Source organism: Leopardus geoffroyi, chromosome A3 (assembly GCF_018350155.1).
Source record: "Leopardus geoffroyi isolate Oge1 chromosome A3, O.geoffroyi_Oge1_pat1.0, whole genome shotgun sequence".
Lineage (NCBI taxonomy): Eukaryota > Metazoa > Chordata > Mammalia > Carnivora > Felidae > Leopardus > Leopardus geoffroyi.
In genome coordinates, this window is record NC_059336.1 from 1,002,333 (window position 1) to 1,277,803 (window position 275,471).

At 59.4% G+C, this 275,471-nt stretch overlaps 9 protein-coding genes and 3 long non-coding RNA genes across 30 annotated transcripts in view; 4 read left to right on the plus strand and 8 right to left on the minus strand.

Annotated features, from left to right (window-relative positions):
* The first annotated feature begins 68,961 nt into the window (after window positions 1–68,961).
* On the plus strand, window positions 68,962–77,040 carry BHLHE23 (basic helix-loop-helix family member e23). Its single transcript, XM_045443812.1, has 6 exons — window positions 68,962–69,043; window positions 69,670–69,839; window positions 70,177–70,281; window positions 70,629–70,685; window positions 73,817–75,878; window positions 76,628–77,040. The coding sequence occupies exons 1-5, from the start codon at window positions 68,962–68,964 to the stop codon at window positions 74,861–74,863; spliced, it is 1,461 nt and encodes a 486-aa protein (XP_045299768.1). The 3' UTR covers window positions 74,864–75,878; window positions 76,628–77,040.
* A 24,636-nt stretch (window positions 77,041–101,676) lies between these two features.
* SLC17A9 (solute carrier family 17 member 9) lies at window positions 101,677–118,929 on the minus strand. Of its 3 annotated transcripts, none has more exons than XM_045444018.1 (13): window positions 115,353–118,929; window positions 110,236–110,433; window positions 109,698–109,837; window positions 107,949–108,048; window positions 106,806–106,916; window positions 106,113–106,209; window positions 105,826–105,922; window positions 105,116–105,203; window positions 104,097–104,131; window positions 103,635–103,750; window positions 103,351–103,406; window positions 103,153–103,182; window positions 101,677–102,653 (listed from the first exon to the last, which is right to left on the minus strand). In XM_045444018.1, the coding sequence occupies exons 1-13, from the start codon at window positions 115,412–115,414 to the stop codon at window positions 102,476–102,478; spliced, it is 1,308 nt and encodes a 435-aa protein (XP_045299974.1). In that variant the 5' UTR covers window positions 115,415–118,929; the 3' UTR covers window positions 101,677–102,475. The 3 variants fall into 3 exon arrangements, with proteins under 3 accessions (XP_045299974.1, XP_045299972.1, XP_045299973.1); XM_045444016.1 differs by having other exon boundaries at window positions 105,826–105,917; window positions 106,786–106,916; XM_045444017.1 differs by having other exon boundaries at window positions 106,786–106,916.
* Window positions 118,930–120,894: 1,965 nt separating this feature from the next.
* Window positions 120,895–127,796, minus strand: GID8 (GID complex subunit 8 homolog). Of its 4 annotated transcripts, none has more exons than XM_045444020.1 (6): window positions 127,160–127,343; window positions 126,649–126,846; window positions 124,046–124,176; window positions 122,821–123,017; window positions 122,317–122,514; window positions 120,895–121,557 (listed from the first exon to the last, which is right to left on the minus strand). In XM_045444020.1, exons 3-6 carry the CDS (start codon window positions 124,161–124,163, stop codon window positions 121,384–121,386), a joined length of 687 nt encoding a protein of 228 aa, XP_045299976.1. In that variant the 5' UTR covers window positions 124,164–124,176; window positions 126,649–126,846; window positions 127,160–127,343; the 3' UTR covers window positions 120,895–121,383. The 4 variants fall into 4 exon arrangements, with proteins under 4 accessions (XP_045299976.1, XP_045299975.1, XP_045299977.1 ...); XM_045444019.1 differs by having other exon boundaries at window positions 126,707–126,846; window positions 127,160–127,274; XM_045444021.1 differs by lacking the exons at window positions 126,649–126,846; window positions 127,160–127,343 and adding an exon at window positions 125,750–125,799.
* Window positions 127,491–178,574, plus strand: DIDO1 (death inducer-obliterator 1). Of its 7 annotated transcripts, none has more exons than XM_045444002.1 (17): window positions 127,491–127,603; window positions 144,856–145,022; window positions 145,494–145,605; window positions 147,210–148,041; window positions 148,460–148,781; window positions 151,168–151,380; window positions 152,205–152,415; window positions 160,987–161,461; window positions 161,583–161,742; window positions 162,982–163,098; window positions 163,222–163,327; window positions 163,502–163,636; window positions 163,893–164,421; window positions 164,839–164,992; window positions 165,700–165,789; window positions 166,609–166,804; window positions 174,031–178,574. In XM_045444002.1, the coding sequence occupies exons 4-17, from the start codon at window positions 147,212–147,214 to the stop codon at window positions 177,084–177,086; spliced, it is 6,594 nt and encodes a 2,197-aa protein (XP_045299958.1). In that variant the 5' UTR covers window positions 127,491–127,603; window positions 144,856–145,022; window positions 145,494–145,605; window positions 147,210–147,211; the 3' UTR covers window positions 177,087–178,574. The 7 variants fall into 7 exon arrangements, with proteins under 7 accessions (XP_045299958.1, XP_045299960.1, XP_045299959.1 ...); XM_045444003.1 differs by having other exon boundaries at window positions 127,517–127,629; XM_045444001.1 differs by lacking the exon at window positions 127,491–127,603 and adding an exon at window positions 133,704–133,812.
* LOC123579883 lies at window positions 130,378–133,602 on the minus strand. The gene is made up of 2 exons (XR_006702992.1): window positions 130,888–133,602; window positions 130,378–130,728 (listed from the first exon to the last, which is right to left on the minus strand). It is a non-coding gene; the product is annotated as an uncharacterized LOC123579883 (long non-coding RNA).
* LOC123579882 lies at window positions 173,176–178,896 on the minus strand. The gene is made up of 4 exons (XR_006702991.1): window positions 178,711–178,896; window positions 178,171–178,406; window positions 177,447–177,578; window positions 173,176–174,073 (listed from the first exon to the last, which is right to left on the minus strand). It is a non-coding gene; the product is annotated as an uncharacterized LOC123579882 (long non-coding RNA).
* An 8,655-nt stretch (window positions 178,897–187,551) lies between these two features.
* TCFL5 (transcription factor like 5) lies at window positions 187,552–203,720 on the plus strand. Of its 7 annotated transcripts, none has more exons than XM_045444009.1 (6): window positions 187,552–188,234; window positions 189,277–189,463; window positions 189,728–189,890; window positions 191,270–191,516; window positions 193,620–193,761; window positions 202,951–203,720. In XM_045444009.1, exons 1-6 carry the CDS (start codon window positions 187,567–187,569, stop codon window positions 203,071–203,073), a joined length of 1,530 nt encoding a protein of 509 aa, XP_045299965.1. In that variant the 5' UTR covers window positions 187,552–187,566; the 3' UTR covers window positions 203,074–203,720. The 7 variants fall into 7 exon arrangements, with proteins under 7 accessions (XP_045299965.1, XP_045299966.1, XP_045299967.1 ...); XM_045444010.1 differs by having other exon boundaries at window positions 191,273–191,516; XM_045444011.1 differs by having other exon boundaries at window positions 189,812–189,890.
* COL9A3 (collagen type IX alpha 3 chain) lies at window positions 203,718–221,315 on the minus strand. The gene is made up of 32 exons (XM_045444007.1): window positions 221,183–221,315; window positions 220,566–220,634; window positions 219,439–219,474; window positions 218,781–218,852; window positions 218,139–218,192; window positions 217,401–217,436; window positions 217,083–217,106; window positions 216,835–216,888; window positions 216,425–216,478; window positions 216,053–216,094; window positions 214,870–214,926; window positions 214,429–214,482; window positions 213,729–213,782; window positions 213,388–213,441; window positions 213,098–213,151; window positions 212,688–212,741; window positions 211,999–212,052; window positions 211,213–211,266; window positions 211,074–211,127; window positions 210,886–210,930; window positions 210,734–210,787; window positions 210,599–210,652; window positions 210,082–210,135; window positions 209,900–209,971; window positions 208,914–208,949; window positions 208,419–208,463; window positions 207,288–207,320; window positions 206,997–207,143; window positions 206,808–206,862; window positions 206,184–206,366; window positions 205,184–205,261; window positions 203,718–204,485 (listed from the first exon to the last, which is right to left on the minus strand). Exons 1-32 carry the CDS (start codon window positions 221,252–221,254, stop codon window positions 204,295–204,297), a joined length of 2,049 nt encoding a protein of 682 aa, XP_045299963.1. The 5' UTR covers window positions 221,255–221,315; the 3' UTR covers window positions 203,718–204,294.
* Window positions 221,316–225,528: 4,213 nt separating this feature from the next.
* OGFR (opioid growth factor receptor) lies at window positions 225,529–233,632 on the minus strand. Of its 2 annotated transcripts, XM_045444023.1 has the most exons (7): window positions 233,349–233,632; window positions 230,827–230,895; window positions 230,118–230,196; window positions 229,221–229,299; window positions 228,131–228,197; window positions 227,429–227,577; window positions 225,529–226,725 (listed from the first exon to the last, which is right to left on the minus strand). In XM_045444023.1, exons 1-7 carry the CDS (start codon window positions 233,520–233,522, stop codon window positions 225,846–225,848), a joined length of 1,497 nt encoding a protein of 498 aa, XP_045299979.1. In that variant the 5' UTR covers window positions 233,523–233,632; the 3' UTR covers window positions 225,529–225,845. The 2 variants fall into 2 exon arrangements, with proteins under 2 accessions (XP_045299979.1, XP_045299980.1); XM_045444024.1 differs by lacking the exons at window positions 230,118–230,196; window positions 233,349–233,632 and adding an exon at window positions 231,148–233,243.
* Window positions 233,633–234,260: 628 nt separating this feature from the next.
* LOC123579887 lies at window positions 234,261–237,259 on the plus strand. Its single transcript, XR_006702993.1, has 3 exons — window positions 234,261–234,374; window positions 235,000–235,100; window positions 235,228–237,259. It is a non-coding gene; the product is annotated as an uncharacterized LOC123579887 (long non-coding RNA).
* A 16-nt stretch (window positions 237,260–237,275) lies between these two features.
* LOC123579886 (MRG domain binding protein) lies at window positions 237,276–242,014 on the minus strand. Its single transcript, XM_045444025.1, has 5 exons — window positions 241,810–242,014; window positions 241,109–241,230; window positions 239,056–239,137; window positions 238,668–238,742; window positions 237,276–238,237 (listed from the first exon to the last, which is right to left on the minus strand). Exons 1-5 carry the CDS (start codon window positions 241,955–241,957, stop codon window positions 238,056–238,058), a joined length of 609 nt encoding a protein of 202 aa, XP_045299981.1. The 5' UTR covers window positions 241,958–242,014; the 3' UTR covers window positions 237,276–238,055.
* Window positions 242,015–262,326: 20,312 nt separating this feature from the next.
* The window catches only part of NTSR1 (neurotensin receptor 1), a 49,299-nt gene continuing 36,154 nt past the window's right edge, over window positions 262,327–275,471 (minus strand). Inside the window, exons 2-4 of the mRNA XM_045444026.1 lie at window positions 269,541–269,742; window positions 265,483–265,573; window positions 262,327–264,608 (exon numbers count right to left, since the gene is read on the minus strand). Of these exons, the coding sequence (XP_045299982.1) occupies window positions 264,359–264,608; window positions 265,483–265,573; window positions 269,541–269,742 (543 nt within the window). The 3' untranslated portion in view covers window positions 262,327–264,358. The remainder of the gene's footprint in view (window positions 264,609–265,482; window positions 265,574–269,540; window positions 269,743–275,471) is intronic.

The following is a 275,471-nucleotide window of genomic DNA, read 5'->3' on the forward strand; positions in this document are numbered from 1 at the left end:
CCACCACAGGAACCCACTTACAGACACACGCGGTCCACTGGGTCCTCAAGGTCACTTTTCTTACAGTGAAATCCCTTTTTTAAAAATTTTTGACAGAGAGACAGAGGCAGAGCGTGAGCAGGGGAGGGGCAGAGAGAAAGGGAGACAGAATCTGAAGCAGGCTCCAGGCTCCGAGCTGGGGCTCGAACTCACAGTCCGCGAGATCATGACCTGAGCTGATGTCGGACGCTCACCCGACTGAGCCACCCAGGCATCCCTACCGTGAAATCCCCTCAATACAGCTCCCTCTAATCCGGAGTGTGTGCTCGTTTGGGCAGCGGGGGTGGGGGTGGGGGGTTGCCTGTGTGCTCTCCCTCTGTGAGGGGTTGCTGTCTAAGCCGCGTAGTAAACAGACACTCTGGAACCGCTTATGTGCAACCGACGCCTTAACTCAATGCCCTCACAGACCCCAAGGGTTTTACCGGCCTGGTCTCACCTGTCACATAGATTTGAAAACGACAAGCATTGTTTTAAAATGTAAACAGTGCTACTGGTTGTTGGCTCCCTGGGCGGTGAGCAACCCCAGGCCCATCTTGAAGATGCTCGTTGAATCCCTGTGAGCACGGAATGTCCTTGCACAAGCCCAGGTGCCCAGAGCATGGGCTACACCTTGCCTTTCAAAGTCCTTCCCTAAGGGAGTCGACCAGTGACTAAATGAGAAATTAGCAGTAAAGATGCTCAGGAATTCAGTAACGCTCTTCTGAATCACATGAGTTTAGGAAGAAATCATAGCAGACAATTAAAGCGTTTGGCATCTTTTTTTTTTTTTAATTTTTTTTTCAACGTTTATTTATTTTTGGGACAGAGAGAGACAGAGCATGAACGGGGGAGGGGCAGAGAGAGAGGGAGACACAGAATCGGAAACAGGCTCCAGGCTCTGAGCCATCAGCCCAGAGCCCGACGTGGGGCTCAAACTCACGGACCGCGAGATCGTGACCTGGCTGAAGTCAGACGCTTAACCAACTGCGCCACCCAGGCGCCCCTAAAGCATTTGGCATCTTAAAACGGACTCTCCCGCAACTCTTGCTTACAGGTGCAGCCAAGCTAGCCACCAGATACACTCTGAACCTTAAGTTAATTTCTCAAAAGACATAAAGGAACAGAAACAAATGAGCTGAGTGTTGAGCTCGAGAAGCCAGGAGTAGAACCAGAGAGCACACCCACAGAAGGTGGAAGGAAGAGAAAAGCAAAAAATCACCAGCAAATCCCAGAACTGGCTCCTCCAAAGAGACTGATGAGACAGAAAAAATAGGAGGAAAGAAAGAGATTTTTAAAATGGGATGGAAAAATTTTGGTGCTGTGTGTTTGGACATGCGGTAGACATTTTTAAAACCAGGAGTGCTCAGGTGGCTCAGGTGGTTGAGCGTCTGACTCTTGGTTTCGGCTCAGGTCATGATCCCAGGGTCATAGGATCGAATCCCACATCAGGCTCCATGCTCAGCATGAGATTTTTTTCTCTCTCCCTCTGCCCCTGCCGTGCCCATGCTTGTATGGGCTCTCTCTCTCTCTCTCTCTCTCTCTTTCTAAAAGTAAAAAAAAAAAGTTAGAAAGAAGAAAGAAAGAAAGAAAGAAAGAGAAAAATTTTAAACCATAAATCACACTGAGAGTTTTTATGCCCACAAATATGGCAATGTTGATGAAATAGTTGACAAAAGAACTACGGCAAAGTTGACTAAAATATACAAAACAAACAAACCAGTTACCATTTAAGACATTAAATCAGTATGGAACCAGAAAGACCCCAAACAGCCAAAGCAATCCTGAAAAAGAAAACCAAAGCTAGAGGCATCACAATCCCAGACTTGAAGATGTGTTACAAAGCTGTACTCATCAAGACAGTACGGTACTTGCACAAAAACAGACACTCAGATCAATGGAACAGAAGAGAGAACCCAGAAATGGACCCACAAGTGTATGGCCAACTGATCTTTGACAAAGCAGGAAAGAATATCCCATGGAATAAAGACAGTCTCTTCAGCAACTGGTGCTGGGAAAACTGGACGGCGACATGCAGAAGAATGAACCTGGACCACTTTCTTACACCAGACACAAAAATAAACCCAAAATGGATGAAAGACCTCAATGTAAGACAGGAAACCATCAAAATCCTCGAGGAGAAAGCAGGCAAACACCTCTTTGACCTTGGCCTCAGTAACTTCTTACTCAACACGTCTCTGGAGGCAAGGGAAACAAAAGCAAAAATGAACTACTGGGACCTCATCAAAATAAAAAGCTTCTGCACAACCAAGGAAACAATCAGCAAAACTAAACGGCAACTGACAGAATGGGAGAAGACATTTGCAAATGACATATCAGATAAAGGGTTAGTATCCAAAATCTATAAAGAACTTGTCAAACTCAACACCCAAAAAACAAATAATCCAGTTAAGAAATGGGCAAAATACATGAATAGACATTTTTCTGAATCAGATATCCAGATGGCCAACCGACACATGAAAAAATGCTCAGCATCACTCATCATCATGGAAATACAAATCAAAACCACAATGAGATACCACCTCACACCTGTCAGAATGGCTAACATTAACAACTCAGGAAACAACATATGTTGGCAAGGATGCGGAGAAAGAGGATCTTTTTTGCATCGTTGGTGGGAATGCAAACTGGTGCAGCCACTCCAGAAAACAGTATGGAGGCTCCTCAAAAAATTAAAAACAAAACTACACAATGAGCCAGCAATTGCACTACTAGGTATTTATCCAAGGGATACAGGTGTGCTGTTTCGAAGGGACATATGCACCCCAATGTTTATAGCAGCACTATCAACAATAGCCAAAGTATGGAAAGAGCCCAAATGTCCATCGACAGATGAATGGATAAAGACGTGATATATATATATATATATATATATATATATATATATATATATATGATGGAGTATTACTCAACAATCAAAAAGAATAAAATCTTGCCATTTGCAACGATATGGATGGAACTAGAGAGTATTCTGTCGAGCGAAATTAGTCAGAGAAAGACAAATATCATACAACTTCACTCATATGAGGACTTTAAGACACAGAACAGATGAACACAAGGGAAGGGAAGCAAAAATAATATAAAAACATGGAGGGGGACAAAACATAAGAGACTCTTAAATAAGAGAACAAACTGAGGGTTTCTGGAGAGGTTGTGGGGGGATGGGCTAAATGGGCAAGGGGCACTGAGGAAGACACTTGTTGGGATGAGCACTGGGTATTATACATAGGGGATGAATCCCTGGAATCTACTCCTGAAATCATTATTGCACTAGATGCTACCTAACTTGGATGTAAATTTTAAAATAAATAAATAGAATATAGACATTTTAAAACTTCCATACTCTCACTCCCAGAGATAATCATTGTTAATTACTGCTAATAGTTCCCATGTATATTTGGCTAGATTTTTGCTCTCTATATAAACAGACTTTGATAAAAATGAAAAAAAAAAAAAGAAATTAAATCAGTAACTGAGCTTTTCCTCCCCCTACGACCTCCTGCTGTCCACACCTCTAGACACAGTTTTGTAGGCAAGTTTTACCAAAGAGTCTAGGAATAAGAAATAACCATCTTTAACAGTATTTCATAGAAAAATAGGGAAACTTCCCAAATAAGTTCATAGGGCTGGTATAATCTTGATATTAAAACGGGAGAAGAACCAAAAGAAAATGCTAGCAAATTAAATCTGTCAGTGTATAAAAATCAATACATTGGGGCGCCTGGGTGGCGCAGTCGGTTAAGCGTCCGACTTCAGCCAGGTCACGATCTCGCGGTCCGTGAGTTCGAGCCCCGCGTCGGGCTCTGGGCTGATGGCTCAGAGCCTGGAGCCTGTTTCCGATTCTGTGTCTCCCTCTCTCTCTGCCCCTCCCCCGTTCATGCTCTGTCTCTCTCTGTCCCAAAAGTAAATAAACGTTGAAAAAAAAATTAAAAAAAAAAAATCAATACATCATGGCTAGGAATGCAAAGCTGGTTTAATCTCAGAAGTCCTTTGTTGTCAACTGCATAGCAACAGAAAGAGGAACCATGTGATCATCTCAGTAGAGGCAAGAAAACGCAGTCCACAACCTAGGAATACAGCAGGGGAAAATGCATGGCAAACATCATACATTAATCACACAAAGACAAAACCACCTGCTATCACATCTCTTCTCAGGTTGCACTGGCAGTCCCAGCCAATGGAACGAGACAGAATAAAATGATAACTAGGGATTGAGAAAGAAATAAATGGATTTTATTTGCATAAAATACAATTGCACAGGAGCTCTGGGAAGTATGCAGATGAGCAACAAGAACTGATCTGAGCAATCAGCAATTGCTACGTATAGGTTTGGGTACCAAGACCAATAAAAACATGGCCAAAGAGAACATGAAACAGTAAAGAAATCCCACTTGCAGCAGTAATAAAAGCCATGAAGAATTAGCCTTCAGGACACCTGCATGATCATTGTGAAGGCCACTAACGAAGACCTGGTTAATGAGAGGCTTGTGTATATAGATTCAACACAACATATGTCGTGCATAAAATTCAACAGCATCAAGGCATCAGTGCTCCACAGATTTGCCTATAAATCCATACCATTCCCAATCAAAACCCCAAGAGCCACTTAAAAATGGGCAAATTGATGACCTCCAGTTCTGTCAGGATGGAGTTGCCCTGCTCTTCCCCTACAACTAAAACGTCCTGGATACAATACAACCAAAAAGTGTGGGAAGACTCTGAAAGATGGGAAGAAGAAGGCACTGCCTAGAGACCTTGGGAGCAAGGAAAGACATGGCAGAAGGATCCCTGGGTTTCCTTATTACCTCCCATCCACTGTAGACAGAACATTGCAGAAGCCCCTAACCCAGAACCACCAACAGGCATGGATCAGAAAGCTCCAAGAAAGGGGGAACCTGGGGGGCTCAGGTGGTTGGGCATCTGACTTCAGCTCAGGTCACGATCTCACAGTTCGTGGGTTCGAGCCTCATGCTGGGCTCTGTGCTGGCAGCTCAGAGCCTGGAGCCCGCTTCGGATTCTGTGTGTCTCTCTCTACCCCTCCACTGCTCATGCCCTGTCTCTGTCCCTGTCTCTGTCTCTCATTCTTTCTCTCTCAAAAATAAATAAACATTAAAAAAAAAAAAAAAACTTCAAGAAAAGCCTGTTCCCCCACCCAGAGGACCAGGAAAAGGATGGTCTAACAACAAAACGCCTTTTTGCAATACTTGCCCCACTGTGGCCAAACACCAATGGAAAGCCACACTCCTAGACCCTGCAATGTAGAATTCAGAGTCCGGAGATAAGCCCATGCATCTACAGCCAACTGATTTTCAGCAAGGGCGCCAAGACCACTCAGTGGGGAAGGAACCGTCTTTTCAACAAATGATGCTGGGACAATTGGATGTCCACACACAAAAGCCTGAAGTTAGACTACTATGTACTTCACGTCGCATGCAAAATCAACTCAAAATGGATCAAAGACCTAAATGTAAGAGTTAAAACCTAGAATAAAACACGGGGGTAAATTTTCCTAACCTTGGATTTCACAATGGATTCTTAGATTAGATATCAAAAGAATGAGCAACGAAAGAAAAAGTTAAGTAGGCATTCATCAAAACTAAAAACTTTTGGGGTGCCTGGGTGGCTCAGTCGGTTAAGCGTCCAACTTTGGCTCAGGTCATGATCTCACGGTCCATAAGTTCAAGTCCCGTGTCGGGCTCTGTGCTGACAGCTCAGAGCTTGGAGCCTGCTTCACATTCTGTGTCTCCCGCTCTCTCTGCCCCTTCCCTGCTCATGCTCTGTCTCTCTCTGTCTCAAAAATAAATAAACATTAAAAAAATTTTTTTTTTTAAAAACAAAACTTTTGTGCAAGAAAGAACATTATTGACAGAGTGAAAAGGTGACCAACAGAATGGAAGAAATTATTTGTAAATCTCATGTCTGATAGCACTCATGTCCAAATATATAAAGAGCTCTCACAGTTCAACAACAAAAAGACAACTCAACTAAAATCCCTACCTCAAGAAAGTAGAAAAAGAGGAGAAAAAGCCCAAAGCAAGGGAAACAAAGGAAATAATAAAGCCGAGAGCAGAAACCAATGCCATTGAAAACAGGAAAACAATGAAGATTAATGATCAGCAAAAGAAGATCAACAAAAAGCTGGTTCCTCAAAAAAAGAAAATCAATAAACTTGACAAATCTCTAAAAAGACCGATGAAGGCAAAAAGAAAGAGGACCCAAAGCACCAATATCAAGAATGAAACGCGGATGTCACCACAGACAATAAGGGGATAGTACAGAACTCTATGCTCATAAATTTGATGACGTAACAGGACTCAATCAGACCAGCATCCTACTCAAACTCAGCCAAGAAGAAAGAGAGAGCGTGAATAGTCCCACAGCCATCAAGGGCCAATCGGTAATTTAAAAGCCACTTAAATAAAAACAACGATGGGGCACCTGGGTGGCTCGTTGGTGGAACATCCAACTCTTGATTTCAGCTCAGGTCATGATCTCACAGTTCATGAGATCAAGCTCTTGTGTCGGGCTCCTCAATGAGCATGGAGCCTACTTAAGATTCTCTCTCCCTCTCCCTATGACCATCCCCTGCTTCTCTCTCTCTCTTTCTCTCTCAAAAAAAATGTACATAGTAAAAAATAAATAAATTCCCCAGAATTTTCACTGGAGAAAATTCTACCCAAAACTTAAAGAGAATGAACGCCAATTTAACACAATCTCTTTCAAAAAATAGAAGAGGAAGGAACATTTCACATTTTATGAGCCAATGTCACTCTGATACTAAAACCAGACAAAGACAATACCTAACAACGCAAAAGAGAATTACAAACCAATAGCCCTCAATAACTTAGATACAAAAATCATCAAGAAAATATTACTAAATTGACTCCAGCCATACATAAAAAGAATTACACACCATGGCCAAGTGTGATTTATTCCAGACGCGCAAAGCTGTCTTCACATTTGAAAATCGATCAATATAATCCACTATATATCTATCCGAAGGGAAAAAAATCATATGATAGTATCAACTGATGAAGAAAAGGTGTTTGAATCCCACACGCGTTCGTGATAAACACTCTCAGCACGGCGGGAATGGAGGGAGGTTTCCCCATCTTGGTAAAGAGCTCGCACACAAAACCCACAGCACGATTCACGGCGAGCACGGCGGCTTCCCTCTCAGACCAGGACCAAGGCCGGGATGCCCAGCCGCACCGCTTCACTCAACGGAGTTCTCCGGAGTTATGGAGACTGCTGTGGCTCTGTTTCCACGTCCCTGTGGGGTACCAGGGGGTGGTGTTTGGGAAATGGGGTGTTCACGGGGCACCTCACCTCCTCCCCCACACCCCCCCCACCCCCCTCCGTCCTCCTGAAAGGACCCTCCTCGCTGGTGAGAAAATGTGGTGGTCCACCACCACCAGGCAGCCCTCCCACATGCCCAGAGCGAGGGAGCGCTGGACGAAGGTCCAGTGGCCACACTCACGTCGGAGCCCTGGCTCCCTGCAGCCGCCCTCTCCCTCAGCGGCCGGAGAGGTCTTCAGAGGCATGAACGAAACCCCGCGGCTCCAGAGAGCGAGGGGCAGCCCTGAGCGCCCTGGGGCCCCTGGCCCTCAACATGCGCGTGTGCGGAACAGTCCCACTTCTGCAGCGCACCGTCCAGGAAGGTGGAGGGAAGCAGGCCCTGAGCAACCCCCGGCCTGAGCAGCAGCAGGAACACGGCTTGCTTGCATGGTCCGCGGGCCGGGGGCTGAAAGGCGGGGGCTGGTGCCCAGGCAGGACTCGGCTCCCCGCCCCCACCTGGCTGCCCCGGCTTCCCTGGCTCCCAGCCTAACCTTCCCCGGGAGCGGCAGCTCTCCCTGGCCCCCGTCCTGGGCTTTGAATGCCATTGACCACGGTGAATTTGTTGGGGCGTTTCACAGGGGGCCTAGGCACCCTATTCCACATCAATTACTTTGCAATTAAGTGACAGTGCCCATGGCGTGGGGACCGAGCTCCGGGCCGTGTCCGCCTCCCAGAGTTGACGGCCAGAAGCCGAAGTGTGGTGCTTGGCTCCGGCAGGAGCCTCCTGACAGCAGGCCTCAAGACCAAGGTCAGGCCTGGCCTCCGCTCTGAGGGCGGCGGCCGGTCCTGCTTCACGTGGGTCCTCGGCAGGGAAAGGTCCAGGCCTGAGGCCCCTTCCTTGGAGCTCCTGCCAAACCTGGGAGCTGGTTAGAATCTGCACTGGAACATGGGCTCCACGGCCTCTCAGGCACGTTGAGCCGGGGAAGGCCTGCCCCCGGGGGTCTGGCTCACGGCAAGAGGCGGCTCTGCCCGAAGCCACCCCGACGCGCACGGCCACGGTGCCGGGGGTGGCCGTGTGCCCCGGTGGTCAACACGGGTCAGGGATCGGCGTGACCTGGGTGACCCCCTGCCTCTGCTCAGCCTGTCTGTGCATCTCCGTTCATGTGCCCAGGGGGGTCCCCTCGGGGGGACGGGCCTGGGGGTTCCCAGCCCCGAGCGCTGACACCGTGAGCGGGGCAGCTGCGGGAGCAGCCAGGGGAGGGGACCCCGAGTCAGACTGTGCCGTGTCGTGCTGCTGGGTAATCCAGCAATTAAAGTCGCCGTGCGGCAGCATCCGGGAAAATGGGATTTGCATAACTTGAAATTTGAGGAAAATCTCTAAATACTTTAATTTTGATAGAAACTGTTTCCACTGCTGACATGTGTCTACACCTATAATTTCAGCTGATAAATTGCTGTAATTTCTCCTCCATTTCATGTTCTTTCGAACATTAATTGTCAGTTGCAGGGAAGACGCTATAGAAAAGGGAGAGAGAGAATAATGCCACAGGCCCGGCACAGGCGCCCCTCTGCAGGGTGATTATGTGGCTCCCAGATGCGCGTGGACGTCTGGGCTCACACAAAGATGCTCTCTGAGGACCCCCTTCTCCCCCACCTGCAGTCCTGGCTGAGAGGCTGAGGCCTGAGCTGTGGTGCTGTCACCCTGGCACGCGTGTGCACGCGCACACCAACTAACACACACTCACACTGGGCGTGTGCCTGCCGCCCAGCCCGAGACAGCTTCCTTGGTCCAGTCTGGGGACAGCAGTGGTGAGGGACGCCATGGAAACAGTGGACAAGGTGTTACGACACAGCCTTCCAGCGACACCCTCTGTGGGAGCCTCATCCCGCTTCCGGCTCATGCGTCGGGTGCGGGGCCCTGTCCCCCCCCCCCCCGAGAGCCTGCCCCACAGACCTACAGGCCCGAGCTCTCCCCACGAGCATCCAGGATGGCCCCCGAGGAGGCCACGGGGCAGAGCTACCCCCGGGTGGGACCAGAGGCCCCTGTCTTCAGGCCGACCTTTCTGGAAAGTTCCTGCGGGGGTACACACACCAGAACCTCCCCGGGGGTCCCACTGTTGCCACTCAGGCCTCAGCGCTGGCTGGGAGGTTGACGGGAATCGGCTACATACGCCGTGTGCACGTGGTCCCTCCACTCGCGGGGTCAGCCCCACACCAGCATGGTGTCTCACAGGGACACAAAACAAGAGCCGGTCTGGAATCCAGGTCTCCCCCGTTCACCCTAAAACGCTCCCCAGGATTTGGTCTCCAGCCCTGCCCACCACCCGGCCTGTTAGGGATCAGTCATCCGTGCAGGCCCCTCCCCGGTTGATTCTGCCCCGTGCTCTGCCTTCTGCCACACCACAAATTCCCTTCCCCACTCTGTTACAACAAAACCCACTCTTACCCGGTATCACATGGCACTACCAAATTATTCTATTAATTTATTATTCATGATGAAAAATTATTCTAATAACATTTCCCATGCTATTAATATTCCAAAGAGGAGCCGTTTAAAGCCCCTTCCTGCGGCCCTGCTCTTGGTGAGGGCCAATCTATTTTTAACAAAGTGTATTGAAATGAAAATCTAATCTTGTGCAGTATATGCTGTGTGGAACAAACACACTTTCAGAGTCTGAGTCTGGGCCCCCCAGGAGCAGGCAGGAGGGTGGGTGCCCTGCCCAGGTGATGGACAGCCTCTAAGGTCTCAGGGCCCCTCTCCCCAGTGGGGGCTGGGCCCGCTGACCACTCCTCCCCTCCTCCCTGTGTCCAGCGAGCCTCAGAGTGTGGCTTTGGGCAGGGGTGTGTGCTGACCTCTAGAGTAGAGGCATCTGAGGGTGGCCCTGGGGTCAGGAAAGAAGGCGAGCTTCTCCCCACTTAGACAATCATCAGGTCCCCTTGCCCCTGCTGACCTTCTGGCTTCCCACCCCCTCCCACTGACTGCCTTCTCTCTGGGGGGGGGGGGGGAGGTGGAGGGAGGTCCTTGGCCTCACCAAACACCCACTGCAGCCCGAGGTGGGCTGGAGTGCAGCAGCCTAGGGAGGGCACTTCGGCAGCTGCCCTGTTCCCTTCCCTCTGCGTGCAGGTCCCTTCAACGATGCCTCTGGCCATTGTAGGTCCCGCGGGCGCACAGCGACATCGTCCACCGTCTGTCCAGCCTCGGCTACTCCTCTGCCCATCTGCGCTGGAGAGAGAAGCATGAGATTCGAGACCACAGTCTCATGGGAGGGAAGCAGCGTCCGCCCCAAACACTGAGGAAGCTGCTTGGAAAGTGTCAGCTTAGTGAGAAGGATGCTGGCCAGGCTACTCCTTAAGGGGTCAGGGTCCCCTTGGGGAGAGGGGAGGGGCCAGGAGTCCCCTGGGAAAGAGGGGAGGGGCCAGGAGTTTCCTGGGGGAGAGGGAGGGCCCAGTGGTCTCCTTGGGGAGAGGGGAGGGGCCAGGAGTCTTCTTGGGGAGAGGGGAGGGGCCAGGAGGGGTCTCTTTGGGGAAAGGGGAGGGGCCATGAGTCCCCTGGGAGAGAGGGGAGGGGCCAGGAGTTTCCTGGGGGAGAGGGAGGGCCCAGTGGTCTCCTTGGGGAGAGGGGAGGGGCCAGGAGTCTTCTTGGGGAGAGGGGAGGGGCCAGGAGGGGTCTCTTTGGGGAAAGGGGAGGGGCCATGAGTCCCCTGGGAAAGAGGGGAGGGGCCAGGAGTTTCCTGGGGGAGAGGGAGGGCCCAGTGGTCTCCTTGGGGAGAGGGGAGGGGCCAGGAGTCTTCTTGGGGAGAGGGGAGGGGCCAGGAGGGGTCTCTTTGGGGAAAGGGGAGGGGCCATGAGTCCCCTGGGAGAGAGGGGAGGGGCCAGGAGTTTCCTGGGGGAGAGGGAAGGCCCAGTGGTCTCCTTGGGGAGGGGGGAGGGGCGGGGGGGTCTCTTTAGGGAAAGGGGAAGGGCCAGGAGTCTACTTGGGAGAGAGGGGAGGGGCCAGCAGTCCTCTTGGGGAGAGGGGAGGGGCCAGGAGTCTCCTTGGGGAGAGGGGAGGGGCCAGGAGGGGTCTCTTTGGGGAAAGGGGAGGGGCCATGAGTCCCCTGGGAGAGAGGGGAGGGGCCAGGAGTCTCCTTGAGGAGAAGGGGGGTCAGGCATCCCCTTGGCCAGAGGGAATGAGTGCTGTCTGAGCCCAACGGGCGGTAAGAGCAGAAGCCCCTCCAGGCCAGCGAGGGGAATGAGCTGTGTCCCACTGATAAGCCTCGAGCCCCTCTTGTGTCCAGCCGGTGCCCTCCCCACCTGGCAGAAGGAACCTTGGCCCTGCCCAGCCCCTGGGTGGTCCCACAGTTGTTGAGTTTCTGTTCGGTTTTTTTTTTTTTTTTTCTAATAGATCATTGACTTCTTTCCCTTTAACGGCTTTATTGAGCCGTAGCTCACATGCCATAGAGCTGGTCCACTTAAAGTGTATGATTCAGTGGTTTCCTTCCATTCACAGAGCTGTGCAACCATCACAAAGGCCAGTTTGACAACGTTTTCCTTCCCCCAAAGGAATTCCTGGGCCCCTAGCTGTCAGCCCCCCACCCCAGCCCCCGGGTCTCTGATGGTGTGGCTTTGCCTACTGTGGACACTCCCATCAGTGGACTCAGACCATGTGTGCATTTGTGTCTGTCCTCTCTGAGCGTCATGTTTCCAGGGTCCGCACACCCACAGGGCACCGTGAGTCAGCGCTTCGTGCCTTTTCGCAGCTGAGCAGTAGTCCCCCGTGAGGATGGGCCGTCTTGTCCGTCCGTCAGCCGCTGCCGGACTGGGGGCTGTTTCCAGGTTTGGCTCTTGTCAACCGTGTCGCTGAGAACCCCAGTCAGCTCCCACCGTCCCACACTGGCCTCGGCTGCCAGGGGCCCCTCCCCACGGCCTCCAGGACACCCGCGGGGCAGCAGCATGGACTCCCAGGCGTGTCCACGCTGGAAGGACCTCCCAGTGACCTCGAATGGGTGCGCCAGGATCCCCTTCCACTCACCCACAGAGCTTTCCGAGCATGCGCCCTTCTCACCACCTCAGAGGCGCCCCGGCCTGTCTAACCCCTTGACCCGCCCTCCCCTCCGTGGCTCCCACGCCAGCCCCCGGCTAACCTTCCTAAGCCATCCTGGGGACCTGGGTGGCCTTGTGGCTTTGGAGTGTGTCGTGTAGGGAGCCCTTCTCACGGAACCACGCGATCCAAAACTGTCTCCCCTGCGCTGGATTCAGTAAGAAATTCTAATTAATTTCCTTTTCAGTGAGTGGCAAAGCTGATTTTAAATCGCACACCTGATTGAATTAACAAACTGTGAGACAACAGACCTCCTTTTTATTTTCCCGTGTCCTTTAAAATGCATATCGAATTTCGTTTTTTCTTTTCTCGTCCTTTCTATGTGTGCCAGTTGTCAGGGCCGCAGGGCAGCAAGGCAGCGGCGGTTATAGGAGGCAGGTCCCCGCCTTCCTCCAGCCCTGCCCTTCAGTCCCTCTCACCAGTCTGCACGTCGGCACATTTTCAAGGGAGATCCTGTTTGCTTTCCCATAAGTACCTCCCCCCAACCCCAAACATCTTGCGCTGCAGGGTGGGGTGTGGGGGGCAGGGTCCCGGGGTGCCGCCAACCTCCAGCTCGCTGGGCAGTGGAGGGCAGGGCGGATGGGAGGTTGGGGAGGCCGGAGCTGGAGGAGCTAAGGAGCGTCTGGCCGTGTGGTCGGTGCTGTGGCTCCGGGCCTGGCCCGATGGGTTCCAGAAACCACCTGTGCAGCCACAAGGCCCGACGAAGGCTCATGACGGGGTGGGCCTGAGCCTCTGACCCCCGTTGGAGCTATGATCACAGAGCCCGGGATGGGGTAGCTCAGGAGGCAACCAGTGCAGAAGGTCACCTTGGCAGCCGCCCGCCAGCCTCTCTGTGAAGACGCCCTTGGAAGCTGGCAGTGCTCTGTGTCTCTGTCTCTGTCTCAGGATCTCTCTGTCTCTGTATCTCTCTGTCTCTCTGTGTATGTCTCCGTCTCCGTTTCACTCGGCCTTCCCTCTGTCTCAGGTCTGTATCTTTCTCTTACCAGGACACCTGTCACAGGACCTAGACCCACCCAGATCCAGAGTGGCCTTAATGACATCTGTAAAGGCCCTTTTACCAAACAAGTTCCCGTTCACAGGTTCCAGGGGCCACGACTTTGGGGAGTCACCATTCAACCCACTACAGGCACACATTTGGAGGCCCCTGCAAACACCACTACGGACCCAGGAAAGATGCTAAATAGGCCTGGAGCACAGAGCAAGAAATAACCGAACAGGGTTCCATGTGAGAGACGGTCCACGGGGCGGCCACGTGGGCCTTCCAGCAGCTGGGCCCTGGGGCCCCACGGAAGCCACCTCAGCTGCTGGGAGGCACCCGGGACTGCTCAGCTCCCCTCCCTGGGAGCCGACTCTCAGCTCTTGGACAGGTATTTCAACATAAATACAGAGAAAGGCAGGAAAGTGGGGACAGCTCAGGAATGGCAGTGAGGCTGGGGAGGAAGTGCCCTGTGAGGGGGCCGGGCCTGGGGAGACAGGGACACGCTCTGCCCGGCAGTCCCCTCATGTTCTGGGCCCTGAGCCCAACTGCAGGGACACTAGAGGCGGCAGGGGGTCTCAAGAGGCTTCTGAGAGGTGATGCTGACCTTCAAAACCTCGGCCACTTTGGGGCGCCTGGGCGTCCAGTTTCGGCTCAGGTCATGATCTCACGGTTTGTGAGTTCAAGCCCTGCATCGGGCTCTGTGCCGTCAGCTCCGGGCCTGGAACCGGCTTCGGATTCTATGTCTCCTTCTCTCTCTCTCAAAAATAAATGTCTTAAAATTTTTAGTATATTTTTAAAAATTATTAAAAAGTAATAAAAATAAAACCTCAGCCGCTTTGAAAAGCGATTTACTGAGTTGAAACTCCCGTAACATAAAATGAACTGTTTTGGCGTGAACAGTTGGGTGGCATTTAGCGCATTCGTGGGACCACATGGCCACCACCTCCAGTTCCAGGCGTTTCTATGTCCCTGGGGTGAAGCCCCAGCCCATCCCGCCAGCGGCCCCCCTCTGCCGCCCCCGCCTGCCGTCGTGTTTCCGTCTGCGCGATCTGATGCTCCGGGGTCTCCCCTGAGGGGAGCCCCACAGCCCGGGGCCTTTTGTGACGGGCTCGCTTCTCCCGGGTCCTCAAGGTCGATCCTCGTGGCAGCAGGTGTTAGAGTCTCCTTCCTCTTGGAGACCGATGGACATTCCAGGGACGGGTGGACCCCGGTTGGCTGAGGGACCGGGATGTTTCCGGGGCTCGGCTCTCGTGAACAAGGCCGCCGTGAGCATGGCTGCAGACCCCTCTCTGAGACCCGAGTGTTCGTTGGCCAGGCTGCCACACAAACACCACAGCCTGCAGCTCGAGCCACGGGCGGCCACGGCTCCCGGTCTGGAGCCTACAAGCCCAGGATCCGAGCTTCCTCTGAGGCCTCCCTCCCGGGCGTGTGGACGCCGCCTCCCCAGGTCCTCGCCTGGCCACCCCCTGTGTGTGTCTGTGCCCCCATCTCTTGCAGGGACACGAGCCGTGCTGTTTAGGGCCGCCCTGATGAGCACATTTTAATCATTTCTGTAAAGGCCCTATCTCCACTCTGAGGTCACACTCTCAGGTCCTGGGGGTCAAGCCGCAGGGATTTTGGGGCGAACACAATTCGGTCCACACACGCCTGCTTTCGGTGCTTTGGGGTGTGAACCCAGGAGCAGAACCTCTCGGTGCTGAGGTATTTCTGGGAGGAAACAGTTGAGGCCCCTACACTTCCCAGCGTGGCCACGCCGTTTACAGCCCTCCAGCCCAGGACGAGGGCGCCGACTTCTCCCCAGCCTCCTCGGCCCGGCAGACCAGCCCTCTAGCCTGACGAGGCAGGGACAGCCCTGGACCACGGTTCAGCCGGTCTTGACCCCCTGGTCAGGCTGCTGCTCCTTCCTCCTGAGCCTGGGGCGCTGGGAAGGGCCAGGACCCCGGGGGACCACCTGGGCCCTGAGGCAGGGTGCGTCCTGGGCTGTGCCCTCAGACATGTCATCTTGGAAAATGATTTTAAAATAGCAGCAGCACACACGAGTCCACACCTGCCACACTCGGACCATGTGGCACCTAGCTGTCCCCACGGGGAGAACACCCGTGCCCAGCTCCCCACTGTCCAAGCTCTGCCCACGCGTCCCTGCCCGGCTCTGGCTCCCACCCGCAGAGGCTCTGCTCACCAGCTCTGGAGACCCCAGGAATCCCCAAGTGCCTCCCCTCCGACCCCAGTACCCCCGCCTGGACCCTGAGAGTCAGAACCTGCAACCTGCAAGTTGATTTGCACAAATCCCTGCCCGTTTTTATCACCCACCCGGTGGAGAAGCCTGACCTTTTTTTCCCTGTTAGATGGTCGGTACCCTGGAGCCACCCACGTGTGCCTGACGGAAAGAAGCGGTGAGTCTAATTTAGAACAATATTGACCTTCTCTTCTTGTCCTTTCCGCTGCGACTACATGACAGGGTCCGGCTCTGAAATGTACGTTTCACTGAGCTGGCCAAGTTCCCAAGAGAGTCTTTGCTCAGAACACTGGGCCGAGCGCCCAGCTCGTCTCTCTACCTCCCTGGGCTCTCCCGTGGGGGCGCGAGGTTGCGGGGTCCCCAGTGTCAGCCCCAACAGGGGGCCCACGTGCCCCTGAGCCCGGGGTCTCGCTTCAGGTACCGGCACTCGTGCTGGGGGACGGGTGTTTCTGGGACCGCCATGCGCTCTCCTGGGGGACCCGCAGAGAAGCCACCCCTTGTGTTGTCCTCACATCAAATTCACAAGCATGCCCGAGGGGTGACACCAGGCCAGCCACATGCGGTCCTCACGTGTCATCAGGTCCCGGGCTGGTGTGTGTCCAGAGAGCACAGGCCCCGAGCAGCCACGGGGTCATACCAGGTCCCGGAGGGACGAGCAGGTTTCCGGAGCCGGCTGGGACCCGTAGGGACAGACGCAGGCAGGAATCCCGCCCCCCAGGTGCTGTCGGAGGGGAGAACAGGGCCTTCGGGGCAGAGGGAACAGAGCCGGTTACCAAAGGGCTAAAAGAGTCGTGGCTGGCGGAGATGGAGAGGCAAGGCCCGCCGAGCTCCGTGCCGGGAGCCCAGTGAAAACCCAGACGGAAGGCAGGCCTCCGACCCCGGGCCTTTGGGCTAACACGCGCTCCCCTGCCGCGGGGGCCTCTGCGGACCACCTGGTACGTGCGGGTCACGGGGCCGGAGAGACGGGTACGAGCGTCTGCCTGGGAGAAGCGGCCCCACCTGCCAAGCCGGGCGCACGGCTGGGGGCTCGCGGCCGGGGGCTCGCAGGGTGGTCCGCGGTGCCCCGTCAGCCCGCAGATGGTTGCTGAGCAGTTCCCCTCTTGGCATGCAATATAGTTAATGAATTGAAAGCAGCCAGGGCATATTAGAAATAACTTAATTAGCTTATCAAGCCCCCGGGTCACTCACGATCCATTTTCCAATCCCCCAAAGTTATCGGCTTCCGCTAGTAACACCCCAGCGTAGAGCGGACGGCCAGACGGTACATCCTTCACACGGTCCCTGCGGCAGCCCCCCCCCTCCCCCCCCACTCCACGGTCGCAGCCTCTGTCGGCACCTCGCGAAGGACGGAACGCCTTGCTATCAGTAAAACTTCATTCGTACAAGCAGGCGGCGGGCCGGCCGGGGGTGGCCCGAGAGTGGAATTCGGTGGTTCTCACCCGAACATCTGTCGGCAACACTTGGCAGTTCAGTGGCTCGGACGAAGCCTACCGCGGGAGGAGCCCCCGCACCTGGCGGGCGGAGGCAGGGCGTCACCAAACATCCTACATGCACAGGACAGCCCAGGAGAACCACACCACGCGCCCCAACGTCACTGGTGCCGGAGCTGAGAGGCCCCGGTCCGGAGTCCTGAGTCCGGAGAGAAGGTAACGGGGCACTCGGGGGCCGGGTGTGTCCCACGCGTCACCACAGCGGCTGCGGGCAGATGTCATCCCCGGCTCGGTCCCCTTGGGCTCCTGTAACAATACCACAGACGTCAGCGGGAAGAGCGGCCCAAACGCAGACCTGACTTCTCCCCGCTGGGAGTCAAGGTCAGGGAGCCGGCCCGGCCACCTGGTTCCCAGGCAGCTGCTTCCGCCGTGTCCTCGTATGGTGGGGGCAGCGAGGGCAGGGGCTCTGGGGCCTGTTCTCACGGGCTCCTAACACCGCCACATTCAGGCTCCAACGTATGAATCTGGGGACACACGCTTTCACTGCCTGCAAAGCCCCTGGTGACGGGCGCACACGGGGATGTGCACGGGGCGCCCAGCTAGGCGTGGGGCCCAAGGCCTGAGGGTGAGAGCCAGTGAGCGAGTGGGCAAGGGATCCACACACGGGCACCTGCTTGCTGTGAGCCTGTCCCTTCTCAGGCTCCTGGGCGCAGCGATAACCTCACGGGCGGGTACCTGCTGGGTCCAAGCCGCCGCCCCAGGGGCAATGAACAGCCTGGGTGCACCCGGGATGGGTGGAGGCGGGCTGGCATCCCGCCTCGGTCGTGGCAGCGGCAGATGCCCTGATGTGCTGTGCCCTCCAGCTGGTGGCCAGCTCTGCCGTAATCCCAGGGTATTAGGGGGAGAAAACCTTTCTTGCAAATTGGCCCGTCAGCTGGGTCCACCATGTGAGGACTCCTGGTGTCCCCCGACCGGGCCAGGCAGGGTTGCTCACAGGGTCTGGCTGTGCAGGGGGAAGCTAAGGAAGTTACAGGACAGGACGCCGTGGGAAGCACACCCGTGTGCAAGGCCACCCGCCTTCCATTAATGCATGATTACATGCTAATAACGACTCCCTATTTGTGCAGTAACGACGCATCCTATGGATTACCTGATTATTTACCCAGAGTTAGCATGTGAATCGGGGTCTAATTACCCTGCATAATTGTTCAACCTCATAGTAACACTTTAATCTGCAAAGCAAAAATAACCATGTGATTACCCTGCAATTACATGACAGTGACTCTCCTCTGTTACTTGGGCAGAGTTTGCTGGTGTTTACAGACGGGCTAATGCCCGCACACGCTGTCCCGAGGCGCTCCTCTCCGGGTGCGCTGGCACTCACCCGCCCCAGCCTGGGGGGCATCCGCCCGCCCCCCCCCCCCACTGGAGCCCGGCCCTGCCGGCCTCCCTCGCCCCCCCACTCACGGAGGGTGCTGGCGTCCTGTCTCCTCCGCCTGCTAGCCTCACACCTGCAGCCAGGATCCTGGCTTGTTCCTGGATCACAGGGACGGCGGTGGCCCCTGCCTGCAGCCTGCTGTGTGCCGGGCTCAGGCCAGAAGCTCCCCTCGTCTTCAGCCGAACTTCAGTGAGGGGCTAGAAGGCTCCAGCCTGTAGGTGAGGAAGCTGAGTTCAGGCAGGGAAGCTTCTGGAGCCTGTCGGCCTCTGTGGTTCGCAGGTGCAGGCGAAGGCAACGCTGTCTGCAGACGCACCGCCGTGGGCTCGGGCGCAGGAGGAAGCCCGACCTCAAAGGTCGTTTCTGCGCTTGCTTCTTCCCGGGCCACGAAATGTCCGGGCTGGGTCAACCCCGGAGGCACGCGGCTGTCACCTCCCCCAGTGCGCCCACAGACATCTTGGCAAACCATTCCTGGTTCCAGAGTTGAGGCCCCCAGGGAACGTGGCACGGGGAACATGCGGTGTTTTCCCACCTGGAGAAGGAGCGCCTCGCGGCTGGGCCTGAGCAGGCCTGGACGCTGCTCGCAGGGCCGTCTGCCCCGGAGCGCGAGGAGGAGGGCTCCCCTGGGCGACAGCACCGCCTGGGACCTCACCGCGCAGGAGTCAGCGGCCCCCCGCCAGTCTTGCTTCCTCTTTCTCCATGTGCAGCTGGGGTGCCCTGAATGTGGCAGGGGTGGGGAGGCAGAGAGGCAGGGCGCTGGCCCAGCCCCTCCACCAGGAGGCGGAGGCACCAATGAAAATGGCACTTTGCCAGCCTGCGTCTCTCTAGAAAGACCCAAGCCCACTGCGTGGCAAGTTTCGGAACAGGCTGGGCGCCTGCACCTGTGGACAGGCCTTGATAACAACTGGACGTCCATCCACTGGAATGTGCCGGCCCTTGGCCCCAATGTGACCGCCCCCCCCGCCCCCCGCCGCCGGAAGGACTGCCTGAGCTCCGGGGCCTCAGGCCGCACCCGGCCACACCCGGTGCCCCCAATATCAGCAACGTCTTTCCTTCCGACCCGTCGCTGAGATGACGTCGTGCTGAGTTCTACCTGAGAGAGCCACTCCACGGCCACCCTCTCCACCCTCCACGCGGCAGGGTCACCCCACTTGCTGTCTCTGTGTGAGCTTCAACGCGCCCCAGCTGCCCGCCCCCCAGCTTCGTGGCTCCACCCCTCTGCTGGCCCTGGAGGACAGCCTGCGGCTTCCTGGGATGCACTGGGCCAGATGGCTGTGGTGTAAGTGGGAAAGCGGGGCTGGAATAAAATCAGGACACTCTGCTTCGTCCACCTTCGGGGCAGGTGAACCCAGGTGGCCAGTGCCCTGGGGGAGACGAGGCCTGGGCTGCCCCCTGCACGAGGGGACCTGTCACGGCTCAGATGGAGGCAGCCCTTCAAGATAACAGATGGAGGGCGTGGCTCCCGCCCCGCTAACCCTGAAGACCTGGTCTCCACATCTGCCTTCTCTCCCGGTCGCCCCGCCCTCGCTCTTGTAAACAGAAGGCAGTGAGGGGTCCTCTTTTGCTCTCGAAGCCTGACGGCTCTGCAGATGTGTTTCGGTCTGGAACCTAAGATGAGAAATAATGATCTCTCTGGAGCAGACTCAGAATAGACCCCGGGATGAAACCCCGTGAGCCACATCGAGAGGCCCTATTGGGTCACTTCCCGCCTTCTTCGCGTCAGCGGAGGTGGAGCTCGGGGGCGGCTTCTAGCCCTGCCTCAGCGAGCCACCGGATGGACACAGGGGCCCCACAAGGCTTTGTGCTGGCTCTGAAGAGGCAGGTGTTCTGTGCAGCTGGGACAAACACACACGCAGGTGCACACACACAGAGGTGCACACACACATAGACAGGTGCACACACAGGGCTAAGAGAGTCTGGAGGACCTGAGATTCCAGGGGAAGCCACATCCTTAATGTTACATATGATAATAAAGGAGACGATGAACACAATTAGCATATGCTTTAAGTAGTTTATTAGTGAAGCTTACCATGAAATCAGAATGGAGAGCGCTCCAGGGTGGGTTGGAATAACAGCTCCCAATCCTTTGAGTCGTAAGATCCCTGGCTCGGAAGGAATGGGCGTCCTCAGATGACAGAGTCGCAGGCCGGGCACAGCCAGCCCGGGCCCCAGAGCTGCACTGCAGAGGTGAAGTCAGCCAGCCTGGGAGCCTGCGGGGCAGGAGAGGGGGTCTTCTCCCCTTCTGGCACCAGGCGTTTGCAGCATCCGTGGGGGTGCACATCCCAGGGCAGGAGGGCCACACACCTACGTGGGAATCAGGACACCGACCTGGTCCCCTTCACTGAGGGCCGCGAGGGTCTTTGCAGGTTCAGCTGAGAGCAGGTTCTGGAAGCAGAGGACGTTTTGCCAGGTGAGGGAGAGACACAGACCCCCGACCTTCCGCCCACCTCGGAGGCGCCAGAAGTCAGCCAGCGGACGCTGACCACGGGAGACCTCTGCCGTCCGTCCCCAAACCTGCCGGCCTCTCCCAACACCGGCCTTGGGCGACCCTCCCTCTGCATCCCAGGGGTCAGCTGCTGTGACCGAGCCTTGTTTAGGCGCTGGGCCCCGAGGCGCCACGTGCAGGGTTGGTCACGAGATCTGCCCCTTGCCCAGACCCAACAAGGTGAAAACATCTCCACGGGGAAAGGGGCTCCAGACCCGCAGGAACCAACCTGGGCTCTTCACAGGCTCGCTCCCGTGGAATTCCACACACTCGGGATCTCTTGGATTTTCAGGGCTGTGGGGGGAGCACCGGCACCACGGCCTCAGGGCTCCCTCGGCGACGGTGGCCCCGGGAAAGCCACTAGCCTCCTGAGTCTTTCGTTCTTTAATATTTTTATTTATTTTTGAGAGAGTGGGGGGGGAGGGGCAGAGAGAGGGACAGGGGATCCCAGACTGGCTCTGCCCTGAGACCGGAGAGCCTCGGCCACCCACAGGGGTACAGATGTGCCGGGCACCCCCACCTCAGACCCGCGCCCCTCATCCTTGCCCTGGCTGCCGCTGGGGAGCTCAGGCTCCCGGGCCACGTGGCAAAGGGCCACCGACTGGGGCCGAAACAACAGAACTTTCCGCTCTGGGCTCTGGAGGCCGAAGCCCGAGGTCCCGGAGCTGGAGTGCTGGTTCCTGCAGGGGGAGCTCAGGAAGGGGCTGCCCCAGGTGTGTCTGTAGCTCCTGACGTGGCAGACGCGCTTGGTGACCCTGGGCTTGTAGAGGCGTCCTCCCAACACTATCTCCATCTTCCAGCGGCTTCTCTCTGCGCCTCCGTCCAAACATCTGTCTCCTCATAAGGACGCCAGTCATAGGACTAAGGACCCACCCTACCCTGGAGCCACCTCACCTTAACTAATTACTCCTGCAAAGACGCTGTTTCCAAGGTTACATCCCAAGATGCCAGGAGGGACACTGTCCGTGCCAGTCGAGGGGCATCTCGGCACTGCCCTGAGGGGCAGGTCTTCGTGACCCCAGGAAGGTCTGGAACCAGGATGATCTTTGGGGTCGTCCTGGTGGAGGGTTGGGTGGAACCTTTGTCCCCCCACGCGGACAAGTCTTCAGATCCAGGCTGGCCCCCCGGCCCTGGGAGCGGACACGGCTGTGAGCTGCCTGCAGACCCCCCGGCCCCTCCCCTCTGCGCCCCCCGGCCCCCTCCCCTCTGCGTCCCCCGACCCCCTCCCCTCTGCACCCACCGGCCTCCTCCTCTCTGTGCCCCCTGCTTCCTGGGATCCTGAGCCCTTCCTCCCCATTTCCCCAAACCACAAATGCTGGAGGGCCCCAGGCTTGGTCCTCAACACCCCTCCTCCCGTGTCAGGCTTCCAGACCCCCCAGGCTGGATGGGGCTCCTGGAGTTGTGTGCAGGGGGCTCCCAGGGAAGCCAAGTGAGTGCCCCAGTGTTCAGGAGTGCCTCTGACACCAGCTCATAGCCCTCTATCACGGTGCCTCCTTGTTGCTCAAGCCTTATCCCCCACCCAGGCCAAGTCAGTGCTGTGCTCAGAGGTGTCCAATGGGTTCCGGCAATTTGGAGCAAATTCTACAAGGTTCCATGGCTCTGGCCCCACTGCGTCTCCTCAGTCCTGGGACATGACAAGCACACTCCTGCCTCAGGACCTTTGCACCTACCGCTCCTTCTTCTCAGAACATTCTTTGGCCCCCGGATCTCTGTGTGATCCATCCTTTCTCTGCCTTTATGTCATCTGGTCCCTGGCCTTCCCGCCTCTCCAACTCAGAAAGCGCCTCTGTGGCCTTGATTCACTGCTTCTCTAACGCCTGGTGCCACTTAGATGTCCTCGTGCCTGTTTGTTTTCCCGTTCCAACATGAGCTCCAGGGAAGGCTGCAGCTGGTGTGCTGTGTGCCCAGGAGGGGAGGATTCTTCACTCTGGGGTCCGCCTGGTACAGAGCGGCCTCCCCCAGCAGCACAGCGGCCCCTCGGTGTGCGGGCCATGGGAGAAGGACCCACCTGTGAACCTGGGCCCCCAGGGCCACTCGGAACAGCTCACACCCGTCAGGGGCCAGTGTGCCTGCTCGTGGGGCCATGCCCGCCTCACTGACCAACCAACCCGGGGGGTCCCCGGGGCTGCAGCCTCTCCCTGTGGCCTGACCCTGTCTCTGCCGAAGGCCCACGCAGGCGACAGGACACGTTTTGATGTCTGACAGCAGGCTGGCTGCAGGGCAGGGCTGACCCTTAGAATCTTCATCGGTCTTGTAAACTGGGAACATTTGGCAGGGACGTTGTGCGGGGCCGTGAATGCGGAAGAGGCATCTCTGCGCTCCGCCCGGCCAGCCCGTGTCACCTGAAGGACTGTCCCCGCCCCTGGCTCTGGGCACACGGTGGTGGGGACCTTCTGAATGAAGCCACTGATCGGGTTGCGTGTTTCTCAGAGCAGTGTCTTCCCCCATCCACAAGATGAAACTCTTGGAAAAAGGACCTTCCCCAGGCGGGTGCAGGGGGGGGGGCAGTGGCCATGGTTAACCCAACGTCCCCGAGGATGGGACGTGACGGTGGAGGTCGGCAGGACAGGGAGGTGCAGAGGCGTGTGGAGTAAGATCGAGCTTCAGGACTCGGCAAACACACATTTTACACCTTTAATCGGAAAGGTTCCTCTTCTGCCCCCTGGTGAAACAGCAGACGTTAGACAAAGGCTCACGGGAAGGGGCAGGGCCCCCTCGCGTTTCTTCACCCGGAGGGACAGGGAAAAGCTGTCACTTCTCTCCTTCACACGGATCCGCTGGCCGGGGAGGCATTTACGGCGCGGCTTAGCGTCTCGAGGAAACGGAACGACTCATCGGGGTGTGTGGGCAGCAGAGGGCTCCGTCCCCACCCCCTGGAGGACCCATAAACGCAGCCAGAGTCCACATCCGAGCAGGCCTCGCAGGCTTCGGGCTTCCCCCATTTCTGTGGCCTGGGGAGGAACAGAATTCACCTGACAACATTCATTTCCCATCGTCCTCAGTGATTCCTCCACCCGGAGATGCACAGGCCTCTCCCTCGCACCCCTCGACGCCGGGCAGCGAGGGGGACCCCCTCTGCACACGGCCCTTCGTGACTGTGCGTTGGGCAGGGGAGGTGGGCACCGTGGCTGAGTCCACGCAGAAGCGTCTCCCTGATGACAAAATTCCCTTGGCTGGTGGGAGAGGCAAGGGCTGGGCCGGGAAGGGCTTAAGCCCCCAGAGGAGACCCCAGGAGCCTCTGCGTCGGGGCGCAAGCTGGCGGCCAGAGCCCCTGGCTTTGTCCCACCGAGTGAGTGACAGTTAACAGGTCCCTCATCTCTCAGGGCTTCGGTTCCCGAAACGAGCATGACACGCGCACCAAAGGACAACACCAGTGCCTGCTCTAGGCATCGCCCCGCGAATCCCCCCGCGAATCCCCCCGCGAATCCCCCCTCTTCCCGAAGGACCTTTGAGAGGAAAACTGAAGCGTGCTTCCGTCATAAAACACCCTTCCTCTGCACAGCCTCCAAGTGCACACGGTGGCTGGCTGGGCTCAGGGGGACCCAGAAGCAGAGGGACCCAGCCGGTCACTCCTCTCCCTGCAACATCCTGGGTTGGGGGGGGGGGCACCGCCTTCGCTGGATCGTCTCCTAAGAGCTGACACGTGCATGTGTTGCCCCACATGATGGCTCTTTAGCAAAAGGAAATTACCGGAAATCTAGATTTTATAGAGGATGGCTCGCGGAATGCGGGTGTCAGAGGAGTCTGGCATGTGACGATGCACGGATGATTTGAGACCTGGTGGGGGTCCCGTCCCCCTTTCTGTGTGTCCTTGGAGAAAGCCGCACAGGCAGGAGGAGCAGTGCGTGCAAAGGCCCTGAGGCAAGTACCTCCGAGACTCCTCTGGGCTCTGACCGGTTGGAAGCCACTCGGCATCCACGGGGTCACAGTGCCAGAGAGGCCTTTTGCATCCCTGCAGGACACAGGATGTGCAGAAAAGTGGCTCTTTCCAAGGATGCGCACGGTGAAGAGCCACGGCCCCTCACCCCGAGGGAATGTCCAGCCCCCAGGGTCCCAGCCCAACAAGGCAGGCCTTCCAGGAGCCAGGAGCTCGGTCACCTGTGCAGATCCACCAGAGGCTGGCTGTGCGCCGGCCGAGGAAGAAGAAGGCGGGGGCGGGGTGTCCCCGGAGGCCTGGCTGGCTCTTCCTCGGGGAGGCACCTGAGCTGGGTGAGCAAGATCAGGGTCACTCCAGCCGGGCTCCCTCCGCCCCAACACCTGGGGCCCCTCAGGGGGACGGCTGTCCCTCCGCTCTGCCCTGTGGGGCGGCACTTAGGAAGGGACAATTTCCACCGCCAGCTGCTGACCCGGCGAGCCGCCAGTACACCCTATACCGTGGAGTCACCTCAGTGACAGGTGTCCCTGCAGAGGAGGGAGCCTGCAGGCCATCCGCCACACTGACTGGGCCGTGCCCGTCTGCGCTGGGACAATGACGGGGGAGCGGGCCTCATCAGTGGGGTGAGAGCTGAAGAAATGCATGTGTCCCCCCAGCAGCGTCTCCCGTCCCATAGGCTGTGTTTTTTAAAATTTTTAATGTTTATTTATTTTTGAGAGAGAGAGAGAGAGAGAGAGAGAGAGCACAAGTGGGGGAGGGGCAGAGAGAGAGGGAGACACAGAATCGGAAGCAGCTCCAGGCTCCGAGCCGTCAGCACAGAGCCCGACGCGGGGCTCGAACTCACCAACCGCGAGATCACGACCTGAGCCGAAGTCGGCTGGTTAACCGACTGAGCCACCCAGGCGCCCCCCTCATACACTGTTTTCCCCATGGGACCCGACCCCTCTCGATGGGGGTGCCTGTGAGCACAGCAGAAGGGGCCACTTGTGACCTGTGGGGCCTGCAGGGGACGGTGACCCACTGGCACTTAGAGCCAAGCCCCCACGCCTAGAAACCCCTGCAGGTGTGGCCCGGGGGGAGGGGGCGCAGCTGTGGCCACGTGGGGCGAGCACGGGCCTCCTCTCCAAGGCCCACGAGACCGCAGACCCGAGACCCGGACAAGTGGCTGTTGCTTTAAGTCGCCAAGTTCCGGGGTGGCTCTCGCGCAGCCACAGCAACCGGAAGTGACACCCGGAGGAGGCAGCGGGGGGGGGGGGGGGGGGAAGGACCCAGCGGGCGGCGTGGCGGGAGGTCAGCAGCGGGTGGGAAGTGGGTGCCCGGTGGGCGCGGAGGTCCGGTCAAGGAGACTTCCGGGCAGCACTGACGGTGCCCCCGTGTGCTGCGGCCTCAGGAGGGGTGACCGGCACCGTTCTGAGCAGACGCTGCAGTCGGTTGGGAGCTGATGCCGAGAGAAGCCGTTCCTCCGTCCGCTCTGCCTGAAGCTCGAACTGACAAGCGGCTCGGGGCTGTTCTCACATCAGGGTGAGACTGGAGGGCTGTCACAGCCTCGCAAAGGCTTGAGGGGAGCCTCACAGAGCCGCCCACCGCGGGCCCGCGGGGCGGGCGCTGAGCAGGGGCCTTCAGGGACATGTGGGCGACGTCGCCTCAGAGGTTCGTGGGGGCCCGAGACAGGGGGGCTGCCTCACAGAGCTTTGCGGGGGCAACTTTGTAGACGGCCTACGTTTTACGAAGAGGGTTCTGGGGGGAGCATTGCTGGTTCGGACTGAAAAGGGCAGAAGGCAGACAGAATGGACAGGAAGGGTGACGACTCCAGGCCAGGACCAAGAACCTGACCAGATGGAGCCCCCAGCAAGGGGCCGTGCACCTGCCCGGACCTCAGGGCCCACGGGAGCCTCCACTTTTGCCCCTTTGGGGCGGCGTTTCCTCAGCAGTTAGCCCGCACCTGTTCCAGCACTGGCTGGGTGGGCACAGACAACGTGTCCCTTGAATCCTGGTCAAGAGAAGCGTGTGGTTGTGCCAGAACCCCATCCGCTTCTGGACTTGATCGATGACAAGACCCAGGCCCCTGAGACCAGGCCTGACGGCTCAGTGGCATGTGCCTTTGGGGTGCCCGGGAGGACCCAGGGAATCGTGCAGGTGGGAGGAGTGCAAATAATTTCCGGCCTGGTGGTTTTAAAACCTGGCCCACCAATTATGGGAAACTCCTCCATCAAGACCTGGGGTGCATTTCTCCTCCTACTGAATCCGGACTCCTGACGGCTCCATTGATAACATCTGGTGGTGGATGCTGTGCCGGTTTCCAGGCCGAGGCCTTAAGAAACTGACAGCTCAAGGGGCGCCTGGGTGGCTCAGTCGGTTAAGCGTCCGACTTCAGCTCAGGTCACGATCTCGCGGTCCGTGAGTTCGAGCCCCACGTCGGGCTCTGTGCCGACAGCTCGGAGCCCGGAGCCTGCTTCCGATTCTGTGTCTCCCTCTCTCTCTGCCCCTCCCCCGTTCATGCTCTGTCTCTCTCTGTCTCAAAAATAAATAAACGTTAAAAAAAATTAAAAAAAAAGAAAGAAACTGACAGCTCGCACTCCCTTGTATCTGGGACACTCGCCCTTGTAACCCAGCCACCGTGCTGTGCGGAAGCTCAGGCTGCCCGAGGAGAGGCGGCATGGAGAGGAACCACAGCCGGGCCTGCCCTCCAGCCCTGTGCCTGCGCCATCTTGGAAACGGGCCTTCCAGGTGGAGCCCACGTGCCCTGGCTAACACCGTGGAGCAGAGACGAGCTGACCCCTCCAAGCCCTGCCCAAATTACAGATTCCTGATCTCAGTGGTCATATTTTAAGTCGTTGTGTCTTGGGATGGTTTGTTCCGCAGCAGCGGATAACACAGGCGTCCACGGGAAGTGCGCAGGGAAGTTCCTGGCACATGGCAGGTGTTCAGCGAGTGCTGGCTGCTATTTTCATTCTTCTGGTGATTATTACCGTCAACAACAGCGACCTCAAAGAAGTTGGTCTGGCAGAAATGGTCAACCTCCAGAGATCCACAGGCCCAAATAATATTCTAAATACTTGGACTCCAAATGGGACGCGTGGACATTAGGAACAAGGGTGCAAACCACTGCTCCTTGGCTTTGTGGATCAGCCTGCGGGGACATCAAGCTTTCACACTGTCTTAAAATGAACGGGGTAAGCATTGGGCTTTGGGCCATCACAGGCTCCGTGTTGCTTTTTCTCCTTGTCCATAATTTCTTTGCCTAAAATGTAAAAGACAGTGAAAACGTGCCCGTGTTAGAGGCTCTCCGTTCCTGACTTGGAACTGCCCGACTCTGCTTTCGCGAGGAGCCACAGACACGGAACACCCTTGTTCCCGTTTTGGTTTGAGCAAGGCGCTCTCCGACACCAGCCGCGACCCCACGAACGGGCCAGTGGAATTGATGGGGCCGATTTCAGAGCTGCCCTGCAGGAATCCAAGTACTGAGCCTTCCCCTCAGATTTCAAACGCAGGGAGGGTCATCTGGGCCTGCGGTTCAGGTGGGGCCTCTCCCCTGGCAGATCCCCCTGGGGCAGGAGAGCCCCTGTGGGGGTGGCCCCAGCCCCCTGCCTAGGCACCTCAGAGCCAGGCCCTCTCAGCACTTTCTAGGCGGCCAGCCTTGCTGCCAGCCCCCGGGGTGGGGTGGGGGTGGGGCTTTCTGAACACCCCTCAAGCCCCAGTGCTCCATGATCCATCCCTGGGGCCCCCAATGGCAGTGGCCCCTAGAAGGGACACCCGGGCAGCCGGAGAGAATGGGCCCGTCTCCCCTAGATCTCATGGGCCTGACCCCAGTCGGCAGCCGCCTCTCCTCCGGCTTTGGGGGGCTAAGGGGCCATACAGTGGCCCCCACTCGGAGCCCCTTGCAAAGGAAAAGATCAGCTGCCAGGGGAGCCCTGTGGCGGGAGAGCCGTGTGGCCGTGAGGTAATCAGCAGGCAACACTATTACCATTATGCTGCTAATTAATTCCCAGCTCATTACATTTCCTGTGGCTGATTTGTACTCGGGCTGATTTGATTAAGCTCATTTCTATGCTAATAAATGTGTTTTCCTTTGGTTTTAGTGGCCGAAGGAAAGGGCTCGATATTTACATATTTTGACGTTTATCAGCGAAATCACAGCGTCTGAATTAATGAATCTCTGCTTTACGGTTTATAGGAAGCATCATCGTGGGGTCAGGCACTTCCCGCAGACGACCCTTCTCTGCGACCCTCGGGCCCGGCCCAGGTGGGGTCTCCTCCCTCCTGGGTCACAGCTGAGCTGGGCAGGACCTCCCCTTTCCTCCCTCTGTGGGGGGCTGTGGTCACACCCTCTCTGCTGACAAGGGGTGTGTTTAGGAGGCCGGTACAGAACCCTGGCTTTTCCGTCCCTCCAGGTCTGAGCTGCAGGGTGTCAGGGAACCTTGATATCTCCCTAAAGCCAACCTCATCCTGACTATGGATGGGGTCCCATCCACCCCCCACCGCAGCTCCCTCCAGCCACTGTGTGAGCCCCCACCCTGCACAGACACCTACTGGAACGGGGAGGGGGGCAGCCCATCCCATGCTGCCCAGTACTGTGGTGTCCCTGGGCCCCTCTGCCTCAAGGCCTCACAGAAAGCAGAGGGTGAGAGGATTTATCTGTCCCCAGTCCCCACCTCAGCAGGTCCTGGGATCTGTCTCCTGCCTGCACCCCAGCAGGTCCTGGGATCGATCTGTCTCCTCTAGGCCAGTCCAGCCCCCACATCCCACCATGGCTTCTGTCCACTGCTGACCACGCCTCCCTGGCCCCTTCCTGCGGGCTGGGGCTGGAAGGGCACAGGGGATCCATAGGGCCAACCCTTCCCTGCCTGGGCAGACCATTCAGTGCCAAGCCGTCCTAGACTGCACTGGTCCAATCTGCGGGGCCCAGGGCCACGGAGGGTGCCGCTGGGATCAGGGCCAGCCCCAGCAGGGCCAGTGGATGTGGTGGCCCCCGCTCCACAGGTCCAGGACCCAGCCTCCAACCTGGGCCTCCCTGGACAAGGGCCCTCAGCCCCTTGCCGCCCTCATGAAATGCTCTAGGGGTGAATGCAGCCCAGGACTGACTGACTGACTGACTGAATGATGGCCCAGGACAGGAGAGCAGACACACCTGGCAGCGGGCACGGAAGGCCTCAGGGGTGGGGGGTAGGGTCTGCACTGACCAGCGGCCATGAGGTTTGCACAGTCCACCCCCTCACCAACTGCGCTGCATCTGCCCAGGAGCCAGTCCTGCAGCAGAGGCCGACTGCAGGGGCGGGGGTTCACTGGCAGGGGCGGGGCCTCACCAGGTGAGTGGGGCCTCCGCCAAGGCCAGCGCTGGGTCCTGGGTCCTGGGTTCAGCGTCCACTCCGGCGTGCACCCCACCCCGCAGCGGGGCCGGCACCTTCTTGGGATCTTTCCGCAGCGGAGACTTAGGGACGAATCGCTGTTTCCTCAGGCTCTGCTCCTTTTCCCTGGTGGTGGCCTCCGAGCCCAGACGGTTGTCTGGTGGTCCAGTGAAGGGCCCAGGGTCAGACCGAGGCAGCACGTGAGGGGAGGGGTGTGGAGCGGAGGGGGCTTGGGAGCAGGACAAGGACACAGGGATGGACGCTGGGGTGTCCCCTGAGGTCCTGCAGCCAAGATGGGAGAGACCTGGAAGCAGAGTGGGGGAGGGGCAGTAGGCGGGGCAGGGGGAGGGGCAGGGGCAGGGTGGGGAGCAGGCTGCCCAGGCCGCTGGGGTGGGGGGGTGGGGGGTGGGTAATCTGGAGCCTCCTAGGAATCCGCCATGGGGCCCAGCCCAGGCCTGCACACGTGGTGCAGCCTCTCAGTGTACAAGTATGAGAACCAAAGATGCCAGAAACACCGTTCCATGAAAACACGAGCTTCAGGCGTTTGCCTGCTCAGCTCAGGACATCCCTTGTCCTTTCAGGACACGTCTTTGCGGCAGGCCAGTGGGTGTCATTTCCAGATTCTGGAGCCCCAGAATCTGCCCTGGGTCCCGTCCTCCAGCGCCCAGAGCTGGCACTCTGATGCAGAGGACACTTGATGGTCTTGTCTTCCCTCATTGTTGCCTATAACAGGTCTGACACGAGAGCCTTGCCCAAATTCTGGGGGCCCATCTGTGGCATTCTGGCCCAAGGACAAGCCAGGGACTCCCAGATGCCGTGTCCCCTTCTGGAAACGCCACCGGGACCTCTTCACACACCTTCCTCTCCCTCGTCCGCAGCCATCACTCATCCCACCTTCCCCTGGAAAGATGACAGAGAAGCTGGTTTCCTGATAGAAGATTGATCCCTCCCCCAGAGAGGAAGCTGTGGCTGCCACACACCCCCCCCCCCCCGCACACACACACACACACTGGAGCTCTGTCAGGGGAAGGGACTGAGGGAGCCTTCCCAGGGAGATGTTGGCCAGGATTCATGGGGGGAATTCATGGACTGAGCTGCAGGGAAGGCAGGACGGTGCCACTGGCTGCTTCCCAGGAAGAGCCAGCACACCGGGCTCAGCGCCCCCACTGGCCCCAAGGATTGCCTGACGCATGCTACCCACTGAGGTGGGCTATGAGCTCCGGCCGAGGGACAGGAATTTACAACAACGGGTCCCTGATAATGTAGCCGTGTGACAGATGGGGAAACTGAGACACGAATAACTGTCCAAAAACAAAGTCTTGTCAGTTCTCCGAGGCCACGCCCTCACTGGCGGAGCTGGAACCTCACGGCAGACAGGCCCACCCCCTGCCAGCCGCACTGGGCTCTTTCCCCTTCACCCAGCACCCCCGTCAGGTGGCAGCTCCCTGCACCCCGCAGCAGGCCTCTCTTTGGGTTGCCTCCATCCCCAGCCCACGCTCAGACCCAGGCGCACACTCCCCACCTCCCCACACTGCATCTGTTCCTGCTCAGTGACGAGGACTGGGGACAAATGTCATGACAGCCGAGTGCTAGGTCCCAGCACACGCTCCTCCAATGTGGCGCTGACGCCAGGTGACAGAACCACTCTAATCCCACACAGCTTTGCTTCCTGGCGAAGATTCCCGGTACACCCAGGCGGGCTTGGTTGGCACCAGAGTGGGTGCAAATGGTTATTCACCTGAAAATTCAGCTTCACCAAATGGGGTGAGGAGCAGGGGACATGGCCCTGCCTCCTGGGACTCCATTTTTTAGCATAAACTCAGTGTCAGGAATTATCAGTAGGCCTCCTCCCTTGGTGTGGAGCTCGGGATTACACTGAGAGGTGTCCAGGGGACATCTGCTCCGCACACCTGCCTGAACCCCAACCCTCAGGATTAGCAGACACTCAGACATTTCCTAATCACTTTCTCAAGGCAGCAGGCAGAGGAGGAGTGTCCTCCTCTGTCCCTTTGGGGAATCGCCATGGGAAGGGAGAGAGGAAGGGCAGGGATGAGGGAGGGTCTGCTGAAGGAATGCAACAGGAAGGCTCAAGGTCTGACTGAGGTCAGTAAAAAGACTTATGTTCCCGAAGACACACAAGCAGAACCATAACTCATGATGCGTTAAAGTGAGTCCTGGTTGACTGGCATTTGTCAGGCTGCCTGAAGGTCTCGGAGGCCGGATGGCTGTGCCTTCAGCACCTTGGAGAGCGCTCCAGGCCCCGAGCTGCGTCCTGACCGGGTCCCAGCACCGTGGACAGCGTGCCGGGCCAGTTTGGCCATCCCCAAGGGACTGGTAGGCACAGGTCCCGGGCTCTCCAGGCAGCAGGTGAGGCAGGGCGGCTGCAGTCAGCTCTGCCAACAGCCAGGCAGGGACGTGCCTTGTGCCTCCTAGAGCTAGCTGTCCTCGGTGCGGCTTCTGACACGTGCCCCAGATGAGTGATGACAGCTCAGCTCCCTGTGGGGAGTGGGAGCCTCTTGGGGCCAGGCGTTTCAACTGCCCTCTAACCAGCAGGTTTTAAAAGCCTAGAGCCCCTGAACAGGAACAGATCAGCTGCTCCCTCCAAGGCTTTTATGACAAGCCTCTCTTTTACCTCCTCAGGACCCCATCAATTCTCCGTGTACATGAGTCCAGGAGGGGTTGGAGGGCAGAGAGGGGGCAACCAGCTGGCTTCTCTGCTTTCCGGCCCTGTGTCAGCCCCACTGAGGGGGCTTGGGCTGGAGAGGTTCAGCTCAAGGGAATGGTCCACAGGAATGTTGGCCCAGGAATGTGGGCCTCTGCCTGGAGTGTCTTCCCTCCTTCATTAACCTTGGAAAGAAATCGGCTCAAACACCACGTCTCTCCGGAAAGAAAAGAATGGTGTGATGCACACACCTGTGTGTACCTGCATCCACTCGGAGCTGCCTGTGGGGCCTCCCCCAGCTCTATCCCACAGCCTGCTGTCAGCATGGCAGACAATCCGTCTGTGAGCGCCTGTCCTTCAGGACCCCACCTCTCTCCACTGCACGGTGTGGTTCTTACTGCCTGACCTCTAGAAAACTCTCTCTTCCCTGGGAAAATCCCTCAGTGGCTTCCCAAGAGGGAAAAAGTGGCCAGATCCCTTGGGGGCTGGAAAGAGCTGAGGATCCTAACCCTCCAGCTGCTCTGTGAGTGCACTCCCACCACACCCACCTCTGCTACTTCTGTGGGAAAGTGTCCTTTCACCTTTCCTCCCATGCTACATGCCCCAGGAGACCTGGGGGTGCTGGGCTTCAGGAAAGTAGATGGTTTCAGTGGGGCAGGAAGTGTGGCCCAGACCCCGGGAGCGGGGTGCTTGACTCCTGTCCTGGCCACTGCAGACCACACGCTGCCCTCACCTTCTGGGCATCAGAGGGGATGTGACCGGGCGGGAAGGGAGAGGGGGCTCGGCTGTCTCCATGCCTCTTCTTTGTGTCTCTTTGTCTAGGGTTTGTCCAGCCCCCGCTGCTGGCTGTTGGTGCTGGAGCCACCCTCCCTGCTGCGTGGGGTGGGGCTGGGATGCAGGGCAGGGGTGGGCAAAGGTACCAGCAGGCAGAGGGAGGGAGGCAGAGCAAAGACAGTGAACTGGCCGGCACATCTGGGTTTGCTCCACGGCCACTGGCTCCACACAAACCCCCCCGGCTCACGTGGCTCCTAGCAAGCAGTGCCCAGTTGGCCGTGGGTGCTGATCAACGCTTCACAAGGGGCTGGTGACGCCCCACCCCCCAAAATATCAGGCCAGTTTCTGCAGGGACTGCGTGAGTGAATGGACATGTGGATATCAGAGGGCGGCATTTCGCACTGGAGAGTGGAGCCCTGGGGTCAGGAGCTGGGTCCCCTCTGTCCCCGCAGCCATGTCCCCACCTCCGTCTCATCTGGGCGCCCTGTTCGTGCACCGGGAGCCCTGCCTGTCTCCTGCCCAGAGCAGCAGCTGTCCACCCGGCACCCCTGAGTGTCTCCTCTTGCCACCACTGTCGGCCACCGGTGCTCATTCTCTGAGTGTCCCTCCCCTCCCCTCCCCCTGCTAAAGCTCCACAGGGAGGGGGCTCAGCCCTCCCATGGCCCCTCGGCCCCTGACACACCCTCATGGGTGCAGGGTGACACCTTCCAGGCTCTGCAGGGTGGGCCTCTCTGTCCCGTGTGTGTGGCGGCTCCACATGGGATCCTGGTTTTGCTGAACCGGGCAGCAGCTGTGCTGACCCTGAGCGGGCCTGCTGGTGCCGGTGGGAGTCCCCACTGGACACATGCTCCCGAGAGAGGGGGACCCGCACAGCACAGCCTTCACGTCCGGGGTCACTTGCTCAGGGCTGTCTGGCGGGGGTGACGGGGCTCAGGGCAAGTGGAGCATGCCTGTCCCCTCCGGGCACCAAGAGAGGCACCTCCCCCTGCCTCTCAGTGGCCCCGCCACCCAACCGCTGCTGCAACCCCAGCTCTGCAGGCCCTTCCGGGGCAGCGGAAGCCAGTGATCTGTTTACATCTTGGACAAACTCTGGAAACCCTAAATCCTATGCTTCTTGGTCCTGCTTTGTCCACAGGCCCCACTCCCTTTGGGTCAAGACCCTCCTCACCTAATGGACATCTAGGGCCCTCGTGCTCCAGAAGCAGGACAAAGGGACCTTCCATCTGCCACAAAATAGGAAGGCGTCAGCCTGGGCCGAATGAACAGGAGAATCAGTTACAGGACCCGCGGGGCACAGAGCACGGCAAGTGTGAGGTTTTGACCTCTTGTTCCACACTTCCACAGTGTCCGGCGTTATCCAACCTCAGTAAAAAGATTTCGTCAAGAATGTCCTTGAGGCTTGAGTAGGGCATCGTTTTAGTTAAGATGGCAGAGCGACACTCTGAGAGTCAGCTGGTGCACCCCCACACCGCAGTTTCCTGTGGCCTGCGTGGCTCATCACGTGTGGTCCCCGGGGGGGCTGTTGCTGCGCACAACTGTGACCGAAAGGCTGGGAGAGGCTTATAGCCTCGGGGATGGGGCTCTGGGGCCCTGACGGGGTCTGGGCTGGCACCCCTTTCCCGGAGAACCACGCCGCCCGCCAGTGGTAGAAAACCAGTCCCGGGTGCAGACTCCTGCGTCCACGCCCGTGAGGTCCGAGACAGGCTGTGTCCAGAGCTGCCCGGCCGCCACCTTGGGGGACAGCAGGAGGCAGCACTGGGAGTGAGGTCCGTCCTTGAGGGTGAAATGGCACTTGGTCTCCTGCCCTCTCCCCTGGGGCTGCACCTCTCCCCGGCCCAGCTCGAGGCCTGTGAGAGCAAAGCCTCTTTCACCTGCTGAGCGACAACTCCCCCAAAACACAAGGGAAAGGCGAGGGAAGAATAAAATCCGTCTCAGGCATCCATCCCAGGATGGAGACAATGCTGCCCGGAGACGGGGCCCGTGCCCATCAGCAGGGAGGCTCCCGACGCCACAGCCGGCAACAGAGCCCGAGGTCGGTGGGGGGCCCCCCCAACCCTGACCCTGGGCACGCACAGCACAGATCCACCTGCAGACGGAACCCTGGCCGGGAGCAGGGAGGCCGCCGCGCATGTCCTACGGTAAGAGGACAGAGGAGAACGGGCATCCTCCCTGAGGAGCAGCTGTGCCACAAGGGAAAGCCCTCGGGGCGTTGCCTTGGGGGCTAGGACAGCGGCCCCGGGCCTGCCTCCTGGGAGCCCGGCAGGTTTGCAAGTGTCACTGCTGTCAGGCCCCAAGAAAGCCCAAAACAAAGTGCGGAGGCTACGCCGACAGGTCACAGAAGCCCTGCCGGGAGAGCACACGGCACGCGGTTCGGTCCGACACCCCACTTCTGTCCGGTCCCCCTGCCGGTCCCCCTGCCGGCCGTGTTATGTTGGCGTCCTCTGATGACTGTTCGGGACTTTTACCAACCACAGAAAACAGAACTCACGGTAAACAATACCTTCTAAAATTGTTTCAGTTCTGACACTTTGGAGAAGAATTAATGCCTTGGCAGAAGCTATAAAGACTTGCCTTCTCCAAGCCAGTGCCAGCCTCGGCTGATCCTGGATGTTGGAGATAATCAGATGGCTCCCTGGAGACATCCGGGGTGTTCGCGGGGCCGGGGGGAGGCCAGGCCAGGCCGTGTCACCTCCCAGAGGCTGAGCCACGTGCATGTGGGGAGTTGGCCCCGGGCCCCGACCAGCACTGCAAATGCAGGCAGTCCTTCCTGCAGAGGTGACCCAGAGGCATTGCAGACTGCGGGCGACATGCTTACAGATGGCGGGAAGAGGCCTCATCCATGAGAAAGACAGACCAAAACGTGCGTCAGGCTTCAAAGCTGCTTGCCTCCTTCCACCGGCCCCAGGGTCCTGCTGGGCCCAGAGCCCAAGGGCATCATCCCCACTCGTGCAAATCTTTGCCCCCCCCCCCCGGGAGCTGGTACGGACTCATATTCCTGCCTGCAGGTTACTTTTCCACTGAATTAGCGATGTTGCCCACCTTTAAGACGTTCTTTCTAAACGCCAGGTTTAATTCTCACAAGTTTCTGGGTCTCCCCCGTGACTGATGAAGATATGGTCCCGCTCGGTCAGGGCAGACACCACAAGTATGTGGAGCGGGTAGGAAGGCTGTGGGGTCAGCTTTCACAGAAGCTGTTTCTGGACTGATCCTGCTGGGGAAGTGCCCCACGTGCCACGGTGGAGGAAACCACATCAAAGTAAGTATTTTAAACCACTTCTCGTAATTGCTGTCAACGAGACCAAAACAGGGGCAGCGGGCAGTGAGGGAGTTTCAGCCAGGAGCATGTGTGGCCCCCGATACCCGACCCGCTCAGCCCCTCGGCACTGGGGAGTCGGCCTCTCCCTCCGCACACTGACCCCCAGGTGGGCTCCAGCCCCACCTCTGTCCAGACCACATGCACTGCTCGGAAGCAAAGGGCTGCGTGTCCCTCGTGGGACCCGGGGCCATGCCGCTCAGGGCCAGCCAAAACCGTGGGCTAACTGAAGCCGGCCAGAGTGGCCGGCACCTGGGGTCTCTGTGCCCCCACCCTTCCCAGGATGCCGCAGGCACCGTGGTGGCAGGCGTGGGAGGTCCAAATGACCAACTGAGTCTGAGCCAAAACTCTGCCCAGGGAGGCCGGCGAGGAGCAAGGCACAGTGGCCGAAGGCAGCTGTGGTGAGGATGTCCACAGCCCTCGGCCTCGGCTGGTCTGGCTGCCACTGCCGCCCCAGGTCAGGGACATTTGGAGGCTCCTCCGGCCCCGCGCACAGCAGTCTGTCAGCCTGTCCAGGTCAGGGTGGGACGCACCAACATCAACACTGCTTAGCGCGAGGACACCGGAGAGGGAAGAGAGAGCAGGTCGGTGAGGCTCCGGGTTCGTGTGTCTGCCCTCGGGTGCCCACGCCCGCCCGCCCGCATGCTGGGAGGAGCCAGCGCCTCCCAACGCCCGGCCGAGGTCAGGTTCATCAGCCACCTTCCCGTCCTTCCCTGGTGGCCAGCCCACCGGTGCCGGCAGCTGGCCTCCCTCCTGCCGACCCTCACCGGCCGCTGTGGCCTCCTCGATGGGAAGGCTTCGTGTTGGAGAGAAGAGGAACGAGGGGCGGGCAGCAGGTGTGGCCTCCACACCTCCAGTCCCATGAGCTCTGTCGCGGGAACGGGTCAAGTCCACAGGCACTGCACTAGGGACAAATGGCGGTTGTTGGTGGCCCTGAGGGGGGTGGCAGGGAGGCATCTGCCATCAGTCAACCAGGGGAGGAGCCACGAGCCTCACTGACCACAGGGCAGCTGCTGTGGGCTCAGGGGAGGGATCCACGCTGAGGACATGGCCATAAACACCGAGGAGGGCCTGCCAGCCCCACACAGTCCGAGCACACCCACGCAGGCACGCACCTGCCTACGCGCACACAAATGCACCCACAGAACACGGGTGCACACACCATGTGCACACACTCCCATGCGTGCAACCTGTCACGCAGAGCACGCACCTGACAACACACACGTGCACTCGCGTGTGCACACTCGCGGGCATGTGCACACGCACGCAGAAATCACAGGCACCTGCACGTGCACAGACCGAGCACAAGACACAGCGTGCATATGTGTGCATCCGTACGTGTGAAAACACACTAGCACACACAGGGCAGGTAGTGGTCAGGCAGTGACCACCTCTTTGGGGTGCAGATGCTTCTCTCCTCCGACAGAGCCCCCTTTTTCTGAAGCAGGGTTTGGGGTGTCTTCTGAGCCCTCTCTCCCCCAGCCTGCAGCTCAGTTAGGTTTATAAATCTGAGTAAAGCTTTATGAGAACTTCCTCTCCACCCTCCTGCAGCCAGAGCTGAGATGTGCACCTGCCTCAGAGCCCAGGTTCGGTGACAATAACTGACATTTCCTCCTCCCTCCTTCCCGCGTCGTCCGCTTTCTTCTGCGAGTTCCTGGAGCCGGGACGAAGGTCTCAGGAATATCTTGTCTTACTCGCACTCAGGGTGTCAGATGAATCACCCCCAACCCTCTGTGGGCTGAGTCCAGCTGAGACCCACAGGCCAGACACAAGACTCCGTATTTTCTTTCCCCTGTGAGCACGTGATGAATGAAGCCAGGAGGAGTGGGGACGAACAGGTGAGCTAGTGAGCACGTGAGTGAGCTGGGGTCCCGGTGGGGCCATGCCTGACTGGGTCCCAGCAGCAGCTGAGGGATGAGGCATCACCCCTGCCCATGGCTGGGACGCCCAGAGACTCTGGCCCTGCAGCTCAGCCAAAGACAAACGCCCCAGAGGGGCAGAGGGCCACATGGGTCTTAAAGGTGCACAGAACATGTAGCTGTCACCCCCATGCCACTCTCTGCAGGGTGCCGGCCTCTGGCCCTTGAGGAGATATGGAGACCCCAAGACCCAGAAGTGAAGGGCCTGCTTACAGGGAGGTCTCCCTACCCCCGCCCCACCCAGCGACCAGCCTGCCACTGCCCTCTGCTGGCCAGGCCGGACCACCACACTCCTGGCCCTGGCGGGCAGAGGGAGGGGACATGGGAGAACCCCCCCTGTGTCAGCTCCAGTCAGCATCAGCGAGCCAGTTGCCATGGCGACCGGACGGTGGGGGTGGGGGGCTGCTATGAAGTCCTTCTGGAAAGCAGGGAATGTGTGTCCTCCTTCCACGGAGCCAAATTCCTCACCCTCTGCCTCTCCCGGCCAAACCCATGTGACCACCCAGGCCCGGGGAGGGGGCTAGGCCCCGCTGTCCTGGGCGGCCCCACCCCGGGGCTCCCGCACCCTGGGCACCATGAACCCGGCTCTGCTTGGGGTATAGTCAGCAGGAAAGACGGTCCTTCCTCCTTGCAGCCAGTGCCCCTGACACTTCCACAGGCCACATACCCTCCAGAAAAGCCAGAGGAAGCCTGGGGCGGCCACCTGGGGGAGGTCACTGGGGCCTCCCCCGCCTGGCTTATGGAGGCATCCGTGATCTCAGCCAAAAGCAGAGGTGAGGGGGGCACACGAGCAGGGACCCCAAGGCCTCAGGCCCCGCTGGGCACACAGGCCTTTTCCCGGGGCTGCTGTGCACACACCTGTCTGGAGGGTAGAGGCTGATCCAGCTTGGACGGGAGCCGGCTGCAGCGCCGTCTGAAGCCAAGACCCCGGCCCTGGCGGCCCTATCGGCCGCAGCTCACAGCCCCGGGGAGGGAGGCCACCCGGCATGCCCTGGGCCAGCCGCAGCCTTCGATGGCAGCATGGGCTGTCAGAGCCCCCCTATTGCCCAGTGAGCAGTGGACAGCTGAGCCTGGAGCCCAGGGGGACTGAGGAAGCCCTGACCTCAGGGTGCCACCAAGTGAGAGGCTCGTGGGGACCCCTCGTGTGCAAGAGCGGCCCAGATGTTTCCTCAATGGGAGACGGCTCCCAGCTCTCCAGTTACTACTTTATGTAAACAAACAAGAGAGTCGCTGGTTCTAAATAAAGGCATTTGTCTATGTAAATTAATATATCATACGCTGTCCTGAAATAGAATTATTTGTCTCTGGAGGAATCATGTTAAAGACTGACATAGGGTATAACTGTATTCATTTGCATATGCAGATATGTCTAATTATTCAACTCGCAATTAAAGGCTTGTGTGTCAGCAAATGAGACTAATTAGATACATTTATCTATGATAATCAGCTTTTTACAAACAAAATAGATCCCCTCCACGTCGCAGGGATGCGGTACGTGGGGAAGGCTGCCAGACCAGAGCAGGGTCCGCTTGGGGGCGGCGCCCGGAGGGAGGGGCCGCTGCGGTGACCCACCTGGTGAGCTGCCCAAGGCCACGGCCCAGCGGAGCCAAGCTGGCAGAGGGGGCGCCCCGGAGCCCGTGCCCGCCCACAGGAGCACCTGCGAGCAGAATCAGAGAGTGGAGTCTCCAGGCCCTTCTGCAGAAGCTGCGGGGCAGAGGGAGGGTGCCTGGGCCCGAGGAGGTCCTGGGTAAAAGCCCAGAGAGATTCAGAGTCCTGGCAGGGGGTTCTGTCCCCTGGAAAGGAAGGACAGGCGTGTTTCCCACGAGGAAACCTGATTGCAGGGTCACTGGGCACATCCCGGGGGCTGGGATCCGGAGCCTCATGCTGGCTGCCGTTGCAGACCCTGGCTCTCACCTCTGAGAGCAGTCTGGACCTCGGGGCGTGGCCCCTTTCAGGAGACCAACCAAATGGGCCCTGCAACACGGGTCAGAGCCCCCCAGACCCCTACTTCAACTCCACATCTCGGGTGAGGGTCATATACAGCTTCATCACGGGCTGTGAGAGTGAGCGCGGCCAGCCCACCCACAACCCCAGCCACCGCACATGCCCACCTGCCCGGCCCACAGCCCCCGACTCCCAATCACCCCACCAGTCAGCTCGCTGGGCACCTCCCACGCCACTTGCCCGTGGCAGGAACCCGTTAACAACACCGACGCTAATCACCAGCCTCCCCGTGTCCCTGCTCTGGGGGCTGTGTACTGCCCACAAAGTATGCCCACCTGAGCACCAGAATGGGACCTTATTCGGAACATGAGTCTTTGCAGGTGCGATTAACGTAAGGCTCTCAAGAGATCATCCGGATTCGGGCGGGCTCTAGGCCCACGGCTGCCTGTCCTTCAAGACAAAGGAAAACAGACACAGGCACAGAAAATGGGCCAGGCGGGGACAGAGACGGAGGTTGGGGTTTGTGTCTACAAGCCTAGGCTGCACACTCGCCTGGAACGGACCCTCCCTTGGGGCCCCAGGAGGAACCGATGCCGTGACACCTGGATTTCTGTCTCCAGGGCTGACAGGATAAACCTCTGTTGTTTCAGGCCTCCCAGCGTGAAGTTCTGGGCCAGAGGGGCCCTCACGCCTCCCCCACCCCTGCTGCAGGGTCTACTTCTGGGGGAACCCAGCCCAAGACAGGGAGTTTTTTAGCTAAATGAATGAACTGATTTAAACACTTCTTTTAGCCTTTGAGCAGATCTGTGATATCATGGGTTTGATAAGCTGGTTGAATCTCTCTAAATACACACTCGAAATAGACTCTCGTAATATGGAAATTGTCGCCTGAGGCTCTGGCCACCTGAACTCTGCATGACACCAGTGGCAGCCACACCCCCCAGGAAGACTGGCTCCTTTGCTCTTTTCAGAAGGCCAGGAGAGGCCCCAGTTTCAGAGGGACCCACTGCAGAATTCCTCTCAGTGGCTGGTTTCTCTAAAGAATCCCAAACACAACCAATTCCTAAAAGAGCGTGTTTCATACAGCTTTGCAGGACTTGACATCACGCCCGGGGGTATGGTGGCCACTGAGTGTGGAGGCCACAGAGCAGGCAGACGAGGGCAGGACCGCAGCCACACAGGGAAAACAAGGACAGTCAAGTCGAAGGGGGTGCCAGTCCCGGAAGTGACCCTCTGAGTGAATGGGGCAGGTGCAGGGGACAGGCGGCGCCACGCCCAGATGCCCCTGACCTGGCCCAGAGGCAGGAGGGGTGGGAGGTGTGGCTTCACTCCGTGGCTGGAGAAGCAGGGGGTTGCATTTGGGGGGGCCCAGCAAAGCACCCTTAAAGTCTGCCATTTCTGGGTGATGAGTCTATGTTTGCCGGGGGTGGGGAAAGCCCTGGAGGGGGGAGCGTGGACCGCCATGTCGGGGTGCTGCCTGCTGCCGGCATCACTCTGGCTGATAGGGCACCGGCCTGGACGCTCATGGAGAGCCTCCCCATGCTTCGGGTAGCAATGGCCGTCTGAGATGGCGGTGCAAAGCCCAGCCCCCCTGAGGCAGGAAGGACCACCCTGGTGCAGCCCCCAACCCCCCTTGCCGAGGCCCCTGTCCCGGGTCTGTCTTCCTACCGTGGGCCTGCTGTGCGCCAGGCCCCGTTTGGGGACACTGACGCCTGTGAGCACAGCAGAGCTGTCCTGTGAGCCTGCGTGCAAGGGTGAGGGCAGCCAGAAGGGCCGGGGCTGCGCGGGCTCCAGTCAGGGCACCACGTCCGGTGCGAATGGGGCCATCACCACCTGCAGGGATCCGCCTTCCCCTGCCAGACTCCTCTGCACAGTCACCCATTTGGGGCAATTAAAGCCTTTATTTGGAAGACATAACACCCAATTTCCTCAGCTGAGCAGCTTTTCAAGTAGCATATTATTATCTCGAGTTGTGAGAGCAAGTATCCCTCGGAGTCACCCTGCCCGCATCCTGAAGGCTCGTCTGCCTCCCTTCTGCCCTTGGGTGGATGCAGGAGAAGGGGCCCAGGCAAGCTGGGGCAGGGAGGGGAAAGCTCGCAGGTGGACAGACAGATGGGCGGGGCCTCGGCACCCCGGAGCGCATCCGCAGGGACAGCCGCTCGCAGTCCTGTCTCTTTGCAAAGTGCCGGGGCTCAGAGCTCGGCTGAGGCTGCATCAGCTTGGCTGCCGCCTCAGCAGGTCCCTCGGAGTTGATGGGAATCTAATCAGGCAGGCAGTCTGGCACCAAATGTCCTAATTTCCCCAATGCTCGAGGGACACGAGTATCTCTTGGCTGCTGTGGCTCCCGGTCACACCTGGCCTTCCCATCATGCTTGTTTCTCAGGCCAACCTGCAGCTGCGTGGAAGATGAGGCCCATCGGAAACACTGGCTGTTTTCAGAACCTCTAAATTAATTAGGCCCCGGTCGCAAAAGGCACTTACAATATCGGTGGCATGTGAAGGGAGCACGGGCGCGAGAGCAGATGGGGCCAGAGCCCGCCCCGCGCAGCCGCGAGTGGAAGGCCTAGTGGGGACAGGGGCCACCACCTCTCCTGCAGGGAGACGCCCTCACGGACCTCCCTGCTCCCCGGCTCTCAGGGTCCAGGCCCAGGGAGAGAGCCCGTGCGGGCGGATGCCCTGCCAGCACTGGTGAGCCCCAAAGAAGAGAAAGGGAACCCGGGCCCGAATAAGAGCTGCCGCAGTACTTGGGGTGCTGGAACAGGTATCTGTGGGAGCCCCCAGCACTGTCCGCAGGAGGCGGTAGGGGGCTCCAGGTCACTGAGGACTTGCATTACCGGCAAGGGCATTTCTGGTAGGGGAGAAGCATGGGTACAGGTGCAGAGAGTCTCTGCTCTGCCCTGCCCTGGATGGACGCCCTGGAGAGGATGAGGCTCACAACAGGCCCCCAATGCACCCTGACCCCTGACCCGTTCCTTCCAGCCCTGGTGCCTGGCGTGTCCCTAAGGACCCCTACCCTCCAGCTGGCATTTCTGTGCCTGGCACAGAGCAGACCCCCCACGGAGACCTGGTGCTCGGGCAAGAACGTGGGGTGAGGTTTCCACCCCCGGTGCCCACGTGGGCCCCATGCTCTGATCTCCTGGGCTTTCGAAAGGCCACCAGGCCAGAAGGGCTGTGCAGAGAACAACACAGGCTGTCAGCCCACTTCCCAGCCAGGGCAGGTGGGGAGCCCCCCCACAAAGGTCAGGCCCACCATGTGCAAAGGCATCCCAAAGCCCAGAGGACTCCAGTCCCACCAGTGACCATTCAGGAAAAGCTGCGGTTTCACAACTGCCACGGAAGAGCCAGACCCTGGGTTCCCCTGTGCATGCGAGCACTGCTGTGATTTCTACACACTAACCTATTAGGGACAGGAGTCAGGGGAGCCAGTGCCCACGTCTGTCCCTGAGTGTAGCTGCCAGAGGAGGCCTGGCCCGCAGGCTTCCTATCCCTCCACACTGGCTTCCCCACCCCAAATGCCAGCCACCCATGTCCCCTTCCTCCATCTTCTGGACGCTGCCCTTTCTGGCGGGGACTGCCTCTCAGCCAAAGCCGAGGAGCCCATGGAGAAGCACCCCGGGGGCAGACGATTCCAGAGGCTGCTCTGTGTTTCTTGTCCCAGCAGAACCAGGCCCCCTGCCCCAGCAAGACCTCGCTGACCATAATTTCCACTTTTTCTTGCCTCTTTCTTCTTGGCCTCTTCCCAGATGAGCCACCACACATAAGCCCTTGCTCAGAGCCCAGCTCAGGTGCCCAGTCCCAACAAGCTTCTCTGGGGACAAACGCCCCTGGGTCAGCAGGGAAGAGCCGCTGCTCCAGAGGCCAGGGTGAGCTTCCTGCAGCCATGGGGTCAGGACACTTGCTGAGGAGGCCTCCAGTCCTGCCAGCTCTGGATGGTATCCAGGTGACACCCAGAGCCAAGGCTGGCCCTGTGCCAGCTCCCAGGAGGTGACCTCTGTGGAATGTCCTGATGAAGGCGTGTTTGTTACCTGTGGCCTTGGGCTGTGCTGGATAGTCTACACTCCCGGCACCACCAGCCCCGACAGAACCCTGGACACCCAGGCTCGGGAGCCTCCCTGATGACAGTGCTCCACGGGTGTTCCCACGTGGCTGCTGCCCACACAGCTCCCTGGCAGGAGGGCCCCTGGAGGCACACGGGGAAGGAGGGAGAAGGGAAGAGAGACAGCTACTCACTCAGCAGAGGGTGGAGACGAGATGGGGTTTGAGAACTAACTTTTACAAATGAAATTGGAATCTGACAAGAACTCACAGTTTAGAGAAACGTTGCCCTAAACTCGGCTCCTGGAGAGGAAGGTGCCGGCATGGCACGGCCCGCCATCAGGCTCCTGGAACCCCTCACGTGCCTGCACAGCTCAAGCACGGTTTCTCTCCAGGACCCCCTTGCAATCAACTGAGTTAATATGTTACCCCTAAATAAGTTAATTATATTATTACTTTCTGACACTGCAATCACAGATTTTTATGTTTTGATGCTAAATTGGGTAAAACTTTAAATTAGGGTAATTAAATAATTAGCTTTAAGATGACAAAGTAGCTAACAGCTTCCCTCTCCCTGACATGCCCAGTCAGCATTGCCTGCATGGAAAATGCCAAAGAGAAGGCCTGTGCCACACCAAAGAGCCTGCTGGGGTGTCCCCAGCATTCCTGGCTCTCACCTGCTGCCCTCCCCTCTGGGTTTAGTATCCCTGGAATAACCCATTGGCCTGGGCTCTTGTGTGAGGATGGGGCCTGGCAGTCTCTACATGTTTTGCAGGAAAGCGCAGAGCTGGACTCTCCTGTTGGAGAGCAGCGGGGTTACTGGCATTTTCCACACAGCAAAGAAAGTGCATTGGTCCCCACAATGGCTCAGAGCTCAACAGAATCAAAGAGCAGCTTACATGTGAGAAACCTTCCCCTCAGATCTGAATCTCACCCCTCTCCTCATCTTCTTGTCCCTCCAAAATGCAACAGCTCTGAGCACCAAGTCACCGATGTGCATGACAATGGTTATGGGGTTTGTGGCTATTTGAGGAGGTGCTCAGTTTCTAGGTTAATGTGGCACATAGAAACATTTAGGACCTCAGTGTTCAAGAAAAGCAGTATTTATAGAGCGTGTGCACCATCTGTGGCCTCATTTCTCTCCAGGTGAATTCCCTGTCCAGGTTGGAAGTCAGCAAGAAAAGGCAGAGCAGCTTTGAGCATGATACTTTTCATTTCGAGACGTGTGTGTGAACATATAGACTCAGTGCCTGCAAGATGTCGGCGCTGACCTGCTAGGCTTGGGGGAGAGACTCTACAGCTAAGATTCGCCTTCACTCGGGGGCTCCTTGCTTGGATGTGTGCATCTTTACCGGAGACGTGTCCCACCCGCATGGGGGCGACCAGAGCCAGTACCTCCTCTGTAAGGTGGCGGCAGGTGCGCCCTACCGAGCAACCGTCAGCACCACGGACAGCATACGGCCAGCACCATGGACAGCACTGAGAGCCGGTCAAGGGTGCATTCCTCGCGCAACCTCTATTCCTTCTGGGCACTAGTGACCTGTAACGCCCGCCCCCACACCCCGGGGGGATGGCAGCTGACCCTGAATTTGGAGAAATCGTCCTTATTTCTGGTGCAGAGGGTCCCTGGACTTGACCCACGGCAAGTGGGAGGCCCCCACAACCACGGAGTCAGCACTGGGTTGGCCATCAAGCACATCAGGCTGGCTGGTCCAGGTCCCCAGCTCATGAGTGGGGACCTGCCTCAGGTCCCGGCCATGGCCCACCCTCTGCCCACCTTCTGCCTTCAGAGGGGGGAGGCAGCACCATTATTCACTAAACACAAAGAAGTGTCTCCCCCACCCCACCCCAGTACCATCAGAGCACACACAGTGCAACGAGGAAGTTACCCTAGACCCTAGGCTGAGTGAGCCCCTTGCTGGCACCCCCACTGGGCCAGCTCCAGAAGCCACCAAGAGCTTGAGGACAACAGAGGTCACCTGATTAGCCATGTGGAGCTTGGTAGGAGCCACTACCGTGGCCTCTTCCCATTTCTCAGTAATCCCCCAACTTTTAACAGCCTGCCCTCCTCCCTCCCTTCCTCTTCCTGCACAATATATGTGGTCCTTTCTCTCTCCTGTTCATGAGCTTTTAGAAATGAAAACCCACCAGGAAAATCCACAAAGGAAGAGAGGAAGGGGAACTGAGAAACCCAGGAAAGGAGGAGACCCTCTTCAGGAATATTCACATGACCAAGAGGTACCCAGGCCTCTTAATCCATCCCAAAAGGAAGCCACAAGTTCCCTTAAACAGGAGGCGGGCAAGTGAGGGCAGGGGCCACATGGGTGGAGATATCTGTGCCCATCAGGGTCCAGTATTAGGAGAGCAGAGCCCGTGACTCAGGGTTTACTGGCCATAGTGTCAGATTCAGAAGGGCTGCAAAGCCAAACAGGGGATGGGGAGGGGGCAGAGGCCACAGGAAGCCAATCCCACCCTGAGGACTGGGGGCCAATGGACACTGTCTGCAATGATGAGCATACCTCCTTCCAGGAGACCATGGGGCCCAGCAGGAGCCCCTGCTCAGGGACAGGCCTGGGCTCATCTGTCGGCTCAGGAGAGGCTGCTGTGGGCTGGGGCGCAGAGGGTGAGAAAGGGGTGCCCCACAGCTTCCATCTTGACCCGCCCCTCTGAGTCCTCGTCCTCCTCTGGGTGTCTGGCCCTCCCACTCTCCTTTGACCACAGAAGGCTGTGAAGGTGGGTTCTGGGGGAGGAGCTATCATTTGGAATCCCTTACAGTCATGAACAGGGGGCAGTGTGGTGGACGGTGGGAGGAAGCCACGTGGCCCCTCCCAGGTCCAGATGAGGAGGAGGGGCCGGAGGGGTAGGCAGTCCCTGCCCTGGGGTCTGGATCACACCTTCCATTTGTCCACAGGGAGCCACGGCCTGGGGCAGGGAAACCTCCTCAGCTCCACAGGCGTGAATCCCGGCTGCTTTTGTAGAGGAGGCTCCCGTCCCCCCGCCCAGGACGGGCTGACGCCTCAGTGGGTCTGGGTCCAGGGAGCAGCCGTGTGCGTGTGGTGTGTCCTGCTCATGGTGACCAGGGACCCCACACGTGTCCCACTGGGGAACACAGGTGTCTATGTGCCCCAGAAGGCACTTACTCTGGGGCTGGAGGCCGGCGGTCTTTTTCCAGCTTCTCTGTGCTTCGTTTCTTTGCTCTCATCTCATTCCTAAGTGTGGAAATTACTCTCAAAATAATGCCGGACAGAATCACACAAAATCTAGCTCTTTACCCCAAACCTCACCCACACATTCCTTGTTTGGATTTCTCTTCTGAGGTTGATTTACGTCCATCTGGTTTACCTGACTTTGCCGCATTCACACACGGACACGTCATCTGTCCTGATGGCATACTGCTGCCTTCCAGGTCTGAACGGAAAACCGTCTACAACCTGGGCCCACGTGTGGGACCAGGCATGTCCCGAGCGACCCAGCTGCAGGACCTCCGTCTCCCGGCCAGACTCCCTGCTCCCACTGGGGGACACACGGGTGGGGCTGGAAGCATTTTGCCTTTCCTCCTGCCAATGACCAAATTCAAATGTACAACTTACAAACTACATTTGCACTTTCCAGCCCACTGCCTGCAATGATTGTGCGGTGATTATTAAACACGTCATAAATAATAATGTGACATTTTCTGATTGTGCATCTGATTAAGTAACCATTCTTTGCAGCCTGAGACTGGGCAGCTGAGATCGCTGAAGACAGGACCATTTCACGGGGTCCTCAGCCCCCTGCCAGCCTCCAGGGACCAGCAGTCAAGGCCCCCAGTTAAGTCCACACAGATACAGCCTCCCCAGTGCCGGGTCCCAAGTGTCAGGGTGGGGGTCAGGGGTAACCCCAGCTGTGTCTTTCCCATGAGCCTGAAGCCTCCCCTCAACGTGCCTAAGTCTGAGAGCCTGGCTCAGCCTGTCTATTGCCTGAGGTCTGAGACCACTGCCCACTTTCCCAGCCCAAGGTCGCTGCTCAGACACAACCTGACCCCAGTCTCCTGCCTCTGATGTTGCTAGCCAGACCATGGCCTCCCCGCCCCCCAGCCCAGCATAGCCAGCAGCCAATTGGGAGGTAGTTCCTTGGAGAGGAGGGGAGGAGGATACACCTGAACAGAATTCCTCATTCTCAGCAAGATGGCCCAGCTTTCAAGACACCAAAGAACATTCCAGAGTCTGGGGCGCCTGAGTGGCTCAGCCAGTTAAGCGTCCAACTCTTGATTTTGGCTCAGGTCATGATCTCACAGTTGGAGGGACCCAGCACTCCGTTGGGCTCTGTGCTGACAGCACAGAGCCTGCTTGGGACTCTCTGTCTGTCCCTCCCCACTCTCTCTCATTCTCAAAATAAATAAACTTAAAAAAGGAAGAGCTTTCCAGAGTCCATGATGTCTGACTGTGCTGCCCCTCTCCATCCCACTGGTTTGGCAGGGAGGTGATGAGGCTGCGTGATGTGGGTGGGGGGTCAGTGCTGTCCCCAGGGTGAGCCCTACCAACCCCCTGACATTGTCAGCACCGACAGCAGGTCACCTGGACACCAGGACGGTCTCAGGGGCGGGTGGGAAGCAGCCTCAGGAGGGGCTGGAAACGAAGCCCCGGGGACCAGGAGGCAAGCTGCAATGTGGTGTTACGTGCACGGTGCAAAACGAAAACGTGGGCCAGCGCACGAGGCAGGGGTGCCGCCCTGAGAGGCCCTCAGAGCAAAGCTGCTCCTCCCTCTCAACTTGTCTCTCGTCTGCTATTTAATGTCGTTCTAAGTAAAGAAAAGTTAAATTCCAAATTATTAGCATGAATTTTACTGTTTGTCCCCATCTTACACAATAGCAGCTATAGAAGCAAACGTAAGAGCTTAACTTCTACACAGAAACATCAAAACCACACAAGCGCACCTCCCAGCACCACCTGCACGTGGCTCTGTTCTTGGGAGAAAATGCCACACACACCCTGCTTTTGTCGCACTTCCTGATGCGTGGACGGTCCCCCCGAGGCCCCTTCTCCCACTGGCGGTGCAGGAGGAGGCAGGAGAGGAGCCCGGGTTTCCTGCCCCCTCACCCCGTTCCGCGATCACCCTCAGGCGCGTGGGGGCTGACGCAGGAAGTGGTGGGAACAAGCAGCAAGGGTCGCACCATGGCCTCCCTTCTGCGTCTGTCGCAAGTTCTCGCTGAAAGGGACATGGGCGTCTGCTGGTCTCCCTGTCGGGACGCACTCACTCTGATCTCGCTGGACCCGCGCATGCGTCCCTGGAATTCTGTGTTCAGGGGCTTCCTGAGCCTCCGTGTGGTTGGAGGAAACAATGCAGAAATGACAGACACGTGAGGTTTCTCCTCTGCTCACACACTTGCTGTGTCAGCCCCTCAAACGTTACTTACAAAGTACAAGTTCAAAGACAAAATTATTAAGAATTTCAAGATTGCTACAGTGTGGCATTAAACGAAGCACAGGCCCCCCCTGAGGGTGGCCCCTATGCCTGCCCGGGTTATAGCTCGTGAGACTGGCCTTGCTCCCCCCCAAAAATGGATGTCGCTCCCTGACTGGGGAAGGAGACAGGATCTGGAGCCTGGGCACACCGAAACCCAGAGGCCAGCAGTGCAGAAAGGTGAGGCCCCCAGGACAAGAGGACACACACACACACACACACATGCGTGTGCACACACACCACATAGGTGCACACGTGTACAGACGCAGGTGCACACACTCACAAGTACACACAGGTGCACACACACGGACACAGCATCGGAGTCCCAGCATCAGTGCTCCTTTCTGTGAGGTAGCTGCTGCCTCACTGGGTCGCCTTACAAATTCAAATGTCCCCAGAAAGACACTGAGGTCTCTGCTCCCCAAACCCCTGCCAGGCCCGCGGAGCCCTCTCCCTGCCCGTCTCCTCCCAAGTCCATATCCCACAGGGTGACTCCAGGCTCTTCCATGGAGGGTGAGGAAAAAAAGCTCATCAGCAAAGCCCCGCCCTGTGGACACTGAACGTTCCAGAGAGGCACCAACAGACAGCTTCAAGGGAAATGGGACGTTGTGTCTTCACCCCCCACAGCGGCACTGTGCTGGGTGACAAGGACAGTGCTGCTCAGGCACGGGAGCCACCCCAGGTCACAGCGTGAGCCCCAAAGCCCCCACCACGACCGCACCAGGACCCTCCTCCGCACCAGCGTGCCCCCTGCCTGCTCCTTACAGGTGGCCCCAGCAGCCAGCAGAGGGTCTGGGAGGGGCCGTCACGTCCTGCTTTCTGCCCTCAGCCTCCTTGGCTGTCACAGGACCAGCCCTTCCTTCCCCAGGGGATGGTGGGTCGGCCCCCTCCTTAGAAGAGACAGAGGACCCCGCACACCCCACCGGGGCAGGCCCTGGAGAACGCACATCTAGGGTTTCCTCCTTGTGGTCAAGTGCATGAGGGTGGTTCTGGCTGCCCTGGGCTTCTCCTCCTGGGCCAGCTGCCCCAGAAGCAAACCTGGGCCCTCAGTGATCCTTGCCCTCACCGCCACCTGGGCCTGTCACCTGCCCAGCTGAGCACAGAGCTGGAGGGGTCCAGGCTCAGCTCCCAGCACCGGAGTAGATGAGCCCTCCTTCTCTCAAGGCCTGTCACCTCTCGCTGACCCCTCATGTCCAGATCGAGGGTCACCTGCTGTGGGACCCCCAGCCTCCCTGAGCGGTCAGGCCCCACCTGCCCCAGCCCCTGGGTGCCCAGCTTCTGCCCGGCACAGGGCACATTGCCAGCACACCACTGCTCAAAGGAAAGCCTCCTGATCTTTGGGGAACAGGGAGGACAGAGTGGTGGATGCCGGCTGGTCTTAGTAACTTCACAGAGAGTGGTGGCCGTGCCTGAACCTTCCAGAAGGGCTCAAACAGGATCACGTGACTCGGTCAGCAAGCAGTTACACCGCGCGAGCTCCGCCAGGCTGAGGAGAGCCTGCATTGGCACTCGGGAGGCCGGCGCTCGCCTGCCGGGGGCGCTGGCTCTGGGTCCAGCCCCTGAACCTGACGGTTAGATGTTACCAGGTGCCTCACGGCTCTGGGGTGGCCAGGCCTGCAGTGAATGCTGCCCGTGGACCATGCATGTCCCTGGGTCCTCCTGGCCCCGGGGCTTGCTGGCAGATGAGGGACGACGGCTCCAGTCCGGCACCTGCCACGCAGCCCCCAGCGCCCCCCCCAACCCAGGCCCATGGCAGGTGCCCAGCTTCCCGTGTGGTTCTGTGTCCACCCAGCCTGCTCCCAGCCTGCTGGATACGTGGCAGCTTGCTATTTCGCTTAAAAAGATGAAGAAGACAAGACATCGGAAGGCAGGACACACACTCTTAGGTGGGAAGCCCGCACTTAATTGAGGATGTAGCTATTTATTTTCTCCCCTCACTGGTCCAGGCCATGAAATATTTATTTTTCCTCACTGAGCCTCTGTGCTCAAACAGCCTCGGACCAGCTCCCTGTGGGACCAAAGAGAAAATTGTTAGTCGATAACCTCAAACAAGGGAGCCGAGACGATGCAAGCTGGCAGCTTTGGCAGGACCCCAGACAACAGGGAGCTGCTGTGGGAGGCCCGTGGGCCCCCAGCAGAGCCCCACCTCCCAGCCCCGGGTAGCCCTGCGCACGACACGCTCACGGGGGGCGGCGTCCGGGGGGCCCATCCACAGCCCGCTGTCCAGCCAGGTGCAGCCGCCGGGATGCGCGGCCGGGCCGGGTGGCGGTGCGAACAGGTGCATCTGTGGGCTCGGACCAGCACAGGCAGAGGCGGAGGCCAGGGCGCGAAGGTGGGAGCCCACACCCGAAACCAATGGAACCATCGCAAGAGACGACCAGCGTGTCTGCGTGAGTAGGGGCAGCTTCTTCTGCCGAACCCACCTCCCCACTCATTCTGAGAATCAAGCTTCTTTAAAATCCAGGAGCCACTCCCTGACCCGCCCCCTCCCCTGGGGCCGGGCCCAGCAGGTGGAGAAGCACCAGTTCGGGGAGAGCCTGACGGGTATCATCTCTCCCCCACCATCACAAGTCACACCTGTCAGGGCCCGGCCCAGCCACAGGGACCCCACCCACACTCCCGCAGCCCAGGACACCCGCGCCTGCTGGGTGGCCGAGGCCCTTGGAGAAGGGGGCGCCCCAGGGCAGGGAGTGTGGGGGTGCCCCATCCCGACACCCCCATGCTCCGGGCCAGGCAGGTGGATGAAGCTGTGGGCTTTCCAGAGCCCTGGGACGAAGGAAGGAGGGGCAGGGGGAGGAGGCTAGACTCTGCCCAAAGCACTCCCCACACAGGACTTCATCACAAGGAGACAGGAAGGAGAAGGAAATGGAGATTTCCGCTGCCGAGTGAGATCCCACTTTAATTTCATGCCACATTAGGGCAATCTGGCAGGCAGAGCCCCCCAGAGAGGGTGTGCGTGCCGCGTCTCCCAGGCCACCAGTGCCCTCGCTAATTGTGACCCGATTCAACAGTGTTGGATTAACTCCACCTATCTCCACGGCCAGACCAGGACTGAACCCGGCCCCTCTCCCGGCTCTTTGTCCGTGTCTCGTGAGCGGGAGGGGGTGAGCACCCACACACACACAGCGGCACGCCCCGAAACCGGGAACACCACCTTCCCCCAAAGAAATGACCGTCTGCCTCAAGGGGGCACCCGATGCGTGACGTGTCCCCAGCTTCTCCGGGACTGGCGGTTCAATTACCACACTAACAGGCTGCTCGGAGAGCCGTCCTGGGCCTGACCTCAGGTGTGTGGCCTTAGGTGAAAGTGTTGTGTCTGCTCAGAAGGTCCCATGTTTGCACCACTCCTCTTACCTGAAATGCCCAAAGCAGGCAGGTCCAGAGACGGGAAGTGGGTAGGTGGGTGCCAGGGGCCGGGGATGGGCTGCTAATGAGGACAGGCCTCCTTTTGGGGTGATGGCAGGTCTGGAACATAGTGGTGGCCGCACAATGTACTAAATGTACTAAACGCCAGCAAATCACACACTTTAAAATGGTTGAATTGCACAGTGCCTGGAGTATAGTTCAATAACACCGTTTAACAAACCAACGAGATGCGCAGGGCAGGCGGGGGCGAGGGTGAGGAGCTCCCCGATGGGCATGGCGCCTCCAGGTGGGCTCAGGTGGGCTCACGGTTCCCCGTGCTCCACTCGGGATGCAGCCATTGCGTGGTCACGCTGCGTGGGTGCTGAAGAGGGGGGTCTGACAAAGACCCCTCCTTGACCAAGCTCCAGTCAGGCTCCCCCGAGTGCCCTTTTGGACCAGGTCTCAAAGCCCAGGCCTCTGGGTCCTTCCCTGTACCATCCAGTTCCAGCAAGAGCCCCCCGCCCCCCATGGGCCTCCCGGGCAGGAGGCCCGGGCCATCGATCCACACTCAGTCACCGGGTGCTCCAAGTTTGGATGGTTTAATGCTCTGCAGTCACGGTCAGGAAATTCTTCATAATCTTTGAACAAAGGGCCCTGCATTTTCATTTTCTACTGGGCCCAGCAAGTTCTGAGCTGCTCCTGCCTCTGTGGGGAGGAGATAAAGGCTGGCCTCTCTCCCCACCTTCTGGTGGGCCTGGAAGTGAAGCCCGGTGGCTTCCGGACCCCGCCAGCCTCCAGCAAGGCACAAGTGCCCAGAGAGGCAGCTCTGGGGACCGGGCAGGTCAGGGTCAGCTACTCTGCAGGGGCAGGACCCCAGGTGTCCTGGGCCCTGCCCACCAGGCCCTGCCACCCACTGTTCTCAGCTAGGAGAGTCCCCACAACCAGCAAGGGGCCAGCGCAGGACGGACAAGGGGGATGGTGTGTGCAGGATGAATGAATGAACGGGGCTGTGCATGAGGCATGAATGAATGAATGAATGAAGACCGGCAGGTGACGTGCATGGATGAATGAATGGACCACACATGCAGCCGGAATGAATGAATGAAGGAATGGGAGTGGGCATGGCGGGTGAATGAATAAACAAATGAATGGAGCCCAGCACCCGACATGAATGAATGGATAGATGAATGAATAAATGGACGGTCTCCCCAGTGAGTGCAGCCTAGAAGCGTGTGGAGCCCGGGCAGGGGCAGCAGGAGGAACCAGAGCCGCAGGGGGCCCCGTGTCCACCCCATCAGAGTTGGGTTCCCCCTTATGAGCAGAACTGTGTCCCCAAAATTCACCTGTTGAGATCCGAACCCCCACGACCTCAGAACGTGAGCTCATTTGGAAGTAGGACAGCTGCAGAGGGAATCAGGTAAATGAGGTCTCACTGGACTCTGTCCTGTAGGAAGGGGACCCTGGGACACACAGCGCGCACGGAGAAGGCCACGTGCTGCCATACGGAGGCCGAGACCCGTCCGCGGCCACCGGCAGACACAGAGCTGGCCCTGCGCACACCTTCCTCGAGGACTTCCGGCCTCCGGGACCGGGAGAGGACCCATCCCCCCTGTTCAAGCCCTGGGCCACTCACACGTTGGCCCCGCTGGGAGGGCTGGCGACACGCACGCGAGCACGGTAAACGCGCTGACAGCTCACGTTGGGCCCCACCTGGCGCCTGGATCCAGACGCTTCTTCACGCTGCAGCCCCACAGGCCCCAGCGGCCCCTAATCCGCCGGGCTTCAGCGGCTGGTGCCCTGGCTGGGCTGCCAGAGGACGCGGTGCAAGCCGGCCAGAGGTCTCCCTCGAAGCCGCACACGCACACATACCCTCGGCCCGCGGGTCTCCCTTCCTGGCCCCACGGGGGGGAGGGGGGGGGCGATGCCATGGCCCGGTTCTTCCTGCTCCCCGGCCCCTCAGTCCTGCCCAGCACTCTCGAGGCCCCTGGGGCTCCGGAACATTCTTTCCAGAGCCCTCGAGCTCTGTTGTGAGCGCCCTGTGACAAGGGCAGAGAACTGGCAGCCGCAGGGGGAGGCCCGAGTCCCCGTAAGGAGTGCTCAGGAGGAAGAGCCTTTATGCACAGGTGGCCTCCTGTCTGTGTACCTTCACGTCATAAGCAGGTGCCCTGTCCTGTTCTGAGGGGTGAAATTGTGTGGTGTCCGCAGCGTGGCATGGCCTTCAGCCGGCGAGCGTGGGCAGGACCGCCGGCACAGGTGAGGCCGCTTCTCCGGGTCCCAGGAGCTGAGGGGTCTGCTGAGCATCTCGGTGCCTGGGGGGGTGAGGTGTGCCGAACACAAGGGGCTGGGACACCTAGGGACTCCACCTGTTCCCCACTGACTGCTTTCGTGGCCAGAATATTTCAAATGGTTACTCCAGTTTTAATTCATCTTAAAAAATAAAAATTTCGAGGGGCGCCTAGGACGCTCAGTCAGTTGGGTGGCCGACTTCAGCTCAGATCATGATCTCACGGTTGGTGGGTTCGAGCCCTGTGTCGGGCCCTGTGCTGACAGCTCAGAGCCTGGAGCCTGCTTCGGATTCTGTGTCTCCCTCTCTCTCTCTCTGCCCCTCCCCTGCTCACACTCTGTCTCTCTGTCTCTCAACAATAAATAAATGTCAAACACTTTTTTAAAGAAATAAATAATAAAAATAAAAATTTCTCCAAGGCCACTCTGTATTGTGCTCAGTCCTCAGTGTCCCACATGAGAATGTGAGCCAAACGACCCCCAGCCCCTCCCCTCCCCTCCACAACCCTGCACGAGAACCGCGGTGGCTCCTCTCTGGCCGCACAGAAACCGCTGGAACGTGAGGGGCCTCTGGAAGGAAAACGGAGGCGAGGATCATATGCTCACAACCTCCACTCACCGCAGGTGACTCACACCCCCTCCGGGGAGACCCCTCACCCGGAGGCCCAGGGGCCCCTGCCCCGTGTGACAGGGTGATGTGGCCACTGTCCAAGCCACAGTTCCAGGCTGTAGCGAGCGGCGACAGGCAGGAGTCAGCCGTCCGGCCCCTGGCCGCCCCACCCCATGAAGTGTGCACAGCGTGCTCATCGAGTGAACCAAACGGCGGCAGGAGGGCGGGCCCAGGCCACGAACACGCCACGAGGGCCGTGGGCCCAGAGGATCTCGGCTCACGGGGCGCCCCGGAGAGGAGCAAGGGGCAGGGGGCCGCGAAGGAGGACATCGCAGCCACCAGAGCTTTGTGGTCACAGCGTCCAGCCGAACGAACCCATCAGCGCGGAGGCCAGGCCAGAGCGCGGAGCCAGCAGCCCTGACCAGCCGTGTGGCACCTCCACGTCAGGGCGCATCTGCACCAAGTGTCTGACGGGGGTTGCTTCCCACGGGACACCCGGAGGGGATCTGCCGGCTGATGACACCACGGCGACGCCACGGCCAGCGCTGGCCGTGCCCCAGCAGCAGGGGCACCCGAGAGCCATGGCCGGCCCGGGGGGCCTTTCCTGGGGGTCAGCAACCCCACAGCGACGGACCCTGAGCTGCTTCTGCCGCGACGGAGAGGTCGCACGAGTGCTTGTGCGCGAGGGCTTGGAGGCGTTTCCAGCTACGCCGTGCCGTCTCATTTCCGAGTCGCTCTGGAGCCTCACCTTATGCGGAAAGTGGGAAATAACGCTCGTCTCCCACCCGCTTTGGAAAGCCACCCACTCTGCCTAACTTGGAGCCTCGGGCTGAGGCGGCTGTGACCACCCATCCCCACCGGGTGGCGCCACCACGGGGAGCGGCTGTGGCCTCCTTGGGGCCTGGAAGCCGGGTGGGTGGTCAGGGGGCTGGACCATCAGGGTCCGGGGTCAGCAGCCTGATCTCCTCCTGGGTGGCTCCCAGGACAGGGCGCCCAGCTGTTCTGAGCTGGAAGGTTCGGGCACACACAGCCCAAATTTTCTCTGTCGTGGCTGCCCCTTCCCTCTGGACGAAGCCGACCTGGGTTGTCGGTAAGAACGTTTGTCTGGATGACACTGTCCCTGAGGGTAGGATGGACCCAGGGAAGGGGAAGGAGGAGAAGCACGGGGAAGGGAGGCTGGTGGCTCCACTCCCAGCAAGCCCACAGCCCTCTGCTCGAATAGGACGAGACCCAGTGCAACCTCCTCCAGGAAGTCCTCCCGGGACCAGCACAGCTGGGTGACTCTCCACAGCCCTCCCCAGGCCACTTGGCAGACGGGGTGGGCAGGCCTGCAGGGCACCCACAGGCGGGTGATCCTTCTAGATGGGGGTCACTCTAGGCCCGTCTCTTGGGCGGGGGTGGGGTCAGCCAACCAAACCACAAGGACCAAGAGTAGGGACGCAGTTTCCCGGCCGAGAGAGAGCAGCTGCCGGAAGGGAAACGAAGTGGTTTCCCCCGGGGCGGCCAAGCTGGGCAGAGGTTCGGCTGCAGCTGCCGGCAGCCTGTGCTACTCAGGGGCTGCCCGCCTGAGAGCAGGGCAGAGCTGAGAGCTGAGGGAGAGCCCTCAAGCCAGCCTCGGACAGCTGGATCCAGTGGTGCCTGAAGCCGTCCTTGGTTCACACAACTGAAAACCCAGAGGTCCCTTTTCTTCTTAAACCAGTTTGCATTAGTCCAGATTCCTTCCCTTGCAAGTGGTCGGGTCCCAGCTCTGAGGAAGGTCAAAGCTGAAAGAGACACCAGACGGGTGTGGAGCGACACCAGGAGGCCACCCCCGGGTCTGCCCTGAACACGGGTCTCTGGGACCCAGACCCCAGCCTGCTCTCCCTCTGCAGCTCGGAGCCCCTCCCCACCCCACAGAAATGGAGGAGGGGCTGTGGGCAAGGCCAGAGGCTGTTCCTCGTGCCGGTGGGTCTGGGAGGAGTGGAGACCCCCCCCCCCCGCCCCGCCGCCATCAATCAATTTCACCGCCATAACCAGCGAACGCGCTCACCGAGCCAGCAGGCTGGGCCTTGCAGGGTCCCGCACGCCCCCCAGGACCGCCCCTCCCGATCCCCTGGCACATCATTCGCTTGCTTTCCGATTGTGCCGTAAGCGGTTGCTTGCCGGAACACCTCTTTTTAATTTCCACGTGTTGATGTTTAATCTCAACCAAGTACAAAATCATTTGTGCAATAACGTGGGAGCCACGGGAATAAGAATCAGTAACAGACACGTTCAGTCTGCTCTCATCGTGTCTCAAGGGCCCCCGCCCGCTGGAGGCGTTCACGCCTTCTTGGACACGCGGGCCACCCAGGACTCCGCGGCCGGGGCAGTCTCGGGGGCTCGGGGCAGGTCCAGGCCAGTCTTCTGGGCCACCTGCGGCATACAGACGGGGCAGCTGAGGGGTGACCGGCCCCTCTCCTCCACGGGCCTTCAGAGGGCCCCCAAGTCCTCATGTCTCCTCAGGCCTCGTGTGCAGTGGGGCCCCCTCCTCCTGCCCACAGCTGCCGGAGGCTCTGACAGAGAGCTAGAGAGCTGCAGCCACGCCCACCCGGAGAGGGACTCTGCACAGGGGTGCAGGGTGAGGGGAGAGTCAGGTGCCCTCGGGGCCCCCAGGTGAGAGAGTGCAGCTTCCCCCCGCCCAGGACTCTGGACCCCAGGTCCCAGGTCCCAGGTCCCAAGCCTGGGGCTGGACTTTATCCCGTCTGCATCCAGACAGATGCAGCGCGTCCCCGACTCTGTCCCAGGGCCACGTGACCCTGGGCAAGCCGACCCTCTGGGGGCGGGGAATGAGGTCACCGAGTTCCTGGCAAAGCCGTCGGAGCTGGCGTCTCCCTTGTTCAGCAACAACGACAGACTCAGAGGCCGAGCTCCCTGGTGGCGGGCCAGCGGGAGCATACGTGGCAGAAGGACCTGTGAGGACCTCCGACCCTGCAGGACTGTGCCCTTTGAGGGACAGAAGTCTGTCCCAGAGCCCTTGGCTACCAGCTCGCCGGCGGGGGACGGTGCCCAGGCTGCGGCTCAGGAAGGCCCACGGGCCCAGAGGCCTCTCTGAGCAGAGGAGATAGAGGCCAGAATCAGGGAGGCCAAGGCAGCGGGCAGCCCAGGGCCGAGGCCCCGAGTGCCATCCGGAGGGAGCCCCAGAGATCTGCAGAGGGCGCCGAGCTTGGCGCAGATGAGGGTCTGCACACTCAGGGCGCGACGCCCCAAGATGAGGGCAGTGGCAGGACTCACGCGGGGCCGGGGCAACGTGCGTCCCGGCAAGGGGCACCGGGCGGGGCCCCAGAGGGACTCTCTGAGGGCACGTGAGCCACACACAGTGTTCCAGGGCGCCCGTCAACAGAAAAGCCCACCCGGAAAGGGTCGGCCTGGCCCCTGCTGACCTAGCTGCACAACACAGAGACCTCCCCGAAGCACTAGGACAAAATCCGCACCCAACGGCACAGGGTCCCCAAGGCCAGCGTCCCAGCAAGGTTGCCAGGGACAGGAAGAAGAGGGAAGTGTCACCCGCAGCGGGAGGAAAATGGGCCGGCAGGAGCAGGCCCAGAACGACAGAGGGACGGCTCGGCAGTGGGGACTCGGGCCTCGTGTCCTCGGAGCATCGGGTGGTGGGAACGTGACCCCCACGTCTTCTCATCCCACACGTGAAAAACGCAGCCTCTCAAGTGACAAACACAAGGGACAAGATGAACAGCAAATCTCACGTCACAAAAGGAAAAGCGTGAACGTGAGGACACGGCAATAAAAACTACCCGCAAGGAAGCCCAGAGGGGACAAAATAGACTGAAACAAGAGTATCAGTGGCACGCAGGCCACCAGTAAGGGGGTGGAGGGACAGGAAATACGCCCTAAAAAATAACGGTCAAGTTTTCCAAACCTGCTGAAAATCCAGAGACTGAAAGAGACCAACAACTTCCAGCGGAATAAACCCCCACGAAAAGCCTGGTGCGGCGATCCCAATACAACTGCCGAAAACCAGCAATAAAGGAAAACCTCCAGCAGTCCAGGAAAACAGACGAATCACACACAGCGGGACGGGGATCGGAGCTACGGCGGACCGCTGGGTGACACTGTACGGGCCAAACACGGCGAGGGGACAGCTTTAAAGTATCCACAGAGAAAGAAAATCTGTCCAGCTAAAACCCAACGTGGCGCAAAAATAACTTCACAGATAAAACGTTTTTAAACAAACAAAGAAAGTCAGAGGATTTGTCACCCGCAGGCTCTCAGGAAAAAGTCATCAAAGATCTTCAGGCACAGCGAATGACACCAGGCCGGTCTACGCAGACGAACAAGGTGGGCCAGGCACGGAGGGCACGTGGGTAAAGGTAACATACTGTTTTATTTTTGATTTTCGGAAGGTAATCGAGCGTTGAAAGCCGACTTATTAATGATGTGCCTTGGGCTCCGCCCACACAGCGTGGGCCGTGCGACAGCGGCACGAGGCAGGGGCGCGAGCCCACGGCTGCCGGGCGTGCAGGGCGGGCGCTGGGTTAGCAGGACCCACACTGACCCCAGAAGCCACCGCTAACATGTGAAACTCGGAGCCAACAGGAGAGAGAACGATGGAAGCACTGTTCAAACCCAGTCCACGGCGATACACGAAAAGAGGAAAGGAGACGTTTCGTGAAGACGCGTGTCCGGAAAACGCGTGTCTCCTTGAAGACAAGGAGAGAGCCGTCAGCGGAGGCGAGGACACCCCGTCCGGACAGAAAGGCTAACGGACCAGGGAGGACATCCACTCGTCGGCGATGACAAAGGGACACCAGCCGAACTCCACAGGCCAGAGGCAATGAGGCTCATGGGACACAGCCAGGCAGATGTCACTCTCACCCTGGCCGACCAGCCACGGTCCAGATGGGGCCACGGGCCTCCGGTGGGCGTCCACACAGGTGGCTTCACGCAAACACAGCGGCAGGTGTTGGCGAACACTGGGCCGGGACAAGGCCCATCGCCCAGATCGGTCGGTGACCCGGGGTTGGGTCTTATTGGCCGTGAGGGCACCAGTGGGGGACGGGCTCCCGCCTGCTGCCCTGGGGGTGGGCGCTCCCGTGGCTGCCGTGTGCAGCCAGGGTGTGAAATGGCCACAACCATCTGACCCAGTGCCATAGTGATGGGGCTCAGAATGAGGTCCAAGGTGCCGTGGGCTGAGGGAGCAGGGAGAGGGGACACCTAAGTGGGAGGCCAACAAGCCATCGTGCCTGCTGGCAACCGTCAGCCTTGCTACCCCATTTTACAGATGGGGAAGAGTGAGGGAGGCCTTCCTGGACGGCTGGGCAGGGCACCGGCGTCCACACTGCCATCGTCCCAATAAGGTGACCCACTGAAGTGTGTGAATCGCATGGTGCACACGGGTCCTGTCCCCACACACGCAGACCCCGTCTGCACACATGGGCCCTGTCTGCACACGTGGACGCCGTCTGCACACATGGGCCCTGTCTGCACACGCAGACCCCGTCTGCACACATGGGCCCTGTCTGCACACGTGGACGCCGTCCACACACTTGCCTAAAGTGCACAGAACCTGGGAGGCAGGTGCCATGGCCGGGCCTTGCCCAGGTGAGGAGAGAGTTGCGGGTCCCGCATCAGCTGCCAGGAGCCTGGCCTCAGGTCCCCAGCTGCCGCCTGCCGAGGCCTGCTCCTCCCCCCTCTGGGGTCATGCTCAGTCTCCTGGGCCCAGATCCTCCCTGCAGCCAGAACCCACCATCCTCGGGCACCAGGCTGGAACCCCTCAGCCATCACACAGACGCCCCTGCGCCTCCCTGCAGCCCTTCCCTGTCTGCGGGGCCCCCTCCCGGGCCCAGAACGGCTGCTGGTGCCTGCAGCTCCCCCCATCCCCGCTGGACTCCACCTGATGCAGGGCTGCGGGGGGCAGGGTGAGGGGACCGGGGCTGTGTCCTGATTACCCCAGAGGGCCCAGGGCCAGAGGTCGGGCCCAAGAGCAACCAAGGACACGCTTGCACTCCATGACTCTGCAGCCCCCAGACCTGCCTTGGAAGCGGCTGGACCCAGGGGCTTGCTGCCCCCTGGAGGCCAGAAGGAGAACTGACCCTAATGGGCCACCCCCTCACCCCGTCAGGAGGTGCTGCGGGGCTCTGAGCCACACCCACGCGGAGCCCCACTGATGCCCGCACCGCAGAGTGCGGGGCAGGAGCCCGGGGCACGGTGACCTCAGGTGACCTGAGCAAGTGCTGGGCAGTCACTGCCTGATCTCCAAGTGCCCGCAGAGAACACAGGCGAGGGGGCAGCAGGTGAGCCAGGACCCAATGGGGTTAATGGGGGAGGAGTGGGCAGGGGACACAGAGGACAGAAGTTGGAGAAGGACTCAGGCAGGCCCCCCGAGAAGGGTGCAGGGGACAGAGGGGAGTGGCATGGGCCTTGCAGGGAAAGTTCTGCCTGCAGATGTCGGGGGCTGAGGGACCACCTGGGCCAAGGTGGGAGTGGGCCGGGTGCAATGAGGCCGCTGTTCTCCCGAGCTCTGAGCAGCAGCCAGGGGCCCCTGCAAAGGGCCAGGTGGGCCGCAGTCTTACTGTCAATGAGGGGACCTCGGCAGGGACACACCTGACGTGCTTCACCGGGATCTCCCTTGTCACCTGGGGAGGAAGAAACGTGGGGAGCCCGTGCGGCAGCGGGATGCAGGGAGGCTGTCTCAGGTACTACTCCTGCGTGACGGCCACCTTTTATCACTCGTGATCCCGCGTGTTGGGATTGGAGCAGGCTCAGCAGGACAGCCGTCTGCTCCACGTGCCGTGGGCTGGGCAGGGTCAGGAGGTCCAAGAAGGGCCACCGATACCCCGGGGCCTCCTTGCGGGCAGGTGCTAGGCACATCCTCTCTGGAAACTCTCTCCTGAGGACAATGTGTCCAGGGGCCAGAGGCAGTGAGGGAGAAGAGGCAGAAGCACCCCACCACCACCAAAAGAACAGACGCAGCCCCGTCTGCTGCACGGCTGGAGACCCACGTCCGGGGGGGGGGGGGTGCGGGTAGCTGTGGATGCCTCAACTCGGTGAATGCTGAGGCCAACGGCCTGGACTGGGTAGGGAGTGGCAGCAGTGGGCAAAGAAAGGGGTGTCTCCAAGCACCCACTTAAGCAGCAGAAGGAAGGAACGAGGTCTGTCTGCACAACCACGTGCTTCCAAGAGCAGTGTCTGCCCCAGGACCAGAGGAACTGGCCTGGACCCCCCCCTCCACCCTCACAGGTGGTCCAGAGCACACCCCTCCCTGAGGAAAAGGCAAGAAATTGGGGGAAATCTCAGCACACCTCCTCCTAGTGCCCCCTGGTGAAGACAGGAAGGTGCCCGGGGGCCCTAGGTGGCATTTCCACACTGTCCCACATCGGCATTACAGAGCCACCTCTGCCAAGGGAAGCCTGGGATCCACCAGCCTCTGATCTTGTTTCCAGCCTCTCCAGCTCTGCCTCCAGTTCTGCCTCCAGGACTCCCATGCCAGCCCTGTCACTGGGTGCTCACAGCCCTCCCCTGCTGCCTTCCCTGCCAACTCCAGTCAGCATGAGTGTGACTGATCAAAGCCAGGGATGGGACACTGGACCCCTCACCATCCTCAGGCCCCAGAGCGAATGGTCTGCCAGCAGTGGGGGGGGGGGGGGGAGCACAGTCCAACTTCCATTTCCTTCAGAGTCTGAGGTCAAGGCTCTGCCCACTTTTTAAATCAGTTTGCGTTCTTTGCTACTGAGTTGTATGAGTTCTTTACATAGTTTGGATATGACCCCCCTTATCACATATATGATTTGCAAATATTTTCTCCCATTCTGTAGGATATCTTTTCATTTTGTTGATAGTTTCCTTTGCTGAGCAGAAGCTTTTTGGTTTGATGTAGTCCCAGTAGTTTGTTTTTGCCTTTGTTTTTGTGTCAAATCAAAAAAAAAAATCATCACCAAGACCAATGTCAGAGAGGTTACTATCTGTGTTTTCTTTTATGAGTTTTAAGGCTTCAGGTATTATGTTCAAGTGTTTAATCCATTTTGAGTTGATTTTTGTGGATGGTTTAAGATAGGGGACCAGTTTCATTCTTTTGCATGAGGTTGCCTAGATTTTTCAACACCATCTGTTGAGGAGAATGTCCTTTCCTCATTGAATATTCTTGGCTCTTTTGTCATAAATTAATTGGCCATATATGTGTAAGTTTATTTCTGGGATCTCTGTTCTGTTCCACTGGTCCGTGTGTCTGTTTTTATGCAAAAGCCACACTGTTTTGATTACTACAGCTTTATACCATGGTTTTAAAGAAGGAAGCATGATGCCTTCAGCTTTGGTCCTCTTTCTCAATACTGCCTTGGCTACTCAGGGTATTTTGTGGTTCCATACAGATTTTAGGATTTTATCTTTCTATTTCATAAAAAAAAAAAATGCCATTGGAATCTTGATAAGGATTGCATTGAATCTATAGATGGCCTTAGACAGTATAGACATTTTAACAATATTAAGTCAACCCATGGGCACAGAATGTCTCTCCATTTATTTGGGTCGTCTTCAACATCTGTCAACAATGTCACAGTTTTCAGAGAACAGGTCTGTCACCTCCATGGTTAAATTTATTCCTGGGTATTTTATTCTTTTTGATGCAATTGTAAATGGGATTATTTTCTTAATTCCTCTTTCTGATGGTTTGTGGTTAGCATATAGAAACTCAACTGATTTTTGTGTATTAATTGTGTATCCTGCAACTTTCCTGAATTCTTTTATTAGTTATGACAGTTGTTTAGTGGAGTCTTGAGGGGTTTCTATACAGACAGTCCCCTACTTGTGATTATTTGACTTTACAAAGGTGGGAAAGCAATACACATGCAGTAGAAATCGTACTTTGACATTTGCTCTCTCCCCCAGCTAAAATCGTGTGGTCGGATCCTGCCTTGTGAGGCTGGGTGGGGATGGCTCCCAGCAGCCACGCGCTCAGGAAGGTCAACAGCAGATCCACTCACAACAATTCTGCATCCAGTCGACATCCTATTTCCCCTTTCCATACGGCATTTAATAAATCAGATATTCAACACTTTATCATAAAACGGGCTTTGTGTCAGAGGACACTGCCCAACCGTAGGCTCATGTCAGTGTTCTGAGCATGTTTAAGGTCAGCGAAGCTAAGGTGTGATGTCTGGTAGGTGAAGCGTATGAAATGCATTTCCTACTTGTGACAGTTTCAACTTACAATGTGTTTGTCAGGATGTGACCCGTCCTAAGTCCAGGAAGATCTCTATATAAAACCATGTCATTTTCACACAGAGGCAAGTTCATTTCTTCCTTTCCGATCTGAATGCCTCTTGCTTCTTTTTCTATCAGCGATATTGGCCTATGATTTTCTTTTCCTGTAGTGTCTTACTTGGTTTTGGAATCAGGGTAATGCTGGACTCAAAACATGGTTTTGGAACTGTTCCCTCGTGTTCAATTTTTTGGAAGATTTTGAGAGGGATCGGGGTTAATTCTTCTTTAAATGTCTGATAGAATCTACCTGTGAAGCCATCTGGCCCCGGGCTTCTCTTCATTGGGAGGTTCTTAATTATGGACTCAATCTCCTTACTAGTGATTAGTCTGCTCAGACGTTCTGTCCCTTCATGACTCAGGCGTGCTGGGTTGTATGTTTCCAGGAATTTGCCCATTTCTTCAGGCTGTCCAACTTGTTGGCATACAATTGTTCACAGCGGTCTCAGGACTCTTTGTATTTCTGTGGTACCTTATAAGCACATGGATGTTTATAGCAACTTCATTCATAATTGCCAACAACTAACAGAAGAAATAGAGATGTCTGTAACCATGTAGACATTTTTAACGATACAGCGAATTTGGCCAAATTAACTTACATAAAACATTACACCCAACAACATGCTTTCAAAAAAAAATGACAAAAATTAACCATATGAGATGTCATGGCAATTTAGGGAGAAGGAGGGAGGGACAAACGGGAGGCGCAAGGGCAGGGATTTCTAAGGCATTGTAACTGTTCTGTGTGACGCATACCCGTCACTACACATCTGCCCAAAGCATCGGCACCCACAGCACACGGAGGCTCATGTAAGCTACGGACTCTGGTGTGTCATATGTATCAGCATTGGTCCATCAGCCATGACACCTGCAGCTCGTCCTGCAAAGTCAATAACAGAGGAGTGGGGGAGGGGAAGGGGTAAGTGGACACTATACCTTCTCATCAGTTTTCATATGAACTTTAAAACTGGTCTTTAAAGAAAGTGTACTAACTTTTTTTTTAATTGACCATATGCTGAGCCTAAAGCAAGCTTCAAAAAGGACACTAAGGGATCTTGTTAACATCTTTAGGGAACAAATTTTTCAGAGCAGTCTTGATGTGCCCAGCAGAAAGGCTTTATGGATGGTTGTCCGCTCCCCGTGGTACAGTCCAGTTACACAGTGAGAAACTGTCACATCTCAGCAGCTGTCAATAGATGAAAGGTAAGAATGTGGAGGGTTTGAACAGCACGATACATACACTCGACTGAATTTAGGTAAATATAGACTATATATATATATATATACATACATATGATTTCAACTGTGTCCAATAAAACTCCCATCATATGCATAAGCTATGTTCAACGACTATAATGGAATAAAATTAGAAATCGACAAGAAAGGAAAACCAAAAAGGTATTCATATATCTAAGTAGTAGTTACAAACTTTAAAGCTGCTTTCCTATGAAGAAATCTGGTATTGCTTCAAAGAAATTTAACTATTTTGTTAACACTTATTTATTTTTGAAAGACAGAGCATGAGCAGGGGAGGGGCAGAGAGAGAGGGAGACACAGAATCTGAAACAGGCTCCAGGCTCCGAGCTGTCAGCACAGAGCCCGACGCGGGGCTCGAACCCACGGACCGTGAGATCATGATCTGAGCTGAAGTCGGACGCTTAACTGACTGAGCCACCTGGGCGCCCCACTTCAAAGAAATGTAAAAGCTCCATGTCTAAATGTCAGGGGTGCAGACTGTGTTCTCAGAGGGAAATGCCAAGCCTTGATTGTCCAGAGTCTCTTGGCGAAGCTCACCGCTCCTAATGAAGCACGAAAAATGGACACCTTGTCCAGCTGGGGGCTGGGGGGAGGGTGTCAGGAAGCCTTCCTGGAGGAGGAGGTACATTCAGCCCGATGGGATGGGCAGGGGCATTCCAAGTGGGCAGACGTCTAAAGCCAAGGCGCTGAAACCAGGAACACCCCACATCACCCATCACTGGCACCAGTGCTGGGGGCACTGTGGGGTGGGGCTCAGCACGGGGTTGCGCAGGTGTGAACGGCCTAGAGCACCCCCAAGTGGCAGGGACTCTGCCGCAGGTGAGTGACAGCTGCTGGGCGTTGTGGGTGGAAAGAGATCGGACCAGCCAGGAACCTGGTGATGGAGAAGAGGGAGCAGAGCGGCGAGGGTGAGCCTGCACGGAAACCCTGCCCGAGCCGGTACACCGACTTGTTCTCTGTGTACTGCTCTAGGTCAGCGGCTGGGCCACGAACCAAGGAGACAGTTTGAGGAGATACATTCATGCCGATGCGTGCTGCACCTGTCTCCACGGCATCCTTCCCGAATACCCAGCAGGTGTCCCCTCTGCGGGGGATCCGAAGGTCCAGCTGGTGGGACAGCATTTGGGAGTCGTGAGCAACATTCGAGAGGCGGCCAGGAGCTGTCATACGTGCCTCATCACGAGGCCACATCGCATTAAAACCTCCTCTCGTACGGCGTGGCGGAGCCTGAGAGTAGCATGCTCAGTGAGCGAAGCCCACGAGGCATGATTGCAGTCACACGAAATGTCCAGAAGAGGCACAGACACAGACAGAAAGGAGACGGGTGGTTGCCAGGGGCTGGGGGAGGGGAGGAATGGAGAGCGGGTGGGTGAATACGGGGTGTCTGTTTTGTGTGATAAAAGTGTCTTAAAATAGATTGTGAGGTGGTGAGGGATGCATAACACCGGGGACATCCTGAGAACCTCTGAAATGTGCACTTTCAATGGGCGATCCGTGTCGTATGTGAATTACATCTCAGGGAAGCCTCTCTCATCAGCCTGGACGGGCCTGGCTCAGTGCCTGCTCGTAGGGGAGAGGGCGGAATCCTTTGAAAATCGCCCAGTGCCGTAAAAATGTGAAAGGTTGTAGTTCTGCGAAGCTTCTAACAACACCTAGACCAAAAACAGCTTCTTGGGGGCGCCTGGGCGGCTCAGTCGGTTGAGGGTCCCACTCTCGATTTCGGCCCAGGTCATGACCTCACGGTTCATGGGACCAAGCCCGATGGGATCCCCATGGGATCGAGCACTGGCAGTGCAGGGCCCGCTTGGAATTCTCTCTCTCTCCCTCCCTCTCTGCCCCTTCCCCTCTCGTGCTTGCTCTCTAAATAAACAAACATTTTTTAAAAAACAGCTTCTTGTAAGCAGACCAGGACCAGTCCATCCACCTGCCCCAAGAAGAGTGTGGTGACACAGGGCAGAGGTGGGTCAGATGCCGACCACCACCCTGGGCACTGTGGCACAGACTCTGGGGGCTTTGAGGGCGTGCACTAAGCGCTGCCTAGAGGCACCTGGTAAGGGGTACACAGAGACATGTGTCACCCTAAAATGAGCTAAGCGGCACTCTCCTCCATCACCAGAGACCCGGAAAGACAACGGGGGCGGGGGGCAGAGTCCCGCCTGAAATCCCAGAGGAACCACCCGGCCTCCTCCCTGCTGGGCGAGCCGGAGGTGGTCCTGGCTGCCCCTAGGGACCTTGTCCCCGGGGAACCATCCACGCAAAACCGCAAAGAGTTGCAACCTCGTTGCAACTAGAGCGATATCACAGAAACGAAGCCCAACCGGAAAGCGGGTGCAGAGATGTGCAAGAAAATCAATAAAAGCATTCAGAGGTTTGAAATAAATGCTTGTTAGGCACCTTTCAGAGAACCTCTGTGAGTGAACGCCCCACGTCCCCACACCGGCCACCGTGGCCTCCTGTTTGTTAGTGGTGTTTGACACGAAACGGTTGAAACGTCACGGGTGGTGTAGGAATGAGAAGGATGCTCTGCGCTAGGAGACGGGAACCCTACCGCGCAGGGCTCATTCCCAGCACTGACTGGTGGATTCTTCCGCCCCTGAGGCTGGGAATCCCCCAGAAGTTCCACGCGGTGTGTCCACGGCCTCTCCTTGTCCTGTCTCGACGCCCCTCCATTTGCAGATGAGGAAGTGTGGCTTGCCCGAGGCCACGCAGCAGCGAGCTCTGGGGACCCCAGCGCTGTGTTCCCTGCTGCTCCCCTGCCCCAGCCTGCCTGCCTGGCCCCCCAGGTGACTGTGTTCCACGTGGGCCCCCACCTGCCCCACCGGCCCCCCTTCCCCAAGACCCAACAAGTACAGATGCAGGGGCAGCCGGCGCCATCCACCGGGGGCTGTGGCATCCGACTGTCCCCGCCTGGCTGCGGCAGAAAGGCCGGCCGCATGCAGGGACCGTGCCTGCGTGACCCAGAGTGGCTACCCGGAGGGCGGAGGAACCACTGTTCAGAACAGCCTTCAGTTGCAAACACAGTCCCACTTTACTGATGCGGAGACAGGCCCAGGGAGGCTGCGGAGCTACCCGTAAGCGGTGGAGTCCGTGCAGCCCTACCTCACCCCATGCTGCCCCTGCCTGCAAGGGTGAAGGGCCCAGAGCTGGGGAGACCTGGGCCACGGGACAGATCTGCTTCATCAGGCTGTGTACACCAGGGCCAGCCTCGAGCCACCAAACCCCGGGACCATGAACCCAGTGACCAGCATGACAGACAACAGGAACCTGGGAAGCAGCCTCCTGCGGCCGGTGAGCAGGTGCCCAGAGGGCGGGAGAGCAGGCATCCCCCTGGCCCTGAACTCCGAGGAGGCCCGGAGCCCAGCGGGTGGGGCGCAATCTCCTGGGAGGCCAGCAGGTGGCAGCGTCTGACCAAAAAACGGTGCCTCTCCGCGCTCTTCGCCGGGATTCGAAGCTGCTTTTCTGTCTGTGGGGGATGGGCCCCCCACGAAGGCTGTTTTAGGGTCCTGGGCTCCAGATGTGGGCCCATCCCTGCCTCCGGTCCTTCTCCGAGCCGTTGAAGGTGCTTGGTTACGGGGCCATTTAGAAAATGGCCGTGGCCTGAGGTTTAGACATCCCAACTTCCATGCCCACCACAGACCAGGGTGCCCGTCCCCGGCTGCGACGTGGACGCCGGCTTTAACCTAACCTCCCGGGTGACGCTGACCTGCAGCCGTGGCTGGGACTCTGCTCCAGGCCTTTTTTTTTTTAAGGTTAAATCTTTTATTTCCATTTTTTAAAGTTTTTATTTTTATTTTTTATATATTTTTTTTTATTTATTTTTGGGACAGAGAGAGACAGAGCACGAACGGGGGAGGAGCAGAGAGAGAGGGAGACACAGAATCGGAAACAGGCTCCAGGCTCTGAGCCATCAGCCCAGAGCCCGACGCGGGGCTCGAACTCACGGACCCCGAGATCGTGACCTGGCTGAAGTCGGACGCTTAACCGACTGCGCCACCCAGGCGCCCCTTAAAGTTTTTATTTTAATCACGCGGTGCTCATCACGATCCCAAGTGCTCCCCTTAAGCCCCGCCCCCCGCCCCCCCCTCTGGTGGCCGTGGGTGTTCTCGGCACTGAGGAGTCTGTTTCTGGGCTTGTCTCTCGCTCTTTCCTTTCCCTTCTCTTGTTTGTTTCTTAGATTCCGCATGTGAGTAAAATCATAGGGTCTTTGTTTTTGACTTATTTTGCTCAAGCGTATTTCCAGATCCATCCACGTCGTGGCAAATGGCAAGATTCCATTCTTCTTGGTGGCTGAATAATATTCCGTTGCCTGTCTGTCTCCACCTCTATCTCTATGCGTCTGTATGGAGAGAGAGAGAGAGAGAGAGAGAGAGAGAGAGAGATCCAGGCCATGACTGGAAAGCCAACCTCACCATACCTGCACAGTTACTATGTCGGTCACCATGGTATTCTGCTGACACACCCCTCAGTGATTCAAATGCCCCCACTGGGTCCGTAGCATACCGTCCCCTCAACCCCATCACCTCCAGTCGGTCCTGAGCCCCAGAGGCAGGACATCGTCTGATGCACTTTTCCTCAGGGCCCCTGTGGACTTGGCCCACCTCTCTGTGTCCCCTGTCACCCCCTCTCCCCTGCAGCTCTGCCAGGCCTGGAGGGACCTCCAGGAGGAAGTGTCCCCAGCCCCCAGAGCACAGTGGCCTGTAGAGAACGCTTCCCTGAGCACAATGGCTGCTGCTGTCCTCCAACATGCCACACTCCTTCTGACAGCCCGGATGCCCCCGCCCCCAGCCCCCTGGTCTAATTAACAGCCACTCACCCTTCAGACCACGGCCTGAACACCACGGCTTCCTGTCCACACAAGGCTGTCCCCAGAGCTGGCCTGTGACTGACCTCAGCCCAGGCCCCTCTCAGAAAGGCCTCACCCTGACCCTTCTCGTCCTTGCCAAAGACAGGGCCCACCTTCGCTCTGGGCCCAGAGACGCTGTGGGGGACACCTGCCCTCCTGAACGCACAGCGAGGGCAACCACGAGGCCCCAGCACAGGCAGGTGCCTCAGCCTGTGTGTAGCTCCTCTCCACTCATTTCCATGCGGGGCCCGGAGCAAGGACGCCCTGAGGTTTTCCACGATGGCCTACCCCTAGGTTCCTGCCCTCAAACACCAGCACAGAGCATAGAAGCCCTTGAGAGCCAGGATCCCAGTCACTGCTGGATTTCCAGAACCTTCCAGACAGCAAATGGCTCTTAGCCATTCACTCCACAGCACCTACTCACCTCCCTGAGGACTCAACACCACACGCACCATTTCTGTTACTCTCTCCTTGAAGGAACCTGGAGAGCAGAGACACTAAGCCACTTTGCCAAGGTCTCGTGCTGGAGGCCAGGGTGACACTTGTCTCTGGGCTGAGCCAGAAGCAAGCCTTCCCACCAGCTCCCGGGCCTCCAGGCAGCTTCCCACCCGGAGAAAGTCTGGGGTCCTGGCCTCCACCCCTCACTGGAAGAACCAAAAAGCTGGGTGCTGAGGCTGGCAGGACCTCCACCCACCGGGGCCGGATCCGAGAGGCAGCAGCAGCCCGGAGACTCCAGGGGAAGCCCCAGAAGCCAGTGTGCACTCAACACCTGGGTGGTTTTCCGTCCAAGAACGCGAAGGAAAGTTAGCTGGTGGTGCGCTGGCCATGCGTGGATATCATTCCCTCAGCATACTCTGCAAACAGGGACCCAGGGTTTGAGGAAGGAACCATGGCGCCCTCAGCTCCTTCCCCTGCCCCGTCTGAGCCGTTCTGGGCTTTTCCAACCTGTGTTAGAAACTCCATGGTTACTCCCATCGTCTCAGACCTTCCGAGAGCTCTGGCACTAGTCCCCAAGGCCTCCCCTCCGCCTCCAGAACTTTTCCTGGTGGGGGCTCCCAGCTCGGCCCGCCCCTCACACGGAGGAAGCTGAGCCCAGTGACCAGCACAGCCCCCACCCCCCTGCAGGCTCTGGGAGAATTGCAGAATAGGACCTCATACATCGCAGCACCCCCCCACCCTGGGCCCCCAGGCAAAGATCGGGTCTGGCGCCCACCTGGGGATGCCACCTTAGTGTCCCCGGGGCGGGGAGTGTTGGCCAGAATTACGACTCCTCCCACCTCCACCCCCAGTGTCTCACTGGCCACCCTCCCCAACTCCACCACGGAGGTCACACCCTGGCAAGGACAAATGGGAAAACCTCTCTGCCCCTGGACAAGTGTGAGACACCCTCACACCTGAATTACCAGAAAATTGAAACAAGACGTTTATCCTAAGTAAGTTTTGTCCTCAAAGTCCAATCCCTGCTTTAAGCCACTATGACTTGGGGGAGTGTGGAAAGGGAGGCACTCATCCGGGGAAAGTGCGCGGGGACCACAGGCCCAGGGACTTCCCGATGGCGCCACAGGGCGGGCAGCGGAGTGAGCGGTGCGCAAACTCGGTTACGCGGCTGTACGTGGGCTCCGTGGGGCACTTACCCGGGCTGCACGCCCAAGACCCCGGAGGAGGCCCCAGGCCAGGGCTCCGCACCTGCTCCGGCGGGGGGGGGGGGGGGGCAGGTGTCCGGGGAGGGGGAGGGGCCAGGTGGCCGGGGGGGGGGGGGGGGGGAGGGGCCAGGTGTCCGGGGCTGTGCTGCGCGCTCCCCGCTCCCACCCCTGCGCGACGCCGGAGCCGGCTCCTGCCAGAAGAACCGGGGACAAGACGGGCTGAGGCAGGTGCCCGCGTCAGACGCGGGCGTCGTGCGGCCGCAGCCCCCGGGGAGGCAGGAATCGGCCGGAGACGCGGAGATGCAGGTAAAGCCGCCGCCAGCCCATCTCCACGCAGACCTCCAGCTGCCTGCATCCAGCGGTCCCCGCCCCGGCCGTCGGTAGGCGCCGCCGGTGGAGCCAGGCGGTCACCAAGTCCCCTCTGATTGGATGGCCGCGAAGTCCCAGCAGCCGCCTCCGCACCTTAAAACGGGAGCCGAGAGCGCGTGGGAGCTCCAGCCCGCCCCGCCCGGCCCTGCACGCGGCGGCGAGGGGTGGGGGGAGGAGGAGGGCGGGAGGGAGCGAGGAGGAAGGACGAGGAGGACGGAGAGACGAGGCGCCCAGGAGGCGGGGCCCGGGCGGCCGGAGAGGCTCCGGGACCGACCCACCGACCGCCGCCGACGACAGCCGGACCGACGCGCGAGCCCGGAGCTGCACCGGCCGCGCGGCCATGGCCGAGCTCAAGTCGCTGTCGGGGGACGCGTACCTGGCGCTGAGCCACGGCTACGCGGCGGCCACGGCCGGCCTGGCCTACGGGGCGGCGCGGGGGCCCGAGGCGGCCCGCGGCTACGGCGCGCCGGGCCCTGGCGGCGACCTCCCCGCGGCGCCCGCGCCCCACGCCCCGGCGGCGGCCGAGAGCAGCGGCGAGCAGAGCGACGACGACGACGCCTTCGAGCAGCGGCGGCGGCGGCGGCGGCGGGGGCCCGGGGGCGCGGGGGACGGGCGGCGGCGGCCTCGGGAGCAGCGCTCGCTGCGGCTGAGCATCAACGCGCGCGAGCGGCGGCGGATGCACGACCTGAACGACGCGCTGGACGGGCTGCGCGCCGTCATCCCCTACGCGCACAGCCCGTCCGTGCGCAAGCTCTCCAAGATCGCCACGCTGCTGCTCGCCAAGAACTACATCCTCATGCAGGCGCAGGCCCTGGACGAGATGCGGCGCCTCGTGGCCTACCTCAACCAGGGCCAGGGCCTGGCGGGCCCCGTGGCCGCTGCGCCCCTGACGCCCTTCGGCCAGGCGGCTGTGTTCCCCTTCTCTGCGGGCGCCCCGCTGCCCTGCCCGGACAAGTGCACCGCCTTCTCCGGGACGCCCTCGGCGCTTTGCAAACACTGTAACGAGAAGCCGTGAGGGCCCCGAGCCGCCCCCACTCCCGCACGCGTCTCACATTTTACCTTGCCACCCCACCCCCCCCACCCCGCGACCGTGTCACCCTGCCCCGACCGGCCCCCACCCACCGGAAGAAGGCGCCCGAAGTCGCTTCCAGCCTGTGCGCGCGGAACCGTGTAGGGCCGCGAGCTCAGAGCACGTCTGGGCGCGGTGGAGAGCGGAACACGGGAATCCGCGCCCCCCGAGCCCTCGGTGCGTGCCCCGGGCAATCTCCTGACTTCCGGCTCCAAGCCCGGGACGGGACGGCGGACCTGCCCTGCTTGGCCGGGCATCGCCACGCACCCTGAAAAGAAAACCAGGACTGCGGCTGGAGCGGGGACCGGCGGCGTGACCCCGGGGGAGCGGGCCTGCTGGGCGCCAGCCCGGTTCTCACCGAGCGCGGGGACAGAGCTTAGCCCCGCCGGGCGCGTCCTCCGCCCAAGTCGTCTGCTCCCGCCGGACTGCAGACCGCGGGGCCCGCTCCTGGTGGGCGTGTTCCCGAGGCCGCGTGGCGCCTGCGCCGGGTACCTCGGGTCTCGGAGGCTCCGCGACCCCGTCGCGACCCGACCCAGCCCCAACTGGCGTTTGGAAGGAGCTGCCCTAAGAAGACCCCTGGCTGGCAGCTTCGGGGCCCCCTCGAGTCCCAGTGTGTTACGTTTAGTTCCCCGCCTGCCTAGAGGCGCGCACCTCTAGAGGTGAGCCGACACCGGCTGTCTCCAAGTCTGCGGGATTTGTGCCCCCAAACAGCCCCCTGGGCTCCCCGGCCACCGCCGCTGACGCCAGCTCGTCCCCGCCGGGGTGCAGCCCTCGTGGAGTTGGATGGAGACCACGGGGCGCCCTCTCCGCTTGCAGGCAGCCGCGTGGAGGACAGTCCTCAGTGCCCACGACCACGCTTGGCCTGGGGTGTCAGGGAAGGGCCTGGTCTAGCTCCGGTGACCGGCAAAGCCCCCTCCGCACCAACCCCCACGCGTTTCCAGGGGAGGAGGCCGGGGCATGGGTGAGTAAGCTGGTGCCAGGGGCTACCTGACCTGTGGAAAGGTGTGGGGGGGGTCTGTCTCTGGGATGTCAGGGGCACGGGGCAGAATTCTGCCACTACAGGGGTCCCCGCACCCGCAGCCCGCCAGCCACCCTGCAGTCCGGCTGTCGGCTCCCTGTTCACCCCAGCCGCTCTGCTGCCACATCCAGCTTTATTAACCCAATTTCCTTGGCTGTCCTTAATGCTATGCTAATGAGGTGAGGACGGGGCCCTACAAAGCCGCCTGTCTAAAGCATTTAACTTTAATTAATACATTTCAAAAGGCCCTTTTGTATTTGCAAAATGAAGTGTGCGATTAAGCCTTATTCATAAAGACATACGCTTAATACTGGTTTTTGCTAATTTCCATATTTATTTCTTCACTGTCTTTTCTTCTCCCTAACCCACAACTTTGTCAGTTTTGCACATTCAAAAAGGGGAGTCTTAGAAACTATGTTTCAAATCCCTTTTAGGTTAGGGAAGGAGGGCGGGACAGCACCAGTGAGAGCCACTTACCCGCAGGGTCATTTCAAGCCGATGGTAAATGGACTCTATAAATCCCTTACCCTAATCTGAAACAGAGTTGCTGATTCTGGTTAAAACCAGACATGTTTAGGACGTTTCTATTCAGAATAAAGTATTTGATTTCAAGATTTTGTTTTAAATATGATTACATTTTAATATCAAATTAATTATGTTCATTTGTGACGGAACTCAAATTCAACTTTCAGATAATTGTATCAACCTGGGCCACATGCTTCTAAATCACAGAGTCTAAAAAGTCCCTGAGATGCAGACAGCCATCTGTAAGCTGTCACTCAGCGAATATATGAAATACTGAGGAGAAGGTGAGGGAAAAAAAAACCTCTCTGCCCCATCTTGGATGAAAAACAATTTTTTAAAAGGACCATTTCAGTAATGAGTTCTTCCAATTACTTGGTTTCCAAAAAAATTAAATTAAATGGGTTCTTTTAGATGCAAAAGCTGTGTATCTACTCTTCTGGAAAACGTCAGCCTGCCTCTCACTGGGGTGGAGTGGAGTCATTTTTCAGAGCGAAATTAGGTTGGATTCTCAGCAACGCTGATGAAGCAACCTGGTGTATCAGATGCATGTCATTTCATACCCCCTTTCTTTTTTTTTAATGTTTATTTATTTTTGAGAGAGAGAGAGAGAGCAGGGGAGGGTCAGAGAGAGCGGGAGACACAGAATCGGAAGCAGGCTCCAGGCTCCGAGCTGTCAGCACAGAGCCCGACGTGGGGCTCGAACCCATGAACCGTGAGATCACGACCTGAGCCGAAGTCCGACACTCAGGTGACTGAGCTCCCCAGACCTCCCCGCTCTGAGACAGCCTGGACGCTGGAAGAACTCCCAGCACGGCCCGGGTGCCCCACATACGGGGCCCCAGGGTCTCTGCCCGTTGGCCAGCCCACCACCCTCTGGAAACGTGGGCGGGGGCTCTGGCCGTCTTCTCCCAAGGGCTGCGTCCCCACGCGGAGTCACTGTGGGTGACCTCCCAGAGGTTTCGTGACCTGACCACCAGCGCGGTCACTTCCTCAGCCCTGGGGAGGACTGAAATAGGAAGCAGCCTTTTTCCCAGAGGCTCACGCTTAGATCCGCCTCAGGGTGAGGGGAGACGTACATGCTGTGATGTGGGGCGAGGGACTGTCCCTTTAAACCCCAGCAGCCCCGCTCAGAACCGGCCATGCGGGAAACTGTAGCTTTTCTAGTGGCTACCTAAAAAGAGCCAATAGATGAAATTAACTCTAATGACTTTTACGTGCCCCAGGGTATGCAAAACAGTATCATTTCAATGTGAAATCAGTGTTTTAAATTATTAGGGGGGTATTTCACGCTCCTTCTTTTTTGTACTAAGTCTCCAGAATCCAGTGTGTCTGAATTCAGACCAGCCTCATTTCGAGTACTCAGTGGCCACACGTGGCTCAATTGTACGGATGCAAAGCATATGAGGCGTCTTTGTTTCCTTCACCTTCGTAACAAACAGGAAGTGCCCGCTGGTTCGAGGAGTAAATTCCGGAGCTCAACAAAGAGGAGACGCCTTGTGACTCCTCAGTCTGGCTCACCACGTCTAGGGGCAGCACGTCTACGGCGTCACCGGTTCCCAGCATCGCGCACCCACCTCCAAGCCTGGGGAGCCAGCATGCTGACACTCCAGGGGAGGGGGGCATCCTGAAGCCAACACTGCCTTCTTCCTCTGCTAACCACACAGCTGGAGGGCTCTGCCACGCTGTGCCACTCGAAGACCCAGGTTCATTCTAACTCAGTTGTGAGCCCGCGGAGCCCGCTCGTGGCGCCCTGGGGCAGGCTTCCCCGAGCCCAGGGGCTCCGCAGGGGTCCCTTGCCGGGGTCGGGAGAGGCGAGTTGCCTGGCTGAGGTCCCGCACCCTGTCTGCATTCACCGACCGGCACATCCGTGGCCGATGCGGGTGCTGACACGCCTGCTTGCCCCGTGGCACCCCCAGCTTGCCAAGTGGAAAAAGAGGACGTGTGGGTCGGAAAACAAAAGCGGGGGGCCCTGATGGTTAAGCTAGTGATTGAGCATCCCAGGACAGACACAGTCTCCTCTTCCTTCCTTTCCTTAAAACAACCGACGGCCGATACATCTCTCCCTCTCGTGTGGGTATTCTGATGAGAATGCTTCTACCTACTTGGTGAGCCTCCGTGGTCCCAGTACGTTCTGTTCCCGGAGGGCCCGGGATATTTGACACCCAGGGATCTTTGTTTCCCTCCGGTTAGGAAATTCGCTTACCCGAAACCGCATCCCTGGTTTTCAGTAAGAGGTAATAGCATCGGAACTGCGGGAGCAGAACGCCACCCTACCCTAGCTCTGCCCCCGGGGGCCCGGGGCCCGGGGCGCACGGGCCATCCCGCCCGCACGAGGTCATCCGCAGCCCTCCTGCATGAGGCGCGGCGGCTTCCGACCGTTTCATCTTGTTGACTTCGTCCCAAAGATGGGACTTTCTCTTCACCCATGCAGATGTCGCTAGATTCGTCGGGGAACTTTGTTCTACCCTACAAGCAAGCAAATGTGCGTCCGTGCAGACACGCGCTTCGCCAAATATGCGTGTCTCTTTCCCTGCAGGTTGGCAGCACCATTCAACGACGGGCGCCTCCTCCTACGGGACAAGTGCTGTTCTCCTAAAAGAACGTGTGAGACGCACGGACTGTTATCCAGCCTCACCCGCGGGCGTCTGCGAAGTCTGACTGCAGCTCCCCAGCATAGGCTGTGGAGCCCCGGCCAACCCAGCAGAGAGCGATTACAGCAATTTATCATGTGGATGTGCCTGTGATACGGCCCGAGTCTTTAATCGCTCTTGGCATCCCGTCGTAAGGGATGGAAATAGAGGGATTTACAATGTATTAAATCATTTCTCCAACAATTAATTACCTCTTTGGATCATAACCCTGCACGTTATGTTCCGTACCCCAACAAAAGTCTTTCCATAGAACTGGAAAATTAATACCCATTTGCAGATTTAACCCCAAAGGGGCAAAACCCACATTGCCATAAATCCAGAAAGGCTCCCAGAGTTAGCAACATTACCTGGGATGTCAGTGTTACCCCCGTTTTACACAATGATTTATGCAGGTTCTCCCCAGTCTGAAGTGCCCGAGGCGTATGCAGGGATGTGAAGGAACGAACGCTGTGTGTAAGCGAGGCTCTCTGAGTAGGAAGCCGGATTATTTTCAAAGTCGGGGCGGAGGGGCAGCGCTCGTGAGAGGCACACGCGGAGGGGGGTCTCTGAGTAAACCGACGTTTCCACGCTCCTGTTCTGCGGTTGGCTGTGGGATCCCCCGGCTGTGGCCTGGTCAGGACACAGAGGGAGGAGGCCGTCTGGCTCCAGTGACCGCTGCAGCCTGCGTTTCCATCAGAATGCGAACCAGAGCTGTGCACGGGCCTGGCCGGTGGTCCCTGAGCCCCGGACACTCGGGCCCCTCCCGGGGTGCCCGCCCCACAGGGTGCCAGCCTGACGCGGGGAGGGGGGGCAGGCGGGTTGGTCGGTGGTGCCACCTGGGACAGGAGCAGGACCCTAGCTGGAAGGTTTCTTAGGAGCGGCTCGCCTGTGCGTTAGACACGGAGGGCCTTCCCAGCCAGCCTGGTTTCGCCTCCAAGCCCCATTTTGTCTAAAGTGATGAGCCCACCGCCAGTCACGCTCCTGGGGGCCCTGATTCGGCCTGACAGGAGCCAACCTACCGGCTCCGTGGGGACAGCGCTCGTTGTGCTAATGAGGCCACAGCCAGTCTGGGAATTGGCCACAAACCCAAGGCACAAACGGGACCCGCAACACTCGCTCGTGGCCGCCAGGCATCTGACAGGACGCATTCCACTCTGCGGCCGGCTGGCTCTGAGCCTGGAGCGGTGTGTCCTCGGCCCTCCCTGCACCTCCCTGCTTCGACCACAGAGGCACGGAAGTCACAAAATCCCAGGGAACCATCTCTGAGTCTCATGCCTTCTTTTACTGCCTCAGCGAACACCCGGGGCAGAGGCCCGCCCCTGCCCAGAGGGTTCCAGAGCCGGCCAGGTCGTCACGGTGCAGATAGAAGCCAGGCGTCCTCTGCCAAGGCCCTCGGAGGGTTTCGGGTAAAGCAGCCCGGATGCCGTCTGCTGAAAGCAAACCGGCAAGGGAGCAGCTCGTCACCGAGGAGGGCTACGCCCGCGATCGTTGGTCACTGGGACCCAGAAACCCCGCATCTGAGTCAGCTGATGCCAACAGGCCCGTGGCAACCAGACCGCTGATGGAGACAACGCCCGAACAAGATGATTTCGGTGTACAGATCTGTTCATCTTCTGAGCATATCACTGACCCGCCCCGTTAGGCTGGACGAGCCTGGCTGCCAGCGGCCTTCCTCACTCCCAGAGGATCCGGAGATCTGTGCAGGCCGCACCTGCATTTCAAACAGCACACACAAGTGGGAAGGGGTGACTTTTGTATTCAGGAATCTGGGTTTCCAGAAGGATCCAAAGCCTCTTAACTACAGAGAACTGCCATCCACCTACGCCGGGTTCCCTCCTACGGGCTGTGGGTTTGGCAGCGGCATTCAGAATGACCAGGCCCCTCCAGAGCCTCCCGTCCACTCCTTCTCCACCTCCGTGACATTGGGGTACCAGACGGGGTGAGCGCTTCGCCCCAGAATGTCCAAGGGCCGTTTCCAGAAACGCCTGTGTCCAGGGAGTGGGACGTGCCCCCGGAGCCCCTTCCCAGTGTGCCCACCCTAGCTCATTCCGTCCGTCCGTCTCTTGCTCACTCTCTCCCGTAGCTTCTTCAGGAAAAAAGAAGCACTTTGACCTCTCTCCTTCCCTCTGGCCCTGCTCCCCTGAGCAGCACACACACTCCTTAAAATACTCCGCATGCAAAATACCCCTGGCCGTACCTCGCGATGCGGCATCTGGCTTAGGGGGAGCCCAGCAGGTCCGGGAAGTAAAGGCTGATCCAGAAGGCAGCTGACGGGCCGCCAGCAGCCTGGAGCCTGGAGCCCAGTGGGACGATGGGTGGGAACAGGCCGGGGCCGCCATTATCGTCTGTGCTCACGAGTGTCCTGAACTCGTGTGTGTGTCGGTCGCGCTACATACAGTTTCGCTCCCCACGCGGATCCCTGGGTCCTCGGCTGCGGTCAGAATAGAAAGTGCCTGTCCCACCGGGAGCCCCCTCACGGCTCGCTCTCCTGACGCCCCACCTCGCCCGAAACGGCCCTCGAAACCCCCTCCCACTCTCTAGACAGCCTGGCCTCCAGTGTGCTTGACCGGGGCTAGCGGGGTGACCCCCTTGCCTGCTCATCCGGACGGGGGTTTTCCCAAGACACAGGCCTTCCATTTTCAAACGGCAAAGTCCTGGGCAAATGGCTGTGCTGGTCACCCAGGGGTTAGGTCCTCAAACAGAAGAGCGCAGAAACAGCGTGAATAAAACCGGGCAGAGGGCCCTCCTCTCCGCTCGCACGCCTCCTGCGGGACGCCCTGAGCCCCCCGCCATATGCCATGGAGACCGTGGCCTGGAGCACACAGTGTCTGCTGAGGGTGGGGGCCCCACTGCTGCCCCCGTGGCTGCTCCGAAGGGGGGGGGGCGAGGCCACTCTATGCAGACAACAGGCAGGACCCAGGGGACAGTGGTTTCTGTTTGGTCTGAGGGACAATCTCACAGCAAGAGCTTCAGGGAGCAGAAGCGGCTGAAAGCACTCACACGAGTGACTCTGCACGGGGGGGGGGGGGGGGGGGGACCGAGACGGGGGAGGGCCGTTCCCCGAGCTGCGGCCACTTTCTGTAGGCCTGCTTCTCCCAAGATGCCTGCACCCAGCTGGCCGGCCCAGCACCAGAGCGTCTCCACTCAACACATAGCCCATCCGGATTTTAGGGGAGGTGATGGGGGGGGGGGGCCCTGAGGGAGAGACGTCTCCAGAAGGCGCAGGAGCTGGCCAGAGAGGGAGGGCAGCCAGCGGCGGCTCAGCGAGGCTGTAGGAACAGGGAGCAGACAGGAATCGGCATCTAATGAGCACATCGCCGGGATGATTTTGCTCTAATTTTTTGCTTAATAGGGTTGGTTTAAAAAGTAATTTTGAGGAGCCGTGCCTCCCCTAAACCTGTTCGTTATCACGACGGGCCTCCCCCTCCGGCACTGCAGGGGACGTGGTGGTTAATTAATACCGTGTCGGGAAGTGGCTGTGCTGACAGATGAGGGACATGGACGGACTTTCAAGGATACTGACTTCATTAAGCAGCCTCATTACAGCCGCAGAGCCGCTAAGTATGCTGTCTAAGGGGCGCTCAGCTCTCGGCTACTCCCCTTCTCCTCCCCGCCCACCACCTAAGTGAACCAAGGATGTTTCCAAAATAGCGACAAACGGGCAAACGAGGTCAGAGGCCCCTGCAGGCACCGACAGGTGTGCGCCCCGCGCCCTGAGCCGCTCCGGACACAGCGGCGGGACAGGCGGGCGAGGGAGGGCGAAGACAGAGCCCGAAGCCGTCCCGAGCGCCAGGTGCGGATCTGCTCTGGGGGCTTCGCGCTCTCTGGGCCCTCGCGGGGCCTCCCCACGGCCGTTCCTCTGGCCAGACGGGTCAGCAGGGCGCTGCCCTGTGCCAGCGCCGTCTAGAGGTCACTGGTCCCCCGCAGGCGGAGGGGGGCAGGGGTGGCCTGTGAGGGGGCTGTTGATTCTTTCACAGCGTGACTGTGTCCTCTTTCTTTGTATTGTGCCTTTTTGTTACGTAAACCGACGTTTTAACCATTTGGACTGCATAGTTCAGCAGCCTCAGATACATTCCCAGTGCTGTGCAACCACTATACCGTCTATTTCCAGAACTCTGCTATCATCTATAATTTGATTTTTCTCAAGTCGGGCTTCTTAAGATATGATTTACATCCAGTAAAATGTGCCGGCTTAAACACACGGTTCCACGAATATGGGAGACATGTGCCATGTAGACACCATCCCCAGGATGGAGACAGAGAATCCCGCCATCACCCTCTCGCGCTGGCCTAGCCCCACGACCGCCAGCACACCAGGTAGTCTAGCCTTTTCCAAAACATCTCTCACTCGGCATGGTGCATCTGAGGTTCACCGAGGTCCCCCTCCGGGCCTCAGTCTTACTGTCTGTAAAGCGGGATGGTAATCATCAGCCCAAGAGGCTTCTGGCGAGCCGTGAGTAGACGTTTCCATAAATCTCAGCGCCTCGCCTGCCCCACCTTGGTTTTTGTGGAAGTAGCCCCCACGTGAGCCTCTGGGACGCGAGACAGACTTTCGGGGGGCGAAATGAGCAGTCTTCGCGGGAAGACCCGATTGGCGCGTGCTGAGACCTCCCAAGACCGTTCCTGCCTGGGATTCCGGGCCAGCTCCGTGGCGAGGCGGCGTCCAGGGCCGTCAACGCCAAGCACTCTCGCAGTCAGCCCGCCCGTCCCCCACGTTGCTTCGCCTTTCCAGACACATGTCTTCTGGGTTAAAACTCATGCGGCCCACCTGGCTGCTGCTGGTGGCCCCCGTGACAGGTGAGAGGGGTTGAGAGTTTGGGCAAGGAGCCGCTGGGTGGTCCGCGCTCAGGACACGCGGAACCTAGAGCCGTTGTGCCGAACCCGTGAGAACCTCGTCTGAAACAAGAAAGGCTTGTGGCGAATGAGCCGTGAGTCGTGCTGGGGACATAAACTGCAAAATGGGCCGTGAGAGGCTTGATGCTCCTCAGACTTGTCCCAAACTCCTCCCGCTGCAGTTCTTAGATACGGCAACACGGAGACGTCTTTAACAGGCGAGTGAGATGAAAGTCGTCAGGGTTAAGTCCCTGACGTCATGCACGGACGGGCGTGCGCGTGTGACACGAGTGGCCGCGGCCGGCGCCCAGCGGAGCCGCGTGCTCCGCCACTGGCTGGACCTCCGCGTGCCCCGGCCACAGACGTCAGCGGGGAGCTATCTTCATAAACAGGAGGTATTCATAATCCCCCGTGTGGCAGCTCAATTATCTGTCCAGCGGCAAGGGACTGTTACGGATGAGGCTATGATTAAATTTCCTCATGTAACGACCCTAAGTAAATCTTTGCAATTTTCATTTTGTGGAGATTTAATATAGATCGGCGCCCTGTTGTTGGCTCCCATTTTAATCCAAAGTCACTCATTAAATGGAGACCGGCAGACGTCGGTGGGCAAGGCCTGTGGGCTGAGCTGCGGACTGGACGAGCCAGCGCCCGTTCCAGATGGACGGCTGCTGGCCTCGTTCTGTGATGGGCGCTAATCTGAAACCTTGACCTGCTTCTCTGCACATTACGCACATTAAATGCAACCTGGACACCCAGGGACGGGACGTTGTGTGGCCACAGACAGGAACTGGAGACCGTCACGTTCACGGTACCAACGGTTCCCGAGATTTACCAAGTAACAGAGCGGCAGGAAGGGCTGTTTACAACAGGCGATGATTCCCGTGTTAAAGGAAGAAAAATGTATGCAGGGATCAGATCTTCGTGGAGGGAGACGAGACGCTGCCCGCGGTGGGGCTTCTGGGGAAGAGGCTGAGGGCCCGGTGGGGAGGGGAGAGGGGACGTGGCCCCCGTGGCAGTTCTATACCCAGCCGTCTTCACACACTACGGATATTGTCTATGAAACCCGGAGACTAACCGTCGTGGGTTGAGTGTGGCTCCAAGTTACGTCCACGTCCTGACGCCTGGACCTTGTGAATATCACCTTGCAGAGCAAACTGTGTGAGTCAGTTAAGGATCTTGAGAAGAGGCACCTGTCCTCTCCTAGATCACCCGGCTGCACCCCAAAGGCACTCACCTGCATCCAAATCAGCAAAGGCAGAGGGAGTGGGGGGAGCTGCAGGGGGAGGCAGCAGAGAGGGGGCGGGAAGCCCGACGGACACCTACCCCAGGGTGGGAGGAGGCAAGGGGATTGTCCCCTGGAGCCTCAGGAGGCAGTACAGCCCCTGCTGACCCAGCCGTGGCCCAGAACTGTGGGAGAGCTCGGTTCCGACCCAGCAGCGGCCGCCACAGGGAAAGTACTGTAGACAGAAGGGAAGTGGTCTAACCTTGGTGGATACAAAACGACCCAGTCCACCCACCTGGGTCTCCCGGCTGATTTCCACTTTCCCTCTGGGGCCTCAAGTCTTCTGTGTGACTTCATTCTTCCAGAGGAACAAAAGAAGGGTGTGGCAGTGGTTGCCCCAGGCGTGAACCACACACTAGGATGGGTCCCTCCCAGGGACTGGAAGAAAACCACTCAAAGACACCCCTTCCTCCAAACAAAACTGTCCTCCCAGCAAGCCCGGGGCCGTCTTGTCTGAGTTAAGCTCTGTGGTGCCTGTGGATGTCCGAAGGGGCCACCGGCGAGGAAGCCCCTTTATCAGTCTGTTTCTTTTCTTTTTTTAGAGAAGCTTTTCTTTTTTTATTTTTTTAATGTTCTGTTAATTTATTTTGAGAGAGAGAGAGAGAGAGAGAGAGCACCTGTGCTGGTGCAAGCAGGGGGAGGGGCAGAGGGAGAGGGAGAGAGAGAATCCCAAGCAGGCTCCGCACCGCCAGCACGGAGCCCGATGCGGGGCTCGAACTCAACAACCGTGAGATCATGACCTGAGCTGAAACCAAGAGTGGGACGCTTAACCGACTGACCACTGAGGCGCCCCATCAATCTTTTTGAGAGCACGGTGCTGTCCTCTGTCCGGGGTCTTTGCTGATGTCCTTGCAGACGGGGACCTGTGTCCTCTGGGCCACACCTGTCCCTTGGGCCCATCCACACTGCCCGGATCACACCTGGTCAAGCAGACACGGACACACTTCCCAGACTTCAGCAGGACGCCTCACCCTGGGCCACATGGGGCCCCCCAGCCGTCTCTGCGAGCCCCTCTGTCCTCCAACGCCCTGCCCCAGCGACTGCGGGCCGGAGGGGGGGGGGACATCCAGACACACTGGCTCTATCAGTCCCCTTATATTTTATTGGTAGTAATAAATGCCCGTGCTAATTAACAGAATAGGTTTAACCGCAGTAATGACTGTATCACAGGAGTGGCCGTTCTGGGTCTTACATAAAACCCTCAGTGATAAAATTTCCTCTGTGCCATTTTCATTAAGTTTCCATTGTTCTGAAATGAGGCACAGGTTGTGCTAGAACATTCTGAGGGGGCTGCTGGAGCCTCACACCCGTGCTCCACTTGGGAAATGGGGTGGGGGTGCAGCGCTCGGATCCCGGGATCTGGAACATGCCGTCAGAACCATCTCTCCCCACGCCGTGGCCAGGCTGGAAGCGGGGGAGGACCGCACAGGCAACCCGGACAGGGCAGAGCCAGAGGCCCGGACAACCCTCTGATCGCCCAGCCTCAGTGTCGCAGTCTGGGGGGGGATGGGAGTCTCTCTCTAGGCTGGGGGTGGGGGGAGGTGCGTGCCTGCCTCCCTTGGGCTCAGCAGACAGACTTCTTACAAATGAGCCGTTTGGGGACCCTGGGCAGCACACGAGGAACTGTGTCCCCAGAAACCAACTTGTGCAATGCTTCCGGAGAGATCAGCCTGCTCTCAAGAGCCTGGTACATTTTCTCTCCCACGGGGATCAGCTCCCAGGATTCATTTGGACCTTCACCTGGTCCCCGGTGCCCGGGGCTAACTGTGCCCGCTGACCCCTTGCCATTGCCAGGGAGGAACTGTGGGCAGCCGCGTCACTCAGACATGGGCGCAGGAGCACCCAAAGACAGCACGAGGAAGCCAGAACAAGGACCCCCCCCCCCCAGGCCAGGCCCTAGACCAGAGCCCATCCCGCTGGCAGCGTGGGCCCCGTCTCTGTAAGGGGGAGGCACTCCTGACTCCCGAGCCGCAGGTCTGCAGGGACTGGGAGCCGACTGGGGGGTACGGATGCGGACGCAGTGGACGCGAGTTCCCGCCATCGCTGTGATCGCAGACAGACGGGTACCTGTGTCAGCAAAGCCAACTGTCCCAAGGTCACCACCTCCGTCCTTCCAGACCTACACATGGAAACCCCAGGAGAGTCATGTCGGAAATCAAGAACCTGCATTTTTACAACACGAGTTCAGGCTTTCCGCTAATTCTGACACTTGGTCTGTTTGCTCTCAACTGGTTTATCCTCCCTGGGCCTCCCATCCCCCATCCCAGCCTCCCTCCCCCCCCCCCCCCCCAGCCTCCAGTCCCACTCCTGAGCCTCCCATTCCCACTCCGTCCACTCCCATCCCTGCCCGGGGCCTCCCCTCTCTCTTCCTCTCAGCCTGGGGAGTCTGCCCTCACGTGAGGCCACTGCCCAGGAGAGGACTATGACCTCTGAGGGCCCCTGTCTGTCCCTTGGATGCTTCCACAGACCCAGGCGGGCGGCAGAGTTTGCCGGGAAGCAGTCACTCTTTGTCAACTGAAGCCAAGAGCCGAGGCCGCAGGGCAGCGCCTGCCCCCAGCTGCTGCTGTCCTCTCTGTAAACCACCGGCCGCTGGGCCCAGCTCAGGCCCTCTCAGGGCCGCCAGCAGGCCCGTCCATGAATATTGATGGCACTGCCTTTGTGACAAGCGTCCCACATGGGCCCGGGCCCGCTGCAGAGCGGCCGCTGCTCCGAGACCTATCCGGCTTTGTTGAGGGCCAGGACGCGCGGCGGCGACAGATGGACACTGGCCTCCAAACCTCTGTGCGCCCGAGCCCTGCACAAAGGAGCCCGGGATGTTTTTAATATCACACACTTGCCTCGGGGCTTGTTTTCAGTCCCGTTTACCAAGGGCTTGGGCTTTTTATCAGTCAAATGCCTTAAGCACTTTGTCAACTTGGACATCTGGCCGCGCGCTTACAATTTTGTTATTTGCTAAAATATTTAGCAGTGTGGCAGGGCGTGGGGGGGGGGGGGGTCCACCGGAGACTTGGGCCGCCGTGGCACATGCGGGCACCGGCCACCCCAGCAAAGCACCACAGGGGACCCCGTGGGAGTGGCTCTTCCCTGGTGGAGCAGTGGGAGTTCACCCCATCCGGGGCCTGGTGGACGCCTCGCCGTGGTCCCGCCTCTAAACCGGAGGGATCTGTGAAGTCGGCAGACAGTGGTGATTGACAACGGGGCTGTGATCGGTCCTGTACGTGCACGTCCACGGCAGCCGTCTGTTGGGTACCAGAGCGCAGCCGAGGCTGGAGTCGGCCCAAGTGCCCACCAGCCCGTGAGCGGATGGACCAGACGTGGCCCATCTAGACAACGTGCGCCACTCGGCCACACGAGGAACGTGGTTCTGACTCGCACGGCGCGCGCGGGCCTGGAGAACGTGACGCGGGGCGAAAGCGGCCACTCACAAAAGGCCACACGGTGTGAGATTCCACGGGCACGAATTGCCCACAGCAGGCAAACAAGGGGGACAGGAAACGGATGGGTGGTTGGCAGGGGCGGGCGGTGCCCAGGGCAGGGGCGGGGGGGGGGGTGCGGCGTCCTTCTGGGGTGATGAAAAGTCTGGAACCGCACAGTGGTGAGATGATTGTACAAAATTAAAAGTGGTTAACATGGTAACTTCGTAAAAGGGAATTTACCAAGATGAAGTGAGGCTGGTACTGACTGTAATGGCCTTAACCCTGATCATCAGAGGTCATCAGTGATTAAGGGTCCCCTTGTGCTCAGCACGGCTGTCTGCTGAGGCCACATTAATGAGCAAGAACAGGCATGGACAGCAACCGGATAACTTAGTCTGAGATGAAGGAAGGCTTCCTGGAGGAGGTGGCGTTGGGCTGAGCTCAGGAGAATGGGGAGGGGGTCCAGGCAGGGAAACAGCAGGGAGGCCGTTGAGGCAGCAGTGTGGCTCCCAGGGATGAGAGAAGGATGACCTAGGTAGGGAACAAAGAGGTTGCGAGGGCAGTGCCAGGCACCCTGCTCCTGCCCCAGGAACAGCGGGTCACCCGTGTAGAAAGGAGGTACATCACAGGGCAGTTTGCCTGCCCCGTGGGCCCTTCCCTGAGCCCCTCCCACGTGCCCGGCCTGGTGAAGCTGTTCTCTCACGCCTGCCCTGGGCCCCACACTTCCCAGGTAAGGACGCTGAGGCTCAGAGAAGGTGGGTTACCGTGAACCCCATGCCCCCTCCGGGCAAGGCCTCAAGCCTGAGTCTGGAGCTCCTCTCCAGCAGAGGGCGGCAGCAGCCTGCCAGCTCCAGTGAGCGCCCCGAGGGATAAAGACTCCTGAGAAGTCCCAAGAAACTGGCCCAAAGCCTGTGGTCCTACAGCCTGGGCCCCGGGAAGCCGAGGTCCCCAGTGTTGGGCCAGGTCCTCGGTCCTGGTGAGGACCACTCTCCATGCCTCACCCTCTCCTGGGCCACCGTAAGAGGCCACCAGCAGCACACGAGTGCACGGTTGCAGGAGCCACCAGACTGACTGGGGTACTCCTGCCTCAGACCAGCCTCCATCACTCGCCAGCAGAGGGGGCCTAGCCCCCGGGGCTGCACGCAGTCTGAGGACCCCACCTCCGAACGCCTGTGCACAGGGGATGACCGTGGTGCCATCCGCGTCTGCCTATAGCACTGAAGGTCCACAGCCGGGGCCGGGCCAACAGGAGACAGCATGGAGGACACAGTGTGGAGGGACAGATCCTGGATGGCTAGGGGAAACTGAGCCCTCCCCAGCCTGGAGGGTCTGCCTGGCTGTCAGAGGACATTCCTGGGAAGAGGTACAGAGAGGCTGGGGTAGGGGGTGTTGCAGGGCATGTTCTGGGGAGATGGTCAGGGCCGCTGTGGGTCACGATCCTGTCCCCAGACAGGCTGGTGGTCATCGAGCAGGGTCTCTACGTCCAGGGGCCCCCAGTGGCCCCAGATGTGCCCACCCCACCCTCACCAGTCCCACGCCCCCTCTCTCGGCCCGCCCTCCTGCTGTGCCAGGCCCCCTCGGCTTGCTGCCCCCCGCCCACTCCCCTGCCTCCTGCCTGCCCCCACTGTCTGAGGACAGAGACGGACCCACTCCACCCCACAGCGGGTTGGCCAAGGCACCTCTACACTCCTGGATCCATCCACAGTCCTAGTGAGCACTGTCTGGGGAGCAGAGGAGTGAGAAAGATTCCAGAGGCTTCCACACAGTCAGCATGCCCAAGCTTGGACCAGTTCCCCAAAATGGCCCAGCAGGTTGTTGACCTACAGCCCTCCACACCCGCCTGGCCTTTGGACACTGTTCTCAGAGCCCTGAGTGTTCCCTCGCTCCCCATCTCTTCCCCGTCACACCCACCAGACCCTGCAGGATGCCACCCCGGGGAAGCCACTCGGACTTCCCAGCCCAAGTCAGCCCATGTTCCCACCCCATGAGCCATCCAGGCCTTTATCCCGAGTTGGGCAGGACCCCATCATTGACGCCTGGAGTCAGCACCTCGGACAGGGCCAGGTCCTGGAGGAGCCCAGCAGGGACCCTGGAAGGGGTTCACGAGGTTACCACGCCAACTCCTGGAGGGGACAGCAGCAAGACAGGACTCACCTGTGGAGAAGGGTGGCAGCAGGGACTGGGCCCGACCGGCTGGACCCAGGATGCAGCGGAGGGGGCCCTGCGGCCAGCTTGGGATGCAGTGGAGGGGGGCATGACGGCCCACTCGAGACGCTGCGTCCTCGTCAGCTTCTTCAAAGAGGACATCTGTTCGTCTCTCAAGGAGACCGGCTTCTCTCCCCGCCCTCCTCTGGATGAGCTTCCGTGTCCCCACAAAGGTGCCGACAGACATGAAATGTGCCCACCAAGCCCACCCTCATGTGGCTGAGCGTCTCGGGCTGACCCTGGGTCACCTGCACCCCCCCCCACCCCGTCTGTCCCTCCCAGCTCCGTGGCTCCGTCCCCACGGGTCTGGGCTGCGCAGCCCCCTCCGCCAGCACCGCCAGGACCCCAGCCGGCTCGCGCAGGTTCTGGTGCACCTCTTGCCTTTAGATGTTCAGCAGCATGAATATTCTTATTTTTTATTTAAAACTAATTTGGAGTTCTCGCTCTCTAAGGGGCTTCTAATCACCAAAAATCGCCTACGGCAAGAGCTGATTGACAGGCCAACGTGGCCACTTCTGAAGAACAAATTGGCCATTGGCGGAGCCACATACAAAGGGAAATGCCAAGGGCTTGTATTTATGAGCTATTAGGGAGAATGCTATTAGCATCTGCTTCCCACATGGGCAAAAACACCTGTCAGACATCAGGAGACCATAAAACAGCACACGTTTAATAGTTACTTTGTTTAAAAAGTCATTAAAATTGAATGTCAGCTAAAACTTAGGAAAACAGTTATTCTTCAAACCCCTTTGATTCTTGCTAGCAAGCACACAGGACTCTTTCTTCCCAGGACAAAGACACAAGTTTGTAAAGGGGAGGGGGGGACTGCCCCAGAGCAGCTTCAGTGACAGAGCGAGGCTTGAGGGAGAAGTGTCTGTTGGGACCCCCGATGAGGTCCTGGGTGTGGTGGGGTGGAGGTGCCTGCCCACCCTGTGGGATGGCTGGCTGGACAGGGCTGCACCCTCACCAGAGTCTGCAGATTGGGTCATCCGAAAGGCCTCCACCCTGACTGTCCCCACTTGCCCTCAGTCCTCCCCCAGCAGGGTCCTCCCCAGGCAGTGTCCTCTCCAAGCAGGGTCCTCCCCAAGCAGGGTCCTCCCCAGGCAGGGTCCTCCCGAGGCAGGGACCACAAATGAGGTGGGCTCTCTCCAGCCACGAGGAGGCAAGTGCAGGACCCTCACATCTCCTCAGTGTCCCCAAGAGCTGCCAAGTAGCCAACAATTAGGACCAATTCTGGAGACGACTCCTGATGGGAACTCATGGGCCCAAGCCCAGGATCGGGTCAGAGTGGCAGGTGGGGCTGGGGGGCTGCTAGTCAGGCAGCCAGAGCAGGGCCAGGCCAGTCCGAGGGGCTGTCCACCCTGGAAGGTGGAGACAACTGCCCGCTGCTCGCAAACAACAGATGGTCCCGGGGACAGAAATTGGCCCACAGCCCTTGTCACATTCGCTACACAATGTGGGTCAAATACTGAAGGCAGGGAGAGGTTTGCTTTGGGAGATGGCAGGGGCAGGGAGCCCTGGTACAAGCGAAGCCCACCATCGTCTCCACCCCACTGGACAGAGGGGAAGGGAGACGGGGCGGCCCAGGTCACATCCCTGACCCTCACCACACGGAGGGAAGGACTGAGATGGCCGGAGTCACGTCCCTGATTGTCACTGGATGGAGGGGAAGAACGAGGCCAGGGTTAGGCACAGGCACAGGCAGCTGATGAGAGTGACCAGCCGGCCCTGGGGACTTTGGCCCCAAGAACGTTGTTCTTGGCCCATCTTTGCCCGGGGCCTGCATGGTGCTGGGGGGCTCAGCCCAGGGCTGCACGTCAGCTAAAGGTTGATGGAAGGAAGGAAAAGTTCCGCCTGGCCATGTCAGGGCTTCGGAGCTCCCAGGGTAGCTGGACAGCTGGACATAGAGACCCCAAGAGAGAGCAGACACTGTAATTGGCCAGTTTTGACAACGTGACCCATGCTACAATGGACCGGGTAGCCCAGCCTGGTGCATCTTTCACGTAGATGAGTTAACCCTGGTGAAATCGTTTCAGCAGCAGAGCTGTGGAAATGTCGGACATGGTGTGTGTGGCCACGCGGAATGATGAGCAAGGACTTCAGCGGGCTCAGCGAGGAAGCTCCGGAGAACGTTCTCCAGGGAACACATCACATGATAGAAGCTGTGTGGGGTCTGTGGCTCTGGTGTCCTCATGGGTGGTGCCTGCGGATCCGTGTATGCTCGGTCATCCATTTGGGGCAAAGTCTTGGGGACGGGGCAGAGAAATCTGAATGTTGGCACAGCCCTCCTTCCCCAAAAAGCCATCATCCTGGGGAGAAAACGGCATGAGATGATGATGCTGAGGGTCCGTGGGGGACACTGCAGCTCGTCCCCAACCTCCTCACCCCAGCTCAGCCCCAGGGACTCAGGGACTCCTGAGGAATGGCAGTTTGGGAAGACAAGGGGTGGTGAGCAGTGTGGAGGGCTGGGTCTTACTGTCCCTGTCCTTATACTGGGGGAGCCTGGGGTGGGGACTCCCTAGCCCCAAATTCCAAATGACCTTCAGGAAGCTTTCGGACCGTGTACCGTCGAACAACGCTCTAATCCCAGCCTGTGAGACAGGGCCACTGTCCTGCAGGGACAGAGGAAGGAGGACCCGGGGTTGGACCGCGGGCCGGACAGGCTGGAGCCGCTCCTCGGTGGGCATCAGGGGCCACGGACGGAGGTGAGCGACCCCGGAAAACACCGTCAGCGCCCCGGACGGGGGGGCCACACGTCCCCGTTGGGGACCAAGTCTCCTCACGGAGGGCACAGAGGGGCCAGCGCCCGACCGAGGCACGCACACACGGACAGCGGCCTGAAGCCCGGTCACCAAGTATCAGCGGTCCTCTCTCGGGGGCATTTATTCCCACTCATTCGTCCTCTGCGTTCTTAGCAAAGAGTGTGTCTCTGCCAAGTCCATCAGGGCAGCGTCTCCAAACTGGAAAGGAGAGCAAGTGTGGGCCCAGGGGGGCCGATGGCGCGTGCGCCCCCCGGCACTGCCCACGAGCTGGGAGGCTCCAGGCGGGTTCGCCGCCCCTCTGCCTCCCTGGGGACGGGGTGCCAACCTGACGGCCTCTTCCCCTACTGTTCGAGGACGCCAGACAGGCTCCGTGACCCGCCATGGCCTCCGTCCCTCCGGACGCAAGGAGGCGGCCGGTACCGGGCACTTGACCCAGTCTCCAAACAGCCCTGTGCGCCCGACATTTGCAGCTGAGGCGAAATTTGCAGGACGTTAAACCAGACGCTTTTTCTTAATGTTATTTTGAGAGAGAGGGAGTGAGCGTACGTAAGCACCCGTACGCGGAGCAGGGGCAGAGAGGGAGGGAGAGAGAGAATCCCAAGCAGGCTCTGAGCTGTCAGCACAGAGCCCAACATGGGGCTCGAACTCAAGAACTGTGAGATCCTGACCTGGGGTGAAACCAAGTGTCAGACGCTCAACCGCCTGAGCCCCCAGGAGCCCCGTTAAACCAGACACGGTCAGCGGCAGTTAGCACATTCCGTGCTGTGTGGCCCCACCGCCTCTCGTTCCAGAACATTCCTTCACCCCAAACGGAGGCCCGCCACTGGCGGCAGTCACGCTCTGCCCACCCCGATCCCTGGCAACACCGATCTGCTTCTGCCCCTGCAGACTTTCCTACGACTCGTGTCCTCCTGGGTCCGGCCTCTCACCCCACGCCGTGGTTTCAAGGCTCGTCCACACGGCTGCGTCCACGCTTCGCTCCTTGCTGAGCCCAAGTGACACCCCGCCGGGGGCTGGACCGCGTTTGGCGGACCCGTCCTTGTCTCCAGCTCTGGCTGCCGCCAGCGTCCGCGTGTGGGTTCTGCACGGACACCCCGCCATCCCTCTTGGGCGCACGCAGAGCGCTGGAGCTGCTGGGTTGCCATGGAAACCTCACAGTTCGGCGTCTGAGGATCTGCCAGGTGGCTCTGCCCGGGGGCTGCACCCCGTACCCCCCCGGCCGGCGTGAGTGGGGCTCCGCTTCCCCACCGCGTTCACGCCAACGCTTCCTGCGGCCTGTGTGCTGATTCCAGCCGCCTCCTGGCTGGGCGCCGGGCTCGCCGAGGTGGATCCGCACGTCAGCAAATGATAATGCCGTGCGTCTTTCCACGGGCTGTGCTGTGCGCCAGGGCTTACGGGCCCGCGGCTTGTTTGTGGCGAGCAGGACTGAGCCGTTCGTTCCCCTGGACGCCGGTCGCTGGGGCAGTGTTCTGTCTGCACCGTGGTCTCCCGGGCCTGCACTGGCGTTTCTGTTTCAGCAAAGGGAGAGTCTCCCCCCAGCCAGGAGAGGCTGCCCTGGGGGCCGGGTGGAGATTTGCCGCAGGAGGTCACAGGGGGGGTCTCGGCACCACCCTGTGGGGAGGGACGGAGCAGGGGGCAAGCCGCAGCCACAGCTGAGGTCTCCATGGCCCCGCGGGAGGTTCTGGAGCTACGATGGCCCTCACTGGGGTCCAGCTGAGGCTGGGGGGTGGGGGTGGGGTGGGGCGTCGGGCCAACCCTGGGGGAGGCGCAGCCTGGGAAAGGGGCTCGGCTGGCAGCTGCCAGCAGCCCCCACCCCCATCCTCAGTGGGGTCTGGTCGCCCACAGCATTTTCTACGGCCTCCAGGGCAGCCTCACCTGCCCTCTACGGCCCTGGGTTCAGGGCTGAATTGTGTCCCCCAAACCCGATGTTGAAGCTCTAACCCCCGGGATGTCGGGGTGACTGTATTTGGAAGGGGGGGTTTTCACAGAGGTGATCAGGTCAAATGAGGTCAGTGGGGTGTGCCCCACTCCGGTCCGCGTCCTTGTAAGGAGAGATCTGGAGGACAGCATCTGCGCGGGTGCCCAGGAGAGAGGCCTGAGGTGGGGGGCGGCCTCTGTGGTTGGAGCCCCTAGCACGCAGCACTTTGTTCTGGCAGCCTCGGGACACTAAAACGCCACCGTCACACCTACCCCGAGGGCGCTGGGCTGGTCCCTGTGGAGGCGCCTAATTCTGGGAATACAAACGTGCATCCAGGCAGGCACAGAGATAGAAGACAGGAGGGGGGTCGACAGAATACGAAACGTCCCTGCTGGGGGCGGCAGGTGTCGGGGAAACCGCACAGGGAGCCCGTCCCCCAGGCGTCCTCTTCACCGAGGAACAGGAGGAAATAGGAAAATACATTCCCAGCCTGGGCACCGGCTGAAGGCTCTCTGAGCCAGAGGAAGAGGGAAAACTTGAACCACTTACGGGTTTGCCGGATGGCAATTAATGCTAACGCGTTAAATAATTTAATTGGACAGGGTGTACTTCGTGTCACATGTCCCTGGAATCTTTAGTGGCATCTCCGTTAGTCTGTCCTTGGCACAGACGCTTTCCCGGCTCCTTCCTAAAGCAGCTCCTGGGTCCTCTGCCCACCTGAGCAAAGGCAGGCATTGCTTTTGTGAGCAGGAGGAAGTGGGCATCGGTCAAATTCTCCCTGAACAACAATCGTGAGCCAAGACTGGACAGCCAAAGGGCGGTTGGGGACCAGAGCTGGACGCCCTGAAACTCAGGGCCCCCCTGCGGTCTTCCCAAGAGAACGAGCCCCGTTCCTCCCGCAAGCCGGACCCAGCTCAGACGCCCCCAGACCCTCCAGCACCCACGTTGGACGGGCACACCCCTCCACTCTCTCCTCAGGGAGCCCTAACCCGTCACCCGAAAGCCAGGCTACTTTACGTCAATCATCGTATTCTCTTTAGCAGCCGCTCGCTGTAGGTCGGGCATTAGAGGGGGCTCCTCTGGGCCATTCTGTCGGGGGCTCCTCGTGCAGTTAGCCAGAGAGCCTCTGTCTCTTCGTGCACACCAGGGCCTCCCCGTGTCTGCCTCACAGCATGGTGGGGGCCCCAGACCCAGTGTCCCAGGAGAGCTCTCCCTGACCTAATCCAGAAATCACCTTCTGGTCTTAGAGCCCACCTAGACCCAAGGTGCTCAAGGGAAGGAATTTGGGGGCTACTTTTAAAATAGCAGCTCGGCTTCTCGGGGAGGAAGGGCCTCCCTCCCCTGTGCCCGCTTCCCCCCGAGGCGGGCACAAAGCTGCCTGATCAATGCCAAGGCAGCAGACCCCAGGATTCCCACCACACGTGTCCCAGGGCCTGTTGATGCTGGGTATCTCTGCCAGGCAGAGCAGAGGGCACAGTGCCCTCCACCAAGGACCACCGAGGCCAGGCCCCAGGCTGGGGGGGCGCGAAGGAGCACTGTTCATGAGCCCCGCCCTCAGAGCCCCTGTCTAGTGGGGGGCCCCTGCCACACCAGCACCGTGTGTGTGCCTGCACGTACACGTGTGTGCACGCATGTGTACGTGTGTGTTGGGTGATGGGGTGGGGGTGATCTAGGCAGTGACAGAGGCCAGGCCAAGGTCTGGAGGTGGAAAATATAGGCAGGGCAGAGAACAGGTGCGTCTGACCGACCACAGGCACCAGGTGTGAGGGCTGGAGGGACACGGGGCCTGGAGTCTCAGAGACTGAAGCAGGAGCCCCGGGGTCAGTCCCCGCCACTAAGCTGCCTCACTGACCTTGGCAAGAGTCATTTTAGTAGGTGGTCAGGCTGAGAGGGGCACAGAACCCTCTGGGGGGACAGAGACAGAGAGATGGAGACAGAGACAGAGGGAGCAGGAACGGGGTGTGGGTCTCGAGCTGGCTGTCTACATCTTTGTTGGTAGGAGGAGGGTGGCAGGAGGGGCCCCGAGGTCTCTGCAACAGCACGGGGGCTGGCGGGCTCAGGCCCTGCCCGCTGGACGCCGGCTCACAGGGTGTGAGGAGCAGGCTGAGCTCCTTCCCCCCACTGCCAGGCGCAGCTCTGGTGAGCCCCTGGCCTCCCCGCTGCCCACTGAGGACAGGCAGGGATGAGTGCCTGGTGTGGGTGGGGCCCAGGGCGGGTGGAAGGTGCGGGGACAGCACCCACCCCGAGGCACCTTCTCCCAGCTTCCAGCCCCTGCTCGCAGGACTCGGGGACACGGGGCTGCTTGGGCATGGCAGTGCTGGCCGGCCCCCCCCCCCCGCCGCTGGCCTGTAACCCCACATGGCCACCGCCTCGGGCTCAGGAAGGGCGTCAGCTAGACTCCAAGGAGGACCAGCCAGGGTCCGCTGCCCCACAAGGGGCTGGTCGGCGACGGAGAACACAGCTCCCCCGCCACCGGCACCAGCCTCCCCGCCAGCTTCTTTCAAAGTTGGGAGTGCCTTTTGTATTCCAAAGGCCAAAGGGCCAAGCTTGCCTTTAATTAAAATGCACGTCCTTTAATTAAAGGCCCCATAACACATGAAGGGCATCCACTGAAATAGGACGTGTGACACAGTCATTTCCCTGCTGTTAATTACTAATTAATGAAGCTATTTCAATTAATAGCTTCCCCACCTCACTCCCCCTCTGACAGGCCCCGTGCTGGGGCGCGTCCTAGAATCAGACACCAGCTCCCGTGCCAGCAGCCACCGTGCTGAATATTCATGCCACGACCTCAAAGCTTTTCAATTAAACATAATAAAATAAATCCCAGTCAAAGCGCAGGCCAATTGTAGCTCATCTCCTTCCTCGGGCGCCCGAAGAGGGGGACCGGACGGCCCCTGCACGTCCCCCTGGTTGTGAGGTCCGACTCACCCAGGGGGATGGGTGTCCAGAAGTCCCCGTGGGGGCAAGTGGGGACTCCCAGGGCACCGCAGTCCTGCAGCTGAAAAGACGCAGCCAGAAATGGAGGGCCAAGGAGGGTGGCCCAGAGAGATGGGGGCCGTTAACATGTTCATTAGGAATTTTAAGTGGCCATTAAAGATCCTGCTTTAAAGAAACGAGGAGAGGAGCACCTGGGTGGCTCAGTTGGTTGAGCACCGACTTCGGCTCAGGTGATGAAACTCACGGGTTTGAGTCCCGCATCGGGCTCTGTGCTGACAGCTCAGGGCCTGGAGCCTGCTTCAGATTCTGTCTCCCTCTCTGTCTGCCCCTCCCCCGCTCGTGCTCTGTCTCTCTTAAAAATAAAAAATAGGGGCGCCTGGGTGGCGCAGTCGGTTAAGCGTCCGACTTCAGCCAGGTCACGATCTTGCGGTCCGTGAGTTCGAGCCCCGCGTCGGGCTCTGGGCTGATGGCTCAGAGCCTGGAGCCTGTTTCCGATTCTGTGTCTCCCTCTCTCTCTGCCCCTCCCCCGTTCATGCTCTGTCTCTCTCTCTCTGTCCCAAAAATAAATAAACGTTGAAAATAAATAAATAAATAAATAAATAAATAAAAAATAATAAACATAAAAAAAAGTGACCTTATAAAAAGAAACGAGGGGGAAAGTCATTTGTGGTGACCACGTGTGGGTGGGAGCTGAAGGCAGGGCACCAGGAAGCCTGTGTGGGGTCTGGGTCCGAGGACAGGACTCAGGGAAGCCTGTGCCCCCACCCGAGGGACATCCGGAGTCTGAACCCCCAGCGCCCCTGCTGCCTCCTTGCTCAGGTAGGTGGAGGACAGCCCCGCCTGGAGGACCCAGCCCCCCCCCCCCCCCGCCCCGCCCCGCCCCCAGTGTCGAATCACCGGGCTGGCGCCCCAAGCCCGGCCCCAGCCCCTCCCCCTCCCCCTCCGCGTCGGGCTCCTGCCGCGCTGTCCAGCCTCCCGCCTGCCCTGGCCCGCCCTCGCCGCAGGGTCCCCTGCACCTGGAACATCCTTCCAGCCCTTTCCCTCCAACGGAGCGGAGCGGCGGGGCACCCACGGACAGGGCACTGAGCAGCCCGCCGGAGGCCCCTCCCACGGCACCTAGAGGCGGCTGGACGGCCGGACGCAGCCCTGTCAGACGGCGCCCTCTGTCGGCCAGCTGCAGGTGACAGCAGCCCGGGCCTCTGGAGGTGCCTCCAGGCAGGGCCGCAGGGGCACACACGGACTCCCGCACCCCCGGGGGCAGCGAGCTGCCAGCACGGTTGGGTGTGCGGTGCAGGAGGCCGGCCCGAGCCCTACGCCTCCCGGCTCTGCTGCTTTCGCCCCCGTCGCTGCCTGACCTTGGTCCCCGTCAGCCACCGGGACCTGCCAGGGCTGTTGACAGGGGACGCGTCTGAGCCTGCGAGCGGCAGATAACACAGGGCTGGGCCCCCACCGGGCTGCAACACCCTCTGCCAGCAGCACCCTCCCTGCCAACAACCGTTTCCCCCAGACTCTGCAGCCCTGACCGAGCTCCAACACTGGCCTTGGAGCATCCAGCCCAGAGACGGCACCCCAGATCAGGAACGGCCGTTGCCGGAGGGGGCCGGGCCCCTCTGCTGGGCACCCGGCCTGGGTCCCCAAATCCCACGTGCCTGCCTCCCTCCTCTGACTCTGCGGAGGGGACCGAGTGGGACCCGATATGGCGTCCTGGGGGCCTGGGGCCTCAGTTCACACGCGTGGATCTTGGTTCTCCTTCTGAGCAGACCCACCATCGCCTCCTGTGTCCCGTGTTCCTTCAGGGGCTCAGGGTCCGAGACCCTCAAGGACTGAGCAACCACGGGAAGGGCCACCTCCTTGCTTACACTCTCAGAGATCTCACGGTTTGCTGTGGGTTACGAAGGTGTTAAAGGCCTTACCCCGACAGCCAAAGGTTGAAACAAGCCAGGAGTCCACCGCAGACGAGTGGGCGAACAGGTGTGGCCCATGCACACACGGGACTGTTACCCGACCGTAAAAGGCAAGGACGAGCCGACACCTGCTACAACATGGGTGGGGCTCGAGGACACCACGCCGAGTGGAACAAGCCAGTCCCTGAAGGACAAATACTGCATGACTCCCCTTATGTGAGGGGCCTGGGGCCCTCACACCCGTAGGGACAGGAGGCGGATGGTGGGCCCCTGGGGGCGGGGGTACGTGTTGTTTAGTGAAGACAGGCTTCCCGTTCTGGAAACGGTGGGTGGGGACGGCCACGCGGCAGTGTGAACGCGCCAACATCCTGCGCCGCCCGCTGGCAGCGGTCATGAGGGCCGACCTCAGCTCCCGCGTCCCAGGAACGACACCGTGTTCTGCGCTGCAGGACGTCGGCCGCGGGGGGCCCTCCGGGGCTGGGCTCCTCCTCCGCCGGGGGTCACTTGGGGAAAACGGCCAGCGGAGCACACGTGAAGGCCTCTGTGGTAAATTCACATCCCTAGAACATTTCCACGCCGCCCCCCAGCGCCTCTCCGCGTCTCCGCGTGTCCACGACGCCCCCCAGCGCGTCTCCACCTCCACAAACAGGCCTGACCTATGGAGGCCAGACTCATTTTGTAATCAGAGGTCCGTCTTCGGGTTCTTTCTGATCACAAGTGGGGGCGGCAGGGAGCAACGTGTACTCACGCGGAGCTACCCTCCTCCTCCTCGAGCGCACCTGGGCTGTCTGGGCCCGGTTCCGCGGGAGCAAGGCCAGAGGCAGGCCACAGCAAGGCCAGAGGCTCCGTGCCACCGCGGGCGGGTTCCCCGGGTGGCGGGGCACCTCCTCCCTCGCTGCCCCTGCACGTTCACCTCCACCTTCCTTCCTGCATGTGTCTGCTCAGGGGGCCACCCCTGACCATCACCTGCAACACTCCCCTGGCTTCCTCCGCGGTGAGCTCAACAAGTCTTTAATACGTGTTTATTCTTTTTAAAAAAGGAAGATTGGGGGCCTGGGGGGGCTCAGTCGGTTGGGCGTCCAACTCTTGACTTCGGCTCAGGTCATGTTCTCACGGTTCGTGGGATCAAGCCCCACATCAGGCTCTGTGTTGACAACACAGAACCTGCTTGTGATTCTCCCCTCCCCTCCCGCCCTTCCCCCGTTCACTCAAGCACTCTTTCTCTCTCTGCCCCTCCCACGTGCTCGCCAACTCACTCTCTCTCAAGATGAATAAATAAAAACTTCAGAAAAAATAAATAAATAAAGGAAGGTTAATAAAATCGCAGCCTTCCCTTTCCAGTTTAATAGCTATCATTTAAATTAAGTCTGGTGTGATCTCTCCACATTCTTAGTTCTTCTACATAGACATCTTGCAAAATCTATTACAAACTCACGAGATGACCAGTTTCTCGTTATGAGAGAGAGAAGGACAAGGTGGGAGGGCTCCCTGGTCCCCAGAAGCATCCCTGGCAGAGAGGGACCCACAGGGGGTGCCAGGGGGGGCCCCAAAGAGGGGCGAGGGCGTCTAGCCCACAACCCCCAACAGCTTCCATCAGAGCCGCGGTTCTGGCCCAAGGCACAGTCTCCTGAGGACATGTGGTGAGGCCAGAAGCCAGTGCTGGTTGTCATCACTGGCGGGGGGGGGGGGTCACCTAGTAGACGGGGGCCAACTGCTAAACAGCCCGCAGTGCACAGGACAGCACCCCCCAGGAAGAATGATCTGGCCCCAGGGCCAACAAGCAAAGCAGAACAGGTCTGAGGGAAGAGTCCGGCTGGGTGGTGCCCCTGCCCCTGTGATGACAGACAGGCAGCCCTCCCACCCAGTGACCACGTGGGCACGCAGACTGTGACAGTGCAGCTGCTACTCAAAATACCAATCCCACTCACGCCTGCCAGCCCACGAACCCCGGGGGAGGGCGCGATCACCTCACTGGCGGGTGGAGAGACTGAGGCCCACCAGGGCTGCCCGGGCTCCGCTGGGGCCCGTCCCCCTCTGCTCACACACCCCGGATCAGGAGCGGGAGGCTCTTCGACACAGCCCGACGCCCCGAGGCAGGCAGCACTGGGTCCTCAGGGAACTGTCAGGCCGAGGCAGCTAGAGGTCCTCGTGGGTAGGGCTCAGGTCCACGCGCTGGGCCTCTCCAAACAGCAGAAAGATGCACAGCCCCAGGCTGCTGATGGCAGCCACCAGGCTGAACATGGACGTCCAGGAGCCCGTGGTCTCGATGAGGTAGCCTCCCAAGCACACGCCCACGACACCTGCACCAGAGGCGGGCGGGGCAGTCCTGAGGGGAGGGCCGGGGCGGGGACTGGGGCTAGGGTACCAGGAGGGGAGGCCGGGGGCGGCCTGAGGGACAGAAGCTGAACTCAGGTGTCCAAGCTACCAGGCCAAGGGAGGGCCGGCCTCAGAGGGTCCCAGAGGGCCAGAGACCTCACGGGCTGTCCGGCATACTGCCTCTCACAGGTCCTCCGTGGGGAGTGAGCCCTAGTGTTCTCATCCAGCCACTCGACCCCTGGAACCCCGGGCCTTGAGGATTTGACTCACATCTGTTGGTCGAGTGAGGGCTGGGGTGCTCGCCGTCAGAAAAGTGAACGTTCGCCCCGGACCAGCTCCGGGATCTCACTGTCCCCCTCCCCGCTGGTCTGACACCGGGGGACCCTGGAGGGCGCCGTGCCCCACCCTGCAGGGCTAAGGGGCTGGCGGGGCGGGAAGACTCAGGGGTGGGGACAGCCGGGAGACACCCGGCCCGCCTCTTACCTGCCAAGGCCCCAGCTGTGTTGGCCACACCTGTGAGCGAGACAGAGAGACAAGGAGGATGGGTCACAGGAGGCCCTGGCCCGGGGGCAGCCCCTGGGGGCCCGGAGAGAGGACGGGGGGGGGGGGGGGGGGCTCGGGTGAGCAATGCCTGGGTGGGGAACAGCCCCTCCTATTCAAACGGGGGCGAGTGGCTCTCACCGAACAGAAAGCCGGCACAGGATGGGGCCAGGTCCTGGATGTTGACGGAAATGCCACTGTGGGAAAGAGAAAGGGAGGTGGGCGAGCAAGTGACCACAGGGCGGCTGCCACCCCCATGGAGTCCGGGGCTGGTCCTCTGAGCACCCGGGGTCTAGAAACTGCCACACGGGCACTCGGAACCCAGCCCAGCCAAGGCCCGCCCCCCACAGCGGGGCGCTCAGCCATGCCAGGGCACACCCACCGCGCCAGGGTGTCGGCTGGTGAGTGGGGTGCCCGGCCCTCACCTGTGGTTGAAGGTCTGCAGGCCGATGGAAGCTGATGCAAACACCACAGATTTGCAGAAGCTCGAGGTGTGCCCCAAACACAGGGCAAAAATGCTGGACAGGCCAAGGCCCATCACCTGCGGGAGAGAGGATTGGTGCCTGCCGACAGGGCTCCTCCCGGGGCCACCCGGGGCGCACTGAGCAAGGTCACTGGGAAAGCCCCTCCCAGGCCTGCCCAGCGGGTATGAGACCCCCACTTGTCCGACCAGAGGGGAACGAGGGCGACCCAGGCCCAGAGACGTATGCAGGGGCCTGGGGGGGGGGGGGGCACAGCTGGGAGAGGGGCCTCAGGTCGGCCAAACCAGCCCCCAGCACTGACCCAGGGCACCTCCGAATGCTTTCTGGGTCAGGAGACGGGGGGTCACAACCCGCAGTTCCCGGGAACAAACCAGGGGTGTCCAGAGGAGCATTCCACCTCCCTACCTGCATGAACTTCCGAACAGTGATGGTTCTGTAACCTGAGCAGAGGAGAGAGGTTCCCACTGGCACCCACGTGGGGTCCCAGCCGGCACGGCTGCAGGGAGGGAGCATGGAGGGGAGGGCCGGGCCCTGGGCTCAAGGAGGGGGTGTCCCGGGTCGTGCGTGAGACATGTGCACATGTGTGTGGGCACACGTGCCTGCACTGGGCATCCTGTGTGCTGGGTGTGTGTGAGCAGCTGTGTGAGTGTGTGGGCATGTGTGCCCTGTGCTGGGCATCCTGGGTGCGTGTGCACACCCGTGTGACTTCCTGTGGACGCGTGTGCCCTGCCTGGGCATCCTGCATCCTGGGTATGTGTGCACATGTGCGAGTGCGTGTGAGTGTGTGTGCCCTGCCCTGGGTGTCCTGTGTCCTGGGTACACGTGTGCAAGTGCATGTGAGTGTGTGTGCCCTGCCCTGGGTGTCCTGTGTCCTGGGTACACGTGTGCAAGTGCGTGTGAGCACGTGTGCCCTGCCCTGGGTGTGCATCTAGAGGACTCTCCAGGACAAGGTCAAGCAGACAGGCAGAAGGAAGGCCCCGGGACGGTTTACACACGTGCTGTCTCCCTGTTTCTGCAAAGTCTCCACTGTTTCCACAGCGAGGGTGCAGCACTCACTAGGAAAGGACTAACGTCTAAGAATGCGTGTGCATGCGCATGCGGTGTGCGTGTCTGTGAGATCCTCGTCCTCGGGCGTGTTCGCTGGGGTCCCGGGCTCGCACACACAGCCCCCCCGACCTATGACCTCTGACCCCTCTGAAGACCAAGGAGGAGCTCCACGGTGCCCGCAGGAATCGGGTCCTCTCCCTGTGCCCCACCCCCTCCGGGAAACGGAGGCTGAGGTGGTCGGGGCCCCACTCTCGAAGCGAGGTCCTGGGGGTGGCAAGACCCCTCCCATCCCCGTAGCACCCCCAGGAGGGGGCCCCCACCCCCCACAGTGTGGCAAAGCTGGGTTGGCTCCCGGCGGCCCCTCCCCCAGGGCTCACCCTGATTGATGAGATGGTCGGAGAGGAACCCGCTGAACAGACCGGCGGGGATGGCCACCAGCCAGGGCACCACGTTGAAGACCCAGCCCTGCAGGGAAGAGGGAGGCCTCAGAGGGCATGCGCCTGGCCACCCGCGAGAGGTTGCACAGGCCGGTGGTCGCCCGTGTGCCCTGATGCCCGGTAAGTCTCTCCCTGCCCACAGGCTGGGCTCCCGGGCTGGAGGGCCCCCCTGACCTGGACCTCCCCCACCCTGGCCGAGCTCCACGTCCACTAGGGCCGCCCCCCTTCAGGCCGAGTCTCCCTCACTGGCCCCCCCACACCGTGACAGGGCCGAGCAGGGGGGACACAGGCCCACCGTGTGGAGGTGCAGGAGGTTCTGGTCACCAGACGGGGAGGGTGGCCGGGGTGGAGTGGGCCAAGCTGACCCTGCCCGTGTCGCGATCCCCACTTGGCCCGTCCTCGGTCGTGACCACGCACAGACCGTCGGCTGAGCCTAGGGCAGGGCTCTGCCGGGCGGCCGCACAGGGTGCATCCCGGGAGCGGGCGCTGCGCGGCGGTGGGAAGGGGCCCTGTCCTGGGTGGCTGCACCAGACCAGAGGGGCCGCGGGCCCTGAGCACGGGCGAGGTCAGCTCGGGGCCGCGAGCCCGAGGGGGGCCGCAAACAACACCGTGTCTCCGTCACCCCGCGGGCACCAGGGTGGTCCACCCACCTTGGAGCTGGGGAACGTCTCCTTGAAGAAGGTCGGCAGCCAGGAGAGGAGGATGAAGAGAGCGCACGCGGACGACAGCTGAGCGGAGATGGCTGCCCTGGGGGGCGCAGGCCGGGCTCAGGGTCCACGCGCCCCAGCCCCGCACGGAGGCGCGCCCCCGCCAGCCCCCGCGGAGCTCAGAAGCCGGGGTGACCCCGGCCCGTGTAGGCTTCGGGAACACCCGAGATCGGCTGGCCTCGGCCCCGTGCCGCCCCACCCCAAGCCGCGGCCCCGAGGCGCCGGCTCACCAGACAGAGGGCTTCCGGAAAAGCTGTCTCCAGGGAACTTTGGTGCGCCTGGACACCCGCAGGCCTCGCACCAGAACGCCCAAGGCCAGGATGAGATCTGAGGGGCAAGCGGTTTCCGTGTGGAAGCTCCTCAGAATTGGGGGACGGCGTCTGCTCGTAACAGACGGCTCCCGGGGGGGGGAGGGCAGCTCCAGGGGCCAGCACCCCCACAGCCCTGCGGCCCGCCTGGCTGCCCCGGGGATGGCCACACCGTCCTCCCTGCCAGCACCTTGGGCTGTCGGCATTTGAGGGAGTCTGAACAGACTTCCTCGGTCCTTCCCCCGTCCTCAGATCCCCCAAGCCCCGCTTCCTGCCATCTTTAGACCGATGGCCCCTGCCAGCTGCCTGTGCCCGGTGGGCACCTATCTCTGTGTGCCCGCTTCTTCCTGGGGCACGGCTCTCAGGCCTGAACCCGGGCAGAGCCGGCCCGAGAACTGGCATTTTCCTCAGGCTCTAGTCTAGAGGATGCTTTTCCGGACGGGGCCAAACTGCAGCCCAGGGACCCGCTGAGCGGGCGCTACTCCGCAGGTGAGTTGGGTGGATGTTTAGCGGCCGCTAGAGGGGCCGGGCGCCAGGCCCTCGCCCTCCCTGGGCAGCTGCGTTTGCCGGCCATCGCCCGCCCGGCCGCAGTTACCTTTTTCACTCAGCAGGTACCTGTGCACATAACACACCCACAGCAGGGTGAGCCCGCCGGAGAGGTAGAAGACGCTAGGCCAGCCGTACCGGTCCAGGAGCAGGGAGCCCACGGCCCCCGTCACCAGCGTCCTGAAAGACAGGTGGCCGTGACCCTGGGCTTTGCTGGGGCAAGGCGATGCCTCGGAGCACCCCCACCCGGCATAAGCTGGTCGCCGGAAAGCAGCCGCCCCAGTCTGAGCGTATTTTGTGAAGCATTCGGAGCGTTCAGGGAGACTTCCGGCTGCCTCGGCGCCCAGGGGACGTGGGCACAGCCGTGCGGCCGTGACACGGCACGGGGGCCCTCTGTTGCTTTAATTTCTTGCTTCCGGGCCTCCAAGTTGGCCTCCAAGATGTCTAAACGCAAAAGCGGGAGAAGCAAGCACAAAGCCCAGAAGCCCTGTGGATCCTCGCCTCCTGCAGGCCGGGGGGGTGGGGGGTGGGCAGGGGGGCGCCTTCCCCCCCGGAGCCTCCCATTCCTCATCTGTGCGGTGGGCAGACTGTGTTCCGTGCCTCTCAGCCTAAGACACGGGCCCAGGACGCCTGGGTGAAGCGGGATTTCAGAAACAACGCACACCCTTCCTTGTGGGAGTACGTCCCACACGGCGTAGCCAGAACCCCCGTTCCACTGGGCGCTCTGGGCTTTTATCCGGGCTCCTGGCCCGTCCTCAGGCACCCCTCCACGCTCTGATTTCTTGCCTGCTTCTTGGCAGCGGGGAAATGAGGGACCTGAGCCCCAGGTAGTGAAGCCCCATCAGGACAGCAACATGTCCCTTCTCCCCGAGCGAGGCCTCCATTCAGGAGTACAGGGACAGGGTCTTCACGTCTGGACCGTGTCACATGCCCCCCAGGGGAGCACAGGTCGCCTCCCACATCGGGACGGCACCCCCTCTGGCTCCCTCAGCACAGATGAAAGGGAACGCCGTGTCCCATTGCCAGAGCCTCAACCACACCACTTGCCCTGGGGACAGAACATGCACAAGGGTGGGGGGGAGGGGTCCCCCGCAGCACAGAAGCAGCCGACCCGCATCTCCCTGAGTCGCAAAGGCGCCCACGTGGCCTGTCCCCGCCCAGGCCCCCCTGGGCACACCCTCTGCCCCCTGGGCTCTCAGGGCCAGGACTTACCCAAATTGGGAGCCGGCCCCCACGGCACTGTAGGTGAAGGCGCGTTCGCTCTCTCGTACCTTCTGTGACAGCAGGCTGGTCAGCGCCGGGAAGTAGACCCCTGAAACGAGCAGAGAGCTGCGTCCCCACGCTGTCACCTGGGGCCAGGGCGGGGCCAGCCAGGACCGAGAGCTGCTCTGGGAGGCTCCCCCGGGGACCAGCAGGACTGGGCTCTGAGGACCTGTCAGCTGGACTCTCAGCCGGGGGACAGGTGTGCTCAGGGTCCTGGCACAGAACGGGCTGTGGAAACGACGGAGTCTGAGCTGGCACTCCTGCCACACCAGCTCGAGTCCTGGTGCACGTTCACACTCACACACGCACTCACACACGCACGCCACATGCTGATTCGTGCATGCTCACGCGCGCGCACTCACACACACACGCGCATGCTTGCTCGCACAGGCCCGCTCACACTCGCACACACGCTCACACACTGACACGCCCTGCTCGCACGTGCACATTCGCACTCACGCCCGTGCTCGCACGCACATGCTCACAATGCTCACGCACACTCGCACACGCATGCTCACACATGACACGCTCGTGCACGCACGCACACCCACACGCTCTCTCGCTCGCACATGCACGCTCGCACGCGTTCACACACGCAGTGCACCTACAGCCCGTGAGGCCCGAGCGAGCGGCCCCACGGAGCCACGGTGCCCGGATGTGTCGTCGTCCCGCAGCCACACGAGATGCTGCCGCAGGGAGGCCCGAGGGACCCCGGGGCCTCTTCGCAACTTCCTGTGAATCTATGATCATTGCAAAACCTAATTTTTAAAACAGGGACGGCGGCTCCCACCTGTTGCGCTGCGCTTTTCTCCCAGGAAGAGCTAAGAGGCCAGGGGCTGAGGCGGGGCCCGGCCTTCCCGTCGGGGCCCCACCCCCACCCACACCAACTGCCAGTCACCCAGGCTGATCGCTGCCCCTTGAGCTCTCCCCCCACCTCCCAGGAAGATGGGGGAACAGCCTGAGCTGAGGGCCCCCTGGCTGGATGCCCAGAAACCCCAGCCACGGGACCGGCCGCACGTGGGGCACCGGGGTGAACCCACGGGGGCTCAGGAGCCGGACTGCCCGAGAGGCGGACCGGTGGGGCCGGCCAGGAAACAGGGAGAGGCCGAGTGCAGACGCGGGTCCCGGAGGCTCCGGCCAGGGGCAGCCTCTGCCCGGCAACACGCAGAAACTCAGCAAGTCCCCGCCGCGCCAGCGGCCAGGGGCACTAACGGCCACCGTGTGGCAAGCTGCCTGCCACCCACGCCCCCGGGGTGGGCCTTTTGGCGGAGGGGGGCATCTGACATCGGATTGCGCCAGACCGTGAAAGGTTTCTGGGAAACAGACAGAGCTTCGGCTCCAAGGCCTCGCGCGGCACGACAGACCCGCCCGCCACGGGGAAGCGCAGCCGAGTGCCGGCCGCCTGCTGGGGGCGGTCGGTCCTCGTGCCTCCCTGCCCACGAGGACAGCTGCCTGCCCGCCGTGCTGGGGGCTCCCGGGGCCTTATCAGCAGGCGCAGGAGACTTCCTCTGACCTAAGCACACGCGCGGGAGCACGCCTGAGTACACGTCTGTACCCACACGTACACCCACCTGCACGGACACGTCCACACACCCACGTGTCCACGCGCGTGTACCTACACGCGTACACAACGCGTGCACGCTCGCCTGGCACCGGCACGGCTGGGACCGCAGAGGGGAGCTGCCAAGACAGCCCTACCTTGGAGCAAGCCCGTGAGGATGCGCGAGAAGGTCATGAGGACCAGGTGAGCACTGCTGAGGCGGGCGAGCAGCGGGGTGGCGGCAGTGATGAAGCCCCAGGCGGAGGCGGACAGCAGGATGACCTTCTCACCCCCGATCCTGGAGGAGGACGAGAGTACAGTGGCGGGTGGCGGGCAGGGTGGGCGGGTCCTGCCCGGAGGAGCCCAAGCCGGTGCCTGCTCCAACCCGGCTCTGAGCTGCCGCCACCTGGCCGGGCACCGCTTCCTCGTCCTCCTCCGCAGAAGGGGCGGAGGGTGAGGGCACAGGCCCAGCCTGTCCCTCCGTCCCGACAAGCACCCCCCTCCCGCCCCCCAGGACAAGCGCCCCAAGGGGAGCCGCGCACCTGCCCCCGGACCGCCTCCTCCACGGACCTCGGTCCTCCCGGCCGATGCCTCTCTCCAGGCCAGGCCTGGCCCCACACTCATCCTGCGGGAGCCGCCTCCCCCCCCCCCCCCCGGGGAAGCCCCGGCCCCGTGTGGGGAGCAGGGTGTGGTTACCGGTCCCCCAGGTGGCCGCCCACCACCTGAGTCAGGCAGTAGCCCCAGAAGAAGCTGCTGAGCACGACGCCGGCTTCCTTCTTGTTCCAGCCGAAGTCCTGGCTCATGGAGACGGCGCACACGGGCACGCTGACCCGGGCGCAGTACAGCAGGCCCGTGCCCAGCAGCAGCGTCCCCGTCCATGCCTGGCACTCGGGCCTGCGGGACAGGAGGGACGGTGTCACCCAGGAGGGCAGCGTGGCCGCCCCTCCGACACCGGAACCCCCCTGCGTGTCGGCTCCTGAAGCACAGGCAGACGCTAGGAACGAGTCACGACAGCAGAGGCCGGGAGCAGCCAGATGGCCAGCAGAGGGGCACGTGGGACAGAGCACAGCTGGAGGGGTGTGCTAGCCGGGACCGGCAGCCAGGTCCACGCCCCCACTCCCCGCTCCCCACAGGCCAGGGTCCCCAGGGAAGCAGCTGGGCAAGAGCAGACAGCTCAGTAACCTGCCCAGGAGACCCCGGCTGAGGCCGAAAGGGAGGGTCTCGTGGCAGGGGTGGGCCACTACGGGATGGGAGCAGGGCAGTGGGTCCCCGAAGGCTCCGCAGGAAAGCTGTGTGTGCCCAGCAGAGGAGGTCGGGGCAGGCGGTGCTGGGCGGCCAGCAAGGGGACAGTGCCATGAGGGTGGTTGGCCCTTGGAGGGACCCGGGTGGAGGAGAGGCAGGCCCGGCTGCCTAGGAAGTCGCCAGACAGGTGTCCACAGGGGGACGGTCCTTGAAACTTCTGGCCAGTGCTCCCCGACTGCCCCTGAGACCAAGGGAACTGAGAAACGGCCAGAGCCAGGAGATGACGCCCCCCGTGCATGTGGGGTCCCGGATGGGGTCCTGGGGTGTGAAAAACAACGGCAGAAATCTGAGCAAACTCCCGGCTTTTGTCCGTGGTTCCCTGCCGAGAGGGACTCGCAGCGGGACAAAGGCAGGGCCCTGAAAGAAGATGTGGAGGGAGGGGCGGGCGGGAGAGTCACTCCCTTCACGTGACTCTGTAAATCAAGAACTGGCCTCAGAGACAAAGTTTACTTTTAAACAATGAGAGAGAGGGAGCTGTGGGCACCAGCCGCGGGGGTGGGAGATGGGTGGAGAGGGGGTACCGCTGGTGACTTGTGATGTCCCGTGCGGAGGGCGGGGTGTGCAAGCTGGGGGCGGGTGGGCAGAGAGCGCGGGGGCTCAGGGGCCCCGCCTGCCCGGGGACCCATCCCGAGCGGGGCGCACACACCAGGAGCCCCATCAGTGGGTGTGATACGACGCACCCATTACCACAAACGCCCCGACCTGGAGCGGGGCCCACCTGCCGGGAGAAGTCAGGGCGGCGGGACTCCCCGCAGGATGGACCACTGACCACAGGAGTCTCCCCGGGGGCTGGCCTCCAGGCGCCCAGGTGCGGGTGGGTCTGTGGACACGGAACGAGAGGCCTGGCCTCTTCGAGCCTCCATCTCCTTAGTGAAGACAGGCTGGTGCCCATGACAGCTGCCTCTTCACGGGTGAGTAGACAGCAGAGTGACCAGCAAGTTCCCAATGTCCCAACAAGAAGCCACTGTGACCAGGAGGAAGGGAGGCCAGGCGACTGTGTCCACCTCCTCCGGCTGATGTCTCCACGTGGGTCCACTCCCTGTCCACAAACCACAGTGTGCTCTTCCACGGTCAGGGAGGAGGCGGCCCTCCCCACGGCCCCGGCCTGCCGAGTGGCCCCACCGTGGGCGCCCTGGGGCCGCTCCTGGATGCTGCCCCCCCACAGCCAAGGAGCCACTGCTCGAGGCCGTGGGGTCCTGCAGTCCTACCAGCAGAGACGGCTGATTCGAGGCTCGACACCATCACTCGGGAGTTTGGGGGTGAATGAGTCTGAGTTCCAGCAGCCGGCCTTCTGGCCCCAACAGACCCCTATCTGTAGGCCAGGGCCCCATCTGGGGCTTGGGGATTCCAGTTCCAAAGTGCCTTCCAGCTCCTGATGGGGCGTGTGGTGTGGGCATCAAAGAAGTCCCCGTCCGGGCCCTGGCACAACGCAGGGAACCCCATCCCTTCCCTGGACTGGTTTCCCAGGCGTGCTCTGGACCAGGCACTTCAGGCTGGGCCCCTGGACCTCAGAGGGGTGTGGCACGCAGGGCTCCAGGGCGCCCTTCTGTGGCCCTCTGCTTTTATATACCAGAACCAGTGGGAAATCGGGTCCTGTGCTAAAAATATCCCCAGCTGGGCAATTCCAGAAGCCAGACACTAGACCCTGCTTTGGCTGAGGTCGGCTGGGGGACGGTGCTCCACTTGGAAACTGCCCAGTGACCCCCGTCACACGCCCCCCATCCCCACCTCCAGGTTCTTAAAATGTTACTGGAACGATTCAGAAGCCTGGACAACAGGGACAGCAGCATGGACCCGAGGTCCCAAGGCCTCCCCTGCTTGAGAGGGATGGGGCCATAGGGGAAGCTCAGTGGCTGTCCCTCTGGGCCCGGGGGCCCCAGACGCTAGTTTTCTTTCCAGAACTGAAGACCGTGGGGCGGAGGCAGGGCCAGGCATCTGCGAGGCTGATAAGCCCGCAGGTGGCACCAGCTCACTGCCCACCCGACACAGGACACGGGGCCCCTGGCAGGGCGGACCACCGTGGGCTCAGGCACCTGCCCCTCTGGGGTTCCAGACCTGAAGATGATGCCCCCAACGTCTCCCCGACGCTCATCCCTGGGACTTGACCACAGTCGCCCCGCGAGCACCTCACACGGTCCTCCCTCCCACCCAGCTTTCCAGCCCAGGGGCAGCGGGCCTGTTGGGCACGTCGCTCTCCTGAGCAAACACTCCCACTGGCCTTACTGGGGAGGCCCAGAGCAACACGGCCCAAACCTCCCACCGGAGTCCGTCCAGCCGGCCTGAGCCCAGCCGGCTGCAGCATCGCCACGGCCTCCGGGTGCCCCGTTCCGGGGGAGCCCACGGAGCTCCCACGCCCCCGCGCCCCCTGCAAGCCTGTGTATGCACTGCCCAGGGGCACCAGGAGAAGGCGGGCGTGGAGCAGAGCTTCCAACGCCCCCACAGACAGCCACAGTCCAAAGGTGCCTTCGAGAAGGAGCTTCATTCCTTTCTATGGTCAGAGCAGTGGAGGGCCACCCGCGTCCAGACTGGACCGTGCCCCCAGCGAGCGCACCTGGCCCATCTCACTGGTGACCCTGAGAGCCTGGCTGTGTTTGCTCTCCGGGTGGGAAGGCCAGCTGAGGCTGACCCACTCTGGGAGGCTGGCAGGCTCCTAGAATATGGTGCTGCCCCTGGGCCTCCTTGTGACCACGGGAAGCCAAGAAAGGCCCGTCAGCATCCAGGCCAGCAGTCTGCCCTGAGCTTGTGTGGAGCAAGGTGCTGTCTGCTTCCTCCCTGGGAGGCCCCCACGGCCCAGTCCCCAAGCTGGGGGCAATGCCAGCTGGGCAGGCAGAGGTACTTCCTCTCCAGTGGCTGGGGACACAGAACAAGGAAGTCTGGCTGGACTCGGCGGCCCAGACACGGACTCCTTGATCCTGAGGATGGCCTGTTTGGGAACACAGAAGGCAAGAGTGGATAGGAGAGCTTCATCCTGCCCACCGTGACCTGCCCTGAGCCTCGGGCCTGTGCCCCCAGCTCATCAGAATGCTTCCTATGAACCTTCTAGAAACTTCTGCTTCCTGCCAGTGGCCCTTGTGCATAAGCATCCACGGCTGAGCAAACATGTGGTCACGTGGCCCCTCGATTCAGAAAAGGGAAATGTGCCGGCATTGCAGGCCACGGGTCCAAGGCCACTGGCTGCCCCCACCCCTGCTCCCAGCGCCCACAAGGGCAGACACGTGGCTGTCGAGGCAGAGGGCACACAGGGTGGGCAGCCAGAAACAGCCACGCTCACTGCGATGGGTCCACTCAGGGGTGGGGACAGCCTCGTCCCGGCTGAATCCAGTTCCACTCAGGACCCCCAGACCCCTCCAGAACTTCAGGCTGCCTCCCCTGCCAACGGCCTGGGGAAGTGGGGCAAGTGCCCCTTCCAGAGCAAGCACACAGGGAGGCAGTTGAGGCCGAGCCAGCTAGAGCCGCTGAAACGTGACCCCATGCCACCCGCATCAGTACCTGGATCAGCCCCTCGGTATCCAGGGCAGCAGGGGGGGTGGGGGGGTGGGGGGGAGGACGAGAGCGCTCCTGGACCCTGGCAGGCACCAGCACGCAGCCCCCCAGCTCTAGCAGATGCCTGGAGCAGGGCCCGGGCCAAGGCTGCGGTCTGGGCTCTGGGGCTCCCACGCTCACTGCGGCCCTTCCCACGCCGCTCCGCACACCCTGTCCTGCGAAACGACCAGCTTCTCTCCCGTCTCCCCCGCTGGCTTTGCCTTCATCTTGCCCCAGCCTCGGGGACACTACCTCTTAGGGCCTTCCTGTGACCCTGTGCTGGGCGGCAGCAGCAGGTCCCGAGACCAGGCTCCCTGGGCACTCGGAGACGGACGTGAACTGGCCTGGGAGTCCCAGGGCCTGATGTGGGCCCGGGGTCCACACAACCAGAGGGAGGGCTGCGGCACAGGGGGCCTGGTTGTTCAGCGTGTCAGTGCCACAGTCGTGAGGACAGCCCCTGTCCTGGGGCCTTCTGTCCTCGGCAGTGGATGTGGAAACAGAATGTTTCCCAGAATGTGGGCCCTGCCCCCCCAGGAGCCTCCCCCCGCAACCATGGAGACCTGTCCGCAGCACACAGCTGGCAGGTGTGGGCAGGACTCAGCCACCTGCCGTGTCAGCCGAACCTGCTCTCAGGTGTGTGGTCACCGGTAGGGACTCGGGCCTGTAAATGGGCGTGGTCCTACCCGGCAGGGTCACTTCCAGGACCCACAGCTGTGCCCGTGAGCTCCCCCTTCACCAGCCAGGACGATGCCCCCTTCCCCCAGGCAGGACTCCTGGGAAACCTCCTGCCTGCGCACCCCCCGGGACCCTGGAGGGCCTGGAGAGGGCTCAGGGGGGCTCTCGCTGGCCCTGGGACTCGAAAAGGGATGGGGTCTCGGGCTGGGTACTGGTATGCGGACCGTCAGGGAAGTGCACAGCCCATAGGTGGAGAGAAGGTGGCCTCGCCCCGGCCCCAAGCCACCGCCCCGCCCCCCACAGCTCGGCCCCACCTGGACCACTGGGCGTCCTCAGCCCCGTCCCCGCGGGCCTCCTCCGGTGGCAGCGGCTGCATCAGGGGCAGCCGTCCGCGGGCGCGGCGCGTCCAGGTCGGGCGCCCGCCTCTCCAACCCACACGGGGCAGCGCCGCCCAAGGCCACGTGTCAGTCCCGGCCGTGCTTCCGTCTGGCGCTCTGCTCTTAGGACGTGTCGCCCCCGGACGGCCACCGCAGAGGGAGGGCCGGTGGGGCGGGGCACACACTCGGTCCCCGCCCTGCGCTCCACCAGCAGCTGTCAGGGTCCACCTCCCTGCGGCTCCGGCTCCCGTGAAGTCCGGCGGCGGTGGGAGTGGGGAGGGTGCGGGGCTCCCCGTGGCGGGTGGCCCGCTGGGCGGACCAGGCTGTGGAGGGCGGGGCCCAGGGGATCCTGGCGTCAGGGCTCTGGTGTTGGACAGGAGCCTGTGAATCGGGGGATGGTGGTGGTCCCCATGTCACAGGGCTGTGGACTCGTCCAGTGACAACTGGGGACAGTCTTCGCAGAATGCGAGAGCAGGAAGACTCAAGCGCCCCCAGTTTGTAAGGTGGGTCTTCGGAGGTGGGCTCCCGCCCTGCCACCCGAGCCAGCCAACGCCGGGCAGCTGAGCGGGCAGTGTCCATGTGGCAGGCCGTGTGGAACAGGCCAGAGCCCCAAGGGCGTGCAAAGCACGGAGGGTCTGCCAGCCCCCAAGCTGAGTCCCCGGGGCCCTCTAGGTGTGCTGGGGGGGTGGGCTTTACGTGTCCTCGTCGAGGACACGGCCAGCACGGAGCCGCGGACGCCGGGACCCGACGGCCACAACCGGGCTTCCGGCCACACTGGCTTCTCCTAGCTGCCGCCTCCTCCGTCCTGCACAGGGCAGCCCAGCGAGCTGGGTCCCGTCCTGCCACCGCACAGCCTCCCAAGGCTTCTCACTGCACTTAGAACAAAGCCTAAAACATCCCCGCAGGGCAGGGCCCCGCCGGGCCCCATCCTCCAGCCTCGGGGCTTTTTTGGAAGCCAATTCCCTCCCCCCTCGGCCTCCGGGAGTCTTCAGCACCGCGCAGCCCGAGGGGGCGCAGGCCCAGCGCCACACCGGGTGCAGCTTCAGCTTCTGTAACTGACAGACCTCAAGGACCTGGGCCCGGGGGTGGGGGGGGGGGGGTCTCCCTGGTGCGGTCCCCCCCCATCACCTCTTTCCCCTCCCCCCAGCTTCACACCAGCTATTGAAGGGAGGAGTCTGTCTCTTGCACCCAATTACCAACCTAAATGGTGGAAGGACCCAAGGACAAACAAGTGTGCACAACGTGACCAGAAAGCACAAAAATGAATTTTGGATACTAAACGAATTTAATGCAGTGTAGGTTCTACAGCGGGATTCTTCCAAGTTCCGGAGCGGCTCATTCTTCACGTGCTGGTGGGCTCACCATCCGTGTCTCCAACACACGCGCTGCTGTTCCGCATGTGATTCACACTAAAAACACAGCTAGACGCTCGAGACCGAGGACTCGCCGGGCCCGTGGGTCTGGAGCTGCACAGGGCCCGCCTCGCCCTGGGTCTCTGTGCCTCCACTGGCCGCCCACCGGGCCCTGCAGCCCCCGGCCCAGGAGGCCACGGTGACCACCAGGCTCGCTTCCCTGTCGAGTGTGTGGCGCCGTGTGCACACGGCACAGCCAGGCAGGGCTCCGCACGCGAGTCCGGCGGTCCCCAGGCTCCCAACGTGAGGCGGAGACTCGTACCGCACTGCACCGCACGGCACCATTCCTGCCGGTGCCACACCCACAGCCGGGCACGAGGTCTCGGTGTGACTTCCTCGAAAACACAGTCAGACGGAAGGTGCTGGGAAGGCGCGTGCAGAGAAGTCCACTCCTCCCGATTCTCACTCCTCCAGCCGCCAGTTTCGGTTGGAGCCGAGTAGGAGTCCCACAGACCTTCTGCGTCACGGTCAGAATGGACCCAGCGGCCCCGCCTTCCAGAGAGGGGTGGGGGGACTTCCCAACTCTGCAGATGAGTCCTGGTCCCACCACAGGCTCCCTGCAACGAGAAGCACCTCTGCCCTGCAGATGCAGGGACGGGATGACCGGTCGGCCCAGACTGCCCCTCCTGCCCCCCACCGAGGGCCCGAAGCCGCCACAGCTGTGGCCCTGCGGCCTGTGAAGGCGGAGCAGCTGGGGACACCCCACCACTGCCGATAGTCTGCACAGGCACAGAGGCCGAAGGCCCCTGCAAACCCGTGTTCTACGTCTACGTAAGCAAATCACGAGGACAGGAAAAGCGCCTCGAAGGCATCTCAGAATTAAGGCACGCCATCCCACACGGGCAGGCCCCCCAGGCCAGGGACTGTGGCCCTTGCCAAACACCCCGGGTGGTCTTGAGTGCAAACCCAAGCGCTCACTGCTCTGCACGGCCACGCCACCACAAACCACCTCACCACCTCCTGCAAGGTGGCAGGCGTTGGCAGGAAGAAGGGTTTAGGCGCCATCGTCACACGGGGAATGGCGACAGCGGAGGGTTCCTTTCCCCTCTCCGATGTAACAAACCTGTGAGGCTACACTCAGTAACGCCACCGCTCCGGCATCAAGGCACCCTCCTTCTGCACGCACTAGAAGGCACTGGAAAGCTGTCACTCCAAGTCTGTCAATGTTCTGCAAGTGCCTTCCACGCGAGGCGCTCACAGTCCTGACAGCACAGGATGTGTGCCTCTGCAGGACGTGGCATGTGCCACGGGGAGAAGGGCCTCAGGCTCACCACAGCGGTCCCTGGACTTGGACCATCAGGAAGCATGCGTGAGTAAAAAAAAAAAAAAAAAAGAAAAAAAAGAAACTTTTCAGCTTAAAACCATGCAGACGGCAGCCCCAATCTATTTTCTCACAAACGTGAAACTCGAGTGCTGCATCTCTAGACAAGAGACGAGTTCCGCGTCCACGCACAGCACACACGGACGCACACCTGTGAAAGCAGACAGTGCTGGTGGGAATGGACAGAAGGGGGCAGAAGGACGCAGACCTGGTCCCTCCACCAGGGCTAGCAGATGGACTTCCCACCAGACGTGTCGGCATCGTCTCTAAGTCCTTCTTCTTCGTAGATCTTCACGGGCAAAAACTAAAAAGACTTTCCAGGAAATCGCTCTTGAGAAAAACAAGGCAAATTTTACTGTGAAATTAACAACAGGCAGCAAAAGCAACCTATTCTGCATTTTTCAAAGGACGCTGTGGGGGCCCACAGGCCGGCAGGGACACGGCGGACTCGGGACCAGGGTAACTCCCAGAGCAGGTCCCACTCTGTCCTCCGGAGGACACCGCTGTCCTTAACGTAAAACGTGTACGGTTCTTTCTGAAAGCCCTGGTCCTCCCACTCCCCAAAACCAGCATCGTACACAGAGAAATACAGACACCGCGCCACCTTAACAGAAACCGTCCTCAACAGATTCCCCACACGGCTTCCGGATGCATCTTGACTGTGTGGGGGGGGAACTACCTCCTTGTCCCCTGAGGCCTCACACATGGGGTCTTCGGTCACGTGTGAGGGAGACTTTCGCGTCAAATACCAGGCCCGATGAACGTTTGCCCATTCTAGAACCTGGAAACCTCCATTCAGATGGCAAAATATATTAGTTGTCATTGGATTTGCGCTAATCCCTACGCTTCGTAAAGATTCCAAACTAGGGTTATTTTTCACACGACTTCCTATCAGGAATGCAGAGTAACCAGAATATTCTCAAATTTTATTTATTTCAAGGCACTTTCCACAAAACATAAAGAGAATAAACTACATAAAACGTTACATTTTCATAAACACAACAGCGAGATCCAAACGAGACGAAGAAAAATCACGTTATACTTAATGTCTGTGGTCTCGAAATGGCTTGATTTAGAGTGCTTGCCGAAGACACAGACCGCCACACGGCGGCCCGCGGGAGGCGTCTGCAAAGCCAGTGCCGCCGGAGCCTCCAGGTCCGACAGATGGGACGAGCGTAGCCGGGCCTCAGAGGGAAGAGAACACCAGCGAGTCTGAGAGCGAGTCTCGCCAAAGCCCGGCTCGCACGTCACCCGCTGCCTCGATAGGCGAACAGGGGCCGCCCCCGCGCGTTCGGGCCGATGGCTCGCGGCTCACACCCTGGACTCTGAAGAACGTGTCGGGTTGATTACGTATCAGTCATGCACGCAAACGACCTCACGTGCGCTAACGAGGAAAGCCAACTGGAAGCGTGCTGGACTCTGGTACCTGCCAAGCGCGTACGCCGCCTGCTCGTCTCTCCGGCTCCCGCAGCAGGTAATGGTGAACTACCTGAAGATGAAAACCTTTGGCCCTAACTTATCGGCCTCAAGCCTCGGAGGAAACAGCCCTAAAGAAAGGTCACATCTGGAGACGACTGCTGAGACGGTCTCGGGCGTCGAGGAGAGACCCCCCCCCCCTTCATCCTCACGACACCAAGAGGGCAGCAGGAGGGCGAGGTGGACAGAGGCCGGAAGAATCCACAACGCACAGTCTTGCCTCTGCATCAGTGACCACCCAAGGTGGTCAAAAACCCACCACCGACCCCAGGCTCCGAGTGGAAGCAGGGAGCAGAGATGAAGCGGGGGACCGGCTGACCGCACGGCACGTGAGGATCGCGCTCAGGTCTGCAGGCGTGTGGGGGACGTGGCCCCAGCGGTCAGAGGCAGACCACCTGACCCACGGGAGCACCCACGAGCCCGCCCAGCCTCGCTGGTCAAGGAAGCCGGCTCCCCGCAATTCAGCTGCTGTTGGCATCTGCCTCTATGAAGCACCGGGCACCGAACCCCGCCCCGGATCCGCACAGGGAGGACGGAGTCCCCGCACCAGGGGGACGTGCAGAGCCACCCGTGGCTAGGAAGCCCTGCGCCCCCGGGCACGGTCCCCACCACCTCCTCGAGCCTGCGCCCGCGGGGTCGGCCGGCAGCTCCGTTAACGACCGCCCTACAGGACCAGGGCCGAGCTGCACCTGCGGTGAGTCCACACACACGAGTCTGTGTCCCCGGTCACCAGAGCACCCGCATCCCAGCAACTGCACCGGCGGCAGGACACGTGGGGCTGCAGGGCAAGCCCCCCCGCCCAGGCAAGTGTGCACTCCTGGGGGGGGGGGGGTACTCGCTGTCAAGACCCCACTCCTCGGGGTCCACTCCCAGGGGCACATGGGCCCTCAGGCCGCAAGCACTAGATGAGGCCACTGCCATCAGTCACTGTCCCGGCACCGAGACATGAGCTCCGAAAGCAAAAGATTTGAGAGGATTAACACTTTTTGGAGGCCGTTGTGGTCATTCTCGAAATCAAAGAGAAACCTTTATTTTCAACAAAACTGCCTACAAGAGAAGGTCCATCGATCCGCTAAGAAAGAGTCTCTCACCACAACCAGCACCAAAATATAGATTTAAAAAATTAAAAAACACACAGCCCCAGCCCACACACACACACACACACACACACACACACACACACACAAACGCATCTCCCCAGGAGCCATACCACCCAGACCAGAGAGAAACAAACCAAACTCAATACCCTCACACAAAAGAAGTCTTTGAATTAGGATTTACAAATTTATATAGTCTTTCCTATGAAAAAACAAAAAACCAAGGGGTAAGAGAAACCTTCTCCACAAAGGCCTGACGAGTCTTAGCAGATCTGAGAAAACGTATTTTCTGCCTACGAGCTAACAGAAAGCAAAATAATGATCAGTGCTTGTCAGAGGTTTGCGAGGGAGGCCTCCGTTCAACAACGTTCCCGAACTAGAGTGCTCCGTGGCCGATGCGGCCCGTCCCCGCTGTCAGCGCGCCCACCGCGGTCTGCGCCACACTTCCAAAGACACCGCATCTCTCGCTGCAAGTTTTCCAGCACTCAGAAGGGCCGTTTTTCCCTTTAAAAAAGATGCCAGGTCGAAAAAAAAAAAAATCCAGGAAAAGGGGGAAGAAAGAGTTCTCTACTGCGGTAACCTGTCAGTCACAGACAGCTGCTCTGAGTCCGGTCCGGGGGTGGGGGGGATGGGGGGGGGGGCGCAGGGGCCACCGGCACAGACTACTTGGGCTCCTCGATCACACCTTTGCTGAGGTCTGTCATTTTGGGGTATTTTACTTTCTTCTGGTCCAGCTCATTCTGAGCCCAAAGGAGTAGTTTCAGTAATTTTGCCAGCTTGGGTGTGGACTCACGATTTTCATAATCTAGGACAGCTTGGTTAACTTCACTCCACACCTAGAAAATAAATACGTCGGATAAAAACAACCACACGTGCAGAGTGCCCGCCAGTAGGACCAGTTACAATGTGCATTTACACTTCTTAAGACCTTCTTACAGGAAAAGATGGTTACTTATTCAAATGAATACGAAGCCCATGACCGTGAGGCCCTCCAGAGGATGTTAAACACACACTCCTTGCCGGCCCGGTCGGTGGGGCTCATACCCGGCCTGGATAGCAGTGAAATGCCGTGAGCCAGGCTTGAGGGGACCGGGGCGGAGGAAAGAGCCGGGTGGGGTGACACAAGGTGCACGGGACAAGCCACAGGAGGACCCGCGTGGCGGCGGCCTGGAGAGCGGCCCTCCCTCCCGGCAGGAAAGGGCCATGGGAGTAAAGGGCCGCGTCTGGGGCAGTAATGCACCGTCGTGGGGGCTGGAACACAGAAGCAGCAGCAAGGACACAAACAGCTTCACAAGCAAATAGGGGATTTTAAGTAAAACATGTTTCAGACACCTACTTCTAAGAGTCTCCAAACAAACAAGAAGGAGGTTAAGACGAACGAGAAAAGCTGAGACAGAGAGTCTGAATGCCGTGTATGACGTCACGGTGCTCAGTTCCCGGTTCACACAGGGAAAGGGGACACTTGACGGGAGAATCGGTGCTGTCGTGACTGAGTGTCACGTGCCCAGACAAGGCTTCCGTTCGTTCTACAGCTGTGCCTTTTAGAGTCCCGCCCTGAACACCCACCGAGGGGAAGGAGGACCCGTCGGTCTTACCTTCTGCCTCTGCATCATGTGAAGCAGGTCTCCGAATGGAGACTCCTCAGGGTTATCAAAGGCCAGCAGGGCCAGAGTGCGTTCCATCTCCGTCAGGCACTCCCTGCTCTCCTCGCCCTGCTCTGCCAGCTGGGTCTGCGCGAACTCCAGCGCCGCCTCCGTCTCGCGCTGGCGGATCAGCTCTATGAGGTGCTGTTGCTGGGCCGGCAAAGGCAGACAGGCTTACACACCCGTGCCCAGACAGGCACACCCGGTGACGCGCTCTAGTCTCTAGCCAAAGGACGTCTTACGTGACAACTTCTAGCAGCCCTAAATTATGACATTAACGCTCCTAAAGCAAGAAACAGCTTCTGGAACACACGAGACAACGGCTAACCCAAGCCCCTTCCCCACGTAAACTAAAACAACGTTCTGTTAATGCAAATTAGCTGCGTTACTTCTGAAACGAGCACGCGTAACCTCATCGAGTGTCCACAAACCAGACGCCTCTCAACTGAAACTCACTTGCAGGTGGAAGTAGAGATACCGGTTGGTGTCCAGGAGCTCCGGATGGAGGCTGTTGATCAACGCGATAGCCTCCTGGATCTGGCCTTTCAGGATCATCTCACGGATTTTGATCCGCTCGTCAAGTGTTTCCAGATCCACACTAGGTTCAATCCCAGATTCCATTCGAAACTTCTCTGCTGCTTCCTTAAAGCCCTCTGAAAATGAAAACCATCTTCAGTGCTCAGGAAGCTAGCAAGACACTAACGCAAAGCATTTTCATCCCTAGAAAGCCCATCCACCTCAAACCAATAACCTTCAACGTGACCCGCACCGTCTTAGGGACTTGGCATTTACATCTCTGATTTACTAGCCGTGCCCCACACAGAAAACGAAAACCACGTACGCCACTCCTTCCCATCCCACCCGAGACGCCGTTCACCCCCCGGCCAGGGGCAAGAGTGCATGCCGGGAAGCCCGGTGCACTACGGGCTCCCCCGGGAAGGCTGCGACCCCAGGCAGAGGCTGCAGGCGTGGTTCAGGCACGTCTGCGCACGCCGGTGCACCTCCACAGCCTGCAGAGGCCTGACCCTCCTGCCTCCTTGTGAGGGCACAGTTCTCACCAGCGTCTAAGCAGCATGTGTGGCCCCCCACCCCCACTACAGGCAGACGCTTCCTCAACACCTTCCCAGAGAAGTCTCGGTCAAGACTGATTTGGGGGACGAGGCACTGTGAACAATGGAAGGAGACTCAGACCTTTTTGAAACATCGGTGTTTTCCAACCATGTACAAAAGTACCCTCTTCTTTCCCAGTATCAAGGAGGACTATAGTTACAGACCCCTTTTGCTACTTTCCATCTGCTTCTGCCCTTCCCCCCTTTCTTCTCTGAGTTAGGCACACCTTCCAGAAACAGCCCAGTATCATTTCTCAGACTTGCCAAAAGAGATCAATTACTTGGGGTTTAAAAGTACTCCAGAACGTTCTTTAGTCACTTGATAAGCTGCAAAAATATTAAAGGTCAAGAAACAGGTTTTTGCTTTAGAGCTCAGATACCTGGCATAACAACCTCACCTCTGGAACAGGTCACCTTTGATACGGCAATTTACAAATTTAGGAAAATTAGCAGTGTGTTTTTATTACACCCAAACACAATTCTACCAAGGAAGTCCAATGTAAAATTCTACCTATACATACGAAAAGGGAGATTTACGTTCAAGAGGTAGCACCCTTATGGCCAGCCGTTACCTGTGACCAGGTAGTTCATGATGAGGCGGTTCATGTCTGCTCGCTGGACGTGCAAGTTATTGAGTTTTTCCATCCACTCGTCTTTCGTGATTTCATCGGGTTTTTCTGCATAACTCATTCTGACTTATTTTCTACAGGAAAACAGTATTTTAAAAATTAGCGAAGATCACGGGAACGAATTACAGAGAACGCGCTCAGTGGTCCCTCATAGGGCTGTGTAGTAACAGATGACAGCCAGACTTATGAGCACAGAGAAACCTACAGGGTCATCAGATACCCATGTTGCACCCAGAAACGCTGGGTCTCTACCGTACTTCAATTAAAAAAAAAGGATGTTAAGAATTCCGTTAAGAATCGTAATCGTTTCAGAGTGAAGCAGGGCGACGCAGCGCGAAGGAATAAGGAGATGGTGGAAAGATACTTTACCTGGAAAACGGCAAATTCAAAGCGCCTGGCACCAAAGGCAGATATAGGGATCAGAAAGAAGGCTAGCATATTTAGAAGACAGGATTGGTGCGAGGAAGAGCCCCGAGTCTCGGAATGGACAGGTCAAGTCGTGGGGTGGGTCGTACCAAGTAAGGCCTCGCCGGATAAAGGAGGAGTTTAGATCAACCCTCTTCTAAGCATGAAGGGCAACCGCGAGGGACATAAGCTAAATATTCAATGCGATGACGCACGTGCCCGAGAGAGAAGCCCACGATGAGACACTCACCAGACCTACCAAAATTAAGAAGTCTGACCATACCAAGTGTCCACAAAGACATGGAGCTCCCTCCAGCTCTTTGATGCTGCTGTGAGAGCAGAATGGAAACGCAACCAGACCCGGCATTCCCTGCGGGGCGGACCACACGCGCTCCTCACGGCCCGGGGATTCTATCACTAGACTGAGGTCCTCCACACTCACCACCGCACACCCGACACGGACAAGCCTGCTCACAGAAACGCTTTTCAAGATGGCAAAAATCAGGAAGCCACCCACCTGGATGTTCATTCAAAAGCAGCAGGGAACCACAATCCCAGGCCCAAAACCCTTGGGCAGATCCATTCCGAAAGTTAAAATCTTGCCGACTGTACCCAGAACTACACGGCACGACTTAGCAAATGTCACATGACACGCACACTGCAGTCTGGGGTGACACCCCACAATTAAATACGACTTCTTCGGGGAAACGTCTGGGCAGCCACACTGGGTGGAATGGAGATGGAAAAGCTTTCACTGGAGCAGATCTTGCCATCAAATAGGTTAAAAACAAAAAATTTCTGATTTTCGGAGCTATCTGGATTTTAGGATTGCTGAGAAAGGCTTATGATCGCGTAACAGAATTTACTAGAACAATTAAAACATGAACACAGCCACAGGGAGGACTCTCAGAAACCAGTTGGACGAATAAGGCAAGACCCAAGCGTGGCAGACAGTTTTACAAAGAACAAAAACAACACAAATCGCGGGATACGTGCTTTAGCAACAAACACAAATTCGGCAAAGCGTTTTCTTGTTTTGAGTAAAGACGTGAAACTCAGGAGGCGGTGACCACGGGAAGGAGGGCAGAGAGGTGCCAGCCCTGGGGGCACCAGTTGGGCTCTTAAGATGGCGAGCCCACCACTGTCCTCGTAAGTAATCTATACATCACGGGTACCGCTTTACGCCAGACAAGGACATGCTAAATCGCTTCATTGAATTAAAAGATCAAAAAACAAAGGCATCTGGGTGGCTCAGTCGGGTGAGCGTCCAACTCCTGATTTTGGCTCAGGTCATGATCCCAGGATCATGGGATCGAGCCCCAGACTCTGTCTCTTCCTCTGCCCCTCTCCCCTGCTCATACACTCCCAATCTCTAAAATAAAAAGGTATAATAAAAAAATGTTTTTAAATGAAAGAACGGAGAAAGTGGGGCAGCAAAAGCCGAGCAGGAAAGCCAGTGAGAAGCCATCAAACGAGAGCAGCGGCAGGAGAGTCAGAGACACAGCAGGTGAAGATTCTGTGGGCGCAAGTCAACGGCCGTGCTGCCGGCCTGAATGCAGGGGGATAAAGGACCAGAGCGCTCGAGGCCGGACCGAAGCTTTCAAGCTTGAGACCTTGGAGGACCGGGCCACAAACGAAAAGAAACAGGACGGGTTTGAGGAGTAGAGCAAGTTTGGGCTGACTATCAGACACGCAGATGGAGAAGTCAAGCAGGCACCTGGATTATAGGTCCCCAGCCCAGCGCTGGAAACATTAATTAGGGAAACAGCCACCCAACAAGGGTACCTATCGAAAGCCACGAGTTGGGCAAAGATCGCCCAGGGAGAGAGCACGGGCACAAGACCAAGTCCTTGGGTGCTAGGAGGGTGCCCACACTCAGCACCAGAGGAGGAAGCCGGCACGGGAGACAAACCAAGAGATGTCATTCCTCCTACAAATGCCCAAGTCCTGTAGCTCCGGGCAGGTGCGTAATTCCCTCAGGCCACTCTGCCGTTCCCAGACGACAACTCCAGGTAACCTCGGACAAACGAGGCCCCTCTCTCTCCATCCCCGTAGTACCCAAAATCACACCAGTACCGCTCCCAGCACGGACAGCGATCTGGGAACAGCAACAACTCCAGAGAAATACTCAACACACAAACCTCCCAACTCTGAAACCGAGGAACACTTGCTTCCCAAGCAAGCAGTTCGCGTCCTCACCAGCTCAGCTTCTGCTCTGAAATGGTGGTCATAAAAATCGTTCTCTTCACAGGGACACGAGTGCGGTGCTTCAGGTAATTGCCACTGCTGTAGTTGGCGACCACTTCTGAACCTTGTAGCCTTCGCTCGAAAGGCGCTCCCTTTAAGAATAAACACCGAATTACAGCACCCGAGCGCTGTGGGGTCAGGACTCTGCTCTGGCCAGGAGAAAAGGGGCAGTTGACAGTGCAAACCCACAAGGCCCCGGTTCTGCCACCTGCTCAGACCTTCGACCCCGTAGGGCCCCCAGCCCGCTCCCGACCCCCGCCCCGGCCCCCTCTGGCCTCTCCCGCCGAGCCCTACTCCGGCCCCCTCTTTGGCCTCCACCCCGCCCCCGCCCAGCCCCACCCCGGCCCGCCGCGCTCCCGCGGGGAAGCTCGGCCCGGCCGCCTGGGTCCGCCGCGGCCATCTTACCGTGCGGATCCCGCCTCCCGCGCAGCGCGGTCTCCACGGCCGCTCGGGGGGGCGGGGGGCGGCCGAGCCGGGAGGGCGGCGAGGCGCCGGGGATGGGTGGCGGAGGCGGGAGCCGCGGCGGAGGCGGGGGCGGGGAACGGGAGGGCAGACGCACGGACGGCCGCCCCTTCAGGCACCTCCCGCGAGATCGCGAGAGCGCAGGCTCGCCAGCCTGTAACCAATCAAGCGCTCCCGCGAGGGGGCGGAGCGCGGCGGCTGCCCGGAAGCGCGAGACTCCAGCTTCCGTCCTTGCGCAGAACTCTTCTCGCGGCGCGCTCGCTCTACGGGTTGGCGCGAGAGTCAAAAGGCGTCGGCCGACTCTGGGCAAGATGGCCGCCGTCGAGGTGTCGTTGCGGGGGAACTTCGCGCAGGGATGGCGACATCTAGACTGAGTCGGAGGCGAAGGTCCCAGCTCCCTTTCCGTCATTTGTGTGAGCTCGGAGGGCAGGGGGCGGGGGGCAGGCGCCAGTGCTCCGCGCCGCCCCGAGGCGGGGTCCCTCCGCACCCGGCGCCTGCCTTCGCACGGGCCCGGGAGGAGCCGCCCGAGCGCGACCCGGCGGGAGCGCTTCGTTCCGTCGGTTGAGGAGGGCCCCGGGGGTTACCGAGCGCGCTTTCGCTCGCCGCCTGCGGGGGCAAAGGAACCGGGCCCGCCCTCGGGGCGCCTGCCGCGCAGGCCCGGCGGTCCACTGGCCGCGCCAGGTGGGGCCAGGGCTGCGGGCGCGCGTGCAGCGACAGCGGCGGCGGCGGTGGGGACACGCGGAGGCGCGCGTGTGCTCGTTCTGTGCCTGCTCGCGGGCCGCGTCCGAGCAGGGTCTCCTTTTCCCGCTGTGGGAAAGCAAGGTTTCTCTGCGGCTTCGGGAAGGAAATGGAGGGGGCAGCCCCTTGCTCCGTCCCATGAAATCCGACGTCTTCCTGAATTAGAGCTCAGGGTCGGATGGTTTCGTGCGGTTGCTCAAAAGTGAGCTGAAGAGCGCGGGGGTGCTGTCGGACTTCTCGCCAAGAGGAAGTCCCATAGGTTTCACAGGGATGACTGGTTACGGGTAGTTTCCAATCCAGTGTGCTGAGTCTGCAGGTACAAAGTTTTGCCATGAATCCGTTCAAATCGCACAGAGAGTACACGTTCGTGAGGACGTCTTTTGCAGCTACTTAAGTCTGCGTACGATTCTAGGTGTCAACTTCACGGTGTGCGAAGGGGTGCGGAATTTTAGAATTCTTTCCAGAGGCACACAAGCAAACACTTGAATGCCAGTGCCCTAGGGAGATAGGATATTCCAGGCCACAGAGGCTTCAGCTGCGCCTTCCGTGGGCCACAGGTTAATGGCCCGTGCCCCCAGCGGCTGACCCGTTACCGAGTCCTGCAAATTCCACCTCCTTATTTCTGTCTAGACGCTGGCTGCTTTTTATTGTCCCCAGCCTCTCTGCTGCTGGGATTGTCCCTCCCAGGGGTCCCACCAGTTTTTAATGAAGCGCACGCAGCAGGCAGGGTGGTCTCTCCTTGTGCCCGTTCTCTTAACACCTTTCAGAGACCCCCAGGTGCCTGTGCAAAGTGAGCAGGGCCAAAAGCCTCATGGCCCCCGCCCCTCCTGTCTCTACTGCAGCCGTCCTCCTGTTGGAGGTTCTCCACCGGCCGCTTCTCTTAGCGCTGGGTTCGCAAGCTGGGCCACGTGGAAAACACTTCTCCAGGCTGACTCCTCAGAAGGGGACGGCCTTCCCGGAACAAAGCCGAATGTGGCCTGTCTCCTTTAGGCTCACGTCTCACATCCTAAACCATGCGTTTGTCGCATTTAGCACACCATTTTCTGTCGCTGATGCTTGATGATGTGTCCCAGTTCAGCACACGTGTGAACTTTTCAAGAGCTGAAACATGCAGGAGTGGGGGCTCCGTAGCTATTTGTTGAGAATGTTGAAGGAGTGAATGACAAATGACCACTTTAAGTACAAGCAGCCTCAGCAGAAGTGGACGGAGGGAGTGTCATGGGGCAGGGAATGTCCGCAGCCCTCCGTGATTGAGTTCATGGATCGACAGGAGAGGAAGACAGAGAAAGGCACTTCTGTAGCCTGGTTGATGAGGTTAACGGTGGGGGCACCAGGTGAGGAAGAGCCATCCTGACAACTCGTGGGCTGGAAGGGGGGTGGGGGGGGGCGGGGAGATGGCGAGCTCAGTGTCGGCCTTGTCGGGTGTGAGGTGCCTGGGGGACGTGGCTAAGCTCAAGGGAGTGACGATGAGGCTGAAAGCAGAGGTTTTGTGGTGACCCCGTGTGAGAGGAGACAGACCTATTTAGAGGAAGACTGTAGGGAAGGGGAGCAAAGAAGTCCAGGATCCTAAAGGACAGCAACGTATGGTTATTATCCATTGAAGTTGTCCGTTAGGTCAGCAGAGAGGCTTAACAGGGACCAGGGGGTCAGTAGGCTCTCCGGAAGCCGGGGGGTGGGGAGCTTTAGAAGATGGATGGGCAGTATTGAGTGCAGCAGGGCTGTCCAGCGTGACATTCACCAAAAACTGTTCACTTGACAGTTGTGGGTGACAGGGCAGCGAGCTCAGTGACATGGCGGGAATGGACAGTGGTAGGTGGGGGTGAGGTGGGAGGTGAGCAGGGTGAAGGGAAGACAGTTGTGGTTTAACACCTCAGAAGCGGCAGATGTGGAGAGCAAGGAGCATGTTAAACACTAAAGCCACAGGACTTGGTAGCTGAAGGGGGGGGGGCGTGTCAGGGAGAATCCAGGCTTCTGGCTTGTGCTTTTGGGTTTATAGGGTGGGACCATCACTGAATCACTGAGTCGGGACACCAGGGAAGGGCCTGGATGGAGGAGAGACTCCCAAGTCATGAGCTCGTTTTGCATGCCTTAGGCTTTGATGTGCATTTAAGGCATCAAGTGGAGATCACAGAACTAGTGGGTGGATGGACCCGGCTACAGGCAGAGGTAAAGGTCAGCACAGCCAGGTGTGCATGAGATCCCCTGTAGAGCGTACGGTTAGGGGCCAGCCGGGGCCACCCCGAAGACACATGCCGCAGGGAGTCTGGGGGAGCGCAGGAGGGAGGTGCACCGCTTTGGCCACCGCCTGGGGCAGTGACCAGGTTGACAGGAAGGAGGTGGGTCTGTGGAAGGGGGAGCCGCCAGAGCTTCCATGGTTCCCCCAAGCGTGGGTGGAGAGTTTCATTTTATTAGATTAGCAGCTCTTTACAGAGACGCGTGAAAAGTTTATTAGTCTTAAAGAGCATGAAAGAGTTTTCAGAAAGGAAAAGTATTTGGGGGAATAAAATACACAGTGCTTCCTCTACTCAAACCCTAGACTGTTCAATAACCAGGACATCAGCCGTGTTTTACAGATGTTTTTATCTTATTCTCAAAACCCAAAAGCATAAAATCAAGGCCCTGCTTTGAAGGAGATTTGGCAAAGACAAACCCAGCTCATCAGGATAGCGCGCGGTTGTCGCTGCTGAGTCCCCACAACAACCACGCAGGCAGCCCCGAGAGGTCAGCTCCCGAGCTCCAGCTTTTCCCGGTGCTTTAAGTTTCTTCCCGAAGATCTGGAAGAGTAAGGAAGGATTTTATCATCGTTTAGTGGTGCCTCGCGCATCTCAGCTGAAAGTTCTAAGACCGGTGGAAGCGTGCCTCTCGCGCGTTTGGTACAGCCCCGCCCTCCCTCCTGGCCCAGGTCTATCTCCCTTCCCAGACAGACTCTGTACCATTAAGTCAGAAAGCATTGCTTCTGAGTTTCTTCGGGTGGGTGAAAGCAAGAGTAGTTATTTCCTGATCCTTTAGCCCCTGCTGAGATCCTAGAGAGCGCGTGCAGCACAGGTGGGGTGGGGGTGGGGGGCCCACGCCCTGCAGCTGCAGACCAGCAGACACAGGCAGCACGCCTGAGTGACAGTCACTTAACCCACCAGGATTTCCTAGGGAATTCATACAGCATTTCATACGAACTTGTACGCTAAGACTTGGCTGGTGAAGAATTTGATAGACCTGTGTTGGCTTGGGATTCCACCTTTTTTTTAATTAAAAGTAGATAATGCACTCACACAGACACACATAAACGCATATAGCCTGTGTATGTGCGTAGTTATATCTGTATATGCTCTGAGGATTTTTTTTTTCTTTTTGTCTAAGCCCAGAGATTTTTTCCAATGGATATCCACGCTTTTCCTTTTTTAGAACGCACTTGGAAATTTTTGGTTTTTGCTTTCTTGACTTTAAAATTCTCTTACATTTATTCTTTAAGGCTTTGCTTTCTGTTGGAACGAGAGGGACTTCTGTCTGACAGACTCCCGAGATGTTTCATTTCTCTGCACAACTATGAAAGGCAACACCCTTGGCCTCCCACCTTCTGTAGACAGATTTGGGAGATGTTATTTCTCCTTGGATTTCTAAATTTTAGAAGCAGTTGGTTCCAATTGCAACTCAAAAATAGTTCTGATATCGAGCAGGTAATTTATGTGTATTGATTTTGTTGAAGTTCGGAATAAAGTTCTGGGAATCCTTTTGAAATCACGGATGGCTTGGCCTCTGTTACTCTCGTTGGTATTTCCTTCCAGCGCTCTTTCTCGCCTTCACTGTTTGAGTTTTGTGAGCCGCAAGAGGATGAGTTAATTCCAACAATGTTTCTGCTCTGGACAAATCCAGAAAGCCCCTGTCAGACCTGAGTTCAAACAGTCGCTTTCGCTTTCCAAGTACTTGTTCATTTTGGAAACAAATCTCATAAATTTCAGCCTGGACATTGTAGCTGCAACTCTCCTGAGGCCCCACAGGCCAGGGGTGATGGCAGGAGACTGGCACCCTGCCCTAGGACTTGCTTGTCGGGGTGACCTTCCTCCTCACACTCACCAGCGGGCTCAGACTCAGTAAAGGTCTTGGGCTTGTTCCTCCCCACTTTCTCTGCTACATACTTTGTGTTACGATTAGCCTATGAAGCCCACGGAGTCACAACTGCTTTTCTGTCAAAAATCTGTGACAGGCACTACTTTGTCTGGCTTTTTTTATTGCGTGGATTCATTTAGAAACTTAAGAGATGAAAGCAACCAGAAAGGAAATACAGCTCTCATGCCTCACAGATTAAAATACTGATTTCTTCTGAAGTCAACTTTATTTTCCACTGAATCCGCAGGGCAACATCTCAGAGTAACAGGAACCATTGTGAAAGCTAGGAGTAATGAGCATCGTTCTGCACGAATATAAAACGTTGTATTCCCTCTCATTGGGATCACAAAGCCAGGGCTTTACTATATCAGAGGAGATAGAATATGTCTACTCGTTCTCTGGCTGAAGATCTCTGGACAAGGGTAGAAGAACTGAGGAGAACACATCTAGACCAGTGCCCTGTCTTGTACCCAGTTCTCTGCCGTGATTGACATGCTGTCCTAAACCCTCATCCTGTGCCTTCCGTCCCTGCAAGCACCCACCCGCGTGGCACCTGGGCGTTATTACGATCTCCCTTTGCAGAGAGACATTGCTGCTGGGTTTGTTTCATTTAAGGCTCCTCCACTAAAGAGGCTGAGCGGGGTTCCCCCATTCCAACTCCTGGCTGGGGAGGCCTCCTGTGGTCTTCCCCATTTACAGACACCCTGCCCAAGATCACACTGCTTGTGCCAGCTGGTTTCGCCTCCCAACCGTCTGCTCTCTAAACTCCCCACTCCACCTATCTGGGGGCAAACTTGAAGACGGTCCCGATGGAAGAGTGGAGAGCCCATCCCTGCAGGATTCCATGAAGGTGGTCCTAATGGAATCCCACCAGCAGAAAACACTGCGTTGTATTCCTTGGGAGAAAATCCAGAGTCCGGCTCCGAAACTAGCAGGTCTTGTCATCTTTAGAAATAGATGTTAATTGAAAAGCGCATCTGACCCCAACCCGTGGTTCTCACGCATGGAAGCGTCAGGGATGCGCCCGTGGGGTTCGCTGTGTGCGGCTCTACTGCACACAGGGCACCTTTCCGCCTTTTGACCCGGGCTGAAACCAAAGCCAAGGGGTTCCTGCTTCTAAAGAACGTGGGAGCAGGGGGGCTGTAGAGGCACGTACATACTGGGGGCAGAGGCCCTCAGCCACGGAGTTCTAGCCCCCGGGGCCAGTGTTCGGTGTCCATAGCGCCCCGCGGGTGCCGGCGCTTCCCCTCTGCGGTATGTTTGTGGAGCATCTGGGGACTGGCCGGTGCTGGGGTGTCCCTGCTCGGCTCGGAGTGAAGAAGATCCGGATGGAGGGCTGCGCACCTGCCAGACCCCTTTGCCTTTCTGGACCCGGACGCCTCACCGCTCCTTGCAGCCCCTGCGGGCAGATGTGCCCGAGCTGAGCGTGCCGGTGGCGGCGGGGGCCGACTTGCTGTACAAACTTGAGGGCGCGGCTGCTCCTTTATCCTCGTCCCCGCCTCCTCGCCGCAAAGCCGGCCCGGGGGCCCCGCCGGCTGCGGCCGGCGCCTGCGGCCCTCGGACTCGGGGAGCCGCGGCGCCAGGCGCAGGCGCGCACGCGGGGTGGGGGCCTCCTCCCTCCGCGCGGGGGCGCTGCTCCGGACGCGGCCGGCCCCTCTAGCCCCGCGCCTCGGTTCCCGGCGCCGACCCCGCCCTCCCGCCCACTCCGCCGAGCTCCGAGGAAATGGCTGCGGGACCCCAGAGGCCTGCGACCCGCGGTGAGTGGCATCCCGGCCGCCGGGCAGACGGGCCGGCCGCCGCGGGGCCGCACTCGGGGGCGGCGGCGGGGCGGGAGCCCGGCCCTCCGACAGCCGCGGCGGCCGCGCCGGCCCTCGCTGCGCTCCCGCCGAGGAGAGAAGATGGCGGCCGCCGCGGGGATGGCGGGAGGGAGGGGAGGAGGGGGTGGCTGAGGGGGGAGAGGGGAGGCGAGGTGCGGGAGAGGGAGCGGAGATGGGGGACAGTGGAGGGGGAGGGCGGCTGGGGGAGAGCGACGGAGCCAAGGGGCCCACGGAGAGGGGGTCGCGGGGGGGGGAGGGGGCCCACGGACCGGGGTCACCTCCCGAGGCCACTCCGAGGCCCCCGCCGCGCGTGGGCGCCTGCCTGGGGCTGGGTCCGCCGGAGGAGGGTGTTTGCTCGGGGGCCTGGTCCCGATTTGAACGGACCGGAGGGGACGGCAGCGCAGTACTGTCCGTTGGCCCAAGTCAGCAGGGCGGGAGGCCCGCTAGTCCGAGGGCAGGGGGCGCCGCTCTTCCCTGGAAGTTCCAAGTCCAGCGGGCGTCCGCGTACGAGTCATTTGTTTGCCCAAAGTGCCGCTGGCTGCAGTGAGTTCTGCTCTCTACCCCGGTTCGCTCGTCCGGACGTCCTTCACGGACGTGAAGTTTCGTTCCGGGATCCTTTCTTGGAGTGTGGGTACGGTTCCCGGTGTTCACTTCCGTTTAACCGGAGGAGTTTGGTGTCTCCACCTGCTCTCAGGAGGGGTAACGGGACAGGTGTGTGGTCTTTGGTGCTCCAGGAAGCAGAGGAGGCTTTCGGAAAGTCGGTTTCGCTGAAAAAGAGTATTTGTCCCATCATAAAATACTGATTTTTAGTTTTCCGTGTAGTTATTTTGTCATCTTGGTGTATACTGGCCACGTTTGTGTCCCATGTTACTCTCCTGGCCAGCTTTCACCTTCCAGGGGAGGCGTGCCCCTGCAGTCGTCCTCTTTCTGTCTCCCCCACCTTTCGCACTCCGGGCCCCATTTGTTTTCTCCTGCTTCCCGCCCTGCTGCACCGCCCCGGGCAGACAGCCCACTTAGAAGCCCGCTCTGAGGCTGGACGAGTCCCTTCCCCGTGCTTCTGTCCCCTGGAGGCGGGAACGGGCACACAAGCAGTTGTTAAAATGAGTTGTGGCAGGTAAACAGCCCCGAGCGGGGTCCACTGTGAGCCGGCACTCTGCTTCCCCGACCCTGAGGTGCGTTCGCGGAGGATCTTAAAGGCCGCTTTTGCCTCCTGTGCGGTGCTTGTGACACAGTGGAGCTCAGGGCCCGTTTTCCGCTTTGAATCCAGCGCCTCCATCAGTGAGCCTGGAATCGGCGCCGTACGTCCCAGCAGCGTGAGCTGAGCTTCATTCGTCCCTTGGCCGTAGAGAATGGTACCTGTGTCATTTGCAGTGAATGAGATCTGAGCATTCCGTGCCCGTTCTAACCTGCAGGGCACTGAGGTGCGAGGGAGGAACGACCTCCAAGCCCAGACCTCGGAGCCTGTTTCTAAGGGGCCCACCCCAGGCACGTGTTCCGTGGTTCCCCCGGAGCCACACAGGCCCTGGCTGGCGGGTGCTCCCAAGAAGGGTGCTTTAGCCAGGCATTTTAAGGAAGTGGCGTCAGCGACCCGTAGAGCGATTCCTCCGTTTGCTCAGCAAGTATCTGCTGCCTCCTGGGTGCCGCGCAGCCTGGCTGTAGCAGCTCGCAGAAAGGCCTCCCCGGCCTCGGAGACCAGTGCAGTGGGGCTTGTGAGGACACGCCAGCCCCTTCGCTGGCCAGCCCTTAGTGGCACCTGTGTTGGTGCGTGTACACACGCACACGTCTCTGGGACCGGTCCCCTGGGTTCCCGTTAGAAACACAGCCCAGGCATCTCAGAAGTGTCACCTGGGGAGACCCAGCCCGAGGCCTGCTGTGAAACTTCCGCCAAATGCACGTTCGAGGCCTCTCGTTCTCCTCCTTGCCGGTGTTCTTGGGGGCTTGAGCCATGACTTCAGGAATAGTGTGTGTCTTTATTTCTGATTTTCCAGCAGGAACTGTCCCTTGTTACTATGGGATTAAATTCAGGTTATTTCGAGCACAGTTGTGTACTGATCAGAGGGAAGGGCACAAATAAAAAGTTGTGTGATAACAGGTGGCTCCCCTTTCCCGGCTGCTGCTGCCCATGGTTACCACTGTCTGTCCTGTCCAACAGTGATGCTCACAGCTTGTGTGCCTGTGTGAGCATCACAGTGGCTCATTGAGGAGAGGTGTCGCTGGGGGGGGCCTGGAGGTGGGCCACTCACTCAGTGCTGCTGCTGGGCTTTGTGTGGGGGGCTTGGAGTGGGGACTTCCATTCCCACTTTCTGCTTGCTTTTGGCGGCGGAGTTTTCAGGTCCTGCTGTTGACACTGTAAGTCTTTGTACTGCCATAGGGTGTCTGACTCTCAAGGAGTCCGTCCTCAGGCAGCTCAGGGACTGGTTTCTTTTTTGTTTTGCTACGTGTTTGTGAGGTGTTCAGGGTTCTGATTGTTTTATATTTCTGTTAGCACAATACGCTTCATCTTCATACACCTGTCTGATGACACCAGGGGATTTCCATTCGGCTCTTGCAGAGCAAAGATCGAATGTATTTATGGGTTAAGCTAGCTCACTGTTGTCCTTGGGTCCCTGCATTGTGGCGCTGTGTCTCATAGAGGCCTGATTCTCACATGCCTGGTGGACTCAGGAAGTCCATTAAGAAGGTTTCTCCTAAATGAGTTTCTCTTTTGTGTATTTTCTTATTTATGTGGTGTGGTCCCTTAGAATGGGTGCCTCATATTATCATCTGTGTAGTTAGTATCAAATGATTTGTGTTGATTCCATTACAAAGGCTCCGTGGTTAACAGTTGATGAAAACACACTAATTGGGAAAGAAGGGTCAAATTGAGCTCACTTGGTGTGAGTGCTCACGGTTCTGGAGAATAGTTTCTCTTGTTTAGACCTCAGTTTATTTTTTGAGTACTAATTTTGAGGGTAAGTTGTTACTTGAGATTGAGTAGGTGATTGTATGTATTTAATAAGGATTCTTGTAGCTGTGACTAAAATATGCTTAATCAGTAGGTGGTGATTACCTAGTGTAATATTTCTTTCTTCAGGTGGCAGAGTCAGGTGCTATGGTTTTGTTTCACATACGCTGATACAGACATTTAAATGGCGTTTACCACACCTTTATGAGAAAGCAAATGAGATTCCCGCTCCCAAATACAAAGACAGGGGGCGCCTGGGTGGCGCAGTCGGTTAAGCGTCCGACTTCAGCCAGGTCACAATCTCGCGGTCCGTGAGTTCGAGCCCCGCGTCGGGCTCTGGGCTGATGGCTCAGAGCCTGGAGCCTGTTTCCGATTCTGTGTCTCCCTCTCTCTCTGCCCCTCCCCGGTTCATGCTCTGTCTCTCTCTGTCCCCAAAATAAATAAACGTTGAAAAAAAAAAAAAAAACAAATACAAAGACAGATTTGCTGTGTGTTGTTACAAATGCCTAGAAAATTAAGATAATAATTAAAAAAAAAAAAGGCAAGAACACCAGAAGCCCTTCAAAACCTGCATTACAGCTGTTGCCCAGTTTCTGGACATGGGTGGGTGTGGCAGGATGTGTTTATGGGACGTGGCCACCGTGCTCTTCACTCGTGTGGGACCCACTCTCCATGGCAGTGGCCATGTGGCTTGTTGTCCTTTAATTGCAGTCTTAAAGAATTCCATTATGTGGACATTTCTTGATTTTTTTCCCCCTCCCAAAATCAGTGTCCTGATGGTGGAGATGGATTTGTGTCCCTTTGTTTAAAAAAAAAAAAAAAAAAAAAGTGTGGCTGGGAGGGCCCTTATACACGCACCTGCCCTTTCCCAGCTGTCTCAGCTGGGTCGAAGTGAGGCATGTCCCCCTGGACCATGGGAGCAGGAATGTTGCCTGCTCTGTCCCGGTGCGGAGTACAGGAGGGCATCTTGGTGAATATTTGTCAAGTAGATTGTCCTAGGGGCCTGCTTTCGCAAACGCTCACCAATACGGACATCATCGTTTTAATAGATGGCCCCTACCGCTTGCTGCTTGCTTCCTGTGTGCGGGCGCTGTCACTTACACGGTGTAGTTTCACGGATCCTTTTAGGAAATTGGGAGGTCACGGTCGTCCACAGTTCCCAGACGGGCAAGCACAGCCCAAAGGGAAGTGCACATTCTCAGCACGTTGTCGGTACCTGTTAGGTTTGCCCCTGGGGCTGAAGCCCGCGTTCTTGTAATGTAATGCGCTGCCGAGCCCAGCCTGCTTGGGAGAAGAACTACCCCACTTCTACGTGGAGGAGGGGAGTGCCGACTGCCTCGGTCAGGACTGGGAATGCTGAGCCTGCATAAGGAGGGCCCCCCCCCCCACACACACACACACAAGATGCCCTAGCGCCCCATGGAGACAGCGGGGCTGGGTGGACACTAGGTGTGGATGTTAGACTGTGATTACACAGTCTGCCTCTTCACAGCATGTTTTTTAGTTGTAAGACATCCCGTTCCCGCACTACTCACACATACAGCAGCAACAGTCTGAAGTTGCGTGCGTTGTGTACCGGCTTAACTGTCAGGCTTGGCGCTACGTGAAGCTTTAAAAATTGACAGGGAAGATCCTGTGGTCCTGTAATTTCTTTGTTTAAGCCGGGATCTCTCCCACTTGCCCCCAGTACAAAACTGGACGTTGGCTTTGGCTCATCTCAGAGAGAGAAAAGAAGACTCCAGCTGAAACGTGGTGGCTTCTTGACCTTAGGTCTCCACCGTTAGCCGTCGCCTCTTGGCCAGTTTGTGGCCTGCGATCCCGACAGCACCACTCACCAGGCAGGTGCTCGGGAGGGGAGTCCTTCGTGTCTTCTCCAAAGTCTACTCTCTTTGAGGTCGGGTGGCAGCCTCTGCGTGAGTCAACCATCTCATACCTGGAAAGAAGCGCCTTCCTAGCGACCACTGGCGAGTGGGACGGAAGGTGTAGAAGAGGCAGATACTGAGCGCCGCTGCTGCCCGCCTAGCCTTGCGGACCGGGCACCGCAAGGACAGGGCACCGACTGCTTCTGGCCCTCAGGAGCAGTCCCGTCAAGTGACCTTGAAGCCTGCTCTCTACACCTCAGCTCAGGACACATTCATACGCCTAAATTTACTGGGGGCATCACAGAGCCTTGATTTACGTGTGTCTGTTGGTATGTACTGTACTTGGCGTTTAAAAGACATCTAAGTTCATTCATTTTTGAACATAAAGCCTCACGCGTGTCAACGTGAATAACGTCATATGAAAACTATTTTCTAAGAAGCAATGACAGAGGTCGTTTACTTTTTTAACTTCTGGCTTAACTGACAACAGCCGGATCCTTACGTCTGCTTCTGCATGCAGACTCCAGTACATCGCTGTCCTTTCGCTTCCAGAAAGCTTTACCACCCGCTCCCGAGTGGCCAGCGGGAGAGGCATGTGATAGCCTTTGTGGTTGCGGAGATGAGTTGACCTCGGGGACCCCCTGAAGGGCCTGAGGACCACATTTCTTGAGAACTTCTGCTTTAAATAATGATTAGAGATGCTTTGTTGTTAGGAAATAAGAATTTTACAAAATAGTTGTCTTTAAATGCTCACATCTGGGAAAATGGGTTACTTTTAGGAAGTTAGACGACGTCTTTGAATTTTTATTGGCTCAGCCGTGTCTTTGCTTTTCGGGAAGAACTTGGGATAAAGCTGGTTTGTCCTCCCAGCGCACATCTCTCTCCCAAGTAGACCACCTGAAATGAAGTGAGCGGCCCAGAGCGTGGCCTGGGTGCCTGCTGGGTGGGAGGGGCTCTGAGACTTCTTTGGGCCTTAGGTCACGTGGCCTGACTGCCGCGTCTGCGTGGAAGTGGCACTTCACATTGACCGTAGGACGGCCTTTCGATACACACTGCCTTTCACTAGATCCTTAATTCCTGCTGCAGCGAAAATGGGGGTGAGGGTGGCCTATGTTGGCTGTGGAATGACGCAGGTCTCCTGCGGCATGCATGACCCCAGGAAACGACAATGCCGTGGGGTCCTGCAGCGGTGCCCCCACTCACTGGTGCTGGAAGGGAGTGCCAGCCAGCCACAGGTGCAGATGGGGCCTAGACAGACCACTGTGGATATAAAATCAATAGGGTGACCAGTAGGGTCGGGGTCCTCCCTGGAGGGTCAGGGTTCTTAACTAATAGCTACAAGACCTAGGGACTCTTCAGGGGACACAGCTCCCAAAGCGCCTAGCAGGGGTGGCTGGCACTTGAACATCATACCGCCCAGGGAAGTGACTTACGGTGCCTGTCCTCTCTGTGCACACACACGCACATCTCTCCCTCTCTGTTGGGGAAGGAAGGAGAGGGGACTCTCCTGTCTGGGAACCCGTCCCAGTGTCGTTGTTGGGGATTTAGCAGCAGCCAAGCTTGTCCCGTATGACACTTTTTACTTTTATTTTTTTAATGTTTGTTTTTGAGAGAGAGAGCGCGAGCAGGTGAGGGACAGAGAGAGGTGGGGACAAAGGATCTGAGGCAGGCTCTGTGCCGACAGCAGCAAGCCCGACACAGGGCTGGAACTCATGAACCGTGAGATCGTGACCTGAGCTGAAGTTGGACGCTTAACTGGCTGAGCCACCCAGGCGCCCCCATGACAGATTTTCTAATGAGTGCAAGAACCTGTATTGTTCAGAGGGTCACTAAGAGCCAGGCGGTGGCCTTGTGTTAAGAGCACCAGTCCCCCAGGATGTACGATTCCAACGGTCCCTTGCAGTGTTTGAAAGCATGTTTTTGTTCAGAGAGACCAGAGGGGGGGCTGGCTCAGTCTGCTTGGGCTGCTTTAACAAAAGACCGTAGACCAGGGGGCTTATACAAAACACCTTTGCTTCTCACAGATCTGGAGGTCCAAGATCAGGGTGTTAGCTGGCATGGTCAGGTGCTGGTAAGGGGTCTTCAGGGCTGCAGGGGGCAAGAGAGCAGGGGGGGGGGGAGGGGGCTCTTTTTAAGGGCACTGATCCTATTCATGAGGGTTCTGACCTTATGACCTAAGCACCTCCCATCTGCTAGGAGTGCCATCACCTTAGTTAGCACTGGGTTTCAAAATGAATTTTCAGGGGTGTGTACAACGCAGACCACGGCCGAAGCCCATTGAAGGTAGTGGCCCGTGGCATTAGGCAGAGAAGAGTGAAAGCCTCGTCTCCTTCTCCTTAACCTTGGCAGATGTAACGTGGCTGCTCTGGCTGCTGACACCCATGTGGAGTTGTCCACCAAGGTCACAAGCCTGTGTTCCACAACAGAAACTGGGTAGAGGGAAACCTGTGCCCGTGGCATGCCCACAATGACCTGGAAGCCCGGCTGGATGGCAGAGCCTGGCCGGGCCTCAGTCCCCAAGGTGCTTTCAAGCAGCGGCTTTTGCTTTTTGTCTCCACACATGTGTAAAAGCAGCACTAAGAAATTTTAAGCAGGGTCATTTCTAGATGTCTCTTTATATACACATCCGGGCTGTGTTGCTGACACCTTCGTTTCATCAGGATAATTTTTTTTTTTTTTTTAATATTTTTTAATGTTTGTCTTTGAGAAAGAGAGCATGAGCAGGGGAGATGTGTGTGGGGGGGAGGGGGGGGGTGGAGACAGAGGATCCAAAACGGGCTCCACACTGACAGCAGAGAGCCAGATGCCGGGCTCGAACTTATGAACCACGAGACCATGACCTGAGCTGCTCCACCAACTGAGCCACCCAGGCACCCCCCCCCCCCCCCATCAAGATAGTTTTAATAACGACCACGGGTTTTGGTAGCAGCAGAACTTCGAATAGGCTGTAAAAGACTTAAAAGCAGTTAACGCCGTCGAGTCAGGTTCTGTGTAGATGTTCAGATAAACAAAAATTGGATTGCTTAGTTTCCTTTGTGGGCCGGGGTCAGAAGGCAGGAGTGGCGTTTGCTGCCGCAGACCCCAGGGTTGGCGAGCGGAGGGAGCGCTGGCAGAGCCCGCTGCTGGCGGCCAGGACGGTGCTCAGACCTGTGTGCTCGCCGGGGGCCGTTGTGTCAGGAAAGAGTCTTTAGTTGGGATCTCTTTCCTTTTTAGTAGTTGGAGGAACCTAGCACCTTCTCAGCCCTTTATCGTGAGCCACAAAGGGGTGGTTGTGAGGAGGGAAGCCCCTTCATACAAAGCATGAACGTGAGCTTGAGCCCGGCCTGGCAGAATTTTAAATTTTCGGTTAATGAGTCAAAACAGTGAGGCTGTGTTGCAACATTGGCTGTAATTTCTGGCTGGCAGGTTTTTTTCAAAATTGACATCACTTGTTTTGAATATTGTTTCAAGGGTTGGAGGTTTGCCACCAGGTGGGTGGCGGCGTGGCAGGCACACGCTTCGTGTGATCTTTTTGAGACGCAGCGCTGGCTGTTTCCTCACAGTCGTCATGCTGTGAAGACAGGAACTGCACTGTGGTTCTCGGCATAGCGTCTTCGGGAAGGCAGTCTCGTAGGTTGGTAGATCCGGAGACCCGTCTGTCCACAGGCGCATCCTGGTCCCTTCCGTGAGCGCGCGTCCTAGACGCGGAGCCCTCGCGTTTACCAGGTTGAATGTCCTGCAGCACTGACACCCACGGCTGTTTGGGGTGGATGTTTGTTGTGTTGTGTTTTTTAAAAAAGGGCCACCTGGGTGGCCCAGTCTGTTAACGTCCAACTGCAGCTCAGACCGTGATCTCACAGTTCAGTTCTCGCAGAGCACGCTTCGGATCCTCGGTCTCCCTTTCTCTCTGCCCCTCCTCCTCCCCCATTCCCCTGCTCTCGCGTGTGCACCTTGTCTCAAAAAAAAGCATTTTAAAAAATAATTTAAGAAAATTTTTAGGGGCGCCTGGGTGGCTCAGTCAGTTAAGCATCCAGCTGCGGCTCAGATCATGATCTCACAGTTCTTGAGTTCGAGCCGGGCGTCAGGGTCTGTGCTGACAGCTCAGAGCCTACTTGGGATTCTCTTTCTCTGCCCCTCGCCTGCTCATGCGCTCGCTCGCCCTCTTTCTCTCTCTCTGTCTCTCAAAAAGAAATACTAAAAAAAAAAGTCACAACTGTCAGCCTAACATTTTGAAAAGTTGTTGGAGATTCTGAAGGGAGAATTTAACGGGTTTAGAGCAGTTTTGTGGGAGGAAATGCCTGGGCCCTTCTGACACCCAAGTGCAAGACTGTTGCTTTGCACACATGCAGGGCGTGCAGGGCTCCTCCCGGCGTGGTGCCCGCGTCCCCGGGGCCGGCGGCGAGGCCTGGGGACCTGATGGGACCTCACCACTGCGGTGTCCCAGCCTTCGAACGTCCCCTGCGGTGAAATGGCGAGTCCCCCAGAGGGCCCCCGGCAGCCTCCAGAAGGGCCCTGGCCCCTGAGAGAACCGACCGGCTCCGCATTCAGGGGGCATTTTCTCAGGTGAAAGATGGGAGTCTCGGGGAAAGCAACTGCCACTATTCGCCACTGGTGATAAAATTTGAGGTTTCAAGTGCAAATGACAGTCTTGAAAAGCCTCTGTCTGCTGGCACGAGCCCGGTGTTCCCCGGTAAGTAAAGCCGTTTGAGGAGCCGGGGACTGGCCTCAACGCCACCCTGGCTTCTGTGTTGTAGGGAAGCAGGTCCGTGCAGACAGGTGCACTTCCCCCACCCCAGCAGGTGCCTGCGCTCTGCCCTCTTGCGGGGTCCGCCCCCGGGCTGTGCAGGGCGGGAGCTGCCAGTGGCAGTAACCGGAAACTTTCTCCATTTGCCTGTTGGAAACAGAATCTCTTTGGGGCCCTCAGCTTTGAAGAGCATGAAGGGGCTCTGAGAGCCGCCGGGAAGCCTTGAGCGGGGAGGACTTACGCCAGGCAGCCAAGGAGGGCACCACGCTGAGATGGAGAACGGTGACTTCCCACCATCTCGGCCTCCGGGTGGCAGGGGCGCCCGCCTTCCCCCCCCACCACCCCCCTTGGTGGGGACAGCCATGGCAGCCGGCGGGGCTGCGGGTTCCTGGGCAGTGGACTCTCTCCGTTACACCCCACGTCCAAGTTCAACACGGTTTCTCCGCTTTTCACCGGGTGCGATTTTATAGTAGAATTTCTGGGCTGAGAAAATTATCACAAAAGTAATATTGCAAAGATAAATATAAAGTCAAGATAATAGTTTCTTCTGAGAAGCAAAGCGTCTGAAGTGTTGAAGCCTCAATTTGAGATGCACTTACCACATTTGAGAGATTAGGTGGCCAGGAGGTTGGATTCCGCTCCTCCTCGGAGTGGAGAGGTCACTGTCTCTTTAAAAGGAGGAGCGTCAGAATGTTGGTCTTTGTTCTGGGGTCACTAAGGAAACCGCAGTTTACCGGAGGGCTGCTGGAGGTGAGGGTTCAGCTGGCAGGGGGCGCCCTCAGGGTGGAGTGTGAAGTGTGTGAAAAGATCAGCTAGGATTGGCCCGGGAACAGGGGCCTGTTCAGTGTGCGTCTAACTGGGTGCGGGAGAATACGGGGGAGGGCTGGGTGCGCTGTGCCACGCGCACGTGGACCACGGGAAGTAACTGTAAATAACGGTCTTCAGAGTTTTTCTTGGGCCTTTAAAAGGATGGCATGGCTACAGCATGAAGATTTTTTAAGTACTTGTGTTCGTATGCGGTTTGGTGCAGCCTTTTCACGTTCCCTGGTTCTCTCTCTGTGTGGTTTTATGGAGCTGGGTCCGTCTCAGAAGTGAGGTCGTGATTGGAAAGCAGCCGATTTTGCAACCTCTCTGCACTCTCCCTGCAGCTCCCTCCCAGCCTCCCCGCTGCTCCAGCCAGGACCGGCTCCTGCTCCAGGGCTGGCCTGGTCACCATCCAGAGCGTGGTCACCGTGTCTTCCCTTCGTTAAAAGTCCTTGAGGAACAGGATTGTGTTTTTTCTTTTCTTCTTTTTCTTTTTTTGACTCCCTGGATGGCTTTGTGGGTCACGTGGTAACATACAGGCAAATCAGATTACTTGGAAAGTTGATGTGTTTTTTTTTTTTTTTTTTTTTAACGTGGTTTTAGTTCCAGTTACCTACACCTATGAATTATTTTTTTTTATTTTCTTTTAGGAGCTTACTCCATGCGAATAGTCTCGAGATAATCTTCATTGTTACTTGTGAACCTTGACTGACAACAGCAGTGTTTGAGGCCTAGTGGCTTACTTGGACCAGGCGATTCCATCTGCCAGGTGTTTGGACCTCCAGAAAAAGCGTCCAAGCTTTCAGTGTTCCGGCAGGTAAAGTATAAATAGCGTTAAATGTCAGCAGCTCCTTTTCACTTAATAGGTTTCAAGTCGGATGGCATCTTATGTGAAGGAACTGGTAGCATGTAACGTTCCTATTTGCTTGTTCGAAATAGTAAACTTTAGCCCTAAGGTGTTCAGAGAAACATTCAGCCACGTGCTGAGAACCGGATGCCGGCCCTCCTTTATGTTTACACTAGCGTTTTATCGGAGCATAGACTTGACGTTGTGTGAGAGTTGCGTTTTGTTGAGGAGAGCTTTTCCTGCACAAAATCTCGGGTGACCAGAAAAGTACTGTGGTCCTTGAGGGGACGCGTGCTGATGTCACAGTCACTCCCACAAGCTTCCGACTGGCTAGAGTGTGCTGGCCAAGTTCTGGACAGAAAAGCGGGAAGGGACAGCACCTTGGGAGTGAAGAATCAGGTCACGTGTGGTTTTGAATTTTGTGTATTTTGTATCTTGAAGGTTTTCATTCCATAGCAGTCCTTCCCCTACACTGGAACATGGCATAGGATCTGAGTCTCCAGTAGCATTTAAATGTGATTGAAGTCTGGGAAGCTTGGAAAAAAATCTCAAGGTATATACTGGTTTTTTCCCCCAGATTTTATCATTTGAAGCAAGAGTAGAACTTTCACGAGCATGACCTTTTAGTAATCTGCTAGGAAGTTAAGAGCAGAGAATAAATACGCGTAAAGCTGTTGCCTTGGGCTTTATTTTCTCAAGTGTCCAAATTATCTGTTACTTCTTACCTGTGTGACCCTCACCTCCATGAGGTATCCGCAGGGCAGGGTGGCGCTCAGCTCACCTCAGGGTTGGGGTGCGGGCACGAGCACCACACCTGCTCCATGCCCTTCCCTCTAGCGGGGCAGCCGGACATCTTACATAGCAGCTCAGGGCTCTGAAACCCAGGGTGGAAGCAGCTGGTCCTCGAGCCGACACGTCGTTCTGTAGCTGTGCTGGGGTGGGTGGTGGGGGGTCCCCCGAAAGCCGGCCCTCCTCTGTTCATGCCCCGTGTGCTGCCCCCACCGCCTGTCCTGCGGAGCCCTGTGCTGGGCAGCTGAGGGGCAAGGGGACCAGCTGGATTTGCTGGCTGCGTTTCTCCACTAAACATTGAACGTGTGGCTGTTAAATCTTCTCTAATGAGTCCCCTCAAATCTCCTGTTACTGCCTGTTAGGAATCTTTGGTCAAGATGACTCATTTTGTAGCGCCTGGTGGCACAGTCTGTTAAGTGACCGACTCTTGATCTCAGCGCGGGTCATGATTTCATCGTTCATGGGATTGAGCCCCACGTTGGGCTCTGTGCTGACAGTGGAGCCTGCTTAGGATTCATTTTCTCCCTCTTCCTCTCCCTCTCTCCTCTCCCTCCCTCCCTCCCTCCTTCCCTCTTTCCCTCCCTCCCTCCCTCTCCTCCTCCCTCCCTCTCTCTCTCCTTCTCTCCCCCTCCCTCCCTCTCTCCCCCTCCCCCCTTCCCTCCCAGCCTCTGCCCTTCCCCTGCTCACATGCACTCATGCACGCTCTCTCAGTCAAATAAATTTAGGGGCACCTGGGTGGCTCAGTCAATTGAACGTCTGACTCCTGATTTCAGCTCAGGTCACAATTTCAGTTTGTGGGTTCACGCCCGGCATCGGGCTCTGTGCTGACAGGGAAGACAAAGCCTGCTTGGGTTCTCTTTCTCCTCTCTCTGTGCCCATCCCCTGCGTGCACTCTCTCTCTCCCTCTTTCTCAAAAATAAACTTTAAAAAATAACTAAACTTGGGGCGCCTGGGTGGCGCAGTCGGTTGAGCGTCCGACTTCAGCCAGGTCACAATCTCACGGTCCGTGAGTTCGAGCCCCGCGTCAGGCTCTGGGCTGATGGCTTGGAGCCTGGAGCCTGTTTCCGATTCTGTGTCTCCCTCTCTCTCTGCGCCTCCCCCGTTCATGCTCTGTCTCTCTCTGTCCCAAAAATAAATAAAAACGTTGAAAAAAAAAATAAAATAAATAAAATAAAAATTTTTTCTAAAAAGGTAACTGGTTTTAACGGACACCTTCACTCCGTGTAGGTAGAAAGCTGTTGTTGCCCCCACGCCCCCTCCGTTGTGTGGATTAAAGGCCACGTGCACTTTCAGCTCCGGGATCGTTGGTCATTGGCCCAGAAATGTCGCCTCGTTAACGTCGCTTGTGGTTTGGTCGTTTCCCGTTAGGTATGGATGAAAAAGGTGGCCCGAGCAATGAGGAAGCACCCAAGGCCATCAAACCCACCAGCAAAGAATTCAGGAAAACGTGGGGCTTTCGAAGAACCACCATCGCCAAGCGAGAGGGTGCCGGGGACGCCGAGGCGGACGCTCTGGAGCAGCAGCCCCAGCAGGGCCTTTCCTTGCGGCGCAGCGGGAGGCAGCCAAAGCGGACCGAGCGCGTGGAAGAGTTTCTCACGACGGTCCGACGGCGAGGAAGGAAGAATGCGCCCGTCTCCCTGGAGGACTCCTGCGAGCCAGTGTCTTGTCCCGTCACGGACGTGGAGACGGCATCAGAAGGGAGCGTGGAGAGCACGTCGGAGGGGAAGGGCGGGCCCACGGCAGGCTCCGCGGGGGACAAGGAGCAGCCGGCCGCCCCCACAAAGGCCAAAGGGGGTGAGGGCGAGGACGACACCTCTGACAGCGACAGCGACGGGCTGACTTTGAAGGAACTGCAGAACCGCCTGCGGAGACAGCGGGAGCAGGCGGCGGCCGACAGATCCCCCAGGAGCCTCCAGAGCCGCCTGCGGAGGAAGCGCCGAGAGCAGGGTCCCACGCAGACCGCCGGCACGGAGGCGGCCGGTGCCACAGAGAGCTCGCTGCCCGGCGAGCAGGAGCCCGAGGCCGAGCAGGGCGCCGTGTCGGAGGCCGAGAAAGACGGCGGAGAGCAGGAGCCGGAAGGGAAGGCGGCTCAGGGGATGGAAGGCAGAGACCCCAGGGACACGGGCCGGCAGCGGCCCGAGTGTGAGGCCTACGAGCCCAACGCTCTGTACTGCATATGTCGTCAGCCGCACAACAACAGGTAGGCCCGGGGCCGCCCCCTGTTCTGCTCGTGAGGCAGCACAGACTGGGATGCCCCATCCTCCTAGAGGCCCCTTGCACAGCGCTGCTCTACACCATTCTGGAAGGGGGCACAGGGGCAGGCTATGGCTGGGTGGGGGGCGGGAGACGAGCGTGGTCTGTAGGCTGGAATGCCAGGAGCCGGGCAGCTCACTCCCAGAATGCTGCCCCCCCCCCCCCCCCCCCGAAACAAAAAGACCCGAATTTGAATGATGGTAAATTCAAGAGAAGGGTATTGAATAGTCATTATTTTCTTCCCTCTTTCCTGTATTTTGCTTTTTTTCATAATAGGGTTTTAAAGCCAATTCATTTTTTAACGTACCAAAAATCGAGCGTTTGTCGTGTTTTCCAGTCCTGATACCATTATTGTATAATTTTAGGTTTATGATCTGCTGTGACCGATGTGAAGAGTGGTTTCACGGCGACTGTGTGGGCATTTCCGAGGCTCGGGGAAGGCTCCTGGAGCGCAACGGCGAGGATTACATCTGCCCGCACTGCACCATCCTGCAGGTGCGGGACGACGCAGAGCCCGAGGGCACAGAGCAGCAGGAGGCCGGGTGCGGGCCCACAGACTCAGACGGTGCCGACTGCACCAGCATGGGGACGGTGGAGCAGAAGTCCAGTGAGGACCAAGGAATAAAGGGCAGAATTGAGAAAGCTGCAAACCCCAGCAGCAAGAAAAAGCTCAAGATATTCCAGCCCGTAAGTACTGGTGTGTGAGGCCAGCGGAAGGGGCGGGCCCCGTAGATCACAGGTTCCCGTCCACAGAGGGAACAGTGTCGGGACTCGAGATTCTTTCTCTCGGAGCAGGGCGCTGTGTCTGCCGTGGGCTGGGCTCTGCTGGAAGGCAGTCCTCTGCACTTTGCTTCATGGGCCTCCCGCACTCGTGCCCCTGCAGGACGCCACAGGGGACCTTTTATTTAAGTCCTGTCTATCTCCTATACGGTTATTGTCAAGTTAACGTTTTCCTTAAACACTTATTTATAGAGTTTGATTTTTGGGGGGTGCCTGGGTGGCTCAGTCTGTTGAGCGTCCAACTCTTGATTTTGGCTCAGGTCATGATTCTAGAGTCGTGGGGTGGAGACTGCTTGAGATTCTTTCTGTCTCTTCCTCTGTCCCTCTCCCCCACTCGCTCTCTCTCTTTAAATAAAAATAACTTAGAGTCCGTTCTTCTTAAATATTCTTTCTGGAGTCTCGATCTTCACATACACATGTTAACGAAATTATTTTGAGCTCCTGAAGTAAACGTACACCTGTATCACCTGACCCCACCATCCTGAGAGGGCTGGTGGTCTTGCGAGCACCAAGGGCAGTGCTGGTGATCCAAGGTTCCTGGGCGGGAAGGCGGGAGATCCCCCTGGCCTGACTGCCTGCAACAGTCTCAGGTGCTCCCGGTGCTCCCGCCAGCTCAGTCTCTCTCTTCCTAGCTCTGCTACGTGCTTCTCCTTCTAGCTGGCTCTTAGGTCTCTAGGACCATGGCGCTCTGTCCTCTCGCTCACGTATGTTCAGCTTGTGCTGTCGAGCAGTGTCACAGACCCTCATGAGCACGTTCCCACAGCCCTTCCTGAGTCCTGGATGGCCTTGAATTGGAGGCCTGTCCTTCAGTGGGCATTGGGCATGCAGAAGCCGTGAGGGCTGTGGGAGCCTCGAGGTAAAAGTGCCGTGAGGTCTGGACCAATTAAGGGTGGCCAGCAAGGAGTGCCAGGACGTACTGAGTGGGGGTGTGATGCTCACTGTTCATATCATGTTTGGTCATTAAGGAAAATTCACGGAGGGGCGCCTGGGTGGCTCAGTCGGTTGAGCGTCCGACTTCGACTCAGGTCATGATCTCACAGTTCGTGGGTTCAAGCCCTGCATCAGGCTCTGTGCTCACAGCCTGGAGACTGCTCCGGATCCTGTGTCTCCCTCCCTCTCTCTCTCTGTCTCTCCCCCAACTCATGCTCTGTCTCTCAAAAATGAATAAACGTCAAAAAAAGTTAAAAAAAAATTCGTGGAATTGGAAATTAACGGCAAAAGTCACCTTAATTTCACGTCTTTATTGTTGATCTGTTTGAGGTTATACAGGCTTAATTTTATTCTTGGTTAAACTTGGATCTTGTGGAAGAAAAACAATCTCAGAATACGTTAATTGGAGAAGTAAGATTTTGCTCAAGTACACTTGAGGGATAGGTTCATGTGTATTTTAGTCTTGACCACCAAAAAAAAACCCCACACGTTGGCAAATGTTAACAGAAGTGCACGGGGTAAGATCTCGTGGTAGGTGAGGTCCCTCTTGCTTGCCTAGCGCGTGACCACCGTCCTAGTGGCCTTGCACAGCATGATTTACCAGCTCAGTTTCTGTGGGTCAGCGGCCTCTGCACAGGGTCGTAAGAGACTGCACCCCAGGTGCCGCTGCAGGCTGGGGTCTCATTGGAGGCTCGGCTGGGGAGAGACCCGCCTCTGAAAGACTCCCAACGGTTTTGTGTCTAAATGTGCCCTGTGCGGTGTCTATGGCACAGTGGTACTAAAAGTCATTCGTTGTTTCTCGGGGATTCAAATCGAGTTGGGTGTTGTGCATTTCATCTGGCAGCCTCCCCCTCAGAACCTGGCCGTGGGGGCTCCCGCACAGGACCACTTGCTTTTTGAAAACCTGCAGTGGGGTCTTCTCTCTGCTGCAAGGCCCGGTCCCTCTTTTATGGTTTTCACTTGACTAAGCCAGGCCCTTTCATTTATTCAGAAGAGTCTCATTTGGGATCTCAAGTACATCAGCAAAATCTCTTCCTGTCTGCCTTGTGATGGAACCTAATTATGGGTGTGAAATCCCATTGTGTTCAGAGGTCCACAGAGGCCGTGCACCAGGGCAGAGTCCCGGGGTCCCCTTCGAGTCCTGCCTGCCACGGGTGGCATGAGGGGTAGTTACTGTAAGCGCCTAGCCAAGGGACAGATGGTCCGGGTGCTTTGGATAAACGGAGGTGTGTTTTCATTCTTCCCAGAAACATAGTTAGTGCCTCCGTTAAAAATCGTGATGTCGCTACTAGTAAGTGGTTCCCAGAGCGCTGTAACCGCAAAAATGGGTGAGCACGCTGAAGCCCTGCGTTTCATCCTGCAGGTGGTGGAGGCTCCTGGTGCCTCAAACTGTATCGGCCCCGGGTGCTCGAACGTGGCGCAGCCTGACTCGGTTTACTGCAGCAGTGACTGTATTCTGAAACACGCCGCAGCTACTATGAAATCTCTAAGTGCGGGTAAAGAACAAAAACCAAAACCTAAAGACAAGACCAAGATGAAGCCAGAAAAGCTCATTCTCCCGAAATGTAGCGTCCAGGTAAGTTGACCGAGACCAGCCCTGTGAGCCGTTGACATGAGAAGCGGGTGGCAGGCGGGCACCTTCGGTGGCCTTTGTGGCCTGGCTGGGCCCGCGCCCCTCCACAGCGCTCCTGTCAGAGTCACAAATGCGCACGTCTTCTGTCCGCCCTCTCGGTGAGGGCGTCACACTCGCGCGGGAGAAGAGCTGGGCCCCGGCAGAGCGTGTGCACCTTGCACTCACACACAGTGAGGGTGGCGTGGGTCCCCTGCGGCCAGACTGGGCTGCACTTGAAGACCTGCCACGTGGAATTGTTCTGTGCTGCATGTGATCTGGGAAGAACCCGGGATGCTTTAAGGTCACGGGCACTTGGGTTACCAGGAAGCCCTTGACCAGAGTTTGAGCTCAGCTTGGCTTGGCTGTTTCAGTCCCGTTACGTTTGTGACAAGCAGGGTGTCGGTGGTGCTATTTGGGGGAGTTGTTCTTAAATGCTGCTCAGCCTTTAGATGGCTTAAATTTTAAAGCTGGTGATTTTGAATCCCAGGCTCCCCAGAGCAGCACTTGCTGCTGTGCACAGGGCCGCGGCAACAACGCCGAGCGCCCAGCCCAGGAGGCGGGACGCCACTTTCCTCCACGTCCTGGCGTCCACAGGGCTTACCCAACACGTTGTCACCCAGGTCCTCCTTCGAGTCCATCGCTCCCCAGGGGCCTGCACCTCGCTCAGGGTGGCGAGGGGCTTCAAACGACCCCAACCATAGAGCGTATCGTGCCTTTCGTCGTGAAGCGCGGCGAGCGAAGCCTCTTCTCTGACCTCCGTAACAATTGGGGTTTTGCTGGTTATCCAGGCAGGCGTGCGAACCTCTTCTGTGCATAAGAGACCAGCTCCAGACAAGAAAGAAAACATAGCGAAGAAGGCGACAGTGGCCCCTTCGAGGAGCGAGGTGTTCGTGAAGGAAGCGACCTGTGAGGGCACGCCGTCCTGGGCAAGCGACCACAATTACAATGCAGTAAAGCCAGAACAGACTGCTGCCCCCTGGCCACCACTGTTGTATAAATGTATGTATCACCTAGGGGTAGCGTCTGGACCCTTCCCGGTCTTTCTGGACAGCCAGCACTTGGGCCTGTCCAGAACTAGGAGCTTTAGCCACGTTTAATGGTGCGCCTTCAAAGATCGGAGCAGATTTCCGAGTCCAGGATGCCTCCAGCCCCGTGCACCTCCTCAGTGTGTTGGCGCTTCCTGTCAGTACAAACCTCAAAAAGCTGTACAAACCTCATTGCTAAATTTAGTTTCACCTGGCCATCTAGGTCTTTAATCTCTTTCATTTTTATTGTCGGGCTCTGGTAAGTATCCGTGGTCTCCAGCGAGGTCTCACTGAGGGGCTACGCTTCCGGCACTCAGACCCCACCAGTCCGGGGGCCTCCGCCTTCTCTCCTTTCGGCGCGGGGAGGCCTCTGCGGGCAGTGCTGCACCGGATGCTCAACTAAAGTAGGATTTTCAGGAGTTCAGTCAGTTTGGATCCAGCAGGAATTTTTTTCATGTCTGATTCAAATACTACACACACACACACACACACACACACACACACACACACACACACACACACACTCCAGCTTTGAAGGCTGTTTACCGCTGCTCCATATGCTCTAAGGTAAGTGAGCGTGCGGCCTGACCCTTGGAGCAGCGCCCCCGGTGGAGGGGGAGTGCCGCGCTCCCTGGTGCCCGACTCCTCTCCGGGGGCGTGCGCTGTCGGGTGGGGCCCTCAGCCTCAGACAGGCGCCCTGGGCCAGAGCGTGCAGTGGGGTCCTTTCTGTTCGCTCATTTCTCAGTCAGGCGCCCCAAAATTCTGGAAACTTAAATTGATCCATAGGGCGCAGTGTACTCCATTATTAAGATTCTTTTCCGTTTTAATTTATGTTCTTTTATATTGTTTTGTGCTTCTTACAAAAATTCCGAAATACTGAGTAGTCTTAAATTCCAAGAGTGTAGACTGCGTGCTGCATTCTCCTGAGCGCAGGAGCTGGGTGCTCCTGTAGGTCATTGCTAGAGCCCGTGTGGTCGGGAATGTGTAACTACTCACTCGGAGAATGTAAGTGACCTGAGACCTACGGAATTACAAGGCAGTACTAGGTGGGTGGGGAGGGGGAGTTAGGAGTGAGCTATTAAATTACAGGATTAACCGATTGCTGTGTTAAAATGAGTCTCTGATACACCTTAGGTTGTCGAGCTGAGAACTTCGTTGCTCGCGACCTGTCTCAGATTTTCAGCAGAATAGCACTTTTACAGACCTCACGCACGTCCCCGCAAACGAGCATCACTGAGCATCACGGATGAATACTGGGGGTGGGGGGGGGGGCGGTGCAGGAGCAGTTCACTTTGGAACACTGTGCCACAGTGCTCAGAGTTGGTCACAGGCACGTGACAGGACAAAGGAAACCGGGAGTCACCCCGAAGCCCTGGCCGGCTGCAGTACAGTTCCATCTCTGTCGACCAGACCTGGAAAAGCTGCCGTGAGGCTCCCCGTGCGCGTGGGGGTGGGGGTGGAGGAGTGCTGGGCGAGGACGGTGGGCACACGGGGTAGGGAGTCCAGGAGGAGGCCCCCTGCTCTGCCCCTCTCACCTCCACCTGCTGCTCTGCCTCTCTCCCCTCTACTTCTCTGCCCCTCTCACCTCTGCCTGCTTCCTCTGCACATCAGCTCCCCCCCGCTGAGGCCCGAGCTGCTTCAGCTGACAGGGGACAGATGAGTGACTGCTGGCCTTTCTCAGCACACTCACATCTCAAAATTAAAGCTGATGGATAGCCACCATTTATGGAATGCGTAAGGGACACGTTTTTGAGCTAGTTGCTTCTCATCCCTTTTTGTTGCACCAGAAATGTCATCTTCCGGTCATTAGTAAAATACCCGACTTCGGTCTCGGTGAGTAGCGGTTGTGTCTCTGCCTCTCTCCCCCCAAACTGTCACCTCACAGTTGGGGTCGCAGGCAGCGTGCACACACAGCAGAACCCTGCGTCCCCACGGGGACCACCCCCTTCCTTTCTGGCTGGCCGCAGAGTGCTCTCCGGGGTTAGGGTCCAGCTGGCGTTGGGACAGTGGTTAGGAGGAGGCATTCCCACGTTGACCGGGGTACGTGTCAAGTCTGTGGGCAAATTGCCACCCAGCCTGTCTTGCCTACTGTTGAGGGAACGACACTCTGACCCCGGAGGTGCCCTGGGCTTCCCTCTCCTTCCCAGGCCGCTGGTGCTGACCTTGGGTTGTGGGTGTGGGGCAGCCGTGAACATGGGTGCAGGGAGACCTCCCATCAAACAGGGAAGGACTCAGAAGCTCTTCCTGCTTCTCACAGAAACATCAGCAGGGGTGATGCAATTCACATACCATTGTTCCTCTGACTCGTTTTTTTTGTTTTTGAGGATTTCTGTACAGTTTCTTTAACTTCTAGAAGCAATTGCCACTTTATTTCTTCACTCAAATCATGGTACTCCTTTGTTTTGATAACCTTATTTTTTTTTGTTCTTTTTCACTGTTGGGTCAACCTCCTGTTAAGGCATGAAGAGGGCTGAAAACTTTTTTCTAAGATGCCCCTGATTTATCAGAGTTCAGAAGTGAAGTGGAATTCTGATATCTTTGTGCCCCATTCCTGGTCCTTTGGGTCCCCTATGTGGGCTCATTAGGGGACTTCAAACACTGGGGTTCTGAGCAGATTTTGACTGGAAAATGGGATTTCTGCGGTTTCATCTAGTTGAGAAGTAGAAGGGACACCCTAGCAGCCTCTCCACCCAAGCTCAGATGTCTTAAAACCGCTCACACAGACAGAAGCAGCTCCTCACTAAGTGCCGGGCACACCTCACTGTCCACCTGCTTACGAAATGGATCAAGGAGGATGTGGGTTTTCACGAGGATAACTAGGGGTGTGGGCTCCGGAGGCGTGCTTAGGAGCCCTAAATTTCCTATAACAAATATGGGGGGGGGGGCACTAGGACCCAGGAATACTTTGTAGAAATGGAAATCCTTGGGTTCTGCCAGTTGCGGGAGCCATTTTTATCAGTCCGTTCCAGAATGGTCCTTGGCAATAAAATGTGGTTGGAGACCAATCAGACCTGGTACATCTGAACCAATTAGAGGAAAAACCAAAACTTGTACTGATAAAAGATTTAGCTTGACGAGTCTTTAACGTTATCCATGTAGCTGGAGTTTTCTGAGTTCTCAGATGATAGTCTTCTGGCAATTTAAACAGTTTCACTTTTTACAAGCTTAAAACTAACAAGACAGGTCAGGGAAAGGTTTCACATGCCCGTCAACTTAACACTCAAGAGGAAACCTTCTGTAGCTCCCAGTGCCGCCCCCTTAGTAGTTGTGCTACAGTCCCTGGCAGGTGGGGGGTGCCGGAAGTTTCCAGCAGGGTAGGCCTCACTCAGGCCAGTGACTTTGGGGAGCTGCGAACCTGCTCTGTTATGTAAAGACAGGCTGCAGGAGAGTCCGTCTGCGGGCATCAGTGTCCCGGAGTCCACAGGTCCCTTCGACGGCGCTGCTGTGGTCCCACCAGCGCAGCACAGGGACTTCAGGGCTGTCTGCATAAAGCTAGGACGTTCTTGATTACATGTGTGCGATGCGTCCCTGTGCACAGAGCTGTATTCTTGGCTTCAGTAAACCGAAGAAGCTTTGCTGAGAGGAGGCTGGGCCCTCTACTAGTGGCGAGAGCCTGGAGAAGCTCAGCCAGGAGCACACACAGGTAACCGCGGCAGGGCCCTGACTCTGGTCTGCACGGGGCCAGCAGCCTGGTGGTTTCTGCTCAACGGGGCCCTTTGGGACGAGGGATGGACAGAGAAAGGTCAGCGGGCTCTCCTAATGTGGCTCAGGCCCCTAGTGTGTTGGGTGAACTAGTAAACCATTTGGGTACAGATGATCCTGCTCACGATCACCCCTGGTGGGAGCTTCGGGCCCTGTGTCCAGTCCTGCATTGGCCGTGGGCCACTCCCCCCATGGCAGCTATGTCGTCAGGAAGGGCGAGGCGCCCATCTCCCCACGAGACCTTGGTCCCGTCTCTTCCAAGTGGTTCATGTTGGAGGACAGTCACTGGTTCTTTTCTGGATTACCCATCCAATATGAACAAGCTTCGGGGTTGATTTTCAAAGTACTGGACATGAAACTTAAAATGAGGGAGAGTGACTTCCTTCCAGGCGTATTCCGCAAGTTTCTCGCGGAGTTCTGCGCGCCTCTCTGTTAAGGCAGAAGTCACTCGAATATGGGACATCAGTAAGAAAAGCCTGTGAAGCCCTGACCGTGACAGTCTGGGGGTCTTCATAATGACCTCCTGAAGATGGTGTCTAGTCCGAGCAGCATCGGGGTGCAGCTTACGCTTGCTTGAGTGTTCATCGGGAGGTGATAACGTGCTTTCTGATAGAAAAGCAAGTTGGTACTTTATTGTGCTTCTCGAAGAAAAACGCACTTTCAAGCGTTTAAGCAAAGGCACAAGAGCAAACTGGTTTTGTCTTGCTCTGGTTCACTTCACTTTTCACACCAGGATAAGTCCTGGCCGTCAGAGGTGGGAAACACGGGGCCGCCCGGCCTGCCCGGCCCTGTGCCTTCCCTTCCTGTGGTGGAGCCCACGGGGCAGGGTGGCCTGGCTCTCAGCTGAGGGGCACGATTGGGGCCGGCGGGGTGGGAGCAGGGGCTGGGATCCTGAGCCAGTGGGCGGGTCTGCGAGGGGCACGTGGTCTCTCACTTGGGGCCTTGGGGGACCTACCTGCCCCATGGAGCCTGCCGGCGCCTAACGCCCTGAAGCACTGTTTTCTTTCTTTGGCTTTTATAGCCGGTCACCCGAGGCGGGTGTGCCTGAGTTTCATCTTGGGGAGTTTTTAGGGTAAACTGGTACTAGTTCAGGCAGGACCAAAAGCACAAAAGCTTTAGAGCGATTTGCAGCCGCACTGAGGGTTTGTCACCGGTTCCCGTGAAGGGCAGTCCCTAGACGTGTCTGGGGCCGCCGGGCTGTGCGGGGCGGGAGCTTCACCTGAGCGGCTGCCACTTCCTCTGCTGCAGCCCGGGGCTCCCGACTCCGCTGAGGCCCGCCAGTGCCACCCAGTGGCCAGCGATGCCGCGGCACCACTACCGCCTGGCACCGTGACAGGCTCCGATCCTGGCGTGCACACTGGCCTGGCCTGCCGTGCCCTCTTGCTAGGCTTTGCCCGAAAGCGCTCATCTCTGTCACCAACAAGCGGCCCGATCTGGCAGAAACTGCTCCATCTGGGCCGATGGCCTGACCCCTTGGGAGCGGCCCTTCCTCTGGCTGCTAGAGTCCCGGCGAGCCCCTTAAGTCCTGCCTGGCCCGGCGTTCCCCGCGAGCGGGCCCCAGGGTGTGGGCATTGAGGGAGCCTTCGCTGCCAGAGTGGCACAGGCTCGGCATGCTCCCTCCGGGCGGTCTCCCTCCAGTAGGCCGGGCAGCCTCCGGCGGGGAGTGCAGGCACCTCGCCTTGGCGGACCGGAGCGTCCTTCAGTGCTTGGGGCCAATCGACGGTCCCCTGAAGCTGCCCTTGGGTGGCTGTCTAGAGTAACGTTTTTTTGGTTGGCTGTATACAGTTATTCCTTGCTCTTCTGGAAACTTATACACAGCATCCTACATTTAGTGAATCTGGATAGAGTCTGCAAACTTGATTTTAGCTCTGCTCAAAAATAGAGATTCTCTCACTGCGACAGCATTCCGGTGCCGTGCAGGGCCAGTCACTCCGGCAGCAGCCAACGCGGGCCCAGCTGGCAGGGGGACCAAATGCAGCGGGGTCTGACGCGCTTGCCGGATAGAAGCATGGTGGACGTTTTCAGCCTGTCAGAGTGGAAGATGGGCGTGTCCGATGCACTGGTGGCGTCCCCATCAGTTTCAGAACGTCGTACTAATAATCTGCTTTTTTATCTAATTGTCATATCTCTTTATATGCTCCCTCAAGCCCAGATGAGGGATGACAGGAGCTGATCTTAAAGAGGTAGCAACCGGTTCTGTAAAATAGCAGCATGGTGAACAAGGAAAGCCACCCTCTGCTTTTTAAATAGATTGTGTTCATTTACCACCGAAGCGTTCTTGGGTAATAGGTCACTTAAATCCTACGTATTGGGAATGTCCTAAAAATGATGTTGACTTGGCTTTTTGCTGAATGAGAAAACAGGTCAGACAAGTGGAAGTATTGATTTTAGGTTCTGACCGGGACACTTTGGAGTAAGCGTTTTATTTTTTTATTAAAAAAAAATTTTTTTATGTTTATTTTTGAGAGAGAGTGAGAACGGGGGAGGAGCAGAGAGAGAGGGAGACACAGAATCCGAAGCAGGCTCCGGGCTCTCAGCCTGGAGCACATAGCCCAACGTGGGGCCTGAACTCACGAACCGTGAGATCATGACCTGAGCCGAAGTCGGACGCTTAACCACCGAGCCACCCAGGCGCCCCTGAAGTACGCGTTTTGAGAGTTCCGGTTTTTCACCTTAAGTGAAATGCAGCCACTCAAATGTCAAGTGACGAGATTTGCTTCTGGTGCCATCACACAGGCGTCCTGTGCGCGACCAGCCTTCCCAGGGTGTCTGGAAGTGCCCTAGGCCAGCTTTCTAAGTGTGCTCCTAAAGTGGTCTTGGCAGAGTTTGTCTTCATGAAAGGCAGTGACAGAACCAGTTCTGGGCCTCAGTTGTCATGACGGCTGCTGGCGGCCAGCTGCCTGCCTCTGCTCAAGGTCCGTGTGCTGGGGGCCTTGCTTCTGTCCCTGTCCTTGCTGGGCCGCCCTTCTCTTGCCCCCTGCTTCCTGCAAGAAAAGGGGCCGTCCAGCTGATTTCACCCCAAACTAGCAGCCCCCCCCCCCCACCACCACCACCACCAGCAAGGTGGACCTTGTGGCCAAATCTGAGTTGCTGAAAATCTGTCTGAGTGTTGGGGTCCGGGACCCCTGAGGTCTGTGAACATGATGTGATGGGACTGGAGAAATGTTATCTCGTCCCCATTACGTGCCCGCTTCTTCCTTTGCAAGAAGTCACCGTTTCCTCGTGCTTTCTTGAAAAGTCCAGATCCCGAGGGCATGAGACATTTACGGGGGTGGCCGTTGGTGATGGTGGGCACAGGTGATGACAGGTGGGGTGGGGGTGGCGCACAGGCCACCTTGGGCGGGGTGGGCAGGAGGCTCTGTGAGGTGAAAATACTGGCTGCGGAGTCCGAGTTGACAAACCTGGTGGCCAAGTACTCGTGAGGCTGGCTGGCCTGAGATTTGGATCCGTGCCGCACTGTGGATACAGACTCGGTAGGATCCGGAAGTTTTGTTTATAAAGCGGAGAAGTTGAGGTCCCAGGCCCTCCAGTTCCCACTGCTGCACCGGCCCTGTCAGCTGCTGCAGGGAGGAGGCCCGTGAGAGCAGCGCACTGGCCCTCTGCCCACATGGCCAGGACCTGCGGCTGCCCGAGGGCCTCGTCTGCAGGTGGGGTCCCCTCTTCCCTCACCGGAGACTTTCTCCCTCGTGCCTTAGAACAGTTAAGAGAAGCAGCGGTGGCGGACGGGTGGCCGAAGATCTCTGGAGCATATGTCGAAGCCACCCCCACCCCCCCATTTTAGTGTCTGAGAGGCACTTTCTCCGGTGGTCCCTTGAGTGACTTAACCGCCACCCTCGACAGCATCCCCACGCGGTATCCTGGCCATTTGGCTCCTTCAGACCCCTGTCTGTCACTCTACACTGCACCCACCAGGGGCCGTCCATGACCTTCCTGCTTGCGCTGCTCCCTGAGCAGCTGTGTCCCTGGAAGGGCTGCGGCACTGGCCCAGAACCGCCTCCCTTGCGTCCCTCACACCTTCACCCTGACGGTCTGATCACAATCGAGACCATCGGTCCTTTCCGTCCTTTCTCTCCCCCACCAACATGTGCCAGCATCACGTAAAGATTTTTGTGCAAGTGAAGAAGTTTCCACGTTATTTTAGCTTTTGACTACAGCCCTTGTTTGGATCAAAAGCGCTAATTTAGCGTCCTGCCCCATAATGGGGTACAAGCAGAAGACCGTGGGGACATCTGTCACACCGCCTCTCTTTGCACGTGGAGCGGCTGACCTTCCCTGTGCCGTGGGTCCCCTCAGCTTTCCCTCTTGCACTGATGCCCTCCTTTGCCCTTGACTGCTGTCCAGATGGGGGGGGGGGGGGGGACACCCGTGTGCGGTGCAGCCCCCAGCAGTGCAGCTCGCCCTACCGTAGCCCGAGGGCTGGCGAACATGCGTTTACAGAGAACGCGTCTGTCTGATTTCTACACTCAGGTTCACAAAAACATTACACTTGTCTGTGAAAGTGTTCTTCTGAATCTTTTTCTGATCCTGCAAAATTTGCCATTCAATTTTCAAGTTTAGTTAGTGATTTAAATTAAGACTCTGGAAACTCAGGTTTGTTGCTTGAAGTGAAAGGTTTAACATAGTAAGATAGCAAAACATTATTTTCTGAAATACGGCGTGGCCACTTACAAATATTGCTGGCAACCCCTAACTAACACTCGTGAACTTCCTGATTTTAAGTTGCCGTCCCGGAGTAACGCGCGGTAAACTTTGCTGGTTCCGGGGTGAGCGTGCTTTTTGAGTCGGGTGACCTCACAGCCACCTTCTCCCTGCCTCACTGAGCGTGTTCATGTCTCACTTGCAGCCATGAAGGAGGACAGGCGTGTGGAGGAGAAGACCGCAGTGGTGGCTGTTGGGCCGAAGAAGATGGCCCCTCCGGGCTCCTCAGCAGGCGGCAAACAACCTTCACCCCGAAACCTCCTGCCGAAGAAGTCCCCTCCCTTCGCAAACGCAGCAGCAGCCAAAGTGGCCAGCAAGAAGTCGCCGTCGGGCTTCAAGGGCACCATACCCAAGAGGCCGTGGCTCTCAGCTGCCCCGCCGGGTGGCGCCCCCACCGCCAAGCAGGCCAGGCTGGCGCCTGGGGCTGCCACGTCCGCTTCCAAAAAGTCACCGGGCTCTGCCGCGTTGGCGGGGGCCCTCAGGAAGCCGGTGGCCACCTCCGGCCCCTTGGCTCCTCCGGCCCCAGGACGCCTGGGGACCTCGAGCCCTGCCCTGTCACAGCCAAATTCACAGATACGGCAGAACATAAGACGCTCCTTGAAGGAGATTTTGTGGAAAAGGTGGGCTGTCCTGCTTGATTTCTTGCTGTCGAAGTGGGTTCGGCCTGGTCGTTTTCACATTTCCACCCTTCGAGACCAGGCACAGGTGGGATTTACGCAGCTCTTCTCTTCCTGTTCCCAGAGTCAACGACAGTGATGACCTAATCATGACGGAAAACGAAGTAGGAAAAATTGCTCTCCATATTGAGAAAGAGCTGTTTAACTTGTTCCAAGTTACAGACAATCGCTACAAGAGTAAATACCGCAGCATCATGTTCAACCTCAAGGATCCCAAAAATCAGGTGTGTGCAGATGACCCAAGTGGGAACGTTCTGGCTTTCCAGGTTCTTTTAGCCACACTTCATAGTGAAAAGCTAGACACGGCACGCTGAAGAGCTGTCCTTTCCGTCGAAGTCGGAAGGACACGCCTTGTCGGCAAAGAGAATTCCCGTTTGTCCTTCCCTCCCCTGCCTAATCTGGGGTCGGAGTCAGGGGTTCTTGCTGGTTCTCTGAAGTCCGTCCTCGTTTCGCCAGATTGTTCTCTACACGTGGCTGTATGGTTTCTGTTGTTCCATTGGCTCCGGAGTAATATTGAGATTCTTTATCTTAGAGATACAGGTGTCTCCATCTTTGAGCTTCAGACAACTTTCTCTGCCTTGTTACTGTTCCATCAGTTGAGTCAGCCTGCTGATCTGGGTGTCCTTGAGCAGTAGTGGGTCCTAAGCACGCCCTGCAGCACTCCCCCTTGGACAGGTGCTGTTCTCAGGGAGTGGGACAGAGTCCTGATGGCAGCCGTGAGGGGCAGTGTCTCGCAGTGAGGTTGAAACGGGAGTCACTCAGAAAGCATTGGCCACTCGCCTGGTGTGGTTTCCCCCACCTCCTGCCCTCTGAGGCTCACCGTCTTCTGGCCTTCTCTCCAGATGTTCAGGAACAGACTCCCATACTCTCACCTCCCATCACACTGTAGTAACACTGTAGGGGGGGTGGTGATTCCCACCTTTACTCCTAATCTGGTACCTTTTTTTTTTTTTTTTTTTAGCTTTCTTTTTAAAGTTTATGTATTTACTTTGAGAGAGAGCACGAGTGGACAGGGGACAGAGGGGCGGGGAGAGAGAGAATCCCCAGTAGGGCTTGGTGCTGTGAGCGCGGAGCCCATTGCGGGGCTCGATCTCATGAACCATGAGATCACGACCTGAACCGACATCAAGAGTCGGACAGACACTCGACCGACCGAGCCACCCCGTACCTTTTTGAGTTGGTTTTGTTTTCCGTGAGGTCTTTTTAGCAGAGTCAGTGCAGCCTGGCCCCAGGGGCCACTACCTGGCACTGCCCGTCGGGGACAGCGTGGCATTTACCCTCGTGGGCCGCTGGGGAGCCGGGTGAGGTCGGGTCCCCTGCTGCGCTCAGTCCTTCGTCCTGTTGCCGCCGGGCCTCTGGCGAAAGTTCTCGCGCTGCTGGGTTTTTCTCGTAGTCTCCCTAGTGTCTCAGAAGCGGACGCCGAAGTGTTTCTAAACGAGTGAACGAAGGGTGTTTGTTTCCAGGGCCTCTTCCATCGTGTTCTGCGTGAGGAGATCTCTTTGGCCAAACTTGTGAGGATGAAGCCAGAAGAACTTGTGTCCAAAGAGCTGTCCACGTGGAGGGAGCGGCCGACAAAGCCTGTGAGTGCCAGCCGGTGAGGGGGCTCAGCGCCGGTGGCCTGGGTCTCCGGGGGCGGCTGCTGGGCGAGGCACGAGCGAGCCCTCCAGAGCAGGGCTTCAGGCTCTGTGTCCCTTTCGTGTCAGGCGATGGAGTCCAGAAATAAGCAGCACGGTGACAGTAAACAGACCACCGTTAAACGGGACGCCGTGCCCAACATGGAGGACTCGCCACCCGTGTCCGATTCAGACGTAAGCGTTTGGGGCTCCCGGGGTTTGCGAGGGTCGGGTAAAAGTCCTCCGTTCCCAGGGGCTTCGGCGTCCGAATCGCCCGGCACGGTGCCGGCGGCCCTTCGTCACACGCGCCGTCCCGTGCCGGTGCCGTGGGATGGGCAGGAAGGGCTCAGGCGTCCACTCGTCGCCCCGCAGGAGCAGGAGTCGGTGCGAGCCGTCCCCGAGCAGAGCGCCGCGCCCCTCCTTGACATCTTCAGCAGTATGTTGAAAGACACCACGAGTCAGCACCGGGCGCACCTGTTCGACCTGAACTGTAAAATTTGTACAGGTGAGCGTGGCTTTTGGGGCGTGAAGCCTCGGAGCTGAGACTTCACTGGCTGTGGTTTGAAGTCGCTGTCCTCCTAACGGCAGTCGTACCCGACCCACGTGAAACGAGTTAGAAGACTGGGGCGGTTTTCTGAAGTCGTAGTGTCTGCCTCTACCTTCACGGCTTTTTCTTTTTCGTAAGAAATCATCTACTCGTGGGCAAGCTGTGCCCTCCAGTGTGTGGGATTCCTCACGAAGGCCTTCCCCATGTTCTTCAGGTCAGGTTCCGTCATCGGAAGACGAACCGGCTCCCAAAAAGCAAAAGCTGTCCACTTCTAAGAAGGAAGAGTCGAGATCCAAGTATGACACCGCTCCTTCTGAGCCAGTTCTTAGCTCGGCTGATGACGCGGTTCCAGAAGCTCTGCCCGAAAGTGCCTCCGAGCCAGACCCGGACAGTGCTGCCTCGCACGCACACTTGGAGAGAAAGTATTTCCCTGTGCCGCCGGGAGACGGCCACCCGGAGCCTTCTGCCCTGGAAGGCCCCTCCTGCCCGGCCACCTGCGGGGGCCCAGTGCTCACCACGGTCACGGTGTCTGGCCGAGACCCCAGGACCGCGCCAGGCGGGTCGTGCACAGTCATGGCCCCTGCAGCAGCCCGCCCTGACGGCGCCCACCCAGCGGAATCCCGACAGGAGGTCCTGAAGCCTGCCGTGACCTCGGTGACAGTGCCCAAGTCCATACTGGCGAAGCCGTCCTCGTCCCCCGAGCCCAGATACCTCCTGCCGGTGCCACCGTCACCGCGCGTCAGGTGCGCTCTACACGTGGAGTCTGGACAAGCCATGAGTTGCATTCCCTGCGGGTTAACAGAAGGAGCAGAGGGGAGGGATCCCAGCGCTCAGCTCAGTCCGCTGTGCCTGGAATACGGCCATGCTTGGGTGTTTTGCACGGGCAGTAGGAGGCCTGCTTATGGGCTGCCTGCTCGCTATTCTAAACCTGCGGCTCTTAAAACCCGAAACGTGATCTTGTGGTCATTCGGGTTTGTCGCCTCTTCATTTTATTTTTTCTTGACCGGAATGCGTCACAGTTAGAAGTACTTGATTTGCAAAAAACTACCAAAACCTGCAGGAGTTTGCTCTTGCTGTTAATAATTGCCGGAGATGTCCATACTCGGAAAAGTTTTGTGCAGAAAGAAAGATTTACCCTCTTCTCTGATTTTGTTTTACAGCCTCTCCGAGTCAAGGTCCCCTCCGGAAGGAGATACGACCCTCTTTTTGTCTCGACTCAGCACCATTTGGAAAGGATTCATTAACATGCAGAGTGTAGCAAAATTTGTCACTAAGGCGTATCCCGTCTCAGGGTGCTGTGACTATCTCAGCGAGGTTAGAACCGGGAAAGGGAGAGCGAGAGGGCGAGCGTGTGCGCACAGGCGTACGTGCACGCGTCTTCTGTAGACGCCCTGACCCCACGTAGACTCCAGGGTGGCGGCCTTCCAGCAGCGTGTCCGGACGCATAAGCCCGGGAGGCACGGGAGAGCCCGCTGTCACGAGTCAGCAGGTTAAGCGGTTTGAACGGTGGCAGGCACTGAGATGAGCAGTCGGGCATCCCGACATCGACGACGAAGCCGCCATCGTCTTCCCCCCTTTGTGCAGTGAGGGCGTTTACCCAGGGCGTGCGCTCCCAGCCGAAGGCGAGGTCGGGCACGTGTGAGTGTTGGTGCAGTAACACGCACAACAGCTCTGCTTTTACAGACTTAGTGCGAACGGCGCTAGGGTGTGCGACCTCCACAAGTAGCCTCGTAAGTCGTCCTGGATCGTATCTCGTTGCCGTACGCATACGTTCCCGAAAGATGACCTAAGAGTTTTGCAAAACGTAATCCTGTTTGGCTGGAGGCCATCATAGCACGTTTATGTTTGGTGACTCCTCATCCTGGATGGTAACCAAGCACCATCTAATACTGTTATGACCGTTTCCTTTGGAATGGTTGTTCCCCTGAGTCTCAGGTAGTTGGATGCCTCGAAATTACTGCATCAGTGTCTCCGGGTGCCGTGGGTTTACCGGTCATTTACTCCAAGTATGTTTTGTCTAGGACCTGCCAGACACGATTCACATTGGCGGAAGGATCGCGCCCAGGACGGTCTGGGATTATGTCGGCAAGCTCAAATCTTCTGTGTCTAAGGTACCTGCTTTAGTCTAAGCTCTGCACCTGTGGAGGAAGGTGTGTGTTCAAATGCAACTTTCTCTTTCGCTTTTTATCTTGATGGGTCAGTACTTGAAATGTCAGCCTATGAGTTATTAAGCGTTGCCAGGTAAATGTTTAAAATTATGTCTGTAGCTGGATAACAGAGTGTGTTTGGGTGCTACAGTGATGGCAGTTTTATGACAAGTAATTTTAATAATGCGTGCTGGTCGGTGTTAGGAATACAGGCGCCGTGTCTCCTCGTTGTTTCTGTGACCGAGGAAGCCAGCGGGTGCTTTATGGTGACCCTGCTGGGGCTCGAGGCCTGGGCTCTGGGGGGGGCCTGGGTGCCGTGAGCCCCTGAGACGCGGCTGCTGCTGGGCTGCGTGCAGGGGAAAGGGCTGCCTTCCTCCTCAGGCTCCACACGGGGCTCAGACCTTCTGGGCTCCTTGAGCCTTCCTGGCTCTCATGTAGATCACACGGCCGGGCGATCGGGACCACTGTCCTCACAGCAGATGACGTGTCGGTGCGAGAACACCACGAGAGGGGCTGTTTCGAGGACGTGGGGCTACGAATAGGCGTGATCTTGAGATTCCTGCCGAGACCAGGGTTGGAGTCCAGCAGCCTGATACTGGACACCGTGTCGTCCCTAGCACTTGTCCCAACGTGCGGGCCGGCAGGGCCGTGGGAACCAAGTCCGGGGAGCTCTTGTCCCTCTAGAGCCTGTGAGACTGCTGGTGAGGTTCAGGTGCAGGCTGAGCGCGGACGCCTTCTCCGGTAACCGCAGGCCAACGTGCTCTCGTCCTGTTTGTGCCGCAGGAGCTGTGTCTCATCCGCTTCCACCCCGCGACCGAGGAGGAGGAGGTGGCCTATATCTCTCTCTACTCCTATTTTAGCAGCCGCGGCCGCTTCGGTGTCGTAGCTAATAACAGCAGGCACGTCAAGGACCTCTACCTGATCCCGCTGAGCGCCAAGGACCCTATTCCATCCAAACTCTTGCCCTTTGAGGGACCAGGTAAGCGCCAGTTTTCTGAGTGGTGACACCTGATCCCACACGTCCCTTTCCCGCCAACGCCACGTCCTCCCGAGCTGCTCACAGGCTTTGTAGCAGCAGGAGCGCTGAATGCAGGTGAAGCCGGGCTGAGCTATAGGACTCGGCCTCTGGGGTCCTGGGGATGGCGGGGTGCACCAGAAATACCCTCACCGTTGGCATGAACTGTCTTAGCAAGTGGCTCGCAGAGGGGAAAACCCCTGTCATGGCCTCGGGTCCATGGAAGCGCAGAAGAGCTGCAGAGGAAGGTAACCGTTGACGTGGGCTCGCGGGTGCTTGCGCTTTACCGACAGCTCAGAGCCGCGCACGCGCCAGGCAGGTTCCTCTCCTGCCTCCCAGGAGACGCAGGCGAGCAGGTCTGTCTGTCCGTTCCTTACAAAGTTCTGCTTTTGGAGGATTACTTGCAAATTAGTCTTAAGCAAGACACCCAACGATTCAGACTCGTCAAGGGGTTGAGGGCGATTCCAAGGGGCACCCGGTCTGAGGGGGGGGCACGTGACTAGCCGCACACTTGGCAGAAGGCGCCCACATTGAAGTGTCTCCTTGGCCATGAAGTCCCCAAAGGATTGAGAACGCCCGCAGGGCGCCGTATCTGACGCACGGTGGGCTCTTTTTGAGGTGCTTTGTTCCGGAGGCAGCGGCCGAGCGCCGGGCCATTGCTGGCGCCGCCCGGACCTGGCACCTCCGTATCCTTGGCCCCGTCACCGGTCCTGGCAGGCGCTCCCGCCACAGCCACGCGCCGGACCCGCCCCTCCTAAACCGTAGCGGGGCCCTGCGGGGCTGCTTCGGCCAAAGTGTGCCTCCCACGCCACACGCACAGCCCAGGTCCCTACGTGTCAGAAGCAGGCCCCAGACGGTAGCGGTGGGTGTCTGTGACCGCGGGGCCACGGCCACTTGTCTGCTGGCACGCTGCATTGAGTCACCTCACTGCCAAATACGTGAAAACCAAGTACTTTAGGGTGTCCCCTCCCACACTCCGTGGGGGGAAGAGACGCCACCCGACGACGGGTGGCAGCAAGAACCTTGGCGGAGGTTCTCGGCGAGCGGCTGTGTGAAGTGCGCCGGCCTGCTCCCTGGATCGCCGTCCTGTGCTCCTGGAGGCGAAGACGAAGAAACTCGTCTCTCAGGCCCCGTGGAGAACCTCCGGTCAGTCGCCAGCGTAGGAGTTCGTGTGGCGAATGTGGCGGAAGCGTAGGGATCCTGGCTGACACAGACACAGGTGTCCGCAGAGCTGGGCGGGGGGGGGGGGGGGGGGGGGGGGGGAGCGATGCCCAGCCTCCCTCTGAACAAGAGTTAGCTGTCCCCGCTGCAGGGTCCGTAGAGCATGAGCCTCCCTGAGACTCGGCTGTGGGATGAGCAGGACGGGGCCTGTGTGGGGAGCTGGGCTCCGTGGCTAGGCGGGCACAGGTTCCTTGCAGCAGACGGGAGAGGGGACCCTCCATTGGAGTCGCAGTGGGTGCAACCCAGCTGGTGGGGAGGCCGGGGCCCCGCGGGACGTCCCAGGGCGGCACGGGCAGGGTGGGGCCTCTCGCCCAACCCACTGAGCACCCTGACACACTTGGGGATCGGCCACCCGCCCTCCCAAAACTACAGCACCACCCGAAGAGCCCCCGGAAAGAGCTGTGTTTTAAGGGCTTCTCAACCTAACCTAATTCAGCACGTGTTTTTCATTCTCCTGACGCCATTGCCTACCATTGCCTACCATTGATATCTGTGGTATCACAGAAGTATGTGATCCGCTTCCCCAGCGAAACAGCCTTGGCCCCAGGCCGGGTCATCTACCTGACCTGCCTCGTGTGTTCGTAACATGACTTGGCGCTCTCTGGGTGCGGATGCTCGTGTGTCCCGGCCTCGTGGTGGGTGTGTGCGTGTGTGTGCACGTGTGCTTGGAAGCCTGGGTGTGGGTCCTGGTGTGTGTGTCCCGTGTGCACGCATCTGCAGGGCTGGGCGCGGGAACGTTTCTCCTGGGTCACAGAAGTGGCCTCCGCGGCACAGGCTGGTCGGAGGGCGGCAGTGATGTCCCTCAGCGGAACAGCCTGCCGTCCGGCCGGCACTGCCCCCAGCCTGGCGGGGGCGCCCTTGACTCCCGCCGCTGCCCTGCCCACGGCTGTCCCTGGCCTGAGGTCACACACCCAGTAAATGCTCCCGCCAGGGAGCAGGGCACAAAGCGCAGGCCTCGGCGGGACGCAGGGCCGCGGCTCGGGGGAGCCACCAGTCTGGGTGAGGGGCCTGCTGTGTGAGCAGGGGGAGGGTGTGAAGAGGAGCTTAGGGTGGAGGTAGGGAGGGTGCCACAGGAGCGACCAGCGAGCTCCCTTTGTGGAAAGCCGTTTTATTCCCGTAGAAAATCACAGGTGCCCTCGTCTCCCGCACTCGGGAGCCCAGTAGGTTTCGGTGACGTGGGATTCTCCCCAGACTCTGGCTGTTCGTGCCAGAGGGTGCTTAAACCACGTCCTGACCCAGGGACTCCATGTGAGCCTGTCCCTTGGCCAGTGCTGCGTGTTTTCGCAGCTCCACGCTCCTGACCGGACCCACGGAGAGCGTGTCCACACGCGGTCCGTCCTCAGCCCGCACACCGAGTGTCCACGCGGCATTTCAGAGCACAGCCAGAGCGCGCTCGGCTCCTGAGGACATTTCCGTCCGTGCGTATTTGTGTGACTCGTCCCCCAGAAATGCCAGGTTGTCATGTTCTGTCACACGGTGTCATTCTAACCACCTGACAGTGTGATCTCAGAAGACACCTGGGAAGCCTGAGTCTCCCTCAGCCAGCAGACTGTCTCCCACTTGGGACGTTAACGTAAGTGGCCTCGAGCTGAGCTGACAGGGCTCTTCTCCCCTGGGGACGTGGGTCTCAGATGCTCTCCACGTCTCCAGGCCTTGTACACGGAAGGAAGACCGGGCACGCTGGACATTCGTCTTGTGTGTGCCCTGGGACCCCGACAGGACTGGACGCAGGCCAGGGCGCCCCGTCACTCCCGAGTGAAACCAGGGCACGGGTTCGCGCCTGGGACGCCTGTCGGGTGACCTTGGGCTTCTAAGAGGCGCGCACCGTAGACAGCAGGGACACCGCCTGCCCGGGTGCTGAGTGGCGAGGGCTGCCTGCCTGGAGTAAAGCCGTGGTGCCGGCTTCTGTATTCATTTTTCACTGCTTTCCAAATTAGCTGGGAACTCTGGGTTGAAGGATTGCCAGGTAAGCATTCCTCGGTTTTCCTGTGTGTGTGGTGTGAATCGGTGGCTGTGCTCACACTGTCCTCGAAGTCAAGCATGATCTTGAGTCCGTGTATCGCTCTTTCTCCTTCGAAATCAATAAAAGCATTTTCTAGAAACCGGCCACTGTTTGTTTGAATTGGAACCGTCTGTAGCTCTTGTCGCAGGTCCGCCGTGACGGAGGACGCGCCGACGCCACCCAGCCGTGGGAGCACAGCCCGGCTGAGGGTGTGCAGGGCCGTGCTGCTCTGAGCGCCTGGACGAAGACGGACAGCACTCTCCTTTCACCCGAAACGTGTGCTAAGCCCCGTGGCTTCGTACGGGTCTCAGGGAGTCAGACTTAGACGGAGGCGTGCGTGTGCGTGTGTGTGCGCGCGCGCGCGCACGCGCGTGTGTGTGGTGGTGGTGGCAGTGGGCTGGGGGTGGTACATACTCTTGCCCTGTATTTGCCAAGTCTCTTTCTGGACCAGTCCTACTTAAGAACCATGGCCTGTTAACTCCCACGTAGTTTCTGCTTAGCAGGAGTGAAAATTCTGTCTTGATGGATTCAGACCATAAGAGAGTCTTCATTTAAAAAAAAATGAATAGTGTAGGGAACCAGATTTAGGAGTAAAAGCACTACTTTCGTAGTTCCGGGGTTAAGGAGTCAGCTTTCAGATGGCTTATTAAAACTAAGTTTTGTCCCATGATGTGTCCGGGTAGGGGGGGGGGGGGGGGACAGGGGTGTGCTTCCCACACCTTCACCTTCCCTGGCATCCCTGCTGCTGACACACCTGGATACAAGCCCTGGTTTTGGTCTCATGTCAGAAACCTGCTGGCACACGACCTTGCAGATGCCCCTGTCCCTGGGTTGGTCCACTGTTTCTGTACGGGTGGTCTGAGTCTAGCCACAGAGGCTGAGGCTGGAGACCCACCAAGAGCACTCAGGGATGCCCGCATAAAGCCAACCAGGCTTGTTTTCCGTGCAACACACCCCAGAGACCCATTGCCCTGGCACTTTAGAGGGCGTGGGTGCCGACGCCCCTACTGAGCCCGATCGACACCCCTCTGGAGGTGGGACAGCACACCCCACCCGCCCACCCACCTAGTTGCCTGTTTCCATCTGCTTTGCGAATTACAAACCTAACAACAACCCTCCAAAGGGCGGTGGGGTAAGTAGACATCTCTGCTTCTAATGACGGACGAAGGGAGGAATTTGGCAAAACCGGAGAAGCAGCCCTGTGCCCTGGGCTGCAGCCAGTGTGGTCACCACCACCGCACCCTCTCCTCTCCCGAGGAGCACTCGGCAGCGGGCAGGCCTGCAGAGGGCCCTGGCTGGGCGACGGGCGTTCTGGAGGAGAGCCGGCCCCCTACTGCCTCCCAGATGGGGGCACCCGTTTGATCTTGCCCCCTGTCGCCTCGCCTGCCACCCCCCTTGTGAACCTGGGGCGCACCCTCACGTCAGTAAAGATCTAAAGGTCGATTCCGAGGCCACTAGATTAGCAAATTTTACTGTTTGTTCCACAAACGTCAAGTTACTGCCGTTTACACTTCAGATACTAATGCAGCCGTGACATGAACACACGCGTCGGGTGATGAGATCCGACTGCTTCAGAACAGACGTAGGCATAAAGTCTCGGTGAAGTTCAAAACACCGGTCCTCGTTAGACTGTTTACAGATAGGTGCAGATGCAGTCCGGTCGAGAGTTGAAAGCTACTTAATTAGATGCCAGTGCCTGGCGAGCTTGCTGTTCTCAAAACAAATGTAAATGCTGAGTGATTTAACCGTCTTCCCCCGTGATGAATAGGACAGCAGAGGCTGGAATCTGCAGAGGGCTGCCGAGGTTAGGGGTGTAGTGATCGCCCTCTAGTCTGCATATTCACCCGTTGTAAGTTTCCCTTGTGAAGGCACGCTTCACCAGGACTGAGACCCAAGCCTCCCCGGATTTAACACCGTGACTTCCCTGCCGTGCACAGCTTACTGACCTCTGGGGCCTGACCCCGAGCCCCAAGCCCCAGTTGGGCTTTCCCTGCGTGGAGTACAGGTCCCGGGGACTTCCCCCTCACCAAGGCTCCCCGGCCCTGGCTCGCACCCACCCACCCACGTGGCTGAGCACATTCCTTCACCGTGGCTCTCGTGTCAGGTTCTCCAGGGAGAGCCAGGCTCGCAGAGCAGGTCTGCAGGCTCTGGGGCCGCTGGCAGCCGACCCGCGGTCCAGAAGGGCCAGATAGCCATGTTAGCAATTGACCAAACCCCAGGCCGGGTCTGAGTAAGCAGTCAGATGTCCAGTAAACTGCTACGGTGAGAGGAGTGCCCTTGTAAGTTATCCTTCACTCGTGTTAATTAGGAAATGAACTTGATAGATTAACCCTCAGGTCTGCTGAGCAGAAACGTTTGCCATGTGGCACAGTGTGGGCTGCCTGATTTTCCAGTCTGTTCCCCCCTTTGCCTGGCTCTTCCTTTCCTGGATACACAGCTTTTGTTGGGGGGCTGGGGGGCGGGGGGGACAGGGAGAGGACGTTCTAGAAGCCATGTCTTTTGAGGTGATGGCGAGGTGCTGGTGTGTTACGAGCGGATGTCTTCAATGGACATCTGTGCTCTCGCACATCAGCTATGAGGCAGGAGGCCCAACCTGGGAGGGAAGGAGGGTCTCCGTATGCTGTCTGCGCAGATGCTGGGGTTCCCCAGCTCTCTGGCGCCCCTGATACTCCTCCTCAGGGGCTGGACGGGCCATCCACCAACCCTCGAGTGCTCAACCTATCAACCCATCTCTCTGAATTTAGGGAGGTTAACAGACGTTTGAGAATTGTATAATGGCACCCACAGAGAACTATTTCAAGTGACTTGTGATCATCTTTAAAACCAAAAGGAATAGGGAAACTACTGATTTTTAGTAAGATGAGAATGTATACGTACCACGTGCATAAACATCCACATTCTACGGTGATGTTATCAGTTGAGTTTATATGATTTGATTTTAAATATGCTAGTGACATAAGTTTTTGTTCTTTGTATGTCATTTGTCCCTAAAATTACTGTTTTGTGACTTGGGGTGGCGGGGTTTTGTTGTTGTCGTCCCTCTTTTGGTATTCTGGATTTATTGTGAGTATGGTTACCGAACTATTAACACCCTTGATAAAACGCACAGTTGAGGATGGAGTAAGCCTTTTTTATTTAAGAAATGGGTATTTTTAAGAACCATCCTGTGCCCAGGAACTTTTCCATGCGGCCTGCTCTTCACGGAACACCCCGCCCTTGTCTTTAAGCACCCTGTCCCGTGTTCACAGAGACTGAGCAGGACTTGGCCCTTGCGGATGTTAACAGAATTCCCTTCTAACCCTACAAGGGTGTTTATCATAGCCCTTTCAGTCAGCTTGGTCTTTCCCATTGACTGACGCCAGCAGCTGGGTGACCTTCCCTAATGGCACGTGCTGAGGGGATCGTTGCAAACAAGCCGTGGAACTGCTCCCTGATGGAACCGTCGGTATTCGTACGTGTAGCTTGGATTACGTAGCGCGGTGCGTGAGTTCCAGGAAGGGCTGTTACCTTTCTGATGGGTAGTGAGAGGCAAGTAAAAGAACAAAGCTAAGATTTTGTTTAAAAAAAAAAAAAAAAATTCTGGTGCGTACATGCTTCGTCTCTTATAGGTCAGCAGATGCTGACGTCTGCACGCTGGCCTCGCCGGCCTCCTCCGTCATGCCATTGCTTTAATTACGTCTGATCTTTAAATCTGTAACGTAGGCTCTGCTCATTGGGATGACTTGACTCATGAACTGGGCCCCGGGTTCTGTGGCTGTGACGTGGGGGCTGGACGGCGGAGGCGACGGTGTGCCCCAGGGTCTTTTGTTTGCAATAAGCTGTTCCAACACTCGATTGTGTTTTGCCAGCGAGTTTCTTCCTCCTTCCTATTGAAACGTGCCCCATCACTGCCCTTGACGGGGTTTATGTCTGGAGAACAAAGGCCGACGTTAAATTCTGAGCTCTGCACGAATGTTTTGTTTTTCAGGTCTTGAGTCACCGCGCCCCAACATCATCCTCGGGTTGGTGATCTGTCAGAGAATAAAACGCCCTTCGAGTGCTGGAGAATTAGATAAGGTAGAGGAGAAGCGGACCCGACTTCAGGCCCAAGAAGAAGCGGAGGCTTCTGTCTATCCCAAAGTGCCTGCAGCCCCGCAGTCTGAGAGGAAACCCCCCAAGCTCCAGGTCTGCTCCGGGGACGTGGCTGGCAGCACCACACCCCCAGGGACTCCTCCCCCGCCGCCCCCTCTGCCCGAGCCACCCAGCGCCCCGGCGGCGTCGTCCGTGTTGAAAATCCTGTCGTCGCTCAAACCGGGAGCCACGAGCACTACCACGGCGTCCTCACCCGCCACTGCGGCCGTCACCGTGGCCTCTCCCTCTGCCAACCCCTCCACCTCGAAGACAGCCTCACCCCTGGAACACATCCTGCAGACGCTCTTTGGGAAGAAGAAGTCCTTTGACCCCCCTGCCAGAGAGCCCGTGGGGTCCACACCGGCCTCCCACCAAGACCCCAAAGCCACGGCCGACGGCGGGCTGCCCGCGGCGCCTTTACTGGACCCGATCGTCCAGCAGTTCGGTCAGTTCTCCAGAGACAGAGCTCTGGAGGATGAGGAAGATGACAGACCGTATGACCCCGAAGAGGAGTACGGGCCCGACAGAGCCTGTGACGCTCAGCTCGAGCGCGGGAGGCGCCCCGATGGGGACAAGGCCCCAGAGACGGCCGAGCGGGAGGAGGTGGCCTATGACCCGGAGGATGAGACCATCCTGGAAGAGGCCAAGGTGGCCATCGACGACCTGCCCAACAGGATGTGTGCGGACGGGAAGGGCGGCTCCGCCGAGAGGCCCGGCGAGCCCACGGCCGCCGGAGCGGCCCCCTCCCTGGTCGAGCAGCAGCAGATGATAGAAGAACTCAACAAGCAGATTGAGGAGCAGAGGAGGCAGGTGGAGGAGCAGGAAGCCGCGCTCCGGCAGCAGAGGGCCGCCGTGGGGGCCTCCATGGCGCACTTCTCCGTGGCCGACGCGCTGCTGTCGCCGCCCCCGAAGTCCCTGCCCCAGGCCGAGCTGTTCCCACCGGAGCAGCAGGTCGCGTGCCGCCCGCCCGCACTCCCCAGCGCCCCTGCGGGGGCGGGCCCCGGCCCCGGCTGCGACCCGCGGCAGAACCGGGACCCCCGGCAGGCCCGGCGGCTGGCCGCAGAGCACGGCGAGGGTGAGGCCGGCTCCAGGCCGCCCGCGGCCCGGGAGGAGGGTGCAGAGGCGGCCCCGCAGGCCAAGCCAGACGGCCCCAAGCGCGAACACCCCCCCGCGAGCCCGGTCCCGCCGCCCGTGGACGGCGGCGCCCCCTCGGCGGGCTCCAGACCTGCCCGCAAGGTGCTGCTGCCCACGCCCCCCGGCGCAGCCGCCTTTCAGCCCGGTTTCCCTTTGCACGGCGACGCCCAGAGCTTCCCCTCTGCCGGCGGGAGGGACCCTTTCTCTGGTGCCTCTCAGGACAAAGCGCTCGGCTCGTCCCAGTACGAGGATCCGAGGAACGCTCAGTTTGCCGAGAAAAGTGACCACCCGACCGTCGAGCCTGAAGGAGACAGGGAGCCGCAGTGCAGACCCGGCGAGGGGGCCGCCACTCTCCCGGCACCTGGACAGAGGGTGGGGGGCCCTCCGCCCGCACCCCAGGGCCAGCGGGAGCCAGCACCACGTGCTTTCGGAACGTCTGGGCTTCATGGCCCCAGTTTCCCAGGACCGAGGGGGTCCGTTCCGCCTTTCTCAGAGGAGAGTATGGTTTCCAATAGCGATGGGCCACGGGGGCCTCCGCCAGCCAGGTTCGGGGCTCAGAAGGGGCCCATTCCTTCCTTGTTGTCAGGGCCACACGGGCCCCCTCCCTACGGGGACAGCAGGGGCCCCTCCCCCTCCCACCTTGGGGGGCCCAGGGGAGCAGCACCCCAATTCGAAGACCGGAAGGACCCCCACGGGGAGAAGAGGGAGTTCCAGGACGGCCCGTACGACGAGATGGCCGGCCCCCCCTCTCAGTTCGAGGGACCAGAACAAGCCCCCTTCATGGCGGGCAGAGGCACGGCGCCTTTCCAGTTCGGAGGCCAGAGGAGGCCTCTGCTGTCACAGTTTAAGGGCCCCAGAGGAGGTCCCCCTCCCTCTCAGTTTGGAGGTCAGAGAGGGCCCCCACCCGGCCACTTCGTGGGCCCGAGGGGGCCGCATCCCGGTCAGTTCGAAGGACCCAGAGCCCAGGCACCAAACTTCATGCCGGGGCCCAGGGGGATCCAGCCTCAGCAGTTCGAGGAGCAGAGGGTGAGCTCGCCCCCGAGATTCGCCGGCCCCCGGGCGCCAGCGCCCCTGCCGTTCGGCGGGCCGAGAGGGTCGGCACCCTTCCCCGAGAAGAGCGAGCCCGCACCGCCCCGCTTCCACTTCCAGGGCCCGCCGGCCCCGGGGCTGAAGCCGGCCCCCAGGCCACTGCTGGAGCTGCCCAGCCACCCGCCGCCGCACCGGCCGGAGCGCTGGGACGAGGCGCCCGCGCAGGGCCCCGAGGCCGACTTCCGCGAGGCCAAGGGCCACGAGTACAGAAGCCAGGCCTTTGAAGGGCGGCAGAGGGAGCGGTTCGAAGCCGGGCCCAAAGAGAAGCCGCTGGAGGAGCCCGAGGCCGCGCCGCCGGAGAGCCGGCCGGGCAGGGCCCTGGAGGAGCGTCGGCGGGAGCGGGGGCGGCGCTGGAGCCGGGAGCGGGACTGGGACCGGGGCCACGAGCGGGGCCGTCACCGCGACAAGGACCCGGGCCGCGAGTGGGACCGGAGTCGGGAGCGCGGCGCCGACAGGGACCGAGGGCGGGAGCCGGAGCGGGCGGCCGAATGGGGCCGGAGCCGGGAGCGCAGCCGGAACCGGGACCGGGAGCGCCGGCGGGAGCGGGAGAGGTCTCGCAGCAGGGAGCGCGGCCGGGACCGCACCCGCGAGCACGGCCGGGAGCGCAAGGACCGCAGCAAAAGCAAGGAGGGCGCCCGGGACCCCAAAGCCGAGGCGCCTCGGGCCGCCACCCCTGCCACCCAGACCTAGCGCCGGCCGCGCAACGCTCCCGCGGGGCCGGCGCCCGGGTCGTGGTGAGCGCCTGGGTGTGCAGAGAGCTACGAACTGCGATGCAGAATAGAACGTTCTGGACTTCAACGATTGCTGTAATTTTGTGTATAGTGGTTTCTTACAAAATTTCACATCTTTACAATTCTGTTGGTTTTTAAAAAAAAAAAAAAAAAAACTAAGAACTGAATATTTCCATTTAAAATCACTGAAATGGGAAAGCGTCTACAGAAGCATATTGCTTTTTCAAATTATAAAGTTATCTTTTCCAATAACTTGAGTCTAGTAACTTTTAAGGGAATTTCAGTGGACCCTGGAGCCATACCTTCGCTGACCTCTCACCTGTATTTCTGTTTCCAGAAGCTGTTGTCACAGGTGTCACAGGTGTAGTGCTCGGAGGCGGGTGGCCTGCTTTCTGCTCGCTCCCTGGGGTGTCAGATGCACAAAAGCCCACAAATGCGTTTTCCTTTTGTCCTAAAGAAATTTGAATTGCAAATTTCAACCAGGAAACAAAACATTTCTTAGTTTTGCTCAGTTTTTATATATCACCTTATACATTTTTTTTCAAAAACGTGATTGAAAGCAACATCTGTCCAAGTAGAAATTGTTGCATTTTAAATAGCAATCTATTGAAAAAGGTGTAACCTTTACCAGCCTAAAGAAAGTGAGAAGATAAGCCAATTAAGTGTACTTTAAAAAGGGGGTGGGGGGAGGGGGGGTTACTTGGACTTGAATGATCAGGAACATTTTGTTTGTGAAACCCGACCCTCTGAGCAGTCCTTCCTGTGTCCCAGGGAAAGGGCACCAAGTCCGGACTGTTACACTGTCCGGCGATGCATTTTAGAGTTTGTCATTGAAAGCGGAACAGTACTTGTGTGAAGTCTGGGACGGAAACCAGTGATCGTAGTTAGAGAGCTACAACTCAGGAAGCTGTTGGCTGAAACGGCGGCCTGCCTGCTGTGGCGTATTTGCAGGTACTTCCGGAGCGTGAGAGGGAGGAAACCTTGCTAATTTATTTGACTGTACAAATACACTTTGATAATTTTTTATATTTTCATAAACTTACTTTTGCAAGTGTAAAACGAGAGAATTTCCTTCATTCTCTGGAGTCTGTTCCATTGTACATCACTACAGATTTTTCACTTTCTAGCACAAACGTACAAACGGTAGGAACACGGAAGACTTAGTGATTTGGAGGGACTGGGATTCCAGAGCAAACGCCAGGTGACACCGCAGCCGAGTGCTGAAAGTTCCAACGTCTCCTACGATGCGAAGGGTTTTTTACATGTAAAACAAATTTTTCTAATTTAAATACACAAATGTAAAAATCAAGTGTGTTTCTTTAGGTTTACTTGATAGATATTTCTGTAAATTGTATTTTATATTACAAAGTATTATATCACTGTACATTAAAACACGGAACTGCATAGGTTTTGTTACTTGAAGTAGAATAAACATCTACAGAAGGTTTTCTGCCGCGCCTGTGTCACTTCCCCTGTCGGGAGTCTGGGGCTGGGGGGGCCCCTCCGCGAGCTCGCACACGCCCACCCCTGCCCTGTGCCGACGACCCCCTCCCCCAGACTTTGAGTCCAGTGACCCACCCTACCGCTCTGCCTGCTCCAGTGGTGCCTGGTGCCGTGGCCGCCGTGGCCTGGAGGTGTGGTAGAGTAGAGCCCGTGGCCCAGGCTCCGGTGCCGCGGGTGGAGTGGGTGGCCGTGGCCGAGCCGGCAGGCTGACACGGTGCCTTCAGGGCGAGGGGAACGGCTCCCAAACCTACACGCGGCCACTGCCGGGGCAAAGGACATGGCGTGGGCGTTGCCCTGGAACTTCAGCGCCCAGCTGCCCCCCCAATTGACCTCAGTCCGATGACCCCGTGTCCCAGAAGCTCACTCTCTCAGCAGGCGCGTCCCCAGCCCTGCTGTGAGCAGAGGCAGAGAGAACATCCTTCCTGAGGACGCTCCCGTCCTGTTGGGTGTCCTGTCACCAGTGGCTGGCAAGTGTCCCAGCCCAGCACAGGGCAAACCAGGGAGGGCCCCTGGACACAGAGCAACCAAGGAGGGTTCCGCAGGGGGCAGCACCCGGCCCCCCAGGCCGCTGTTGCCTCAGAAGGGTGTGCTGAGCCGAGACGGCCCACAAAGGCGCACGGAGGCGGGCGGCCTGTTTGCGGGGAACCGCGAGGGGCCAGGCCTGGCCGGGTGCAGGGCCGCCGTACCCAGAGCTGACCGGGGACACCGAAGAGGCTGGGCACGGCGCCCAGGCCTGCACAGTGCTGTCATCGAGGGGTGTCCCCGGAACGTCGGGAAACTGGGCCCCGTTTTCAAGTTCTCAGTCCTTCGTACGCTCACTGCTCAGATGTTTGCCTTCAGTTGTGTTCACCCCAGGGCCTGTGTCTCCCACGCTCCACGGCACCGGGATGCTCTGTCCTCACCCTGCCGCCTGCCACCCCCGTCACCCCTCCGGCCTGTGACCCCATTTAGCCAACGGGACCCCTGAGCTGCACGTGGGTCTCCAGAAACCCGAATAGCGAGGAGTCTGGCTTGAGGATGCGGCCCTCCTTCCCTGAATCTTTTTCCCCTCTGTTTTCTTTTGTTTACAAAATTGGGATTCTATACATTCTTGTATCTTTTTTTTTTTAATTTGCTTTGTCCTGGGAAATGCCCAAAGGCATCAAATATTCATCAAAAGACATTTTGGAGGCATCTGGGTGGCTCAGTCGGTTCGGTTGAGCGTCCGACTTCGGCTCGGGTCACGATCTCACGGCTCGTGGGTTCTAGCCCCGCGTCGGGCTCTGTGCCGACAGCTCAGAGCCCGGAGCCTGCTTCCGATTCTGTGTCTCCCTCTCTCCCTGCCCCTCCCCTGCTCATGCTCTGTCTCTCAAAAATGAATAAACATTAAAAGAAATTTTTTAAGTCGTTTTGTATTTTTCCCATTGTTGACAAGGTTTGTATCTTCTCCTTTCAAGAGAACGAATGCTCCCTGTAGATCCGTGAGGTCCTAAGCATCAACAACGGAGCATGTAGGAAATGAAAGGAGCATATGAAGAAAATGAAGATCTGCCGTCCCCTCCCCGTGAATGTGGTCATCCAGAAACATCCAGACACAAGCCTTCCTAGCGGTATTTCCAGCCCCTTTCTTATGTGTACGTGTTGCTGACGTTCGGGTGCATCACCAAGGACAAGCATTTAGGAAAAGCCCAATGAACAGAGACCACCTAGCGTATGTCTGCGTGCTTCACACGCACCTAGAGGCAGGCAGTCCCAGTGGGTAGAGCAGCCTCCGTGTCCCTGACAGCCCCGCCCTCAGCTTGTGACTTTGTCCTCATGGTTGCAAGAAGGCTGCCCCTGCAGGCGTGACATCGTCATCTCACTGTTCTGGGAGGAAGCCAGCACGAGAGACAGAGCCGTAGCAGGGCAGCCCTGCCCCATCTGCCCTCCTGGTTGAAACTTTTGCTTATATCTTGTCGCCACGCTGTGTCACACGGCCACCCCTTGCTGCACAGGAACGAGTCCGGGCCTGCCAGAAAACCAGAGGAGGGGTCAGAACCGCGGCGAGGAAGGGCAGCCGGAGCCACAGCCAGGCAGGCAGTGCCCGGTTCCTATCAGTGACTTCTCCGTCACCTTCCACACCACCCAGCAGGCGCCCTGCTGGACACATGCCCCCAAAGCATGTGCTATCCGCAGGGCAGTGTCACCCCCGTGGGGGCCAAGGCTGGTTCTGGGGGTACAGGTCTTAGCTACTGCAACGGTCTGTGGCCCTCCGAAGGGCCCAGCGCAGAGAAAAGTCTGGAGGGGCTTCTTGGGGAGCCGCCGTTTTTCAAAGGGTGGGAAACTGCCCTACACGGAGGAAGACTTCTGCACACACGAAAATCTGTAAGCAAACATCTACAGTGATTTACTCACAACTGCCCAAACCAGGAAACCACCCGAAGTCCCCTCTGTCCACGCGTGTCCCAGCCGGGGCTCAGCCGCAGCCCAGCCATGAAAGGGAGCACGAGCGGGCACGGGCCGCGGTGCGGGCGCCTCTGCTGGGTCGAGCGAGGGGGAGAAGCCAGACCGAAGGCCACCAGCCCATCACATGACAGCGATAAGACAAAACTCGGGGGATAGATGGGGCTGGGGTGAGGGGAGCACGCCGCTGGGGAGCGGCACCAGGGAGTCACGGGGGTGGGGTGTTGGCTGTGTGGCTGTTTGCAAGTGCCAAAACTCACAGAAGATGCCCAAGCGAGTGACGGTTACTGGAAGTGACGCCGTGTCGCCCAGACGAAGAGTGGAGGCCGGGCGTCGCGTTGGCAGCAACCAGAGGTGAGTCCTACCCCCCGCAGCTGCACTTGTACACACACACACACACACACGTGTGCACATGCACACTCACGCACACTCACACCCATGCATGTGTGCACACATCAGGGACAAAAAGAAAGGAGCTCAACTCTGGAGGTGATTCTGCAGCAGTCCGGCTTTGTTCGCCCGGAATACGGCAAAGCCCTAGTTCCTGCAGTGACTCGCCTTTGATTTCAGGAAAGACCCCCCACGTATCTGTAATTATACAGCAATAAGCGAACATCTCTTCTTCTTTAAAAAAACAGAACGGGGGGGGGGGCGCCCTCTGACCTGGGTCTGGGGTCTTTCCTCTGCCACTTCCTTCGTTCTGTCTCTGCCACGCGGCTGGATGACCCCTTGTCTGTCCTGCCCTGCGGATCCTGCCTCCTTGTCCTGCCCCTTTTCCTGGAACTCCTCCCCCGAATTTCTCCGGAAGGGACTTGGTCTACCCCTGGCTGCTTTCGCCGTGTTGGGATTTTGCAGGCTGTCACTGGAGACCGTCTGTCCCCGCTACCTCTCCTGATGCCTGTCACCTTGCCCCCGACCAGGGCAGCATGAAGCTCTGGCTTCTGCCAGCCCGTGCTCACTCTCATTTCTCGCGTTCGAAGCGGTTGCCTACAACTTTCCCCTGGTTTGTCTTTCCTTCTGCGTGTGCGCGCGCGCGTGTGTCTGACTAATCGATACTTTGATAGCTGAGAAATCTTTTGGCAAGCAGAGGGAAACTCACATTTTGTTCCCCGTCCCATTTCTTTGTCTTACAAATCTAGGGAACGATGTTTCTTAAATAAATATTTAAACTCGAAATTAAATGTTTAACGTCCTTATAATCAGTATTTAATAATAATTAAATTTCCAGGGGCGCCTGGATGGCTCCGTCAGCAGAACGCCCCACTTGGTTGAGCGTCCGACTCTTGATTTCAGCCCGGGTCACCATCTCGAGGTTCGTGAGATCCAGCCTTGCATGGGGCTCTAGGCTGACGGCGTGGAGCCTGCTTGGGATTCTCTCTCTGCCCCGCCCCTGTCCACGTACTCCCTCTGTATGTGTACGTCAAAACAAAGAAACTTAAAAAAGTAAATTTCCAAATACTTAGATGTCAGTTACAAAGATACTCGATAAAAGCCTCCTAAGTGGCTAATGAAACTCACACCTGTAACAAAGGTGTATCAGATTCCCTCAGTCCTCGTCCACCTTGAGGAGCGAACAAAGCTCACAAACCACAGCGACAACGCGACGCTCGGCAAACAGCTTCCTGACTGCGAGTGCCGTGGGCGCAACTCGCTTCTTCATGATCTCTTCTTGCGTGGGTCATCCCAGGCACAGAGGACCCTGAAGACAGGGGTACAGGATGGACAGACAGACAGGCATCAGGGAGGCTCTTCGTGGCACCTACCCTGCCCGCCGTGGCCGCAGGGTGATGCTGTGGGCAGCCCGTGGTCCGTGCCCCGCAGGCCAGAGCTCCAAGTCTGCGAGACAGGCAGAGGCAGGGGGAAGCAAGGTCAGGCCGGGGCAAGGGGTCGTCTGTCGTTCCGGCTTCTCCAGCAGGATGCCCTCGCCTCCAAGGTGGGAGGAGTGAGAGAGACACGTGTGCTGGTGCGTTCTCGTGGCTCACGTAGCCCAGCCACAGCCCACGCCAGCCACGTGAGCCGCCACGCACAAGACCCCTTGGTGCTGCAAAGCCGCCGGCGGGGGCTTCTCTTCCGGTGTCTGGATCTCACGTACAAGTGCCTCTGGTGACCCCTGAACTGGGAATATGCAGGAGAGGGCCTCCTGCTCCGCCAGCCCGGCCCCCAGCACAGCCCCCAGACTGGCCCCCAAGCCTGCTCAAAGCCGCCTTTTAAACCTTAAGTTCCAAGGGTGCCTGGGTGGCTCAGTCGGTTACGCATCCAACTTTGGCTCAGGTCATGATCTCGCGGTTCGTGAGTTCGAGCCCCGCGTCGGGTGCTGTGCTGACAGCTCGGAGCCTGGAACCTGCTTCGGATTCTGGGTCTCCCTCTCTCTCTGCCCCTCCCCCAGTCATACCCCGTCTCTCCCTCTCTCTCTCAAAAGTAAATAATCATTAAAAAAAAATTTTTTTAATAAAAACAAATAAACCATACACTCTAAACAAACACAATGGCAGAGTGGCGCTCCCACCTAACTGGGTGCAGCTATCCCCGAAATACGCCCACTCCCAGGAGGAGACAGTCCCTCCTTGCCCTGGCGAAGTTCAAGTTCCGTGTTCTCCACCGGCCCACACTCCCACCTGGAGCTCGGGATGAGGTCAGCCACTCTCAACACACCCGATGTCAGACAAGAGGGTCAAGAGGGCAGAAGAAAACAAGAGTATGCGGTTAATAAGCACACACATGTATGTTATCTCCGAAGCAGGAAGGGACAGACACTCCTGGGGTGGCCACCTCTGCAGTGGGCCATGTGGCCGTAACCAGGGTCTCTTGGCTTCCTCGCCATCCAGTCCACGCTCCCTTGGTCCTGGAGCTCCTCAGCCGGTCTAGACTCCCTGCCTGGTGGGTGCCCCAGAGCGTCCTTCCTTCGGGCCCGAACTATCGGCGATCCCGCCTGAATTGCCTCGTGGTGGCTTCACTGATTCAACCACAGGACTTGGGGGTTACCGAGAGGTGGCCCCAGGAACGCTCCAGCATCTCGGGCGTGTTCTCCTGACCCTCACTGACAAGTAGCAGCCTCACTGCCCTTGCTAGGAGGCCGGGTCACCCCGGCCAGGGCAGTCTCCCTCCTTTGCCCGTTCGTTCACCGGCGTGGAGGGGCCGAAGTGGCCAGGTGGCCGTCCCCGCCGACAGCCCCGCGAGACCATCACTGCGTCCTCTAGAGGAAGCTCTCTTCCCTTTGAACTGACTCTTCTAGAACCAGAAGTGGCAGGAACGGGCAGCAAAGATCCAGCTAGTGGGTCAGCAGAGGTAACAGCGAGAGGTGCCACCCCATTTCCAGCCCTTGATTCCCAGACCCACGAACCCCGGCGGTGGAGAAAGAGCGTCACAAATTGGTGGTGACCCCGAGCGTGCGTCCTGAGAGGCAGCGCCCCAGCCCTGCAAGCTTCTCCCGCCCCCCGGCTGGCGCCGTGACGGAGTCTTCCAAAGGCCGCCAAGTACCTCTCTCAGAAGGGCCCAAACCCAGAACTCTGACCCCAGACGCTGGCGAGGGCGTGGGCGGCAGGAGCGCTCACCCTGGCCGGCGGGGATGCGGCATGGCGAGGCCGCTCATGAAGGCAGCGTGGTGGTTTCTTACAAAAGTAAACATACTCTTACGCACGATGCACAACCATGTCCTTGGCAGTTACCCAAAGAAGTAGAAAACTTCCGTCCACACAAGAACCCACACACGGATGTTTATGGCAGCTTTGTTCACAATCGCCCAGACTCGAAGCAGCCAAGATGCCCTCGGTGGGTGTGGACCACCCAGACAGCAGAATATTATTCAGGGCTAAAAAGAAATGAGCTCCCAAGGCCCTGGGGACACGTGCAGGAAGCTTAATCGCATATTACCAACAGAAAGAAGCCAGTCAGAAAAGGCTGCACACTATGTGATTCCAACCGTATGACATTCTGGGAAAAGCAAAATCATGGAAACGGAGAAGTCAGTGGCTTCCTGAGGGGCGGGGAGGGGAGGGACAGGCGGAGCACCGAGGATTTTCAGGGAAGATGTTCAGTATGATACCCGACATACGTGTCAGATGCACGTTTTGTTAAGTTCAGACCTCGGCGTATTTTGAGTGGTGGTAAACGTATCGTATTTTAACGGCAGCATATACACGTCCCCTGCCGGTGTATGGGAAGACAGCGGTATGTGTGTGCTGTTCTTTTCTGTGACCTTGCCGAAGCCACTTGTTAGCTTTTTTCCAGGTTCCGTAGGATTTTCTACATAGATCATACTGTCTGCACTTTTGTCTCCTTATGAATGTCTTTTCTCCTGCTCGTCGTATTGCATAGAGACTCCGGTGTGATGTCAGACAGATGTGGTGATGGTGGAGATCTTTGCCCTTTTCCTAACCTGGGGAAAACATTCAGTCTTGTGCTGTTAAGTATGATGCTCACTGTGGTTACTTCCCAGATGCCCTTTATCGGGTTGAGGAAGTTCCCTTCCATTCGTGCTTTGCAGTTTTTCTCAGAAATGGATGTTAGATTTGTCAAACATGTTCTTTTTTCTTGTTGCAATTTTGAGCGAAGGGGGGCTCGAATCCATGAACCGTGAGATCACGACCCGAGCCGAAACCAAGAGTCAGATGCTTCACCGACCGAGCCACCCAGGCGCCCCTTTTTTGGCCGTTAACACAGTACATTATGTTGGTTGATTTTCAAATGTGAACGAAACTTGTGTCACTGGAGTAATCCCCACTTGGTTGTGATGTATCACTCTTCTTTAAAGATCTTGTTGCATTCAATTTGCTAAGATTCTATTAAGGATTTTTGCACGTTTGTTCATCAGACATTGCTCTGTGGTTTTATATTCCTGTACCATCTTTATCCGGTTTTGATATCAAGTCACACCGGCTTCACAGAATGTATGTTTCTATGATGGTTTCACATGCGGCACTTACCCTCATGAAGCGAGGCTCACACCGAGGGTGTGCTTTCGGTTTTCAATGGTGGGTCCACAGCCGCTAAGCTGACTCCGTGACCCACCGTGGGTCTTCCCCCAGATAACGACCGCGTGTGTGGTGCTGATTCGGCCTAGTCCCTTCTCCCGGCCCCTCTCAAATTTGATTTTCTTGCCTGTTTGGGGCAGAGGCTGCTATTTGCTCACAGGAGCCACGGCTGGAGCCCTCACTCCCCGCATGCACGCCGGGCTGCGCTGGGATTCTCGGTGGGGTTCACAGCTCTGGGGGGCTGCCTCCCGAGGGGTGGGCGGCACCCCTGGGAGCTGCACTTAGACTTTAGAAAAGCACGTTTGGTATTCTCTTCACGTTTTACTTACAATGCCAGTTCCAGTGAAGCCACATCATTCTCGCATTCCACCTCTAAACAAAAGAGGCCTCGAAAACTGTCTGCAGGAACCCCACCCAAATGAGAAACAAACACACGTCGCAGGTGCCAATGGTCTTTAATTCCAGTAAGTGAAAAACCAAATCGGATGTAATCTTGATTTTACTTTCTCAGTGACACAGCACTCTGTGATTTTGCTGTTCCGCGAGGTCCTTTCAGCAGCAGCACGCGCATCGGATGGGGCTCCTGAGAAAGTGGCTTCCGGGTCCCACCCAGGCCTGAATTAGAATCTGCTTTTGAACAAGGTCCTGGTGACTCTGTGCGCATTGTGGTCTGTGTTGGTGCCGCGCTTGGAATCTTCTCAAAGGTTTTACCCACGTCCCTCCGTGTATTTAGCCGCTTTGTAATTTCGCTTTTTAAACTTCCATATTTCAATCACCTCTAGCTAATCTCTGTGTCTGGTGTGAAAATAAGTGCTCTAGCTTGGTTTGCTTTTTTTTTTTCCAAAGGATTAATCCGCTGTCCTGATATCGTTTGTTGAGGAGCCCACCACTTCCCTCCCGAGAACGTTTTAAGCGGGAGAAAAGTCTTAAAACCACGTGCACGGTACGATCTCGCATGTGTTCACAGAAACGACGCGGCAGAGGGGCGCTGCGCACTCGGGGAGCACGACTGCGGTGTGCTCCGGGATGCGGCGGTATGACCGACACGTCACCAGGCTGCAGACCGCCTCCGCCCCGCATAGGTACCTCGCACAGGTACCCGGGGTAGGTGTAGTACCTGTGAACGGCTAGAGCGCACGCGCCCGCCCGGCCCCGGCCCCGGCCCCGCCCTCGGCCCCGCCCTCGCCCTGCGCGCGCATCCCCCGCATCGCCCCGCCCCCGACCTGCGCACGCAGCCCACCACCGCGGCTCCCCACCCACCACACACCTGCGCGCGCAACTCCCGTGGCACCGCCACCGCCCTCTCCGCCGTCGGGGGCGGGGCACGGCGCGGCGCGGCGGGCAGTCGGCCAGGCGGTTGGCGAGGGTGGGGCTCAGGGGGCGGGGCCTCGGCACAGGGGGTGGGGTTTCCGTTGCGGGGCGGTGCGGCGCGGCGCAGGCGCGCTGTAGGCCCAGCGGTTTCCCGCCCCCCCCAACGTCGCCCGGCGACGCCGCGCCGGCCCGGTGCCCGCCGGCCCCGCCGCGCGCCCCGCCGTTGGCGCCGGCATGTCGGGCCCCGGGCCGCGGGAGCCGCCGCAGGCGGGCGGGCCGGCGGGCCCCGAGGGCGCGGACGCGGCGCCGGGCGAGGCGGGGCTGAGCTTCACGACCACCGACCTGAGCCTGGTGGAGATGACGGAGGTGGAGTACACGCAGCTGCAGCACATCCTCTACTCGCACATGGAGGCGGCGGCGGCCGACGGCGAGCTCGACGCGCGCCTCAGCTCGGCCTTTCTGGCGGCCACGGCGCCGGGCGCGGCGACGGCGGCGGGCGGCTTCGCGGCGGCGGGGGGCGCGGCGGCGGCGGCCGGGGGCGCGGCGTCCGTGTACCCGGTGTTGTGCCCGCCCGCGCTGGCCGACGGCGGCTTCGCGGGCGCCGCGCCCTGCCTGGGCCACGTCGACTTCCAGGAGCTGCGCATGATGCTGCTCAGCGAGGCGGGCGCCCCCGCCGCCGCTGAGAAGACGCCGGGCGCCGACGGCCCCGGCCCGGGCGCGCCGCGGCCCAAGGCGCCCGACGGCGGCGGCGGCAAGGAGAACGCGGAGGGCGCGCCCGAGGCGCGGGCCAAGTCGGCCGTGCGCGTCCGCCTGGAGGACCGCTTCAACAGCATCCCGATCGCTGAGCCGCCTTCCGCCCCGCGCGGCGCCGAGCCCCCCGAGCCCGGCGTGGCGCTCAACAAGTGGGTGTCCACCCCGGGGCGGCCGGGCGCGGGGAGGGCGCGGGGGGCGGGCCGCGCCGGGTCTGCGCGCACAGGAGGCCGCCAGCCTCCGTCAGGGTGCGGACCGGAAGGTCCCGTGCAGAGGCCGAAGTCTCAGTCTGGGTGCACATGCGGACCCCTGGTGAGGAGGCCGCCAGCCTGGCTGTGACTGGTATCTGCGTGGCCGGGTCTGGGTAGAGACCAGGTGATCTGGTGCAAAGCCAGCGCCACCGCAGCTTGCGTTTTAATAGGGATTGGGCCCAGCTGGGTCAGGGCGCAGGTAAAGTCAGCCGCTAGAAAGCCCCCAGCCTCCTCCCGGCTGGCATCGTAACAAGGGGCCGACTTGCAAGGTTCTGTGCCCTGTGCAGGTGCCGGTGAGCAAGCACTTGGGAGGACTGAGTACACACCCCAGAGCGTGGGCTTCTGTGGTCAGCACTGTCTGCACGCGGAAGGGCTAAGTTCCAGTTGAGATCGGTGTGCCAGTGCTTCTGAGCACCGAATTACCCGCCTGCGTGTCAGGAGAGGTGTGTCTCCCCCATGTTGACTCAGGTTAGCGGTGTCTTCACTGCGCGCACGGACGCAGCCTTGTGGAAGGAAAGCGTCTTGTCCTGAGGCTTTGACCACAGAGCGTAGCTTCTCCTGCAGCCCGGCCGCCAGCCCGTCAGTCCTGCCCCAGGGGCGACTCCTGGAGAGGAGCGGCCCGTGTGCTGCGGCGGCTCCTCGGCTTTCTGTCCGTCCCTAGCCAGTGGCGGTCCCCACTTCGCCCTCAGTCATCAGAGTTTGGAGAATGGCCAAAAAAACAGAGCAAGAGAGATTGTCAGTGACACACAGCCTCCCGATCCTCCGTGAGGAAGAAGCTTGAGCTTGTGCGCCGCAGCACCAGTCGGTGATTGTTCGCCAGAGGTTTCCGTGATGAGGGGCATTCGTTCACCCTAACAGACTTGCGTGTTCTAGAAAAGGCGATTGTACCGCTTCGGGACATTTCCCGCAACACACTCTTCACACGTTTTTTTTGTCTCGGCAGTTTGGTCACTCTTATCCGACATCCTTCCGAATTAATGAACGTCCCTCTTCATCAGCAACAAAACAAATGCACGACGTTAGTGAAAAATAAAACTGCCACCGCGGCCACGGCCCTGCAGTTCACGTACCCCGTGTTCACGGCCAACGCCTGCTCGGCCAACGCCGGCTCGAACCCGTCGCAGGTGCAGGTAAGGGGACAGTTGGTCCCGCTTTGCTCTTTTGTAGCAAGTGGATTTGAGTTGAGTTCATTCGATCTGAAGGATTTCTCTTTCGCCGAGCTTAATAATCCTTAACGTCGAGAGTGTTCATGTGGTCGGGGAATGTCTTAAAATCCTCCGTGTAGCCATGATGTCTTTGACGTGATTTCTGTGGAAGTGCATGTGCTTTGTGTGGAATCGAGGGGACCGACTGGGTCTCATGCTGATAAAGTTCCTGTGGCTTCGTTTTTCCAGAGCTCTAGTAACCCATGTTCTATACTCGAAGCTGCCAAGCATCAGGATATTGGATTGCCTAGAGCATTTTCTTTCTGTTACCAGCAGGAAGTTGAATCCACTAAACAGACTTTGGGCGGTAGAAACAAAGCTTTGCCTGAGCAGGTTTGGATTAAAGTAGGAGGTAAGCCACAAAGGGGAGCGGGCGCTGCCCTGATGTCATTCTGGGGGGGGGGGGGGGGAGGTTTGTAAACATGAGACGGTCTTGGAAGTGTACTTCCACGTGGGGGACTTTTCTTCACTTTGAACTTTCTTTCGAATTCCAAACATATTTATACTTAGTGTGGAAACATTGAGTTTGGAGGCTCCTCTTTCTTGCTAGTGATCTCTGTGAACGGAAGAATGACGGGCTTCCGTAAACTTACCGTTTCCTGCAAGTTGCTGAAAGCACTTAATAGCGTTGTTTTTGTTTTTTTCTTATTTTATATTTCACGAGTGAGCCAGGAGTCTGAAACCTGCTAAAAGCTTTAGGAGATAATCTGCAGATGGGCAGAGGATTGAGTTGGGAACAAGAGGCCATAAGGTGATTCAGAAGGGTTTAGAAATAAACTGCTGAAGGCAAACCTTGCTCATCTTGAGAGTGAGTTCGCAATCCCTTTCTCCCTGGGAGCCAACTATTTTTTGACTCACTGGGTGAGATAACCCCAAGGTTTTCCAGAGCCGGCGAGGGCAGGGGCGACGGAGCCGCCGAGGCAGCGGGCAGGTCTCGTGGTTTGGCGTCTCCGTGCAGAAGCGCATGTTACCGTTTGCAGAGTTAAAGGTTGCTAGTCAGACCATGTGCTAAGTTCTCAGCTTCAGGAACAAAGCGTTCCCAGCACTGAGCTCCCCACCGGGTCCCCCGCTCTGAAAGATGTGGTGGTGACTCCTGTGCCACAGATTTATTTGGCTTTTGTTTGGCATCCTGGGAACGCACACCCCGCACGTGTTAGCTGGGGGCCTCCCGCTGTGCGTGTGATGAAATTTGCCGCGTTCCTCCAGCAGAAGTCAAAGCTAGGAGGCGGTCCCTCCTCGTGTGGACAGAATCACTTGTGAGGTGAGGGCACGTTTAACCGTAGGCCACCTACGTTTTGTCTTCTGGGCACTGCGGTTAGAGTATCCGCTGTCACGTTAGAATAATCGCGTAAAAGAAAATCTTCTGGAGAAAAAAAATCTTTTTTCATTCTGAACGTCAGAGAAGTTCAGTAACTTCTTGGTTTCTCCGTTGATAGGTGGTAGTTAACATCTGCTGATTAACAGGGGACTTTTGACAAGGTTGTATCGATTACATAATACTCGGAGTGTTCTCATTTGGTTACAGATTTATGTTCAGGTTTGTGGTTTGAACCTTGGAGCTTTGTGTACAAGTTCCTGGAGTAGGTGCAGCTTTTCCTGTTGAGTCCTGTGTGTCCCTTGCTCGTGAATGTGTGTCTGGAGTTGAAAATAGCACCAAAGGTATTCAGCACTAATGGGAAGAAGTTAAGTAAAATAAAATATTAAAATACACTTTTTTCTTCTTTTGCAAAGAAGAAGCTCTATGTAAGCAAGCAATAAATAAGAGGAATCGGAGTAGAATTCGTCAGCTGGACACAAATGTAGAACGAAGAGCCCTTGGAGAGATTCAGAACGTGGGTGAAGCTTCCACCGCCGCACAGGGCGCTTGGCCACCCGCGGAGTCCTCGCAGGCAGACCTCGGGGAGCAGAGCCAGAGCGGGCCGCAGGGAGGAAGGTCGCAGCGCAGGGAGAGGCATAACCGCATGGAAAGAGATAGAAGGTAACTCGTGTGGTTGTTCATCAACACGCAAGTTTATTCCAGTTATTAGCAGTAATAGGCAAGTTATTGATGAGACAGCAGTTCAGTTGATTCACAATGTGTTCAAAGTGGAGAGAGGTTGGCCAGAGTGAATATTGACTTTGTTTTGCTAGGGGGATCAGGGTCCCCAGGACCACCCCCCAGGTTTGATGATTCTTTAGGACTTAGGGTTTTGATTTATTACAGAGAAAGGAACCTGCAAAATTACCAAAGGTGCTGGGTGGGGGATGGGCGTCCAGTGAGCTAGGTGCAGGCTCCCAGGTGTCCCCTCCCAGGGGACTCCCAGATGCACTCAGCAACCCCAGCACCAGCTGTGGCCAGCTGGGAAAGCTCCTGAGGGACTCAGGGCCCCGAGATTTTCTTGGCGGGCATGTCATGGAGGCATTCCTACCTGGCAAGCAGCCAATCCCAGGACCCCAGGAGATGAGCCGGTGCACAGCATAAACCATGGTTACGCACATGTTGTGGGTGCAGGGAGCCCCTCCTAACTAATGGTGCTGGGAACCCCTGGAATCTGAGTGTCCAGATGCCATCAGGGGCCCGCCTTGTGAGTAGGCTGCTGGGAGATGGCCAGGGTGCACAATGGGGCACTTAGCTTTGCCTGGTTCTTTTAAGAATGTTGGGAAAGAAAGGGGTTAGAACTGTCGTTTTATCTGCAGGTTTTATTTAGAATCTGCAATATTTTTTTGAATATTTATTTTTGAGAGAGAGAGAGAGAGAGATTGACAGAGCATGAGCAGGGGAGGGGCAGAAAGAGGGAGACACAGAATCCGAAGCAGATTCCAGGCTCTAAGCTGTCAGCACAGAGCCCGATGCGGGGCTCAAACCCACGAACCATGAGATCATGACCTGAGCTGAAGTCAGATGCTTAAGTGACTGAGCCACCCAGGCGCCCTGAATCTGCAATTTTATGTAGAATCAAAAGGTGGCTAGTTTTTCTCTATTACAGTTGGATTTTTACCTGATGTTTCCCTAACATAATTAACATAGTCATTCATTGAGAACTTTGTACCAGTTTCCTTTTTATAGCATGCGGCAAGGCAGACGTTCGACTACGAAGGGCGAATGTTGACCCAAGGCGACTTCTTTCCTTTTAAAAGGATATATTAGAGCTAGCTGGCCAGCTAGATCTCCTTCTTACACAGGTGCACTCACACCCACTGGCACACACACACTCACACACTCTACTTGAAGCGCTGTGTCAGCAAGGACTTGTGAACCAGAAAGGACATTTTTCCTACTCTGATATTTATCACATAAACATTTATTTAACACCTACTATGTGAAAACCCTTCTACCGTATGCTGACAGCGAGAGCTTAGATTTTTACTCTGCCTTTTCGTAGTTTAACAGCCTGCAGAGGGATCACCTCTCATCTGAGTTTCTTATCTACAAAGCAGAGCTGGCTACCACACGGATTGGAGACAGGATGAAACACGTGTGTACGTCACACGTGTCTGCCTCTGTGTAGAAGTTAGCATCTCGTAAATGCCAGCTGTCACGTCGACCTCATGAGATCGCTACGACAGATTCTGAGTGTATGCTTGGGAAGATGGGCAACGAGGGTTGTATGAGCTGGTAATCGGGAAGAGCTAAAAATGGCGTAAATCATGAGACCACTTGGGATGTGAACGATCTCTAAAAAATGAATGATCTCTCAAATGGCTGGGATTCGGGGCATTAACAGACTGGTCGTGTGTGATCCTTTTGACCCGGGGTCCCTTGCCGATCATAGCTGCAACCCTGAGCTGTGGGTGAGCTCCTTGGCCCAAGGAGAGCTGTCCACCCAGAAAACCCCCCACAAAATTTTGCTTCGCGTTTCCGGGACTTGGGTCCATGCTTGGTCTGGAGACTGGAAACTGGCCCTTGCTCCTGACCCATGAGAAGTCCGTGGAAACCCCTGCAGCAGGTCGGCCTTGTGGAGGAGGGCCACATGGTCGTGGCGGAGCGTGGTCCTGAGCACGCACTTGGTGGCCGGGCCACAAGCGACACATTCAGACATTTGCTTTACTGCTTGGTGTTGCTTCTGCTTCTCTGGGTGATCACTTTGGATTTTGACCGTAGGCGCAGAATCCGCATTTGTTGTGATGAGTTGAATCTTCTAGTCCCGTTCTGCAATGCCGAGACAGATAAGGCAACCACGCTCCAGTGGACCACGGCGTTCCTGAAGTACATTCAGGAGCGACACGGAGATTCTCTTAAGAAGGTCAGTATTCGGAGCAGGGAGATTTTTAGAATTTTATAAACTTACCAGAGAGCTTACTTCTCCTTTTTTCCCTGAGATATCCCAGACTGTTGTTCTTGCTGGAATCCAGGGTCAGGTACTGAGATCACCGAGAACAGAACTCCGCTCGTTAATGATGTAGCTCTTCGTGTATCGAAATAAGAATCACGGCCGGGGTCCGTTCACTGACATGCACGGTGTAAGTGACTGAGGATCGGTTGTCAGATCATAGATCGAGCGCCTGCTGTGTGCAGTGGATTGTATGGGGCTTGAAGGGGTGTCAGAGACCTGGGAGATGTGGTCTTTTTTTACGCTCTGAAAACTTTGTGATGGGATGAAGCAAGAATAGTTAAGGGAGAGACAGAGACAGATACGTGTTAAATAGTCTGGAATTCACATGCGCTCAGAAGGCGGAGAAGCGAGACTCTTCGGTGGGCTGCGTGACTGGGGACGACTTGGGGGCTTTGGAGCCCAAGCATCTGGCTCCTTGTTGCAGCCAGCGCTGCCTTGACCCTGTCTGTTCAGTCCCAGGGGCAATTGTAGCGAGCGAGCGTGGCTCCAGGTAGGACCGAACGCATGGTGTGAATGGGAGTCCAGCCGCCCCTTCCCTGGTGGTTCAGATGTAAGAATGGAGGCGTTCGCGGCTTTGGCTTCAGTGCTCTGCCTCGGGGGGACCTCGGCTGCAGGTACTGGCCTCAGAATGCTGGTGGTCAGGGGGAGTGGTGGCGAGGCCTCAGCGAAGCAAGCCCAGCGCCCCGGCCCTGCTCCCTGTCGAAGCCGTCGTGTGGTTGCTGCTGTGGGCTCAGCATCCGTTAGGCGCTGAGCTGAGGTTGGCGCAGAAACGTGGAAGCCTTTTAGAAAGAGCCTCTCGTGTCTAGATCCTGGAAGGGCCGGGAACCGCAGGCGGTTTTCCGTTTCCCTTGTGTCTCCGCACGGCAGGGCTCCGTCCTTCCGTTGTACGTTGGCTGCGTCGTAGAGCAGCGTTTATGTCCCGTTTCTTCTAACTGGGTCCCTTACGGTTGTTTATGACGCACTTACTCTTTGACATTATGTGTTGGAGACAGACTGTTAACTTTGATAAAATAAAGCTTTTATGTATTTTTTTTTATTATTTAATTCCAGTTAGCGAACACACAGCGTGATATCAGTTTCAGGTGTACGACGTAGGGATTCGGCACTCCCACACGTCCCCCGGTGCTCATCACGACAGGTGCGCTCCTACATCCCCGTCACTTATTTCCCCCGTCCTCCGACCCCCTCCCCTCTGGCGACCGTCGGTGTGATGTGATCTCTGTAGTTGAGAGTCTGGTTCTTGGTTTGTCTCTTTATTCCTTTGGCCATTTGTTTTGTTTCTTAAACTCCACAGATGAGTGATATCATACAGTATTTGTTTTTCTCTGAATGACATGTTTCACTCAGTATCATACTTTAGTTCTATCCACGTTGTTGCCAATGGCAAGATCTTACTCTCTTTGATGGCTGAGTACTACTCCATTGTGTGTGTATGTGTGTGTGTGTGTATATATCCACCACATCTTTATCTATTCGTCAGTCAATGGACGTTTGGGCTCTTTCCATAGTTTGGCTATTGTCGATGGTGTTGCTATAAACATTGGGGTGAGTTTGCCTCTTCGAATCAGCAGTCTTGTAGCCTTTGGGCAAACACAGGGTAGTGTGATGGCTGGGTCGTAGGGTACTTCTATTTTTAACTTCTTGAGGAGCCTCCACACTGTTTTCCAGAGCGGCTACACCGGTTTGCATTCCACCGGTTTGCAGTGCAAAAGGGTTCCTCTTTCTCCGCATCCTCACCAGCACCTGTTGTTTCCTGAGTGGTGAATCTTAGCCGCTCGGACAGGTGAGAGGTGGTGGTACCTCAGTGTCGTTTTGATCTGTATTTTCCCTGATGAGGAGTGATGTCGGGCCTCACATGTCTGTTGGCCACTTGTGTGTCGTTTTTGGAAAAAGCTTACGTACGTTCATATATACATATGTGTATATATGTGTGTTTAAAAATTGATATTTGTTTATTTAGAGAGCGCATGCACATTTACAAGCTAGGGAGGGAGGGAGGGAGACAGGGAGAGAGAGAGACAGAGAGAGAGAGAGAGAGAGAGAGAGAGAGGACGGGAGAATCCCAAGCAGGCTCCACACTCAGTGCAGAGCCTGATGTGGGGCTCGATCTCATGAAGCACAAGGTCATGGCCTGAGCCAAAATCAAGAGTCAGACATTTAGCCTGCTGCGCCACCCATGCGCCCCAAGCTTTTACATTTTTGAAAATGATTTTAATGTTTGCCTCTGGGTACCTGTTAGTAATGAAGTATTCATGTAATTTATTCAAACGTATTGAAGGTGCTTACGACAACGGTAAAAATTCGTTAACTGTCTTCGTATATACCCAAAGATTTAAATAGGTTAAAACTTACAGGTGTTATATTTCACATTTCATATACATTCTGCTTCCTGGTGTTTCTGAACTTAGTTACGCTGAATGTGTGGCTTGCTTCTGGGTCAGACTCCAGAGCCGGTCAGGAAAGGGGCTGCAGGGACGTCGGGGAGCACTTTGTTGGGTTAGCACACAGCTGGCCAAGCAGGGTCTATGGCTGTTTCCTCAGTAACCGGTCTCTCTTATTCACCTATTTCTGTTCTGACGAGAGTCTTAAGTGATTTTCCCGAGTTGTTTTAGTACACGTTTCGTTCCGCAGGTCCCTGAACCCAGGCTTGTTCAGGATGCCGGGGGGTCACCCTTCGAATGAGACCAAGAGCCTGCTGGCCGAGCGGACGATGCAGGGGCGTTTCGGTCCTGTCACGAGGAGAGCTGCTCTGTGGGCCCTGCCTGCAGCAGGGGCGGCGGGGGGTCTGGAGGGTCGTAGGCAGCAGTGGCCTGTCAGCCTTAAAAACAAAACAGCCGGTGGTGTTACTGGCAAAGTGAGTCTCTGGGGAACGAGGAACTGCCATGCAGGACACACAAGCTGCGGGGAACACAGGGGAGGCCCGCTCTCTTAGGTTTTAGGGGGAGATCGGGGCGGGTCGTTTGGGGCGGCAGTGTGCTGGAGAGGAGGGGGAGTCAGGGTTTGGGGCGGTTTCTGGCTCCGGCAGGCAGTGGCCGGGGCAGGGGGGCGGGGGCACCGAGGCCTCCCTCGCCGAGGCTGGTCTCGCCGGGCGGCTGTGGCGCCCGAGCCCCCGCCAAGGCGCCTGGCTCTGTCTTGGGGGGGTCTTCTGTGCCCGTCCCCACGGGCGCCATCTGATCGACGTTTCGTGCGGGGCCCGCCGTGGGCCGGTGGGGGGGGGGGGGGGGGGCTCTGGTTTGTGTGGCCAGATGAGGGTGCTCTTGCTGGGGCGGCTGGGGCAGCCTCCGGCATCTGGTGCAGACGTGCGAGGCTTTCAGCGCCCAGGAGGCACCAAGCCCCGTCCAGAGGGCGACGGGGAGATGAGTCTGGGGCTCCGTCAGCAGACACCTGGTTCCCTCGGCCCCTTTCTTGTTTCTTCGTTAATTTATTTCACTTCCGGCGTAGTTACCATACAGTGTTGTGTTGGTTCCAGGCCAGTTTGTGTTGTTTTTCTAACGAACATACACGCGGTACAGCGAACACCTCTGCACCCGTCACCCAGGGTCAGCGTTTACCGTGTTTACGTCACACACTCGCGTGTCGGCCGCGCAGTTTCAGAGACGCTTCCAGGCGTCGTGTCTCTTCACCTCTAGATATTTCTGGACGCGTCTCCTGGAAAATTCTCCCGTGCGACCCCCGTGCCGTTACTGTGCCTCACGAGGTTGATCGCCATGCTGTCATCTAATGGTCCATATTGGCGTTTCCCCGGAATGTTTCAAATGACTTTCGTAGCGGTTTTTCTTTTTTCCTCCAAACCTGCCCCTACCCATGGATTATGTATTGCGTTTAATTACGCTTTTGAGTCTCCTTAAGCTGCACCCACTCTGCCCCACCTCACGTTTGCTTACGATGACGTTGAGGGTTGGGGGAGATGAGGTCGGGTGTCTGTAGAACTCTGAATTTAGATGATTCACTTTATATGGGGAATTTTGATAGAATTTCAAACTTCGAGAAAACTTCCAAGATTTGTACCGAACTCGGCGGGTGCCCACCAGCCTCACTCAGAGTCACCAGTTGCTAACGTCATAGCCCATTCGCTCTGTCATGCTTGAGCTCTCATTATATACTTTCCTGAACCGTTTAATAACGACTCGTAGATACCTCAGGACTTGTGTATTTCTGAAGAACAAAAGCCTCGTCTTACGGAACCGGGATACGGTGCTCAGACTCAGGAAATGGAACTTCCGTACAAAACTGTTGTCCGGCTCAGGGGTAACCTCTGGATTTGCCTGCATTTGCCCGTTCTCCCCATAATGTCTTCTGCAGCTTCCCCACTGGTTATGAGGAGCTGTCGAGAGAGAGGACCGGGAATCTCAGCCCAGCCGCGGGCGGCCCCTCCCTCTGCACCTCCCGCCCCCCTCCCCCGCCCCCCACCACTGCCCACTCTCCCGGCAGCACCAGCACTTGGTGCTGCGGGAATTCCTGCCCCCACGTCCGCCAGCCTCTGACTGGTTGGTTCCTGTTTCACCAGTGACGGGCACCCTGAGTTAGTCCGTGGCCCTGGGGTGACGGCTGACAGGCTGACGGTCTCCCCAGTTGGTGCGCAGCATCCCCCGGTCCCCTGTTGACTGGTGTCCCCCCCCGCCCCCTGCACACAGACCCCTCCTTCAACCTTCCAGACAGGAACATACCCCCTCTTTGGCTCTGAAGGCAAGGACAGTCACCGGGCCTGGTGGGTGGGCCCTGGTGGCCCCGTTGCAGCTCCGTCCCCCCTCTGCTCCTTTGTCACTCTGAACCTGGGTGCCTGTGCCCGAGTCTCCGTGAGCCTTGGGTGTCCCGGATTCTGCTCTTGCTGCTCTGTCAGCATTTGGGGGACCGGCAGAGTCAGTGGTAGTATTTTCTCGTTTTTTCTTTTTTGAGAAAGGGGGCACAAGTGAGCAAGAGAGAAGCGGGGCTCCCCCAGTTCGGGACCCTAACTCACGAACCGCAAGATCATGACCTGAGCCCAAGTCAGACACAACCGACTGAGCCACCCAGGCACCTGATCGTGTTTGCTTCTATCATAATTTGCTTTTATGTCCGTTATTTCAAAGCGTTACCTATTGTGTCGTTTTTTTAAGGTTTTATTTTTTTCTGTCACACTGAGGTGAAAGCATTTGGCTTTTTACTTTTTCTGTTTTTAAAGCAGAGGTCTCTGGCTACTTTGTATTTTATTTTATTTTTTTAAATTTTTTATAAGTTTTTTTATTTTGAGAGAGGCAGAGTGGGGGGGGGGGTGCAGAGAGAGAAGGAGACAGAGAATCCCAAGCAGACTCCATGCTACCAGCGCAGAGCCTGACTCAGGGCTTGAACCCACAAAACGTGAGATCGTGACCTCAGCCGAAACCAAGAGTCAAATGCTCAACCAACTGAGCCACCCAGGCGCCCCTGTTTTTCACGTTTTCGTATTACGTTGTCATCAATGAAGATGGTCTGTACAAAGAAACCATTTTTGAAAGTTTGTTGAGACTTCCATCGTGACCTCTTCGTCGGTTTTTAAAAGTTTTGGATTTATTTGGAAAGAATGTGTATGCTCCATTCGGTGAATTCTGTGTTTGTTAGGTTGAGACTATTCGTGGCGATTCAGACTTTCCCCTCCTGCTCTGCTGTGTGGCACGCCTGTCCCTGCCCCAGACAGGCGGCCGGTACTTTCCCTTCCCGACTTCCTGGTGCAGCTTCCTGATGGGTGCTCGGAACCATCGCCCTCCTTCCTCTTAAGAAATACGCTTTGTTTTTGTAAGGTTATTTTTGTTTCTATAATCTCTACACCCAACATGGGGCTCGAACTCACAGCCCCAAGGTCAGGAGTCACTGGCTGTTCCTTACTGAACCAGCCGGGCGCCCTGAGAAATGCACTTCTTGTGTTTGCACACTCTGGCCAGACGTCATCAAGGTGTCTTGATGAGCTGTAAGACTCCCTTGAAACTCTGCCGTTTCACTTAGGTTTTGTTGAAGTAGACGCCGACTGAGAGGGGAGAGTGGCAGTCGCCCACTAACTTCTGGCCTACAAGGAGACCTGGCGATCGCAGCCACCCCAGTGCCTCGTGATTGAGAGCTGGGACCCCGTGGGCATCCAGGCCACACCAGCTTACCCGCTGCCCGCACAGATGCCCGGCACGAAGGCGGAGGCCCAGCACTAGTCTCGCAGCGTGGACACTGGTCAGGAAATCTCTGGAGTGCTTTCTTACATCGGAAATGATTGTTTCCTTCTTTGTGGCTTTAATTATTCCCAAAGGGAAATTCTGCCTTCTCAGTACAGGCAGATATTTTCTATTTGGGCTTTGGGTGTCAGGATATAGGAAACTGTCAAAATATGGTTCATCTTAAATTGTATTGAGACCCTAAAACCTTTTAAAGTTCGGAAGAAAATTAGAGATATGTGCAGATGTAGCGGCTGAGTGGGGTAGTCGTTAGAAATGACAGGTGGCCTTGGTCAGATGCCACTTTGAAGGTGGACAGGTGGCGTGCCCCAGCCATTCCAGATGGTTCCGAAGTTAAACTCGTTCAGCAGAGTACTTCTTCCCTTTCAGGACGTGAACTAAATATAAACCCACTACAGCCCGGCAACAAAAGCAACACAATACAAAAACAAAGGATTCGAGCACCTTTTTCCAAAGAAGGTGAACAAATGGCCAGCAGGTACACGAGAAGATGCTCGCCATATCTGACCATCAGGGAAATGCAGATCAAAACCACGTGCAAGTACCACTCCTCACCGTGACGTGTGGCTGTTACGGACAAACTAGGTGCTCACAAGAGGCGCAGAATTGGAACTCGGGGCTGCTGGTGGGGATGTCAGATGGTGCGGCTGCTGTAGAAAGTTGTCTGACGGTGTCTCAAGAAGTTAGCCCTAGAGTTACCGCGCGATCCGGCAACCCCTCTTGGGGGTTATGCACCCGAGAGACGTAAAAGCAGGGACCCGGATGGACGCCTGTATGTCAGTGTTCACAGCAGCTCTGGTCTCAGAGGCCAGAACGTTGGAGGCGGGCCCGTGCCTGGCAGCGCGCGTCCGGAGGGTGCTTTCTCAGCCGTAGGCAGAGAGGGCGCGACACCTTGCTGCAGCACGGGCGCGCCTCGTCGCTGCTCTGAGTGACGTGAACCAGTCACAGGAGGACAGACGCCCCGTGGGTCCACTTCCGTGTGGCCGCCGGAGCTGTTCCATTCGTAGGGACAGAAAGTGGGATGGTGGGCAGGGGCTGCGGGAGGGCGAGAGTCATGTTTGACGGGGGACAGAGTGTCCGTGTGGAAAGATGAAAAGTGGTGGTGATCACGCGACACTGAAGGCAGTTCGTGCGCCGGATAAAACCACATACAGCGGTTAAAACAAAACGTCACGTTACATATTTTTTACTGTAACAAAACCTTTAAGCCTAGACTCAGCGGTATAAGAATGCTATGCTTAAAAAACTCGTGGAAATGTGTCCGTGCACAAACGTGGAGAGAACAGAATACCGAGCTCCTGTGTTCCTGTAACTCTGCTTCAGGGCCAAGATCGCCTGTCTGTACTCCTGTCCTGCCTCCCTTGTGGGACTATTTTATTTTAAAGCAGTTGCAGACCTAACATTTTAATTTTTTTTTTTTTTCAACGTTTATTTATTTTTGGGACAGAGAGAGACAGAGCATGAACGGGGGAGGGGCAGAGAGAGAGGGAGACACAGAATCGGAAACCGGCTCCAGGCTCTGAGCCATCAGCCCAGAGCCCGACGCGGGGCTCGAACTCACGGACCGCGAGATCGTGACCTGGCTGAAGTCGGACGCTCAACCGACTGCGCCACCCAGGCGCCCCTTTAGTTTAATTTTTTAATTTACATTCAAGTTAGTTAGCGTGTAGTGCAACAAGGATTTCAGGAGTAGGTTCCTTAGTGCCCCTTCCCCATTTAGCCCATCCCCCCTCCCACACCCCCTCCAGTAACCCTCAGTTCTCTGTATTTGTGAGTCTCTTAACATTTTGTCCCCCTCCCTGTTTTTATATTATTTTTGTTTCCCTTCCCTTATGTTTGTCTGTTTTGTCTCTTAAAGGCCTCGTGTGAGTGAAGTCATATGATTTTTGTCTTTCTCTAATTTCGCTTAGCATAATACCCTCCAGTTCCATCCACGTAGTTGCAAATGGCAAGATTTCCTTCTTTGTGATTGCCGTGTAATCCTCCACTGTATGTATACCACATCTTTAGCCATTCATCCCTCGATGGACATTTGCTCCTTGCTCTTTATTTCCTGAAGAGACGGAACACTTTGTCCATAGGACGTCTGCCTTCTGCGTTGTGCAGACCCACGATCCCGTTTCCCAGAGGCTGACAAAGATCTGGCTGTCTGCACTTGCCTTCTTTTGTGAGCTTGGGGCTGACCCTGTGCTCAGGACAGCCAGCCTGCCCCAGCCACGAAAGCTGAGGCCTTGAAAAGTTCCTGGAGGCAGGACAGCGTGAGCAAGGGCCGTGCCGACGGTACCACGGGAGCCAGATTTTAGTCTTACGGGTGCGGAGGTAACCCCTGACCCCAGGCCTGCCCCGGAACACTTGCTGGTGTGTGTGGGGTAGGTCATGGGTACGGTGTCTGTGTGGGGTGATGGAAAGTTCTGGAGATGGATGGTAGTGATGGCTCTGAAACACTGATGTCCTTAATGCGGCTGATTGAACACTGACACGTAAAGGGGTAAAGTGTTATATTATGCTACGATAGAAAATCTGTAAGTGTGGCTGCTGCTTTTAAATAAAGAAGGCTTTATAATATATTCAGGCATTATGAGACTCTATTGGAAAGTTAAAAATACATGTAAATGTAACGGAGAAAAATGTACACCCCCTTACGAGATGCGACATGAATTTGTAGATGATGCCTACATATCTTGAAGTAATTTAGCTCATAATTTCAACCTTCTTTGTTTAATTTTTTAAAGGTTTTTTTTCATTGTAAGTACTCTCTCCGCCCCACCACGGGGCTCGAACTCACGACCCTGAGATCAAGAGCCGTGCACATTGCACCGACTGAGCCGGCCAAATGCTCCCCCCAACACACAACCTTTTGTGTGGTGGAGATCGTTTCCGTGTCTGTAAATTCAGTGCATTAACGGTCATTTCTCAACTTCAGGAATTTGAGAGTGTGTTTTGCGGTAAAACTGGCAGAAGGCTCAAGTTGACCAGACCGGACTCCTTGGTGACGCGTCCCGCACAGGAGAGCCTACAGAGCAGCCCAGCCATGGACGTCAAGTGACCGGCACCGACCGCGAGTTCCCGGCAGTGGCGGCTGCCGCCCGGGGCCCCCAAGCGTCTGTGCAACCCAGGAGCCCCGGTGGTTTGACTCTAGGGGGACGCAGGTCAAGTTGGTGGGCCTCCAGTGGGGACGTTAAAGCACGTTGTGTAAAGATGTTTGTCTAGAACAAAATACTTACTAGTCATTCGTGTCCTCTTAGACCATTTGGGGATGAAGACGTTGCCAATTGACAAGAAACTTCTCAATTACCTGCCTGATTCCATCATGTTTCTTAACATGATAACTTTGCAAATTACCATCTTTTGTAATTTCCTTAGTCTTAAAAGGTATATTGCTTTTTACTTATTTTGTCTGCATTTTAAATGTGCCCGCTTAGCAACTGGAACAAGTTAAATTTTTCTTAATTAGAAGTAGTTTGGAAATTTCACTCTTTTGTTTCTCCCTCCCCTTGTACCGACTCCATTCACACAGGACCATGTTGTGAGATGTGGTCCATTTCCAGCCTTCCTGCTGGACATTTTCCAGACTCCCTTTGAAGCCATTTTTGTCCGTAAATGAAATATCGTCACAGTGGGTTACTTCACATCCTGATTTCCATATTGAGAGTCCCTACTTTCTGTGTAATAAACTCTAGTGTTTGGAACTGAGTTTTTCAAATGAGTGGCTTTATTTATCACAACAGGTAATAGCAGTAGACTTTCGTGCAGTACAAAGTCACCTTCAATAAATACTGTTAATTGGAGACGGTAAAAGTTTGTACACAAGAAAAGCGGGAAAATCAGACTAGACCATGTGTAGTGGGGATGCCGTACGTGAACTTCTTTATTTGTTACACCGAGGTCGTTAGATTTCATAGATCGTCTCACTGGGACCATGTCTTCGTCCTTCCACAAATGCTGTGTAAACAAGCCGAATGTTTTCTATCTGTGGAATCGTACAGAACCGCGTGTGCGGCCTGTACCCCCAGATGCCACGTCACGTAGGGCCTGGGCTGAGGTACGACGTTTCAGCTGTAAATACATGGGAGACAGAACACGAGGACAGGGCATTGGAGGACGCTCTCAGGGACCCAGTGTCCAGTCGCTGCTGTCGAGGACACGAGGGCCAGGCCGGGAGGGCCTCGGGGGACGTCACAGCGCGGCCCGAGGTCTCTTCTGGGACCTTCCGGAGCTCCCTGCTTGCAGCAGCCTCATCTTCTCCCTCACTTCCTTCAGTTGCGTTTTAGGAGCTTCTGGAACCGGATTTTTCCCCGCCCCCTGCCATCACGGCTCCTTGGCAGGCAGAGGTGTCACAGATGCCGGGGGTCCCCTGAGCACCAACAGCACCAGGGAGGCCGGGATCTCCCGGAGGCCCGGGCTCGCCTTGGGCCCCGTCTCGGCCGTCCTTGCTCACGCCGGGCACGCCCTGCGGTCCTGGAGTCGGAGCAGGAAGGTGAGTGTGGACGGTGGGAATGGACAGCCATTCCACCTGCCCCCCCACTTTGGTCTTAGAGCTTATTCCCCACTCTGGAAGGGCCCAGGGGAGGGGAGGGGGTGCGGGGAGGAGGTGAGGTGCAGTGAGAGGTGCGTGGAGGTCTGGGATCTGTCCCAGGGGTGGCGGCTCGGACTGGAGCTGAGCTCGGTCTGTGGTGAGCCGGGGGGGTGTGCGGAGCTGTCTGCTGAGCAGGGACGGAGGTGACCGGGCCCCCGAGCAGGTGGAGGCAGAGTGGCCGCTGCCTCACGGGCAGCCCCAGGGGTGGGGGCCGGCAGGCCTCGGGCCCCCGGCCCCTAGGGCGTGGGTGCAGGTGAGACCAGGCCCGGAAAGCCTCCTGGGAGGCCCCTGTCTCTCCACAAAGCACGTACGTTGATGTTAGTTCAAACGTCCAGGATACGTACGGGCCAGTGAAGGGATTCTGTTAGAATTTAGCCGAAATAGATGGTGGGTGGCCTGCGCTAAATAGATTCTCCTGAGTGGGTTCTCGAGTAAACTGTTCTACAAAGTGATTCAGACAGTTCCTGACCTTCTAAGAGCGTTTGCCAAGAGAGAACTCGTTCCTTTAGAAGGCCGTTCGTCGCCCAAGCACGCCCCGCTCAGAGTTGGAAGCAAAGCCGACAGCGGCCGGCACACGTACCTTGGAGCCCCTGGTCTCCGTCAGGCCCGTCCAGACCCGCGCCTGCCGATCCTTTGTCTCCTCGGTCTCCCTGGGTCCCTGTGGGAAAGCAGCGGATGTGAGCCCCAGGTGCGTGACCCACCTTCTGACGCCCGCTTTGCAGGCTTTTCCCCAAAGTGACACGCTCAGGAAAACAGCCCAAGCATCACAACCAGTCAAGGTGGTTGACGCTTGAACGCATCTCGGTTTGGGGACCACGGGCACTGGCACGGGGCGGGGCAGGACTCCGGGGGTTCCATCGGTGCGGATGGACGGCACGGCGTCTGGGAGGGGGGAGGAGGTGTGCGCGTCCGTCTCCGGGGCTCGGGTGGTTCGGCGTGAGGATGTGGGAAATGGCACCGCTAATTTTGGAATACTTTACGCTTCACAGACGAAGAAAGGGATTTACAGACTTAAGTTTCCCTTGGAAGTATTTTTCTTAGGCTACTTTTCAGAAACAAAATTATTGGATCAGTAAGTTGGAATGGACTGGAGTCATGAGCGTGCTCTCCCTCGTTTGGGCCGTGAGGCTTGCTGGCGGGGCCAGCCGGCCGTGGTGGCGCAGCTTAGAGTTTGGAGATGGGGTGAGTGTTCGAGGCCGTTTTGGAAAAGGTTAGTGCCCGCCCACTCACACACACGTGAGGCTCCAATCATGGGCACCGAGCACCCCGCCGCCAGCACAGGCCGGCCCCGGGGCCCATGGGGGGGCGCGTCTGTAACTTGAGCTGGTTCCTAAATTACATCTAGTGCATCGTCGACCTTTAAAAGGGAGTTCCGTACAGTTTTTGCCTTTTGCCACAGAAACGTTCACGTGTCGGTTTTTACGGAGGCACATCCTATGGTGTATAAAGGGGCTTCTGTGTGCTTCTCATGTTTGTCTATCCTTCCCCCCTAGATGTTCTGACGGTATTTGAGAAAAACATCACATTAAAAAAACGTTGCAGTGCTCATGAGAGAGAGAGGGAATGCGGGGGCCACTCACCTCTGGGCCCAGGGTCTCCCAGCTCTCCGGCGGGACCACGATATCCAGGGGGCCCTCGCGCACCAGGGTGGCCGATGGAGCCGGGGGGCCCCGGGGGACCTGGGGGTCCGGCTGGACCAGGCCGGCCCGCGGATCCCGGCGCTAAAGGCTTCCTCAGGTGAGCTGCTAACTGTGCAATTTGTTCTTTTGAAAAACAAAGGGGCACGCGTTTATTCAAAGCGGATTAGCGGAAGTGTTCTATGCTGCGGCTAAAACGTCAGGGCTGCCCGCCTTCCAGAAGGAAGTTTCACAGATTGAAAGTGGCCCGAACTTGGTGTCAGGGCACAAAACTCTAGTGCTGCCAGAGTACCGAGCAGTGAGTCAAGGCCCAGAAGGAGGTGCTCCCTTTGCGCGAGCTCCTTAAAAGCCCTGTGAATCAAAGTGGCCAAAAGATGCCACTTAGTTCGGAAGGGCTGAAAGGGCACAGTCCCCGTCCCTCATGACTGATTCTTTGAGCAGACATTTAGAGCGCCTGGCCCGGTATTAAATCCCGGGGGAGGGAGCCCCCACCTGGTGCAGATGGACAGAGCGGACCCCCAAGGACCCCAGGCAGCTGGGCAGGGAAGGGGGTGGGAGGGCACTCACCGCTGAGCATCGCCCCACACAGCTCCCGGATGTGCTGCTCGCTGGCCTCTCGCCCCTGAAACGCACCCCGTCAGCTGGTCAGCGGACAGGGGGGCAGGCCGACGCCTCCAGAGGCTCCCAGCCATCACTCTCGGGAAGGTGACCCCCGCCCCCGGACGCCGACCTCAACACAGGGAAGGAAGCACGTACCGGGACTCCGGGCTTCCCCGTGATGCCAGGCACGCCTTGGACGCCCTGGAGACCCACGGGGCCGGGCGGGCCCGGGACGCCATCCACGCCGCTGGTGCCGTTGGGACCCGGGATGCCCTTCGGGCCCAGCTCCCCTCGACTGCCGGACTAGGGGAGAACGGGACCAGTGCCCAGCAGCCCCGCCACGCACGCTCCTCCCTCTTGCCCCGCTTCCGGGCAGAGCCAGCTTCGCGACCTGCAGGCCTGTGTCTCCTTCGGGCTTTACCGTCGGGACGGCTGCCAGCCACTTACCTCTCCTTTGGGACCGACGGGACCACCGGGACCCTGCGAGAGAGGAGCCGTTGCGTGTGCTGCTAGGCAGGCGGGCATTTGCTTCCAGAGAACCAGGCCAGCACGTTACCGGTCAGGGATGGCCTCGAACAGCCGGGAAACTACAACTTGACCGCTTCAGGATCTCTCGCAAGTACGTTTTTATCTCGCTGGGGTTGTGTTATGACCACTGATGTTTTTGTGACTTAGTTTTCCTAAAGGGTGTTTTCAGTAGCTGCTTCGGACTTTTTCTCACACGTGTTGACTTTGCTCCTGGCCGTCATTATCATTATAATAAATGACGCTAAGCTGACAGTCTGTCCCTAAGGTTCCCTTTCCCCAGCTGTGTCCTCCTCAGGAAGCTTCCTGGCTGCCTGTGAACAGGCACGTGGTCCCAACCAGACAGCAGATGGCCCAGGACCCATTCTGCCATGCCGCCATCGGCGAGAGCAGACGCCTCTGGGCTCCGCAGCCGGCAGGAACTGCCACCCCCCATCAGATTATCAGGGACGGGTTCCCAGGGTCCTGCTGGGTCAAGGTCATCCGGGAATTCCCCAAAATAAACCTCGAGCGTGCGCGCGTACGCACACACACACACACACACACACGCAGCCCTGACCACGTCCTGGCTATAGTCACAGGGCTGTGGGCTGTGCCAGAGACGAGGGTCCCCGGGGCCGGGTGGTCACCATCTCCCCCTGACACCTCGACAGCCTTAGTCACTGAACTGAAACCCTGGCCACGTGGCAAAGACCCTTCCCCCGAAACCCCACGACCGTCGTGCCCCAGCCTCCAGGAAAAGGTCCATCTGTCCATGAGCTCAGTCAAGGATTTTACTCTAAACATAACTTGATTTTTAGCTCTGTGGAGGCAGAGTTTTCTTGAGTTTTATCTGAACCGTGCCCCAGTTCCCGCCGAAAGTCACCAGTGACGTGACTGCAGGCAGTATCACGTGGACAGGAGCCCACAGGACCCACAGGGACACATGGGCCCAGCCCCTGGCCTCCACACGGCTTCCCCCACTCCCAGGACCAGCAGAGACTGGCCTCCCCCCGACGTGGCTAGTTCACACTCAGCTGTTAACACAAGTGAGGCAGACTCGGTCACACTCACCAGCTCTCCTTTGTCCCCAGGAAGGCCGTCAGAACCTGCAATGCCCTGGGAACGACACGCCCCAACGTTAAACCATGTTCTCAAGCCTCGGGAGCTGGTTCGCGAGACCCCGGACGAGGGGGATGCAGGCTGACGTCCCTCATTCACCTGACACGAGGCTTTCTTGCCAAGCAGAATCCTCAACCAATATAAAGAGGACCTGGGGACACCTGGAGGTCACAGGCCCAGCACCCTAGCCTTTCCAGAGAGGACAAATTTTTGACCTACGAACAGGCCTGGAGCCCTGATGCCGCCCTTGACGAGCTCACATTCCCAGAACGTCTGCAGGAACACCCCCTCCCCCGGGCGCCCCAGGAGCCGAGCCGGGGAGTTGGGCTGGGTGTCCAGAGCAGTCACCTCCACTCAGAGGGAGCAAGGAGAAGCCAGTCATGAAGACAGCGGGAGGGAGAGAGGAGCTCCAGCCTGCATGGACGGGACCAGCGGGCACCCACTCACCTGGTCTCCCTTCGGGCCTGCGGCTCCTCCAGGGCCCTGGCAGAGAGAAGGCTCGGCCTTAGAGGAAGCCCAGGGCCCCGGGGGGGGTGGAGCACAGGGGCCCCGGGCGCGTCCCCCAAGTGTCTTAGGGACGCCAGAGCATCGCAGCACGCGGGGTGCCGTGGGTGTTTAATGGGCCTCTTTGGGTTGGGTGTTGCTTGTACCACCAGTGACCGTGCGGGCAGCTGGCACCTGTAACCCTCGGGTGGCGTCCCGAGTGGGACCGGACGTGTCTGGGGAGGTGCAGGCTGGGGTCGCCCCGAGAACAGACAACATTAAAGTAACAATTGTCCGTCTGCTCAAACAGCAGCAGGAGCCAGAGCTGCCCTGGGAGGGGATGGAGGAGGCCGGGTGGGCAAGGTGGGGGGAAGGCGAGGACCCTCTGTGAGCACAGCCCCCGGGCCCCCTCCCCCCCTCGCAGAGGCCCTGGCCCCTGGGGTTTCCCGCCCGCCTGGAGGCTAACGGAGGGCCGCTTTCTCGGCCAGTGGTTTCCGTGGCCCCCACCCTGCCCTGCCCGCCTCCCCGGAATGAAGCGAGGTCTGGACGGCAGCTCCTGGGCCTTCCCGTCTACAGGGGTGATGGCAGAGGCAAGCGCGGCCTTGGCAGGGCCTGGGGCGCGTGTCCAAGTGGGGCCTGGTCCTGCCCCGCCGGGCGCCTGGGCGCTCTGGCCCGACCGTCCCGGGACCACAGGGACCCACACTGAACCCACCATCGCAAGACCACTAGGAAAGTTAGAAGCAGTCACGGTTAACGGCAGTTGTGGTTTTCACACTTGTCTTAAAGCAACGTAACCCTTTGACCCTCCGCTGAAACCTGACGGGCCCCCACGGAGCCAGGAGCACCGGCCTGCCGGCCACCGGCAGCATGTGGTCCTCCCCTGTGGGTCCCGGGGACTGTGAGCAAGGGCGGGGCGGGGTAGGGCACCCCCTGCCGGGACAGCCACTTACCCGGTCACCCGTGACACCTCGGAGGCCCTGGGGGCCCGGCAGGCCGGGGTCTCCTGTGTCGCCCTTCCGGCCCTGCAGACAAGGACCCAGCTCGTCAGCACCCACCAAGGAGCCCAGCAGGGACCCCTCCCCCTGCTCAGCTGGCCCCCCTGGGCGTAAACCCCGCCCCAGATCTCACCCACCTGGAAGCCTCGGACGCCAGGGGCTCCAGGAGGGCCTTGCGGGCCTAGAGCCCCCTGAAAGACAAAAGGAAGGTGTGGGTCCCGCTCGCCCGCCCCTAGGGACGCCGGGCAGACACGGGAGCTGGCCTGCTCGCCGGGGACAGAGATGGGGGGGCGGCCGGGGGTTGTGGGGGTGAGGCGTGCCCTCAGACCCCACGCGCCCGTCAGCCTTGGGAGCCAGGCACCCACACCCAGGGCTGCCCGGGGCCCTGTGGCCAGTGTCCCCACGATCCCATCTATCCACCTACTCGGACGTGAGGGGTGGGAGGCCCCCACTACACCTCACGGAGCCCGCGGCGGGCGCTGTGACTTCCTCCCTCGGCAAGGATGGGACGGCTAGGCCTGGCCCTCGGTGTCTTTTGGCTCTCGTGGGCTCGGCTCACTGACGTGTCCCAGATGCCTCCCCGGCCCGCACGGCGACATGGCGGTGCCTCCCTGCCCTTCCCCCACCTTGCCAGGCTACACCTGCCTCACTCACCGCCGAGCCCCTGTGGCCAGCCTCACCACGCTCCCCAGGCACGCCAACGTCTCCCTGCACGAGGTGGGGGGGAGGGGGACAGGGGTCAGCAGGGTCCGTGGACTTAGGGCAGGGAGGGGCAGGGGGGACACTTACCGGGATGCCAGGCTCTCCCGAGGGTCCGGCCTCACCCAGCTCCCCGGCTCGGCCCTGCACGAGAGAGAGCCCCGAGTGAGCGCTCGTCCCTCCCTCCAGGGCCCGGGCACCACCCCCACCCCCACCCCCAGCAAGACGGAGAAGCCACCTACCAGTTCTCCCTTCTCGCCCTTGGACCCTGCTCGTCCGGGGAGGCCCTGCGCACGTCAGAGGTCCGGGCTGTGAGCCCGTGGCAGAGCACCCCCAAAGCGGGGCTCCCCCTGCACAAACTCCCGCTCGGGGACGCGCAGAAGGCCCCCGTCCCCGAGCCCCCACCACCGAGGGAAGCCCACACGCTCACCGGCAGCCCGTTGGGACCCTTCTCTCCGGGGGCACCGTTGCGACCGGCCTCTCCCTGCGGGAAGTCGGGGGACAGGGTGCTGAGGCCCGGGAGGCCCAACCCCCGCAGACCCCTTCTCCCCTGTAGGCCAGATACCAACCTTCTCGCCATCGAGTCCGGGCACGCCGTCCCGCCCGTCCTTGCCCGGCATACCCTGGGGATGGGGGGTGGTGTGAGGCCTGGGGCGCAGCGCGTCTCCCGTCACCCCACCCTCCCTCCCCAGGCCGGTGTGTCCGTCCCCGCAGGGGGCGTGTGGAGAACGCCGCCCTCCGCGTCTGCCCGGGGTTTTCACCACACCCACAGCCAAGTTCTGTTGCGGCCCGTTTTGCAGATGAGAAGACAGAGGCTTGGGGGCTGGGATGTGGGCCTTCCCGATCCCACACTCTGGACCGATGTGGGAACAGAGAGCACAGCCCAGTGTTGGGAAACCAGCAGGAGGGCAAGCTTTCAGAGGAGGCCCCCAGGGGCCCGTCCTCGTCCCCGTGGGTTGGGGCTGGGAGGGGCTGAGCAGGGGACCGGGCAGTGCGGGTGCCCCAGGACCCTCAGAATGCCCCACACCTGTGCCCACCGGTCTACCCAGCCCACCCTTCTGTCCCCTGCGGCAGACGCTCTGCCTCCTCCGCCCGGTCGGGGCCGTCCGGAACACGTGGCCCCGTGCCCTGCTCAGCCACTGCTAGGAGGCTCCGGACGGCGACAGCAGCGTTCGGCCAAGTGAGGGCCACACGCCGGCCGCGGACAGCCCCGGGCGGCTGAAGGAGAAGGGTTCTCCCGGGGGGAGACACTTGCAGAAGATGGGAGGCCAGCAGGGCCAGCCGGGGCCTGCTCTGTGCAGGGACACCAGGGACACCGGCCGTTGTCCGACACCGCGGCAGCCGCGGGCACTCACCGGCTCTCCGCCCGGCCCGGCCACTCCAGGGGCTCCTTTGGGACCAGGTCTGCCCTAGAAGACACATAAGCCACTGCATTTGGGACCTTGAGGAAGAGGAATGCTCCCCCCCCCCCCCCCCCCAGACTGTGTCCCTGGTCCCCAGGCAGGCTCAGGCCAGGAGCCCTGCACGCGCCCCGTGCCCATGACTCCCGGGGACCAGGGGCTGCGCTTAGGGCTGGGGGATGCCCAACCACGGGGGGAAGGGCTTGTGGACTCGGGACCTGTCTCAGCATCACGCGGCCGCCTCCTGGGCCTCTGGCCACGGGACTCAGCCTGGGGGACGACGAGGTTGAAGGCGTCCGCAGGCAGACGCCAGCTCGGGGCTGTCCCCTCATTGCTCGATCATCTCTCAGCTTTACTCACGGCCACTCGCTCAACCTGAGAGTCATTTTCTCTGTTATTCCATTTCACAGTTGGGCAACGTTGGCGCAGGGCCCAGGGCCTCTGGCGGGATGAGTGTAGCGGCCGGAACGCGCCCCCAGGAGTCTGGTCCTACAGCCTCCGCCCCGCTGCTCCCGGCACGAGCTCGTCAGAGCCACCAGAACTGCCGGTGACCCAGCTGCTGGCCAGGGGCCACCCCACCCTCCCTCCCCAGAGGTCGGCATGTCTGGAGGAAGGACCCAGAGAATCAAGGTCACTTTACTTACAAGGTCACCCTTGGGGCCACGGAATCCGTCTGGGCCCCTCTCGCCTCTGTCACCCTAAAATGACGGGAGGGGGGGAGGTATGGAAACAAAAAGTTAACTGCAGAAGGTAGGAGGGCTGGATGGTCACAGGGGCCAGAGGGACGTTGACCACACCTCACACACGTCCAGAGGGAAGAATACCAAAGTCCCAGCGAGAACAGGCCCTCGCGGTAAACTCAACCCCCCCAGGTGTACCCCCTCCTGCCCCCAGGTGTGCCCAGGGGTGCGTGCCCACAAGAGGACTCCGCTCCCGGAAGGGCCAGCCCGGCGCAGCCCAGGGGACTGAGGGAGGCGTCTGAGTGAGGAAGAGGAAGCGTACAGAGAGCCCAGGCCTGCGGGGGGCCACCCTCCACCCCCAGACACACACATACCACTTTCCCAGGGGCTCCTGGGATCCCCAGCGGCCCTCGGAATCCGATGGGACCCTGTAAAGGAGGCGGGGGGCCATCTGGGGTCTCTCATCTGGAGCCTGGCCAGCATCCCTTGGAGGACGTGGCTCCAGCCAGAGAGACCCTGCCTCCAGCACCCCCAACAGACACCCCCAGCGGGCCCCTCCCCGGTCAGCCGCCCAGGGGTCCCAAACCGCCCCCCACCCCCCTTTGCCAAGGCCTCCACTCCGCTTGCCTAGGGCCCCTCTCCACCTGATGCGGGGCTGACTTACCCGATCCCCGGGGGGCCCGGCCGGCCCCGGCAGACCTCGAAGTCCCCGAGGCCCCTGTAAGAGGAAGGCTGGAAAGGCAGGGCCTGGGCCAGCAGCACCCCCAGGACCGCACGCCCCCCGGGAGCCACGGAGGGCCCTAGGGTCTTCCCTAGAAGCACCTGACCTCGGGCCAGGCCCTGGAGGGGGCAGGGCCACAATTCCTAGGATCTGCAGCCTGGCAGAGACAGGACCCTGGCCCGGTCCCTCTTACGGGTGTCGGTGGACCGTCCCCTGCAGCCCTAAGCGGTCGAGGGGCTCTGGCCCCACATCCCCACCCACGTCTGGCCCCTTCCCCTGCTCACCTGCAGCCCTACAGTGCCTGGGATGCCAGCAGGCCCGGGGGGGCCAGGATCACCCTGCAATGGAGATGAGGTGCCGTGAGCTGGGTCAGGCCTGAGCCCTCCCAGCACCTGTCCAAGCCCACTGGTCCCCCCAGATGAGCCCGTGCAGCAGGGGCCGTGGCCCCGTTCACAGCTGAGCCTCTGAGGTTAGGGGGGGTTCTGGCCTTCCTCTGGAGGGCAAGATCCCTGTGGCTTCTGCTCCTGCAAGGCCCCCAGCCTTTCCCAGACGCCTCTGCCTGGCTGGCGTGGGCACGTCTACTGCCCGAGCGGCGACCTCACCGTGCCGGACATGTACCCAGCCTCACCTGGTGCCTGTGGGTAAGGGCGAACCAAAATCTTCCGCGGCCAGGGGCCAAGGTGGGGGGGGGGGTGGCAGGGGCCTCCAGGAGACCTCTCCAGCCACCAGCGGGGCCCGCCTGAGCTCAGGGAACTTCCACGTGAGACCAGGCAGGTGGGGGGTTCGTCCAGGGACCCTACCCCAGATCACTTGGCTCCGACTGGCCAGGCCCCACAGAGGAGGCATGCATAGCACGCCCCAGAGGCGGCCGGCACCTCCTCCCTGACCCACCGCCAGCGGGGCCCTGGCCCCCACCCCACCAGGCGCCCCTCCCTCCCTCCCACCCTCGCCCAGGCCGACGGCCCTGCCGCGGCCCACATTCACCTTCTCGCCATCCTTGCCGACCTCTCCTTGCTCCCCTTTGTAGCCGGTGGGCCCCTGAAAGCCAGTGGGGGCGAGGAGTCACAGCCCACCCCCAGCAGCCCTGAACAGAGGCCTGCGTGGCCACCAGATCAGGTGGGGAAACTGAGGTCCGGTCAAGAGGGGGCAAGGCCGGGCCAGGGAAGGGAGCTGGTGGCCTGACGCCAGCTTCCCTGGCTGCAGCTGTCGCCATGCCGCCCGGTCCCGGTGGCCACACCGGTGCCCAGCCCCTTAACAGTGCTGAACAGGGGGGTGGGGACAGAGCAAGGCCCCCAGGCTGGGTCGGAGGCCAGCTCTCCCTTCTTCCTGGAACAACCAGGGTGGGCTTTGTGGAAGCCCGCCTCCCCCCGAGTCCCCTCTGGATCTTGAGGCTCAGGTCTGAGTCACCCTGTGGCCGCCGCTCACCTTGAACCCTGGCATTCCTGGGGGCCCGGGAGGGCCTGGGGGGCAGATGGCCGGGCACTGTTGGAAAGCAGAGTGGTCAGAGCGGGACCTGCCTCTCAGGTCAACACCCAGGGGCCCTGAGACGGGCCATTCCGGACGAGTGAAGGGACCTCAGGCCACACCAGGGCCTCCCGGGGAGCCCGGACGGGCCCTCGCTCAGTGTGGCCGCCCGGGGTGGGGTGGGGGGTGCAGAAAGGCACTGCCCGGAGCAGGATGGCAGCTGCCTGGCCCCTCGCGGACTCGTGCTGGGAGCCAAGCTCCCTTTCTCCGTACTCAGCGCGACGGCTGCTGGCTTCACAAAGGGGCCCTCGTCCCGTGTTCCCGCAGCAAACCTCAGGCCGGGGCTCCTGTCAGTGCACAAATGTGCTCCAGGAACAGACAGGTGTCCTGCAGACACGGACGGGGCACTCCGCACCCAGGGCACCGTAACGCCAAGGGATGGCGCTGGGTTCCCTAGATCATCCCGCAGCTCATCTCTGCCACTGCCTGGCCCATCGCCAGGGGCCCAGCCATTCTCCCGATTCTGGAAGCTTGTGGAAGGTTCTGGAAGGTCCCTAAACCCTCCCTCTGGCACGTGCCCTGGTCAAACACTCCGGACACAGGGGTGGAGCCAAGGGCGCCGGCAGCGGGCAGGTCACATCCTTCAGGAGCACCGGCCGCCGACCCCTCCGCACACACAGCGGAGAAGGACCTGGGGCCGCCCCAGACGCGGTCTTCGTTTTCACGGGAGCGAGCGACAAAGCTCACAGATAAGAGTGAGTCCCAGACGCTAGTCCAGAGCCTTCTCTGCTGGGGAAACCCTCTGTGCCACCCGTTGTAGCCGACACCCGCCGAGTGTGGCTGAACGGTCAGCGCCCGGCTGTGCCAGGCTACAACTGGATTCTGTTTCACTTCGATTCACATTCACGCTCCTGTGAGCAGGGGGTGGGGGTGGGGGTGAGGGGACCTGGGGGCAGGAGCGCGGGAGGGAGCGGCTCATAGCCAGCGGGCAGAGTTGGCGGGGCGAGGCCGCGCCCAGAGCTGGTGCCACCCACGCGGACCCGGGGGGTAGGGAACGAGCCACGGGGTCCCCGAGGCGGTGGGCTGGGCTCGTGCCCCCTCCCCCCAAGACGGGCAACCTTCACAGATGGCTGCAAGTGCCTACCTGCAGGTCAGTGGCGCCTTCAGGGAGGACCCCTGGGTGACCCTGGGACACAAAGACAGCTGACTTGGACGCTGCCGTCCCCCGCCCTCCCTGTCACCCACCACTCTGGACTCAGTCCCTTCATCCCTCACGTGGCCAGTGCTGGGCATTAACAAGGACAGAAACCACCTGTCCTGAGCCACTGGGCCTGAGCCCTGCCTGTCCCCAGGTCAGCTGACCCGGCTGCCACTTTGGCCCCGGACTCCGCCCATGTCTGAAAAGGGGATGGGAGTCCACGTGGGTGCGGCTGGGGGCCCCGGGGACAGGAGAGCCACGTCATCGCTGCCTGGCACTACCCCAGCGAAGCCCTGGGGTCCCCTGCCTGGTACTTACAGGGGGTCCAGGAGGTCCCGGGGGGCCAGGGAGGCCCGGTAGTCCAGAGGCTCCCTGGGGGGTGGGTTATGACGTTAGGTGAGGGTGACCAGCGGTCTCCCTCCCTGTGCCCTCACGGGGACGTTGCCACCTGCCCGCCTCCCCCAGCCTGGCCTGTGCATGTGCCCACAGCGCATCGCAAGGCCTAGCCTGTCCTTGTCCTTGAATGTCACTTGGGGTTTCCATCAAGGGCCATGAGAAAGGAAATGGGGGGGGAGGAGGAGAAGGAGGGTAGAAGGGGTAAGGGGAAGAGGGAGGGAAGGGAAGGGAAGGAGCAGAGGTGGGAGGAAGCCCTGGGGGGTGAATGGGGGTGTCCCGGCGGGCAGGGCCCTTGCTCTGAGCAGGGGGGAGGGTCAGGGCCAGCCACTCACCGGGGGGCCCCGGAGGCCAGCTCCACCAGGGATGCCGCTCACTCCTGCCTCTCCCTGGGGGGGGAAGGATGTGAGAAACAGGGGTCTGCACCCACAGACCCACACAGGGCTGGTCTGCCCCCTCTGGAGGGACAGGAAGTCCGGTGGGGGGCGGCTGGCCCCAGCCCCGGTTTGGGACCTGGCAGCCCGCCTGGCCCGGAGTGTGGTGGGCGTGCTTGGGTGGGGCTGCGAGGGTGGTCGGTACTCACCGGGGGTCCGGGGAGGCCTTTGCCCTGCAGTGACAAGCACGGGGTCAGAAGGTGCTGGGGACAGCCCACCCCCCCTCCCCTGAGACAGGCGGGCTGTACGAGGGGGACCCCCAGACTCCTGGTGCAGGGGGCCCTCCCTGGGGGAGAGAGGACACAGCCCAGATGGTGTCCCAGGACCCCAGCCCAGGCTGGCTCGGCCCCGGAGGGACAGCAGGCAAGAGGGCTGGACGCTGCCTCTCAGGGCTCCCGAGGGCACCCCTCCCCGGTCAGACCTTCTAGCTCCTCAAAGTCCCACTGCAAGGGGGAAATGACACTCACCCCCAGCCCGGGGGGCCCCGGAGGGCCCAGACTTCCCTGCAGAAGGAAAGAGGGTCAGGAGTGAGCTGAGCCCAGGCACCCAGGACTCTGTGAGCCAACCTGTCCCACCCGCCCCCCCCCCCCTCTGAAGTGGGAGCTCTCCGTTTTACAGAAGATCGAGGCCCCGGGGGGACCTCTGAGGCCCAGCGGCCCGGACAGGTCTTTGCCAATAATCCCGCTGAGGAAAATCCATCCAGACTGTTGGAAACGAACGCAGGAAGCAGCCCAGAGCAGGCAGGACACGCCCCCAGGAAGGCCCGGCGCTAGGGCTGACCCGAGCCACACAGAAGGGCCCCGTGCCCACCCCTCCAAGAAGCCTTCCAGGTAGCCCCCCCCCCAAAGGTCACGAGAGCTTTGGCCCCTGCCCTTTCTGCCGCTCCCCTGTACCCCGAAGACGCAGGCCCGGCCCGGGGGGCCCCCGACAAGAGACTCCCTACAGAAAGCCCGGAGCCAGCCGCCCTGGCGCGTAAGGCCGGTCGCCCCCGCCGGGTCTGAACGCTAGGACGGCTGCGAGCAGGGGCCCGTGTGTCGTCCCCCTGAGCCCACCTGCCCTTCTGTGGCCTCCACCTCACCGCACACGCGGTAGGACGTCCCAGCTGCCCTCAGGGCCACCAGCCTTGTGGACAGTGCTCAGCACTGGGGGTGGGGTGGGGACCTCACTCCCGAGTGGAACCCATTCAACTTGGGGCAGGCACTGACCCGTTCTCCAGGTGCGCCCTTGGGGCCCGGTGGTCCGTCCTGTCCTGTCAGACCCTGGGGAGAGAGGCAGGGGGGAGGGGGGCTCGAGGGGTCACGCTGGGAGGACGGTCCGCCTCCCCCCAGAGGGCACTCTCCTAACTAAAATGGGTCCGGACACCGGGAAGAACCTTGCATGCGGCCCCTTCCTCTCCCAGAGCCTCTGGGGGAGGTGAGGAGCTGATAAGCCCAGCAGGTGGGAGAAGTCCCTTCTCAGAGCCCTGCCGCGGCCCCCAGGGTCCTGGGGCCAAGGCCTTCAGCCCCGAGGACAAACGCAGCCAGCCTGGGGCTCAGAGGGGCCCAGGTAGCCCGAGAAACGAGAGCTAGGAGCATTTTCACCCCTGCCGCGAGCTGGCTGCGTCCTCTGCCTGGGCTGAGGGGTCTGGGATGCAGGCCAAGGGACCCCCGCTGGGGGACATCCGGAGACTCTTGGGACCGAGCAGGCCCAGTGCAGGCCCAGCCCCAGCGGGAGAACTGCAATTAAACTTGACTCCTGGGATACAACCCCTCCGGGTCCGGCTCAGGGGAGGAGAAGGGAGGGGGCTCACGAGAGGGGGCTCTCAGGAGGGGAAGGGGGGAGGGGGAGGAAGGGGCGGGCACACTCACGTCCACACCGGGCAGTCCTGGGAGCCCAGCCTCCCCTGGTTTCCCTGGCTTCCCTGGGGCCCCTTTTGGTCCCTGGAGGGAGGAGGGGGAGAGGAGAGGCGTGAGGGCAGGTCCAGCCCAGAGCCTTGGCCTTCACCAATAAGGCTTGTGTTCTCCAGCTGCGGCACCGCCCAGCAATTAGAGATTGGCTCTTCTCCACCGGAGGCCCAGCTGCCGGCTTTCCTGCAGACCCCCACCCAGCTGGGCCCGGCGCCCACCCTCACTGGCCCCAGCTGGCCGCCCTCTCCCGCCACCTCCCCCACTTAGTCACCTCTGTAGGAAGTTCACCTGGATGCTTCGTCAGCCGCCCGGGCTAAGGGCCTGTGCGTCCCTCTGTGGGACCCCCGGTGTGCCCTAGAACCCTCAATCCCTGGGCCTGAACAGCTCTGTGAAAGCCCAGGCCCCCCTCGCCAGCTGTAGCAACCTGGCCTGCCTGGCACCGGCCCAAAGACCGTCTCCAAGCCAGCCGCCACCCAGGGACACGCTCCCCTCCCGCCCCCTTCCCGCCTCTGAGGCCTCCTGCCTGGCGGGCAACCCAGGGCCCAGTGTGGTGGGAAGGGGGCGTCCTGACCCCTCAGTTCTAGGTCCACCCCTCCCCTCGCCGTAGCTGGACACTCACCGGGGACCCTGGCAGACCCGGAGGCCCAACTTCTCCCTGTAGAGGGGAAGACACCCACATGTGACCAAGCGTCCCCTGAAGACCCCAGCCCAGGGGAGCAGCGACCCAAGAGGCGACACGGGACCCCCCCCCCACAGGCGACCTCATCCACATCTAAGGGTCCCCCTCCTCTCTGGGGCCAGGCACAGGGACACATCCCCCACCCCTCCACCAGCCTGAGAAGCCTCGGAAGGTGGGCCACAGCCCCTCAGACTTGCAGAGGCCCAGGGGGAACGCCACCCCCGTGACCACTAGGCCCGAGACCCTTGGCGTGAGGCTTCCAGGCTTTTAAGTGGAACCCTCCCCAGAAGGAACGGCATGACTCCCGTCAGCCTGGGGCTCCTGGGGGGCCGGGCGCCCAGCCCCAGCGGGAGGGGTGTGGGGGCCCTGGGTCCAGGGCCCAATGTGGCCACCATGAGAGACACCCTGCGGGGCTGTCGCCGAGCACCCTGCGGGTCGAGATCAACCAGGGTTGGTGTGGATATGAGACTCAGGGCCATCTAGGGCCTTGGGGGCTCAGAGAGAGACTGAGGACTGGTCAAGGGGGGCTCTCGCGGGCGAGGGGGTCCTGGGGCAGGTCTCTGCTTTACATGGAGGTGGCTGGATGGGGGGGGTTCACCCAAGACGGTCCTGGGGGAGGCTGGCCGGGGGATTTCAGCTGCTTGGATTGGGCCACGCTTGACCTGGGGCACCCCTGGAGACAGCATCTCTGGGGCAGAGCCAGCTCCAGAGCCCCCCCAAAGCTGGCTCCAGCCCAAGACCCTCCGGGGACAGCCCTGCACCTCCACCCCCAGGGCCTCAGGATACAGGAGCAAGGGCCCCTCGGGGACCCGGAGACACGCACATCAGTGCCCACGTTCCCAGGCCAAAGACTACCGCGCACCCCCCACCTGCTCTGGGGACGGGATCCCTGCGGGCTGAACCCTGAACAGGAACAAGGACCGTCTTTGTCCCTCCTCACACCCCACACCCCGCTTCGCCCCAGCCCCGACGAGTGGGACTTAGTTTTGTCTCCATCAGGTCTAGAGGCTCAGGGAGGTTGCAGCCAGACTAGAACCCCACGGAGCCCTCCCCACCCGCAAACTCACATCAATGCCGTCCTTGCCCGGTTTCCCAGGTGGCCCTTGGGGGCCCGGGGGGCCTTGGGGTCCCACTTTCTGAAACGGAGAAGTGTCATCATGGAGTTGATCCCTCCCACCCTCTCCCGCGGGTCAGCCCCACAGAGCGTCCCCTGTTCCTGGGTCGGGAGCGGCACCGGGGGCCTGGCCCCGGCCCCCCCCCCCCCTGCCCAGGCCTGCCTCAGAGATCCCCCAAAGCCCGGGGCTGGCAGCGTCTGCTGCCTGGATCCTCCCGGAGAGGTTGCACCGCAGGGAGCCTCGGGGAACAAAGGCGACATTGTGCCCGTCTGGTGGCAGCAGCAGCCGACCAGGCCGGGCGAGGACAGGGCGACTCCCGGGCTCATCCACGAAGGGTCGCGCCATCTACGAGGGCTCCGTGGGGCGACCAGTCTCTGTGCTCCACGGCGAGGTGGGCGATGGGCCTCGAGGCTGCGCAGGCGGTCCCCAAGCGTCCCGGTTCCGGGCTCACTCACTGGCCCAGGGTGGCCGGGGAGGGGGCAGGTTGGTCCCCCGGCTGTGCTGCTCGACGCCCCGTCTCAGAGCCCCCGGACTCCCACCCTGGCCGCCACTCTCCGGCCCGCGCTCACCTGCGCCTCGGTCACGGTCGCGGCCAGGAGCTGCCCGAGCAGCAGCAGGGCCAGGGTGGGGGCTCCGGCCATGGCTGCACTCGCGCTCTGAGCAGCGGCAGCGCCGGCGGCCTGGGCTCGGGGCGGACGGCGGGCGGGGCGGGCGGCGGGCTGGACGCCAGTTCCCGCCCCGCCGGCTGAGCACAAGCCCCCCATTCAGCAGGGCCCACCTGGGGCTTCCGCGCCGCCCCACGCCTCCCCGCCCAGCCGGCCAGGGGGAAGAAAAGAGACCCAGTGGCATTTTTTGGCCAGCCTCGGAGTTAAAATTATCCCCGAGACCGATGAGTTACACACATATACCTTTTAGCAAAAAAGAAAGAAGTTCTTTTCACCACTCGAGCCCGGAGCAGGGCGTAGAGAGGGAACAGTCCCGCATTGAAGGGCTCCTTCCGAGAAGGGGCAGCCCCAGCCCCAGCCCCAGCACAGGGCGACCTCCTCGGGATCCTGAGTGCGACCGAGGCTGCCCAAGGCCCAGCAAGACCCCCAGCGAGGGCGAGCATCCCTGTGCCCGGGGCCAGACCAAGCCACGCCTCTGGCTCCCGCGCCGCCGTGTCCTGCCATGGGCAGAAGTCTAGGGCCATGCCTGCTCGGCCGGGGACATCGCCCATGCCCAGGGGCCTCACCCCAAACTTTAGCAATCCTGAGTGGCCCATCCGTGTTGCCCATCACTGGCAAAGGGCAGACTCTTACCCAGCTCTCCGCACCCCAAGAGAGGGAAAGGTGGCGGCCTCGGCCGAGAAGAAAGCCCCACCATGAGCCTGGGCCTGAGCACGAGTGGTGGATGGGCCCCTGAGGCTGGTGTTGGCTGTTCCCAGTTTTCACAAGATTTGGGCAGCTCAGGGCTCCCCGGATTTAGGCAAACTCTGCTTCCCCCTGGGAAGGCACAGGAACAGCAAGGTAGGGGGCAGCACCTGGGGCCAGGGGCCTCCATGGCCACCCTAGGGGACTCTCAAAACTCCAGGTCACCTACAGGCCCATTGCATTTGCAGGATCTCACACACACACACACACACACCCCGCCCCCCCAGGTGTCTGAATGTTTAGAATCCCCTAGGAAATGCTGCTTTAGGATTTAGGGTGTGCTGTATGAGCTAGGCTTCTCTTTCTCTTTTCTTTTTCCCTTCCCTCCTTTTCCCTCCTCTCCCCTCCCTTCTCCTCCCGTTCCCTTTCCTTCTTTTTATTTTATTTTATTTTTTTTTAGTTTGCATCCAAATTAGTTAGCATCTAGTGCAACAATGATTTCAGGAGTAGATTCCTTAGTGCCCCTTCCCCATTTAGCCCATCCCCCCTCCCACCCCCCCCCCCAGTAACCCTCGGTTTGTTCTCCGTATTTGTGAGTCTCTTCTGTTTTGTCCCCCTCCCTGTTTCTATAGTATTTTTGTTTCCCTTCCTTTATGTGCATCTGTTTTCTCTTAAAGTCCTCATGTGAGTGAAGTCATAGGATTTTTGCCTTTCTCTGACTAATTTCACTTAGCATAATACCCTCCAGTTCCACCCACGTAGTTGCAAATGGCAAGATTTCATTCTTTTTGATCGCTGACTAATACTCCATTGTATATATACATCACGTCTTCTTTATCCATTCATCCATCGATGGACATTCGGGCTCTTTCCGCACTTTGGCTATTGTTGATAGTGCTGCTATAAACATGGGGGTGCATGTGTCCCTTCGAGACGGCACACCTGGATCCCTTGGATAAATGCCTAGTAGTGCAATTGCTGGGTCGTCGGGTAGTTCTATTTTTAGTTTTTCGAGGACCCTCCATCCTGTTTTCCAGAGTGGCTGCACGAGCCTGCATTGCCACCGACAATGCAAAAGAGATCCTCTCTCTCTCCGCATCCTCACCAACATCTGTTGTGGCCTGAGTTGTTAACGTTAGTCATTCTGACAGGGGTGAGGTGGTATCTCGTTGCGGTTTTGATTCGTATTTCCCTGGTGATGAAGATGTTGAGCATCTTTTCGTGTCTGTTGGCCGTCTGGGTGTCTTCTTTGGAGAAGTGTCTGTTCATGTCTTTGCCCATTTCTCCAATGGATTATTTGTTTTCTGGGTGTTGGGTTTGATGAGTTCTTTATGGATTTTGGATACCAGCCCTTTATCTGATAGGTCGTTTGCAAATATCTTCTCCCATTCCTTCGGTTGCCGTTTAGTTTTGCTGATTGTTTCCTTCGCTGTGCAGAAGCTTTTTATCTTGATGAGGTCCCAGTAGTTCATTTTTGCTTTTGTTTCCCTTGCCTCCGGAGACATGTTGAGTAAGAAGTTGCTGCGGCCAAGGTCAAAGAGGTTTTTGCCTGCTTTCTCCTCGAGGATTTTGATGGCTTCCTGTCTTATGTTTGGGTCTTTCATCCATTTTGAGTTTATTTTTGTGTCTGGTGTAAGAAAGCGGTCCAGGTTCATTCTTCTGCATGTCGCTGTCCAGTTTTCCCAGCCCCACTTGCTGAAGAGACTGTCTTTATTCCATGGGATATTCTTTCCTGCTTTGCCAAAGACCACTTGGCCGTACGTTTGTGGGTCCATTTCTGGGTTCTCTGTTCTGTTCCGTTGATCTGAGTGTCTGTTCTTGTGCCGTCCCTTTCCTTCTTCCTCCCTCCCTTCCTTTCTTTCCTACACTAGTCAATGCGAGCGGTGGGGAAAGAGAGGCATGCAGAATTCCATCTGTAACTGACTGTGGACAATGGGGAAAACTCACAACCTCCGGCCCAGCCTGTAGGAGCTTCATTGCTGTGGGTGGGAGCTCAGGGCTTGCAGGGGGCTGTCGGTTTACCCAGGAGCAGCAGGTGGGAAGCGAAAAGGATAGAGCAGCGAGGCAAGATGACTGCTCACCGCTGGGGTGGACCGGCCGCCCCTCAGGTGCGAGGGTGTGTGTGAATTCCATCCAGAAGGGCCGAGAGACGCTCACAAGAGTTCTTGCCCCCCCAGCAGAGTCTGGGTCATCCTAGGACCCCCTCAGACAGCAGGGTGGGGCTTGGGGCCAGCCCCCCCACCCCCCCCCCGGCCCCTGCTGGACCAGACTCAGAGGCAGCCCAGCTGGCCTTCACGCGGGTCAAGGGAATGAAACCCTGCTCCACCCTTCACCCCCCACCCATCCTTAGCTCCACTCAGCCCCCCCCCCCCCCGCCCCGCCCAGCTGTTCCTGCCTTGAAGCTTGAACAGCCGCAGTGGGCTAGGGCTAGGGCTGGAGGAGGCCGGGCAGGGGGTGCCTCACATCTGGTACCACCAGGCAGAACCAAAGCATCACCCGTGTTTCGGGCCATCACTCTCCGTGATGCTTGGCGGGTCAGCGCCAAGCACGGACCCGCCCACCCAGAGTTGCTCCAATGGGATTTTCCTTCCTCTCGAGGGTTCCAGCTTCCCCACCGAACCTTGCTCCACACTGGTCTACACTGAGGACCCTGACCGCTACGGGCTCACACTCATCTTGGTGCCTTAGTTTCTCCCCTCTGTGGTGGAAACGGCATCACCGACCAAACCGGAGTTCAGGCACCTGGGGTCCTACCCCTCCCAGCAGATCAGGGGTGGGGGGGGGCGGGGAGGGGGGCCAGCAGCCCAGGACATACGCCTCCCCAACTCCAGCTCTGGGGAACATCAACTCAGGGGCCCTCCCTCCCAATGACTTCCAGTTTGTGCAGCCCTCCCCCCAGGACGGGAGCGGACCGTCGGCGCTTTTTGTGAGAACGGAGCCCAAGTCGCAGCTGGTAACTCTCGGGGTGAACCGTGCTCCCTTCTCCCGTCCCCAGGAGAACTGTGACCTCTGTCACTTCGCTTTTTCAAAGGCAAGCGCGTGGCCCTCGGCAGTCTCCTACCCCACTGGTGTCGGCGCAGAGGAGCCAGCGTGTCAGGAAGGGGGATCCTGGCCTGAGCCAGCCGCGTCTCGAGGAGCGGGAGGTGTGCTGTGCCCACACCAGGGCAGAGGGTCCGGAGGCCCCGGGGAGGCTGTGTCTTGATGCGGAGGGCTGCCAGGGTAGGGACAGAGGGCACGCAGCCAGAGAACGCCGCTGACCTTGCTCCCCGAGGCACGACACTGTGCCCCATATCAGCGTGGGCACAGGTCCTGTCTGGACCCGGGCCACGCCACGCCCCTGCTCCTCCCGCCCAACCCACCCAAGGGGGCGGCGCGTGGGTCCCCAGACTTAAACTAGTGACAAAAGGCAGCCAAGGGACAGAGCGCCCGGCTCCAGAGGCCCCGGGAGGCTGCGTGGTCAGGGTGCTCGTGTGTTGGGGGGCGCCCAGGGGACACCACCCCCGGATTCCCGAAGAGCAGTGCCCCTCCCCTGCCCACTCACGGGACTGCTGCCCATGTCCAAACACTCAAAGTCAAATGAGTTTATTCAGAAAAGGTTTCGGCACCAGACTAAGAAAATGAGCCCCCATCCCCACCCCCCCAGACCCTTGAGGGCCAATTTACAAAGATGGGGGGGCGGTGGCTTGGAGGAGGGAGGCAGGAAGTGAGCTGGAGGTAAGGATCCCCAAGTCCCTGGCCTTCCCAGAGCGGGGATCTGCTCCTTCCACGGCTGCGGTGACCAGGAGGGACAGACCAGTACTGCTCCGGGCTGACAACAGCTGACCACGTGGCTCCCCAGACCCGTGGCAGGACAGAGGGCAGGATACCCAGGCGGCCCTTTCCCTTAAGGCTTTCTGGGTTTGGCCTCAGGCCCCGCCTCTGCTTCCCTGTCTACCGAGGGTCCCGCGGGGGCCGAGCTCCCAGGGGCACCCTGCTCTAGCTCTGCCCGGCCACCGGCCTCCTCCACCCCATTATCCTTCTCTCTGGCCTCGGGGCACCCTGGCAGGGCGCAGCGCCCGGCGGGGGCTGGGGGCTCGGCCCCACCACCGGCACCCACCGAGTCGCCGCTCCCGGGGCCCTGGTCCACCTTCCTTCTCTTCCTCACCTCCTCCACCACCTTGGCCCCCGGGGGGGGCTGGGGGCAGGGCTGCTCGGCCTCCCCCGGGGCCCGGCTGCCCGATTCCCGGGTCCCCCCGCTCAGGCCGCCCTGGCTGAGGGCGCAGCCCTCCAGGTTCAGGGCGATCTTCTCCACGTCCGAGGCGCTCTGGCCGCCCCGTTCCCCCGGGGCCTGCTCCCGCCGGCTGGCGTCCAGCTTCCTCTTCTTGTTCTCCTTGGGGCTCGGGGGCTCCGGGCCCCCCTCCCCGCGGCCCCCCGCCTCCCCCTCCTGGCCCCCGGCCCGCCCCGGCGCGCCCCCGGGGCTCCCCTCCCCCTCCCCCTCGGGCAGGGGCGGCCGCAGCCTCCGCAGCTTGTCGTGCGGCCCCCACACGAACTTGCGGCGCGGCCGGAAGTGCTCCCAGGCGAAGCGCAGCAGCTTGCGGCGCTGGCGCGGGCAGCGCACGGTGAACACGAAGTAGTCCAGGGCGCTCTGGCGCACGGCCGGCAGCTCCTGGCGCACCAGCGTCTCCTCCAGGAAGAAGCGCGCCAGCGGCGCCTGGTAGCGCTCCAGGCCCAGCTCGCCCAGGGACTTGAGGATGCGCGTGATGCGGAGGTTGTTGTGGCTGTGCCTGGGGCCGGGAAGCGGAGGGGCGCTGGCGCGGGGGGCGGGGCGCCCCGCCAGGGCCCTCCCTCCTCCTCCCCTCCTCCTCCTTTCCCCCTCCCCCCTCCCCTCCCCCTCCCTCCGCCAGGCTCCGTCCCACCCTCTCGTCCCCCTGGCGCCCTCCTCCTCCCCCTCCCTGTGCCCCACCCCAGGCCTGGAGAAAAAGGCCTGTGTGCTGGACCCTGCAGGTGGGGATCCTGATGCATCTTTTAGAAGGGGGCTGCCCCCTGGGCCCCGAAGATCTCCCCCCCCCCCCGCATGGCTGGAGAAGAGCCGGAGGGGATCCCCCCCCCCCCACCAGAGCACGGGACCTGTTACCCACGTGCAGGGGCACTGGTGTCATCAGCAGACCCACCCCCTTTACCTCCTCCCCATCCGGTGCCTCTCACCAGGGAGGAGGAGGGCCGTGCCTGCCAAGGTGAGGGTGCTATGGGCATCCTGGCCCACACCCAGGCGGACCCAGCGCGGCTAGCAGTGAAACTGACCGGCTCTCACGCCCCTATCAGTGGCACCACCCCCACCCTGCAAACACGGAGGGTGTTCAGAGAGCCTTTAGTCACTTGCCCCAGTGGCCCTGGAGTCCCTCCTCCGCCGAAGTGCTCCCCCCACACCTGCCTGAAACCTAGCGGCCCCATCCTCCTCGGTTGTGGTGGGGGAGGGGCGGTCCTCACCAGTTGAGGTTCTGGAAGCGCTTCTGGTAGTTCTGTGCTCGGCGCACCTGACCCGAGCTCCTGTCTTCTAGCTGGATCCCGTAGAACCCCAGCATGAGCTCGTAGGCCTGCACAAACCGCTCCCTGACCTCCTTGCAGCTTTTAAATGCCTGGAACACACCCCCGAGGCCAGTGGGGAGCCCAGGGGTCGTCACCCATACATCCGGCTGGCCAGCGCCCCCCTCGGGCCCTGATTCTTCTAAAGGGCTGGACTCAGACTTTCAGGGTAAAACGCCAGGGCGCAGGAGCCCGGACAGGAGTGAATGATGAACCTCTCTAAACTGCCTCAGAGTCTCACTGGGGCCTGAGGCGCCGGCTTCACCCCCAGGGGATTCTAGCTCCTGGGAATCATGCGCCCCCACCCCCCACCCCAGGGCTGAGCACGTGGCAGGAAACACGTCCTGTCCCGCCCCTCCCCCCCCCCCCCCCCCCCAGACCCTCTTGTCCCTCCAGGAGCGTCTGCTCCAGCCCCAACCAGGTGTGATGAAACTCCCGTCACCATGATTCTGCTCACAGCCCTGGCTCTGGGCTCCCCGATTGGAGGCAAACTGCCGGAGAGAGCCAGATTTCTCTAGAAGCCTGTGAGAGCACCAGGGGCAGAGGCAAGGGCCAGCGCGGAGGGGAGGGGCTCCCCGGGACGACTTGCCAGCGATCAGAGCTCACCTCAACCTCCCGGAGCGTGAGGGGCTTGGCATGCCAGTTCACTCCAGGTTCACGCAGAGGAAACAGCCTGTGGGAGGCACGGTTACAGGTCCGTCGGCGGCAGGCACGGGCTCCCAGCCACGGCGCACACCCGCGGTCCCGGGAGGCTCACCAGCCTCTCTGGGCTCACGGCTCAACTCTAGGAGGGCCTGGCTGGATGAACATGTGTGTGCGCTCCCACAAGGCAAAGCCGAGGCGTGAGGGGGGGAAGGCTGCAGGGAACCTGTTACGGGCCAGGGCACCCAGTGGGTGCACACGCGACTACAGGAGTCGTGCGCGTGCTCGGCAGCGAGCCGGTCTGCCAGTGCTGCCCAGGGCGTTCCAGGCAGTCCTCCTAATTCTTATGCTCTCCTTGCGTCTAGTCGTCAGTGCTGCACAACTATCCCCCACGATGCGCTGTGCCCAGGAAAAGGCCCCCAACGTGCCATCTTCAAACGCCCACTGCGTTTGTGGGGCAGCGTCAAGGTTCTCCAAGGCAGCCATGCCGGCAAGGATCACCTCAGGCCACTGTTCGAGGCCTGTCACTGTCAGTGTCCAGGGGGCTCTGCGGGCCCACGAGGCCTCTTGGCACCGGGGCCCGTCCCGTCCCAGCAAGCCGGCTTGTCTGAGGCTCTTCCTGCACCCCACGCCCACCTACAGCCTCAGAGGCCGCGCACCACCCCTGCCCTGCCCCGCCGAGGCGGCCTGCCCAGTAAACCCCGCCCCATCGAGGGCGCCTGCTCAGTAAGCCCCGCCCTGCCGACAGTGCCTGCTCAGTAAGCCCTGCCCTGCCCCGCCCCGCCCCGCCAAGGGCGCCTGCTCGGTAAGCCCCGCCCCACCAGGGGGGGCCTGCTCAGTAAGCCCCGCCCCGCCGAGGGGGGGACCTGCTCGGTAAGCCCTGCCCCACCGGGGGGGGGGGCCTGCTCAGTAAGCCCCGCCCCACCGAGGGTGCCTGCTCAGTAAGCCCACCCCACCGACGGTGCCTGCTCACAAGCCCCGCCCCGTCGAGGGCGCCTGCTCAGTAAGCCCCGCCCTGTCGAGGGCGCCTGCTCTGTAAGCCCCGCCCACTCACCACTGGATGTAGGAGTGATTCTCTTCCAGGACGTCGTAGTCCTCCCTCCAGTTCTGAAGAATGTCTTCAATGAAACAGCCTGGGGGCCCCACGGGGATAAGTCAGTGAGGAGCTGCTAGAAGTCCCCCCACTTTCCCTCCCCTCCTCTGTTGAGGACCTCGGGGCTCTGAAGCTTGTGTCTGTGTCATGTGACCGTAACCCCCCAACCGAAGCCCTCGGTTTCTTTGCAGTCCGACACGGGGTCTCCGTTGCTGCCTGAGCACAGACCCGAGTGAGAAGGGCCACGCTGGGCTCGTTGGGCCGGAGGGCCCAGGAGGACATGGGGTCCCAGACCCCCACCTGCCTTTGCAGAAAGGGGGCCTCACTGCCCCCTCCAAACCACAGCTGGTTAGCTGGAACCCGACCTCAGACAGAACCTCCAGCGGAGCCCCACCCCCCATGGCCTGGCCTCCTGTAGGGCGGCCACTGTTTCCAAGGGCCAGTGACTCTCTGAGGCCACGTGTCCTCTGCTGCAATTGTGCTGCGTTGTAGTGGGAAGGCGGCCACGCCTGAACGAATGCGCGTGGGTGGCTTCCCACGGACTCTCCCTTATGGACACTCACAGTTGAATTTCGTGTCACTTTCACATCACAGAACATTTTCCACCTTGAGTTGTTTCCAACCACTTGGAAATGGAACAATCACTCTTACTCGCCAGTTTACACGTGCGGCTTTCCCACCAAGGCAGCAGTAGTGAGCGACACGGCCCTTCCCAGGGCGTCCCCGCAGCAGCCTGCAGGGGGCGCTGCGGGGCAAGCCGAAAACCGCGGGCCCAACAGGAAGCCGTCCCCAACAGGGTCCTAGTGGGGCCACAGACGCCCCCCGCGACAGGGCGCAGGCGGCCCAGCAGACGCGCACCGTTGGGCAGGAACCGGATCTCGTTTCTGTAGAAACTCAGGTTTGGCATGTCACCGTTGCCATCCCGTTCTATCAAATCCTGAAGAGCCAGAGAAAGTTGCCGGTGGAGACATCTCCAGAAATAGGCTGCCTCCGAGGGCCCCTCACACTAGAACGTTCGGGGAGCGGGCGTCCGCTCTTGGGCCCGTGAGCCTCGACATCCTGAAGGCTGGCGAAGACCCGAGTCCCCAGCCGGGGCCCCTCGCCCTGCAGGCGAGGACCAGCCTCCGCACTGGGAGGACAGCAGCTCCCTCTGACCGCCACCTTCCCTCCTCACCAGCGCGGGCCGGGCGGCAGGTCCCCTCCATCGGTACCCCTAAAGTAGCCTAGGGGTTGGCTGACACTCACAGTGCAGAGGGCGGGGGCGAGGGCCACGGGAACGCCACCGACATGGGCCCCGACCCGCGCGCGGACCGACACACGGGGGCCACATGTGGCCGCGCCACTAGCTGGCGCTGCTCCCCTGCTCTAAAGGCTCCGAGACAGAGGCGGTCCTCATCACCCCCCTCCCCCGGGGGGAAGGAGCCGCAGTCCCAGGTGGGCCATGGGACCTCGTCTGAGGAGGGGGGTGACGGGACGTCTTGTCCCGATGGCCTTCTCCCGGCGGAGGGCGGGAGACTCCGTCCCGGGCGGGCTGCCGAGGTGTGCGGGCGCCGAGGCGGCTACGTACCGGGTAGTGGTGCCGGTACCTGCGTGTGTCGCGCGCGGCTCGCCAGTTTCGGGACCCCGTCGTCCTGGCCTGGGGAGAGAGGAGATGGGTGAGACCCCTAGGGGAGGCCCACCCCAAGCCAGCCCCTGTCCCAGTGAGGGCAGCAAGGACGGGGTCCGCGAGCAACAAAACCGGAAGGGACCAGAATGGGAGGAATAAGCCCTGCCCCCTGCTCAGCCCCTGCGGCCCGCCCCCGCTCCCAGGATCCCAGGCTGACCGGCACGTTCTTGGGGCGCAGCACCGCCCCCGGGCCCTGGCTTCACTGCCTCCTCCGGTACTTGCCGGCTAACTCCATTTGGAGCGCAGCCCCGGGACTTGCCCCTGGCCCCCCTGCCTTCGCCTGTGCTTTCTGTTTGTACGGTGCTCTAAGTTGTCACAAGGCTTGTGTCTCGAAGGGCCGTGGCCTCCCAGCCTACAGCCCCAGGAGGGGCCCCAAACACTTGCCTGACGAAGAAATGAATGACCGAGGCCCAGGGAACCAGCCTGGCCCCCGCCCAACGCTCGCCGACCAGACCCCGTGTCTCCGGGCCTCTGGCCCTATGGGAGAGCCTGCGCAGGGAGACACAGGGGCTCCTCGCTGCCCCCCAACACCTGCAGCCCCTATCTCTGCAGGCCAGGCTCCCCAGGTCCTGGGAGGGATAGAAGGTAACTTCACGGCTAGGATGCTGGGTAAAGGCGGCTTCACCCACCCTCTTATAGGGTGGGAGGCGTGAGCGAGGCTGAGCCTGGCCTGAGGTCCGACAGAAGCCGGGGCCGGAGAGAGGGCCCAGGCAGGTACGGCTCCTGGGTGTGACTCCACAGGAGACCGACCGCTCGTCCCAGGGAAACAGCTGGGTCCAGGATCCTGGAAGGAGCACTGCAAGGGGAGTCAGGAGGCCAGGCCTGTCACTGTGTCCCTTGGCTCTGACCCCTCCCCACTCCCCAAGATGCTCCAAATGGTTCTGAGCTCCCGCAGGGGCCTGGGGGTGCCTCTCTGCCCAATTTATAGACCAGGGCCTGCTGGTGATGTTCTTGCCTACCAGCCAAGGGCCCGAGGAGACACCGAAACTCAGCAGGAGCTGGCCCCACTCACCATCCCCAGGTCAGCCCCACGGGTGCACAGAAGACACAGCCCAGGACAAAGTACCAGACAGCTGGGCCCCGTGTAGAAGTCAACGACTGTGGCGCCTCTCAGTGGCCGAGGGGCCAGCGCACTGCTGTAGGAGTGGGCCTCATGGAGCTACCGCAAGGACAGCACCCCCTCTCAATATGTGCCCCAGCCGGTGGGCATCTGCCACAGAAGAGCCAGATCCCTGCCCCGTGACCCCTGGCCACTGCCCAGCCTGCTGCCTCCAGAAACTCATGCCTGCCCCAAACACCATAGATGTGCTCCGCCTTCTGGCCTCCCTGGCAGGCCCAGGAGCCCGTCTGGGTCCCTCTCCCTGACCAAGACTTCACCACACAGCCAGCTAAACCCCAAACCAGAGCTCTCATCTGTCTGGGGGAGAACGCAACCCAGAGATCACACGGGATGGAATTCAAGACCCCATAGACACGATGCCAATACATCATCCTCCAAAAGTGACAGCTGTCACCTAAGTCCCGATAACACCTAGAACCCCAGCTGGGACCACCCTGCACTCGGACAGAATGTGAGGCTCAGGGAGTACCGGCCCCTGGTATTGAGTGACCCTGGTAACAAAAGTAACCAGTGGTGATGAGAAGAAAATAAATCCGTGGCAACAAAAGTAACCAATCGTAACAAGGAGTATCACCAGTGAAGACAAAAGTAACTGCTGGTCACCTAGGTAATCAGTAGTAACAAAAGTAACGGCTGATAATGACAAATCAGCAGCCATAACTGCCAGTAGCTGGTGCGAGCAGCCCTGGCTCAGGCAGGTCACATAAATGTGGCCTCCAAGGCCACTTTCGAGAGGGTGGGAGGTCCCAGCGGGTGGGCGCTGCACCCAGCGAGGAGCGGTGGGGGTGAGGCGGGCCGGGGGTGGGAGGGAGCAGGGCGGGGCAGAAGCAGGGGGCACCCAGAGGCAGAAAGGCAGGCAGAAGCAGGCGGCCAGCACGGAGAGCTGGGATCTATTCAGAGGACAGAGCCAAGGGCCCGGAGGCGGGAAGTGACAGAGGCGAGTCCAGAATGTGCCCAGGGCATCCGCTGGAGGAAGTATCATCACACCGCACGGATCTGAGGGTGGCCCTGGATCTCCCTGCGAGGTCCCCCCCCCCCCCCGCCGGGCTGGGCCGGAGGTGGGAGGCGCGGGACGGGGCGGGTCTCAGGGTGTCCAGCGATCCTGAGGGGGGCACCAGGGGGCCTGGGTCGGGGAGAGGGCAACAGCTGGAGAGGGAGAGCCAGGCCCCAAGCCGGGTGTCCGGGGGCCGGGAGGGGGGGGGGCGGCCTTCCCGGAGCGGGGGCCTCACCCCCACCTCGCGGCGGCCGGGCGGGCGCCCCCCGGGGCTGGGCGCTAGGTCCCCGGCGCGCGTCGAGGCTGCACCTGGAGCGCGCCGGGCCGCGCCGCCGGCGCGTCCTCTTCGTCCTCGTCCTCGTCCTCCGCGTCCGCGTCCCCTGGGGCGCCGGCCTCGCCGTCCTCGTCGCCCCCAGCGCTCGCGCCCTCGCCGTCCTCGTCCTCGTCCTCCTCCCAGGTCGAGTCGCAGTCCGGGTCGTCCATGCTCGGGCGGCGGCGGGACCCGCGCTCCGGCGGAAGCGAAAGTGAGCGAAGGAGGAAGCGCGGAGGAGGGGCGGGGGCGGGGCCTGGGCGGGATCGGGGCGGGGCCGGGGGCGGGGCCGCCGACGCCGTCCGCCCCGAGAAGGCCCCCCCACGCTCCGAGGACAGCCCCTCCCGGAGAACGTCACTCCGGAGGACTCCCGCCCCCTTCCTCGCTGGGATTGCCCCCAGGGTGTCCCCCCAGGACCCCCCCTACACGATATCCCTTCCCTTTGGGAGAAGACACCTCCCCCAGGATGCCCTCTGGAGTATACCGGCTCTACAGGTATGTCCCTGGAGGATGCTCATCCCAGAGAATCCCCCCAGAATGCCCCTGAGGACAACCTCCCCCCAGAGGAAGACGCCTACCTGCTGGAAACCCCCTCCTCCAGAATATGCCTCTTCCCAGAGGATGTTCTCCTGGAGGAAGTCTACCCACCCCCTGGAGGATGCCCACAGGAGGATGTCCCTCCACAGGGCTGACCCCAGGAGCATAACCCCTGGGAGCTGTCCTCCCCAGAAGGGAGGCCCCCCCCAGGATGCTCCCACGCGGGATGCCCTCCAGGTGTAGGCTGGGGCTGTGGTCTCATGAGAGGCTCCTTTGGAGAGCAGTCTGCTTCCACGGTCCCCCAGACTGTGGGCAGAAGTCATTCTCGGGCGGCGGGACACGGATCCTCGTGTCCCTTCACAGACGGTTCACAACTGGGCAGTTTGCTTCCATAAGGCCAGCAGGAGGGTCTCTTTCCAGTGTGCCGGGAGTCGTCTGCACCGTCACCGTGGGCGTGGCCTCCGCCCCTTTGCCACATCCTATCAGCGGTAAGGTAAGATGCTGCCTAGAGGGAGGGGACGCATGAATGACTGGGTGACTGGGGTCATCCTGAGGCTGCTCAACACAGGTGGCCCTGGTTAAACATCCCCTCGGGGGCCTGTCTGGGCGCTGGGGGCAGCCGGCGGTGGCCCCCCTCTTCGCACACACTGGCGTGTGTCAGACAGCTGAAAATCACCTGCACGTGCAAATTCCCCGGTGACCTCCCACAGATTCCCTTAATCTGTGCCCTCGCATCTGCTGGTGGCCGCGGGAGTTCCAGCAAAGTTGGAGACCCGCCCCTCAACGTGCAACTTGGGAGGGGCCCGCCCAGGTGGTATTGGGACTCTGTGGCCACCGTGCACCTTCAGTGTTTCACAGCATTTTAGCTAAAACCAAAGTCTGGCTTTCTGATGGATCTAGCCAGGAGGGTAACTCCCGGGGTCGACGGGGTAGAGGGTGAAGGCCAAGCCCAGCCCCCTGGGGTCGCTGACCTCTCCCAGCCCCGCCAGCGGCTCCTGGGCCTCAGGGCTGCCTGTGACAGCTGAGAGGGAGCACCACCTTCCGACCTTGGCTGTGGGCACAGCTGAGGGCCCTTCTTGATGCGGGCCGTCCTCATCCATTCTCCGGGTACAGTCTCACCTGGCTGGAGCCTGTGTACACACGACCTCACTCTCTAAGAGGACGGAGGTGCCCCCCCACCCCCCGGAACGGACATCTGGGCATTTCTGTAAAAGGTCTGCCACCGGTGGGCAGGCTAGGTTTCCTGGGCAGCGGGCAGCCGCCGCGCCTCTGGCGGGGGCCGCGGGGGCGGATTGCCTCCCCCGCCCCCTGGGCCTCACCTCCCGCTTGCCTGACTTGCAGGTGGCCCCGCGAGGCCCGGGCCAGGACATCGGGCAGATGACACCGGGAGGCCCTGACGCAGGTGTCCGCGTGTCGGGGGCGGAATGCAGGGGTTTGGCTGCTCTGAGGGGCACTGCGGTGGGGAGGCTGTGCCTCTCCACGGGCAGAGCGGCAAGCCTCCCCGCCGCTGCCTCCCACCAGGGCCGGGACGACGGACCCTCCCAGACGCTGCCCGACTTCCGCTCGACAAGGAAGAGTCACCCCGAACCGCACCTCCGGCTGCTTTTGTGCACTTTGCCTGGGGCTCCGCAGGGCGCGTTAACCCGGGAGCCCAGATTTCTGCTGCGGAACAAGTCTTGTGCTGTTTCCTCCCCTCTGCAGCCTGGGGACGCCCGCTGTGGGCTCAGGGCTCTGGACAGCTGGCCGCCCAGGCTGGGGCGGGGCTGAGCAGGGGGCGGGGCAGGACTGGGGGGCGGGCCAGGGGGGCCGGGGCGGGGCCCAGAGGAGCGACGGCGGCGCGCTCGCTCCGGTTCCTCCTCCGTGCACCGGCAGTAGGTGGCGCGCCCCAGGGTGGCCCTGCCCCTGGTGGAGGAGTCTTGCAGGAGCTGGGCAGGGGCAGGTTCAGGTTAGACCTGCCTTAACGTTTTCCTCAGGCGAAACCAGTTGCAGCCTCGTTGTTTGGCCAAAGCCCCACGCCCTCCCGCCCCGCCCCGAGGGAGCCCCGCGGCGTCCCGTTGCTGCCCTATCGGTACGCACTTGGGAGCACACTCTCCTCCTGCATCAGCCCTGGGGGCCCTGGGCTGGGCCAGAGCAGGGAGGGCTGAGGCCGCACCCACCTGTCCCCGCCCAGGGAGGCTGCGCCGTCCCGTTGTCGACGACCCGGCCCGGCGTCCTCGGCACGAAGCACCTCCCGGAGGTTTCTGGTCTCAGGTCAGTGGCGCCTGTGTCTCCCAGTGTCCTGCAGCCGCTCACACTGGTTTCTCCCCAGCGCCTCTCCTCTGTCACACTCCGTCTACCTACGTGGTGGGGGCACAGCTGTACCCCATGTCACAGAGTGGACCCCTAGGCTAGGAGAGGGTAGGGGCAGGGATGTGAACTTGACCTGCACAGGCCACACGCAGCACATGAACCGGACCCCCTGTGTGAGCCTCACCCCGGCTGAGGACTCCGGCCTCCGCAGGCCTAAGGGTGTGGGGAGTGGCCCCAAACCGGCACCTGGGGTGGGGGGCCATCTACCTTGCTGGGCGGCCTTGCGCGCCCCTCCCCCCACATCTCCTGGAAGGGCAGCGAATGTTCAGTCATTAGGAAACAGGTTTGACTTATTGACTAGGCTTTTCCAGCGTGTTCTGAGGTCCCTGAAGATCCTGCTCCAGACCAGGGTCTACGTCTGTAAGGGAAAGACCCCCGTCTTCGTAGACAACGTTTGCCCCATGGCTCTGCCGGTTCTGACTCCCCAGGGACCAGGCTCCTCTCGGGCAGCAGGGTCCCAGCGACAGAAGCCGGTGCAGAGTGGGCCTTGAAGGAGGGCTGCCGGTGATGTGCTCCAGGCCCCGCGAGAGACGGTGGGCCGGGTAGAGCAGGTCAGCCTGCATGGGGCGTGGGGCACCGGGTTCCTGCCCTTGCCTGGTGGGCCGAGGCCCGGCCTCCTGCTCCGAGACGGTGGGGGGATTCAGCTTCCCGGTGACTTGTCCAGATGAAGGACCCGGGGCGCGGAGGTCAGCCGGCACTGAGGGCGCACCCTTCTTGCTCTGCCCGGACCCTCCTGTGCGGAGAACAGACTGGGCCCCGAGACTCGCGTTGCCAGAGGATGAGCTCCCGGACGTCCGGGCTCAGCCAGCCACCGGCTCTGCCTTGTCCGCAGTCCTGGCATTTCGTACCTGAAGGACTTGTCACACTCGACCACATTTCCACTCTGGCCCGATTTCCTGTTGGTCGTCAATACATTGTATCGAGGGAATGCTACGAAGCCCACTGAGTGTAGGCTGCGGTTATAATCCTTGGAAAAATAAACACTTCCTACCGTAAGAAAAGGGAACTTACTTTGGTATCAAAATCACACGACTCCAGGCTGCTGCTTTTGTGCTTTAATATTCCGCACTCAAACGAAAGTATTTCAGGCAACCCTGGGCCCCGGCGCCCCTTCCCTCCACTCACTCATTTGGTCTGTTTGCAAGTTACCGGAGGATACAAAAATAGCCGCTACAAATCCTCTGTTTCTGGCATATAAAAACTGAGCGAAAAGTGTCTCAGCAGTCACGACCTTAACACAAAACTTCTCAGGAAAAATACAACACAGGTTTCACTTCTGCAGTGTTGTTTTCATATAAAACACTAGTAAAATAGGCTTCTTAAAAATTAAATAGTGAAATACCGCCAAATTATGTACATCGTTACAGTACAAGCGAATGAGGCAAAACGTCCAGTTCTCAGTTTCTCACGGGGTGGCCTGAGTCTCTCTCCCGACGGGGCAGCCGGTTAGGAAGAACGGCCAACAGATGGACAGATGGACAAACGGGCAGCACTGAGCTGCCCGGCAAGACCAGCGCTCCTCAAGGACACAGCAAGAACGGGCCTCCTGCTCGCTGGCCCAGGTCTCCTCGCCCGTGCCCCTCGCCCTGCTCCGCGGGGCCTGGACCGCAGCCCGGCCGGAGAACTAGCACGGCTGCAGCTGACCCGGCGTCACGGGAGGACGGGGAGGACGCCTGCCTCCCAGCTCTCCGCCCCCGCGGGGGGTGGTCGCGGTCGGGCCCTGTGGGAGCCACAGGGGCGGCGGGCGGCGGGGGGGAGCGGGGGGAGCGTCCGGCCCGGTGGCCGCCGTCCCCCTGCCCTGTGCCCTGGCTGAGCGGCGTCTACGTTCGGCGCCGCTTGGCGGCGCTGGGGCTGGAGGGGTTGCTGTTTGCCGTCAGGACTTTGTCGGTGACGCGGCTGCGCTTCCGCTTGTCCACCCCCTCCTTGGAGCCCAAGTCCGAGGGGTTCTTGTCTTTGCTGGCCTTTTCCGTTGCTTTGCCCAAGCTTCCTGAAGACGAAAAAACTGGGAGACAAAATCATTTGGCTGAAAACAGAATATCCAGAATTTTACTTCATCTTCCCACTCAGTGATAAAAAGCCGCATCTACACACACGACGCTCGGAGCTGGGCTGCCGTGTGGCCCGCGGGCGGCTGGGTCCTCCTGAGGACCCGCCGTCCCTGCCGCGTGGAGTGTGTCCCCTGCACCCGCACCCCCTGCACCACGCGCTTTACGCCCCGCGGCCCGGGGGCCAGTGCCCCGGGCCGCCGCGGGGTTCGCTCGCAGTGTGGGCCGTGCACCAGGCCAGGTTTGCCCAGCAGCTCGCGCCCAGGCAGGTGGAACCAGACGGCGCAGCTCCGGCCCCAGGCGGACTCAACGCGCGGGCTGGGGGTGCGGAGCCGCCCGGCTTGCTCCTGGGGCCCAGGGCGGGGTCGGGGGGCGCTCCCCACTCACCATCGTCCGCCCCGTTGTGGGGGTCCACATCTTCCTTCATTTCCTCCTTCATCTCTTCTTCAATGACCACTTTTCCTGTGGGGCGACAGCTGACGTTTACCAAAACGGTGGGAGACGCGGCCCTGCCCAGCGCTGCGGACGGCTCAGGCCGGGGACGGCTGTGTGTGTGCTTCTCAGCTGCCGCCAGGCCGCTTTTAAAGAGAGCCCATTGTTCTTGAACAAGTTCCCGCCAGTCCCCAAGACTCCCCAGACCTCCCAGTCCACCTGGGCCAAGAAGCACCCCGCCAGCAGCCCTCACTCCTCCCCGAGGCTCGTGACCTTCGCCCGACGCCACCGCCCTCGGCCCACGTCCTCCTTAATTCCCGAACCTGACCCGCCCGAGTCTCACCTTCTCGGACTTCGTGAATGATTTCTTCCGGAAGGACGAAGTTCCTCTCTGGATTTGGGAATGGAAGAATCTCAGATTCGTGCTGACGGCAAGTAGGGCGATTTTTTAAAGAAACAAAGAAAAAAATGTGATTTTAGGAAGTCACCAAAAACGTGTAAGAGCCAACTTAGGAGCACCTGAGGAGCAAAGCACACGGCCGGTCCCCGAGAGCCGAGGGGGAGGGCACCAGCGGGGTGAGGACACTTCCTTCTTTCTGCTGGCAGTCTACCAGGAGCTGGGCTTCTCCAACAGGCCGCAGAAGCAAGGCCACGGCTCTAGCCACCAGGAGTCCAGCCACCAGGAGTTGTCACCTGACCTGAGGCTGGGGCAGCCCCACTTCCCAGCATGCCGTCCCTACCCCCAGGGCAAAAGCAGGCTACGGCTGTCCTGCTGACTTGTCCTGCTCCCTCCCCACAAGATGACAGTGACAGTGGAGCCCGCAGACACGGAGGGTGCCGGACAGGAAAGCTACTGCCTCGGAAACCAGGTAAGGACTACACAGTGGTGTCAGGGACACTGCTTATCAGAGTCCCACTTGTCCTACACGTCACACAGGCCCCATGTGCCAGAAGGGACGAGACCCTGGAGGCACAGGACCACCAGAGGAAAGGAAGGTGAGCTGGCGGAAGGGGTCTAGACAGGGAGGGGCTCAGCGGGAAGGGCCTCCTCTCCGCAGCTCGGGGTAAAGCTCAGTGCTCAGCCCGCAGACGTGCTTGCGTCTCCTGGAGCTTTGGAAACCCTGTGGCTCTTGGGGCTGCTGGTATCTCCGTGGTGGGGGCCACAGATGCACATTGCCAAGGGTCCCGGGTGACTCTGGCATCAGCTCCAGAGGGGCACTGGGGTCCGGAGCGACAGCCTCGAGGTCGTGCCTGGTCCCGCACAAGTAATAGGCCAGACTGAAGTTCCGGCAGAGAGGGGGGACCGGCTGCTTGCCCTGGACTACAACCTCTGAGAGGCGCCCTGCAGCTCCCAAGTGCAGTGAGGGCCTGGTGCCAGCTGTGTCTGTGTCCCTGGCTGCACTGGGCCAGGGACCCTGCCACCCTGATGTCTGTGTCTTGCTTGGGGTCCCCACTGGCCTAGAGTCACGGCATGGAAGTCTGGGGACCAGGTGACCGCACAAGGTGACAGGTGTGGGGTGAGGCCCCTTCAGGATGACGGCTTGTCCGTGATGAGCTGGTCCCAGCAACAGGGACTTCACTTTCCAGGGTGCTTCCTACAGGCCGGGCATTCAGTCCCCGGAGCACGGCTGTCACCCTTATCTCCTTCCAAGAGTTAAGACAAGGAGCTGCGAACCACCTGCCCAAACCCACAGGAAGCAAGGGTGGCACCACGTTCGGGCAAGGAAGGCCTCAGCTGGGAGGGCTGGCGTGGCCCTAAGTCAGCCAGGGGGGCAGAGACTCACCCCTGCCCCGGCACAAGTGCCTACCCCTTTGCTTGCCTGTAGCTCCCGCTGCCCCCCAGCCCCAGGGGTCCACACCTCCTCTGAGCTCCTCGACCCCCCATCGCCTGCTGCCACAGAGCCCTGACGCCTGCTGTTCCTCTGCGGGGAATGTCCACTGTCTCCTCTGGCCATCCTGGCTTCCCAGTTGACCTGCCTGCCTTTCGATGAAACTGGCCGGGGGTTCTGTGGCGACAGGGCCCCGGCCTGCCTGGTGCCCACAGAAGCCACCATATTCACCTGAATGTGACTCAGATCCAGTCACCTTCCTGCCTGGCGCGCCGTGGGGCCTCCCGTGTGACTGCCGGGGCCTCACGCCTCCTCCACGGGCCTCAGCTCCGCACTTATCTCCCCGGAGAGACTTTTGCTAACCACCCCCACATAAAGAAGGCTCCTGGAGGGCAACCAGCTACCCCCACTGCGTTTGTGAACTACTTGAGGTGCCTTGTTTAGTTACTGGTGCCCCCCCCCCCCCACCGGGGAGGTCCACAGGCCACAGGGCTCCCTGAGGAGCAGCTCTGTCTGGGGTTAGGGGGGCCCTGGCCTGAGGACCAGGGAGGGTGGGATCCAGCTCACCAGTGCCTGCATGTCATACATGGTGCTCAGGTGGTCCCAGATGACCTTGGATGGGACCTGCCGACCAATGTTCTGGCTGAACTTGTCCCGGATACAGATCATGTGGAAGTGTCGATTAACACCTGTGGGAAGAGGGGGTCACCTGTGAGGAGGGGGGAGGTGGAAGGCAGCGAGGGAGCTGGAAGCAGGGGTCAGCAGGAGAGAAGTAAAGATGGGGGCAGGAGCGTGGGTGTAGGAGGTGCAAAAGGAGGGTATTGGGGGGCAGGGTGGAGAAGGGCGAGTGGGTGCAGGAGGGGCACAGCAGGGGCCAGAGGGAAGGTGCAGGGGAGCATCAGGGGCCAGAGGGAGGGTGCAAGGGCGCAGCAGGGGCTAGAGGCAGGGTACAGGGGGAGCATCAGGGGCCAGGGGCAGGGTACAGGGGCGCAGCAGGGGCCAGAGGGAGGGTGCAGGACGGGCAGAAGGGGCCAGAGGGAGGGCAGAGGGGTGCAGGAAGGGCCATAGGGAGGGTACGGGAAGGCGGAGGGGCGCAGGGGAGGGGTGCAGGAGGGGGTAGCGTCAGCGGAGGTGGGGTGGGTGGACGCAGGGGTCGGAGGAGGCGCAGGTGGGTGGGCGGGCGTGGGAGGCCCCGCCCCGCGCCCCGGCCGTTGCCCGGCCCGCCCCGCCCCCACGCGGGTCCGCGGCCTCGGCGGCGCTCCGCTCACCGACGGGCTTGTGGCCCAGCATGGCGTGGAAGAGGCACACCTCCACCTCGGGGCTCCACACCACCGTCTCCTCGGCCGGGCTGGTGGCCGCCTCCCCCGGCCCCTTGTCGCCCGGCGCGCCGCCGCCGCCCACCTCAGCCTCCCCCATGGCCCGGCCGCCCAGCGACGAGCCCCCGGCGGGAGCGGGCGCGGCCACGGCCTTGGCGCAGGCGCACTTGCGGGGCGGGCGCGCGCGCGCGCGCGCGGCGGGCTCGCGCTCCGGTTCGCGCGCGGCTCTGGCGCAGGCGCAGCGGAGGGTTGGGCCCCGCGGCTCCCCCTGGCGGCCCGGCCCCGCGGCGCAGCGCGGTGGGCGCGGGCGGGCTGCGGAAGCGCGAGGGAGAGGTTGCGGCGCCTGCGGCGCGGCTCCGGGTGAGGCTCCTCTGAGCTGTGCGCTCTTCGAGGCGGGGCTGCCAGCAGCACGTCCCCGTCTGAGGAGCTTAGGAAGAAGAACGGGCCACTGACAGCGCCTGCCGGCGTGGGCTCCCTGCGACCGCCGCTGCCCCGGCCAGACCTGGCCTTGACCGCGGGCTTCGGTGGGGGCCACCCCCCCCCCCACCGCCGGCCACGGAGGGGGCAGGGCCAAGGCGGGGCAGCCGACATCACCCAATCAAGGCCGCCGACTCCGCCCCGTCCCGCGGACCGCGCCCCGCCCCTCCCCAGGCCCCGCCCACCGCGCTGTCAAGGCGCCGGACCTGCGCTCCTCTCCTCCCGCCGGGTTGTGGACTCTCGGTCCCGCTGCCGGGACCCCTTCCGGGCAAGGCGCCGAGCGTCTCTAGGCCTCAGTTTCCCCCTCCGTGCAATGGAAGCAACAACGGCGCGTTCCTCAGGGGTCCTGATGAAGGCTGGGGGCCCTTCCCGCTGTCTGCTCTGGTGCCCCAGACCAGGGCCTGACGCGGACGCACGCCCAGGCTTCACAGTTAACTGCAGGTGTCACATTGCTGAGCGCTGCCCCTTGGCCGGCGCAGGCTCCGGTCAGCCACACCCCCGGGGACAGCCCGGAGGAGTCCAGGCTCAGTTGCCTGGGGCCTGAGTCCTGCCTGTGAAGGGGGCTGCTGATGATACCAGTCCCCTCAGTGGCACATGGGAGCTGTGGCCCTCTTGTCCGGGGGGTCGGGAGAGGCCCCTGGGGTGGCAACCTTGGACATGGGGGACAGGCAAAGGGACGGAAGGAGAGGCATGTGTGGGCCTGGGCTGGAAACAGAGCGGGCCTGGCCTGGTGGGCTAGGGTGGGTCATGGGTGGTGGCTTCTGGAGGTCAGTTCCTCCTCACTCAGTCCTTGACCAGGGACCGTGGCGAGGTGTCTCACCCTGACCCCCAGACGAGAGGATCCCACTTGTTCCCTCATGTTCATACCCTTCAGCAGGTGTTCTGCCGTGCTCCCTGCCTACTTGTCATTGCAAACCATTGGTGACAGCGTCGGTCTTCCCTGCCAGATTATCAGTCAGATCCAGGGGACCAGGGCTGACCTGGCACAGAGCAGGTGGACAGTGACCGTTTGTGGACCCAATGACCAACTGACCAACTCACTTTCTTGATCGCTAGGGCTAAATGATCCCCCGCTACTGCCCACTGCCACTTGTGATGTCCACATCTTAAAAAGATGCATTTGGCCTCCCAAGCCTCTGAGTCCCAGCAATGGGGGGGCTTGGACCCCCCGATGGGAAACATCTAGGCCCTGGAAAGGGATTTCTCCATGAGCCATCTGGTTTATACATCAGTCTTGTATGAGTTTGGCTACTGTGAATTATTCCCAAGACCAGGTCTGGGTTCTGCCCAAGTGGAGTTTCTTGCCCGGGGAACTGATGTCATCTCTGGAAAGCAGTGACCATCACTTAGAACAGGGTACCTGTCTTTCACTCCTAAGGGGACACCTGGCTCTTAGTTGTGAGAGCTGGGTTCAGAGGAAGGAGTGTTTGGAAGGCTTTGGTCAAACATCGCCTTGTGTGTCCACCTTCCCTTGGGCGCACTGTCCTCCCCTCCGACTGAGTCTCTGGGACAGAAATAGAATTCCACCCCAGCATGGCTGGCACTGGCCCCCCTCTGGTGCTCTCACACTGGAGCTCACCCCCGAGACAGTGGACGGACACGCTCACGTCGGAAGGGCAGCCCCCACTCACTCATATCTACCTGCTCTACCGTGGCCTCCTCGCGCCTCGTCCTGACCTCTGGACATCAAGGACAGCAACATCATCCCTCTTCCTGGGCTGAGGGACCTCCGAGGTGTGAGGTGCCCAAGGGACCCAGCGGCTGCCAGCCAGGGCGGCTGAGACTTCTCCTTCAGGGTCAGCTGTGGCTTGCAGCCCCACATCACACCTCTAGAGGGCGTCTCCCACCCATTGTTTGGACTCAGACCGGGGCTCCTGTCTCAGAACCCTGCAGGCAGGAACCACAGGGTCGCACTTCGTCTTCCCTTGGCAGCTGGCCCAGAGGGCCGGTCACGGCCTTTTGGAAAGAAAGTCTAATTCTTCCGATGGGCATCATCGCCGTGATGACCCCAAGGACGTTTATCCTGCCCACGGCGCATGGCTCTGTGGTCAGCTCCGTGGATCCTCACAGATCCTGTCCTGGTACCATTACCGTCCCCATCATGTCACCCGCATGGCTAAGCCTGGTCCAGGGGAGGAGGGGAGCCGTGGGGTGCCAGGCTCAGCTGCCAGTCACTCCTGATTGGTCGGGGGGGGGGTGTTGCCTTCTCTGTCGGGTTGCCAGACTTGACATATAAAACTAGGGGCGCCTGGGTCAGTTGAGTGTCTGCCTCTTGATTTCGGCTCAGGTCATGATCTCATGGTTTGTGATCGAGCCCCGCATCGGGGCTGCGCTGACGGTCAGGAGCCTGCTTAGGATTCTCTCTCCCCCCTCTCTCTGCCCCTCTCCCACTCTCCCTCTCTGTCTCTCAAAATAAATAAATAAACTTAAAAAAAGAAGATTCTCTCTGCCCCTCCCCCCTAGTCGCACGTGCTTTCTCCCTAAAATAAAAAAATAAAGGATGATGCTCAGTTACATTTGAATTTCAGATAAATAATGAGTCATTTTGCAGTGAAGGTATGTGTCAAATATCGTGTGGGATGTACTTACATTCAAAGTTACTCTTGTTTATTTAAAGCACAAACTTAACTGCATGTTCTGTATTGTATCTGATGATCGTGCTCCTTTTGCCTGAATTACTTTCTGGTCCGCAGATTTTTTTTTTTTTTTTTTTAATGTTTGTTTATTTTTAAGGAGGAGAGAGTGTGCTCAGGGGAGGGACAGAGAGAGAGGGAGACACAGAACCCGAAGCGGGCTCCAGGCTCTGAGCTGTCAGCACAGAGCCCGATGCCAGGCTCAAACCCACGAGCCGTGAGATCATGACCTGAGCCGAAGTCGGACGCCCAGCCGACTGAGCCACCCAGGCGCGCCTGGTCGGCAGCTTGATTTGTCTTGACGTATGGAGACTGCTGGGGCCATAGTGTTCTGTCCGTCTCTCCCTGGAGTGAGCCTTGTGAATTCGAGACAGGGAGGTCCTGTCACCGCTGGGAGCTCATTAGGATTTGTAGGCGGAGTGAGCCATTTGGGCTGGGATGGCCAAGGGCAGACCCCAGGCCCTGGCTTCCCAGGCGCTGATTTTGTGGGTGCAGAGGGCCCCCAGGTAAGAGCACACAACAATCGATTTCACCACCTCTGCCTTGAGGGATAGGCCCCTTGTGCGTGTGTGCACTTCATGTCCCTGTGCTCGGGGCTGGGCCACAAAGAGGAGGGGTCAGCTCTGGCGGCCTGGCGCCCTGGCAGGGCGCGGCCCCTCCCAGCAGCTCCTGTCACCCTCCCAGCAGCTCCTGTCACACGGGGGTTCGTCAGAACGGCAGATTCCGCAGGGTGGGCCCACGCACACGTCCATGACACCCAGCTAGCTCTGCCGAGTCAGCCGGGGGTGGGGGGCAGCCCTCCAGGGTGTTCACGTGAGGACCACAGAGGGGTTCCGCCCAGCAGCCTCTCTCCAAGTTCTCAAGTGGCCTTGACGAGGGGTGGGGTCAGGCTGAGCTGCTCTCTATTGTGTTTTCTTGTTCTGATTTCCTGGGGGAGAGGAGCCTCATGTTTACTGCCTGTCAGGGGACAAGAGGCCTTCCCAGCCCTTGGGCATCAGAGCCAGGCCCTGAGCATGGCTGTGACAACCGATGGCTTCACCTGTGACTGCAGGGACCAAACAGTCAGGAAATACCCTGGTTATCATCATCCCCCTTGTGGGCGCGGAAACGGAGGCACAGGAGAGCCGGGTAAGTGATCTGCTATAGCAGCTGGGAAGCTGGCTTTGACCCTGTGTCCTCACCTTCCCTGAGAGCGGGGGTCCTGGGGGAGGACACTCATTTCTTTTTCCCCTTTGGGGACTGACCAGTCTGCCCCTCCTCCTCTTCCCACGGCCCCGAGGGAGCCTGAGGACCAGTTTGCAGGAACCTCCCCCCGCCCAGGACGGGCGTCACCACTGAGGGCAGTGGGGAGTGTGGGCAGGGGTGCAGGGAAGGGGGCCCTACCGCAGGCAGGACGTTCTGGGTTTATTCTCAGCTTCTTGGCTAGACGTGGTCCAGCCCCAGGGGACAAGGAGCAGACCCTTGGCTCCCGAGGCCGGTAGAAGACTCCCACCCCCGAGAAGGCTCTGGGCCGACCCAGCACGGCCCCTGCCCCCTGCAGCCCAACCCCCGTACTTTTCAAGACAGAGGACCGTGCCGTGGCAGTCGCCGAGTGCCACGAAGGCTGCGCCTGGGCTGGTCGTGGCAGCCCTCGAGCCAGTTTCAAGGGGACCAATGAGGGGCTGAGTTTATTTTTAATTTTTTTTTCAACATTTATTTTATTTTTGGGACAGAGAGAGACAGAGCATGAACGGGGGAGGGGCAGAGAGAGAGGGAGACACAGAATCGGAAACAGGCTCCAGGCTCCGAGCCATCAGCCCAGAGCCCGACGCGGGGCTCGAACTCACGGACCGTGAGATCGTGACCTGGCTGAAGTCGGACGCTCAACCGACTGCGCCACCCAGGCGCCCCCTGAGTTTATTTTTAAAAGATAGAATCTTTCCCCATCAGTTTAGCTCCCAGTGGCCAGCATGGCTTCCTTGTGCAACAACAGAAGGAAATGATTCATCGGGTCAATGTGGAGAACGTTCTTTGTAAAAGGGAACAAGTCTTTTTTTAAAAAAGTTTATTTACTTATCGCGCGCACGTGTGTGTGTGTGAGAGAGAGAAAGAGAGAGAGAGAGAGAGATTGAGAATCCCAAGCAGGCTCCAGGCTGCCAGCACAGAGCCCGACGTGGGGATCAAGCTCATGATTCGTGAGATCACGACCTGAGCCGAAATCAACAGTCGGATGCTTCACCGACTGAGCCCCCCGGGCACCCCAGGGAAAAGTCATCCTGAAAGAAACCCCCCATGGCCCACACTTCCCCTGAGCCAGGCTCTGCCGCATTCTGCCCTCGGTGTGTTTCTGTCCCCCATGGGGAGGTTAGACGCGGGGCTTGTCAGCTGGAACCCTGCGGGGGACGAACCAGAGAGGGGACCAGGAAGTGAGCCCCTGGGCTCCCCGTGTACCTAGCAACACTGAAGCGGGAGGATGCACCTGCGGGTGACGTCTCAGGCCCCGGAGATAAGGAGAAAAGGCACGAACTTCCGGGAGAAACAGTGGAGTGGCCCCAGGACAACTCAGGGCCAGAATGATGGCGGGCTCGGACCAGCAAGGTCACAGGAAGTCAGTGCTGGGCCCAGAGCCCCCGGCCAGGCCACAGCCTCATCCAGTGTGGGGACCAGGTGCTGTGAGGGCACCGGCATGAATGGAACACGAGGGTCAGGATGCAGCCCGGTGCACGGCCGGGAGACCATTACCCTGTGCCTTCTCCCCCTCTAACCCTTCCCGACGCCTTTACTTTTATTAAAAAAAAAAAGAAGAAGAAGAAGAAGAGGAAAATACAGGGGCGCCTGGGTGGCTCAGTCGGTGAAGCATCTGACTTCAGCTCAGGTCATGATCTCACGGCCCGTGGGTTCGAGCCCCGCTTCGGGCTCTGTGCTGACCGCTCGGAGCCTGGAGCTGCTGCGGATTCTGTGTCTCCCTCTCTCTCTCTGCCCCTCCCTTGCTCCTGCTTTCTCTCTCTCTCTCTCTCTCAAAAATAAATAAACGTGAAGAGAAAAAACAAAACAAAAAACTCCCTGAAAATACAGAAAGGGGATTATCTCCAGGGATCCAGAGAAAGTGTTCGTGCAAGTAAGGTGAGCAAGAGATTAGCCCGATGGTACGCGGGGCTCCTGTGTAAGTCCTCCCTCAAATTATTTAAAAGTAAAAATTTAAAGACATATATGAAGACTGCAGAGGAAGACAGGTGCGTCAGGGAACCCACCACAGCGGTGGCTTTTTCCCGGCAGCACTTGCGTAATTTCATATAGGATTAATTCCCGGGTCCCGGCCTCTCTCGCTGCTCCAGAACAAGCATTTCCGATTAAACGAATTCCCAAACCTTCTTCTGAAGATGAAATCAGCCTCATCTCACTTGAGGTCCGCAGAGCCGGTAGACGGAGGTGGTGGTCAGGGTGTGCGTGCGCCTCCCAGCTCTTCTCCGAGCGACGTGGTGTCTCTGCCGGGACCACATAGACCCAGAGATGGGGCTTGGGGGCCTTTGGGGGCAGGGCGTGGCTCTGGGCTCCTGGGGACTGGTGTAGAGAAAAGCTCCGCACCGCTCGGAAGCAAGACACAGAGAGCCAGCAGGAGGGGAAAGACCCCGTCACCCCGTTACAGGGGCAGCTGAGGACCCCCTACAGCTTCTGGCAGTGGCAGAAGGTCCTCCCCTGGGGCCACCTCAGTCCTGGCCGCTACTGTGGTCTGTCCCAGGAGGGAGTATTTGCAGAGAGCTGTCCCCAAACGGTGACACGCTTTCCGCCGCGTCAGGAGACCTGGCCGTCACTCTTGTCCGGCTCTGGGCACTCAGCCCCCACTGGCATCCGTGGGGCCGCTCTTGCCCAAGACGGGCCGGAAGAGGCAGGCGAGGCGATGACGAAGGACGGCCCCGGCAGGACAGGTTCTGACCAGAGTCCTCTTTGATGGCCGTCACTGCTCTGAAAATCCCCCGTGTGTGCACTGGGCTCCTGTCCTGTCGCTGGCTGCAAGGACGTGTCCCTCTTTCCAATCGTTCTCCCTTGGTTTCCGTACGGGCAGGGTCTGGGGGGCAAGCAGCAGAGGGGACCCTGGCTGGCTTAGGGGGTGGAGAATGACTGCAGGGCCCTGGCACCCACAATGTTGATGGCAAGCGGGGGTACCCTGGGACAGGTGAGGTCCCCGTTCTCTGACTCTGTCCCTCTGGTCTGGGCTCAGAAGGGGGCGAATGAGCACCCAGCTGCTTGGGCCTTGGTGGGAAGAAGCTCTTTCCTCAAGGAAAACTGAGGTGTTGGGAGAGAGGCCGAGGGCCCTGCTGCACCCACATGACCCCGGGTCGCATGAGAAGGAGTCTCCCCACCGCCCTCACGTGGGCTTGAAGGGCAGGGGAAGCAGGACCACTCCGGGGAGCCCAGGAGGGCCCTATAGTCCCCACGTGAAGCAGGCGTCTCTGAGAGCCCTCCCACCTGGGCTCCCTGTCCTGAAGCCTGTGCACCGGGTCCTGGGTTGGAAGGCGCCCGCGTGGGCCCGGGCCAAGTGCCCCTGGTTAGCTAATCGTTGAGGCTGGTGGGTCTGGCTGGGTCCCCGGGGCCAGTGGGGCCAGCTCATGCTCACGCTGGCCCTTCCCGAGACAAATCCAGCCGTGCAGCGAGTGAGGCAAGCAGGGCTCCAAGCCCAGCGCCTCTTGTGGCCCTGAGGAGCCGGTGGCCAAAGCCAAGAGCTGTCCTCAGCCGGCAGAGCTCCAGGCAGGGTGGAGGGCTGCGAGCTGGAGCAGAACAGCAGGCTGTTCGACCCCAAGCCCAGAAATGCCAGTCGGGGCCCAGCCCACCGCTGCCCGGCAAGCTGATTCCCAGAGCCCCGCGGTTGTCCTGGGGCCGCGAGCTGCGGTGCACAGGCCCCGCGAGCCCCGCGCCAATCTGCTCTCTGCGGAGCTGCGGGAAGGCACCGCGTGTCCACGGCCAGGTACCTGAGCAGGGTCCGTTTCCCGGTAATTCAGCCTGGGGAGCCTCGCCGGCGTTGCTGATGCCTCTGGTTTGGTAAAGCGGCCTGGCTTTGCTCTAGGGGGCCGGGCAGGTGGACAGGAAGTCTGGAAAGTGCTTCCTCTGGGGCTTGGCGCCGGCCTCTCCCATGGAGCCTCCGCGGGCTGAGCGTGGCGGACGTCCCTGGGCCAGAACTTGATTGCCGATAACCCCCCTGCAGCGTGCTGGGCCTCTGGGCCTCTGTCTGGGCCAGAGGGGAGGATTCTGGGTAGCCTACTCCCGGCCGCCGCCCTCACGGGCTTCGCTTGGTTACTCGCAGGGCCTCCCAATCCCGAAATTCCCGGTGTGGGACACGGGGCCCTTTCCCTCCTCCATGTCAGGGAGAGATTATAAGCACATGACCTTGACACATCACACGGCCCCACGAAGTCATCGACAGACACATGGTCACCCCTGGGCTTCAGTTGGGGGGGGGGGGCGTCCTTCATTTTCTAGTTCAGGAGCTTCCCCAGAGGAAGTGAGGACAGTGCTGCCCAGAGCTGGGCGCGGGCTGCTTGCTTCGTCACCTGGTCCTGGGTTGGGGTGCCGGGGCTGCTGCCAACCTCCTCCCCCACCCCACCCCTCCCCTTCCCCGCAACTCCCGCCTTCCGCAAGTGCTGAGGGATACGTGCTTGTCCTCTGAGCTCATGCCCGTTCCTTGCCCGACATGGTCCTGAGGTGCGTAGTCTCTCCACACTTGGGTGGCCTGTGGGAGGGAGGTCCCTCCCGTGCGAAGCCTCTAAGCGGGGGAGGAACCATTTAGAAGCAGCAGGCAGACGGGGTGGTGGGAAGGGCTTGGACCTCCAGGCTCTGGGCTGGGCCTGTTCGGGGCTCCCTGTCATGGCGGACCGCATGGAGTCTGGGGCTTGGCCCGTGGCTGATTTTCCACCCTCACGTTCTGTGGCCATATCACGGTCCCGCCCTCACTTGAGGCTGCCGGCAGGAAGTCTAGTTGTGTGTGTGCCCTCAAGTACCGGATCCTGTCAGTGTTCTCCGTGGCACAGCTGTTCAACCCATTTCCACGATGCAGCCGCCAAACTGGGCAGAAGCCTCATTTCCAAATGGAAATTTCCTTGGCAGTTTGGCAGGCACTGACCTTGCTATTAGCTGCTTTTGTGGCTCTACAGGCAGGAAGTTTCCTCAGGTTGCCTCTCTGCAGATAGAGGGACAGGGTGATCAATGAGAAGAGCAGCGTTTTCTTTCTGAAGTGTGCTGCACATCTCCTTCGCCATCCATCCGCCGTCCATCCACCCATCCATCCATCCATCTGTCCATCCACCATCCATCCCTCCATTCATCCATCCATCCATCCACCATCCATCCATCCCTCCATTCATCCACCCATCCCTCCATTCGTCCATCCATCCATCCATCCACCATCCATCCGTCCATCCATCCATCCATCTGTCCATCCACCATCCATCCCTCCATCCATCCATCCATCCATCCACCATCCATCCGTCCATCCATCCATCCATCCATCCACCATCCATCCATCCATCCACCATCCATCCATCCATCCCTCCATTTATCCATCCATCCCTCCATTCGTCCATCCATCCATCCACCATCCATCCATCTGTCCATCCACCATCCATCCCTTCATTCATCCATCCATCCCTCCATTCATCCACCCATCCCTCCATTCATCCACCCATCCCTCCATTCGTCCATCCATCCATCTATCCATCCACCATCTATCCATCCATCCATCTGTCCATCCTCCATCCACCATCCGTCATCCATCCACCCACCCACCTGCCCATCAACTCACCCATCCATTCACACATCCACCCACCCACCCAGCCACTCATTGATTCATCCATCCCCCCCATCCATCCATTCATCCATCCATCCATCCATCTGTCCGTTCATCCATCCATCCATCGACCCACCATCCCTGCATCCATCTATCCATCTGTTCATCCATCCATCCACCATCCACCCATCCATCCATCCATCCATCTGTCCATCCACCATCCATCCATCCCTCCATTCATCCATCCATCCACCCATCCATCCATCCATCTGTCCATCCATCCATCCATCCATCCATCGACCCATCCATCATCCATCCCATGAACACTTACGGGGTGCCTGCTCTCTATGTTCCAGGCCCTGAGGAGTGAACACGACTCACACCAGAGAGAAGAGAGACAGGTGATCAGAGAACATAATACATTGGTCATGAAGAAAAGCGTAACAAGACTTTTCTTGTTGAGGCAGGTGTGTTGGCAACAGTAGGAGGCCCCATTGCCCTGAGGCCATCCAGGCCTCCCGTGGGGTCCTTGTTCAGTGTCACCGTTCTGCCCCTTTGCCAGCTATTTCTCCTGGTCAGGACTGTACTGTCCAGGACGACCCAGCTCACCTGTCTCAGTGCAGCAGCACGGTGAGTGATGTGAATGTTTTTCTGTGTGCCGTTGTTTCCCAACCACCCTCTCAGCCACTGAGAATTCTGTTTCCCATAGAAATCGACGCTTGACATCTCCCGAAGTCTTCTCTTTCTTCCGCCTGCTTGCAGAGTTGGGGATTGTTCCTCTGTGGAGTCTGGGGCCGCACCCTTGTCTAAATCAGACAGCCCAGCATAAACCTGAGCAAAGGAGGGAAGGAATCCAACCTCACGGCGTGGTGGGCACAGGCCACGCCAGGACGTTGGACTGAATGGTTTCCTTCACACTTTTGACATAACCTCTCAGTTCCAAGACTCGGAGACCTGGCGTATTCACCAGAGGAGTCTCCCTCCATGTTGATGAGAAATCACCTGGCGTGTTTTTCCGCAAAGCAAACCCTTCCTCCCGGACTTGAGTAAGAAAGACCCAGGACGTTCCACTCATCTATACACAATCCTTCCGGTGACCCCAGGCCCGAGCCTGTGTCAGAGCCGGACCCTGGGGTCACAGTGGTCCCTTCCAGGGAAGCCGAAGGCTCCACGGGGGCGGCCACCAGAACAGGTGGGCACTGGTGAGCCAGCAGCCACGGTATGAAGCAGCAGAAGGAAGGGGCTGGCAAGGCAGGGGCCCCCGCTGGGGTCTCAGCCAGGCTAGAGTGCATGTCCTCCCACATCTGCCCCGTGCCTTCCCTGTCCACTCACCAGTGACCACGCTATGCTGGCCCATCTTGCCCTATGGCCTTCTTCCTAAGAGCAGTGCTCAGAATGCCATGGAGAGCAAGGCCTTTTGGTTTGGGAGCTCAGACCTGTCCATGCCTTGGCGACAGGGATCCAAGACCCCTGCCCCATGTGACCCACAGCCCGCAACTCAGGTCCAGGATGTAGTTGCTCAGGACCAGGCCGGTGACGGCTGCAGAACTCCCGGGACTGGAGTGCCTCTGCCGGGAGGGCCCCGGGCATTCCTGGCCCAGGCAGGTCCTGCAGAACCATGGGAGAGGACTGCATGCAGACACAGCCTCTGTGCCCGGCCGGGGCGGGGGGTGCTTGACTCAGGGTCCCTGAGCAGGGCTACCCTCTGCCACGCGTGCACACAGACAGACGTGCTGGGACAAAGCGAAAGACCGACAATAACTTGCATCTGTATGGCCAGGGCACTAAGGACGTACTGCAAAGCCGCACGGCAGGGCACTCCACGCTTTCCTGCCTCAGCACATCGTCCGGTAGCACCCACTCGCACCCCGTGTTCTGTGGGCCCGGCCGGGTCCTCCGCTCGGGGTCCCACGTGCTGAAGCTGCGGTGTCCCCAGCTGGGCTTGTCCCCGGAGGTTCCGGGAAGAAGGCGCTGCCTACTCGTCCAGGCTGTGCTCAGGGTCCGGGTCCTTGCGGCTGTAGGGCCGAGTGTCCTTTCCTCGCTGGCCGTGGTCGGGGGTTGCCCCCAGCATCGCTGGCTGGGGGCCTCTGTTTCCATCTTGGAAGCCGGCAAAAGCGGCTGGCTCTTTCCCACACACGAGTCTCTCTGACTTCCCAGCCTGCCTCTGGAAATGCCCAAGAGAGCGGAAAGCAGAAACCGCTCTGCTTTTAAAAGGTCGTGTGACTATTTGGGGCCTCCCTGGAAATCCAGGATAGTCTGCCCACCTTGACGTTTACGGCCTTAAACACATCTGCAAAGTCCCGCGCCCTGCCACAGGCCGCGGACACACGCTCACGGGTTCTGGAGGTAGGGGAGCGGACGTGCCGCCTCCCACAGGCACCAAGCAGCCCTCCCCAGAATGAGCACGTCTGCGGTGTGATGACAGAGGGCCCGCTGCTGTGGGTGGATGCGGAGGACCGAGTGCTGGCAGAAGGGGGACCCGCTGGCCCGAGTTCCCGTGCTCCTGGCTTATCCCGCCCACAGAGCAGAGGCGCCCCCGCCCCGGGGCCCTTTGGGGGAGGCCCCGAGGGGCAGCAAGGGCATCTCTCCGCACCGGCTCTGCCCCTCTTTGGTGCTGTCAGTACGGGTTAGGGCTCACACGCAGACCCGCCGATTGGGAAGCTACGCTGGGCTCCCTGGCACGTCATAACGGAAAGTCATTTAAAGTCACCTACAGCCACTTGCCTTTGAAGAACGGGGACTCAGCCTGGTGTTCGGGGCGGCCAGCCGTGAGGCCATCGTCACCGTCCCTCCGGTTCCGCACGGCGTGGCTTTCTGGGTGCGTGAAAAGCCATTACGTGCCGGCTCGCCTCTCCTGCCGCCTGGGAGGTGTGCCGGAGCGTGCCTGGGGCAGGGGGGGCTGTGCCGGGCTCCCCGTTAATTTTGGGGGCGTCCGCATCTTGGGGTGCAGCACACATCACTCCCCCCCCCAGTGGCACGTGGGCTCTTCGCTGAGAAGATGCCGCGTCCGCGGGTGTGGGAGGAAGTCGAGAATCAACCACTCAGTAGCTTCAACCGGAAACCGGCCAGGGACCGTGGGGAGGGACCGGGCGCCAGGCACGCGGAGCCGGTGTCACTCACGGCATGTTGGCGAAATACAACCAGAAACACAATCTGCTAGCCGGGCACACCTCTCCGCGAAGGTGGAAGAGAAAGAGAACAGTTTTATTATCAAATGAGTGGGCAGCTTGCGTCACGGGCCATCCGCCAAGGGCTGCCAAAGACAGAAGAAAATGCACCCTTTTCCGGAGCCGAGGAAACACCCCCATCACCACGTTCTTCAGCTCGCGTAGACACTTCTCAGGTAGGGCCTGACAGCACCTGCCATCACGTACGGCCCGTCCCCCTCCACCTCTAACTGCGGTGACCATCTGTGTTAGCTCGCCGGCTTTATCGGAGGAAAAATAAACTCCCGCACCCTCACGACAGGACAGAGTTTGGGGGTGAGGCGCCCGCGGACGCCGGGCTCCTGCCTCTCGGGGGCTGGGGCCAGGGGTGCTCCCTTCCCTGGGGATTAATTTCAGACAGACGGCTCCCAGGTCCTTGAGAAAGACAGTCCTGGGTTGTAAGCTGGAGGGAGGTTTATTTAGCTTTTAGAAGGATTTATATACCTCTCGAAGGAATGCACACCTCCTTTGAGAGAGAATTTGCAACTCCCAGTTTTCTAGAGTCGACGCTGGAAGGAAAGGGAGGGAGTCTCTCCTGTTAGCACTGGGGGGGGGGGGGGCGGTGATTTGGAGCCTGCAGCAAGGAGGACCTGGGGGGAGGAGCTGGGCTGAGCACGGGGCCGGCAGGCGGCGGGTGCCGGTGGCACAGGGTCCCGTGCAGACTGCCCGGCACCCGGGAGCCTCAGTGGCCCCGTGATGCCGCTGTGCTAACGGCTCCTTCTTGGGGGCTGCGGCGAGCACAAAATTGCAGGCGGTTGGTATGCACAGAGGTCCCGCGGGAGAAATGCTGCTGTTGTCACTATGCCCACGGTTGGTGGCCGGATGGGGGGGCCAAAAGCTGGCACATGCTTATGGGGCAGTGCGGCGGTGGGGGGGGAGGCAGAGAGCGCCCTCTGAGGAGGAGGGGATGGGAGATGGGGAGCAGCAGGGACAGGGCATCCTAGGCCCAGCTAGGACCCCCCCCCCCCCAGGATTCAGGGACCTTCATGGTCACCGTTGTGAAGGACAGAGACCTCCTGATCACAGACACCGCCTCATCATGCAAGAATCTCAAGCTTCTTAGTGCTCTGATTGGGTGAGGCCAGGTTGGGGGTGGGGTAGGGGGCGAGGGGTCAAGACCCAGGGCGGAAAGAGGCCCTCAAAGTTCATTTCCCGCCCACCCCCACCCAGGCTGGATCCCACGGCAGCAGGGGACGGGGCGACAGGCTGCCTAGGGCTCCCTCTCGGCCCCTCCCCCTCTGTAAACCGGACACTAAGGAGGGGCAAGTGTCCTGGGGCCGTGGGGAGCCTCCGAGGGGGCCGGTCCACACAAGACTGGCCGGCTCCCTCCTGGAGCCCTGACACGGGGACGGCAAACAGGCACAGCCTGGTGTTCTGGGCTGCCAAGGCCTCCCACCACAGACCCCTGACTTTCTGCTCCTTGCCTGGCTTGGTACATACAGTAGGCGCTCATTAAGTGTGCTGGGTGGTGGAAACAAAGAAGCCCAGACTGGGCTAAGGGGGCAGGTGGGGGCCGCAGGGGGACCGCAGCGGGTGTGGGGGAGCCCGCGGTGCCCGGGGCCCGAGGGGCCTGCCCTCAGGGGCCCCGGGGTCAGATCAGGGTGGGTCCACCTCACGGGACGGCAGGGCCGTAGCCGGGAGCGGGAGCGGGGCTCTGCTGTGCTGGGGAGGCCGGGTGTGGCCGTGCTGGTCAGAGCCTCTCCCTCCCCGTGCCCCACTGAAGTGTCACTTTCTAATGTAAACGAATGACAGGGACGCTCAGAGGAGCCTGCCTGCCGAGGGGGAACATGATTAGAGTAATTTGGGCCCAAGACAAGTGACTGATGTGGAGAGACAGGGCCAGCGGGGCCGACACCCCGTCAGACGCCAGGGCCGCATCTGCAGGGCTGGGCCAGCTCCCGCGGTGGGGGGCTCGCTCCTGGGGGGCCGTAATGAGCCCGCCACACGTCCCCAGGAAGCTCAACATGAGCCCCACAGCCGCACGGTGCCGCCCTGCCCACCTGTCCCCCCTGCTGCCCTCGGCTGTCCTCCCCGCGATAGCGGGTCACTGTCCCCACCGGGGGAGTGTGCCCCTCCCAGCCACCCTCTCTGTCTGCTCCTGACTGCTCACCCCAACCACCTCGTTTCTGTTTTCCGGGCTCCCATCCGCCGCCCCCCATGGGAGCCCCACGGCCCACGCTGCTCAACGCAGTGTCCCCACACAGCCTGGGCCGGCAGCCAAGGGGGGCTCTGGTAAATCCGTCCATGGGAATCTCCACGTGGACGCCGGGGGAGCACGGCCCAGGCTGCCCCCTCCACTGCCTCCTCCAAGCAGCCTCCCTGGATTAGAGCCACCAGCCTGCCTGGGGGAGGGGACTCTGCTTCCTTGCTGAGCCTGAGGTTCTATCCCCCATGGGTGGCCCAGTCTGGGCAGGAGTCCCTGGGGGACCCCGGGAGGCCGGGGTTTGGGTGGGAATTTGATGTTTCCTTGGGTGCCGCTGAGTCACCCAAAGTGACACAGATGATTTGAAATGGGGTCTTCATGTCTCCATCAGGCTCCTCAGATGACTTGGGGCCAGAGAGGCCATAAGCTGTGTTGGCCATCGAGGAGAAGGACCGTGGGAAGGAGAAAGGACAGTAAAGAGACCCCTGGCTGAGTGCGGCTGGAGTGGGGACAGGGGAGGGTGCCTAGGGGAAGGAAGCCCAGTCCTTGGGCTGGTGTTGGGGGACCAGAGCGTCCTCTGCTTTGCTGCTGGCCCTGAGGGGTCCCACAAGGTCTCCCTCTCAGACCCACACCCTCATCAGTAAAAGGAACTGTCCCCTTCCTGCTTAGTGACCACTGCGAGGTCCCACAACTGACTGAGCATAGCACGGGTTTTCGTGTCCCTTCTCTGCTGTCCCGGCCCCCTTCTGCTGCCCCCCCCCACTGTCCCCTCCTCATTGTGCCTGTCCCTTCCCTGATGGTCACTGGCCTCACCTGCACTGCCTCAGAGGTGGCTGCACGAGGAAGGGTGGGTATGCAGGCCGAGCCCCCCGTCCCACCCCCCAGGACACCTGCAGGGCCGTTCTGACGCCTGAGCTCCCACAGGGTCAGCCGAGGCCTGTGGAGACACAGCAAGTCCTCTGCTTGGGTGCTCTGGGGACAGGGACCTCACTTCTGCACAAGACAGCCCGTTTTACCTTCGGGAACATCTGAATGTCAAAGATGTATTTTAACTTCGTGTGCAAATGTGCACACGAAGGGCCGAGCACGGTTCGGCCGGCGAGGCTGCGCCGTGCGTGTGTGTGTGCGCGTGTGCGTGCATGAGAGAGAGCGCGTGCACGCGTCCGGGGGCTGGCGTCTGTGTCCCGCCACCGCCGGCCGTGCCACAGCGCGGGGCAGTGCGCTCCCCCCTGCCAGCGGCGGCCACCCCCCGGGGGGACTAAGCGGGGACTTCACTCGGTACCGTATACTCTTTTCAAATTTTCCCTCAGAGAGTGGACCACCTTCTACCGAAAGGGAAAGGCTTTGCTTCCTGAAAGTCAGCGCGCACACGGCCAGCCAGGCAGGCGGGGAGGCTGGGGCCCGATCCAGAAGCATCTTCCACACCTCGGGCCTCTCTCCCCCGTTCCGCTCGCTCGTGCCGAGTCTTGTCCCGACAAGAGCCTGAGCCCACGCTCCTCGGACAGTAAAGAGGCAGACAGGTGGGCGTGTGGGGCGGCAAGAAGCTCTTTGTCACCCAAGCAGCGAAGTGACAGGACGCCATGGGAGTCGTCTGCCCAGCTGGAAGGCGGGCGCGGGAGGGGGCGCCGGCCGGGGGCTCCCGCGATGCCCACTGCTGCCCTTGGGGTTCAGGATTCGGCCCGCAGTTTAGCGTTTTAGAGCCGGCACATCCCGTGTAGACGAGGCACGAACGCTCAGAGGGGAGCAGCGAGGTCTCCCAAGGCCCCTCCTGGGGAGCGTGTAGGGTCCGAGAAAGTGAATCACTGCCTGGGAGGCATGGGGGCGGGGGGCGCTTGGAAGGGGCAAGGCAGAGGATCATTCCCAGGGGAGCCCGAATGCTTTGGTTGGGGCCACCGTTCCCCTCACCCCTGCAAATACGCCACACGCTCAATCGGACCCCCTTTCGTTCCCAAAGCAGATCTGCCCACCGGAAACCCCCGAGTGGAGAAGCCAGCGGCCGCAGCGCTCCAGCAGCGGCCACGAGCCCCCCGAGCCGTGGCCCTGAGCGCCGGGACTGCTCAGATCACAGGAAACCGCTCATCCTGAAGCGTCGATGAGGCTGACGTTTTCCTCCGAACTCCCGGTGACTAATGTGCAGGGAGAGAATGTCATGGAATATTCAGCCAGAACCTTCTTTCGAAGGACCTGAAGGGTTTCGTCACCAACACTCGGCACTGGTAGGGGTGTGCTCCACCAGCTCTGCAGGAGGCGTTGGCTCTAGCGGCTAGAAGTGCACAGACCGTGTGGCCCAGACTGTGGTGGGGACCGATCGTCCACTCCCAGAAGCCGGGAGGGGGAGGGCGAAGGCAGGCGGAGCCCCAGCACCTCCGTCCCAGCCCCCTGCTTGGGGTGTCCGGGCCCCCGGTGTAGAGTATCTGTGGGTCTTGGGAGGCAGACGAGCGGAGCGCTGAGCCCTGAAGCTGCTGGGCTTGGCTGGCACGAGGCCGCGAGCCAGACGGCCCTTCCGGAGGCTTGTTCAGACTGGACACCAGGAGGCAGAGCCCTGGGGAAAGTCTTGCTTCCTGAGAGCCTGGGAGCACCTCAGGTCTCCAGCCAGCTTGCAGGGGCCCCTGGGCTCCCCGAGGGGACACTGGGGGTGGGGGACTTGTGCCCTCATGCCCCGCCCTGAGCGCTCGTTCCGAGGAGCACCCACACCCGCCTCCCCGGTGGGTACCCCCCCATCAAACGCTGCAGGATCGTGTGGTCACAGGAAGGCTCGCAGACCGTCCTGGGTGCGTTCACCTGGCTCCAGGCCTGCCGTGTGTGTGTGTGTGTGTGTGTGTGTGTGTGTGTTTCCGTCTGCTCCCCCTTCTGCTCAGCGGGGGTTTGCTGAGCCGTGCGGGGGTGGGGGTGGCACAGATCTGAGGATGTGTCTGTCGTTCTGGGGGTCCACCTTGTGTGTCTGTGAAGTTCCTGCCCCTGGCCCTTGTCTCCTCTCCGCAGGGGCCCTGCCCCCACACCTGGTGGGGAAGGCAGACGTTTGCTTATTCGTTCGTTAGATTTTCTTTAATGTTCATTTTTGAGAGAGACAGAGCATGAGCAGGGGAGGGGCAGAGAGAGAGACGGAAACAGAGAATCTGATGCAGGCTCCAGGCTCCGAGCTGTCAGCACAGAGCCCGACGCGGGGCTCAAACCCATGAACCGTGAGATCATGACCTGAGCCGAAGTCGATGCTTAACCGACCGAGCCCCCAGGTGCCCATCGATTTTCTGGGTGATAAGTCCCAGCGTCCGTGGGCAAAGATGAGCGAATTACGGCGGAGGGCTGGCTGGCCGAATGGCTCTCAAATCCAGCAGCTGGAGTTTGAATTTGTCATTCCATCACAAGCGACAGCCCCAGGGTCTCTGGTTCAACACCCACCGGGAACAAGAGGGCAAGAACCCTGAGGGGGGATGAGCACCAGACTCCACCCCCCCCCCAACCCTGAGCCAGCAGGGAGAGTGAGGCCCGGGCCCTGTCCCACGGCAGCTCCCCGAGGGGGCCCCCCCAGGGTGGGCAGGGGCTGAGTGGAGGCTCTGGCCCTGGGCGTGGCTGGCCATGCCCTGGGGGGCTGCAGAGAGCAGGACAAGGGCCCCCCCCCCATATCTCTTCATCCCCAAGGGTGCGGGGAAGGTAGGGGCCCGGAGGCCCAGGCGGCCAGTGGTCTGTGCCTCCTGAGCTGGGCTGAGACCGGTGACCTCTCTGAGCTGCAGGAGGAGCCCCAGTGGGGCCAGGGGCCGGTGCCCTCGCGTGTGTGCTTGCACGTGTGTGTACATGAGCGTGCATGCGTTGGGGCTGGCCTCCCCTTGTCCTCGTCTCTCCACACAGCCAGTTCTTTTAGACGTTCAGCCTGGACGTGGTTTCCATGGAGTTCTGACAAAAACCGGAATTCAAATCGTCGTCTCGGCAGCAGGAGGGGGAGGGTGGGGCCGGGAGCCTTCCCTGCACTCGGGATCCAGGGGCGGGCCTGGGCCCGTGGTTTTTTTTCCTCCTTCCTTCAAGGGTATTTTAAAACGTATGGAATTCTCTCCCAAGCCCTCCTCCCATTGCCTGGCGGTGCGACCAGAGATGCTTCTAGTAGAACCTGGAGGGAGGATTCCTCCCTGTGCATGTGCTGGAATAGGGATCCAGGCTCAGGAACTTGCAGGAGGGGCTTGTCCAGAGCGCTGGCCTCCCGGGGCAGTGGCACTGAGGTGTGGTTAGGGTTCCAGACCGCCTTCTCACTGACCCCAAAGTTTTGTCTCCTTGACTGGCCTGGAATTCCACCATTAGAATTTTATTCCTTTGGCTATTCTCGTAAAATGTCAGTGCACCTATTGGAGCTTGCCGGTGAGTCCCTCACATCTGGGAGTGAAGGGGTGTCGTGAGCCATCCCTGCTGGGAGGGCGGGACACTCATGAGGAGAGGCAAGGGAGTGTTTGGAGCCTCACCCCTCACCCCTGTGCCAATCAGAAGGGAGCCGCGACTCAGCTGGAGGCAGCAGGTGAACGAAGGACTCCAGGAACCCCGGAAGGGGGAGGGCACGTGGCCCGGACTCTGGCGCTTCTGCACAGGCTGTTGAAGGGGCAGGTCCCCCTCCCCGCGCCCCCACCTTTCCAGGAGCTTCCGCTCACGCACACGGGGCAGGCTGGGGCCTGGGAGGCTGGCATCTATGGGCTTGTGGTGTTTCCCTGCAGCCGGGAAAGACGCTCTCCCTCCCGCCCCCAGGCTGGACACCTCGGGGACGCCGCCCATGAGGGACGAAGGTGTAGCAGGAGAAGCCCGAAAGACGACGAGGGGTCGGCTGTGCCAGAGGTCAGGGTCAGTGCTCGTCCCCATCCCCAGGCGTCCCTCGCCTGCTGACCCCTGGGGAGAAGCTCACTGGCTTCCCCGTTTTCTAGGCCGGCCCCAGGGGCCGTGGAGACCCGAGTCACAGACCCCCGTCACGAGGCCACCTCTGCGCTCAGCCCGCGGACGAGGAAAATGGACGCACGGAGGGCAGCGTGCTGGCCGCACCCCCAGGTGGACCCGGTCTCCCCGACTCCAGGCCTCGAGGCGGCCCCGTGGCTCATGGGGTCTTCTGTGCAAACTCCTCCTTCTGCTGCTGTTCCCTGCTCTGGTGGCAGCAGGACCCGAGCTGGGGGATCCCGGCCTCCAGTGCCCCCAGCCTTTGGGAGATGCCACCAGAGCCCACGCGGTTTTGGCCAGAGGGCCCCAGTGGAGGGTTGTCCGCCGAGCCAGAAAACGCCCGACGAATGAGGGGATGAACAGATGTGGGCCCACTGGCCCCTGGACATAAGAGTCCCAGCCACGGGGGCCACTGTCTCCTTTATTGAGAGGCTCAGGGGCTTTGTTCTTGCCGATTACGTCACGGGGACGGGGGCGGGGCGGGGGGGGGCGCTTGAGCCGTCGGGGGGGTTTCGCATCACTGCTGACCAGTCACACCGGACACTGTTCTCTGAGACCGGCCTCGGGAGCTCCAGTGCGACGTGGCCAGGAGCTGACTCCACGGGGCTGGACGGCACGGGGAGGGGGGCCCGGCTGCGCGGCTGTGTCTCTACCTGCACGAAGTGCGCACACGGGAAGGCGGGGTCCTTGAGAGTCGGACAGACTTGGGGCTGCGCAGGACCCCGCCCCCGCTGCGACTCGGAGGCTGCGGGGTGGTGGTGGGGGGTCCCCACCTGCGTTGACTCTGCCCCCACCCCGGGGAACCGTCCCTTCTGTCCATCCTGGGCTGGGCCCTCCAAGACGGTCGCGTGAGTCCTGGCCGAGAGGGAGGAACGGCCCCACCCATTTGTCAGGCGGCTGAGCCGGGGCGCGAGGACCCGTGCCCGAGGCGTGGAGCGCCAGCAAGGGTCCAGGCCCTCGTCCCGACGCCCACCGCCCAGGCCCAGCCCGGGCCCAGCCGCCCTGCTCACCCGCCCAGAGCAGACGCTGTGCCAGGTCTGGGCTGGCCTCGGCCCCTGCGTGGGTGGCCCCTGGGTCATGGGGCCGGCTGTGGACTGACCTCCTCCCCCTGCCCCCCTGGAGCTGTCCCTGGTGGACGGAGAAGGACCCCGTGGGGTTTAAGCAGGACACGGTTCGTAGCGGGGCGCCCATCGACATCCTCCCATCCACCTTGTCATTTTCGTGGGTGGGACATCGAGCCCTGGTCACCCAGGACAGGGACCAGGCCTCCTGAGTCCCGAGTCAGGGCTGGTCCCAGCCGCTGGCCGGCCCGACGGTCTCCCTTCAGGCCAAATACGCTCCTGAGCCTAAGGAGAACCTGGGCTTTTAAAAAGCCTGTACCTCTCTTTCCAGGCACTTCTGCCCCTGTCTCCTTTGGCTCGGGGGACCGGCCAAGGCCGGGACCAGGCCACCCTGCCTGGAGACCGGCTCTTCCAGACCAAGGAGGCGCCTGCCCCTCTGGGTCCCCGGAGCCGGGGCTGCTGCCTGCTGGCTGTGATGGACGACGCCGGCCGGCGGGCTGGCTGTACTCACGGCTCCCCGTCCTCACCTGTGGCCGAGTCCCCAGAACTGGCGTCTCTCTGGGACCCGGCCAGCTGCCCTCCACTCCAGGGAGCCGACCCCGAAGCAGCTCAGAGCTGGGCAGCGGGAGCTCACCCGCACAGCGGACAAGAGCCCGCGGGGACGTCCCTGGCCTGGCCTGGGGCGGGGGGTGTGGAGACAAGACTCCGCCGACCTGGCCTTGCCTCCGCCAAGCCAAGAGGACTTCCAGGGCAGCCCCCCAGCAGCTGGCATCCCTGTGGAGCCCGCTGCTTTGGCGAGGAGGCGGGAGAGGAGGGGGAGGCCCGGGTCCGGCCGATGCCCGGCACCCCGACCCCCGGGTGGTCTGTGGGGACACAGGGAAGCTTCCCGGGAGTCGCCCTTGGAGGGGGGCCATCTGGCTGCCTGCTGTACCAGAGGAGGGTAGGGGTCCTCTCCTCGCCCCCCTGAGGCGCCAGGACCTCGGCCAGCCTCTTCCACCCCTCCCCACCCCCCGCCAGAGGCACTGCCGCCCCCAACGCCCGCCTGGCCCATGCCTTTCATTTCTGTCCACCCTCAACACACAGCCGTCTGGGAACAAAGAAGTCTGCCTTTCACCCAGCACTAATTTGTCCTCATTAAAGGCCCTTTCTGGATCCGGGAGAGGAACAATCTCTCCGTGGCGTTCAAAGAGGAGAGGAGGGAGGGGTGGGGCGGGCTGAGGGAGAAGCTGAAAGAAGCGGGGCCTCGGGCCTCGGGGGACCCCTCGCCGCCCCAGGGGTGGGGGTGGGGGGGGGCTGCCGAGCGGCGGGGCCCCACCCGCCTAGTACAGTGTTTCCCGGGTGACGTTGCTGGAGAACGTGTGGTTGCTGGACACACTGTTGGTCCTCCTGGAGAAGGCTGGCCTCTTCCTCCTGCGCCCCCACAGGGGACAGAGGCAGGCCAGGGTGGACAGGAAGGCCTGGCGGAAGTTGGCGGAGACCAGGTTGTACAGGATGGGGTTGATGGCGGAGCTGACGTAGAAGAGGGCGTTGGTCAGCATGTAGAAATAGTGGTAAAAGTCGTAGAGGAACCTGGAAGGGAGGGGCGAGGGCGGGGCGCTCATACCCCGCGGCCCCCACACGGGGGGTGGGGCCTGGCAGCCCCCCCCCCCCGCCCCGGCCGGCAGTAGCGCGGGCTCGGGTGGTGGCTCGGGACAAACTTTAGAAAACGCCTTGTAAATTTTTGCCCCGGGGACATTCCGTGGTAAGTTCCAGGACTCCGGCTTGTCTGGAGAAGCCGGACGTCGTGGCCACACCCCCGCCTCGTGGCCACACCCCCGCCTGGGGGGTGCGGCCGACCCGCCCGGCGCCTCCAGCGCTCCCCGCGACACACCTGCCCTTCCGCTGGCTGGGTCCCAGCACAGCTGGGCTGCGGGAATCGGCCGCGCCCTGGCCTCAACCCAACAGCCAGGGCGGGAACCCCTTCCGGCCTCCTGGACGGCAGTGTACCTCGCCCTCAGGGGAGGGCGTTCTGGAAGCTTCTACACTGCCTCCCGGACTCCTCCACCAGATCTTCCTTCTGCTGGTTTTGCCCTGTGTCCCGTGGGTGTGGCTCCCCCTGAGTCCCCGGGGGTGCTCCTGGCAGCTTGGCCAGCCTGCGCTGGCCCAGCCCCCCTCCCACATCCAGCAGGGCCGGCCCTTCCTTGTCTCTGTCTAGATCTCTCAACTTGTCTCGTGCCCGCTGGCTTAGGGGCTGCTTTCCTTCTCTGCTGCTACCTGCTCCTGGGCACCTGTCCCTCTGTGAACTTCGTCCTTCCCCCAGCCCGGTCACAGCCACAGCAAGGACGTGTGGGGACGTGACCGGCACCCTTGCCCTGAGCTGCTCTGCTCAGTGACCCCCACCCCCCATGCCCACCTGCTGTGGGAGCTTCTCCCAGCCCGAGCCCCACCCCCTCCTGGTACTCACGGGGTCCACTGCGTGTCTGAAATGTAGCAGAACATGAGACGCCGGACGTGGTAGGGCAGCCAGCAGACCACGAAGGCGATGACCACTGCCCCTGAGACACAGAGAGAGGTGGGTCTCCGTGGGGTGAAGGGCCGTGTCCTGTTATGTGTGCAGGAGACCTAACACTTGTAAAAGTGCAGACTCAGGGCAAGCTCTCTCAGCATCCTGACGACATTTTGTTTTGCAGAAACAGGAAAACCCATCTTAAGATCCACGTGGAGTCTCGAGGGACCCCGGAAACGGTCTTGGGGAAGAACAAAGATGGGGGGCTTTCGCGTCCTGATTTCAAAACCTACCATGAACCCACAGTAATGAAAACAGTGTGACACTGGCTTAAAGGCAGACATAGAGACCATGGGATAGAAAGAGAGCCAGAAACAAGCCTCACGGATATGGTCAAATGACTCCCTATGAGGCTGCCAGGACAGGACCATTGAATGGTCTCTTCAACAAACGGTGTCAGGGAAACGGGCAGCCACATGCAGAAAACCCCTACCTCACGCCCTATACACGATTAGCTCAAAGTGGATCAAAGACCTGAAGGTAGTAAGAACGATGAGACCCAAATTCTTAGGAGAAGCGGAGGGCGCAAACCTGATGATGTTTAATTTGGCAGGGATTTCTTGGATATGGGATCAAAGGACACAGTCAACAGGATGAAAAGGTAACACACAGAATGGGAGAAGGTATTTACCTAGCATATCTGCTCAGGGATTAATATCCAGCATACTCAGAGAACTAAACTTGAACAGCAAAAATCAAACCACCCGATTAAACATTTAAAAATGGGCAAAGGGCTTGAGTAGACATTTCTCCAAAGAAGACACACAGATGGTTAATCGGCACATGAAAAACTGCTCAACATCACTCATCATGAGGGAAACGCAGTCCCAAACTATAGTAAGATCCCAGCATGCCCAGGATGGCTACTATTAAAGAAAAAAGCCCTCAGAAAATAGTGATTTTGGGCGAGGATGTGGAGAAATTAGAACCCGTCTGCGCTGTTGGCGGGAACGTAAAATGGCATGCCTACTTTGGGAAACAGCATGGCAATTCTTCAAGACATTAAAAACAGAAGTACCCCAGGACCAAGCACTTCTACTCCTGAGGGTGTTCCCCAAAGAACCGAAATCAGGGCCCCGAGCAGACGTTTGTACACCAGCAGCACCACTTACAATGGCCACAAGGTGGGGCAACCCGAGTGTCCACCAACAGATGATGGGATATTACTCAGCCTTAAGAAGGGGGAAGTTTAACTGGTGCCACAGCCTGAGTCTTAAGGACATTGTGCTCAGGGCAGTAAGTCAGACACCAAAACACAACGATTCCACTCCCGTGGGGCCCCGAGAGTAGTCAAATTCAGAGACAGAGAGGAGGTGGCAGTTGTCAGGGGCTGGGGGGGTGGGTGGGGGCAGAGTCTCGGTTTGTAAGATGAACACATTCTGGAGATGGATGGTGGCGACGGCCACACAGTATCATGAATGTACGGAATATCACCTAACGGACACTTAGAAATGGTCGAGACGGTACATCGTATGCTGTGTGCGTTTTACTATAATTAAAAAGGGAGTGACAGAAAAGCCAACCGCTAGGGAAAACCCGGGGCTGGCTGGCCCGGTGCAGAGAGGAGCGCGGTCCCCGAGACAGCACATCCCCATCCTGGGACTTGGGCGCAACTTCAGGAGGTGCTCGGTTTGGGGCCCCAGAGACCCGGGCCTGGGGGAGGCCCCCCGAGGGGAGGGCTGTCCTACTGGCAGCAGTAGGAAAAGGGTTGGAGGCATGGGGCTATTCCGGGAAGCCTGACCCTGACAGGGCGGAAGCAAATGCTGGGACCCTGACCACCGGACACAGCGTGCTGCTCACTGGACACGAGGTGACCGTGAGCTGAGTAACTCTCATCGATAATATTGTGATGATCAATGCTGAAAGGGCAATACTTTGGAAATACTAAACCTAATCAATTACTAAAATTAATTTCATCTGTGTCTTTTTACTTTTTAAATATGTTGCCACATCTCAGTGGTCACTAGACCATTTAACATTTAACCGTCATGTGTTATGACACTCTGGACCTCTTTCTTCTAAGAACCAGGGGCTGCTGAGGGACAGGTGGCCTGGGGCAGAGGCCCAGAGGCCTGTCTGCTGGGGTGAGGGTGACAGCAATTGGGAAGGCTGCTGGGCTGGGGGGAGGCACAGGTAGGTGGTCAGGGTAGGGGGTTGGGTCGGGTGGGGCTGCCTTCAGCAGAGCAGGGCGGGGGAGGCAGGTGTTTGAAGAAAGAACTCTCCGCAAGGAGGCCACCTCTGGGCACAGGAGACACCCTCATGGCGTCCCACACACGGAGCCCCACACCCACATGAGCATAAGCTCCACCCAGGGCTCTCCTGTGACGGGGGCTGGCTTGGGACCTTTGTAGGGGTTGGTCTTCAGGATTCCTTATTAGAACGTGGGTCACTGTGCAGGGGGGCTGCTCTTCAGGCCTCTTTGCCTGGCACCTGACGGCACGTGATAACCCCACCTCTGCTGCTCGATGACTGTGTGAGCGAGCTGGCTCACCCGGAGACGTGCTCAGGGACTGAGTGAATTGAATTGGCGAGTGGATGAGTGATCAAACAGATGGGTGGACAGATGGAGGGATGGATGTGTGGATGGCTGGAGGGACGGATGGACGGATGGGTGGGTGGGTGGGTGGATGGGTGGACAGATGGGTGGACGGCCGGGTGGACAGGTGGGTGGGTGGGTGGATGGGTGGATGGATGGACAGATGTACGGATGTGTGGATGGATGGAGGGATGAATGGGTGGGTGGGTGAACGGATGGACGGATGAACGTGTGGATGGCTGGAGGGATGGATGGGTGGGTAGATGGGTGGGTGGGTGGATAGGTGGGTGGGTGGGTGGGGGGATGGATGGATGGATGGATGGATGGATGGATGGATGGACGGATGGAGGGATGGATGGGTGGGTGGGTGGACAGATGGACGGATGAACGTGTGGATGGCTGGATGGATGGGTGGGTGGGGGGATGGATGGGTGGGGGGATGGATGGATTGATGGATGGAAGAATGGATGGAGGGATGGATGGATGTGTGGATGGATGGAGAGATGGCTGGTGGGTGGATGGAGGGATGGATGAACATGTGGATGGCTGGAGGGATGGATGTGTGGATGGATGTGTGGATGGATAGATGGATGGATGGATGGATGGATGGATGGATGGATGGATGGACAGATGTACGGATGTGTGGATGGATGGAGGGATGAATGGGTGGGTGGGTGAACGGATGGATGGATGAACGTGTGGATGGCTGGAGGGATGGGTGGGTGGGAGGATGGATGGATGGAAGGATGGATGGGTGGTTGGATGGATGGACGGATGAACGTGTGGATGATTGGAGGGATGGATGGGTGGGTAGATGGGTGGGTAGGTGGATAGATGGGTGGGTGGGGGGATGGATGGGTGGGGGGATGGATGGATGGATGGATGGATGGATGGACGGATGTGTGGATGGATGGAGGGATGGATGGGTGGGTGGGTGGACAGATGGACGGATGAACGTGTGGATGGCTGGAGGGATGGATGGGTGGATGGATCGGTGGGTGGGGGGATGGATGGGTGGGGGGATGGATGGGTGGGGAGATGGATGGATTGATGGATGGAAGAATGGATGGATGGATGGATGAATGTGTGGATGGATGGAGGGATGGACAGGTGGACGGATGGGTAGATGGATGGATGTGTGGATGGATGGAGAGATGGCTGGTGGGTGGATGGAGGGATGGATGAATGTGTGGATGGATGTGTGGATGGCTGGAGGGATGGGTGGACGGACAGATGAATAGGTAAAGGAGTGGAGTTAAGAGCACCCACCCCTGGCTGGGGCTGACCCTTGAGTCTCAGCTCGGACTGCTCCGTTTCCCGGGTCTTAAACTTTGCCCTGTTTTGCAGTGTGAGGCTCACAGCTCTGCCAGCCCCTTGCCGCCACCCGGCCCACCCCCCAGAGGGCCCGGCAGTTACATACGTAAGACCCGAACGCCGTGCCGCAGGGCCTGGACCCTGCCAGGCTCGATGGACATGTTGAATGAGCTGTGTTGGTCCCCAACTGCGCACACCTGGCCCTGCTCAGATGCCTGGCTGACCATGATGGTCAGCTTGTTGGCGATGATGGTGTTCAGGATGGAGATGACCACCATGGGGAACACGAAGGACATGAAGGTGTTTACCTGCAGGGACAGAGCAGGACAGCCATCAGGCTGGCGTGCAGGGGACGCTGCCCTGGTGCCTGTCCCTCCGGCTGGGGGTCTGAGGCCCGGAGTATGGAAGGTGCTTGGTCTTTCGCGTCAGACTTGTAGACATACCCCCCACTTCCTGCCCGTTTCCCACCCACTCCTGGCTCAGAGAGCGGTCACAGAGTCTTTGCCATCTCAGGGAGCCACTCTGCATGGGGTTCAGCCTGTAGACAGTGTGGTGTGCCCTGGCCGTGGTGAAGGGCTGGGGCTCTCTGTTTCCAGCTCTGGATACGACATGTCATGGGTACATCCCTGAGCATGGCACTGCCCCTCCAGGAAGGCTGAGCCCAGCCTGTCACCCTGGATGCAGACAGCTCACGTCTGGACAGAAATGGAACGCCCTTCCCCTGCCCCCCCCCCCACCCTCTCCACGCATGAAAAGTGCTTCTTACTATTCCCTCTAACTTCCGTGTCCTTTGCACCTGGGGAAACTGAGCCACAGACAGGGGCTGGACCTGTACAAGCCCGAGTCTGGCCTTGCCGGGACACCAGGCTGAGACGGACATTCGCAGCCACCTCGCAGGGGTGGCCCTGGTGGGCGGCGGGGAACAGGTCTCCTATGGAGCTGGACCTAACGCGGCCACCGCCTTATTCTTCCGGAGCGCTCCTGTTGTCTGGCGCCCCTCGCTCCCCCACGTGGCCTCGCCCTCAAGATGCCACAGCGGGTCTGTCCGTGGTCGGCTGCTCCGAATGTTCGTTTTGAACTTCACGTTCAGAAAAGCTTTTGGTTGTGCCTGGCTCTGCCGGGCAGCTGCAATCCCTCTGGGGAGTTCCAGGGTGTCTGCGCCCAGGGTTCCCTGGGCCCCGGGCTGCACCCCTGCTACCTCCTAACTCGGTTTGCCCGCAGCCCTTGAGAGCAGAGCTAAGGGTCCTCCACGATACGCAGACATGGTGTCTGCACCTCTGTCCTGCTCATACAAGCAGGGGACGGGGGGACCAGTGGCCGCCAAGAAATGCCAGAGGTTCCCAGATGGGGACGTTGGCAGGTTTGCTCCGCGGCCCTCTTGGCGGTCAGGCGTCTGTCCAGAGCGGGGCAGGCTCACACGCCTGCTCTCTTGAGGGCGCTGGCTGAGGCCTCCAGAGGCCCTGCCCACCCACACAGTGTTCCAGAACCCACCTGGGAGATGGAGAGGGCCTCCAGGAGGCGGTGGCCGGAGGAGACCTCAGTGCCATCTGAACAAAGCTCTGCTAGACTAGGGTGAACGGGCCCTCGGGAGGGCCTCTCCCACGTGCTGGCCCCAGTGCCCATCACTCACTGCCGGCCCGGGGTTCCTGACAGCCCCTCCACCAGGCACCCTTCTCCCCCACATCCTCAGAGCTCGGGAGGCCCGAGATGGGGCCCCATCCCAACTCCCTTGGTGAGGACACTGCTGGCGTGCGGCAGGGCGGCTCCGGGAAGGCTTCTGAGGCTCCTGCTGGGCTGCGGGCTGGGCAGGGGTGCAGGGGGACGCTGTGTCTGGGCCCAGGAGACAAACTAATTCCCTGTGAGTCATCGCAGCCCGGTATTATTTAAACAGAACAAACGTATCCAACACAGATTTTAAATGTCAAAACATTTAAGATACCATACCTCGCTGAGCACAGGCAGTAGGGACCGCTGCCTCGGAGGGCCAGGTGGGGGCCACGGGCAGGGGCCAGGGCCCTGCCTGGTGGGTTAGGAGGTCTGGTGTGAGGCCCGCTGTGGTTCCCCTCGATCCTGAGGTCTGCAGCGAGGAGAGGGGGCCTCACCCTGCAGGCCAGCCCCGGTCAGAGGCTTGGGCCAGGCCTGACTTCCAGGGCCAGAATGCCTCTCCTTGGCATCCCCCACCCCTGCAGCCTGGAGGTGGGCATAGATCTGGATTGCGGAGGCACTGGGGGGCACGCCTGGCTCTGGGGGCTTGCCTTCCCTTGTCAAAGCTCACAGCACGGACGGGGGCCCGAGGCGGCCTACCCGCAGACAACGAGTGAACAGAAGCACCTCTCATACGCCTGGTGCAGAGTCTCCGGGAACACTGTAAATGTCATCCCAGGAAGGCAAGGAGGCCAGGCGAGGGAAGCCAGGGCCTCCCCAGACGGGTAGGTGCAGGTGTGGATGCCGTGCCTGGTCCAGGCATTTGTCCCAACAAGACACAAGACTTGGGAACAGAGGCTGATGCTAAAATGCAAATCGAAACACGTCATCTAAGAATGGCCAGGAAAGCTCTAGAAAGGAAGAGCGATGGGTCAGTACCGGGCAGGGAGGCGGCAGCCTACCACCCACTTAGCAAATACTGACCCACGAGACAGACTTGCTGCGGACACTCTGGCACAGGGGGAAGGGTGGACGCGGAGACCAGTGCAGTGCAGACGGGCCAGAAATGGTGCCCAGTGAGGCAAAGCGTGGTGCTGGGGAAAGAGGGCAGCATGTCAGGGAGAGGGGGCAGGAGGGTGGCTGCCTGCAAAGCCAGGAGACTGGACCCTCAGGGCCTGCTGTCTCCGCCCCCTTCCCCGGGCCCCTCCCCCTGCCTCCCTGCAACTGCTCACCCTCCAGGTCCCTCCAGTCGCCGCATCCCTAAAGCTCTAGGTGGGCCCTCCCTGGACAAATGCAGGCCGTTTCTGCAGCCCTGCACCGTTTACATGTATCTGGTGAGAGCCGACCCCAGCCTCTTGTTCAGGAGGGACCTGGGGCAGGGGTGGGGGAAGATGCGGGGGGGCGCCGCCCGGCCTCGCTGGAGCTCCTACAGCCGCTGTCTGCAGCCGCTGCTCCCAGCCTCTCAGTTTTTCTTCAGCAAAATAAATATTTCCTTATTCCCCTTAGGACGATCTGAATTGGTTCCCGAAATTTGTACCCTAACTCACGGAGATCCCACACCAAAAAGACAAATCCAGATGGAGCAAAGATTAAAACCTAGAAAGGAGAGCCACAAAACAGTACGAAACTGAGGGAATTTCAAAAATAAAGTTCGGGCACTGCTATTAAAAAAAAAAAAGATGATGGAAAAAAAATCAATTCTCTCAGCCGTCGGAGAAATTCCTGTCCCGCCTCGCCTCCAGACATTCCCGTAACCCCAGCCCCGGCCATCCTGCCTCAGTCTCCCCGTGGACTGTGGCGGCTTCGAGCTGGACCCAAGAGGCCAGCAGGAAGCAGACTGCCCAGCGGGAGCCTCCAGAGGCCCAGGTCCTGGCTTTGTCAGCCCAGCACCTCCCTCCCAGAGCCTGTCCTCCGTCCCTGACGCGGTGGTTGAGCGCCCTCCCCCGTGGCCCTGACTGACCGTTGGGCGAGGTCTGGCCACAGCGGCCAGCCTGCTTCGGGGAGGTCAGGTCTTCTGAGCTCCAGGCCACAAGCTGAGCTGCCTCCCCGCCTCCCGCCTCCCGCCTCCCTCCGTCCCCTGCCTCCGGGCTCCGCAGCCCTGGCCGGAGCTGGAAACCCCTGAGGCGGGCAGGGCCTCCAGGAAGCAAGGGTTGGGGGTGGGGAGGGGAAAAGGGAGGGAGTGGGGGGTTTGACCTTGGCCTCAGACACCCCTGGTGGTGCGCTGGCTGGCTGGCTACGGCTTTGGGCGGTTCCAGAATGGCCTCTTAGCCTTAGCTTTCTCACTTCTGAAAGGGGGACAGTAAGAGAGCTCAGCTCAGGGCTGAGAGCACGGTCCATACTCTGGCGCCCAGGATGTTACTGGGGGACCCGCTTGGGGACGGAGCCAGGATGCTCTGAGGCGCTGTCACCGCGTCCTGTCCGAGGACTCGGGGCTGGTGTCTGCCCCCCAGCACTTGTAATCTCGTGAGGGGGTGGAGTGGAACGTTAAGCAATGAAAAGGAGGTGTGCATCTAGGGACAGAGGTCTCCCTGGGAGGCAGGGCCGGCCCCCAGTCCCGGGGGGTGTATACGACAGGCCTGCCAGCCTTCGAGGGGCACCACCGTGGATGCGGGCAGCCCGGCCCGCCTCCAGGCCCTCGGTCAGCCAGGGGGTTCTCCACTGAGACCCCTCTCCTTCCCTTTTCAAAGGGCCTAGTCTCACTCCTCCCTTCTTTTGTTCTGCACTGGGGCCCAAGCCTCTCTACCTAATCCCACGCGTTTAGAGAGAGAGATGGCCCCGGGTTCACACTGCTTCAAGGCTCAACTAGCAGCCTGCGGTGAGCGGAAAGGCACAAAGCAGGGTCAGGTCGTTCGCAAAACCCAGAGGTTCGGCTTCTCGCCCAAACTCTCCACTGTAGAGACCGCTGGGGCCTCCTCGGTGCCTGGAAGAGGACCCCCTCCCCGGCAGATGAGCAGCCCCAGCCCGGCCCAGGCTCACAGGGGTGGCCCCTGCCAACTTCCAGGTCAGACTCCAGTGGAAAGGAACATCCCTCAGACCCAGCGAGTGTGGCCCACGACTCTCCACTGGGACAGCCACGGCTGCTGAGGGCGGGGACGGCCAGGTGGGTCATCCAGAGCCCTGGCATGCCACCGTCCCTCAGCGCAGCCTCGCTCGAAAAGCAAAGATCCAGGAACAACACCATCTGGGCTGGTTGATAAGTTACGACGCGTCCACACCGCGGGGCGCCCTGTTGACATCGGGAATGAGGCGGACTGGATGCTCCAGGGTGACAGGTGAAAAAAGCAAGCACAGAGCAGCCAGGTGAAGTAAGGAGACAGCTCCATGCTGGCGTCCCCAGGAGGGAAACCCAGCAGAGGCCGACATGGGCGGGGAGGGTCTGGGGAGCTGGGAGGCTCCTGTCATGTCCTCCTGGATCGAGGGCACCGGCATGGAATAAGGGCACACTTGGTCTGCTTCTCCTGCGTGTGCGTCCCTTGCCCCCTTGGTTGCATGAAAATCACACGTGTCACCCCGCCTCCCCAGGACTGGGAAGCGTGAGGGGCCTAAGGGACCAGATCTCAGCGGCTATGTCCGCATTCCAGGGGTGGGACAAAGGTAAGAAAAGGGGCTTGCAAGGTGACACAGCCCAGGGTTTCCCATCCCTCGTCTGACAAGCACCCCGGCGCTCTAGCTGCTGCTGGGACCTGGAGTTCAAACATCTGCCACCCAGCAGGGACACGTAGACACGGACCAGTGTCTAGAAAACAAGACAGGGCACCACGGAGCTGCACACCGCTCTGTGGGTCAGTGCCGGCCACAGGCCTGGGCTTTGGTGGGACAGGTGGAGGACCAGGGCAGAGGGCACGGCACGTGACCTGGAGGGGCCATGCGAGTCATGGTTAGTGTTTGAAAGGCCAGCACGGGGAGGAGGGCCCCAGGCACTGGGTGCCGCCTGGGGCTTAGCTCGCCTGCTTCCGGCTGCAGCTGTCGGCCTATCCGACACAGCCCATCCCGCCACGACGGCCCTAATAGGCAGACTCTGGCTCAACGCAGAAAGGACATTTTGAGGGCCTCTAACTTCCCCTTTCTCGATACACAGACTTTAGCTAAGCATGAGCGGGATGCTTTCCATGAGCCAGAGAGCATGCTCGGAGCCCTGCCTGCCACTTCGCTGAATACACGTCAAATCAACAAGGCAGAAGCTGTCACTATTCACACCTAATCGAAGAAGCAACCCAGACCCAGCTGTGAGCCCGGACCCAGTCTGACTCACAGCTGGAGTGCCCACCTCCCATGTCACGGGACGTCTTATAGGCAGGGAGCAGATGAAAGGAAGATGAAGCATCCATTTGTATGGGCAAGAGCCACACCAGGGTGCGGGACCTCATCCTCACACGGGAAGCTTCTCCGGGCA

Excerpts from the sequence above, each read along its gene's own strand:
- TCFL5 (XM_045444009.1), top strand. The coding sequence starts at position 187,567 with ATGTCGGGCCCCGGGCCGCGGGAGCCGCCGCAGGCGGGCGGGCCGGCG. Across the intron at positions 189,464-189,727 it reads CGAACCCGTCGCAGGTGCAG|AGCTCTAGTAACCCATGTTC; the intron begins GTAAGGGGACAG and ends TCGTTTTTCCAG. Across the intron at positions 189,891-191,269 it reads GGTTTGGATTAAAGTAGGAG|AAGAAGCTCTATGTAAGCAA; the intron begins GTAAGCCACAAA and ends TCTTTTGCAAAG.
- BHLHE23 (XM_045443812.1), top strand. The coding sequence starts at position 68,962 with ATGCCGACCACCACCCTGGGCACTGTGGCACAGACTCTGGGGGCTTTG. Across the intron at positions 69,044-69,669 it reads GCGCTGCCTAGAGGCACCTG|ATGAGGAAGTGTGGCTTGCC; the intron begins GTAAGGGGTACA and ends CTCCATTTGCAG. Across the intron at positions 70,686-73,816 it reads GCTTTAACCTAACCTCCCGG|ACCTCCAGCTGCCTGCATCC; the intron begins GTGACGCTGACC and ends ATCTCCACGCAG.
- SLC17A9 (XM_045444016.1), bottom strand. The coding sequence starts at position 115,414 with ATGCAGCCGCTGCCACCGGAGGAGGCCCGCGGGGACGGGGCTGAGGAC. Across the intron at positions 103,751-104,096 it reads CTGTTCGGAAGTTCATGCAG|GTGATGGGCCTTGGCCTGTC; the intron begins GTAGGGAGGTGG and ends TCTCTCCCGCAG. Across the intron at positions 103,407-103,634 it reads CTGCAGACCTTCAACCACAG|TGGCATTTCCGTCAACATCC; the intron begins GTGAGGGCCGGG and ends TCTTTCCCACAG.
- GID8 (XM_045444020.1), bottom strand. The coding sequence starts at position 124,163 with ATGAGTTATGCAGAAAAACCCGATGAAATCACGAAAGACGAGTGGATG. Across the intron at positions 123,018-124,045 it reads CATGAACTACCTGGTCACAG|AGGGCTTTAAGGAAGCAGCA; the intron begins GTAACGGCTGGC and ends TTTCATTTTCAG. Across the intron at positions 122,515-122,820 it reads ATCTCTACTTCCACCTGCAA|CAACAGCACCTCATAGAGCT; the intron begins GTGAGTTTCAGT and ends TTGCCGGCCCAG.
- DIDO1 (XM_045444000.1), top strand. The coding sequence starts at position 147,212 with ATGGATGAAAAAGGTGGCCCGAGCAATGAGGAAGCACCCAAGGCCATC. Across the intron at positions 151,381-152,204 it reads TCCCGAAATGTAGCGTCCAG|GCAGGCGTGCGAACCTCTTC; the intron begins GTAAGTTGACCG and ends CTGGTTATCCAG. Across the intron at positions 163,637-163,892 it reads GAACTGTAAAATTTGTACAG|GTCAGGTTCCGTCATCGGAA; the intron begins GTGAGCGTGGCT and ends CATGTTCTTCAG.
- OGFR (XM_045444023.1), bottom strand. The coding sequence starts at position 233,522 with ATGGACGACCCGGACTGCGACTCGACCTGGGAGGAGGACGAGGACGAG. Across the intron at positions 227,578-228,130 it reads TCACGCTCCGGGAGGTTGAG|GCATTTAAAAGCTGCAAGGA; the intron begins GTGAGCTCTGAT and ends GGTGTGTTCCAG. Across the intron at positions 226,726-227,428 it reads CGCTTCCAGAACCTCAACTG|GCACAGCCACAACAACCTCC; the intron begins GTGAGGACCGCC and ends TCCCGGCCCCAG.
- LOC123579886 (XM_045444025.1), bottom strand. The coding sequence starts at position 241,957 with ATGGGGGAGGCTGAGGTGGGCGGCGGCGGCGCGCCGGGCGACAAGGGG. Across the intron at positions 239,138-241,108 it reads TGTATGACATGCAGGCACTG|CACGAATCTGAGATTCTTCC; the intron begins GTGAGCTGGATC and ends ACTTGCCGTCAG. Across the intron at positions 238,238-238,667 it reads CCACAACGGGGCGGACGATG|TTTTTTCGTCTTCAGGAAGC; the intron begins GTGAGTGGGGAG and ends TTTGTCTCCCAG.
- COL9A3 (XM_045444007.1), bottom strand. The coding sequence starts at position 221,254 with ATGGCCGGAGCCCCCACCCTGGCCCTGCTGCTGCTCGGGCAGCTCCTG. Across the intron at positions 218,193-218,780 it reads CAGGACTGCCCGGTGTGGAC|GGTCTGACAGGACAGGACGG; the intron begins GTGAGTGTGCCC and ends CTCTCTCCCCAG. Across the intron at positions 213,783-214,428 it reads TCGGCAAGGATGGCGAGAAG|GGTGATCCTGGCCCCCCCGG; the intron begins GTGAATGTGGGC and ends TCTCCATTGCAG.